At 42.6% G+C, this 249,955-nt stretch overlaps 3 protein-coding genes across 17 annotated transcripts; all 3 read right to left on the reverse strand.

Annotated features, from left to right (window-relative positions):
* Positions 1-7,231: 7,231 nt before the first annotated feature.
* On the reverse strand, positions 7,232-22,739 carry tpd52l1 (tpd52 like 1). Of its 13 annotated transcripts, none has more exons than XM_024377954.2 (11): positions 22,566-22,739; positions 21,113-21,238; positions 20,410-20,436; positions 14,917-15,032; positions 14,062-14,210; positions 12,310-12,411; positions 10,947-10,961; positions 10,350-10,364; positions 10,134-10,172; positions 9,037-9,097; positions 7,232-8,501 (listed from the first exon to the last, which is right to left on the reverse strand). In XM_024377954.2, the coding sequence occupies exons 1-11, from the start codon at positions 22,582-22,584 to the stop codon at positions 8,370-8,372; spliced, it is 801 nt and encodes a 266-aa protein (XP_024233722.1). In that variant the 5' UTR covers positions 22,585-22,739; the 3' UTR covers positions 7,232-8,369. The 13 variants fall into 13 exon arrangements, with proteins under 13 accessions (XP_024233722.1, XP_024233723.1, XP_024233728.1 ...); XM_024377955.2 differs by having other exon boundaries at positions 7,232-8,498; positions 22,566-22,735; XM_024377960.2 differs by having other exon boundaries at positions 21,179-21,238; positions 22,566-22,734.
* Positions 22,740-28,700: 5,961 nt separating this feature from the next.
* Positions 28,701-51,691, reverse strand: rnf217 (ring finger protein 217). Its single transcript, XM_024377968.2, has 6 exons — positions 50,524-51,691; positions 35,433-35,654; positions 34,916-35,080; positions 33,735-33,936; positions 32,462-32,533; positions 28,701-30,980 (listed from the first exon to the last, which is right to left on the reverse strand). The coding sequence occupies exons 1-6, from the start codon at positions 51,433-51,435 to the stop codon at positions 30,904-30,906; spliced, it is 1,650 nt and encodes a 549-aa protein (XP_024233736.1). The 5' UTR covers positions 51,436-51,691; the 3' UTR covers positions 28,701-30,903.
* A 2,426-nt stretch (positions 51,692-54,117) lies between these two features.
* Positions 54,118-223,394, reverse strand: nkain2 (sodium/potassium transporting ATPase interacting 2). Of its 3 annotated transcripts, none has more exons than XM_024377969.2 (7): positions 222,241-223,391; positions 143,746-143,883; positions 138,651-138,731; positions 89,236-89,439; positions 69,566-69,626; positions 58,566-58,647; positions 54,118-56,702 (listed from the first exon to the last, which is right to left on the reverse strand). In XM_024377969.2, the coding sequence occupies exons 1-7, from the start codon at positions 222,292-222,294 to the stop codon at positions 56,693-56,695; spliced, it is 630 nt and encodes a 209-aa protein (XP_024233737.1). In that variant the 5' UTR covers positions 222,295-223,391; the 3' UTR covers positions 54,118-56,692. The 3 variants fall into 3 exon arrangements, with proteins under 3 accessions (XP_024233737.1, XP_024233738.1, XP_024233739.1); XM_024377970.2 differs by having other exon boundaries at positions 89,236-89,436; positions 222,241-223,389; XM_024377971.2 differs by lacking the exon at positions 54,118-56,702 and having other exon boundaries at positions 58,562-58,647; positions 222,241-223,394.
* Between the last annotated feature and the right edge of the window lie 26,561 nt (positions 223,395-249,955).

The following is a 249,955-nucleotide window of genomic DNA, read 5'->3' on the forward strand; positions in this document are numbered from 1 at the left end:
AGCACACGGCCATGCAATCTCCATAGGAAACATTGGCAGTAGAATGGCCTTACTGAAGAGCTCAGTGACTTTCAACGTGGCCTCGTCATAGGATGCCACCTTTCCAATAAGTCAGTTTGTCAAATTTCTGCACTGGTAGATCTGCCCCGGTCAACTGTAAGTGCTGTTATTGTGAAGTGGAAACGTCTAGGAGCAACAATGGCTCAGCCGCGAAGTGGTAGGCCACACAAGCTCACAGAACAGGACAGGCGAGTGCTGAAGCGTCTCTACTCAGTTGCAACACTCACTACCGAGTTCCAAACTGCCTCTAGAACTGTTCTAATTACATTTTATTAGTCACAAGCACCGAATACAACCAGTGAAATGCTTACTAACCAACAATGCAGTTTAAAAAAATACATGAATAAAAGTAACAAGTAATTAAAGAGTAGCAGTAAAATAACAATAGCGAGACTATATACAGGGGCTACCGGTACATAGTCAATGTGCGGGGGCACCAGTTGAGGTAATTGAGGAAATATGTAAATGTAGGTAGAGTTGTTAAATTGACTATGCATAGATAATAACAGAGTAGCATCGGTGTAAAAGAGGGGGGTGGCAATGCAAATAGTCTGGGTAGCCATTTGATTAGATGTTCAGGAGTCATATGGCTTGGGGTAGAATCTGTTTAGAAGCTTCTTGGACCTAGACTTGGCGCTCCGGTACCGCTTGCCGTGGGGTAGTAGAGAGAACAGTCTATGACTAGGGTGGCTGGAGGCTTTTACAATTGTTAGGGCCTTCCTCTGACATCACCTGGTATAGAGGTCCTAGATGACAGGAAGCTTGGCCCCAGGGCCGTATGCACTACCCTCTGTAGTGTCTTGCGGTTGGAGGCCGAGCAGTTGCTATACCAGGGTGCAGCTGTAAAACCTCCTCCCTATCGGCTGTCTCGTTGTCAGTGATCAGGCCTACCACTGTTGTGTTGTCTGCAAACTTAATGATGGGTTCGGAGTCGTGCCTGGCCATGCAGTCATGAGTGAACAGGGAGTACAGGAGGGGCCTGACCTGAGTTGTGTTGAAGATCAGCGTAGCGCATGTGTTATTACCTACCCTCACCACCTGGGAGCGGCCCATCAGGAAGTCCAGGATCCAGTTGCAGATGGAGGTGTTTAATCCCAGAGTCCTTAGCTTATTGATGAGCTTTCAGGGCACTATGTTGTTGAAAGCTGAGCTGTAGTCAATGAATAGCATTCTCACATACGTAGGTGTTCCTTTTGTCCAGGTGGGAAAGGGCAGTGTGGAGTGCAAGAGAGATTGCATCATCTGTGAATCTGTTAGGGTGGTATGCAAATTGGAGTGGGTATAGGGTTTCTGGTATAATGGTGTTGATGGGAGCCATGACCAGCCATTCAAAGCACTTAATGACTACAAACGTGAGTGCTACGGGCCAGTAGTCATTTAGGCAGGTTAGCTTAGTGTTCTTGGGCACAGGGACTATGGTAGTCTGCCTGAAATATGTTGGTTTTACAGACTCGGACAGGGAGAGGTTGAAAATGTCAGTGAAGACACCTGCCAGTTGGTCAGCGCATGCTCACAGTACACGTCCTGGTAATCCGTCTGGCCTTGTGAATGTTGACCTGTTTAGACTGTTTAGACTGGCTAGACTGTAAACTCTCCTTCCAGACATATATCAAACATCTCCAATCGAAAATCAAATCAAGAGTCGGCTTTCTATTCCGCAACAAAGCCTCCTTCACTCACGCTGCCAAACTTACCCTAGTAAAACTGACCATTCTACCGATCCTCGACTTCGGCGATGTCATCTACAAAATTGCTTCCAACACTCTACTCAGCAAACTGGATGCAGTTTATCACAGTGCCATCCGTTTTGTCACTAAAGCACCTTATACCACCCACCACTACGACTTGTATGCTCTAGTCGGCTGGCCCTCGCTACATATTCGTCGCCAGACCCACTGGCTCCAGGTCATCTACAAGTCCATGCTAGGTAAAGCTCCGCCTTATCTCAGTTCACTGGTCACGATGGCAACACCCATCCGTAGCACGCGCTCCAGCAGGTGTATCTCACTGATCATCCCTAAAGCCAACACCTCATTTGGCCGCCTTTCGTTCCAGTTCTCTGCTGCCTGTGACTGGAACGAATTGCAAAAATCGCTGAAGTTGGAGACTTATCTCCCTCACCAACTTCAAACACCTATCTGAGCAGCTAATCGATCGTCATTCTAATGGAATCCAGAGAGAACAAAACCCTGTCCTCAAACATTTACATTGTGTATTTAGTCTTCATAATCCTTCAATTTTGTATATTTTTTTTTTTTAAACAATTTTATTGCTTTTTTCAGCTGTAAACAGCCCACCCATTTTTACCTACCTCATCCCCATACTGTTTTTATTTATTTACTTTTCTGCTCTTTTGCACACCGATATCTCTACCTGTACATGACCATCTGATCATTTATCACTCCAGTGTTAATCTGCAAAATTGTAATCATTCGCCTACCTCCTCATGCCTTTTGCACACAATGTATATAGACTTTTTTTTCCTACTGTGTTATTGACTTGTTAATTGTTTACTCCATGTGTAACTCTGTGTTGTCTGTTCACACTGCTATGCTTTATCTTGGCCAGGTCGCAGTTTCAAATGAGAACTTGTTCTCAACTAGCCTACCTGGTTAAATAAAGGTGAAATAAAAAAATAAAAAAGGTCTTCGACCTGCATGAGAGCACCAGCTGTTCAGACTGTGTGATCACGCTCTCCGCAGCCGATGTGGAGGATTGGCTGCGGAGAGCGTGATCACACAGTCTGAACAGTTGGTGCTCTCATGCATGTTTCAGTGTTACTTGCCTCGAAGTGAGCATAGAAGTAGTTTAGCTCGTCTGGTAGGCTTGTGTCACTGGGCAGCTCGTGGCTGTGCTTCTCTTTGTAGTCTGTTATGGTTTGCAAGCCCTGCCATATCCGATTAGTGTCTGAACCGGTGTTGTACAATTCGATCTTAGTCCTGTATTGATGGTTCGTCGGAGGGCATAGCAGGATTTCTTATAAGCTTCTGGGTTAGAGTCCCGTTCCTTGAAAGCAGCAGCTATAGCCTTTAGCTCAGTGCGGATGTTGCCTGTAATCCATGGGTTCTGGTATGGGTATGTACGTACGGTCACTGTGGAGACAACGTCATCGATGAACTTATTGATGAAGCCGATGACCAATGACTGATGTGGTGTACTCCTCAATGCCATCGGAAGAATCCTGGAACATATTCCAGTCTGTGCTAGCAGAACAGTCCTGTAGCGTAGCATCTGCTTCATCTGACCACTTTTTTATAGACCGAGTCACTGGTGCTTCTTGCTTTAATTTCTGCTTGTGAGCAGGAATCAGGAGGATAGAATTGTGGTCAGATTTACCAAATGGAGGGTGATGGAGAACATTGTACGCATCTATGTGTGTGGAGTAAAGGTGGTCTAGAGTTTTTTTCCCCCATTTGGTTGCACATTTAACATTCTTATTAGAAATGTGGTAAAACAGATTTAAGTTTCCCTGCATTAAAGTCCCCGGCCACTAGTAGCACCGCCTCTGGATGAGCGTTTTCCTGTTTGCTTGTGGCAGAATACATCCCATTGAGTGCGGTCTTAGTGCCAGCATCAGTCTGTGGTGGTATGTAGACAGCTATGAAAAATACAGATGAAAACTGTCTAGGTAGATAGTATGGTCTACAGCTTATCATGAGATACGCTACCTCAGGTGAGTAAGACCTAAATATGTACTTTGGGAGCTTCATGAAATGGGTTTCCATTGCCGAGCAGCCACACACAAGCCTAAGATCACCATGCTCAATCCCAAGCGTTGGCTGGAGTGGTGTAAAGCTCATCGCCAATGGACTCTGGAGTAGTGGAAAAATATTCTCGGGAGTGATGAATCACGCTTCACCATCTGATGGACGAATCTGGGTTTGGCGGATGACAGGAGAACACTACCTGCCCTAATTAGGGCTGTGGCGGTCATTAAATTTAGTCAGCCGGTGATTGTCAAGCAAATAACTGCCAAGGTAATTGCCGTTAATTAACATTAACACATTTTGCATCTCCTGGATTCCACACACAAGCCACTGATGTAGACCTTTGGAACATCTACAGTCTAATAAATCCATCACAATAAATCCATTATTTATTTTAGACAGGTCTAAAGAAGCATGATATGAAGAAAATGTAGTCTGTTTCAGAAGAACAGAATACTTACTCTTGAGTTGTCCTGATGCTAGGCCCTGATCTGGCTTATGCTATATGCCTGTGGGCTACACTAGTTCATTTAGCCAACAAGATTTGCTTAGATTTCTTTGGCATTATTTTGACATTATTTTATAGTATGAATAATACAATTAAACAAATGAAACAGAAAGGATATTTTCTCCAAAGTATTTGTGGGAGTTCAACAACAACAAGCAGGACTCACACGATATTCTCCAAACAACCCACAGGGCAGACATCCCAATCATTCGCAAAAGGAAGCGAAGCAGAGGACGAAGAGCCGGATGCCTCATCCGGACCTGCAGAAGACGAGTAGGAAAGCTGCCGTTACCGTCAATATTACTAGCCAACGCGCAATCATTGGACAATAAACTAGACGGAGGTACGATCACGAATATCCTACCAACGGGACATCAAAAACTGTAATATCCTATGTTTCACGGAATCATGGCTGAATGACGAAATGGATATTCAGCTAGCGGGATACACGCTGCACCGGCAGGATAGAACAGCACACCTGTAAGACGAGGGTGGGCGGTCTGTGTATATTTGTAAACAACAGCTGGTGCACAAAATCTAAGGAAGTCTCTAGTAGAAGTCTGAAGTAGAGTATATTGTGATACATTGCAGGCCACACTACTTGCCTAGAGAGTTCTCAGCTATACTTTTCGTGGCTGTTTATTTACCACCACAGACATTGCTGGCACTAAGACCGCACTCAGTCAGCTGTATAAGGAAATACGCAAACAGGAAACCACTCAACCAGAGGCAGCGCTCCTAGTGGCGGGAGACTTTAATGCAGGGAAACTTAAATCAGTTCTACCAAATCTCTATCAACATGTTAAATGTGCAACCAGAGGGAAAGAAATTCTAAATCACCTGTACTCCACACACAGAGACGCGTACAAAGCTCTCCCTCGCAATCCATTTGGTAATCCGACCACAACTCTATCCTCATGATTCCTAGAAAAGTAAAAAGATTTGGCATGCGTCCTCAGATCCTCAAAAGGTTATACAGCTGCAACATCGAGAGCTTCCTGACTGGTTGCATCACTGCCCGGTATATGGCAACTGCTCGGCGGAAGGAAGGCCCTAAAAATTGTCAAAGACTCTACTACCACATGGCAAGCGGTACCGGAGTGCCAAGTCTAGGACCAAAAGGCTTCTCAACAGCTTTTACCCTTTTACCCAAGCCATAAGACTCCTGAACAGGTAATCAAATGGCTACCTGGACTATTTGCATTGTGCCCCCCCAACCCCTCTTTACACAGCTGCTACTCTCTGTTTACCATATATGCATAGTCCCTTTAACTATACATTCATGTACATAATACCTCAATTAGCCCTACAACCGGTGCCTGACTATAGCCTCGCTACTGTTATTATTCACTGTCTTTTTACTGTTGTGTTTTATTTCAGTACTTATCTATTGTTCACCTAATACCTATTTTTTACTTAAAAATTGCACTGTTGGTTAGGGCCTGTAAGTAAACATTTCACTGTAAGGTCTGTTGTATTCGGAGCACATGACAAATAAAATTTGATTTGAAATGTTGCACAACATGAAGGGTTTTATTTGATTTTGGATGACATTTGCATTGATGTCAGAGTGATTAGAGTGACAATAGAGTGCTGGCAGTTAGCACGTTTGGTGGGCTACTAATGACCATCAGAGCTTGGAGAAGCCTAATTACTGTGACTAAATGGTCACATGGAATTTGACTGCCATCATGACTCATGATCACTGGTCTGGCAGTAGTAAAGTGTCAATTGTAAAGTTTGGTGGAGTAGGAATAATGGTCTGGGGCTGTTTTTCATGGTTCGACCTAGGCCTCTTAGTTCCAGTGAAGGGGAATCTTAACACTACAGCAGCATATAATTACATTCTAGACAATTCTGTGCTTCCAACTTTGTGGCAACAGTTTGGGGAAAGACCTTTCTTGTTTCAGCATGACAATGCCCCCATGCACAAAGCGAAGACCATACAGAAATGGTTTGTCGAGATCGGTGTGGAAGAACTTGACTGGCCTGCACAGAGCCTTGAATTCAACCCCATCGAACACCTTTGGGATGAACTGGAATGCCAACTGCGAGCCAGACCTAATCACCCAACATCAGTGCCCGACCTAACTAATGCACTTGTGGCTGAATGGAAGCAAGTCCCGGCAGCAATGTTCCGACATCTAGTGGAAAGTCTTCCCAGAAGAGTGGAGGCTGTTATAGCTGCAAAGGGAGGATCGACTCCATATCAATGCCCTTGATTTGGGAATTAGATGTTTGACGAGCAGGTGTCCACATACTTTTTGTCATGTAGCGTAAAAAGGGAAAGTCAGCTCACTGTTTTGCTTATCGAACTTAATCGCCAAAGCTTTATTAAATGATCAAGATTTATTCCAAGCTGTCTCACCAGCCAAACACAGCCTTTTTGGACGGTCTTACTTGATTACATTGGGCAGGACAAAAAGAAAACAGCCTTCATTGAGAGGGGAGGCTATGCTTTCTTTTTAATAAAAGAAAACGAGGAAAAAACATTAGCGTTTTATGTTTCTAAATATTAAGTATACAGGCACCAAATCACATCTTGTTCCATGCGCATATGGGAAATGTGCAGCACGGTTGGATAGGCTGCGTTTCCACTGTCAAAATTAATGCCATAACCAACTGTGTTACCGATAAAACCAGATTTTGGTTGGTCTTAAATAGGTCTGGATACTGCCAGTGGCCAGTTTTTACATGACGACCTAACGTGCGTTTGACACTAGTGCTGCCTTAACGCTAGCCGAAAATAGCGTCTCACATGTTCCGTACAAAGGCATTAGTTTAAGTACTTGAGTCAATGGGATGCTATTTGTCAATTACAGTACATTTCTAAATGTGTTTGGGCTGTCTTAATACAATTTGTGTTCTTGAGTGTTTTGCTTTAGTAGATTAGTACCATGTAATTTAACTTATGGTATTTATTTCAATGTCATAACATACGACAAACGACCTTAGATTGGTTTGCAACAAATTGTTTAATAGTCATACTGCAAAAAACAGTTTATTCATAGTGTGTTATCTTACTGGGATACAGTTTTGTTTTAAAAAAAGCAGAAGTTGCTAGACTACATTTAAGTCATACTTACAGTAGTGAATGCATACATTTTCATACTTTCCCCCCCATACTAGTCCCCCGTGAGAATCGAACCCACAACCCTGGCATTGCAACAGCCATGCTCTACCTACCGGGCTACACAGGGACTGCTGTTGACAAAACGTAGTCAAAATGTCTGAAAACATTATCACCTAAATGTCTGACAAACGTCTAGTCACAATTAAGTTAAAAACCACAGCAACCAAGAAAAATCAACTTGAACAATAAACACAAGGAGAAAATCATATGACAGTTAATTCTGTAAATAGAAAACCAGCTGTTTGGTCCATTATTGAAGATTAGCAGTAATAAACAGAAGAAATAACCACATTTTAAAATAGACATTTAATCCCACAGTGTGTCAAAGCATCTACACTGCCTGACTGCTGTGATAATAAGTATAATTTAGGTCCGGATTTAGGAGACCCCATCAAGGCTCAAGTGCTAACAGTGCACGGTTGGAATAAAGGAGATATTAGTGTGATTCATCGGGATGACAGTGTATTCAGTAGATTTTCAGCACGAGGCCTTACTTTGGTCCCCATTTACAGTGCAGTATAGGCCTACAAATCCAGTACTTGCAATTTCAAATATTAGTTTCAAATATAATTCCCTCCCCCAATAGTTTTATGTGACTGTCCACTCTTGGAAAGTAGGTGTCATCATGAAAATGTTGTTTTAGTACTGGGAAGAAAGTCACTACTTTTTGTTTATCAAATACATTGATATAAATGGAACACATTTTTATTAAAATACAAAAGGTAATAGCTGTATTCATAGTAATAAAATATCAAGGGCAGGAGTGCTTTACAGATTGGAAACACAAAGGCTAAGAAGCCATTAGATAATACACATTTGTGTTGGTACTTGATGTGGCTTTGGATAGATAGGCCTACTGTTTGTCATGCTCTCCTCATCAGGTAATGTAATGTGGCCTCTGGGCCAGTGAGGGGCAGTAGAGTGCTAATCCTGGTCTGGGGAGGTTGTTTCAGGCTCTGGTCTAGCAGGTCCGCTCATGATCACTGCTCTCAGACAGGTTGTTGCTGGGGGTTTCTTGGGCACTGGCGTGGGCGGCTGAAGACAACACCTCCTCAAAACTCCCTCCACCTCCTTGGCTTCCTACCTTGGTCTGCTCCAAATCCAAAAACAACCACAAATGCATAGGCACGCAAACGCACAAAACAACATTTTAATATAGGCTATTGTCGAGAATCTGTTTGAACTTTCAGCAGGGTTGTTAGAAACACCAGAGATTACGACATCAGGCTCAAATGCGCACATTCAAAGTGGAGCAATTGTTCTCCTGAGGGTAGTGTTTAACCTCAATTAGCTGAGCTGTAAAAATAGCCAAAAGTTTTCCTGAGTTAAAGGAAGTGAAGCTTAACAAGAAAGACCTCCATAATGTTTACTCCCTTATATTGAGTTTACTTAGGCCGGGATTCAATCCGATTGTTTTGTCCGCAATCATGCCATTTAAAAGGTTAATTCAGATTGAGCCGAGACATGCAGTGTTTATCGTGAATGTGTTCCTCTGCGAACCCGGGAACATTGCCTTTAATACGCGCATTGCGGACAAAGCACGCTCGGATTGAATCCCGGCCTTACTTCAACATTACGTAAATCTCTGTCATTGCTTTGACAGCAACATGTGTTATGTCTCACATTACCTTTATGTTGGAAACGGTGCTTTCAACCTTCTCCTCAAAGGACTTGAAACTGGGAGAGTTCCTAATGGGATGAAAAGCAGTTCAGTTTCATGCAATACTATTACTTTAGTATCCAACATGTATGTTTATATCTATCTGAGCCACCATACTGTACCTGTACTTTTGTGTACACTTAAAGCTTCCTGTATTTACAAGTGCTCTGCATTTACAAGTGCTCTGCTAAAGCGGTCTGTATTTACAGTGCTCTGCTAAAGCGGTCTGTATTTACAGTGCTCTGCTAAAGCGGTCTGTATTTACAGTGCTCTGCTAAAGCGGTCTGTATTTACAGTGCTCTGCTAAAGCGGTCTGTATTTACAGTGCTCTGCTAAAGCGGTCTGTATTTACAGTGCTCTGCTAAAGCGGTCTGTATTTACAGTGCTCTGCTAAAGCGGTCTGTATTTACAGTGCTCTGCTAAAGCGGTCTGTATTTACAGTGCTCTGCTAAAGCGGTCTGTATTTACAGTGCTCTGCTAAAGCGGTCTGTATTTACAGTGCTCTATTAAAGCGGTCTGTATTTACAGTGCTCTGCTAAAGCGGTCTGTATTTACAGTGCTCTGCTAAAGCGGTCTGTATTTACAGTGCTCTGCTAAAGCGGTCTGTATTTACAGTGCTCTGCTAAAGCGGTCTATTTACAGTGCTCTATTAAAGCGGTCTGTATTTACAGTGCTCTGCTAAAGCGGTCTGTATTTACAGTGCTCTGCTAAAGCTACCGTTACTTACAGTGCTCTGTTAACAAAACACTGGGAGAAGTCCTGTATGCTCATCAGTGTTATAGAAAGGTCACTTTTTCTAGTGTTACGATTCCACACGTTTATCTTTGGATAAACAGGTCAGATAGCAAGAAATGGATGAATCTTCGCCTGATGATTGCAGCAGGATATGCCAATGTTACAATGCAAGCCTGTTTCACCTATAAATTCTGAACCAATACCAATTCTACTCACAATGCTTACAAACGCTCAGCCTTAAGACAACGAGAATGGGTGGGTGGCTAAGGACTGGGATCTAGTGGAGGGTTAAGTCTATCACTACACACAAAGTAGGCTACACACAATTACCTCATAACGGGCATGCTCATTGAGTGGCGGATAGAGTAGCTGTCCCAAGAGAGCATGGCCCAGGTAAGAGAGGAGTTAAATCATTAACATGAATTTACAGACAGCAGAAATCACACACGCAATCACACATGCACGCACACACACAGCAAGCACTCCCTCTAGTCTACAGTAATTCAGCAGGGCAACTTTCTAGGCATTTCTATAATGTAGATTTACCCATCATCTGATTGCCTTAAAAAAAAAATAGATATTTTAGAGGAATCTAATGGCTTGTATTGTAATATGATATATGATATATGTTCTTAGACAACTTATCGTCATATCGTATCGATGACTCATTCATGTGTATATGACTAACATCTTCTACAGAGAACTAGCAATGCTACATCCACAGAAGGTACAAAAGAGAAAGACAAATGATCTAAAAACTGTAACTATACTGAACCGCCCACAAGTAAAACATGCTATGGTCAACAACAGTCAAAGTCATGCATGCCTACTGGTCAGTGTGCTACAGATCTGAGGAGTTCACTATGAGGTTTGCATGTATACACATTCACACTAGGTTATGATGTGACTGCACTGGAACTAACTGTGTGTCTGACTAAATCAAATCAAGGGATCCCTGGAATTGATCCCATTCAGTTGGTAGTCATCTTCTTACCATTATATCTTAAATCCCACTCATATTTACGTAAACAATGGCCTTTGTCCATCTTCTGACTAGTTTCAGTGCAGTCACTGCTAACACGCATATCTGACTCTAAATCAGAGTTATAATACAACCAATAACACTAAAACACAATTTCTTACCCAAGTGAATTTGATCTTTGGATGCATAGAAAAGGATGAAGAAACAAAGACATTTAAGACATTTGTCCTGACATTATCGAGTGTCCTACCAACACTTTACATTAGGCTACTTCATTTTGGAATCACGACAGAGTTTAATTGAACTTCTATTCAAGAAAAGACAAATTCAAAGATCCAGCGCGGGCACACACTTCAAACACACAGTTAACCAATCATCAAAGCTCTGGTTATCATGCCATATACTGTATCCTTACAGTACTGTATACACTATGCATTAGAATGCAAACAACCTGCAGTCTAAGTGTAAGGGAGTCACCCAAGTAAAGCCCACAGCAAACTTCACCCCCAGGCAACATACTGTACCTTGCTCTCCATGGTTCCTCATAGCTAAATGTTTGGTTTAGCATATTTCAACCAATGCAAGTCAGCCAGGGCACACCTTTTTTATTTTTTTATTTCACTGGGCAACATAGTGAACAGGGTTCATGAAAATAACGTGTTCTACTGTATTTTCAATTCACACGAATAGTCCACACAGGGACAAACTCATTTGCATGCACACACACATGCACACTAGGTGGCATACCTTCTGGGATACATTAACTCAAGGCCAAACATGCTGCAATACACAAAGGAATATCTATTTGTCTCTCTGGATCATTGTTCAACGTGATTTTATACATACCGTTGGTTGGTTAATACACTACTATAAACCCGCGGTGGTGAGTCTTTTGTTATTATCATGCAATAATGATGACGACATTAAAATAACAAAACAAAGACTCTGACACGTCTACAACACACACTAAATGACATGGACAGACATAACAGTAAATCACAGTTTTTCTTTGTCATGGCTAGTCTGAGTATTGTATTACTAGTGAACCTGGGGCCAGCTGTCTATGATATGATAGCTCCCCAGTGGCTGAGTGTGCCCCTGCAAAGCCAGCATACAGGCCAGCAATGCCACCCTGCCCAGTCAGAACTCTGGGTCTTCAAGGAAGAGAGTGGTCAGCAGACACCCAGAGGGTTACTGACACCCCCCCCCCACTCCACCCCAGGCCCGCATCCAATCTGGCCTGCAGAAAGCTGCTTACTCTGGGCTTATGCAACACAAACATGCCCCCTGCAACAGACTGTCTGGGTCAACCCCAGCGACAATTAGGATTGGGCACACGACAGACTGGCTGCAGAAAAGTGGAGATGAGGGAGGAGGGTGGTCATTCTGACTGGAGGCCACCTTGTATTCTGTCTCAATAGCTGTAGGCTAAAAGATGTAGTCATAGTGTAAGGCTTCAGTTGATTGGATATGAAAGATGTTGATGTTGTTGTGTGGTTGCTATAGGCACCAGTGACACCGTACCTCATATCCCCAAACTTCCTGCTGATGGCTGTTCCCAATGTGGTGAAAGCTGCTGACGTTTTCTGCCCTGCCGTGCTCAACGTCTCCGACGTCTTTTTGTACCTGGACAAATGAAAAGACAAGACAGTGATTATCAAAAACAGACAGGACACCACAGGATAGCCACACCTGTTCTCTTCTTGTCCCTGTCCGGAGCACTGTTCACTCCACACACACGGATTAGTTTCATAGTCAGAGCCGGAGCCAGGGTGTAACTGATACTCCAGCTCAGTATCACAATCAGTCAGGGATTCATACATCTATAAAAACAGGATGAGGGCAGCATGGCACAGATAACAAAGACTCAGTGTTTCCCCATGTTTTAACTCCTATTGATGCTGCAAAATCTCTGGGAAACAGAGGAGCGCATCGCTTTGATTATTTGTACAGCTTATACCACTGTTAGGGCACTGGCCTACAAAGAGAAGCCATTGATTTTCCTCTTTATTTTCTAGTTCTAAAAGCCTGCTAGTCTGCAGAGTGCCTGGCTTCCAACCTCTCACATCCCCAGCCCCTAGAGCCCGATTACCTCTCAGTGCATTACACACAGACTGCATGGAAACCGAAGAAACTCCTGCACTTCCCTGAGCACCAGCCCATGCCATCACCTTATCGGATTTGAGTCCTTCTATTTCAAGACAAAGAGCTTACTGCATTTGTGAGATGCATTAAGTGCAATGCGTTAATCTGGCTAACGCTTTTGCTGTGGGAGGTAATTCTGAGAAGAATGTGGTCCGCCAGCTCACTTAGGTACTGAGTCTAACTAGTGTGGCGCCTGAAGTGAGGAAGACTAGAGAGAGAGGAGAGGGAAAAGAAAAGAGAGAAGCCCGAGAGAGAAAGAGAAATATTATCACCTAACATCAACTGATGCCAACAACAAACCACACTGACAATAGATACAGCTCGGCCGTTATGACGGAGTTGCTCACCTCCTTTACACTTGGCCCTGTTGCCTTGGTTTTGCATTGGTGTCGAGACTGGAGATTGAGGAAGTGTGTCGTGGCATTTACACAGTGGAGGCCCATTCTTCTCCTCTCCCTCCAGCCAATGAGCTCTCAGCACCACCAGATCTGCTTGACCCTAGTGGTTTGCAGTTCCCCCTCACCATGGTAACGGTGATTGGAGAAGGGTGCTCTGCCCATTTGAGCGCCTAGTTAAAGCGTGACTCTGGTAACTGAATAGCTAGGGACATACAAGGCCAGTCTGCAGACGCAGGCAGAGACGGAGGACTGAAATCTAGGCCTATTGTATAGCTGTTCACTGAAAATGGCTATATATACAGTACTGACCTATATGAGCCTGAAGCTGCTGCTTGTTTTTACTGGCTTGCCCCCGTGGATAGATGTGTCCTGGGCCAGGCAGCCAGCACTGTGCTGCTTTAGATGTCACATCACCATTAGGCCGCTTGCTCCCTGTCATTATCTGCCTCAATGAGCCCAATCAGACCGGATCCATACATTCATCACTCTGTGACGCCCATAAAGACAATCTCTGGTGACAGGAGCAAAACATCTAGAGGGCGCGAGTGCTATTTCTCGCGTTCCTTCCCAAATGCCAAACGTAGGCACTTTCTCTGACACAGCCTTTGGATGGCAACAATAGGAGTCTAGTTGAGATTCCCCCTCCCCCTGGCTTCATGCACGCAGGCGTGTAACATATTTGATACATGCCACTCAAGCGTAACACACACAGAGAACGATGTTGGGTACTCACGCAGTGGAAGTCTGCATGTCATACCAGCTCCTGTTGAAGTTCTGTTTGAGCTCACTGAGTGGTGTTATGCCCAGTTTGGCTTTGAGGTCCGAGTGGTGTTTCTCTTTGGAGGCCAACACTTGTCTCAGGGTGGAGATTTCTTCCTCTAACTAGAGGCATAAACATAGAAAGAGAGGAGAGAAATAAAGACATGAGAGATATAGCGTAAGAGAGTGATGCTAATTTCCCCTAGGGCTTAAGTGTTCCAAATGAATTATCCATAAAGCAAATAAGGTAACACATGGACAAAATGTGTTATATCCCACTCCTCATCAGCAAATAAAGTATATTTCTTGGATGAAGCTTACTATACTACAAACGGCTACAAAAGGCAATTTCAGCTACATATACGTGTTGGTAATATAACTATAATAATATTAATATAGTGGTAAATTGAGGGAACTGAAGTACAAAACACTGGCTCGTCCTTAAAACACAGTATAGTGTATTTGGCCTGAGGTCAACACCAGGGGAAACAACAGTGATGAAGAGTAACAACTGTAAACCCAAATCCTAATTGATGCCGACTCATATTATGCAAAAAAGCTCTGCTGCAAGAGCTGCCAAGATTTACATAACTCATAATGCCCTCTACTTCCGCTCCTATTTCCAGTTAATATATCTCTCTCCCATGGTCCAACACAGTTTCCCTATGTGAGAGAGATCAGTGTACCAACTTCTTAACCATCTCTCCCCTCTAAGGTTGAACAGAATGTATGTATCTCCAAGACAGCGCTTCCTGAATCCAACTCGATCAACATGCCAAGCTAAACATTGAAAAACAGAGCGGTGAAAAGTGCTGACGAGAGGGACTACCTTAGTGAGTTCACTTAATATTTCCTCCCTCTCCTCATCGGTCACAGTGTTGTAGAGGTCCACTTCTGACACCATTTCTTCATCTACTTCTGTTAGAGGCTCTGGGTCCAGCAAACCTGAGGAGAGATAGACGATTAAACACAAAACAACGTGTGGAACACCACAGGAAAGGAAGACCCAGAGTTACCTCTGCTGCATAGGATAAGTTCATTAGAGTTACCAGCCTCAGAAATTGCAGCCCAAATAAATGCTTCAGAGTTCAAGTAACAGACACATCAACATAAACTGCTCAGAGGAGACTGCGTGAATCAGGCCTTCATGGTCGAATTCCTGCAAAGAAACAAATACTAAAAGGACACCAATAAGAAGAAGAGACCTGCTTGGGTCAAGAAACACGAGCAAAGGACATTAGACCGGTGGAAATATGTCCTTTGGTCTGATGAGTCCAAATTTGAGATATTTGGTTCCAACCGCAGTGTATATGTGAGACGTAGAGTAGGTCAAAGGATGATCTCCGCATGTGTGGTTCCCACCGTGAAGCATGGAGGAGGAGGTGTGATGGTGCTTTGCTGGTGACTGTCTGTGATTTATTTAGAATTCAAGGCACACTTAACCAGCATGGCTACCACGGCATTCTGCAGCGATACACCAACCCATTTGTTTTTCAACAAGACAATGACCCAACACACCTCCAGGCTGTGTAAGGGCTATTTGATCAAGAAGGAGAGTAATGGAGTGCTGCATCAGATGACCTGGCCTCCACAATCACCTGACCTCAACCCAATTGTGATGGTTTGAGATTAGTTGGACCACAGAGTGAAGGAAAAGCAGCCAACAAGTGCTCAGCATATGTGGGAACTCCTTCAAGACTGTTGGAAAAGCATTCCAGGTGAAGCTGGTTGAAAGAATACCAAGAGTGTGCAAAGCTGGCATCAAAGCAAAGGGTGGCTACATTGAAGAATCTCAAATATAATATATATTTAGATTTGTTTAACCCTTTTTTGGTTTATTACATGATTCCATATGTGTTATTTCATAGTTTTGATGTCTTCACTATTATTCTACAATTTAGAAAATAATAAAAATAAAGAAAAAAAACCTTGAATGAGTAGGTGTGTCCAAATCTTTGACTGGTACTGTAGATATACACAAACATTTTCCTAATATTGAGTTGCACCCCCTTTTGCCCTCAGAAAAAACTCCATATGGTCTCGAAAAGTCTCCACAGGGATGTTGGCCCATGTTGACTCCATTGCTTCCAACAGTTGTGTTAAGTAGGCTGGATGTCGTTTGAGTGGTGAACCATTCTTAATACACACGGGAAACTGTTAAGTGTGAAAAACCCTGCAGTTCTTGACACACTCAAACCGGTGCACCTGGCACCTTCTACCTTACCCCGTTCAAAGGCACTTAAATATTTTGTCTTGCCCATTCACCCTCTGAATGGCACACATACACAATCCATGTCTCAAAGCTTACAAATCCTTCTTTAACTTGTCTCCTCCCCTTCATCGACACTGATTGAAGTGGATTTAACAAGTGACATCAATAAGGGATTATACCTTCCCCCTGGTCAGTCTGTCATGGAAAGAGGAGGCATTCCTAATGTTTTGTACACTCACTGTATAGTGGAGAGACAATCACATAAAGTATGTTTTTGCAAATAACAGAAGAAACTCAGGCACCCATTCAAATCGTCTAACTCGAAGAGATGATTCAGGCTACGGCAAGACATACCCCCCAATCTGTTGCCATCGTAACACGACCACAGTACGGACAGATTTAACCTGAACGCCACCATCCATCACTGTGACAATGGCAATATTCCCACACGTTTAACAACCACCTTTAGAGACACCGAGTGTAATTATCTACACTCGAGCTTCCATTTCCAATCCTCTGTTTATTTTTATACATGTAAAGCTAAGATATATTCTGGATAGTTTAAAGAAAAGTCATGCTTATCCCCTTCCATAAGGCCACCAGTTGTCTGCTAGAGTAACCGTCCTGTATGTTGTCTCTACTTAAAACATTCCTTAATCAATGTGTATGACTAAATAGGAGCACAAATCTATTTGCTTATTGCTTATTTGCCTATTTGCTTAATGCTTATTGTTTTTTTATTACATTTTTCTCTTTTCTTATATGATTTTATATATATAAAAAAAATATTCAGGGGGAATATCTATTGCTTATGGAACCTAATGGTGATCTAATTACATGACAATATGTGTGTGTGTGTATGCGTTCGTGCGTGCATGCATGCGTGTGTTTCCAGTTACAATACAAGCTAAAACAGACAAACAACTTCCTGGTTTGTGAAGCACTGAGTGTCTGATCAATATCTGACTGATGAAGTAATGGCCAAAGCCCCAGCATGGTGTACCCTCAGCAGATTAAATCAGCCATTAATAAAGTGAATTTGGACTCAAATTGGGAGTATAGCTTTACCCAATTTCTGCCTAATTTTGTGTAACTTCAAATGTCTGTCCCTACAACCATTAGTCTCTTATAACTGCATAATATAATATTACAGTAAAGAGACTCTGGCTTTAAATTCTATACTAGGCTACAGTAATACAACTGGGTGAAAGGCTCTGAGCTTATCATACCATTTCAATCACCAGCAACATAAAGCCAGGACATAATAACATATTATAAACTTGGTGGTTCGAGCCCTGAATGCTGATTGGCTAACAGCCGTGGTATATTAGACTGTAATAAACGGGTATAACAAAACATTTACCCCCCCATTATTGCTTAAATATAACATGACATCTAAACCTAAGAGATGTTACTGAGCAGGGACCAGCGTCCTAAGATGACCGTAGGTAGGGGATGTTTTTGTCAAGACAAAGAGGACAACAAACAAGCAGGAGTCACATCTTTGAGGCCTGGCCTCTCATTACATCAGCAGATGATTGGAGTGGCGTGGCACAGAGCTTGTGATGCAGTTTGGCCACATAACCCAATCACTTTCTCATCAGAAGCCTTTGGAGAGGATCCCTTCGCTTGGAGCCCCACCGTGTACACAGTATACATTCTAGCACTCTTCATCACTCTCTTCTCTATTGTCATCTTGCCAGGCCTCAGTGACTCTAATAGTAGACGTATTTTAATAATAATAATGATAATAATAATAATAATAGCCTGGACTTGTCTTTTCCTACTTGCACTGTGTTGATAGCTATTTTATTGAGGAAAAATGTACTTACTACGATTGTGATATGTGGTTGTCTCACCTGGCTATCTTAAGATGAATGGACTAATTGTAAGTCACTCTGGATAGGAGCGTCTGCTAAATGACTCAAATGTAAAAGTTAATTACTCTACGACTTTATCCTATTTCTCTAGAATGGGACAAGTTCAGTTTGAACAACTGTTTCTATGTTTTCACTGTGACGGGTTAAGAGTGCGTTGCCTAGCAACTTCCCATGCAGACGAGCAAGCCCAATCACCATCATTGATTGAATCCTTGTGTTGTCCTTAAGACACTTCAATCCTTCAACACCGGGCTGACTCATTTTAAATGAGCAAACAATCCCCGTCTTTACCTTAGAGGACCACAGACAGTATACACACACACTCTTACAAAAGTGATGTTGTTTGTGTTGCCAATGTGAGGTTCCATCCATCAGCATTGTTCCTGGGGCACTGAAAGAGGTCCCTATGATACATTAACATTGGTTCAGGTTCATTAAAAAAATCTATATGGTAATCAATATCAAAGAGCATTAACAGGAAACCATGCAGGCTTGACTGGGGCGGAAGGGTAGCCTCGTGGTTAGAGCGTTGGACTAGTTAAGGTTGCAAGTTCAAATCCCCGAGCTGACAAGGTACAAATCTGTCGTTCTGCCCCTGAACAGGCAGTTAACCCACTATACCTAGGCAGTCATTGAAAATAAGAATTTGTTCTTAACTGGCTTGCCTAGTTAAATAAAGTTTTTATTTATTTATTAAGAGTGGGTTGATGGGCTCGTGACTTTCCTTTTTGACAACATGTCACCTGAACATCATATTATTGGTTCACCGATGACTCTAAACCTCACCCCGGCCCCGGCCCTCCCACGCCTCAGTCTGATTCAATTAACCATCACATACATGGCTGAGGGAGAGCGAGAGAGAGAGACTCTGGCCAAGGAATAAACACAGAACCACACCACAATCAGTAGGGGTTCAGTAACACTACATTAGCTCTCAAAAGGACACCCATCCTAGTTTTCGCTCTCTGATTTGGGAATCTATTTCAGATAATCTGCGGCCCCATCCAAAAAATGGCACTGTCACATTCCGAGTCCGGGTCAGCAGGTCTGGGTTGTCTGAAGGCATTTGCTGAGTCTCGCCCATGATGTTGTCCTGAAAGTAGGAGCCCCGTAGCTCAGATTGTGGCGTGACAACTCATCCACACCCAATTCACACTCATCATACTAAGCAGCATAGGGGCCAGAGCTGGAGAAATACTCTTTTTCACATGCTAGGTTCTCAAAGGCATCATTGTTTTTACTCTACAACCCTTATCCACAGATACAGTCGTTAGCAGTGACAGCTAGCCTAGGGTTGTTCACACAAAATCAGTCATCTGCGTGGAGACCTGAGAGTAACCTAAATGCGAACTGAGAGGCCTGCCTTTCACACTGTGGCTGCTCTAGTCATGCTAAAGTCTCTGTCAGCCAAGGTAAACTATCTGGCTATAAGTGATGACATCACAGTGGGTGTCTCAAAGAAGAAAAGCAGGTAGTCTTCCAATTTGATGACACATTTACTGATCCTCTCTCGCCTTGTACATAGTAGCACTCTCATCTCATTATGGACTATTACCACCCCTCGAACTCGACGATGTTCAATGAGTTGACTCATGCAGTAAAATGACCTGCATTCTGTACTGACTGAGGAAGCAAATCCTATAAGCTTAACAAAGTGTGTCAGACTCAGCAGGCAGCAAACACAACTGGAAATGTTATTGGAAATTATCCCCAGTCCCCTTACCAATAACAAGATCGCTCATAACCATGGTAAATAAAATGTAGCATTTAGTAAATAAACAGATTAAGTTATCTGGAAATTAGTTCCCATTTTTTGCTTCCATTTTAGGCCGTCATCTTGGCCTGTTATGTCATTTCTGGCCTGGCTGTAGTAATCAGTGGGATTTTCCCCTCGGATTATCCAACTAGATTTACCAAAGTCCTTCACCTCAGCCACGGCAGAATTAAGCAGTGCGATATCTAGCGAAGTCAAAGATCCCATTTCAGATAGTCCTTTGACTGCAACTTCTTCAAATGGTTGCTCTCAAACGCATCGTTGGAATTAACACTGTCAGGGGTGTTTTTGTCCAATTTGTGGAGGGGCCAAAGTGTGGTGAAAGTGAGTCAATCATTCATTCATTCCCTCACAATAAAGAGACATATTTAAACATGAATCAGGGATACTGTATACTTCCACATCACGTGAACATTTCTGTGAAGGGCAGTCAGCTAAACAGAGAAGCAAGCATACCTGTCCTGAGATGTCCTTGTCCTCTCTCTTCATTTGGTAGCAGAAACAAGGGGGAAAGATTACATTCCTTTAATGAAATTAGTAATAATTGATCAAAATAGATAGGCCTATGCTACTTTGTCCGGGGAGGTCACAAGTTCTAAACATATAGCCTATGCCTATAACATGTTCATACCAAGAGAAGAAATGCTGTAAAACAAATGTCCCAAAACATTTCTATCACATACGCAGATGAAAAAAAAGTTCAAAATCAGAGGCGTTTCATGCTTTGCCTGATGAAGTTGACCCTTGTTAGGCAATTCATTTACAGATCCTTTGAGGTTCTATGCGTACAGGGAACATTTAGTAATTGGAAACACCACAAGACCTAAAACATTCAGCTCAAACACAGCATGCAACTGATTGCAAGAGAACTGGAGTATTCTAAAATGGGAGTCTGTCCATCTACGGAGCCAAGAAACATATCAAGAAGACATTGGCCTATTTTCTGCTTCAATTGTGCAGCATCAAGACAAATTAATGGATATAAATCCAAATCATTCTATTTATCGGCACATGCTATTACAATCCTGAAAGTATAAAAAAATATGCAATTGATGCTGCACAGGTTTACTGTTCCAACGTGGGCCAGAAATACTACAGCTACTGTAATACTACCAATAACAGGGGAAGTAGTCTAGTCTACAGATCAAAGGCCTGTCACCTTCAGGTTGCAGATGCACCACAAACCCACTGGGCATAACCCACTCATCTGAATATGAGGTCTTACCCCATTCCCCTGCACCATCGCTCAGTACACTAGAGTCGCTCAGTACACTAGAGTACAACTCTGATGACGATGCATTTGATGTCCATTAGGCAATGAATGGGGTGAAATACAAAATAGTGAGTTACACATAAACACAGGAGCGCACACACACGCACACAATTGGTGTATAGTGTAGGTTACAGTGTTCATTCAGGCTGACTGTAACCTGATAACCTGAGGTTGATAAAAAACAATGCCTATACCTTGTTTGAACCAGAACGTTGATTATAATAGCCAGTATTCAACTGATAATCTAGTGTGCACAAGTTAAGACAGCCATCTTGCTATTTGGATAATAGGGCCAACTACAAAGAAAGGCTCTTCAAAGCAGAATATCTATGGTCACAAGATTTCAATTATTTGGTCAGGTGGTCACAGTGGGAAGGGAAAATAAGTGGCCTTGAGCCAGTCATGGTTTGCAAAATATATTTGAACCTAACAGAAGGACAGAGCAATACTACATCCAAATGAACATGATGTTTTATTACCATGTTGCAATGATGTTACACATAGAGCTCGCCACCTTGTAGTCCTAAAACCGGAAAATATGTTACCTCTGGTTCTTTCAGCCATTCTTATGGAGAAAATGAACCAGGGAAAGAATAGGGTTGTGGGATAAATGTAGAAAATAAGGTCTGAGGTTAACACAGGCTTAGGAGATCTTATATGTTTTGTTCTATGATATAACAATATCTGTCAGTTAAAATGATCTTTGTGAATTAGTAAGCCTTTATGTGCTTTATTAAATGACATAATGCTTCAAAAATGTAAAAATAATAAAAAAGTGAAGAAAAATGAAGACCATCTCATTGAAAAAAAAACGTATAAGATCTCCTAAACCTGTGTTTACCACAGACCTTATTTTCGGGGTTTATCCCAGAACCTTACAAAAACTGCATTCATTTTCCCCATAGGCTTTGTCCAACGAACCATGGCAGAGTTTAGTGCCTACAAAATGATGGCATTACTAATGCTCTCTATTGGACAGAAATGATACGTTAACCACGTGTTCCATTAAGTAGATGCGTCATGTGATAACTGGTCGAAAAATGGCTACTCTATTGATACACTTTTGTCTTTTGAGGTAGAATTTATTAAAAGTTTACACTTAATTTCACCTACCAAGACTATCATCACATATTAAAGTTAAACTGCTTAATAAGGTTATTTATATATTTTTAAATTAAGATTAAGGCTATCAACTATGAATTACAACAGTAACAACAGTTTTCGTTCATCCTGTAAATAACAAATAGGCTAAATACACAATTGAATAAATGCAACAACAAAAATCCATAATGTGTAACATATTATTATAACATTTTCGAGAGCTTGAACGCTCACTCACCCTGTTGTCTGGTCTCCATTCGAAGCAGTGTGATGCAGTTGGCTACTTGAAGTAAATATGAATTGTTCTTCTGAAACAACGCTTTAACGTAGATACAGCAGCTCAACTGCTGCACTGTCAGACGCCAATGTTTACGCCAGTTCCTTCACTGTCAATTACGGCACCGCCTCCATTGGCGGGGCTTCCAATATACACCAATGGCGGTGTGCTCAATTACTGAAACAGCGTTGTGACGTCTTCAGAGTTCAAATACTCTTTCGTGTCGAACTAGGCACATGATTTAGACTGATGATGCCAAATATGCAATATGTTGAACTATATTTCTCGACAGAAAAACTCAAATGTAATCTTAAAATACTGTCAGTTTCATGTACACTTAAATACATGATTGCCCAATGTTTCCGGTGGAGTGAAAGTGTAATGTATCCAAGTTACTTATTTAGGCTAGTTTGGGTAGTTTCATTACAGAATGCAACGACGCCACCTGCTGATACTTTGTGATTCTAGGCTTTGAGAATATCTGACCAATTTACACCCTCGTCTGTCAGAGCAGGGTACATACATCTCCTGTAGTAAATTAGTTACATGAGATGATAGACATGAATTTTGATTAAACAGATTCAACAATTACTTTGCCATTTCCTGGTTGCTAAAATGTTAATAGTTTGCCTAATTTCAGTTTATGTGACAAAACAAGCAAGTGTAGAGAATCATTGTACCATCTCTGTGAAATATATTTTCAATAACCAAAAATATTGTATTTTATTTATTTACAATTATGGCCAGGTAAAAATGTATCAGTAGACATTTTATTTATACTTTTCAAAATGATGTTGAATATATTCACTTTCTAAGAAGCAAAACATTTGATAGAAGATAAGACTCTCAAGATATCAGTCTTTCAGATGCAATGCACCATTCATCTTCAACTGGAACTCTTGATCATTCATTCTTTTTTTTCATACATTTTTACAATACAGCCAATTTGGACTTTGGCCTGCTAATTTCCTGAAATTCTACATGTTTTGCCATGACTTATGCCAGGTTCACATGATATCTGAGTGAGAGTAACTAACAAAATCAATGGGGGCACCCTAGGGGTCAGGGCCCCTGGGCATGTGCCTTGATTACTATAAGGTTTAGATAGCTGGCTAGACTAACTTACCTAGCAATCTATACAATGTTTGCTGACATGGGCTAATTGAGTGACTGTCAGTGACTGGCATAGCTGCTGATGCACTACCACATTCTGAAATTGCATGTTGTGTATTTTATGATCTACACTACATGACCAAAAGTATGTGGACACCTGCTCGTTGAACATCTCATTCCAAAATCATGGGCATTAATATGGAGTTGGTCCCCCTTTGCTGCTATAACAGCCTCCACTCTCCTGAGAAGGTTTTCCACTAGATGTTGGAACATTGATGTGGGGACATGCTTCCATTAAGCCACGACAGCATTAGTGAGGCTGGGCACTGATTAGGCCTGGCTCGCAGTTGGAGATCCAATTCTTCCCAAAGGTGTTCCATGGGGTTGAGGACAGGGCTTTGTGCAGGCCAGTCAAGTTATTCCACACTGATCTCGAAAAACCATTTCTGTATGGGCCTCACTTTGGGGCATTGTCATGCTGTAACAGGAAAGGGCCTTCCCCAAAATTGGAAGAACAGAATTGTCTATAATGTCATTGAACGCTGTCGCATTAATATTTCACTGCATTGGAACTAAGGGGCCTAGTCCGAACCATGAAAAATATTCCCAGACCATTATTCCTCCTCCACCAAACTTTACAGTTGGCACTATTCATAAGGGCAGGTAGCTTTCTCCTGGCATCCGTCAAACCCAGATTTGTCCATCGGACTACCAGATGGTGAAGCCTGATTCATCACTCCAGAGAACGCGTTTCAACTGCTCCAGAGTCCAATGGCAGTGAACTTCACACCACTCCAGCCGATGCTTGGGATTGAGCATGGCGATTTTAGGCTTATGTGCCGCTGCTCGGCCATGGAAATCCATTTCATGAAGCTCCCGACGAACAGTTATTGTGCTGACATTGCTTCCTGGAACTCGGTAGTGAGGGTTGCAACCAAGGACAGGCGATTTTTACTCGCTACACACTTCAGCACTTGGCGGTCCCGTTCTGTGAGCTTATGTGACCTACCACTTCGTGGCTGAGCCGTTGTTGCTCCTAGACATGTCCACTTCACAGTAACAGCCCTTACAGTTGACCGGGGCAGCTCTAGCAGGCCAGAAATTTGACGAACTGACTTTCTGAACAGTGGCATCCTATGACGGTGCCACATTGAAAGTCACTGAGCTCTTCAGTAAGGCCATTCTACTGCCATTTTTGTCTATGGAGATTGCATGGCTGTGTGCTCGATTTTATACACCTGTCAGCAATGGGTGTGGCTAAAATTGCCGAATCCACTAAATTGAAGGGGTGTCCACATACTTTTGTATATACTGTATAGTGTATCTACAAAGTTGAGACCCCGACTTACTTCCAAAACAAACAAAAAAGCCGATTATACCGCTTATGCCTAGAAACAGCACTGAACACATCTCCCTCAAAGCAGCAGCTGCTCTTTTCAGCTCTGATGTGTTTTTGAAAAACCTTGCATTCTGAAGCTGTAATCTTTCCGTGAAAGTAATTTCAAACGGATTTTAAAGATTAAATGTTTCCCTGTCTTTTCAAAACACCATATGAAATTCTGTAATTCACTGGGAGTTTTAATATGGGTGTGCTTTATTTCATGCTGTACCAGGAATCAGTGTGGTATGTACTAGTACTGGTAGCTGAGCTCCCCTCTGCAGCTCTGCCAAGTCTTATTCTGTCTTAGCTCTGTCAACAGGATGTCTGTGTCAGCTAGTATGAAGACAGAGGAGCACAGCCCCACACCATGAGGAAACAGTCCCACAGACAGACATCAAGGCCACATTACAGAATGAAACAGGAGGCAGGATATTCAATTGACTGAATGGAATTTTCATTATGATTAACAATTATTCAGATCACATTGGTTTATTATTGTGACATGAGGCCCTTGCATCGGGCAGAACAGCAACAAAAGCCTATATTACTACTGTATGTAATATTGCTAAAGCATAACCACTAACTACAGGCAATTCTCATTAAATGTGTTGTATATTTCATAGCTTTTTCAGCTCTGCTGAGCCTCTGTGTTGTTGAATTTGTTTGATATGGAGTGCTGTATATTTACACAGCTGTTCACAGCATTCTAATCACACACAATAAATCAGATGATCCGATTGGAAGGAAGGAACCAGCTGGGAGCTGAGTCCACAGCCACAGAGCTTGGCTGTTTGAAGGCCCTGTTATAACTACTTCCCCATCCCCCAGGAATCCTCCTCTTGACCTGTGGGTCCATAACCAGCTAGAAGTCATGACTCACTTTCTCAGTGGCCACCACAGCTGCAAGGTCAGCTGATCCCAGAGCTATGTATTGCTGAGTAAGCACTGGCCCCGGTTAGGTCACATGACGTTGGGGAGCTGCATGTGCATCCCAAATGCCACCCTATATACTGTAGTGGTCGACTATAGGCCCTGGTCAAAAGTAGTGCACTATAAAGGGAATAGGGTGCCATTTGGGACTTCTCCTGTGTCTGTCCATCCAGGGAAGATAGAGTGGACAGGACAGATAACAAAACAGCTTGGCCGGGCTGGTGTGGTGTAGGCTACTCTCAGAGGGGGCAAGCACTAACGGAAATAAAGGGTGATCATGTTTCTGTAAAAACAACTTCTGAATAGGACATCTTTGTGGATGGATGGAATGGGGTTTGGTCAGGGAGGGAAGGGCCAGAGATCTTTTAAAAACTATACATCACAGTTGGTAAGTGCAAGACAGTGTTTTTGTTGAGCCATCAATTGGTTTACCTGGCTTAATACAGGAAGAAGGTAGATTATTATTACTCTTTTCTTTAGGAGGTAGATCAGCTTTAATATTGCATATCTATAGATTGTAGCTTCCATCAATGTAATTGTCTGTATCGTGTCCAATTCCCCAAGGTTCATTTGTTGATTGTATTGCCTTTGACGTGATCCAATAAAAACAATTGTTCACACAAAAAAAGACATATGTTTTTGGCGTTTTAACCATCACTTTTTAATGACTCCACAATTACATCTGACACAAACAGCTAAACGTGAATGACATGAAATGTGAAGATAGTGGTGCAGCAGCACAGAAGAACCACAAACAAAAGTAGAATACAAATCTGTGCATTTGATTTTCATAAACCAACCAATACATGAAAAACGACTATTGGTGTTGTTGTTGCTTTAAACTACTAGATAATTGACATCTACAATGGGTAGATCAGGAGAAATTTACCATTTCAGTTGTGCAAGCTACAGACGTTTTTGGAGCAGAGATGAGACTGTCAAGCCTATATCAATGATCTTTGTAAAGGCACCAGTCATATTTTTATGGTAACCAGGCCACAATGGCACGAATAGGGGCTTCAGCCAGCCGATAAGCCCCCTCGCGAGTTCAGACGTCAGAGGTGGATCCTCCACCTACCCAATACGATGTCAGATTAAAATGTAACATGTATACACTAAAAGTGGCATCAAACAATGGCATCTTAATATACAGTTGAAGTTGGAAGTTTACATACACCTTAGCCAACTACATTTAAACTCAGTTTTTCACAATTCCTGACATTTAATCCGAGTAAAAATGCCCCGTCTTAGGTCAGTTAGGATCACCACTTTATTTTAAGAATAATAGTAGAGAGAATCATTTAATTCAGCTTTTATTTCTTTCATCACATTCCCAGTAGGTCAGAAGTTTACATATATTCAATTAGTATTTGGTAGCATTGCTGTTAAATTGTTTAACTTGGGTCAAACGTTTCGGGTAGCCTTCCACAAGCTTCCCACAATAAATTTATTGTGGGCGAATATTGTCCCATTCCTCCTGACAGAGCTGGTGCAACTGAGTCAGGTTTGTAGGCCTCGTTGCTCGCACATGGTTTTTCAGTTCTGCCCACAAATTTTATAGAGGATTGAGGTCAGGGCTTTGTGATGGCCACTCCAATACCTTGACTTTGTTGTCCTTAAGCCATTTTGCCACAACTTTGGAAGTATGTTTGGGGTCATTGTCCATTTGGAAGACCCATTTGCGACCAAGCTTCAACTTCCTGACTGATGTCTTGAGATGTTGCTTCAATATATCCACATAATTTTCCAACCTCATGATGCCATCTATTTTGTGAAGTACACCAGTCCGTCCTGCAGCAAAGCACCCCCACAACATGATGCTGCCACCCCCATGCTTCACGGTTGGGATGGTGTTCTTCAGCTTGCAAGCCTCCCCCTTTTTCCTCCAAACATAACGATGGTCATTATGGCCAAACAGTTCTATTTTTGTTTCATCAGACCAGAGGACATTTCTCCAAAAAGTATGATCTTTGTCCCCATGTGCAGTTGTGCAGTTGTAACCCTATTCTGGCTTTTTTATGGCGGTTTTGGAGCAGTGGTTTCTTCCTTGCTGAGCGGCCATTCAGGTTATGTCAATATAGGACTCATTTTACTGTGGATATAGATACTTTTGTACCGGTTTCCTCCAGCATCTTCACAAGGTCCTTTGCTGTTGTTCTGGGGTTGATTTGCACTTTTCGCACCAAAGTACGTTCATCTCTAGGAGACAGAACACGTCTCCTTCCTGGGCGGTACGATGGCTGCGTGGTCCCATGGTGTTTATACTTGCGTACTATTGCTTGTACAGATGAACGTGGTACCTTCAGGCGTTTGGAAATTGCTCCCAAGGATGAACCAGACTTGTGGAGGTCTACAAAAGAATTTCTGGGGTCTTGGCTGATTTCTTTTGATTTTCCCATGATGTCAAGCAAAGAGGCACTGAGTTTGAAGGTAGGCCTTGAAATGCATCCACAGGTACACATCCAATTGACTTAAATTATTTCAATTAGCCTATCAGAAGCTTCTAAAGTCGTGACATCATTTTCTGGAATTTTACAAGCTATATAAAGGCACAGTCAACTTATTGTATGTAAACTTCTGACCCACTGGAATTGTGATACTGTGAAGTATAAGTGAAATAATCTGTCTGTAAACAATTGTTGGAAAAATGACTTGTGACATTCACGAAGTAGATGTCCTAACCAACTTGCCCAAACTATAGTTTGTATAGCAATTTGTGGAGTGGTTGAAAAATGAGTTTTAATGACTCCAGCCTAAGTGTATGTAAACTTCCGACTTGAACTGTATTATCCAGGTGATGACTTGGTGAGAAAAATTGTCAAAATTATATCTGGCGTCAGGTAAGATACATCTTTAAAACCATGTAAAAACAAACAATATGTGTGACAGGTTTTGATCACATAGTACAGTGGCAGCTACAGGAGCATGCAGGGAAAGACAGCCGTGGAGAATGGTAACAGAATGCTCCCTGAGATTAATTACAAAAGCCTAATAGAGTTCAAATTCTGTCCATGACCTTTGACATTGTGGTAACTGAAGTCCACACGGTAAGTAGTGACCGAGCATTCATCGATCTCCATCATCATCATCATAGTCTGTGTCATTAATAACACAATAATAATCAATGCAGAGCTGAATGTCTGATATATACAGCGCCCACAGTGAGAAGGTTGGGGATTTGGGGGGATAGGGGGGGAAGATGTTGGACAGGCCCAATGTTGCCAAGTTACATCCTTTTAAGATTCCCTGGCACAGCTCCAGGTCTATTGTGTGGCTTTCAAAAGGGTACTTACATCAAAGGCCACTTTTTTTTTAAGTCTAAGAGATACTTGATTGTCATCTGTGTTACAAACACGACTGTTTTTCCTTTGGTGATGTTGTGCACAAATTGACTTGGTGTTAGGTTAATTACCATTCCCTATTGTAATCAGTGTTTTATATTAAAATGGAGAATGGACGATAGTTCATTATTAATGATGTCAAGATACCGAGATTACAAGCCACACATTTGATGTGAACAAAAACCCCTGACATGATTAGTAATGAACTTCATGGACACATTCATATACAAATAGCATGTACGACACTTTAACTAGATTTAAATAATGGAAGACTATGGGAAAGTGGTTGTTGCAAGCAATCTAGTGAGTTTGAAAGTGAGTTCCTTAAATAGGCTCCTCAAGGTAAATAACAAAACCATGACTTCTGGATCATTTACGGTTCTTACGGTCTGTCTGTCCATTGGTCCGTCCTCCACAGATATGTTTTAAATGTGTTTTTAGATCTATTCTCACAGAAAACATCTGATTTTGACCATTGAAGGAGGCAGAAAATGTATCCAATGTACATTTTCAAAACATATAAATATATTGCGACACATGAAGCACTTTTCGGTTATTGTCTGTGAACATTCAAGACTTCTCCCATTCGTTAAATTGGACCACATTTGTCTGCATCATTTAGGACAACAGAACACTTAGTAAAACAGAGATAGGGTAAAAACCCTACTTTGCAAGTATGGATGAGATTATTGATAAATGATTACTAGGCATCAAACAGAAGTTATTTCAACAGTGCTGCCCCCATTGTTTTCTACAATGAAAAAGACTTAAATGCATTTTGTTGATGATGCAAATACCAGTGTGTGTGTGTGTGTGTGTGTGTGTGTGTGTGTGGGCACAGCACTCCGAGGTTGGCAGGGGCGGAAGCGGCTGAATGGAGCCGGAATCTCACTTACAGGAAACAGTTAGGGATTGGTCCTTAACAATGAGAAATCAATTGCTTGATGTGATGTAACTATCTATGTATGCACCACAATACAATCCCTGATATTTGCAGGTTCTCAGGGTCCGCAAAAGGCATTCTACTGTACGCGTAACCAATAGAATGGTGATAAACTCACCCACACACCTTGAGGGACTCTTTCCCATTCTATCCAATGTGTTTTTGTTTGACTATCCATGCTATATGAGCCCAGACAAAAACAAAAACAAAACAAACAACAGTACTAAAAACCATTCAATAAATAACCTCAAACTTTTCTAAAAGAAATTGAGTGGCTTCTTGATACCAGAGGCTGTACCTGCCTGTCAGTTGGCCTCTCCTCAGCAATCCTGGTCACTAGTGGGAGGGAACAGTAGTAGAGTAGAGTAGTGCTCTGTGAGCCTTCAGATCCACAGGCTGGAGGAGGAGTCACAGACAGTTTTGTGGTGGACATAAAGTAGAGAGAGGAGCCCACTCTAAAGCATGGTTCTTCTCAGACTGGGGCTAGAAACTAGTGGGGCGTGTTGGAAGGACCCCTCCCCCAACCCTGTGTCCCCTCGCTGGGCCACGCCTCTGGAGCAGGGTCCTGACCACACTGTCATGGTCCTCAGCTCAGAGCCAGCGGCCTGTCCCCTGGGTGCGCTTCCGTCTCTTCTTACAGATGTAGTAGATAGGGAAGGCCACGAGGCCTGAGAAGAGACCGGAGCAGAGCAGGAGAGAACAGGCAGGTTAATATATAGAGCGAGCAGTAAACTCAGTGAAATGACTGACAGTTAATACATGCAAATGATGTGACAATTCCCACAAGGAAGTGGCCTTTTATTGTCCCCAGCACAAGGTGCACCTGTGTAATTATCATGCTGTGAAGGGGTGGCAGGTAGTCTGGCGGGTAGGAGCGTTGGGACAGTAACCCGAAAGGTAGCCGGTATCAAATCCCCAAGCTGACAAGGTAAAAATCTGTCACTCTGCCCTGAGCAAGGAAGTTAAACCACTGTTCCCGGGCGCTGAAGATGTGAATGTTGATTAAGGCAGCCCTCCGCACCTCTCTGATTCAGAGGAGTTGGGTTAAATGCGGAAGACACATTTCATTGCATTCAGTTGTACAACTAACAAGGTATCCCCTTTTCCCTTTAATCCACTTCTTGATATGGCACACCTGTCCGGTGGATGGATTATCTTGGCAAAGGTATGCTCACTAACAAGGATGTAAACTAATTTGTGCTCAACATTTGAGGGAAATAAGCTTTTTGGGCATATGGAACATTTCTGGGATCTTTTATTTCTGCTCCTGAAACATGGGACCAACACTTTACATTTGATATTTTTGTTCAGTGTACAATATTTTTTATCTGGAAGCTTTCTATTTTGATATAGCTACTATGCAAGTAACCATTTCACTGTACCATTTACACCTTCTGTATCCTGTGCATGTGACAAATAAACATAGATTTTATTTTATATAGTGTGTGTTTACCAGAGATGGTAATGTGAAGAACAACATGACCTGCACAAAAATCAGACTAGGATATAGGCCAAGGACTAGATAAAGTTTATTTTCACCTGGAGTTTTTGAAATCTTTGGTTGTTTACTACACCACCTTACTCACTCTGTTTAGCACATGGCCTCACATGAGAATCCTTAAAGAGATGGGTGGGGCTAAGGCTTAAGAGGGTGTGAATGATGCTGAATGGGTGTAGACAAAGGGGAGCTCTCCAGTAGGTGTAGCAAAACATTCAAGGGCCATTTTCTCAAAGGTGGGATAACAAGTTCATCAACTTTCAAAGCAGAATTACTTTCCCATTGTTCCTCAACTGCACTGTGTGATATAGCTTAGAGTGTTTACTTTTATCCAACGTAAATAACAACATTTCAAATTTTGCCGGATTAACAAGTGACTGTCAACAGCTTTATATCAGCGTGTCATCCTCCCACCGCCCAGTGTCGCAGAGCTATCTGAACAAGCAGACACTTAGCCGCTTCTATCTGTTTACACCAAGACACAGGTGGCCCTCGCCAGCACACCACAGCCACTGAACAAGCCGAGTCACACTACATGTACCTACCTGACCCAAGAGAAAGTAACACATTATAGATTATATCTAAAGCACCACTGGTTATCTAATGTGTCAAGTTCTCTTGAGGATTAGAACAGGATGTAACAGTGCTTACCTACGACCAGGGATAAGGCTCCAACCACCATCACCAGGACTATGACAACAGGGGCCACCACCACTTTACTTACTGGGATTGGAGGAAGACAGAAGAGACAACACAGATGTTCATAACGGGTCAGGACAAGTACACACATGAAAATGCATGGGGAGGACAGGGGAGTTTGGAATAGCAGCCTCGTAGACAGCACATCAACATTTTCAACAGGCTATCAAACATTGGTTGAAATAGGATCCTGCACAATTACGGGGGGGTGCGGATGGGGTCTTCCTAATAAAAACAAAGATAGTTGTTTGTAGTATTGCGCCTGCACATGGGGGAAACATTGTCAAGGCTGTCAAAACAATAGAATGTGAGTTGTGTGAGCAGTGCCTTAATAGAAGGTAGAGAGGGGTGTTGGAGCCCCTCTGAAGGCCACATTAGCCCACAGTCAACCGTGTGTTAGATGTTTCCATTGGCAACCTGCAGCCTCTGACTAACTTTAGCTAACCCCACTCGGGGAGCAACAGCTGAGGCCCCGCATGTCACTACACGCCACACTGCCTGAGCCCCTGGGGATACGACAGACACCGAGTTGCAGTCAGAACACCCCTTAGAAAGCTACTGCATCTCTCGGGAGAGCTGTTTACTATTCAGAGACGGCAGGCAGGGTCACAGAGACACGCGTAACCTCAGATAAGGACGTTCTGCTGATAAGGGTCATGCAAACCTCTGTGGTTGCTACTATAGTACACCGGTATTGTTCTGACTTCAGAGCCGTGACAACAATGCAAACTTTTAGCAGAGGCAGTAATTGTATAGCGAAAACGAGTTTATGAAAGAGTCATAGCAGCAGCAACAAGCTAGTACATGCCGTTTTGATCGTCTTCATTATTGTGTGAATTATTCATAAGCAGCGGGATTTGATTAAGAGGATGAAAGGCCACCCACATGGTAATTGAAGTTTCCTCGTCGCCCCCGCCTGCCTATCTATCTCTCTGAGTCTGATCACAGAGACAAAGGAGGAAAGTCACAGGAAGTGTCATAACTACATTCAGCAGTCAGGCATAAGGCCAAAAAATTACAATTGCTAATCAGAGCATCTTTTTAAATCAGCACTAGAGGGTCTATATTTTCCATATGCCAGATTTTCAGAGGCTACTGATTGCTTGATCACCTAATAATAATAACCATAAAAGGTAATGGTTAATAACTTAGTGAATCCCAATGTGTCCCTTCTATGAAGGCTTTAAGGGCCTCTGGGGCCCGGGCTGAGGCTGGGTAGACTCACCACACACGGACCCCCGGACCAGCCGGCGGAGGTGGGGCTTCTCAGGAAGGTAGCGGTACTTGCAGCCGAACACGCTGAGGTTGGACGTGTGATCCCCGAAGAATCGCAGGTGGCGGTACTTCTCCCCACAGCGATAGCAGAAGTTGGTGCTGCACTGGGTGCAGTTCATGTGATCGCAGCCCTCCGTCCTCTGGATGTGGATCTGGGGAGCGTGACATCATCGGGGAGTGACATATGACTTCATGAATGCTCCATCTATAAAGCCTTTAGAAGTCGTTGTTCGTCTCAAGTGAGATCCTAACTTCTGCACAAATGAATAACTCTTGAGAATATGTAGCAATTACGAGATCAGTTAGTTCATCGAAGGTCTTTTCAGAATATAAAACACAGGCTGTAGCCTATACTTCAAGCTGTGTGGTGGACAAAGTGTTTTGGCTTGTTTTAAGGAAAAATAATGAAACATTTTGTCCTGATATCTGAGCCTCACTCAACCCCTCTCCCTGACTCATGCCGACTGACAGTACATTGAGAGGAGAGTGCTGCCATGGACAGACAGCCAGCTCGCAGCCTACACATCAGTGATGGATCCCAACACCTTGAAGAATCAGCAGTCCTGTGTTGTGTTTGCTGTTGTTGCTCTCCAAAAGGCCCATCACTGTTCATGAAACAAAGAGCTGATGTGGCTCACTAAATCTAATTTGGTATGGACTTTCTGCCCCCAGGCTCAGTCTTATGACTTCCTGGAATGCTTCATTTCTAGCCATCGTTACAAGTGGACTAGGGAGACAAAGACAACAACAATATCTCTCTGTCTCTCTCTTTCCTAACCCTGTGTCTGAAGCTCTGAGAGAGAGAGAGAGAGAGAGAGAGAGAGAGAGAGAGAGAACATGCACTGAGGACACTGTCATGGCTGGAGAACACCTGAAAAGCACATCTCTAACAACCTAATGTAGACATAAAGGGCTGGAGAACTGTCGGTCCTCTCTTGAGATTCTTTAAACACAATTAGCAGGTTTTTCTGAGATACAGGGCTTGCTGTGTTTGCTCACTTTAAACACCACCTTCCTAGTCAAGTGAACACCCTTTAAGGACCATCGTTTTGCTGCAAAACTGTAGACCTAAATCTCCCTCAAGGAGCAAGGTTTGCCATTTTTGTAAACTCTCCTGGCCTTGTCACTCACTTTGCAGCGGGGGCACTTCTGGGCGTTCCTCTGGCCGTGCTCGATGACGCTGGCCCAGTGACGCAGCAGCTTGTCCCCCTTCCTGTAGTCCCGGCACTTCAAACCGTCGTGCCATGGGGCTTGGCACTTGAAACACCACACAAACTGACACTTGGTGCACTGGATCTGCAGAGGGCATAGACATGTGATCGGCTAGATGCACGGCATACAGTGCATAGATGTGCCTGTCTGCACAGACTAAAGCCTCCATCATTAATTATGCACAATGATGCACTTTGTCGATGATTTAAGGAACCCAAGCGTTTCCCAAAGCAGTACACAAGGTCAGATTATATGCATTCTTCAGAAAGACATATGTTATTCAGATATTTTCTTATTATTATTGTATAATATCAGGGTTCGTGCTAGAAACAGCAGAGGCCCTGTACTCACCTTTTACTTGGGCTCAGTCCTGTTATACTTGGGCTCAGTCCTGTATAATATCTGATCTCAGAACAGTATAGTCCCTCTCTCTCACCTTGTATTTGTGGTCTGCCTTGCTGGGGGTGCGTCCTTTCAGCGAGGTGAACTGGCTGCACTGGGGACAGGGTTTGGTGCTGGAGTCGACCCGGCTCAACTCCAGGAAGTACTTGTATTTAGCCACTTCCTCGCTGCCCAGGTGGGACACCACCAGGCTCTCCTCCAGGTAACCATTGCACTCCGTGATGGGGCACACGATGTCCGCTCTGCCCACCCTGACCTGGGGCAGACATAGACATTACACAGATCAATGAAGAGAGACGTGGTTCATGATCTACTCTACAGAATGCTGTATGACAAATTAGGATCGTCTACCGAATGGACAGTGGTCATACGTTACATGAAAACACATTGCCATTGGCCTTAGATCCGGTTATCAAATATTGTCAATACATGAAGCTACTGGATTGCGTAATGTGTTATGAAGATGAAGGGTAGACAAAGCAATACAATTACATACAATACAGCAGCGTTGCGGTTCTTGACACACTCAAACCGGTGCACCTGGCACCCACTACAATACCCTGTTCAAAGGCACTTACATTCATTCACCCTCTGAATGATACACAATCCATGTCTCAAGGCTTCAAAATCCTTCTTTACAATCGGTCTCCTTCCCTTCAATCTACACCGACTGGAGTGGATTTAACAGGTGACATCTATAAGGGATCATAGCTTTCACCTGGTCAGTCTGTCATGGAAAGCGCAGGTGTACCTAATGTTTTATACACTCATTGTACATGGCCTGGCAGGTACTGTAGGCTAACTGACATAAGGCAAAGTTAATTGTTACCATAATACCCTTATAATATAAATACTGTGTGTGTGAGTGTGTGAATGGGGGGGGGGTCTTTCTCAATGCTCTCATTCCTCTGTGACCTCCACTGGTTTCCAGAGGCAGGAGTAGAGCAGGGAGCGAGGAGAGATTTCTGGTATCAATAAGGTCTCATTCCGCCCACATTGTTCACGTTGACGTGGTGTCAGACTGGCACTTCCTGGGTGAAGCTGGAAGGCTTCCATGAACAACAGTAGTGGCCTACTACTACAGCTGTGGAAAACAACAGAGGAAGAAGGGCCCTAGTACAAGGTCCCAGTGAGAGTCTTAGCCCCCACCCCACTACCACCGAAGGCATGGTACAGACAGAAGGGCAGGCCAGGTCCAGGCCTCCCAGAGGATTAGTACACAGTATTGCTGCTCTGATCTAACTAATCCTCAGCTGGCTAGGCCTGTAGTACATACAGTAGACTAAGCAGACGCTAGAGCAGGGGGTCAGCAACAGGTGGGCCAAAACTGACACACGAGTTTTAAAAACAATGTGTTTTTTTTTAATGTTTGTCAAAATACACTGTAAAATCACCAGGAATCCAGCAAAAAATTAGCTTAATTTAGGAAATCTGTTCCCAAGTATTCCCACAAATATATATATATAAAAAAAATGTGATCATGTCTCAATGTAATCAAGTTAGGAAAATATTGTCATTTTCAAATCTCTTTTTGGCCTTATTTGTGGTCAATTTGTAGTGTACAAATTATTATAATTATGCTCCAAGCCCCCCCGGCCATCTGTTCTGACAAAAAATGGTCCACGGCTGAATTTAGTTGCCTAACCCTGGACTAGAGAGAGACACAGCATACCTCTGGGGTAATGCCCAGCAGACTGAGCAGGCTCCTAACACTATGACAGTCTGACCTCTGGCCCTATGGGCTGTTACTGGCCCTGCACTCAGCTCAGTTCCTCAGGGCCAGGCTGTCTACTCTGTTCTGCTCTGGGGTTGCTAAGTGCACCGCAGCAGCAGCTCAGCCATTGTTGCCCAATGAGCTCACATGAGAGGTTGGTGGTCAGAACTAGGTAGGCCTAAAGTGAGAACAAAACACAGACTGTTCTTTAGAGATAGCTGATCGAAAACTCTCCAAGAAAGAGGAGTCACAGTGCAACTGAGATGATCATTTGGTGGAACAGTGGGATATCAATAATACACTGTTCTTTCCCGGAACTATGATGTCAGCCAACTCCTGTGGAGTTGGGGACCTTCATTTGACTTTAGTCCAGCTGACTGGTCTGGACAAAATGACATGTATTAGCTAAAAATGTAATACGTGTATTTATTCATTACAGGCTTGGTTCCTCTAATAATATGTCTGGCCTAATGTAACTAACCCTGTATGGGCACCAGCATGATATACGTATCTTCTAGGGCTGAGAATTACCAGGGACCTCACGATACGATATTATAATGATACTTAGGTTCCCGATACAACATGTATTGTGATTCGATACTACGACTGTCATGGAAATAAAACTTCTGAAAACATGTTGGCTCACTATTTAAAAAAGAAGATGGAGAACGAGCTATAGGATAAAACATACTGGGGTTTTGACCGACTAGCGCTAGCTAACGCTACCCACAGTAGCATTTTTTGTTTTACAAATCAATACCTTGAGCCAAAGTTAATATAATATTGTTGAAAAATAATTTTGAAAAATGTGACTGTATCAATATTTTCCCCCCATCACTAATAACTACTGTGTGTGTAAATAAAAGGAAGTGAATATGTGGGAAGTTTGTGTTGTGACTTGCATTGGGAATTCCCAGCTATTGGCTAAACCTGCACAGACAAGGTCACAGGCTTAGGACGAGCTAGGCTGTGATGCTGATGAGACGAGACAGTCAGTAAGAGAGTCGCCACCTGTGAAGGTAGTGCCCAGTGACGAGGGTGTCCCCTGGGCGACCCTGGAGCCCAACTCTACACCAATCAACCAGGCCACAGGACAGTGACCCTGTCAGCCAACACGGCAGGGACACTAGAGCAGTGGCAAGGTGTGAAAAATATATAGGCCTATTACATCTACCTTCCCCTCCAAGAGCAGTGTGCCCCTGGATTTCACCAGGGCGTACCATTAGTGGTCTAGTGCTGTTTTTTTAGTTTTTATTTGATTTAACCTTTATTAAACTAGGCAAGTCAGTTAAGAACAAAGTATTTTTTACAATGACGGCCAAACCCTAACAACGCTGTATTTTAAAAAGCCTAATTTAGCTAAATTATTCAAATACAGTTGAAGTCGGAAGTTTACATACACCTTAGCCAAATACATCTAAACTCAGTTTTTCACAATTCCTGACATTTAATCGTTGTAAAAATTCCCTGTCTTAGGTCAGTTGAGATCACCACTTCATTTTAAGAATGTGAAATAGTAGAGAGAATGATTATTTCAGCTTTTATTTATTTCATCACATTCCCAGCATTGCCTTTAAATTGTTTAACTTCGGTCAAACGTTTCGGGTAGCCTTCCACAAGCTTCCCAGTTGGGTGAATTTGGGTGAAGTTGGGTGAATTTTGGCCCATGGCTGGTGTAACTGAGTCAGGTTTGTAGGCCTCCTTGCTCACACACGCTTTTTTAGTTCTGCCCACAAATTTTCTATGGGATTGATGTCAGGGCTTTGTGATGGCCACTCCAATACCTTGACTTTGTTGTCCTTAAGCCATTTTGCCACAACTTTGGAAGTATGCTTGGGGTCGTTGTCCATTTGGAAGACCCATTTGCGACCAAGCTTTAACTTCCTGACTGATGTCTTGAGATGTTTCTTTAATATATCCACATAATTTCTCTACCTCCCGATGCCATCTATGTTGTGAAGTGCACCAGTCCCTCCTGCAACAAAGCCCCACAACCCCGTGCTTCACGGTTGGGATGGTGTTCTTCGGCTTGCAAGCCTCCCCCTTTTCTTCCAAACATAAACAATGGTCATTATGGCCAAACAGTTTCATCAGACCAGAGGACATTTCTCCAAAAGTACGATCTTTGTCCCACTGTGCAATTGCAAACTGGCACTGGCTTTCTTATGGCGGTTTTGGAGCAGTGGCTTCTTCCTTGCTGAGCGGCCTTTCAGGTTATGTCGATATAGGATTTGTTTTACTGTGGATAAAGATACTTTTGTACCGGTTTCCTCTAGCATCTTCACAAGGTCCTTTGCTGTTGTTCTGGGATTGATTTGCACTTTTCGCACGAAAGTACGTTAATCTCTAGGAGACAGAATGCGTCTCCTTCCTGAGCGATATGACGGCTGATTGGTCCCATGGTGTTTATGCTTGCGTACTATTGTTTGTACAGATGAACGTGTTACCTTCAGGTGTTTGGAAATTGCTCCCAAGGATGAATCAGACTTGTGGAGGTCTACAATTTTTTTCTGAGGTCTTGGCTGATTTCTTTTGATTTTCCCATGAAAATTAGCCTATCAGAATATTCTAAAGCCATGACATCTTTTTCTGGAATTTCCCAATCTGTTTAAAGGCACAGTCAACTTAGTGGATGTAAACTTCTGACCCACTGGAATTGTGATACAGGGAATTATGAGTGAAATAATCTGTCTGTAAACAATTGTTGGAAAAATTACTTGTGTCATGCACAAAGTAGATATCCTAACCGACTTGATAAAACGAAAGTTTGTTAACAAGAAATTTGTGGAGTGACTCCAAACTAAGTGCATGTAAACTTCCAACTTCCCCTGTAATAGAGCCAGATGCGTGTCCTTAGTTCATCACTGGGCCAATTGTGCACCGCCCTATAGGACTCCCAATCACGACTGGTTGTGATACAGCCTGGATGCCTCTAGCACTGAGATGCAGTGTCTTAGACCGCTGCGCCACTCTGGAGCCTAGTATAACTGCCCTGCTGCTTCAGAGCCAAACACATGTGAGCAGAGGAGAAACTGTAGTCCACCACAGTCTAGCAGGGATAATAATGAGCGATCTCCGGGAGTGCGTTTTCATCCCTTTATTAGGCCTAATTTTAGCCCTGATTTCACTAATGACCAGAGGTGCAGATTAACTTTATTAGGCTTCTGTCCTCAGGCGACCCCCCCGGGCTAGAGGTCTCTTTCTCACTGTCCATTGCTCACACACACACACACACACACACACACACACACACACACACACACACACACACACACACACACACACACACACACACACACACACACACACACACACACACACACACACACACCTGTCCATGGTGTTCAGCCTGAGCCAGTGGAACCAGCTTTAGTAGAGGAGTGGCACAAGATAAGACTGGTAGCAACGTGACAATGGGCAGCAAGAAGCAACACAATGAATACTACCTAGGGTGGCCCCTTCTATACTTCCTTATGCTATGTCACACTTCAGCTATGCTCATGAAACGATTTGCGATGCTGACGTGAATCTACAGATACTCAAACGTTCAGCGTCGGTTTGATCACAGCTTTGGACATCAGTCACGTCCCTACCAGTGTTCTACTGTCCGTGTTCGTCATAATAAGATGTTAGGGATACTATTACGTAACCATGCAAAAAGACAAGCGAATAACCATGTGTCTTGCAGCATCTGCAATACTTTGATATGTACTGAGAGGCTAGTCTTCATATTCTCTGACAGGGATGACAAACCAGTGGCCAAGCTCATGTATGTAACGCCTCTGAGCCAATGTGAGGGACAGGATTGAGACACGTGGCATCACACCGGATCTAGAGGGCAGGATAACGTCCTTCCTGGATCCTGGCAGAAGGTCAGAACATTGCAATCGTCAAAGACTGACCAGCACGCAACTACTTATCAGCCTCTTCTCATTGAGATTCATTGAGGCATGTTTATTTAACACAATTAGACAGACTAAGCCTGATAGGAGTTTCCTCTACAGTATAAAGATGGCGAGCCAATAACAACGAGTCCCTTAATCAAAGGAAATAGGAAGTAATAATATGTTGTAATCAACCAAAAGGGGTCGGAAGTAGACAATACATGGCTCAGCTGTGACAGGGCTCAGAAAGCTGAGGATACGCTTGTGGCTCGATTATATGAAGAATTAGCCATTTAAATTAGGCTTTTTAAAATGCAGTGCCTTTTTACACCCAAGACATGGTGAGGAGATTGAACTATTTGTATTTCCATCCCTTTGATCTGGCAGCATCACATAAATTGAGAGCAATTTTGTGGTATCCAATTGGTAGTTACAGTCTTGTCTCATCGCTGCAACTCCCGTACGGACTCGGGAGAGGTGAGGGTCGAGAGCCATGCGTCCTCCGAAACATGACCCAACCAAGCCGCACTGCTTCTTGACACAACGCCCGCTTAACGCGGAAGCCAGCCGCACCAATGTGTCAGAGGAAACAATGTACACCTGGCGACCGTGTCAGCGTGCACTGCGCACAGACTGCCACAGGAGTCGCTAGTGTGCGATGCCGGCCAAACCCTCCCCTAACGCGGACGACGCTGGGACAATTGTGCGCCGCCCCATGGGTTTCCCGGTCTGGACTCGAACCGAGAATCTCTAGTGGCACAGCTAGCACTGCGATGCAGTATCTTAGACCACTGCACCACTTGGGAGGCCCCTCACACAGCCTATTATAATCAGACTATAAGACATACAGGCTTTTATCATCAGACCAGACGTCACCCTAACAGGAATACAAATACAGATATTAAAAGCAATGACAGTTTTAATCATTGCAGGCAAATCAGCTATCAGAACTCCTCCAAAGGGAGAAGAAAAGACACTGTAGGACTCAAGAGCTGGTAGGCGTGTACTTTACTTTTCTGTTGAGACAGAAAACTTTGACCAATTATTGGACAAGTTTTGGAGAGCAACTATGCCTAAACTGTAGGATCCATAGAATTCACACAAAGCAAGGAATGCCTAAAACTCTTTGAAATATAGAATGTACTGTCCACAGGTCACCGGAAACGCTTAGAAACCAGTGCACAAGTCTGAGAGCATTTGAGCCTAAGAGAGCCAACAGCAAATCCTCTAAATCAAGGTTTAATGCACTGAAAAGCAATAGGCATGACAGACACTGCCACTTTATGAAGCAAGCAGTTGAAGCTACTGTGTTCAACGTGTTAATGTACTGTAACAGACATTACACTTTGTTTGGCGCAGGAGAACCATTTCAACAGGCAGGTTTTACAGGTTAGCACTAGCAGATTCATAACTGCCAAAGCCAAGCCAAAGAACGCAAGACAAACCCTAACAGTAGAACAAAGGGCCCTGTCATTCCCCAATTACATCCATTAGACACAACAATGTCCACACAGTGCCTAATCAATTGGGCACATTTTGAATTATACAGCTATTATAGCATAATAATATGACTGTGAGCAGTAGCAGCAGCAAACCACATAAACTATGGTTGGACAGGATGACTGTGCTGCTGCCCCTGAAACCCTCAGCCTGCTCATTACAGCCTGGAAACAATTGAATTTGCCAATTCATCCCTAAAGAAGACCATGTGAACATGGAGGAATTCCACGGAAACGGAATTACTCTTTGACCCAGTTTTTTTTTCTTCTCTCAATTAAAATGTATGCCAAACAAAAAAACACAAATTTCTATGTTTAACAAACCATACAACTCCATGCACACGGGACTACTTTGAACAATTTCCACTGAAAAATGTACAAAGGCTAATTTGGCGGAAGAACTGTGCAGATGTACACTTTAGTAACGGAATTACTGTAAAATCTCTTTAAGGTTTGTTATGTGACCACGTTTTCCAAAAACTCTGTTACAGTGCCTTTAGAAAGTATTCATACCCCTTGGACTTTTTGTTAATTTTGTTGAATTACAACCTGAATTCAAAATGTATTACTTTTTTCCCTCATCCATCTACACACAATATCCCATAATGACAAAGGGAAAACATGTTTTGATACATTTTTGCAAATGTATTGAACATGAAATACAGAAATAACTAATTTACCTAAGTATTCACACCCCTGACTCAATACATGCTAGAATCACCTTTGGCAGCGATTACAGCTGTGAGTCTTTCTGGATAAGTCTCTAAGAGCTTTGCACACCTGGATTGTACAATATTTTGCATTATTGTTATTTTTTTAATCTTCAAGCTCTGTCAAGTTGGCTGTTGATCATTGCTAGACAGCCTTTTTCTTGCCATAGATTTTCAAGACGATTTAAGTCAAAACTGTAAGTAAGCAACTCAGGAACATTCAATGTTGTCTTGGTAAGCAACTCCACTATATATTTGGCCTTTTGTTTTAGGTTATTGTCCTGCTGAAAGGTGAATGTCTCCCAGTGTCTTTTGGAAAGTAGACTGAACCAGGTTTTCCTCTAGGATTTGGCCTGTGCTTAGGTCTATTCCATTTATTTTTATCCAAAAAAGCTCCCTAAACCTTGTCGATGACAAGCATACCCATAACATGATGCAGCCACTGCCATGCTTGAACATTTGAAGAGTGGTACTCAGTGATGTGTTGTGTTGGATTTGCCCCAAACATAACACTTTGTATTCAGGACATAATTTATTTGCCACATTTTTTGCAGTTTTACTTTAGAGCCTTATTGCACACAGGATGCACATTTTGGAAGATTTTTTATTCTGTACAGGCATCCTTCTTTTCACTCTGTCATTTAGGGTATTATTAGTATTGTGGAGTATGTTGTTGATCCATCCTCAGTTTTCTCCTATCACAGCCATTAACTGTTGTGAACCATTGGCTTCATGTTGAAATCCATGAGCAGTTTCCTTCCTCACTGGCAACGGAGTTCGGAAGGACGCCTGTATCTTTCTGGTGACTGGGTGTATTGATACACCATCCAAAGTGTAATTAATAATCTCATCATGCTCAGAAGGATATGAATTGTCTGCTTTCTAGTATTTTTACCCATCTACCAATAAGTGCCTTTCTTTGCGAGGCGTGGAAAAACTCCCTGGTCTTTGCGATTGAATCTGTGTCTGAAATTCACTGCTTGACTGAGGGACCTTACTGATAATTACATGTGTGGGGTACGAAGAAGAGGTAGTCATTCAAAATCATGTTAAACACTATTAGTGCACACAGAGTGAGTCCATGGAACTTATTATGTGACTTGTTGGTGAAATTCTTACTCCTGAACTTCCTTGCCATAACAAAGGGGTTGAATACTTATTGACCCAAGACTATTCCGCTTTCACTTTTAATTAATTAGTAAACATTTCTAAAACATAATCCCACTTTGACATTGTAGGGCATTGCGTGTTCTAGGCCAACGACACAACATCTCAATTTAATCCATTTGAAAATTCAGCCTGTAACACAACAAAATGTGGAAAAAGTCAAGGGGTGTTGAATAATTTATTGAAGGTACTGTAAATATCTGCTCCGAATTATGATTCAAAGATGTCTGCAGAAAGAATTGGGTGTCAGCTATGACATACTTGAGTTTGAACAAAACGTATTTTGGTTATTGAACTACAGTAAGTGAAATGGATTTACACCCGGTAACAGAATTATGGTAACGGAATTACATCATGGGTCCCTGATCTGTACTACACAGATATGCATAAGAACGTTATTCTCCTCATGTTTCACAAGTTTGGACATCACAGCACAGCACAGCAAAGCAGAGCACAGTAGAGTACAGTAAAGTAGAGTATAGTTCAGTATAGTAGAGTACAACATAGTGTTCTCTACTCTACTTTTCCTTCATGTACTCTATTGTACTGCTGTGCTCTGCTCACTGTACTGTACTGTACTGTACTCAGTAATGTATTGTACTGTCCAAACTTGTGAAACATGGTAGGTTCAGAGAAAAGCAGAGAGAGAGAGAGATAGAGAGGGGTTGTCCAGACGAAGACACTTGGTTTGACCGCCAGACAAAAGAAAGAAAACAGTTATGAGCTGAACATAACCGTATGCAAGTGGAAGGGACAACAGTAGCAGGTGACCCCACTGTGGTTTGTGACTATTATAATTTCCCATTGAGGCTAATTTAGTTTCAGTATTTCTGTTGCCGACGTGGTAACAGAAACAAGTTTTAATCTCTTAATAATTCATAAACAAATTTGATATCAGTAAAATCACTAACTAATTGGTAGGTCTACTATTACTTTTTACTTCTTTGAACTTCATTATCCTCCCTCCTCATGAGGGAGAGAAATTAGAAAATATCTTAAAAGGTGCTACACCTAGCATTTCTCCCCCTACAGTATGTGGAAGCTAGGTGAATTGCAATAGCACTAGGCTGCATTAAAAACAAATCTCCCCCGTAACATGGCATCTCATTTCCCCGTAACATGGCGGAGACTCGTGCTTGAGGCTTGTTATTGAAAATACATTTCACAGAGATTTAGAAGGTACAATGATTCCCTACCATATTAAGTGTTTGCTTTCTCAAATACACAAAAACTGAATGAACAGTGTAGAATTTTTTCCTGTTTTACCCGATTTCCACCAGATAACCAAAGTCAAAACAGCTTTCCCATTTTGACAACAGATGCCGCTCCAGCAGGAGAAATCAATAGGCGAATATCACAGCTAATCACAACACTGGTGGGTAAGTAATACTGTGTGAAACACTATCCTCCCACTACTAGTGCAGACATACTGTATCATGAACATTTTCTGAAATTACAATGCAAAAATATGTGGGCTTTTGGTAACAGAATTCAAGGCACAAGGCAACATTTCTTAAACTTACAGAAGGTAAACAATTTCTCCAAAACTAAACATAAGTGTTGATATGAGTTGGTAGGGTCTTTACGTCAACATCATTGTGTTTTGATGTATTTCTGATACCTTTTAAGACATTTTCTGGAAGACGTTTTCTAAAACCCCCTTTTCCTTCTGTTTATCCAAAAATCGAAACCTTTGCTTATGCCAACATTTTCTTATGGAAAATGGTTGAAAAATGTATCTATGCTTTCATTTCCCCAAAAATATAAACTCTCAGCTTTCATTTGACACCCAATTTGATATGCTCCTATGAACTTCGTATGTTGGCGCTGATGGGTCTTTTACATGGAAATGCTCTTGTGCTGTATCAGTCCCTATCCTGACCTTGATGAGTCAAGGACTAAATTGGATTTGAGTCAAGGAACAGTCTGCAATCTGATGCTACATAGACGACAATAACAAGATCTGTCTTGGTGGCCAACTGACATCGTCTTCAGAGAGAACACACAGCAGCACACAGCCTCTCGTGGAAGCAACGGGATTTCATTAGGTGCTACAGGGACAGAGCTCTGTGATTAGGCCAGCGTTTTCCAAGCTAGGGGTCGCGGCCACATGTGGGGTCGCCTGATTTGAAACCCTGAAAATTAAAAAAAATAATAATAATCACACTTTGTTCATAGAACCAGGGTTACGGCAGTAACCTCCAGTAGCCGCTAGAGGTCTGCTTTCTTCTTACAAATGAGGCTGTATCTTTTGAACGGTTGAAGCTACAAAATATTAGGAGCCTATTACTGAAAGATAAGACACTCTGGAACATGTACGTGTGTCCTGTTTCACTCTACAATGCCAACAAGCACAGGACCCATTAGAACAGAGAGTACTAGATCACCCAGCACAACGTGTAGTTTTGATTTACACTGAACAAAAATATAAATGCAACATGTAAAGTGCTGGTCCCTTACCTCATGAGCTGAAATAAAAGATCCCAGATATTTTTTCCACAAAAAAAAACGTATTTCCCTCATATTGTGTGCACAAATGTATTTACATCCCTTTTAGAGAGCATTTCTCCTTTGCCAAGATAATCCATCAACCTGACAGGTGTGGCATATCAAGAAGCTGATTCAACAGCATGATCATTACACAGGTGCACCTTGTGCTGGGGACAATCAAAGGCCACTCTAAAATGTGCAGTTGTGTCACACAACACAATGCCACAGATGTCTAAAGTGTTGAGAGAGTGTGCAATCGGCATTCTGACTGCAGGAACGTCCTCCAGAGCAGTTCCCCGAGAACTGAATGTTAATTTCTCTACGATAAGCCACCTCCAATGTCATTTCAGAGAATTTGGCAGTACGCCCAACTGGCCTCACGACCATAACCACGCCAGCACAGAACCTCCACATCCAGTTTCTTACCCTGCGGGATCATCTGGGGCCACCCACCCAGACGATGAAACTGAGGAGTATTTCTGTCTGTATTAAAGCCCTTTTGTGGGGAAAAACTAATTCTGCTTCGCTGGGCCTGGTTCCCCAGTGGGTGGGCCTGGTTCCCCAGTGGGTGGGCCTGGTTCCCCAGTGGGTGGGCCTGGTTCCCCAGTGGGTGGGCCTGGTTCCCCAGTGGGTGGGCCTGGTTCCCCAGTGGCTGGGCCTGGTTCCCCAGTGGGTGGACCTGGCTCCCCAGTGGGTGGACCTGGTTCCCCAGTGGGTGGGCCTGGTTCCCCAGTGGGTGGGCCTGGTTCCCCAGTGGCTGGGCCTGGTTCCCCAGTGGGTGGGCCTGGTTCCCCAGTGGCTGGGCCTGGTTCCCCAGTGGGTGGGCCTGGTTCCCCAGTGGGTGGGCCTGGTTCCCCAGTGGGTGGGCCTGGTTCCCCAGTGGGTGGGCCTGGTTCCCCAGTGGGTGGGCCTGGTTCCCCAGTGGGTGGGCCTGGCTCACATGGCTGTCATGTGAAATCCATAAACGATGGCGTAATGAATGTATTTTTAATGTACTGATTTCCTTATATGAACTGTAAGTTAGTAAAATTGTGGAAATTGTTACATGTTGCGTTTGTGATTTTTTTTGTATGCATTTGGTTGAGTTGTCAACTAACAAATTCAATGTGAAATCAACAACAAATGTCACCATGTCATTGGATTTATGTTCAAATTTGGGCTACGCTATTGACTCATTGCAAATCCAATCAGTTTTTGCACATTGATTCAACGTCATCACAGATGTTTGGGGTTGAAATTAAGTCTTTGCCCAATGGGCAGGCACTAAATCAGACTGTGGAAAATGAACATATTTTCTACACAGAAGATCATACAACATTATTGCCTGATTATCTTCTGAACTTCCCAATACCTTTCTGATGCATTCCAGTCACTTCAAACCCTACTTTCAGATTGAAATATGGTCAAAAGTACTGTCAGACTGATTTGTAATAGACTCTCATAGCCACAATTATTAAAGTAAACATTGGCCGTTGATCACATCACTTTAATTATTAATATTTTATTTCTTTACATCGTGGGGTTGTGAAAAACGCTGGGGAACCCCTGGATTAGGCTATCAATTACAGCCACATATTACAATCTCTACCCCTACCTCCGCTGCTGCCATCAGCCGTGAGGATAGACAGCACACCCACAGCACTCAGCCAACAAATCCATTTTGCAGGCAGTCAGTCAGTGCCTTCACTGATGTTGCAATTTCTTTAGTCAATTTCTTTACTTGTTTTTTCTACATCCTCCATATCTGTGCAAACCACCCACAGACACCACACACAGGTTTTCTGTGTTAGCCGTCCATAGAAACGTTGTATACCATAGTCATCCCACACAGTCATCGATAGACAGGGACACGGATACATTCTCTGGGGAATGCCTAACATATCCCTTCACTTTACACTCAGTAGCACAGAGTTGGGCCTAGTTATCCTGTTGAATTCCATAGCACAGCACTGTCGCAGATTGTTCCTTACATGAGGAGCCAGTAGGTTCAGCAAGCAGGAAGCACATGGCTTCCCTAAACAAGGAAAACAATGGCTGAGGCAGGCAGCACAGTTACAACACAATGGGGTATTCCTTCCATCCCTTCTCCCCAAGCAGCCCAGCAAAATACTGACACATAGACATAACACTAACACTAAGATGGAAACTTGTTAAACCTGTTAATTTATCCCTATACTAACCTACATCCCAATTACTTGTCTCTCTTCCAGGCTGCAGCGGAGACAGACTATTTTGACTGGGTCTACCTCAGGTAGTTGAGCACATGATGTACAGTGTAATACTAGACCCCAGTACTCTCCCAGCTGACTGCCCCAGCAGGTGTTCCTCCTCGTGGTAACTAGTCTGAGCACATGGACCAACGCTCCCAATGGGTATACAGTACGACACAGGCAGCCAAATGTCTACATACTACTACATACTGCATCTGGATAAGCTATTGACATGGCAATGAGCTAGGGAGTGTCTCAAATGATCCCAAAGCTAATCCAATGAGGGTAAGCATACATTTGTGTTGTGAAAACCCACAATAATCACAACAGGTAGGCCTCGTTTGAATATGTATAGGCCCTATCTCTTTTTGTATCACTTGCTACATTTCCATCAAATTGGCGACAGATTTTCATGGGAAAATTCTAATTTCCGCATGAAGAGAATATGTGCATTTTTCCCACCAGTGGTGTGTTTCTACCAAACTGTATGCAGATTAAAAAGTGCGTCATGACGTAGTGCACATAAAATGTAATGCTTCCCTTCCATTTTCATGTACCGAATAAAAATGTAAAGTTTAATGTGTATCTATCGCATTTTCAACTCTACCAATAGTTTTTTTTTCACAAAAACTGTTGCGTTAAATAGCAAATGTGCCTACACTGGTCTTGGCTACTTCGCTCTACCCAACAACCTAAATGGTGTGTGATTTCAATAGGTTTCCTATGGGGGATTGACAGTATAATTTAAAACAACATGTTGTGTGGAACTCCAACCGTCTTTGTGGTACGATTTGAATGTTGAAATGTTTATTTTCGGACTATTTTAGTATATTGATCAGCCAAAACATGACACCCACCGTATACTCAAGAGCATGTTGTGTCTCAACCGATGGCGGGAACAACACAAAAACCTTTGACCCTATTTTACATCATCTAAGCTACAATATATACAAATATGAAGAAAACAAATCGCCTTGTATGCGTTTTTAGATAACATTAGATTAGATTACATTAAAAGGTTAAAAAAATGCATTTCAAAAAAATAAAAAAACGTTTTTTTCCAGAAATTATAAAATGTTGACAACACTGAGCTTTTAAATTATGTCAATCTCAACCGTTTATCTTTTCCAGTGCTGAAGACATGGGTGTCTCATGGTTATAGTGGGGTATGCAAAATGGGTCACCTTTGAGCACCTTATCTCTTGAATGTTTTGGCATTCAGGTCCAAAAAATACATTTCTCTTAGCACCTCTACAATGGGCAACTATGTATGGAAGGTTTCGTTCAAATCAAAAGGGTTGCGGATTTACCCTGTGTCTATTGAACGCACACACACACAGACACAGACACACACACACACATACACGTACACACTTCATCCAGACGGCTTGACATAGAAAACATGTGACGCTGGAGACAGCCTTCAGTGAACTGTGATGCCAGGTTTATACCTGTGAACTGATGTATCTCTTCAGGCATTCCTCGCAGACAGCCTTCTTGCAACAATGTAGCGGCTTTATGTGCTTGTCGTCCAGACAGATGCGACAGGTCAAGACAATTGATACATTGTAATCCCCGTTGTAAAAGTTGTTCAGAGTTCTAGGATCAATCAGGTTCGATAGGGTGTATGGCTCCGGGACAGAGGGGTGGCCTAGTTCCAAATCGCTCTGCTGCTGCAAATCCGTGGATGGCTCTGTGGCGACGTTTGATGTTGACGGAGTTATCGCCCCATTATATTGGTGTTCTCCGGCATTGTCAGCCGGTTTCCTGTAGTTATCGTTTGCAATACAGTATACCGTACAGTAAACATGTTCCTTCAACTGTACGACTTCGTCGCCAGCCCTGCTACTTTCACAAATTTCGTCAGAATCTGTTACATCGACTTCATCCAAATCGGATGACGTTAATCCCTCTGTGTGATCTGCGATTTGCTCTTCTCCACCCTTCGTTTCACTACCACTTGACTTTTCAAGGTCCACACAATCAGTTCGTTCATTTAAAACAATTTCTACCACGGCATCCTCTGGCTCTTTTTGGTCATCTGCTGAATTGTTATTGGAATTCGGGGGGGATCTCGTCGTCCCGAAATTCCTCAAAATATCCACTGCAGTCGGTTTTCTGAAACTGTATCCTTCAACATTTTCTTTACAACTCGTTCTCTCAGGTCTATGTTTGTGCGTCTCCGATGCCCCGTCTTGTACTCGGATCTTTGTTTCCCAGGCATCTTGAATAAAATCTGTGCCTGATGTCTCAACTTTATCAAACACTTCTGATGGATTGCAGACTGTCTCTTCGTCATAACTGCTGACAAAACTAGGCATTGTACACTTGTAAACATTGAGAGAAATGTGTTCATCTTCCATTCCCAAGGTATAACTCCCCGACCATGCACACGTTGTCGCTTCCCCTCCAACTCCAGTCCAGATACTAACAAAACAAAACAAAGCCCAAGTCTGTATTTCTGCTTCCGGGTCTGCGTGTGGGGGAAAATAAATCCGTAACGTGGTAGCTGTTTGACTTCATCCAAACATCCAGCTCTTTGGCTGTGGCAAACGGCAGCGCATTTGTCAATGGAAAATAAGCAAGAAGGTTTCATACATATCCACCTATTACGTTTTGGTTTTATATGACTTTGATAGTGCAGTCTGGGGGATCCTTGTCTGCCCAGCGACAAGCTACCTCCAACCAAGGTAGAAACAATCTGGCACTGTATGATCTGTCATTTATACGCAATTGTGCACAAAGGGCGCACCTAATCAATCTATGGACGCACCTGATGCCATAAATCATAAAGGACAACATTTTGATTCCACAAATTGAGGAATACCTCAAGAGTTGGAGAAAATTACGGTATTCCAATTATAATATCCATATTTGGTCAGATTATAATACCTTCTACCATGACACTTGCCAATTCAGGCTACTAGACGCTTTCAATAAAACAATTCAAAATCGGAAAGTGATGGCACTTCATTTCACAATTGAATATATTTATTCCATTTATGTATTTGCCAATGAAATAATCATCAGCAATACATGTGTGGTCCAGTGGCACACTGACAACATCAACAGTCAACAGAAGAGGGTAGTATAGTCTATAACACAACATCACAACTGGGGAATTTGCATTTAGGATATGTAACTGCGACAGAGGAAATCTGGTTTGCAAGTCGATATAGAAAACGTAAAAAAGACAAGCATATGTGCAGACTGTACAGTTTTCTTCAGAAGGGCTTCAGGGCTAAATTACCTTCATATTAGGCCACCAGGGCTAATGGGTACGTGCTGAATCAACCCTGTGGTCAAATTAGTCGATTTTTTCCAATGCCAAATGGACCCTTGGGGCTGCGTTTTATATATGCATGATTAATATACAGTGCAGATAGGGAGAAATTCAGCTAAGACAAACAACTTTCACACATAGAGCTAATATTGTATTTAAGAAGCCAACTGTAAACATGTGGATATGTTAGCTTGGTAGTAAAATGACTAATACCATATTGGTATCAAAACTAGGTTCATCAAGATAACCTCTTGATAGGTAGTATCATGAATATGTGAACATTAAACAGTGTATTGTGTATTAAACTGTTTATAAGCATGCTTGTTAATGTTGCAAATACAATTTGTTTATATGGCATATTTTACTTTCAAAATACAGTGGAGATGCTGACTTAGACTCTGAAATACTCCTCACTGGGAAAAGCAATGAAACAAAGTAATACTGTGATATGGCTCATGATCAGTCATTACTCGCTCTGAGGCTTCCCAACCTCATTATATCATATACACTTCTCAACTACACATGGTTCCTGTGGCAGGAGGCCCAGACAGAATGATTGACGGAGGCAAAGAGGAGACAGACACTAATGGGTAGGAATGCCTATGTCATCAGAAAAAGAGCTCTAAAGATGTCCCTGATGTTCTCAGTACTATTTAGCATAGGAGCCTATATGCTTTTTTCCCCCTGTATTCATCATTTTCTAACACTGGTAGGTCTCACATGACTCTCTGATGAAACAATCTGTCACATGATGGCACCTCTTTGGTCAGCTTGGAGCCCGGCTGCAGTGTGACTCTGATGGAGGCTTTAAAACAGACTACTTTGCATTTTCTCTTGAACAGATGGCTGTGAATATTGGTGAGTCTTTGACATTTCATTTTGTGTGCGAGAGAGTGAGCGTTCAGTGAACTTCCAGCCAGCTCTGTGTGTGTTGGGACCATTGCTCTGTGAGCATTACCGCTGTGGTTTCCAAGTACAGACAGTCTCCTTTCCATAATTGGTGTATATTTAGACACAAACACGCACACGCACACACACAAAGATCAGATAAAAATGCAACAGTGTCAAGGATTGATTTCTTCCCCGACCACAGCTCAGCTCCTGTATCATATCAGGATATTATTCTCTTTCCAATTGCCTCATTGGTTAAAGATCCAATTTCCAGTGAGGAGTTGGCAGAGTATTTCCTCTTCTCCCGGAGGGCAAGCTTTGTTTACTATAGAAAGCTGTATAGGTCTCAGGTAACAATGAGCTTCACGCCTTGCTATCTTTCATAAAGGGATATTTCATAGAAAACTCAGGCAGGTGGAAGGTAAACCTGCAGACATATGTATAGGAGAGGAAAATCTTTACATCCACAGGTAGCCACATGTGCTTGCTTCAAAGGTTTTAATCAATAGCCTCCTGCCAGAGCATTATACTTGGCACAGGGCAAGTACATGGGTCTTTTAAACATTGTATACGAGAGTGGAGCATTTAGTAAAATAGAGGAACAAATAAATGATAGATGGCAGCATCAGGTTAGCTTCACACCCTCCCCTGTTATGTCTGCGGTGTTGAGGACGGATGGGCTGAGGCTGGCAACAGTTTGCCTCACATACTGTAGAAAATTGTAATGAATGATACCTTCCGGCTGTACAGGCTGTTGCTAGGCACTCTAAACCATTATTGTATCAGCACATCTCGCTGTTCAGATGAGAGATTAGAAAGTAGGATGTCAGTGATTACATCAGGCATTGCAGGAAGTGAAAGTACTCGGAAATCAAATGAGAAAATTGATTTGACTTTTCCACAGTTAGATTTTATTATATTTACAGTCAATTTGAAAGTAACATAAATATAAATTGCTAAATCTATTGAGAAGTAGAAGTGAGCACTGAACCCAAGCAAAACAACCAATGGTGTGTTCAGGAAAGCCTCTATGATGAGCAATTGAGTGCCTGCAACAGTATTATATACAGCTCCCTTTGAACGTAGGAACTTAGAATACAGTACAGCAAGATGCAATCTAATGATTTTATTTCTAATTCAGATCTATACAACATCTTGTCAAAAACGTTATCCTGGTTGAGAATTTCTGTTATATTTACAACTTTGAATAATCTCTGCAATCAAGGGGTGATGGACAATTGCAGCAGTAAGTAACTATGTTGGTAACCACCAGTGTCACTACAGTACATCCACTATCCAATCATATTAGATCAACTCACTGATAAAACACAACTTACTCTTATCTGGGACTTATAATGAATGGAAGCATACTAGAGACCATATTGCTTTTACCCAGTTGAATATCAATATCATACTGTCCCAGACACAAACGTTATGAAGAAGAGGATAATGCTTAGCTTTGGAATCTTTGTGTCTTCAGGTTTTCTATTGGCTGTTACCATTTGGTCATGTTCAAACACAAGTAGTAAGTGTATGTTGGAAGCTAAACTTGCCTGAGTTTAGAACAGCATTTTAGGCATTTATGTATTTCGAGGTGACATTTACAAAATTATCATCATAGATCACAACGGAGGGGGAAATAAAAGCTTCCATTTCAATATTCAGTCACTTGGAAGACCTGTTAGTATTACCTCATTCATTTCCAGAAGAGCCAACAGATTCACACTATTGAAATAGAAAACATAGATAGGCCCCATGATATAGAGTTAAGGTCTACAGAGCAGAAGGATTTATGCATGGTGGGAGATATACAAATTGTTTTGCTCACGGGAAGAAGGCTCCCTCCAGTAGAACAGTTACAGTATGATGAGGCTAAGACGACGATGAAAGAACTGAGGCAGTCCTGGTTGGTTCAGGGGGTTCCCACGCTGTCCACTAGACAAAAGCACAACGTTTCAGCCACAGCACAAACTCTACCACACACCTCCTTCTAGTCCTCACACCACACCACTATCAGCAAGATATTGTTCCCAAGGTTTCCCTTGACACTTTATACAGTTAGGAGTAAAAGAAAGGCCCACTTATACACAACATAACAAGAGCTTGGGACTACAAGGTTCTATCTGCAAAAAGATTATTCTAAGATAATTGGCTTTATAGTTACGAACCCTCATTGCTTTGAATAGTGTCAGCTATTTTTCTATTGTATTCTTTGGAACTTAACAACATGAATTGGGGTATTTATATATATATATAGAGAACATTGAAGAGAACAAGGCTATGTCAATAACTCAATTTTGATTTTAAAAAATGCAGACAAAACCTTCTAGTTCCAAGCTCTCTATAATATATTGTTAGTCAACTATAAAAGAGTAAACACTGTCACATGTTAAAAAAAATTCTAGAATTGAAAGAAGTTACATTTTGTTTTCTCTTTGTCATTAGACTCATGTCTCCACACTGTCTTAAAAAAGCACAAAATTCACATAACCTTACAGAGAAAAGACATCTGCAGAAAGGCCAACTGTCACCTCTACCTAGTCTGGGATGAGGTCCAGTGCTTTCAGAGATTAAATATGCAACAGATTTTGACACCTCATGCAAAACAAATATTGTGTTATCTCCGAATGAACTTTTGAACTGATGTCCCCGAGACGAGCTCCAAAAATATGTATCTCTGGATAGCATCCAATACCTTGTCTAACTCATCTTTAACGGTTGTTCTTGGCACATTCAAGGCAAATACATCCATCGTAAGAAACAACAACTGATTGCTTTTTCAATCCCGTCAAAGTTTTGTCCCATTCAATTGCCCAACTCAGATCGAATTCCAACGGCCCAAGTGTATGTATTGTAAACACATGGTTTCACATGTACATTGATTCTAATCAACTCTTCATAAGGGAGCTATAAAACTACTTCTGATGACTAAAGCCATAGTGATTAGTTATTGAACATTCCTTAAGCAGAGCGTATTTCTAATCAAGTTAGTCGGAACACAGGCACCACTTAGCTAGTGCTCTCAGAACTTGGCACAAGTCCAACTGTTTCCCTTTGTCCGGAATCTTGGTCCTTTTGAACACTGTCCAGGGGCATCAAAGCAATTTGTTCCCTCAATATAACAGTTATTCAGCTGTCATAAAGAAAGCAAGAACCAGTATGGAGAGATATGCGTCCTGTAAGGTCAACAGAGCCACAGGAGGGCGCTCTTGCACCTGCCTGGCCCCTAGTCCAGACCCAGACTGACTCCACCACTGAGCAGAGAGGCTGAGCAGAGACAAAGAAAACCCAGTGTGTTTGTCGGAGTCTTTGAGGTTAAAGTGTCGAATCTCACGTTCTCCACACAGTTTGTAAGACACTGTATTATTTTAAGACATTTACGAAATGAGACAATAAGTTAGAACTGTAGCTCTCTATTTGATTGGTTCATAAGGCAGCTGTCCTTGTTACTTTGACCTGTGAAGAGAAAGAGAAAAATGAGTCAGTGCCAAGAAAGCACATTGCCACAGACAAATTCAAATACAAGTTCATATTGTATGTTCATGCTAAAACAAGCACATCACGGAAAAAAAAGCACGAATCATTACACCTGCCACTATTCTCTAAAGACCTTGGTAATTCACAGTTGTTACATCCAATAAGAACAATTGTTAACGGGCATCAGCTGTGAAGACTGATTGACTATTGAAGATGATGTGTAGCACATCTACCATATCATTATCTTGGCGCAAATGATTTATAATCTATATTGTCTTCCCTATTGGGTGTCATAAAACCACAGAATGGCTCTTAATGACATTTTTGTTTTTTTATCCATTCTCCTGTGTTACAAATGAATCCATATGTCCATAATGTGTGCCATATGTGTTAAATGCTGACCTACCGACAGTTACACACTTTCCCTGAGCAATACAGGAAATTATGATCATAAAATGATGGTTCTTGTCTGATGTGATGACGGCAAAGTGATTTACCCTGGAATTAGCCACCTATCTGCCCAGTTATTATAGAGAAGTATAGGCGGAACGTTCATGACACAACTGAGAAGTTAAGTTGGCGAAGGATTGAAGTGTTTCCTTGAGTGCAAGTCTAAACCCTCCTCCCTTAAATGACGGAGGACTCCCACTTGAACTCAGCTGACCTTGTACAACCAGCAGCTAATAACAGATGACACAATACTGATTTGAACAATGGGCCAGATACAACACATCCTATTCCATTCACATTAGACAATGGACATGTCCACACACCGTATGTGCACTTCATTGTCCCCTCCCCTCCCTGTGTTTCCATTCATTGCTGTCTGAGAGTGACAGACAGCAGGTTGAGATTTAGGAGACACTCCATTGTAGTCACCCCTGAATGACCAAATGTAGGCATTGGGCTGGGCAAGAGGCTGTTACCCCCCTCTCTTCCTCCCTACCTATTCCCACCAACCCCCTCTCCTCACTAGTAGACATGTCAGCACCCTGCTCTAAATCCTGGCACTGCTTCACAGTGTTTCTCCTCCTACGATTAGTGTTACTTAGCTGGGCCAGTCAGCTGAGGCCTGTGCTCCACAGAGAGAGGCAGGCAGGGGATACCCAGGCTGTCCTGTTCCTGCCACTGTGTGGCTCATCTGACACACAAGGCCATGAGCACAGCACAGCATATCCCCAAAAATTTGCTTCATGTGACCCCCAGAGAAATGTGATTAAAAAAAAACCTGGAAACCATGTGTTTGATGTATTTGTTACCATTCCACTAATTCCTCTCCAGTCATTATCGCGAACCGGTCCTCCCCAATAAGGTGCCACCAACCTCCTGTGCATTGTATATCCACATTCATGTTCAATGTACCTATGAGACCCGCTTTCGAGGATAACTCTTTATACTGTAGGTGTGGATTACTGTCTATTTCCCATGTATTATATGTTGACCAGCCTGCACTGTACACAGGATTATAAAACAAAATCTCTGATCCATTCAGTGTCAAGTAGGGAAATCCTTTCAAGTCTCTCAAAGACTGAACATCCCGTGTTCCTCTCCTCATTTACTCTCAAGACAATCTCAACCTTTCAGGAGTCCAGATACAAACAGTCCCTCCCTCATTGTTGACCCAAGCTATTGCCTAAGCTGTACTGACACTAGCATTATTTATATATGAGACTCCTCTCTGCCTTGCGTTCTAATGTCCTCAGCCTAGTCCTATTCGTCCAGTTTATAGACTGAAGTGTGACAAATTGTGTACTTGGCACTCAGATAAGCCACAGTCAGGGGAAAACATTTCTGAAGGACTGTAATAGGAGGTGTGAAGAGATGTAGCTACAGTGCACTTACATGTACATGGGTTGTAGTTGCAAATGGGATGTCTTCTGGGGCCCTTGATAACCATAGGAGTCGAACCCTCCTATAAAATCAACTGGACACAGAAATAAGAAGAAAAGGAGGACATCTGGTTACTGTGAGATCAAACAAAGGCATGTGTGTGTGTGTGTGTGTGTGTGTGTGTGTGTGTGTGTGTGTGTGTGTGTGTGTGTGCGTGTCTGTGTCTCTAAATAAGCGTGTGCGTGCTTGTGTCTTTGTGATAATCCCAGGCAGTGGATGATCAGTGTCCGGACCGTCTAAGGGCTGGTTAGGGGCGATATCTGCGGTGGAGCAATGCTCGGGGAGCATGGCCTGTTGGATTAGCAGATCACACAGAATAACAAACTGGACAGGATTAAAGCCCAGCCTTCCACAGAGACCGGCCTGCAGGTCTAGGCATCTGGGCCTCAACCAAAAAGACGGAGGTGCTAAAGCGCGATAACGATCCGATGTCTTTATACATCTGAGTCTTTTAAGACAAATGAAACACTGAGATAAGCCAAATACATTTCCTGATGAGCTCTCCTTCCCCCCCAGCGCCTTGAATAGGAAGAGATGGAAGGTCGGGCATTATCATCATTCTAATGGTACATTTTAGGGGACGTTCACCAAAAGCTCTAAATCCTTGTTGGCCTTTATTGAAGGCATTAACCTCTGTACTGTGATCAGGCTTATCAGAGGACCTGCAGAGGTAAGACAGAACGTGCCCAATTTAAAATCTGGAGATAGACTGGCCACATCTCAATCAGGCAAATTTCAATAAAAGGCTAAGGAACAATAAAGACTTGCACTACATCCTCTCGAAAAAAAAGTCCCAGTAAATGTAGCTTTAGCACTTAAGTATTCTATTGTATCAGTATTGTTCTGCAGAGTAAATGTTCATATATAACCACAGGAAAATGTACAGTTATGAGTATAACTACTATTCCCTGAAGGAGGGAGTCAACGGCCAATCATATTCACTTCATGACCAATGGGCCAATGAATGCCGAGCCCGCCCTTGGAAGCCCCGCCTTCCTGGATATACTAATGGGGCTCGCATTCATTTCCTCAATTCAGTACAGCTTTCAGCGTGCCCAAATCCCCTGCCGGCACGGGGCCAAAATATGTTATACCTCGTTCCCTCCTTCAGGGAACAGTAGTTGTATTCAGAACTGTACGTTCCCTTTCAGTCAATCATTCGGTATAACATACTATGGGGACATACAATCACACCCCAAGCCAGCTCAGAGGGTACCAAACAAGGAGACCCACGGCACCCCCTAAAAAGGGGTTACAGACAGTGGCGGATTTACCATTAGGCAGAAGAGGCATTTGCCTCAGGCCTCAAATCATCAAGAGGCCTCATAAGCTGGGCATAATTTATATATATTTTTTTACTTCTAATCTTTTACAAAAATATATAATTTCTCCGATTGAGATCCCACCCATGCTCCGTTTCGAGTGCCCCAACCCCTGCCAATAATTTATTTCCATACATATAGTGTACATGTGTTTCATATCAATATTAATATTTTCCAAGTTTTTATCATAATGGTAGAAACAAGTGTCATTAATCACCCACGGACTGGTTCATAATAATGGACTATTCCACCTTGACTGGTTCAAAATAATGGACTATTCCACCCTGACAGAGTTTCTGTGCATTGTTTCACGCGATACGATTTCAAACGTGACCTTCATTGAAATTAAGTTGCAGCAATGAGGCGCTTCCAGAGCGAGGCAGAGAAAATAAAGAAAGATTACATTTTTACAGAAGAATTGCCAAAGTGAACATATTTCTTTAGTAAAAAGACAGGTGCTGCTGGTAACACTGCCATCGTCATCAAGGCAGAGGACATGTACAGTGCCTTCAGAAAGTATTCATACCCCTTGACTTGTGTCATCTTGGTCGTCTTGGTAAGCAACACCCGTGTATATTTGGCCTTGTGTTTAAAGATATTGTCCTGCAGAAAGGTGAATTTGTCTCCCAGTGTCTTTTGGAAAGCAGACTGAACCAGGTTTCCCGTTAGGATTCCCCCTGTGCTCAGCTGTATTCCATTTATTTGTATCATAAACAACTCCCTAGACCTTGCCGATGACAAGCATACCTTTGCCACATTTTTTGCAGTTTTACTTTAGTGGCTTATTGCGAACAGGTTTCTGAGTAAGGAATTGAGTTAGGAAGGACGGCTGTATCTTTGTAGTGAATGGGTGTCTTGATACACCATACAAAGTGTAATTATTAACTCACCATGCTCAAAGAGATATTCAATGTCTGCTTTTTACAGTTTTACCCATCTACAAATAAGTGCGCTTCTTTGCGAGGCATTAGACAACCTCCCTGGTTTTTGTAGTTGAATATGTTTTTAAATTCACTGCTCGACCGAGGGACCTTACAGATAATTGTACTGTATGTGTGGGGTACAGAGATGAGTTAGTCATTCAAAGATCATGTTAAACATTATTATAGCACACAGAACATGCAACTTATTTAGGCTTGCCATAACACAGGGGTTGAATACTTATTGACTCTAAACATTTCAGCTTTTCATTTTTTATTACATTTGTAAAACAAAATAAAAACATAATTCACTGTGACATTATGGGGTGTTGTGTGTAGGCCAATGACAAAAATCTCATTTGAATCCATTTAAAATTCAGGTTGTAACACACCAAATTTGGAAAAAGTCAAGGGGTATAAATAGTTTCTGAAGGCACTGTATGTGTAGCCCATGTATATTATGCTGTCTGGCCAACAAGAGTACGGCATAGTACGTTTGTTTTTGTTGCTCGGATGTTTTCTCCGTTAAGATAGTTTTAGCCACTTGCCAATTGAAGAAAAGTTGGCGGGTGCAAAGTGCACTATTTTGACGCTGTAATTATTTTGGATAAAAGTACGAAGGTAACCTACTTTTTGATAATCAGATGAAAAAATCATGAGTGGTTGTGTTCATGGCATATTAAAAGGTAATACATTTTCACAGTTAAATTTCATGTCTTTCCTATAAAACCCATAAAACTGGTCTCTGCCTGGGGCCTCCAAATCATTAAGTCCACCACTGGTTACAGAAGCCACCTTTTTACCTAATAGGTACCTGAGAAGCATGAACTGTCAGAGCCTCATGAAGCCTGAACTGTCAGAGCCCTATATAGGGAACCAGAATCAGCTGCAACTTGGCTATGCACAATGACAATCTGCCACTACAGGCCAAGTCCAAAGGGCACACGCGCTGCATAGCATTGATCAGAGCCGATGAACCACGGCAGCCTGAGGCTCAAACACACAGGAAACCTGCAGTAACCTGGAAACTGTGTACTCCCACGCTGCCAAGGCAGCCCAAGGCTCAAACCCGCAGGGAACTGTGGTAACCCGGATAAATGCGCAACCTGCACACTGCCTAACACCCACTTCCGGACCCAGCCATAAGAACACTATGAGCCACACTGGGAGAAGTTACATCCAAGTGATAAAACCTCACTAAGGTATGTGGGGATGCCCCGGATCAATGCCCTAGAAGCCGCCACACCCCTAGTGGACTGAGCATGCACATCACTAGGCGATCCTTTCCCCTTGTCCTTTGCTGTCAAATGCCAGGGAGACAATCCAAGAAAGTGCCCTACCCTGAGCTGGATTAGCAAAATAGACAAAAAGCTGGTCACAAACGCGGACATCCAGGGTCCCATCCATATACATGTGTAAAACGCACCGGACACAGGCCATGCAACCTCCGTTGTTCACTGGGAGCAAATGGAGGAGATGAGAAAGGGAACAGCTCAAAAGCCAGGGACCTGTTAGATATAGCCATAACCTTGGGAGCAAAAGCTGCATTAGGATGTAACACAACTTTGGAGTCGCCAACCGCGAACTCCAAAGAGGACAGGTGTACTGATAGCGCGTCAAGATCCCCAATGCGCTTGGCCAACGCCAATGCCATGAGCAGGGCAGTCTTGTAGGAAAGGACCTTCAGGTCCACAGACTCCAATGGTTCAAACGGAGGCCCACACAGAGCATCCAGGATCAAAGCTAGGTCCAAGGTCGGTGCCATGGGCTTTTACCAGGGGTCTCCAACCTTTTCTAGCATGAGAGCTGCTTTAAAAAAAAAAGTAATATTGAAAAGCTACAGTTTTTTTTCCTAGCTTTCAAAGCACCTTTATCTCTTCTCCTCTCCCCTGCAACTCTTCCGAGCCTTAAGTGTACAAGAGAAAGTAGTACACTATGTTTTCTGTCAATATACCTGGTAGAATAATGGTTAATAAACAACTATAAAAAATGTTTGAGTACGAAGCGTTTGCGGTGATCACCCTGCGGGACAATTTCCGGCCCATGAGAACCCACTGCAAGGAGTCAACGCCCTTAGGCACGACAGGGATACCTTGAGCCACCGATGGCAATGGCAAGTTGCGTCCAGGCGTGTAGCACTCAGACAGCGCTGAAACAGACGCATCAACAGAAGTCCCAGAGGCACCCCAGCTATCATAGAGGCCATCAGAGCCAATAACTGCAGGCACAAATGAAAAGGCATCGAGTGCCCCAGCTGAAATTGTGCCAGACCGAGCCAGAATACGTCCCTCCTCTTTTGGGACAAAAACACATGATTCAGAACAGAGTCCAGATTGAGACCCAAAAAATGAACGCACTGAGCCGGAGTCAACCAACTTTTCTTGTAATTCACTATGAACCCGAGAGATTGAATATGGGAAACCAGCATTGCAGTGTGGAGCTCCACCTGTTCCCTCGACTCCACCAAGACCAGCCAATCGTCCAGATAGGCCAATACTCTGATCCCCTGGCACCGCACCGGTGCCAAAGCAGCCTCAACCACCATAGAAAAGGTGCGGGGCGATAGGGAGAGCCCGAAAGAGAGCCCACCCTCAAAATGAAACCGCAAGTCCAGGAAGGTTCACAGCGTTCCATCGGCTGCACCACCCGCTCTGTACTTCTGACACGGGGACCACCCAAATAGATGGTTTTGAAGGAGAGAGGAAATCTTCACTCTTAAGGCAGGCGCTAGGACCCCGGGGACCATTGACGTGATGATGCCACGAAAAGGAAGAGCTCTGCCCCTACAGCAAACTGCAGTCCGTAACCCTCGCCACCGTCCTCATCACCCACTGTGAAACTGCGTAGGCCGCCACTGGACAGAGCACGCTGCCAGTCTCCCATACATTATGTCCTGAAGGGGCAGAGCTCCACCCTGAGGACTGGGATAATTTGTTTTCGAATCCACCACTCTTGACACCCATGTGTCTGAATGTGGGGAAGGAACTGTTTTTATTATGCCCTCACCTGGATGATACCGCCCTCTCGATACCCCTGAACACCAAGGAACTTTGGGTTGAAACAATGTGCTTTCGTGATACTGCCGTTCTGACATCCGGGGGCACACCAGGTTCGGGGACTTCGGCAACTAGTAACTTGCCCCCATTAACCGAGCCACTTGGGAGCACTGTTGCCACTATAAATGCTTGGTGAGGAGGGCCCCGTCACCCCTGTGAAGGATTTTCGTGGGAAAAGGACACGTAGAGCTGCGTCCTGTTTTCTGTAAGAACTCCATAGTCGAGCCAAACAACCTTGTTTGCGAAACTGGCTCATCCAAATACATCTGCATGTCCCTCTCAGGAATCCTGGACAACGTCAACTGGAGGTGTCGCTGAGCCACCACTGTCACCCCCACACTTCCCCTACAGACAGGATAGTACAGCAGGACAGATGTACAAAATTAGCCGTAGCACACAGTTCGACGAAGATCCCCGAAACTGGCTTTCCCGCCTCCATAGTCTTATTCAGCTCTTGCAGCAAATCGATATGATACAGAACATCTGCAGCACTGTGACCACATTCAACAACCGGGCTGCCACACCCTAGGCCTGGTATACTTTGTCCAGCTGATCCCCCGAGAACTGGGACAGTTTATTTGGAAGTACCGTGCTAGGATTAGCCCCTTTGTTAGTCCATGGAGGTAAGTAAGTTGCCAGCTTTGCATCCATCAGCGGTGTGCAAACGTGCCCCGCCTACTCCATACGCTGTACATTCATGAACTCCCCATAACCCGGTAGAGGGGAATCCCGGGTCGCCTTTAGTTCAGGGGTAAGCAGGGGTAAGCGATGCTTCACAGCTGCAGGAACAGGAGGTAGATACCTTCCCCCAAACCTAGAGGAACTCTGCTGTGGGGGAGAAGCCGGCCAATCCACCCCCACCGGCCGAATCCAAAAGCTTTAGGCTGCCCCAGATTGATGTCATTCGATTCACACTCTGAACACCCTCCAGAACCAGCCAGGGATAGTACTGATCAATGACAGAGAAACTGGAATGATCTTCACTCGGCTGTGAGGACAGCCCTATCAACTCCGACCACCGCTGTTGCTCTCTCCCGGCCTCAGACAACCCCATTCCCGAGGTCGCTTCACCGGAAACCCTTCGTCAGGAGCCCCAATCTTTCTCACAAAGTCAGCCCGATGCCCAATGGAAGTTGAAGCCAGGAGGAGACAATGGTCACACGAACTGGTCCGAGCCAAGACCTCCTGAGCGTGTTTCCACTCCATTTAAACAGGAAAGCACTCATGAGTATCTTTAATTTTCATTGTGAAACCACATGCCCTGCTTCAAAAGTTAGCAAATTACATGATACGCTCTTCCTCCAGAGGAGCTGAAGAGCGAAGCATTGAGGAAATGAATGCGTGCCCCGGGATTATAACCAGGAAGGTGGGGCTTCTGAGGGCGGGCTCGGCATCCATTGGCCCATTGGATCATTGGGCGTGATTTCAGTTTTCTTCAGGTGAATATATAAGACTGTTAGAATGTTACACTGAGTGACCGACTGACTGAACCATTATGTGTGTAATGAAAAGCTATTTTAATATTTTCCTTTTGCTGGAGGGAATAATGTTAAATGCCTGCAGCTACTTATATTTACCATGCTAATATGACAAATAGTGCTCACTTGATGACGAAACACACTAAAACAGATGCTAATAGCTAAGGTGGATTATTAGTAGCTCATATCTATACAAAAAGCCCTGAAAGATGCCAGTAAAACACTAGCAGCAGTCAGAGATATACAGGCACCACTTCCCCCAAAGACATAGCCACATATTGATTGGGCTTTATTCAGTAGGCTTTAGCTATAGGGGAAGGTTTAATGGCAGCATTGTTGAGAATTGCAGTCAGCACAATTTGATCTATGTCTCCAAATTGCTTTGTCTTAAGTACTCACAACAAGTTGTTATGACAAAGCAGTGGCAAATGAAATGCCGCCGAGGGCCAATCAACATGACATTCCACCTTTCTGGTACACTGAACCTGATTGCAAATCCCATAGAGGAAGCTGTAACCTAATTTCCTTGTTATTAATGCAAAAAAAGTATTTACAGCACCTTGAACACACTGCTAGCTGCATCTTGATTCCCCCTCTCTCATCTTTTCTCCCTCTTTCCTCTCTTGGAGGCAAAATCATTTAAAATACCATCCTTTCTTTTAAATGGACCCTGGGACATTACCCTTGATAGTAGTTGTAATTACGGAGTGAGCGTGTTGATTGGTTTTAGCTGTTCATTACCTTCGCTGAGGTGCTTCATGTACTATATTAATTAGAGCTGTAATGGCCAATACGGCTCCCAGATTAGTGTTTCCTCATGCTTCAGGGATCAAACTATCAATACCATTCTCATTCACTGGAGGGTCGGAACAATATTATTCCTCTGTGTTGGGCCAAATTAAACACAGCTACATGACTGAAATGATCACCACCACCACAGCAAATGGAATATTATACTTCATGGGCTTTTCCCAGGTTCTTCAAATTCCAACTCCGGGAACACATCAAATACATCAACGAGATTGTCAAGGGTAAATTCCAATTTGAGCTTCATTTCCCCTGAATGGCATATTTCTCACTGCCATTATTGAGTGGCAAATATAATTGTCTCTTAATTGGGACCAAAATTACTTTTATCATAACAATGCCTGAGGGAATCCTTTACTTATCCAGGATGGGCTATATAATATCCCAGATTGAGGTACTCCCCATTCTGGGCAGTGACATTTGGGCTCTAAAGATGGGAAAGCTATGTCTGGGGATACTCTTTAGAGAGAGAGAGAGACATGGTCTGATAGGCAATCTCAGCTAGCTGAGAGACTCACGTTTGGTTGTGGTCATGGTTTAGTACTCCTGCCTGCCTAGTGTTGGCTCCCTGTACAGGGGCTCCAGCAGAGCCAGGAGAAATGCTGCATTTTTTTTACACTCAGATACCCATGCTAAATTTAGAGGAAATAGCCTACTAAGTGCCACATCACTTATTTGACTCAGTCTTTTTCTGGCTTGAGAGAGCAACCAAACCGTGCACACTCTTAGTAATATCTCTCATAACAGCTCCCATGTTCAGTGTACTGTGTGCATATTGAAGGTGATCACACAGCTATCAGAGGCAAAGCCTTCTTCTACCACCATTGAAACGTTTTATTTGAATCCCTATTGCTGGTGAGCGGTACTGTATGTTGGGTTGCGACAACACTAACCAGCAGTCAGGTATAATGTCAGTACACTAAAAGTGTTGTTAGTGTACTGACCTAGGGGAGGACCTAGGGGAGCCGGGCACTCTTAATAAAGGCATGCTGCATCCAATCTTAAATGAATAACTGTGATTATGAAACTCAAGGTAATATTCACTACTGTTCAAAGGTTTGGGGTCACTTAGAAATGTAATTGTTTTTGAAAGAAAAGCTATTTTTTTGTCCATTAAAATAACGTCAAATTGATCAGAAATACAGTGTAGACATTGTTAATGTTGTAAATGACTATTGTAGCTGGAAACGGGTGATTTCTTCATGGAATATCTACATAGGCGTACAGAGGCCCATTATCAGCAACCATCACTCCTGTGTTCCGAATGGCACGTTGTGTTAGCTAATCCAAGTTTATAATTTTAAAAGGCTAATTGATCATTAGAAAACCCTTTTGCAATTATGTTAGTACAGCTGAAAACTGTTGTCCTGATTAAAGAAGCATCAGCATTTGTGGGTTCAATTACAGGCTCAAAATGGCCAGAAACAAAGAACTTTCTTCTGAAACTCGTCAGTCTATTCTTGTTCGGAGAAATTAAGGCTATTCCATGCGAAAAATTGCCAAGAAACGGAAGATCTCGTACCCTGCTGTGTACTACTCCCTTCACAGAACAGCACAAACTGGCTTTAACTAGAATAGAAAGAGGAGTGGGAGGCTCCGGTGCACAGTTGAGCAAGAGGACAGGTACATTAGAGTGTCTAGTTTGAGAAACAGACATCTCATAAGTCCTCAACTGGCAGCTTCATTAAATAGTACCCGCAAAACACCAGTCTCAACGTCAACAGTGGAGAGGCGACACCGGGATTTATTGGCCAGTCTGAGATATGGCTTTATCTTTGCAACTCTGTCTAGAAGGCCAGCATCCTGGAGTCATCTCTCTACTGTTGACATTGAGACTGCTGTTTTGCGTGTATTTTTTAATGAAGCTGCCAGTTGAGTCCTTGTGAGGAGTCTGTTTCTCAAACTAGACACTAATGTACTTGTCCTCTTGCTCAGTTGTGCACCGGGGCCTCCCACTCCTCTTTCTATTCTGGTTAGGGCCAGTTTGTGCTGTTCTGTGAAGGGAGTAGTATACAGCGTTGTACAAGATCTTCAGTTTCTTGGCAATTTTTCGCATGGAATAGCCTTCATTTCTCAGAACAAGAATAGACTGACGAGTTTCAGAAGAAAGTTCTTTGTTTCTGGCCATTTTGAGCCTATGTAGATATTCCATACAAAAATGGCCATTTCCAGCTACAATAGTCATTTACAACATTAACAATGTCTACACTGTATTTCTGATCAATTTGACATTCTTTTAATGGACAAACAAATGTGCTTTTATTTCAAAAACAAGGACATTTCTAAGTGACCCCAACATTTTGAACGGTACTGTAGTCAAAAATGTTCTAAAATGATAGAGAAGGCATGTACAGTGTGCAATCATGTACAATCGCCTCATGTGACCCCCCCCTCTCTTTCTCGCTCTCTATCCCCTCTCGTTCCTTCTTTCTCTTTATGGCTGCTGCTTGGTGACAAATGTTGCAAATGGAGAGAATGCAAGAGAGATTGCTAAAAACTAAATGGTATTGATCTAGGATGCCGGGGTGGTTGGCAAATGCATTCTTTCCAGCACATACTATGTTTCCAAATCAAGACGGGTAACAAGGAGAACTAGCACATGTCTTGGCGCAATCAATATTCATTTCTAAATGACGATAACACAAAAAGTCATTCCTGTCCCGATATATGTTTTGCTTTCTAATCTTGTGAAAAAGAGGCAGTGGCCAAAGGAAATAATTCATGCATCTTGGAGCAAGGCAATTGGACTTTTAAATGTAAACGTTTGCTGGAGCATTAAAACTTGGCTAAATCTAAAGATCCTACCAGAAGAGTAATGTCCATGCCAATGCTCGGTTATTAGAGTAAATGAAGTACTCTGTCAATGCAGGAATACAGAGAGGTCAGCCTTGAGCCAGACATACTGTATATACTGTATTTACCTGGACGTAACATAACTACTTATATATTATATCATGGAGCGAGTCCAGGAAAATGGCTCATTAGTACTGTCGTAGCAAAACATCAGTAACTGGAGTTATGTGATTGGTCAGGTAAAGCTTATGAATCAAAGGTGTGCGTTTCACTTGCCACATTGTCGGAAACTCTGAAATTTGCGACTTGATACTCTTTGTAGAAACATGACACCCGAGTTTCCCACTTGGGAATTATCAGAATCAAACGATACACAAATAACTTGTGTTCATTTGAAATTTAACTCTGAGTTTCCGACATGACGTGAACGGGGCAACTGAGGCACATGAGGTGAGATGGCACTGAGTCATCATTATAACAAGCAAAGGGAAATGATAATCGCCTTTAAATGTGTGACCGTAGGAATCGGGTATATTTCTCCTAGATCTACAATATTCGTTGAAAGGCAATACTCACAGCTGTCTTCCTCTTCCGAGATGAGCTTCACCACATAACAGGCATAGATGAACCCAACAAGCTGCAAAAGAGAAATGAAGAAAGTTAAGTTAGTCTGCAGTTGTGAGTTGTGACATTTCACAGTGAGAAAGAGACTAATTAGAATAGCACAATCAGTGGAGGAAACATAGATTTTTGTGTCCATGCCTTCAAGAGCTGTAGAGAGCTACAAAATAATATTGGTGGGAAAAGATGAGCCACCAGTGATACAAAATGGGAACAAGATAGAGATCAGAAGAGCATCTCCAAGTGGAAAACATTCTGTGCTGAGGAAACAGGTGTTAGCATCTAATCTAATACCATCTAACGCTATCTGTGTTGAGGGAACAGGTGTTAGTACAACATATAATGCATCACTCTGCTCTAGGAAACGGGTCACATAGAGAGGAAGAGAGACGACAACGGAAAAAGAGAGAAAAAAAGAAACCCTGCATCGCCAATGGAAAAACATAGTTTAGTAAGAGACATTCCACAAACATTTTTTTTTTTTAAATGGTCGGGGGTTAATCATGTGGGCTTGGCGGTTCTTAATAAGTCTGTGTTTAAAATGAGTCACCTAATATAATGATTAAGTGGATTAAGTTTAACAATAGAAAGCCAGGCGAACATAGGAAATGTCATTGAAGGCTTAGCCAAAGTACAACACAGTAGTATAGTAGATATCCCTGCTCTTGGCACTAACACACCTCAGAACAACACAACCATATTACTTTCTTTCCCCGCTCTTCCTTAGGCCTGCAATTTCATAGACCAGGAATTGGAGGCCTCTGATTGGATTGCGTGATACAGATGCTGGGGGTCAGGCTGAGGTCAGCGTGTAAGTGGAGAGGAATGGACATTCTCAATGTAACAGAGGATTCAGTTAGACAGGAGGCCATGCACGAGACAGCACTATAGATACCCATGTGGATAATGGGTGTGCTCATATTCAGGCGCTGTCTGGAGTCTAAGGGTCATGCTGGCATGCAACCAGCAGTGTGTACATTGAGATTCATCATAGTGGCCCCTACCATGATGGAGAGTTTAGCCAACATGGCTTTCTTTATAATCTGTGTTTATCGTTTAATCAGATCATTGAACTAAAATGCATAAAGACATAATAAGCTATTTTGTATTTCATTTCTACCCCGCCTTGCCTGATAAACAGACACAGTTATAAATCTGAGCAACCACAGATTTAAAATTCCAGGAATATTTCAAGGTCTTGCCCTCATTTACTCTAAATAATGTGGCGCTCCCTTCCTCCCCCTCTCCCCCTGCTCTGTCTCTGTAGCTGGCTGGGAGCACAGGCCAACACTCACACAGATGCAATACATCTCCAGACTGGGCCATTTGCATAATACTGTGCCCTGATGTGAAGGACACATGCCACACACGATCCGGGCCCCACCACTCACACAATACACTGCACACTTTACCCATTAGGAGCACTGAGAAGGTGAGACAAAGGAGCTGTTTTTTGTTTGTCGCATGGGCGTTATTATCAGACAGAAACACAAGACACACACACACACACACACACACACACACACACACACACACACACACACACACACACACACACACACACACACACACACACACACACACACACACACACACACACACACACACACACACACAAAGCTCCTCTGATTACCCAATGGCAACTCATTTTGAACCGTGTCACAGGGTGTAAACCTAATTTGTCTCCTGTAAATAGAGAAGGGTATTCCTATGATAAAGGCTCCTTTATACACAAACCGTTCTACTCCGTAGGAAATACCACTGTGACGATGACTCCCGATGGTAGGTTAAAATTAGATTCTATACATCTGAATAATACATGCAGAGTTACTGAGGAAACCATTAATAATTGAGAATAAGTCTGGGAGCATGATTGATCTCACCGCAAGTATTATGAAGCCGCGTCTCCTCAGAATAAACACAGACACACAACACCGCCATTCTCTATTGTCTGGGTGGGAGTCAGACACACGTCTCTACTACATAGCTTCATAACCATCACTTTCAAAAAAGCAGCTTTGTCCAGTTGACTTTGAATATGACTGATTGCATTACTGTTCAAAGGCTGATTGAATCAGGAGCCTTATAAGTGAATAGTCTCCTATGTTGTGCAGCTGATAGCCACGACACTGAATGAGTGGCATGTTTTGCACGGGTGCGATAGCAATCGCATGTTGGCCTTATTATTGTTGGAGGGTGCTGTTGCATGCATGGATCACATGCACATCACTGCTCAAAGGTCAAGGAGTGTTGAGGCAGAGGACACTTTCAATCTATGTGCAGCACTTGTGAAATCCAACTGGCATGACAATGCAATGTACTGTAATAGGAGAGTGGTTTCAAAACGGTTCCATTCATTCTGAATGCACCAATTCAGCCACGGAGAAATTGACTAGAAACATTCTCCAGCATTAGAAATATTTTGACTGAAAAAAAAAGGGTTTCATATTGGTTGTTGGAAATCAAATTCATACGATGGCTATTGCATTTTGGAAACTAGATAAGGCCAGACAAAATTGATTCACTGTTTAACGTATTTTCCCCCCAGAAAAGTGAGGCAAGCGAGCGAAATTTTTTATAAAAAAGGAATAAGGAATAACAGTACTTTACCATATTGTCCTAGGCTATATGGACATGAACAACAGGTGAAATATTCAATTTCAGACTGATTTTCAGATTATTTGTAACGATTATCGTACAATCTTTAATCATAGTACAATCTTTAATCATAAAAAATGTTGTTTATAACATGCACAATAAGAAGCATCAATCTACAGTTGAAGTAGGAAGTTTACATACACCCTTAGGCAAATCCATTTCAACTCAGTTTTTCACAATTCTGACATTTAATCCTAGTAAAAGTTCCCTGTCTTAGGTCAGTTAGGATCACCACTGTATTTTAAGAATGTGAAATGTCAGAATAATAGTAGAGAGAATGATTATTTCAGCTTTTATTTATTTTGTCACATTCCCAGTGGGTCAGTACACTCCCAGTACACTCAATTCGTATTTAGTAGCATTGCCTTTAAATTGTTCAACGTGGGTCAAACGTTTCGGGGAGCCTTCCACAAGCTTCCCACAATAAATTGAGTGAATTTTGGCCCATTCCTCCTGACAGAGCTGGTGTAACTGAGTCAGGTTTGTAGGCCTCCTTGCTCGCACACGCAAGCAAATTCTGCCCACAAATTTTCTATGGGATTGAGGTCAGGGCTTTGTGATGGCCACTCCAATACCTTGACTTTGTTGTCCTAAAGCCATTTTGCCACAACTTTGGAAGTATGCTTGGGGTCGTTGTCCATTTGAAAGTCTGATTTGCGACCAAGCTTTAACTTCCTGACTGATGTCTTGAGATGTTGCTTCAATATATCCACATAATTTGCCTACCTCATGATGCCATTTATTTTTTGAAGTGCACCAGTCCCTCCTGGAACAAAGCACCCCCACATCCCCGTGCTTCACGGTTGGGATGGTGATCTTTGGCTTGCAAGCCTACCCCCTTTTCCTCCAAACATAATGATGGTCATTATGGCCAAACAGTTCCATTTTTGTTTCATCAGACCAGAGGACATTTCTCCAAAAAGTTCGATCTTTGTCCCCATGTGCAATTGCAAACCGTAGTCTGGCTTTTTTATGACGGTTTTGGAGCAGTGGCTTCTTCCTTGCTGAGCGGCCTTTCAGGTTATGTCGATATAGGACTAATTTTACTGTGGATATAGATACTTTTGTACTGGTTTCCTCCAGCATCTTCACAAGGTTCTTTTGCTGTTGTTCTGGGTTGATTTGCACTTTTCGCACCAAAGTATGTTCATCTCTAGGAGACAGAACGCGTCTCCTTCCTGAGCGGTATGACAGCTGCGTGGTCCCATGGTGTTTATACTTGCGTACTATTGTTTGTACAGATGAACATGGTACCTTCAGGCATTTGGAAGTTGCTCCCAAGGCTGAACCAGACTTGTGGATGTCTACAATTTCTTTTCTGAGGTCTTGGCTGATTTCTTTTGATTTTAGCCTATCAGAAGCTTCTAACACCATGACATCATTTTTGGGAATTTTCCAAGCTGTTTAAAGGCACAGTTAACTTAGTGTATGTAAACTTCTGACCCACTGGAATTGTGATACAGTGAATTATAAGTGAAATAATCTGTCTGTAAACAATTGTTGGAAAAAATGTATGTATACAGTTGTGTACACAGTTGAATTCGGAAGTTTACATACACTTAGGTTGGAGTCATTAAAACTTGTTTTTCAACCACTCCACAAATTTCTTGTTAACTTGTTATGGCTGGGGGCAGTATTGAGTATCTTGGATGAATAAGGAGCCCAGAGTAAACTGTCTGCTACTCAGGCCCAGTTGCTAATATATGCATATTATTAGTAGATTTAACATACTTTAGTAGAGTATAACAGAACTCATATGGCAGGCAAAAACCTGAGAAAAATCCAACAAGGAAGTGGGAAATCTGAGGTTTGTAGTTTTTCAACTCTTGGCCTATCGAATACACAGTGTCTATGGGGTCATATTGCACTCCCTAAGGTTTCCACTAGATGTCAACAGTCTTTAGAACCTTGTTTGATGCTTCTACTGTGAAGTGGGGGCGAATGAGAGGGGACTGAGTCAGAGGTCTGCCAGGCATGAGCTGACCACACGCATTCACGTGATAGTTAGCTTGAGTTCCATTGTAATTCTACAGACAAAGGAACATTATTGAAGATTTATGTTAAAATCATCCTAATAATTGATTCTATACATCGTTTGACAATTTCTACGGACTGTAACGGAACTTTTTGACTTTGGATTACTGGGCTAAACGCGTGAACAAAAAGGAGGTATTTGGACATAAATGATGGACATTATCAAACAAATCAAACATTTATTGTGGAACTGGGATTCCTGGGAGTGCATTCTGATGAAGATCATTCAAGGTAAGTGAATATTTATAATGCTATTTCTGACTTCTGTTGACTACACAACATGGCGGATATCTGTTTGGGTTGTTTTGGTCTCTGAGTGCTGCACTCAGATTATTGCATGGTGTGCTTTTTCGGTAAAGCTTTTTTGAAATCTGACAGAGTGGTTGCATTAAGGAGAAATATATCTATAATTCCATGCATAATAGTTGTATCTTGTATCAATGTTTATTATGAGTATTTCTGTAAATTGATGTGGCTCTCTGCAAAATCACAGGATGTTTTGGAACTACTGGACATAACGTGCCAATGTATACTGAGTTTCTTTATATAAATATGAACTTTATCGAACAAAACATACATGTATTGTGTAACATGAAGTCTTATGAGTGTCATCTGTTGAAGATCATCAAAGGTTAGTGATTAATTTATCTCTATTTCTGCTTTTTGTGACTCCTGTCTTTGGCTGGAAAAATGGCTGTGTTTTTCTGTGACTAGGCACTCACCTAACATAATCGTTTGGTTTGTTTTCGTCGTAAAGCCTTGTTGAAATCGGACACTGTGGTGGGATTAACAAGAAGTGTTTATTTAAAATGGTGTAAAATACTTGTATGTTTGAGGAATTTTAATTATGGGATTTCTGTTGTTTTGAATTTGGCGCCCTGTACTTTCACTGGCTGTTATCATATCGATCCCGTTAGCGGGATCTCAGCCCAAAGAGGTTTAACAAACTATAGTTTTGGCAAGTCGGCTAGGACATCTACTTTGTGCATGACACAATACATTTTTGTCTGTACATTTTTAAATTAAAAAGTAAAATTGTCTGTAAACAAGTGTTGGACAATTTTTCCAACAATTCTTTCCTCCCCTCAGCAGCTTCCATTGCTATACAAAGTCTACAAATGTGAGCATGCTAATGCATGTGTTGAAATCCTGGATCTTGGCTTTTCACCTACCCCTGCATCTTACTTCCAACACCTCACATTTGACTATCTATAGTATTATAATCAAATATTTTACTTCACCCAACCATGTTAGAGATCGGCAGGGAAAATATAACTTCAAAGGTCCTTCATACAATTATTGATGTGGAGGACATTTCCCAGCTAACCTATTTCCTCATAAAAAGTGGGCACAATCCTGTAGTTTAATCCATTTTCAGGTGCTGATGTGGCATCACTCAACCTATTTCTGTCTCAGTGTAGACTCCCATTTCAAACTGTGAGCGGCTCACTTTGTGCAAAAGGTAATTCACATATCCTTGACCCCATCCTCCTGTGTTCCTTGGCTCGCTGCGGGTGACTTTGCTCCTTAGCGTTTATAGACGGGGCAGAGCTGCGTACCATGCCAACAACTGGTTATTTGCAGCCACATCTCACAGCTTGCACCAGCAAACAGACTTTCAGTGGAACCTTAGCTTTTTACTGGGGTTGCATCCCCGGAAATGGAAGCAAGCTGCAACACATCAAGGGCAAACATCTAAGTACATTGACTCCATTAAACCTTTTAAATAGGACAACTGCTGGCATACAGACTCTTGTAAAACCAGAACTGGCTCAGGGAAATGCTGATTGTATATATTTTGGGGCATTTACAGAGTACGCTAAAGGTTCAATGTGTGTTTTATTACTCATCACAATAAAGCCAAATGGCATTTCAGCAGTTCCTATAAAATGGTGCTTTCTGTTGGCCACATATCAGAGCGGTTGGGGGTAGATGCTGTGGATGGCAAGCTGATGCATCACTCTAAATGAGGTACTGCATACACTGTGGGTAATACTGCACAAGCAGGTTGAGGACTTGTGAAAGCCTCGCTGAAATGTTTCCCTAGTATTTAACCCCATACCGAGAAGAAAAAAGACTGGAGAACATTTGGAAAATGGGCCCTGAGCAATGTATTCAGGATTCATGATAATTCAATGATGGCAAAGCATTACCCCTCACACATTCACAACCATCAAAGACAGTTTAATCTGCACAGTATGCAGTAAGAAATGGGCGGCAGGTAGCCTAGTGGTTAGAGCGTTGGCCCAGTAACCCGAAAGGTTGCTGAATCAAATCCCCGAGCTGACAAGATAAAAATCTGTCCTCCTGCCCCTGAACAAGGCAGTTAATCCACTGTTCCCGGTAGGCTGTCGTTGTAAATAAGAGTTTGTTCTTAACTGACTTGCCTAGTTAAATTTAAAAAATAACCCAGTAATGCTACTGTTATTCTAATGTAAGACTACATTCAATAGTGCATTCCCAAGTGAATGTCTCCTAGTGTAACTTCTTATATATTGATACATCAGTGTATCATTGTTTGACAGTGAATTTTTGAATCCTTAAAAAATAAGATATTGAAGAATTCATTAGGTTCCATTCAATGTAGACAGAACTTTCAGACTTTCAGCTGTGAGCTGGGCCCATTCTTTGGGTGTAATTAAAATAAACCTCTGTGTCTTCAATAATCTTCCAACCTTAGAGCAGAAAGCAATTGAGTTCTCTTCATTCTAATCCTCCTTGGGCTCTTCATCTGAATTAGTCTCCCTACAGAAGAAGGAGAGGCTCCACAGCAAAGACCTCCTGAGCTTGTGCTGTGTGAGTTCCACATAGGCATTGGTCTTGTTAGGTAGCTAAGTTAACCGTTTACTTCCTTAATCATGGCCAAGGGCCAAGCTCATTGACTTCTCTATTGAGTCTTCGGCTGGTGGGCATCATTTTGTAAGAGGAGAGGAGGAAAAATGGTCAAAGGAAAGATTTATATACTATAGGCTGTAGTGTAAATCATTGTACATAATGAAGGAGGAGAGCATCCTATTCCATATATAGTGCACTACTTTTGACCAGCCCCTGATCAAAAGTAATGGACTATAGGGAATAGGGTGCCATTTGGGAAGACACGCTCCTTTGTGTGATTAGAAATACATTTTGTAATCAATACGAGTGGTTTCAATAATCAAATACTTGTAATTGAAAAAGTGAAAATTCAAATGAGGATGCTAAAAATGTCAAACCTCTCCAATAATAAATGAGACAAATTTTCTTGCTGAATCATTCATGCTCTCAAACGAGTTAACGTCATGAATCATTGGCCGCAGTTTTCCAGAAAGAAGATGACAGGATGAATAGAAAAGAAACTGGCCTGAAAGAGTTTTGAGAAATTGAAACATGACATATTTGAAGTAAGAAGATATTTCACAAAGTAAGGAGAGATTCCACCAAACCCGATCATTCTGTCACAGTGCAAATGTTCCGGAAGCCCGAAAATATTCACATTTTTACTCTCAAAGAAGCCCGACGGTAAGTACACATGGCTCTATGTGGCAGAAAATGTATTTTGCCCTGTACCCCAGACAAATCATAAGCCAAATGCGAAGCTTTAGAAAACTAGCATAATGCAAATGAAAGTAAAATGACTAAGCAACAGGCAATCAATTTTAAGCCGCTAGATAAAAAATACATGAATATGAAGGATTATTCGACATTAGTCTGAATCTCTTGCCCAAACCTGGTAATGTAATTATGAAATATGCACATTTAGCAGAATCACTGAATGTTGAAAGAGTAGGTGGTTTAAACACATCATCTCTACTGAAAGGTCACATTTATTAAGTCATTCCCTAAAGAAATCATTGATAATGATCTTTAACAATATTATATGCCCTGTATGGCTACCCTGATATTTCTAGGGAATCCAAAGAGATAAATCAATGCATTGTACTGAGAGAGCTCTTTTACTCCAGGATAGCTGTTGCATTGTCCCAGTGGTACCAAATGATCAGAAATGAGACAGAAGTCTTCTTTTCCAGTGAGGATACTGTGATTCTTCAACGACATTCATCAGACCCAATTTTCCACTTTCACAATTGAGAAGGCACTTAACCATAGAGGAGAATGAGTCACTTTTTGACATAGCAATGTTACAGCACAATAAACACATGGGCGGTGCTTCCCTCTCACTCTCCTCTCTCCTCAAACACACAGAGATGCTTGTGAAGTGTTTGCCCATTATTTCCCTCTTACAGTTTCCCATTTCCTTTATACCTCAGAGAGAGACATGTTTAAAGTCCCACCAGCCAGGCTAACATGCCATGGCCAGATAGGATTGAATTGAGAAATCGCTTCCATTATCGCATATTTCTATTCGCTGTGCACTCCTGTTGACAAAGAGTCAAGATTGAAACGAGAACCCTTCGACTCTGTTCAATAGGCTGGTTACGTGACATGGATGTTGCACGCATGTTGACTGACAGAAGGTTAAGGTGGAATGACCTTTACTGGGTTTGCACTGCTTGGTAACACTACCCACACAGGAAAGGACTATTTGTTCTCATTGTCACCGGTCAGGGTTACAGGTATGGGTCTCGAGTAGACCATTAAAGGTACATTCCATATCCTTCTATCTATATTGATGCTGCTTCCACTCATACCCACACACGACTACAGTATTAAATTGATGGAAGTGACCCAAGGTGGGTTAGCTAATGTGTTTTACCGCAGGCAAAGCATCTCAACATAGACAACTCTGCTTAATTGGTTCTGGTCTTATTGGCTAACCTTATTGGCTTTGCAGAGATACTTTCCTTCACTTGATAATCATTCATTATGTGGCCCTTAGCTCCCATATCCATTGTCCAGGGATTGATTGCTTGCTGTAAAAGCCAACTCTGAGCTAGGAGCATAATTGCTCTTTGTTTACTATAATGCATTCAGACATCTCCCCATTGATCTAGGCCAAAATACTGTTTGAATACCGAGCCGAACTAGCCTTTGTAATGTACTGAGCCCTGATAGCCTTGAGTAGATGCTTGCTTTGTATTCTAAGCGTCAACTCTCCAAATTAATGGCAAGCCAGCTAATATCGGCCTGCCAAGAAGATGGTAAAGCTGATGGTAGTTTTGACCTCTATGCAAAGAGGGGAACGCAAACAAATTCTTTGCAAGGTAGTCGGAGATGCTCAATATACGCCTGACTATCGGTATAATTCTAATGGTGAAGTCTGATGCACCCATGTGAAGGTTGATAGATTTTATTTATAGATGTTTTATTTATAGATTTTCTCCTAAATATGAGGGTCATGGTGAAAAATTGGGAGGTCATAAGTCACTTGGTGTACGGCCTGCGTGACTTCCTGATAATTGGTTTTGTGACCTCCCAAAGCCCTCACGGAGTGAGTAATGGCCATTTTATAGCACGTCAGAGATATTTTCTTTCCCTGACGAGGCATAACGGATTGAAGTGAAAGGTGCTCTCCTGACAAACGCTGTGATAGACAACGGGATTGAAAGATCAACACGGTGGGAAGAGAGGAGAGAAGGGTGGGAAGAGAGGAGATTGAAGAGAGAGCAGGACTTGTGTTAGGCACTGGAGGGATAACACAGGAAGTGTGTGACAGAGGCAGGGTCAAACGCCTTCTTAACACTAGCTGAATATCTCAACATAATTCAACACATTAAGAACATGTGTCAGCACACTGTCGTCGCCATTTTTCATACACTGAGGCTGTTTGCTCTTTAGCCAAACACAATATATACCTATTGTGAAAGCGGAGAGCTTACAATTAATCTGCCCCTTGTCAAGACATATGCGGCTGAGCTGAACGTCTCTACAGTGTATCCTACATGTCACAATGATAGACAGCTATTTCTTATTACTCTGACAATGTTGTGTCGTGACCGAGGCTGTAGGCTGCTACGAACACAGTGTCAGTGTGTCACTACAACGCTGTACCACGGACAAAACTTTGAGATTGAAAAATTGGATGGCAGTTGAGGTCTTTAAGACCAGCGTTTCTACGCATTTCAGACACTGTCGTCTTGTCTGTGTGTGTGTGTGTGGGGGGGGTTGAAGCCACCATTTATTCAAATGACAGCCCCAGCCCTAGCCCCAGCCCCAGCCCTAGCCCCAGCCCCAGCCCCAGCCCTAGCCCCTGCAGCGTCAGTGCAGTGCTAGCCCCAGCCCCAGCCCTAGCCCCAGCCCTAGCCCCAGCCTTATCCCCAGCCCCAGTCCCAGCCCTAGCCCCAGCCCCAGCCCCAGCCCTAGCCCCAGCCCCAGCCCTAGCCCCTGCAGCGTCAGTGCAGTGCTAGCCCCAGCCCTAGCCCCAGCCCCAGCCCTAGCCCCAGCCCCAGCCCCAGTCCTAGCCCCAGTCCCTGCAGCGTCAGTGCAGTGCTAGCTCGCCTTTTTTGTCCACTAGTATCAATCACCTCAGTGGTGTGGAGGGAGACTGATCATCTCCAGCTCTGTGATATGGGACGTCGTCGGTGTTGGGAGTAAAAGGCTCCCGCAATTAAAGCAGCTGAATGAAACACTGTGCTCGCAGCTCACAGGGTCTCATCAAGCGGCGTCCCATGTCGTTTCTGACATTTGAAAAATAGGCGCCGCTTTCGCCCTCCCTCGCCGTTGATCTCGCTCTCGCTCTCTGGCTTATCAGATGAGATGCTCCGACACTTCAGAGATCCCGACAATATCAGCTCCCCTGTCACTCAACACAGGCCCACGCCGTTACTCATTCAGCCACAACAACAAGCCCATCTCACAGAGAGTGGAGAACGAAGAGACACACAGAGAAACAGGCTTCGAATAAGAAGAGAGACAGACATGGGGAAAGGGGCCTGAGATTGATACTGAAGCCTCTGTGATAACGTCGTGAGCCAGACTGACAGATGTCTCGTGAATGATTTGCCGAGCATGACTCTGTTTCAACACAACAATTAGTCTAAGATCGCAATTCCGTGCGGCCATGGTCTCTGTGTGCCTTTAGGGCCTAACATTTAATGAGGCCAATTGATTCACTTCCCTCAAGGTGTTGGCCACTGTCAAAACTGATCCATTTTATTACAGACATTCACTATTCACAGAACTGATATCTAAAAAAATGGCTTTCTATAAATGCACAGGCGTGAAACACGTGTAGTCTTTGGCGAAGAGAAATTGATTGTCGAAAGAGGCGGAAATTGGAGTGAAGCACCTATCCTGGCTTAATGAATTGGATTCATCTATCAATGTGGACTTTGCTTTTTTGTTTAATTCGACATTGAAAGACTTGGATGAGGAAAAGCAAAGTGTTTTTCCATCGTTGGTGCATCAGAGGAGCAGATTCCTTCGCCATAACCTCCTCCAATCCTCTTAAAATTACTTCTGACCAAATTGGCTTAGTGTTTGCTTCATATTTCCCAGAGAGCCCAGTCACCGGGTCTTCAATAATCTTTCCATTCTGTTATCTTTTTTGAACAATAGCCATTGAAATGAACATTGAAGGCAGTGGGAGAGTGTCACGTTGGTATAAAGGGATCGGGAGACAGGCGCAGGAATGCGTAATAGGGACTTTTATTGACCCAAATTAAAGCGTGCCATGTAAAGGCATGGGGACGAAGACCAAACAAACACGTATACAAAACACAGGGTTGAAACCCAAAACAAAAGATCGAGGAGTACCTCGAGTAAATGCACCGGGGCGAGACCCGTAACATACATGCACACAATGATTCCACACGGGACGAAACCTGTAATCATCTGCACAATACAAATGGCAAGAAAGCCCAAACACAGTACAGGTACTCACACGACCAACGGACATTGTAACAATAAATCGACGAGACAATGGTGAACAAAGGGCACACTTATACAATTACTAATCAATGGGAATAGGGACCAGGTGTGCGTAATGACAGTTCCGGAGGGACCCGTGACAGTACCCCCCGAGGACGATCACAGGAACGCAGTGCGGGGTCGATCAGGACCTGACGCAGCTGCCGAAGTTGCGGCGCCTGGACGGACCAGTCACAGTGTCTCCCTTAATGGTCCATTATTCTATCACGTTGGTATAAAGGGATCGGGAGACAGGTGCAGGAATGTGAAATAGGATTTTTATTTACCCGAATTACAGCGTGCCATGTAAAGGCACGGGGACGAAGACCAGACAAACACGTATACAAAACACAGGGTTGAAACCTCGAATAAATAACCCAAGCGCACAAACCCGTAATCATCTGCAGAATACAAGTGCCACGAAAACCAAAACAACACAGCACAGGTACTCACAGGACCAACTGACATTGTAACAATAATCGACAGCCCAATGGAAACCAAAGGGCACATTTAAACAATTACAATCAGTGGGAATGGGGACCAGGTGTGTGTAATGACACAGTTCCCAAGGGATCCGTGACAGAGGGGTTCAGGTAGAAAATAGAAATGAATGTCTGAAGACAGAGAGATAGGGAGAGAGAGCAATTTTCATCCCATCATGACAGAAATGCCAAACAACAGGAAGATAAATGGAAATTAAAATGGTGGGATCATATGGAGAATAAAACACACAAGGTATTTCCACTACTCCCATAATAGATCACAGCAGCAAAGCAGAGATGACATTGTTTAAACACATAGGGTTTATGATAATTCTCCCACTTCATCAACAGGCTAAATTCAGAGAAGGGTAAATAATATCACGAAGTGCATTTACCATTAACCAGGCAAATACTACACAAAGGGGCTTTCACAGTGCCTGAGTGACAGGTGAAAATAGGAAACTTACGGTTATGCCGTGCGTCCCTTTAATCTTCTAGCTAATGGACCCGGGCCATAGCTCTTCTCTAAACAATTACACTCACATTCAAAGACCCACTCGGAATCCCTAACCAAGGAAAAAGCAATAGTACCATCAGATGTAATTATTATTCATTACAAGTGTCATTGAAAATATTCTCATAAAGCACATCACCATCACTATTAACCGTGTTAATAGTCTCATTTATTAAAGTGTATTCCTGCCCTGGGCACAGGACGCCTGTTGTGTGTCTGTACAGGTTGGAGGATGTGATGGAGGAGTGGAGGGGCTGTGGACTCCAACAGCTGTCTCCTCCAGTAAGAAAACATTATTCCTCCCAGTGTGTGTGTGTGTGTGCGTGTGTCTATGTGTGAGTCTATGAAATGTCTTGCTGGATATGGGGGGCCTGGACACAATTGTAAAGCTAAGGTTTGACAGTAAGTGGTGCTAGCCAGGAGTTCAGCCTGCTACATATACTGCAGCCCTATGGCACCTGTCATCGGAGGCACCCGTCAATGGCAAAGTTGGCTCCTTTTCTACAGACCGAGTCCCCTTACGACTCCATAGAGCTGTGACTTTACTGCATATAAATGTGCAACTATTAGTAGCAGCAATACAGTAGCAACTGGCACTGACTCTGACAGTTCATATCAGGGTTACTTCAATTACTTTTGCATTAAACCATGTCCTTGTCCAAACACAGTCTGTGCACATGCTTTGAATAGAACAGTTAGTCATACCTTCATCATTCCTCATCAAATAGTTTTGTTAGAATGAACGTGGAAGCTCTTCTGATTCATGGCTCTCCTCGGGTTGACTGGCTCGCTGTTCTTAGAGGATCTGGCCCCGGGGCTCTGAGGCGTCAGCCATGCTACTGTGTACCGGACACAGCTCATTTAGCCGCTTATCCAGCCATATGAAATGGCCGCCTCTCTCTGTCCCCCCCCCAACCCCCCTGTTCCCCAGGCTCTCCCCTGGACCCTGGTGGCGTGTGCTGTATCTCTGCTCTGTGGCTCTGTGCACCGCCTGGCCCCGACGCCACTGTACTCCTCTCCTCTGCTCTCTCCCAGTGCGAAGGAAGAACAGAGAAATCTGCCTGGCAACACATCAACGTCTTCCTGGCTGCACTCGTCATCTCCCAGAGGTTGACTGCAGATAACAACTGACAAGCAGCCATTCTTATAGACAACAAAAAAATCATCACAGTAGCAACACCAGTGAAAAAAAGAGGTTGGATGGCATGAGACCTACACAGTATATGTCAGTGTTCTGTACATTTTTATGGTTAACTGCTTCTGTACAGTAACAGTAGGTAGGTGTGAGTGTTATTTTCAACCATGGGAGAGTGCGCTGGGGCTCTTCTCATCCAGTGTTGCATTACACTAATAGGTTCATGCAGCAGACGATGGTGCAAAGCAACATGGCTGGACCTCGCCACGGTACGGTGCTGAAGGTGAGACGGAGGACGTTAATCACCTAGAGTGTTAACCATAATCAGTGGTTCAACTCCCACGCAGAGCTGTGTGATTACACTCCCAGAGCAACCTTACCTACCACAGCATGATGCACCACTGTGCTACCGAGATGAATTTATCCCACAAGGAACCCAATCAAGAATGTCTTGAACTGATATTCTTCCACCGACTAGCTCAGAACATTAACACATTCTCCATAGATAATGACATCCTATGGTGGTGGGAACCGAGTGTAATTGCAGATGGGATGGGGCAAAAGAACAGTGAGACATCACAGTTTCGGGCCGAACCTCGCAACCCTAGAGCTGAAAATACCATATGGTCCCTCAGCTAAGTGCCACCAAGCCCAGCAGTCTCATGTTGACAGTGTCACAGTGACCCCACTGCAAACTGCTTGGGCTGTCTTTATTACACTACTTTGGTAAAGGGTCACTGCGCCAATTAACATCTTATTTATCGTCCGTAGCTACTTGCCCGCCTGTCTGATGTTGACAGCAAAACAAAGACAGCTTCACTCAGACAACAAAGACAGGGAGGACTGGAGGAGAGGGGAGGAGTAACATCAAAAGATCCTCCAGCGATTTCAAACCCTTCCTCAGTCCCATCCAAGGCAGGCTTCTTAGTACCATGCACTATTTAATTACTTTGAGACGGAGGCTTCCTTATGGCGTAATGACGCGTACCGCCATACTAATGTCTAGGCCGGTTGTAAATGAACGGATGAGGCCCCTACATCCATTCTCCGCTTTGAGAGAAACCTCATTAACGGAAGGTGTTGCTCTGACCCTTAGAAAAGAGAGCAGCAGAATAACAGTGAGACTTAGGGATCGTCTTCTGTCGGAGCCAAGGAAGCTGCCTAAAAAAAGAAGTTGGTGGGTGCGTGGATGACAGGGAAAATGCTTCCTCTGTAATCCTTATAATTATCTCTTTATTGTCATCATTGTGGTTCACACAGGGAGGCCCTTTCACTGCGGACCATTTTCATAGATATTACTGAATTAGATTAACCTCCCAGGTTATTTTCATTAATACATATGAGATAAGACATTATTACTTGGGTACATTGTACCCAATCAAATGACTGTACTTCAATGAAAGAAGAGGGACAACCAAAAGTTGTGGATCAATTGTGTTCTTGTCTGGCAGAGGGGGAAGGAGAGAAGAGGAGAGGAGGAGAAGAGAGAGGGCGGTTGTCTGCGCAGTTAGCAGATCAAAGAGCCACTCATTCATTTTGGGGGAAAGATAATGAACCAGTCATTTCTTTCCCTGAGATTCTCACGCGAGGAAACAAAAGCCATCCCTTATCCATTAAAGAGGTGCTGGGGAAAATTGACATTGTTGCCTCGTGCTGCCAGACACAATTAAACAGTCTTCCATCCGCGTCGAACGTCTGAGATAGGAAAAGTATGTTTGGGATGCAATTGTGCCTCGGAATGTTTCTTAGCCCAATTATGATGTCCGTCGCTAAGACCTCCAGTGCAACGCAAAGCCGCTTACAGAGGGTACTCCTCGTGAATGGAGTATCGGAGGTAATTTAGCAAATTGATTCTAGATTCAGCCCAATGCGTTCCACTAAGCTAGTAAAAAGCGACGCAAAGACAACAGCAGCTTACAATACAAATGCATTATGGCAACATGGCACAGTTATTATGGGAATACCGGTATGTGTAAAGCTGTGGTCTAGTTTCTAGCTCCATGGTTTATATAATGTCCAGTAGATACTGGACACTGTGGCCAGGTCTGCAGATTGAATGGCTGTAGACTTTGGCTCACAGCTATCAGCCATAATGACAAAGCACGACACACCACTTCCCAAATGCCTCCACTACAGAAGCTAGTGCTCTGAACCACTCAGGCCCAGGTTTTACTTTATATAACAGTACATAACAGACTTCGGGACAGTAGCTTTGGCATAAAACTTTTCATGGATTTGTTCACTCTCCAAGCATATTTTAGCCTTTGAAATGAAAACGGTGCAGCGACTCTCATTTTATCCTCACAGAAACGTGTTTCTAGTCTATGCAAAAGGGATGTCGGCAACATTAAAAGACGGCACCTGAATATCAGAAAGAAGTATCAAACCATTGTATTATTATTGGGCTCCATGCAGGCTGTGTAGTAATGAAGAACCCCCCCGCTCATGCAGCTCAAAGGTTTTGCTGACACCGACACCCGTCTTGTCCCCTTCGATGTTTCAGGGAGAACTTAATTCAATCATTGTCATATTGATCCTGACACCCAACATTCTCTTGACACCACGCTACTGAACCAGCTCCTGTGTTTAGGAGACTAAGCGTTATTGAACTTGCAATAATTCCAATCATTTTCTACATAATATCTGACAGGCTCTAAGCATATTTCTCACTGGGGTTTGGGATTGTGTTCATGTATCTATTCTATTGTACTGCAAGAGAGACTCGCTGAACATGTGATGGAATATACTGTAGACTCGATGCACAAACTTGGTTTGGTGAGTGCAATAGTCCCTACAGTAGACAGATCATACACAGCGCTAAAGGGAACAATGATCATCCACCATCTCACGGTTGTTTTCAATCAAAAACAACTTAAGTGTTCGGTTTATGACTGAAAGGTTTCCATTGTGCAGAGTAAAATACATTGAGATGCGTACAATACCTGAAGAAGTATCTCTGAAATCAAATCCAAAATAGGTGGCACAGTGTCTGACAGAGTTTAAGAATAGTTCTAACTCCAGGCAGGTAAAGTATCGGGTGGTTGTCTTTCACAAACTGGCTGGAGAAAATGTGTTCTCCTGGGATCTATCTATGTGGAACCCTCGACATGATCACTGACACAGCAACAACACCCTGCTCTGTTACATCAACATTCCCCTAATTACACAGCGTACATTTAGTCATTCTGAAATATCCTGGTGCATTGTGGGAATCTCCTGCTCACACTGAGAGCCTGAGGACTATAATCACAAGTGGCGGGAGCGAGAGAGGGAAAGAAAGATACACTGGGGACAGTTTTCCCTGCACACACACACACACACACACACACACACTCTGGAGGGGAATGGAGGGAAAACCAATCGTCAATAAGGGAATTGCGTTTCCTCTGCCACCCCCTGGGATGGCCCAGTGCCAAGCCACTAAAAGCTGCCGCCAGGCCTAAGCCTGCACTTTCAGAAAGATGAAGAGTTGTTTTTCCCGTTGACAATTTTCTGCCTTATAATATTGCTGCAAGGCCATTAGTCACTATAGTAGTAGGCACCTAGTAATACGAGACAAAATAATGTGTGTTTCACATCCCATTGGCATGTCTCAGCATTGATGACTGTGCACAGGCATACGATTAACTTCTTCATCCATTACCTCATATCACAGGTAGACAGCCTAACTAAACTGAAAACAATATGAACATTTCTGTGCAAAATATCATGGTTCACAGGGGTATCATCATCGTAGCCCAAATATAAAAGCCTCTTCATGTGAAACAAGGTCAGTGTACAGTCTTCCAACTCCAACAAAAAGAGTCCCACATGCCCAGAGCCTAGGCTCCAACCCGTCCCCCTGCTGAGATGAGAGGGAGTGTAGCGGGTAGACTAGCAGCCAGACTAGGTCTACATACAGGTAACTTCCAAAATAAAGGAAACACTTGAGTAGATGAGGGATACTAAGTATTTTGAAAGCAGGTTCTTTCTCACAGGTGTGGTTCCTGAGTTAATTAAGCAATTAACATCCCATCATGCTTAGGATCATGTATAAAAATGCCCAGTTGTCCATTATTTTGGCTACCATGGCTAGAAGAAGAGATCTCAGTGGCTTTGAAAGGGGGGTCTCAAAAGGAGCATAGAGGGTTTAAAGGGAGTGTGTGTGTGTCTCAGTCACCAGATCTCAACCCAATTGAACACTTATGGGAGATTCTAGAGCCGCGCGGCGTTTTCCACCACCATCAACAAAACACAAAACGATGGAACTTCTCGTGGAAGAATCGTGTGGCATCACTCCAACAGAGTTCCAGACATTTGTAGAATCTATGCCAAGGCACATTTAAGCTGTTCTGGTGGCCTACTATACTTACAGAGGCCTACTATACTTACAGTGGCCTACTATACTTACAGTGGCCTACTATACTTACAGAGACCTACTATACTTACAGAGACCTACTATACTTACAGTGGCCTACTATACTTACAGTGGCCTACTATACTTACAGAGGCCTACTATACTTACAGTGACCTACTATACTTACAGAGACCTACTATACTTACAGAGACCTACTATACTTACAAAGGCCTACTATACTTACAGAGACCTACTATACTTACAGAGACCTACTATACTTACAGAGGCCTACTATACTTACAGAGACCTACTATACTTACAGAGACCTACTATACTTACAGAGGCCTACTATACTTACAGAGACCTACTATACTTACAGAGACCTACTATACTTACAGAGGCCTACTATACTTACAGTGGCCTACTATACTTACAGAGGCCTACTATACTTACAGAGACCTACTATACTTACAGAGGCCTACTATACTTACAGCGACCTACTATATTTACAGAGGCCTACTATACTTACAGAGGCCTACTATACTTACAGAGGTCTACTATACTTACAGAGAGCTTCTATACTTACAGAGGCCTACTATACTTATAGAGGTCTACTATACCTACAGAGGTCTACTATACTTACAGAGGTTTACTATACTTACAGAGGGCTACTATACTTACAGCCAGAAGGATCTGCAGGGAGCTATGGGCCACCTCCACATACTGGTACTCCAGCAGACAACCTGCGATGCTGATGTAGCGGTGGTCCTCCGGGGCCCAGGACGGAGGGGGGGTGACCGGGGTCACCCTGCAGCCTGGACCATTCTCCATCCACCAGGACCGGTGCATGGACATGTTGAAGGTCATGATCAGGTCACTGTCCTGCTGGCAGAAAGGAGAGGGGGGGTTGAAATACCGTATATATAGGTACTACTGTACTGTAGATCAGGTGTTTATGTGGAAAGGGAACAACATTAATATTGAGGTGACATTCATATTGAGCTATTTTATGTAGAAATGCTAGATAGTCGAGTACGTTTTGAGTATATCTACAATGGATTTTCTGTTGTAGGTGTTCAGCTACTACCGATGCCTTCCCCAGCCATAGTGGAGTCAGTGCAATTACGTGCTCAAGCTTAAGCACGATTACACCTCAGTCAGTCTGGCAGTGATTTAACAACGTAGGTCAAACACCCAGCGCTCCACAATATTCTAATCAAGCTAAAATGTGTTCGTTGGCATGGAACAATGGCTAAAAGGGTGAAAAACCTCCCCTCTGTGACTTCTCTACGCTACCACTTCCCAACTCTTTAAAAAGGCTGCATTGCCTACAGGGGATTGAGATTCTAATTTAATGCAATGTGTATTTTACTTTCATTAATAAGCCTATTTGTTTTAAAGAATCATCTACCATTCTAGAGTGGAAAAAGCATTGAGCTAGTGCTGCTTTGGTAATGTTCTCGGTTAAGTTAAAAGCTTTGCTTAACATTTTGCAACACAATTATTTATTCTGCCTCTTTCCCGGCATCTCGGGAAGGCTATTAATTCTGAGCAGAACAAGAGTGTACAGAGGGTAAAACTGAGCCAACATGCATTCAGCTTTTGCATGCCATTAATTCTACAATCAAGTGACGGAAGAAAGGGCTATTAGGGATCAGGTTTTTCTGTGCCATTTCCAGTGCTAGCGACCCAAACTCCGGTATACAAAAAGTAATTGTGAAACCCCGGGTCATTTGAGTCATCAAGCAGAGGATCATTCGAGTTGGTACTGAGCGGGAAGTGTGCGTGCACACATCCTTAAGCTGGAATGAATGAAGAGAGAATAAAACGTTGACAACATCCATCCCAGGAATGGTCCTACTAGCTCTCAAGCCTCTACCCTGTTCTCACACCTACGAACACATGACCGAATGCATTCGATGCACACATTATCAGCCTGTGCTAAACTCTCCCTAAAGACCTGCATTTTGACATTTCGACTCACATTTAAGAGCACTGCTTAAATCAGACAAGTGTGCCTTCCAGCCTTAGCTGTAGTATTGCCCACTCTGCAGTGTATCAGTTATTTTAGCATAAAACCTTGGTATTTGGCATGGAGACAAACATTCCCTCTCACTTACAAAACCAAGTAACACCACCCAATTCACTTTCATCCTACCAACACTTGTCAACCAGCTCCTACTTTTCTTCTCTCCTGCAGAAGGGAATGAGTCATCTGGGGGATTGGTGTCAGTGGCATTATTGCCTGTTGTTTAAAGGCCATATCAAGATCTATCACTCCTCTGCCTCAATAAATGGCACCAGTGTTTGTCCACAGCAGGATGTGGGTGTTGTGGTAAACTGCTTTTAATTCATCTTGAAATACGCATCAGTGGGAGACGTTTGGCTGGAGCCTTGCCAACCAACAAACCCACAGCATCTTTTTTTTTATCTGCTTGTTTGTTTCATTGCGGAGTGGGTATTGATGCAACAGGCTCTCTAATACAATCAGAAACTCAAGGCCTTATCCGGTAGGTCTAGTGCCAGACTGCTCAACTATTTCAGATTGTAATTACATGAAAACCCACATAAAGGACAAAAAAATACATGAAAGAAATACTTGTAACTTACAGAGTACCTGACCTGTGATAGAACAACAGCCTGCTCTAACGTGCAATCTTATGTACAGTCGTCCTAAACACGTTAGCTGGACTAGCACACCTCTGCCTGTCCCCTAGCACCGAGAGTGGACCGGCTCGGTGCCTCATGCCGTACGACAGGTGTGGTCTCATGCCTCCTCGTATGGAGACAGACAAGTGGAACATAAAGACTGCTAGATGTGAATAGAAAGAGATGGGGGGGGGGCAGCTGTCTACCTCTCTGTGTCTCCCTGCCTCTGTATCTGCTGTAATGAACGTCAGTCGTGTGGCTGAACAGCATCCATCATCCGTCAAGTTGCGGGATAGAATGAGTGGCGAGTGTTCAGCTCAGCTCATCACTGTTCCATATGCAGTAGTACAGGGCTGCCTTCCTTACTAGCAGCCAAACACCTCTCCACTACCCTCTGACTGACTGGCAGTGTGGTTCAGCATCAACTGGAACCAGTACAAGGACAGAGTGAGAGTTGGGTGTCACTGAGAGTCGACTGATTGTTATTACTCCTCCTAAATAGTAAGGTGATGATGACTGGGCTTTCCCCAACGGTTGTTGTCCATACTTGATGACTGCAAAAGGATAGGCTAACACATCCCTGACAACAAAGTAGAAGAAACCAAGTCGCCAGAGAAAAAGGTGGAATAATTGAGAATCAGCCATATGCAGTATCTGTCTTACATCTGAAGGGAACGAAGAGGAGTATTACAGGAGTTGCACGGAGGCTTTACTTTGCTCTCTACGTCCCCGTGGGTTCCATTTTTAGGGCTTTGTACTCTCTTGTTGTTTCATCAGCCAGAGAATCCTTCGAAAAACAGAATGAATTCAATTCAAATTGGCGACAACCTTTCGAATATGAAATCAAATCAAATCAAATTTATTTATATAGCCCTTCGTACATCAGCTGATATCTCAAAGTGCTGTACAGAAACCCAGCCTAAAACCCCAAACAGCAAGCAATGCAGGTGTAGAAGCACGGTGGCTAGGAAAAACTCCCTAGAAAGGCCAAAACCTAGGAAGAAACCTAGAGAGGAACCAGGCTATGTGGGGTGGCCAGTCCTCTTCTGGCTGTGCCGGGTGGAGATTATAACAGAACATGGCCAAGATGTTCAAATGTTCATAAATGACCAGCATGGTCGAATAATAATAATGCAGAACAGTTGAAACTGGAGCAGCAGCACAGTCAGGTGGAAGTTGAAACTGGAGCAGCAGCATGGCCAGGTGGACTGGGGACAGCAAGGAGTCATCATGTCAGGTAGTCCTGGGGCATGGTCCTAGGGCTCAGGTCAGTTGAAACTGGAACAGCAGCATGGCCAGGTGGACTGGGGACAGCAAGGAGTCATCATGTCAGGTAGTCCTGGGGCATGGTCCTAGGGCTCAGGTCCTCCGTTAGAGAGAAAGAAAGAGAGAAGGAGAGAATTAGAGAACGCACACTTAGATTCACACAGGACACCGAATAGGACAGGAGAAGTACTCCAGATATAACAAACTGACCCCAGCCCCCGACACATAAACTACTGCAGCATAAATACTGGAGGCTGAGACAGGAGGGGCCAGGAGACACTGTGGCCCCATCCGAGGACACCCCGGACAGGGCCAAACAGGAAGGATATAACCCCACCCACTTTGCCAAAGCACAGCCCCCACACCACTAGAGGGATATCTTCAACCACCAACTTACCATCCTGAGACAAGGCTGAGTATAGCCCACAAAGATCTCCGCCACGGCACAAGCCAAGGGGGGCGCCAACCCAGACAGGATGACCACAACAGTGAATCAACCCACTCAGGTGACGCACCCCCTCCAGGGACGGCATGAGAGAGCCCCAGCAAGCCAGTGACTCAGCCCCTGTAATAGGGTTAGAGGCAGAGAATCCCAGTGGAAAGAGGGGAATCGGCCAGGCAGAGACAGCAAGGGCGGTTCGTTGCTCCAGAGCCTTTCCGTTCACCTTCCCACTCCTGGGCCAGACTACACTCAATCATATGACCCACTGAAGAGATGAGTCTTCAGTAAAGACTTAAAGGTTGAGACCGAGTTTGCGTCTCTGACATGGGTAGGCAGACCGTTCCATAAAAAATGGAGCTCTATAGGAGAAAGCCCTGCCTCCAGCTGTTTGCTTAGAAATTCTAGGGACAATTAGGAGGCCTGCGTCTTGTGACCGTAGCGTACGTGTAGGTATGTACGGCAGGACCAAATCAGAGAGATAGGTAGGAGCAAGCCCATGTAATGCTTTGTAGGTTAGCAGTAAAACCTTGAAATCAGCCCTTGCTTTGACAGGAAGCCAGTGTAGAGAGGCTAGCATATATTACATTGATTGAGCATTAAAAAGCACTGACACTACAAAGGCCTACAAATTGGATGGGTACACTTTTATGAGAGTGGCATTTGAGTGAGTTAGTCTGTAGATACATTCCTGCAACACTACTTTCAAGGTCTAAAAAAAATATATGCTTAACTAGCCCTGGTTGGGGGGATTTGGTTGTTTGAACACAAAAGAGGGACAGTCACACTGTTAAGCACAACAGCCAGCTATGAAAGACACCCAGATGTTCCACTTTAAAGGAGTAGGAGCATTTCTCATTCTTCCCATGGTATCAGGGGTGCAAAATTCCCTGCAGTGCACAGGAAGAGATCAAGAGAGCAGCTTTTCTGTATTTAAAGACTTCAATCCAAGTTCTAGAGGAGTTTAACTGGAAGACTGTCCTAACAACACTAACAGGAAGGAAGAGTGTCCTGACAACACTAACAGGAAGGAAGAGTGTCCTGACAACACTAACAGGAAGGAAGAGTGTCCTCTCTCTCCTTTCACAATATGCTGATTTACAGTTGAATGCCTATCGAAGTGTGCATTCAAATACCACTAAACAATCCTGGGTGTGTCTTTGAATTGAATTCCTTGCACTCGTGGAAGTATGCAGAGGCAAGTGCTGCACAGAGCTTAGTATGCTTTCTGTAGGAATGTTCGAGGGGTGACTGTAATCAGAACTGGAGAATGACATTGAGAGAAAGCAATCTGAAGGTATTTGGAAAGGATCAAGATCAATACCTATCATCAGCGAACGAGTTGAAGAATTCAGAAAGGTATTTTCAGTATTTTCTTGGAATTTCCCATATTATTTTCTTGGAAGTACATGCTGAACCAATGGCTGATTACCTCGACTAGGCTGATTGTGCAAGTGTGTGTGGTACAAGGAGAACCAAAAGAATACACTGAATTAGATTGGGAAATAATTGTCTTGCTAAGCAACAGAACACGTGTGTTTCCTGCCGATTAAAATGAGTCATATTCAGAGAAAGTTGATATTTAAAACAAAGACTCTTAGTCGGTGTCAAGTGGCTTTCACGCAACATTAATTGCACCATGGGAAAGATGCATTCGTTCAGTGTGAACTTTAAGAATACTGAGGCTTGGTGGCTAATGAGGATGGAATAGCGAAGTGTCCTGTGTCCACAGATACACTTAAGGCAGAGCTACACAAACACACACTGTCAAACATCTTACATTATTATAAACACTATTCAAGGAATCCAGTTATCCTTTAATATCCTCCCATATCACAAAATGAAAGAGACCACACTATCATGCAGTTACATTACTTGACATATAATTTAGTGGGGTGGAAAGTAGCCTAGTAGTTAAAGCGTTGGGCCAGTAACTGAAAGGTTGCTGGATTAAATCCCTGAGCTGACAAGGTAAAATTATGTTGTTCTGCCCCCGAACCAGGCAGTTAAGCCACTGTTCCCCAGTTGGCCATCATTGTAAATAAGAATTTGTTCTTAACTGACTTGCCTAGTTAAATAATGATTCAATTCAAAAATAATTGTGGCTGGTGATTTTAATGCAGGAAAACGGAAATACCTTTCACCTAATTTCTACCACACACAGAGACGCATACAAAGCTCTCCCCCGCCCTCCATTTGGCAAATCGGACCATAACTCTGATTCCTGCTTTACAAGCAAAGACTCAAACAGGAAGTACAAGTGGCACGCTCAATATGGAAGTGGTCCGATGAAACGGATGTTTCGCTAGCCCAGGACTGGGATATGTTCCGGGATTAATCGGATGGCATTGAGGAGTTGTCCCCACAGTGACCATAGGTACATATCCCAACCAGAAGCTGTGGATTACAGGCAACATCCGCACTAATCCGAATGCTTATAAGAAATCACGCAACCCCCCGACGAACAATCAGACAGGCAAAGCGTCAATACGACGCGTTCCCGACGACTGTATGATCGCGCTCTCCGTAGCCGATGTGAGGACTTTAAACAGGTTTACATTCACAGAAGGATTACCAGAACAAGTACTCAGAGCATGCGCTGACAAGCTGGCCTCTCTCTGACTCAGTCTGTAATACCTACAGTACATGTTTAAGCAAACCACCATAGTCCATGTGCCTAAGAACACCAAAGTAACCTGTCTAAATGACATGAAATGCTGGTCATGGCTCACATCAACACTATCATCCCAGAAACCCTGGACACACTCCAATTCACATTTCGCCTCAACAGATCCACAGATGGCGCAATCTCTATTGCACTTCACACTACCCTTTCCCACCTGGATAAAAGGAACACCTACGTGAGAATGCTGTTCATTGACTACAGTTCAGCATTAGACTCCATAGTGCCCTCCAAGCTCATCACTAAGCTAAGGACCCTGGGACTGAATACCTCCCTCTGCAACTGGATCCTGGACTTCCTGACAGGCCAGCCCCCAGGTGGTGAGGGTAGGCAACAACACATCTGCAACGCTGACCCTCAACATGGGGGCCCCTCAGGGGTGTGTGCTCAGTCCCCTCTTGTACACCCTGTTGCTGACAACACAACGGTGGTAGGCCTGATCACCAACGAAGTTCCTCAGTGTCCACATCACTAAGGACTTGTCATGGTTCTAACACACCAACACAGTCGTGAAGAGGGCACGACAACAACTCTTCCCCCTCAGGAGGCTGAATAGATTTGTCATGGGCCCTCAGATCCTCAAAAAGTTCTACAGCTGCAGCATTAAGAGCATCTTGACTGGCTGCATCACCGCTTGCTATGACAACTGCTCGGCATCCGACCACAAGGCACTACAGAGGGTAGTGGGTACGGCCCAGTACATCACTGGTGTCGAACTCCCTGCCATCCAGGACCTCTATAGGAGGCATGTCAGAAGAAGACCCTAAAAATTGCTGAAGACTCCTGCCAGTTGGCATTCTCACTGCCAGTTAAGCTGGTTGGGTCGGTAACCGAAAGGTTACTGGTTCGAAACCCCAAGCCGGCAAGGTGAAAAAAATCTGCTGTTCTATCCGATGGCGTGGATGTCGATTAAGGCAGCCCCCCGCACCTCTCTGATTCAGATGGGTTGTGTTAAATGCAGAAGACACATTTTGGTTAAATGCATTCAGTTGTGCAACTGACTAGGTCTCCCTTTTCCCAAAAGGCACCTGAACAGCTTCTAGCCATATGACTGATGAACAGTTAATCAAATGGCTACCAGGACTATTTACATTGACCCTTTATTATCATTTATTTATCTTAGTTGTTTTGCACTGACTCCATTGCACTGGCTGTATGCACACTCACTAGACTCTACCTACACACTCACACATACAACAGATGCATATTGACGCCATACACACACACACTTTCACACACAGTGCATTCGGAAAGTTTTCAGACCCCCTGACTTTTTCCACATTTTGTTACGTTACAGCCAAATTCTAAAATGGACAAAATAAATTGAGCTGTTTCCATTGATTATCTTGAGATGTTTCTACAACTTAATTGGAGTCCACCTGTGGTAAATTCAATTGATTGGACATGATTTTAAGTTAACAAACAGATCACTGACCATTTCGAATCGCACCGTACCTTCTCCGCTGTGCAATCCGGTTTCCGAGCTGATCACGGGTGCACCCCAGCCAGGTTCAAGGTACTAAACGATATCATAACCATCATCGATAAAAGACAGTCCTATGCAACCTGGCCAAGGCTATTGACTCTGTCAATCACTGTATTTTTATCGGCAGACTCAACAGCCTTGGTTTCTCAAATGACTGCCTCGCCTGGTTCACCTACTTCTCAGATAGAGTTCAGAGGGTGTTTAATCGGAGGGCCTGTTGTCCGGACCTCTGGCAGTTTCTATGGGGGTGCCACAGGGTTCAATTCTTGGGCCGACTCTTTTCTCTGTATATATAAGCAATGTCACTCTTGCTGCGGGTGATTCCCTGATCCACCTCTACGCAGACGACACCATTCTGTATACATCTGGCCCTTCTTTGGACACTGTGTTAACAAACCTCCAAACGAGCTTCAATGCCATACAACATTCTTTCCCTGGCGTCCAACTGCTCTTAAACGCTAGTAAAACTAAATGCATGCTTTTCAACCGATCGCTGCCTGCATCCACACGCCTGACTAGCATCACTACTCTGGACGGTTCTGACCTAGAATATGTGGACAACTACAAATACCTAGGTGTCTGGCTAGACTGTAAACTTTCCTTCCAGACTCATATTAAACATCTCCAATCCAAAATGAAATCTAGAATCGGCTTCCTATTTCGCAACAAAGCCACCTTCACTCACGCTGCCAAACATACCCTTTTAAAACTGACTATCCTACCGATCCTCGACTTCGGCGATGTCATTTACAAAACAGCCTCTAACACTCTAGTCAGCAAACTGGATGCAGTCTATCACAGTGACATCCGTTTTGTCACCAAAGCCCCATATAACACCCACCACTGCAACCTGTATGCTCTCGTCGGCTGGCCCTCGCTACATATTCGTCGCCAGACCCACTGGCTCCAGGTCATCTATAAGTCTAGGTAAAGCTAGGTAAAACTCTGCCTTATCTCAGCTCACTGGTCACCATAACAACACCCAGCCGTAGCACGCGCTCCAGCAGGTCATGTCACTGGTCATCCCCAAAGCCAACACCTCCTTTGGTCGCCTTTCCTTCCAGTTCTGCAGTTCGCTGCCAATGACTGGAACGAATTGCAAAAATAGCTGAAGTTGGAGACATATCTCCCTCACTAACTTTAAGCATCAGCTATCTGAGCAGCTTACCAATTATAGCCCATCCAATCTACCTACCGCATCCCCATATTGTTTTTATTTACTTTTTTCTCTTTTGCACACCAGTATTTCTACTTGCACATCTATCAAGTTAATTTGCTAAATTGTAATTACTTCGCTACTATGGCCTATTTATTGCCTTACGTCCTCACGCCATTTGCACACACTGTATATAGACTTTTTCTATTGTGCTATTGACTGTACTTTTGTTTATTCCATGTGTAACTCTGTGTTGTTGTTTGTGTCGCAATGCTTTACTTTATCTTGGCAAGGTCGCAGTTGTAAATGAGAACTTGTTCTCAACTGGCCTACCTGGTTAAATAAAGGTGAAATAAAAAAATACAAATACAAATTTGGAAAGGCAAACAACTGTCGATATAAGGTTGACAGTGCACGTCAGAGCAAAAACCAGGCCATGAGGTCGAAGGAACTGTCCTTAAAGCTCCGAGACAGGATTTGGTAGAGGCAAAGATCTTTGGAAGAGTACCAAAAAATGTCTGCAGCATTGAAGGTCCCCAAGAACACAGTGGCCTCCATCATTCTTAAATCAATGAATTTTGGAACTACCAAGACCCTTCCTAGTGCTGGCCGCCAAGGCCAAAATGAGCAATCGGGGGAGAAGGGCCTTGGTCAGGGAGGTGACCTTGAACCCGATGGTCACTCTGACAGAGCTCCAGAGTTTGTCTGTGGAGATGGAGAACCTTCCAGAAGTACAACCATCTCTGCAGCTCTCCACCAATCAGGCCTTTATGGTGGAGTGGCCCCACAGATGCCACTCCTCAATAAAAGGTACATGACAGCCCACTTGGAGTTTGGCAAAAGGCACCTAAAGGACTCAAACCAGAGAAACAAGATTATCTTCCCTACGGTGAAGCATGGTGGTGACGGCATCATGTTCTGGGGATGTGTTTCAGCGGCAGGGACTGGGAGACTAGTCAGGACAAGGGAAAGATGGACGGAGCAAAGTACAGAGAGAAAACCTACTCCAGAGCGCTCAGGACTTCAGAATGTGGCAAAGGTTCACCTTCCAACAGGACAACAACCCTAAGCACACAGCCATGACAATGCAAGAGTGGCTTTGGGACAAGCCTCTAATGTCTTTGAGTGGCCCAGCCAGAGCCTCAAACATCTCTGGAGAGACCTGAAAATAGCTGTGCAGCAACGCTCCCCATCCAACTTGACAGAGCTTGGGAGGATCTTCAGAGAAGAATGGGAGAAACTCCCCAAATACAAGTGTGCCAAGCTTGTAGCATCATACCCAAGAAGACTCAAGGCTGTAATCGCTGCCAAAGTTGCTTCAACAAAGTACTGAGTAAAGGGTCTGAATACTTATGTAAATGTGATATTCTATATATTTTTTCTAATACATTTCAAAAATGTCTAAAAACCTGTTTTTGCTTTGTCATTATGGGGTATTGTTGATTGATGAGGGAAAAAAATATTGAATCCATTTTAGAATAAGGCTGGTAAACATAACAAAATGTGGAAAACATCATGGGGTATTTACTGAATGCACTTTAAGCTGCTGCTACTTGGTTTATTATATATCCTCATTGCCCAGTCACTTTTACCCCTACCCACGTGTATACTATATGTCCTAAATTACCTCAACTACCTCGTACCCCTGCACGTTGACTCGGTACTGGTATCCTTATTGATTTCATTGGGTTACTTTTTAACTCTGCCCTGTTAGGAATCGGCTCCTAAGTAAGCATTTCACTCTAAAGTCTACACCACTTGTATTCGGCGTATTTGACCAATACAATTGGATTTAATTTGATTTGAATTTGTCTATGCTAATTAGAACAGAATGATACACCCCTGGCTGTCTCAGTCATGACAGATGTTGAACTGGACATTGGTCCTAATCTTCCAAAGTTATTTCATTTGGCATTTCAGATGGTGTCTAGCAATTACTGCTGCAGAGGCCATGGAGGGGGCAGGGAGAGGCTGGTAAGAGGCAGAGGTACAGCTGGTCCCCTGTCTAAAGGCCAGTGTCTCTAATTGCCTGTGGAGGAATGTGTCAGAACAAACACATCAGGGGGTCAGCACTCACCATCTACACTGAACAATAACCATCTATACTGAACAATAACTCTCTATACCGAACAATAACTCTCTATTACTGAACAATAACCATCTATACTGAACAATAACCATCTATACTGAACAATAACCATCTATACCAAACAATAACCATCTATACCGAACAATAACCATCTATACTGAACAATAACCATCTATACTGAACAATAACCATTTATACCGAACAATAACCATCTATACTGAACAATAACCATCTATACTGAACAATAACCATCTATACTGAACAATAACCATCTATACTGAACAATAACCATCTATACTGAACAATAACCATCTATACTGAACAATAACTCTCTATACTGAACAATAACCATCTATACTGAACAATAACTCTTTATACCGAACAATAACTATCTATACTGAACAATAACCATCTATACTGAACAATAACCATCTATACTGAACAATAACCATCTATACTGAACAATAACTATCTATAATGAACAATAACTACCTATACTGAACAATAACCATCTATACTGAACAATAACATCTATACTGAACAATAAGCATCTATACTGGACAATGTTGTGACTTTACTTTAATTAATCTGACAACTGTTATTTTTTTAATCCACTTACTATGTTTAATTGTTACCCAATTAAATTAATCATGTAACAATTAGCTCATTAGGATTTGGGGCACCACGGAAGAAGTTGTTTAGAGAGTTACCATCTTCCGAATTAAACTCTATAAGATCTTTACCTATTTCATCGATAAACAGTAATCATTACCTCTTTTCAAATCATCATTCTGACCAGTCGTAACCTTCTTGGATCTGCGAAAACCCCAGCCCTGCTCATTATTCAGTGCAACACAAATTGGTTTAATTATTTATTTACTAGCTAACTAAATAATAACACCGAATACACACACACACTTACATGAGACAAAGGTCCCTAGTGGACTGACAAAATATGGTGGCTTATACACCACAAATGAAGAGGGGTTAGGAAAAGAGAGAGATGGAGGAAAAGGGACACTTATCTTGGACACATTTTATAACTATTCTCCCATTAATCATATACATTGCACACGAACCGCCGTCCGTTTGGAGTAAGAAATCATGAATGCATTTATGTGTGAAATGCCTTCGTTCGTCGTTTATCTTTGTCAGAACCAAGCCTTCTTGGAAAGGGTTTTGGTGGGGTTTTCTGTGGGTGTAAGGCTTTAATTGTCCACAAGAGGTCACAATGTCCTTCTTCGTAGTTATCTGGTCTCTATGGGTGTTCATTCCTCAGAACAGCTACTTAGCTGTACCAGTGATTGTCTGAGCTGAGCTACTCGCCTCTTCCTACTCGTGTTGGCATTCAAGATTCGGACCACGATGGACATGAACTGCAGCTCTTCGTCTCTCTGGTCCAAAGGAAGGTGAGTTTATTTATTCACCTCGTGTTCAGTTCAAAGTGTCAACCATTCCAAACGTGCAGCTCTCTGCTTCATGTTTCCTGGTCCTGGCTCATCCAAGCCTTTATGCCTCTTGGTCAAAATGGGTGTTCCATTATGCTGACAAGCTCTCTAACCTCACTCAGGGCGTAGCTACTTAATGCGCAAAGGATATGATTAGAATATATTTCTTATGACTCCTAAAATCCCATTCCTATCTTAACAAAAATACTTTCATATTTTTTTTATTTCCTATGCACAATGTATTGGATGAAAACTTACAGTGCTTACAGTATTTTGTCCATACAGCTTTTTTAATGACATCAGAAAATTAAAAACAATATGACATTAGTTAACTATATCTCCCCACTGACCATTCCCAACATTCTTTATGTTAGAGTTATTGTTCCATTATCCACTTTTTGGACGTTAGAGTTTTGTGCGGGCAAAAGTCTCTGGTTACAAAGGGACATTCCTTTATCCAAAACTGGAGGGTCGAGTGAGAGTCTTAATTTGCGACCGGGTGTGGAGGTGTCAAAACGACCCAGTGCCCGCCTTCCCCCTCTTTGCGGGTGGGAGAGGGTCTGGTTATTGTCAGCCATTGCCAAGCTGATCTGACCCATTGTGATCCTCACTGGACAGTCATGACCATAATTACTATCTAAGTTATATTGATCAATATCCACCAATACTGAACAATAACCACCTATGCTGAACAATAACCATCTGTACTGAACAATAACCATCAATATGGAACAATAACCATCTATATGGAACAATAACCATCTATACGTAAGGGTTAAACGCCAACGTTCTGTACACTACCTTGGAAATAATGGACAACGCAGCGGTCCATTTGCAGAGTTCTATACTGAACAATAACCATCAATACTGAACAATAACCATCTATACTGAACAATAACCATCTATACTGAACAATAACTCTCTATACTGAACAATAACCATCTATACTGAACAATAACTCTTTATACCGAACAATAACCATCTATACTGAACAATAACCATCTATACTGAACAATAACCATCTATACTGAACAATAACCATCTATACTGAACAATAACCATCTATACTGAACAGTAACCATCTTTCCTGAACAGTAACTATCTATACTGAACAATAAGCATCTATACGGAACAATAAGCATCTATACTGAACAATAACCATCTATACTGAACAATAACTATCTATACTGAACAATAATCATTTATGCTGAACAATAACTGTCTATACTGAACCATAACTATCTAGAGTGCTATACAGACCACGGTGTCGTGTGTGTCAACCTTTGATATCTGTTGCAGCAATGGTGAGAATGTCTGAGAAAGTTGAAAACCCCTTTTTCGCCAGAATGTGTACTGTTACTTGTTTTAGTCTCATGAGTAATTATGATCTTCACTTCAGCAACATTACTGTAATTTTAATTCAGTACTATACTGGGAGTTTATAATATTTTTTGATGATCGTTTGGAATCATGTATGATGTATAGTGAACATTTAACTTCAATACACTGAGTATTACTCCACATTTCTCCCCTCATTTACTCAGACTTCACTTTTCAACCCATGACTCTCCTGTACATATACTGTATAGTACAATATGTAATGCATAGATGGTATGCAATCCCTGTCTAACTGTCAACCACTAAACCAGAGATCCAAACTCAACACAAAACCTCTGATACCAAAGCCACTGGCTCCATCCGGAGCAGTCCTGCCTCCAAACCCCAGATTAATAAAAGAGGGTTTGGCGTATATAAAGAGAGGCTGCGAATATGAATGTGCACAGTCCGAGGGAGAGAGGAATGTAAGTAACAACCACAGCCATGGGCGTTGTTCATTTCTGACACCCAGAGTTCCCGAGGATTATGCTAATTGCGCAGTGGAGTGTGACAGCGGCACTGTGCGTCTGAGCCGTTGCTAAGTGTGACTGAGATGAAGCCACTGAGTAATCTCAGAGCTGGGCTGTAGGAGTCCAGTATAGGCTAGCATCAGCCCAGCCACGGGTTAACAATCCACTGAAAGATAGTAAAACTTAGTGAACCCTCTCGAATATCTGCATGGCTCATACTGACCAGAGTTTAATATGAGTCCTCCTGTAAACATCGTCTACGTCATAGGGTCTCTATTGTGATCCGTCTCCAGCTGCTGTACAACAGACAATTCCTGCCAATTGAGGAGTTTTGTCTGTTCACAGGACCATGAAATTAGCTCATTTAGCACAGAAGTGAATTAATTTGGTGCGATTAAAATAATGGCAGACGCTGCCATACTGTTCCAAAGACACCAAGGCTAATCACCAGACCTCTATCCCATCCTGTTTATCCGCTGCAGTGAAATTCCTCCTTTGTATGAGCGATGTACGGCAGAACATGGCTTCCATTAACAAATGGACGATTGTTAACATGAGTGAATACTGCAAACGCAGTCCTTTGAGTGTTTGGCACCGCACGGACACATGCCTTCTCACCGTAACATCAATGTGAATGAAAGCAGAGAGGAAAGAGAAGACAGGACAAGCAGCTCTTTCTTCTTCCAGATGAAGCTATCCTCCTGCAGCACGGCTGGCTACACCACGTGACCATTAAATAACACAGGGGGGAATAGCGCGAGCATAGCAGAGGAGGCCTCTGGACCAGCCCGGGCGCTAGGTAGCTGTTCATCAGCCCCTCTGGCATCTTATTGATCCGCTCACCGGCCTGGATATTAGAGTGGTAATTCACTTCTTATACATAACGCATCGGGGTTGTGTGTCTCCTCCATTTATTACCCAGGTTGGGGAAATCATTGATATTCCCAGGCAGACTCCTCTGGCTCTGCAGTGCTCAGAAGATCTCCTTTTGAGCAGGTTGAGCTTGATGTAGTGGTTTGCTCTGTGACAGGGATGCGCTGGCTGGCACAGTCAGGGGGTTTGGGGGGTTGGAGCTTGCCTGCCTGCTTTAACTTCCACTAGAATTCCTGTTAAATGAGCCTGGGCTTTCTAACCCCTGTCGCTATGCTTTAGGAAGTGACTGTGAGCAGATAAATCATATTGCTCCCATCTATGGCTCACGATTGAACTCTTTATGTGAAGTGTATGTAAGGATTAGTCAAATGTTTCTTCATTCTTCACAATAATTTGCTGTTGAAAATGTTAAATCGTTAAGAAAAAAATTATATACTAGAAGGAATAGTGTATCCGGGTTATATCACAACCAGCCGTGATTGGGAGTCCCATAGGGCGGCGCACAATTGGCCCAGCGTCATCTGGGTTTGGCCGGTGTAGGTCGTCATTGTAAATAAATTAACTGGGTTGCCGAGTTAAATAAAGGTTAAATAAAAAAAGAATAATTAAAATGTTGTAACTGAACGCCTCTCGTATTCATATAAAAAATATCAAATCGATGCCCACACTATGCAAGAGTCCCTCTATTCTAAAAATCCAATTACAACCACTTTTCACAGGCACAAAGTCTACATAATGAATTACTATATTTCGATAAGAGGACCAGAAAGGGTGTGGAATTGCTGCTCCAATGTCTGAATCAGATTGTTTCACTACAATTTGATTTCTTCACTGAACAGGGAGGGAGGTTTATGAAAGCAATTTACTGACTGTAGCACAACAATAAGATATTTCATCACAATGGGGTTGTGTGTTAAACTCTTGACTGTATTCAATGTGGAGGGAAAATACACTGGAGGGAGAATTAAAGTAATGGTTCATGCAGCTCAATGTGATAGAAACATTTCTTTGAGAGGCCATGGCTATACAAGACCTGTAATCAATATACTGGTAACCCATTCAGGAAAGTTGAAATCGAACTTCTAACAGGAAATGTATTTGGCAATGGTCCATATAGCCTTTCTGAATGAAATGGGGGCGAGACAGGGCCACATTATGTGTGACACAACCCCTCCCTTTATATCCATAGAGAGATGGAGTCAACGCAGGATCTAAACAAAGGAGAGGAGAAGATCAAAGGTAGCAGCCAATCAAGCGGCAATGGAGCGGCGCTTCCACTCACTGGAAAATAGGACGAGTTCCCCCGAAACTTCTCGTCTATACGCCTTTCTACAGAGGTGACTCACACACTACACTCAGAGAGAGAGAGACAGAGAGAGAGAGACAGAGAGAGAGAGAGAGAGAGAGAGAGAGAGAGGGAAGGAGAGAGAGAGAGAGAAATATATCTAGAGAGAGAGGGAGAAAAGGACAGAGACAGAGAGATAGAGAGAGAGAGAGGGATAGAGGGGGGGATAGAGGGAGAGAGAGAGACAGAGAGAGTGAAAGGGAGAGAGAAAGAGTGAGAGGGAGAGTGGGTGTGAGAGAGAGAGAGACAGTGAGAGAGACAGTGAGTGAGAGGGAGAGTGGGAGTGAGAGGGCGAGTGGGAGTGAGAGGGAGAGACAGACTGTGAGAGAGAGAATGAGAGGGAGAGAAAGAGAGTGAGAGGGAGAGAGGATGAGGAGAATGAGATCAGATAAATAAAGAGAGAGAGAGAGAGAGAGAGAGAGATTATGAAGCGTTTGAGAGAGATGGATTAAGGAGAGAGGAGCAGAATGAGACAAAGACAGTGATGAGGGGATAAGTGTGCAGAAGGTGGATTGGTGTAAGAACCTGGCCGTCATCCTTAAGTTGAAAGTCTGTTTCCCATTCTCGTCGTCTGCTACTGTAACCTGGGCGACACATGGAGTCTGTGTCCTCACAGAGGAGGGGGTGGCAAGCGGGGGACGGATTGCTCCATGACATCAAAGACTGCCGTCATCACACACAGTCACATATGAGCCATGCCATGTGTGCGCGAGTGCGTCACATGTGACTAGCCACCATCGGGAGGAGGTGTGGGCAGCACCTTCTGTGCCGAGGATAGAGGAGGCACGCGCAACAAATTAGATTGTTCAGTTCTATCAAATGATGTATGCACCACCTCTCACAAACAGGCCATATGTCCAACAGAGAAAGGGGCCTCTGAGACATGCACGTGCTTATCTGAAAAGACAAGAGCAATATGCAGTTGTTGTAATAACACTACAGCTCCACAACGTGTGCTAACAGCTACAAAAACAGATGTTGAAAAACAGCGGAAGAACAAGAGGAAGAATCGTTATTCACAGATACCTTGTCAACTCAAATGATGACACAGCACACACTATTGGCAGAAAACACCTCATAAAAATCATAGGATCCTTTTTTCATCTTCGAGGTCTGAAGTCCCATATCCTTGGAATCTGGTGATTCAGGCATTCAGGGGAAAAGGAGAGCAAATGGATCATTAAAGGTAATGGAGAAACTCCACAGAGACAAATAACAGAATCATTTTAGACAGAAGGCAATCAAGCAAACAGCAGAGGGAGAGAGAGAGAGAGAGAGAGAGAGAGAGAGAGAGAGAGAGAGAGAGAGAGAGAGAAGAAGAGATAGAGGGGGAGAGAGAGAGAGGAGAGAGAGAAGAAGAGAAAGAGGGAGAGAGAGAGAGAGAGAGAGAGAGAGAGAGAGAGAGAGAGAGAGAGAAGAGAGAGAGAGAGAGAGAGAGAGAGAGAGAGAGATGGGGAAGGGGAGGTTTTGCAGTTTTGCTACAGCAGGTTAAATGGGGAGTCCAGTGGGGATTTCTTTAAGCAATGCTTCCCTGGTGCTGTCATTACTGCTGTAGCTGAGCTCAGTCTGGGCCTGCTGCCTCCTGTCATATATAATAATCAGGTGCACAGAGTGAGTTCCTCATGGTTTAGAGACCCCAGAACATTCACATCGCGACAAGATCTGCTGGCATCTCCTGTACTCTGATAGCTTTTAGTTGACCACCAGCATATCTGGGTCAAATAGATACTTGAGCTGCATAATTAAATTTTCCCTGTACAATGGAGCAAATAGAATAGTCTCAAAAGTGCAAGTGGCAAGCTATAACACTGCATTGGCAATAGAGTGGGTCATACAAAAAAGTCAAACAGAGATTGAAAGCCAAATGGCAGTGTTCTCCTACCTGCCTGAAAGCGCTGATTGCAGAGAGAACTGCAAGTAACATGGCATATGACAACAGAGTGCCCAACCAACAACAGGCTGTGCCAAAGCCAATGTTTGTGGTGTAACAGCTGAAAATTGGAGAGAAGGAAAACATTGAAAAGTCACGGCATACATCGCTGTGACAACCAAATACACCTCGGCAAGAAGGAAAGAAGACAAATTTGGACTCATTCTTTGGCTTATTCCGCATCACACAGCAAATTATCTTCAGACGAGAGTCCATTTCAATATAATGGGACACATGGCAATCACCTTCAGATGCCTTTCCTCCATCTTATAACTGACCATTGGAAGATTGAACTGAAAATGCCAGAACCCCAGTGTCGTAACACCATTCAGATGATAGGATGAACTCTGGAATAGCTTTTGTTTGGGTAGACTCTAGACATAAGTCTCTGGTTCTCTGCAGGGTCCACTATCCCTTTCTGTTGGCTGGCTGCAGGACCCTCATACTGAATGGTTGCCAGAGGTGGAGGAGGTATGGCTGTACAATAAGACACGCTCCGTTTGAATCGCACCTGCAGATGGTTGCCACACTGGCAGCAGAGAAAAGCATTCGGACATGTGCGTGTGTGTGGAGAGGAAAACCCAACAGAGAGATAAACAACCCGTTGATTTCTGAGACACATTTTCTTTTCACATACCACAAACCAGTGCTCTAAAAATATACAAGGACACTGCTGGGAGACAATGGGAGTCTTCCGTTCAGTTCGGAATGAGATGTTGTGCTGCCTCAACGTGGCCAGTCATACTTGAGAGAACGAGCAGTGTACTGTGTTATCGGCTTGTGTCCTTTAGCGAGAGTGTCCTTTATCTCCTCTGCAACAATCAGAGACTGTTGGCTCGGCTGGAACGAGTGTTAGACAGAAGGGTTCTCTCTTCTAGAGAGCTTGTTCCTGTCACGCCCTGGCCTTAGTTATCTTTGTTTTCTTTATTACTTTGGTTAGGTCAGGGTGTGACATGGGGGTTTTATGTGTTTTGGCTTGTCTAGGGGTTTGTATGTCTATGGGGCTGTTTCCTGTCTAGGTAAATTGTATGTCTATGGTTGTCTAGATTGGTTCTCAATTAGAGGCAGCTGTCTATCGTTGTCTCTGATTGGGAACCATATTTAGGCAGCCATATTCTTTGGGTATTTTGTGGGTGATTGTTTCCTGTGTCAGTGTTTGTGCCACACGGGACTGTTTCATTGCCAGTTCACGTTATTATTTTGGATTCTGTGTTCATGTTTAGTTTTTCTTATTAAAAACCATGGACATCTACCACGCTGCGTATTGGTCCGATCCTTGTTTCACCTATTCAGAGGAAGAGGAGGAAATCTGCCGTGACAGTTCCAGTGTCAGCAGCTGCCAGGGCCAGAGTCAAGGGGCAACGGGTCAGTGGGCCCTCGTCTCCCTCTGCCTGGCACCAGCTCAAATAACAGGACCCCTGGACCACTAGATCATCCACTTTGGACATGCAGAACAAAGAACAATCACAAAGGGGGAGGATAGGCGCGGCTTTCATCCAGAGAGAGAGGGAGAAAATTATATCCATCCACATTAGAGTTTAGTTGTAGAAAACCTCATCAAATTCAAGAAGGGGCCCTTAAGCTCCTAACTTAGCGGATTTCTTCACCAGAAAGATGAATTAGACATGGAACCTGGCTCAAGTGGATATCACATCACATCTGGGGGGTTTGTGACAAACGCCAGTTCCTCCTTCCTTTATTGGTCCTGGGACGATCTGGCAGTGCACTGAAGGCTTTGCCTCCCTGATTTAGGGCCCTGGGCAGATAGATGGGGGCAGAACAACTCAACTGGGCCCTGGTTTCACTGGAGTGTGATGGGACACCTTGGCTGGGGGAAGCAGCCACACTTCACTGGGCTCAAGCTGGCACCCAGATGGATGGCAGCATGGGGCCTATGGCCCTCCAGACAGAATGAGTCTATGGATAGCCTTGGATAGGTTATGTGGGTGGAGGGATATGACAAGAAACATGCACTGAGTGTACAAAACATTAGGAATACCTTCCAACTATTGAGTTGCACCCCCTTTTGTCCTTAGAGCAGCTTCAATTTGTCGGGGCATGGACTACAAGGTGTCAAACGTGTTCCACAGGGATGCTGGCCCATGTTGACTCCAATGCTTCCCACAGTTGTGTCAAGTTGGCCGGATACCCATCCACCCTCTGAATGGCACACCTACACAATCCATGTCTCAATGAACCTCAAAGGTTTCAAAATTATTATTCTCCCCTACACCAGGGTAACCAACCTTTTCTGAGTCAAGATCACTTTTCTGAGTCAAAATGCAAGTCGGGATCTTTTAACATGACTATAAAAACACAAGCCTATGCAACATTAACCTGTTTAAAAACAGTACTGTAGCAATGAGGTTTGTGCAGTAAGCTGTATACAAGCCAATACATTATCACTGCATATTGGCTTTGCTTGAATTGCCATTGTTGTTCAGACCATTTGTTTAAATTATATTTATAAAATTGAGGTAGGCTATAAGATCATACCGGTATTTTTTTGTTGTGCTTTTGAACTTTGTTTACAATCCGATTGGCCAGCGTTAGGCCTATAGTGCACTTGATTTGCTCTCCGGGCCCGCCGGGAAGGCGCATTTGTGCCTTCAGACACATGAAACGGTTCTAAATCAGAACACAGGGCGCACAGGGCAGCTGAATCTGTTGAACCTACCGCCAACAGAGCGAGACAATAAAAAAAAAAAATTAGAACGCAAGGCTTTATCGTTTTTTTTTACAGAAATGTTTGGCCATCGACTAGAAATGCCTTGGAGATCGACCGGTTGGTGACCACTGATCAAAGTGGATTTAACAGGTGACATCAATAAGGGATCATAGCTTTCACCTGGATTCACCTGGTCATGGAAAGAGCACATTTAATCACACGATCATAATGAGCTTATCGCCATTCAGAGCTCAAGTCGATATCATTTCACTAGAATACGAGCTTATTCATCCAATAGGTCCTCTGTGTTTCCCTGTAGTTACATATTACATAGTCATTTAGCAGACGCTCTTATCCAGAGCGACTTACAGTATTGAGTGCATACATTTTCATACTTTTTTCGTACTCATCTGTCTCTCTGTCTCTCTCTCTCTCGCGCGCCACCTTAACCCATAATAAGGCGGCTGATCCGTCTCTCATTAGGATTCATCCATTGACTGTAAATCCTCACCCACCTCTGTGATGTCTGGAGATATGAGTGTCATAAGATAATGTCGTTCATCCTTAACAGTTTCTGCTTGATACATTTTTTTGTAGCTTAGCTAAATGAATCATTAGCAAAGCTAGCTTATTAATTCAGACCCGCAGCACTTGGGTGTTTTTTTTTTTTTTTTAAGGAAAAGAAACCTCTTGGTAAATATTAATGGATTCTGGAACAATTTAAATTGTACAAACTGCTTCAAAGCAATATTTTAATAAGGCTCTCCTAAAGAGCCATGATGATTTGCGGTCTGATTATGTTAAGCGCTACATTGGCAACTGTAAAATATAGGTGTTTTGCAAGAGGGCTCTGGTGATGGTGGGTATGAAAACCCATCAGGAATCAATCGTGACACATTATCAAGACGGTCAGAAGATGCGCCAAGCCTCAACCAGAACTGGTGATCTCACCTGGAACAAATATGACCGTACACACTGTCATCGTCAGTCGTATCTACCCAACAGATACGACTGATACATTACATCCATTACTTACACAGCTATTTATGATTGATTCCCGCTTCCCAGCTCCACTGGAAGAGGTGTGGGTATCATTGACACAAACTAGCTATGACAGCAAGAAGGGACGCGGGCGTGACGTCGCAAATGACTTTCAGGTGGATGAAGGCTGCTGACACCAAATATCCTCTCGAAAGACCAAGCTTATCAAAAAGAGCACGAACACAAGGGGACTGGGCTCAGTTTGCACCTCGAACACAGAGATAGTTTAGCCTGGTTTCTAACGGTGTTGTTTTCTCATAATGCTGGCCCAAAAAATAGAACAACAGATTAAAGGCACAACGCACTCCAGGAATGCTGGGAATTATGATAGGATGACGAGGGTATTTCAGTGAAACACATTGTGCCGTTTTAAATGAATAAACAGTACACTCTGCAACTAACGCTGCCATAATCCATGGAGCTCAGTGTAGTCTAGAAGGTGACTGTTGCCATGGCAGGCCACAGGCCCTTTGTTGTGAAAGATTGTTTGGCTGTCTAGTGTCGGCTCTGCTCACAGTTGCATCAACCAATCAGTAAATGAGATCTCTACTACTGATGATGCTCCACCTATAGACTGAAGACCGAGGCAGGACTCTGAGTCGATCTCTGCTGCTGGAGATGGCGATGAGGAAATTAAGTAAATGATCATGATGGAAGATAGGCATCTCATCAAGACAATCACAAGTGTCGATTAGAGGGCGTGCTTCATTAGCTTGATTAAGTTTGGTCCAAATAAAAGCAATTAAAAGATGAATGTTGATTTTACGCAACACTGTCGTAATGGGATGTTGGGTGACGACATGTGATGGCCGAAAACACACTCATTCTATTGGACATTCTAAAGGACCCATCTATCTACCATTTCTCCAGACGCCTTCTTGATCTTCTCAACCAAGCAGTGCTACTGCCTTTAGCACCCCAAGACACCTCTTTCCATATCTAAAAGTACTGTACATTCATCATTGGGAAGTTGCATGTTGTTAAGAAGAGAAGGAGAAAAGCTTAGCATATTATGCTTTATTAGTGTAGGTGTGAACGTGAAATAAAATCATATGTTTTGATATCTGTTTTTTTTTGTGTTTTTTTTTGTTGTACTTTCAACCGGGTTAGCAATTGATAAAGATCGGCCCGCTGTGTTCATTTAATTATTCAGACCCTCTCATCTTGTAACCACCAAAGATGCTATCATTGCTTGAGCCATTAGGCCTTTACCTTCATCTATGACGGACACCACCAATACACATGAACGCAAACAACACACTGCAAGATGCTCCAGGACTGTCAACTGAACAATACACTGAGTGTATAAAACATTAGGAACACCTGCTCTTTCCATGACATAGACTGACCAGGGGACCAAGTAATCAGTAATCAGAGGGTAGTGCGTACGGCCCAGTACATCACTGGTGCCAAGCGTTCTGCCATCCAGTACATATATACTAGGCGATGTCAGAGGAAAGCCCCCCAAAAAATGTCTCTCTGTTCTCTCTGCTACCGCACGGCAAGCGGTACCGGAGCTCCAAGTCTAGGTCCAAAAGGCTCCTTAACAGCTTCTACCCCCAAGCCATAAGACTGCTGAACAATTAATCAAATGGCCACCCGGACTATACACCCCCTTTGTATTGTACATACATAGTCACTTTACCCCTACCTACATGTACAAATGACCTTGACTAACCTGTACCCCAGCACATTGACTCGGTACCGGTACCCCCTGTATAAAGCCTTGTTATTGTTCTTTTATTGTGTTACTTTCATTTTTTAAATATTTTTTTTGTATTTTTTATTTAATAAATATTTTTTTAACTCTATTTCTTGAACTGCATTGTTGGTTAAGGGCTCGTAACTAATCATTTCACAGTAAGGTGTTGTATTCGGCGCATGTGACAAATACAATGTGAAATCTATGATCCCTTATTGATGTCAACTGTTAAATCCACTTCACTCAGTGTAGATGAAGGGGAGGAGACAGGTTAAAGAAGGATTTTTAAGCCTTGAGACAATTGAGGCATGGATTGTGTTGGTGTGCCATTCAGAGGGTGAATATTCAAGACAAAATATTTAAGTACCTTTAAACGGCGAATGGTAGTAGGTGCCAGGCGCACAGATTTGAGTGTGTCAAGAACTGCAATGACGCTGGGGTTTTCACGCTCAACAGTTTCCCGTGTGTATTAAGAATGGTCCACCACCCAAAGAACATCCAGCCAACTTGACACAACTGTAGGAAGCAATGGAGTCAACATGGGCCAGCATCCCTGTGGGATTCTTTTGACACCTTGTAAGAGTCCATGCCCGGACCAATTGAGGCTGTTCTGAGGGCAAAAGGGGGTGCAACTCAATATTAGGAAAGTGTTCCTAATGTTTTGCACACTCAGTGTATACCCGTTGCTTATTAATATAAGCACTCATTAAAATACATGGTTCGCATAGTTTAAATGACAATAATCTTATTGAGCATACAATGCAACTAGGAACCTGTAAGTGAATGGGGAACATTCATCCCTGAAGTGAAAATGAGCAGCTGGATGATTGAAGACCAACAACAACATTTTACCATATACTGTGTTGTACTGCATTGTATTCATACAATACTGTATGATGAGTCAAATCAGCTAGCATAGGATGCTATGCTGTGGTTTGTAACTGTTTGTATGTAAATTATAGACATTAACCACTAGATTGGAGTCTGGCAGCCATGGCTTTTGTTATGCACCTTTGGTGGAAACTTAATTTGACTAATGTTGGCAATTATTTTCTCAGTATAATGGGTCTGCTTCAGCAAGAGATATATAATGAAATAAAACCACAACTATCAAGTCTGGCATCATCATTTGTTAAACTGCATTAATCAAAAGCTGCCTTATTCAATTGAGGTAAAAGCTTTTCTATTCCCCGTTTGGACCCGAGCCCAATTCATGAGTGGTGTTTTCAAAGAGATGATGGATCGATGAATGACTATGAACCTGACTTGAACCCTCACATCTCCGGTGTGCACACAAAGCAAAAAACAGCCCCACCTTGAGAGAAATGAGCAACTCCTCATTACAGTAGTACAATTACAAATACTGTTTGTGGCACACACTGTGGTGTAGCATTTCTCTCATCACACATGCCATGCACATACATGCAGAAACAACTGCATATGAAAGCCATCCAATTGATGTATGCAGCATGTGTTCATTTCAAATGGAGCAGAGAGAATGGAACAGTCAGAGATGAATTGTGTGTGTGTGTACTGCATGTGTGTGTGTATGTGTGGGTGGGTGTGTGTGTATGTGTGCAGTGTGTGCATTTGCATGTGTGTGTGTGTGTGTGTGTGTGTGTGTGTGTGTGTGTGTGTGTGTGTGTGTTTGTGTGTACAGCCGCCCCTGGTCCACAGTTCATTAAGTGGAAAAGGATAACTCATAGAGAGATGATTCTCAGGGCATCTGCTCCTCTCACTGCTGTTTGGAGCCACATTACTTAAAAGTAATGTTGGGTTTCAGATTGGTGGAATGAAATTCATTTACTCTGAAGGCATGTAGCACATTCCCCATTAAAACGGTGAAGTTAGATATGCAAATTAAGTCATTCTTAGCCAGCTCTTAAATTAAGAAATGTGATCTTTATATAGTAGCCTATAGCCACTAGCATAATGGAAGCAAATGGAGAGTAGAACTACAGAATGTTTCACCTTCAATCACTACACACACACCACTCATAACCATCCCAACCTACATCAAAATTACAATACTGAGGAAAAGACCTTTGGATAATTGTTATGAAATGGGTCTACTATCACTATAATAACATTTCTGACCTATACGTAATGGGATCGAGTTGTGTGGTAGCTAGGGTAAGGCTCCAGGGCCAGAGAAGCCTGGGGCTAGTATTGTCTAGTTACTTCCCCAATTCTCTCCCATAGAGCAGGTGCAGGGGCTGCTGGGGGAAGAGAATGGGAACACCCCCAGCAGGCTGACAGCCCAACAGCACAAAACCCCCATACACCCAAATTCATCCATCCATCCATACACCCGACTGACTCCCTCCCTACAAGGACACAAATGAATGAGCAAGATCAAATGTGAGAGAGGGGAGTGGATATCTGCTGGGTAAGCGTATTGGGGAATGGGAAGCGGCTGCTGGATTGTGGGGTGGTGTTGTGGCTAACGTGAGCCCCCACAGTGGAGCCTGGCCCTGGCAGCCAGCAGGTCAGAGCTGCTGCATTGGGAGGCAGGGGAGTGTGGTAGGACCATTTGCACCCCAGCCAAAGTGACAGGAGCCCAGGCTCATCAAACAAAGCCAACCGGCTGGAAATAACACAATGACAAACAATTCTGTTTGCTGCTTGAAGCAAACAGAGGAGCATTGGACTGTGCGGCCACTTTCAGGGCATCAGCTCCCCAAAAATATAAACGCATCATGTAAAGTGTTGGTCCCATGTTTCACAAGCTGAAATAAAAGATCCCAGAAATCTTCCATATGGACAAAAAAACGTATTTCTCTCAAATGTTGGGCACAAATTTGTTCACAACCCTGTTAGTGAGCATTTGTCATTTGCCAAAATCATCCATCCACCTGACAGGTGTGGCATATCAATAAGCTGATTAAACAGCATGATCATTACACAGGAGCACCTAGGGACAATAAATCTCGGGACAATAAAAGGCCACTGTAAAATGTGCAGTTTTGTCACACAACACAGTGCCAGATTTTTTTGAGGGAGTGTGCAATTGGCATGCTGACTGCAGGAATGTCCACTAGAGCTGTTGCCAGAGACTTGAATGTTCATTTCTCTACCAGAAGCTGCCTCCAACATATCGTTTTAGAGAATTTGGCAGTACGTCCAACCGGCCTCACAACGTGTAACCAAGCCAGCCCACAACCTCCACATTTGGCTTCTTCACCTGCGGGATTGTCTGGAACCAGCCACCCAGACAGCTAATGAAACTGAGAAGTACTTCTGTCTGTAATAAAGATCTTTTGTGGGGAAAAAATCTTTCTGATTGGCTGTGCCTGGCTCTCCAGTGGGTGGGCCTATGCCCTCACAGGCCAACCCATGGCTGCGCCCCAGCGCAGTCATGTGAAATCCATAGATTTCTTTCAATTGACTGATTTCCTAATAATGAACTGTAACTCAGTATAATCATTGATCATAGAATTACTGCCCCGTTGATCCTCAACACTGGGGCCCCACAAGGGTGCATTCTCAGCCCTCTCCTGTACTCCCTGTTTACCCATGACTGCGTGGCCATGCACGCCTCCAACTCAATCATCCAGTTTGCAGACGACACTACAGTGGTAGGCTTGATTACCAACAACAACGAGATGGCCTACAGGGAGGAGGTGAGGGCCCTCGGAGTGTGGTGTCAGGAAAATAGCCTCACACTCAACGTCAACAAAACAAAGGAGATGATCGTGGACTTCGGGAAACAGCAGAGGGAAAACCTCCCTATCCACATCGACGGGACAGTAGTGGAGAAGGTAGAAAGTTTTAAGTTCCTCGGTGTACACATCACAGACAAACTGAAATAGTCCACCCACACAGACAGCGTGGTGAAGAAGGCGCAACAGCGCCTCTTCAACCTTAGGAGGCTGAAGAAATTTGGCTTGTCACCAAAAACACTCACAAACTTTTACAGATGCACAATCGAGAGCATCCTGTCGGGCTGTATCACCGCCTGGTACGGCAACTGCGCCGCCCACAACCGCAAGGCTCTCCAGAGGGTAGTGGGGTCTGCACAACGCATCACCGGGGGCAAACTACCTGCTCTCCACGACACCTACACCACCCGATGTCACAGGAAGGCCAAAAAGATCATAAAGGACAACAACCACCCGAGCCACTGCCTGTTCACCCCGCTATCATCCAGAAGGCGAGGTCAGTACAGGTGCATCAAAGCTGGGACCGAGAGGCTGAAAAACAGCTTCTATCTCAAGGCCACCAGACTGTTAAACTGCCATCACTAACATTGAGTGGCTGCTGCCAACACACTGACTCAAATCTCTAGCCACTTTAATCATAAAAAATTGGATGTAATACATGTATCACTAGTCACTTTCAACAATACCACTTTATATACTGTTTACATACCCTACATTACTCATCTCATGTATATACTGTACTCTATACCATCTACTGCATCTTGCCTATGCCGTTCGGCCATCACTCATCCATATATTTATATGTACATATTCTTATTCATTCCTTTACACTTGTGTGTGTATAAGGTAGTTGTTGTGAAATTGTTAGATTACTTGTTAGATATGCTCGGAAATAGAAGCACAAGCATTTCGCTACACTCACATTATCATCTGCTAACCATGTGTATGTGACCAATACAATTTGATTTGATTTGAAATTGTTGCATGTTGCATTTATATTTTTGTCCTGTATAACTAACAGAAACAGTTTGTTTAGAGATATACAGGTAACTGACAAAATAAAGGAAACACTTGAGTAGATGAGGGATACAAAGTATATTGAAAGCAGGTGCTTCCACACAGGTGTGGTTCCTGAGTTAACTAAGCAATGAACATCCCATCATACTTAGGGTCATGTATAAAAATGCCCAGTTGCACATTATTTCGGATACCATGGCTAGAAGAGATCTCAGTGAATTTGAAAGAGGAATTTCAAAGGAGCATAGGGGGTTTAAAGGGTGTGTGTGTGTGTGTGTGTGTGTGTGTGTGTGTGTGTGTGTGTGTGTGTGTGTGTGTGTGTGTGGAACACTTATAGGAGATTCTGGAGTGGAGTCTGAGACAGTGTTTTCCACCACCATCAACAAAACACCAAAGAATTGTGGAAGAATGGTGTCACATCCCCCCCCAATAGAGTTCCAGACACTTGAATCTATGCCAAGGTGCATTGAAGCCCTATTAGCACACTTCATGTTGGTGTTTCCTTTATTTTGCCAGTTACCTGTAGATACTCATGACCTGTTTTCTGTGGATGAACAGGGTTCTTATTGTAAGCTGTAAAGAGATGATATCAATTTATCTTACTCAAACAGTAGTGTTACAAGGGTGGTCCTGAATTCTAATGTCGTCCATTCAGCAATTCCAGTCCACAAGCCAAGAGCCCTGTAATCTAAGTTAAGCCAGTGCTAATTCATTCATATTTATCAGAGCATGTGAGTTTAATTAATAGCTTCATGAATTTCACAAGAGGGTAAACATCTGGTAACAAATATCCCAGACTAATCCCAGATCTTTGGATGTGTCTGAGCAGCACACGTTTAGCTAAGGGTCTGCCGAGCCGAGCAGAGCCAAGTGCCAAACCTGTACCATGATCAGACAGTCATGGACCGTCTTGCTTTGCTGTCTCTTTCATTTCCCATGTGTCCCCCTTCGCCAGTATTCCACAATGCTTAAAGGAGGTTTTTTTCTTTAAAGTGATACAAAGGCAGTCGTATAAAGAAACAATAATGATAGGAGGTGCTCTGACCAAGGCTGCTGGCTGGCCACTTTTTTGGAGGTGAATAAAAAGCTGATCACAGAGAGTGAACTGAGACATCATGCAGCTCCTCCCCACAGCAAGGTAATTTACATTTCATTGGAATTCCAAATCCTGTGAATCCTCCAGCACCTCCTGGAACACTCCTGGACAGGCTTAGCATACTGAGGTGTCATTATGCCAGAATGTGTGTGTGGTTACTGCGTGTGCGTGCGTGTGTGTGTGTGTGTGTGTGTGTGTACACACCTTCCAGAAAAAGGGAAGAAGAAGACTGGCATTCAAAAAAATGTTTTTTTTACATTTTCCTGTTCCATCTGTCAGTTTCAGTACTGTACCCTTCTATTCAGGGAAGAGATGGATAATGGAGACAATAACATTTGAATGGTTGCATCTTGGGCATGTGTGAGTCAAGTGACTAATAGTGACAAACAAATTGCAATAGATGTGTTTGCAGTAGATCCCCTTGTGTCATGAGAGCATGTGATTACCACATGTCTCATTTGCAAATGGTTTGACCCCTCTAAAATACTATATGGGGATGCTATCATGAGAATGACTCAGGGAGAAACATGCTATAACTATGTATGAGGAAAGAGAGCTCTTTATCAGGCATCTAGCACACACAACTAATGCCCCATTCCATTAAGGAGGACGACATCTTACTCGTGTACAAGTCTCTTGAAAATCTTGGAGCTGTCAAGCGCCTTATTCAGTTTCAGAACCTCCATAATCGTGTGTTTGTGTCTGAGATGGGCTGTATATATTTACCTGGCTTTTTCTAAAAGGCAAACGGGGGGGGCACCGACATATCCAAGTCCTTCACCATTGTGATGTCGTACACCAAATCAGACATTTAGGTGGTGGTGTTGACATTTCAGTCAGGGGGAGGGAGCCATGATCAGTCAGGGGGAGGGAGCCATGAGATAAGGCATGACTGATCCAGCTCGCCCATCTCTCATATGGGGCCATATGGCCATTACATAAGAATCCATAGGAGAGTTCCATAGGAGGTAGAGAGGTGTAGATCTCGCACACAGCCAGCTAGCACGGAGAGGAGGAATAGGTGCTCCCTCTCTTGTTCATGTCGGTCCACTCCCTTGACGGAGGAGAGGCAAGGCGAAGGGAGAGGGGGAGAGAGGGAGGCAGCCGGGTTCCACCACACCCCGCGGGAGGTTAATTGTTCCTCGGAATGAGGGGAATGGATGAGTGAAGGGAGGAGGAGAGAGGAAGGGTAGGATATATAGTAGTAAAACAATAGACAGAGAGAGGGAGACAGAGAGAGTAATGGAAACTGAACAAAGCTATCATACTGACGACAGGTTGTGTCTTCATGTGTCTTTGTTCGTTTGTGTAGCCAGCCGCGGCAGCAGCAACATCAGAGCCTTGAAACCAACAGCACGACAGCCACATATGGATAAAAAAAAAATACATTCTGTACAGGCCAACAACTGACAGGCTTTTCAGGATTCTTATTTGTGTGGCAGTCTGCGGTAGGGCTGCGATGCCTACCCAAGCTTGATTCCTAAAGTGATGAAGAGAGTGAGGAGGATGGGGGCGTGGGGATGTATTCTGAGAAAGAAGAGGTACAATCATCTGACTGTGAGTTCTCCAAGAAAGGGATCTGGGGATTCTCATTACCTTTGACTCAGGCCGTTCTATTGTGCATCCATTCTTGTTTAAAGAGATGTGGACAGCTGGCACAAGCTACTTTATGGTTAGCCATCTTGGTATACACCGCAACATCAATGAGGACTGTTCACCTATTTAGACCTAACTGATGTAACTAAGAAAACAAACTAGGTTAATGGCCACCCCGGTGAATCCAACAGTCTCTACTGCGCTGCTGTGTCTGTGACTCAGTGACTGTGTCAATAAGAAATTAGCAGCTGATCTTCTCCAAATGTCAGACTGATTCTCATCCATAATCGGACCGACACGGCTAATTACAGAACATCAAAATAACAACACTAATCAATCTCCAAGGACAGAGGGTTGATGGTGAGAGTAGTTTCACTTCATTACTACTGGAGCTTGATCATACCAAGCTGTCGTTACAGGAACATGGAGTCCCTGCCTATCTTTAGGAACCATTACAGTAACTACAAGGTACAGCTGATTTCTAGGAAGCTAAAAGCCCAAGCCCACACACGGATAGTGTTTATCTCGGACTGGCAGTACATTTTACAGCAGCACAGAAAGGACCTCTCCCCTCACGAACCTGATCAACCGTTAAATGCAGTTAAATACTATTTATTATTCAACTCAGTGGGTGTGTTCCTTTTTAAAATGTAAGACGTTTGGATAGTGGATATTGAAGAGCCTAACAGGGAGCAGTATTGCCTCAGATCCTTTCCACATGATACACCGCTGCCTCCGGAATGACTGTTTCTCATCATTAGCCGCTTCATTTCCAATGCCTGCTATATTCCACTCCCTGTTTGGGAATTACAGGGTGATTATTTTCCATCCTTGAGTTTAAACGCAGAGGATCCACAGCTGAGCCACAATGCCATACCTTGTGTGTGCACAGTGACGAGGCTATGCTAATGAACGACACATCCATTTCGTTGTTGGCTGTCTCTCATTTGCGCAGACTATGGTAACTTTGGAAAACAGGCAAGGAGAATAACAACAGAAATACATACAATACCCACCTCCGAGTATGATTATTACAAGCCTCATTATAATAGATAAAACATGGTCTTCCTTGTGCCCTGTGTGTAGCTGGGAACAGACAGGTGAGCCCTCACTGACCCTGGGTTAGTTCCTACATGCTTATCAGAGCAGTTGAGACCCTTTTGATTTCGGTCCTAGCTGCAATTATATGTACAGGAGAGAGCAGGTCTGGGTTCAGGAGAGCTCCTGGCTCAGCTGGCTCACTGATCTTTAACGGCTGTCATCCCCATGACAATACCTGCTCAGGTCCCCTCCAGAAATACGCTATCCCTGCTATTCTTGGCCAGGAGGCAACTAGGAGCATGGTCCTCAGACAGGCCTGAGAGGCAGCCCTGAGAGCCCCTGGCTAACACAGTTAGTAGTCACACAAAGGCTCTCTTAGACAAAAGCCTCAGATTGACCCGTGAAATAAGCAATCTCTCAATGACCCCCCCCCCTTGCTTCCCCTGCTTCTGACCCCCTGATGTCACGGTATTCTGATGAAGCCTGACATGACAGGAGGTGCATGGAAACCCAATGGACAATCACCCTTGACCTTCATCAACACAAGCACCCGCAACAGCTGGGGAAAATAAAGGCAGAATCCTTTCAGTTTAGTATTCTCTATTATAAGCTAATTCTAAACATATGCCAGGAGCAGGGAATCAAAGGGAGTTCTGAGACACGCCACGCCGGGGGAGAGCTCAGTGTCATTAAGCCTTTCATTAAATCTACGGAGACAAAAGCCCAGGCAGTGATGAAAAGGGAGTGCTATACAACACAAAATAAATACATAATTATTCGTAAGGCGGCACTGGGTGCAGGGGAAAAAATAATAACTGAAAAACGCAGCTTGTTGTATTATGTCTCAGACTACATTTCATGGAATGAATGACTCGGCTAGCTAACGAAAAAAAATATGCGATTACACAATATCTTGGAATCTGTGTCGCAGCACAGAAGAGACCTAAAGAATAGCCTATTGCACTAGGATACATGTGTGTTAGTGGAGGCTGCTGAGGGGAGGACAGCTCATAATAATGGCTGGAACGGCGGGAATGGAACGGCATGAAACCATGTGTTTGATACCATTCCACTCATTCCCCTCCAGCCAATACCACAAACCCGTCCTCCCCAATTAAGATGCCACCAACCATGGTTAAGAGTATGTAGGTCCATAAACAATAACCACAGCCTGGTTAACACATCTTATCTAAATGACAGCAGACAGTGCCAACCTCCAGCACCGCCAAGGACTGCTGTGAAACCAGGCTACCTAAGTATGGTACTCAATCAGGGACAACGATTGACAGCTGCCTCTGATTGAGAACCATACCAGGCCAAACACAGAAATGCCAAATCATAGAAAAAAGAACATAGACAACCCACCCAACTCACGCCCTGACCATACTTAAAACAAAGACATAACAAAAGACTTAAGGTCAGAACGTGACAGTAGCCCCCCAAAGTTGCGGACTCCGGCCGCAAAACCTGAACCTATAGGGGAGGGTCTGGCTGGGTGTCTGTCCGCGGGGGCGGCGGCGGCGCGGGACGTGGACCCCACTCCACCATAGTCTTTGTCCGCCTTTTACCCCGCCTCTGTGGCCTCTTTAACGCGCCGAGCCTCGCCGCGGACCTCAGACTGGGGACCCTAGCAATGGTTCCCGAATGGACGGGAGATTCCGGCAGCACCCGACAGGAGGGAGACTCCGGCAGCTCCGGAGTAACGGATGGCTCTGGCAGCTCCTGACTGACAGACGGGAGACTCTGGCAGCTCAGGACAGACGGGAGACTCTGGCAGCTCAGGACAGATGGGAGACTCTGGCAGCTCAGGACAGACTGGAGAATCTGGCAGCTCAGGACAGATGAGAGACTGGCAGCGCTGGACAGGTGGAAGCACCTGTAGGGAGGAGACGGTGAGATAGCCTGGTGTGGGGGGGCTGCCACCGGAGGGCTGGTGCGTGGAGGTGGCACCGGAAGACCGGACCGTGAAGGCACACTGGAGGTCTCGAGCACAGAGCCTGCCCAACCCTACCTGGCTGAATGCTCCCCGTAGCCAGGCCAGTGCGGCGAGGTGGAATAGCCCTCACTGGGCTGTGCTGGCGAACCGGGGACACCATGCGTAGGGCTGGTACCATGTACCCCGGCCCGAGGAGACGCACTGGAGACCAGATGCGCTGAGCCGGCTTCATGGCACCTGGCTCGATGCCCACTCTAGCCCGGCCGATACGAGGCGCTGCTATGTACCGCACCGGGCTATGCCTGCGCACCGGGAACACCGTGCGCCTCACGGCATAACACGGTACCTCCCCGGTCACCCTCTCTCCACGGTAAGCACGGGGAGTTGGCTCAGGTCTCCTACCTGACTTAGCCACACTCCCCCTCCCAAGAAAGTTTTGGGGCTGCCTCTCGGGCTTCCAACCGCGCTGCCGTGCTGCCTCCTCATACCACCGCCTCTCGGCTTTCGCTGCCTCCAGCTCTGCCTTGGGGCGGCGATACTCTCCAGCCTGTGCCCAGGGTCCCTTTCCGTACAGAATCTACTCCCATGTCCAGGAGTCCTGAGATCGCTGCTGCTGCCCGTTACCACGCTGCTTGGTCCTTTGGTGGTGGGTGATTCTGTACCGGCTTTCCTCTTCCTCTTCTGAGGAGGAGTAGCAAGGATCGGGCCAATACGCAGCGTGGTAAGTGTTCATCCAGTTTTTTAATAAGAATAATGAACAATGAACAAAACAATAAACAACCACGTGAAAAAACAAAACCGAAACAGTTCCGTGTGGAACAAAACACTGACACGGAAAACAATCATCCACAACTCAAAAGTGAAACCAGGCTACCTAAGTATGGTTCTCAATCAGGGACAACGATTGACAGCTGCCTCTGATTGAGAACCATACCAGGCCAAACACAGAAATGCCAAATCATAGAAAAAAGAACATAGACAACCCACCCAATTCACTCCCTGACCATACTTAAAACAAAGACATAACAAAAGAACTAAAGTCAGAACGTGACAACTGCGCTGTATCAGAATCTCTCACAAACCCAATTTCCGACAGACGTCTCAATGAAATGCTACTGACACAGATCAGTAGACGGAACCAGCCAGACACACCAATGTCTATTTCTGAGTGACCTACTTCCGGAGAGTAAGAAGCTATCAAATAAGAAAATATCATCAGACAGACATCAAATTAACATGAGCATGATGCAAATATATGGGCTGTCTGCGCTTACAGCCATGATTATTATCCCTAGGACTCTCACAATGGGTATGGCAACTGTCATGACTAGTAATATTCATCCACGCTGTCAATACTGTAGATGCAAAACCTTTCCCTGTGTCTATGATCAGCGAATGAGGGGGACTTCACACCAATTTATTCGAATGTTGGCCAGTGTCTCCTGGGGATTGAGATGACTGACGAAGGACACTGCGTTTGAGGGCAGAGGCAGAACACTGTAAAAGACATAGACATGTGTAAAATAGGAAGGAGGAAATGAACACTTTCATTGTTCATCCCTCTCAAATTGCTCTTTTACCAATCAATTCCCCTCACAGACAATGGCGATACTGTCATATTCTCACTTCAATTAGAATATCCCAAATTATTTGTCTAAAGGTTAAATTTGACGTGTTCAATTTCCCTCTTCGGGAACATAGGCTGGAAGTGATCTTTAAATAAGGCGTAAGCAGTCACATTTAAATGGGTCTCTGTTACACTCCTCCTCACTTCTCTCCAGTAGGCCCCCAGTGTTCAGAACCGAACACTCTTTACAGAGAATGTGCTAAGGTAGATTTATGAGCGAGATATGAACAGCTGAAAGAGGTTTAATTTATTTTGTGTCCGTTTGGTTTTGTTGTTTGTTCATGCATTCCCGCGCAATCGTTCTCTGGAACAGTAGCCGCAGGCGCTGTCTTTACAATGTGCTGTCCACTTGAGGATAGAGAATTGTATTTATGGTGAAGGTCATTCATTCAGGGAGAATGATACATGCAGCCGAGTCAAGGCAGCTTTAGAAATGATATCTATTATTATGATATAGTTGAACCGTAGGAAATGCTATGCATACTGTGCACTACACATTATCAAAAGCTTTTATAGTTTCATGTATTATTCAATTTTAGAAACTGTGGTGCAAAATGATCAAACAGGCTCACAGAATAACAACGACATGTTCCCTATTGCTACAGGATGCAGGGTGTCCAATACAAAATGCATCTTTTGAGCGACGGGTAGAATAATATGTTCATTGTGTAAATCCTCGAAGAAAACCAATGGTCCAAACCTCATGTATCATAATACGTTCAAAAGTATATTGGAGTTTTTATCCTTGTAGGACGGCCAGAAAGAGAGTGACTAAATCAATGGTGGCCAGAGAAGGGAAAAAGAAAAAAGTGGCCAAATATCAGGAAGATTGCATTGCATCAGCTGGGCTGGATTCTGTGCAAGAATTAAGGCTCACTTTCCTGTTGAACTAGTCATCTTTCTTCTCAAGTCTGTAGGACAAGAAAAAACAATATAGCGGTAGCATGGACATCGATTTGGAGACAATATAGTATTTAGTAGACTTGTGCACAATATAACTTTTCATATTCATTCGAAATTCTTTTTGTTGTTGTTGAGGATTTCTCACAAAAACAACTGTCTGTGAAATGTCAACGGAGCACTGAGTGCGTGTACCAAGCTTTTCATTTTCAAAACCATTTACATGTAATTCAGCTCGTGTCATGCTAATTTTGCTTTTTGCGACCCGTGGAGACAACTTTTGAGACGACGACAACAAAATGTAAAACCTTCCCCTCTGATGTATGTCAACAGAGCTCAGTGCTTATTATCGTATGTATTAGGTCCAGAAATCCAACTTTTGTGATATAATGTTAATGATATGTTAGAGAATGACCCTTTACACAATTTAGAATGTGAATTATATTATTTGTCTCGGTAAAAATATATTTTATAACATAAGAAAGAGAAATTTCATCACCAAAGCGTGTGGACACCCTATAGAATCGCACACCAATGCAAAGCTAAGCAACAAACAGGGGGTACAGTAGATCAGATTTAATAATGCACATGGATTGTAGCTTCATTCAATGTAATTGTCTGCATTCCTTCAATGTAATTGTCGGCATTCCTTCAATGTAATTGTCTGCATCATTTCCATTCCCCTATATATTCTATTGTATGCAGTGGGGCAAAAAAGTATTTAGTCAGCCATCAATTGTGCAAGTTCTCCCACTTAAAAAGATGAGAGAGGCCTGTAATTTTCATCATAGGTACACTTCAACAATGACAGACAAAATGAGATTTTTTTTTCTCCAGAAAATCACATTGTAGGATTTTTAATGAATTTATTTGCAAATTATGGTGGAAAATAAGTATTTGGTCAGTAACAAAAGTTTATCTCAATACTTTGTTATATACCCTTTGTTGGCAATGACAGAGGTCAAACGTTTTCTGTAAGTCTTCACAAGGTTTTCACACACTGTTGCTGGTATTTTGGCCCATTCCTCCATGCAGATCTCCTCTAGAGCAGTGATGTTTTGGGGCTGTTGCTGGGCAACATGGACTTTCAACTCCCTCCAAAGATTTTCTATGGGGTTGAGATCTGGAGACTGGCTAGGCCACTCCAGGACCTTGAAATGCTTCTTACGAAAGCACTCCTTCGTTGCCCGGGCGGTGTGTTTGGGATCATTGTCATGCTGAAGACCCAGCCACGTTTCATCTTCAATGCCCTTGCTGATGGAAGGAGGTTTTCACTCAAAGTCTCACGATACATGGCCCCATTCATTCTTTCCTTTACACGGATCAGTCGTCCTGGTCCCTTTGCAGAAAAACAGCCCCAAAGCATGATGTTTCCACCCCCATGCTTCACAGTAGGTATGGTGTTCTTTGGATGCAACTCAGCATTCTTTGTCCTCCAAACACGATGAGTTGAGTTTTTACCAAAAAGTTATATTTTGGTTTCATCTGACCATATGCCATTCTCCCAATCTTCTTCTGGATCATCCAAATGCTCTCTAGCAAACTTCAGACGGGCCTGGACATGTACTGGCTTAAGCAAGGGGACACGTCTGGCACTGCAGGATTTGAGTCCCTGGCGGCGTAGTGTGTTACTGATGGCAGGCTTTGTTACTTTGGTCCCAGCTCTCTGCAGGTCATTCACTAGGTCCCCCCGTGTGGTTCTGGGATTTTTGCTCACCATTCTTGTGATCATTTTGACCCCACGGGGTGAGATCTTGCATGGAGCCCCAGATCGAGGGAGATTATCAGTGGTCTTGTATGTCTTCCATTTCCTAATAATTGCTCCCACAGTTGATTTCTTCAAACCAAGCTGCTTACCTATTGCAGATTCAGTCTTCCCAGCCTGGTGCAGGTCTACAATTTTGTTTCTGGTGTCCTTTGACCGCTCTTTGGTCTTGGCCATAGTGGAGTTTGTAGTGTGACTGTTTGAGGTTGTGGACAGGTGTCTTTTATACTGATAACAAGTTCAAACAGGTGCCATTAATACAGGTAATGAGAGGAGGACAGAGGAGCCTCTTAAAGAAGAAGTTACAGGTCTGTGAGAGCCAGAAATCTTGCTTGTTTGTAGGTGACCAAATACTTATTTTCCACCATAATTTGCAAATTAATTAATTAAAAATCCTACAATGTGATTTTCTGGATTTTTTTTCTAATTTTGTCTGTCATAGTTGAAGTGTACCTATGATGAAAATTACAGGCCTCTCTCATCTTTTTAAGTGGGAGAACTTGCACAATTGGTGGCTGACTAAATACTTTTTTGCCCGACTGTATATATGTATTTCTTTCTTTGATTAAAGTAATTTGATGGTGTCTTGGGTGAGTGGGTGAGAAAAAAGTGCAATTTTCTTCAGAGCAATTAGCAATAAAGATTGACCTTTGGAATAAGCCCTGATGTTACAACAGAACAGGCAGTGAACTAATTGCTATATGTGTAATGGTGCTGAGAGAGAGAGAGAGAGAGAGAGAGAGAGAGAGATAGATAGAGAGAGAGAGACCGCAGAATTAGGCCGATACCCGCTAATGATCAAAATCCAGAAAAGAGCCGTTAAATTCTACAATCACCTTAAAGGAAGCGATTCCCAAACCTTCCATAACAAAGCCATCACCTACAGAGAAATGAACCTGGAGAAGAGCCTCCTAAGCAAGCTGGTCCTGGGGCTCTGTTCAGAAACACAAACAGACCCCCACCGAGCCTCAAGACAGTAACATAATTAGACCCAACCAAACCATGATAAAACAGAAAGATACTTACTTGACACATTGGAAAGAATTTACAAAAAAATAGAGCAAACTAGAATGCTATTGACTATGTACAGTGAGCATACGTAGCCTTGCTATTGAGAAAGGCCGCCAAAGGCAGACCTGGCTCTCAATAGAGCTATGTGCAGACCACAAAATTAGGTGGAAACTGAGCTGCACTTCCTGCCAAATGTATGACCATATTAGAGACACATATTTCCCTCAGATTACACAGACCCACAAAGAATTTGAAAACAAATCCAATTTTGATAAACTCCCATACATATTGGGTGAAATACCAGCATGCCGTCACAGCAGAAAGATTTGTGACTTGCCACAAGAAAAGGTCAACCAGTGAAGAACAAATACAATATTTATGTTGATTTATTTTCCCTTTTGTACTTTAACAATTTGCACATCACTACAACACTGTATATAGACATAATATGACATGTAAACATATGTTTGCCATGCCAATAAGAAAGAAAGAAAGAAAGAAAGAAAGAAAGAAGGAAAGAAAGAAAGAAAGATAGAAAAAGAGAGATGGAGAGAGAGAGAGAGAGAGAGAAATATATGACAGCAACACAGTCCTCTATCTCTCTTTTCCTGACACACACTTACTCTGATCCACATACTGCTTGATACATCAAGTCATCAAGCTACAGTAGCATGGATACTACAGATACTCTTTCACTATTACCTCCAGCACAGTTTGGCGATAATGACCAACATAAGGCACCAATGAGGTGTGACAAACTATCGGCTTCACAGTGTTTGATGAGGTTGACTGTTGTAGTGAACCTTGTGTAAGTGTTGCTACTAGCGGCCGTCTTTGCTCATCTGTGACGGAGAGAGTGTGGACATTCTGTAAGAAGGAACCGTCTGTTCTAAATCATGTCTGAGCTTGCAGGTTACCTGTGTCCCTGACTCGGTCATCTAACTACAGTACTCTCTCTCATTATGTCTGAATTATCCCCCTTGGTTCGTCTGTTACTCCTCTACTTGTTGACCTTCAAATGGAAGGGTCATCATAATTCAAGAGCTCTGATTGTGAATTCTAAAAGCTTGTGTTTAATTATGTTTGTACTAACACAGCATCGGAACGGCTCATAATTTTCAACCTCTAGGTGAGATTAAAAGGTCAGGTGCTTTTAATTAGATTTGAATATTTGATATGTCCCTTCGGTGTTCAGGTCACCGCCATCAGACAGATATCAATACAAAGGATTTAAAGATGGCTGCGCTGGGCGTCTCTGGGTTGCCGTCGTGTTTATTTCGACCATAAGATATCATAAGGACACCTTTTCGAAGCAGACTACTATGAAGGCTGCTATGGTACCAAGGGACTGAAAAAGCCTGTTGACACTTCATATAGCTTTAGGCAGTACTGATCTCATATCACCATGCCAAATTCCAAATCGTTTTTTGATCCTCATGGCACTATTGGACAGGTTACTGCTTATGCTTTTTGCCGTTTTCTTCCGGAGATTAAAAAGACGGTTAAGGGATGAAAACGTTTTTTTTTCTCCCAGCATGCAACATTTAAGAGCACTATTACCTCAGAGCCCTATATCACTGCTTTTAGCAAGTCATTGGCCTTGGCGCTGGATACTAGACCCAGTCACTCAATGACCGGTTGAAGACAAAGTGGCTGTTTTAGGCTGGGTAGATATTTAACGCGTCAGATATCAGACCTGAACATTGCAAACATATCAACAACGGTAACCATACAGGCTATGTATTCTCCCAACAGAAGCACCCTACTTTAAATGCTCCCCCATCATCCACGAAGGTCCCAGACCCGTAAGTGGAGTGATGTATTGGGGGATGCTGCAGCGCTATTCGCCCCATCTTGGCTTTGAGTGAAGCCTGTAGGCTTGTTCCTGCTCTGCATTATCTCTACCGAGACGGCAATCTCCTGGTCCCTGCCTGTGCTGCGATGCCGTTGGATATGACTAGTTTCTTCCCACCTGACCTGCTGGTCAAGCCCTGCCAATCGCGGCACTTTGGACAAATCACCCCTTTCCCTGCCGGCACCACACCACGCTGATCAGCACATTTATCTCTCTACCCTCTCTCACCCAGATGATGGCTCCTTCTCTCAGGTGAATGGGAAAAGTATTATGTTTCTGATTGTCCCTGCATCCATTACACACTGGCACATCATTTTTCATTAAGGTGACCACTTGCAGACAGCTGACAATAGTCTATTTCTATTCCATGGGATCTGTATCATATGTGTCATATCTACAGTTCTATCTATGTCTTTTCTACAGTCATATGAATCCATGTGAGTGCGTCACAGACTGTACAACCATAGGCATTAAAAGAGAGAGTGTGGCATTTTGAGTCTGTCTGTCTGTTTGCTTGTTTGTTTCCACTGACTGACATTGCTGGTGACACATTCCCTCACAGATGGAGCAGTGGGACAAACACACTGGCCTCCCGCGGAGAAATGATTGATGGGAGAAACTTCTTGCTTGTTGAAAGGGAATTTTAACTCAAGTAAATCCCCGAGATTATAGCAAAACAATGTACTGGCAAAATTACAGTTTTAATGTCCATGTTTTTTGACACACAAGTATTCACTTTTGTCACATGACTGAAATGTGAACATTGATTTAGGGGAAGTTTGTGCGGTTTATTTCTTAACACTAATTCATATACAGTGTCTTGCAAAAGTATTCATCCCCCTTGGTTTTTGTCCTATTTTGTTGTATTACAACCTGTAATTTAAATGGATTTTTATTTGGATTTCATGTAAATGGACATACACAAAATAGTCCAAATTGGTGAAGTAAAATGAAAGAAATAACTTGTTAAAAAAAAAAAATCTAAATTAAAAACTGAAAAGTGATGTGTGCATATGTATTCACCCCCTTTGCTATGAAACCCCTAAATAAGATCTGGTGCAACCAATTACCTTCGGAAGTCACATAATTAAGTCCACAATTAATTAAGTCAATAATTAAGTCCACCATAATTAAGTCCATAATTAAGTTCACCTGTGTGCAATCTAAGTGTCACATGATCTCAGTATATATACATCTGTTCTGAAAGGAACCAGAGTCTGCAACACCACTAAGCACAGGGCACCACCAAGCAAGCGGCACCATGAAGACCAAGGAGCTCTCCAAACAGGTCAGGGACAAAGTTGTGGAGAAGTACAGATCAGGGTTGAGTTATAAAAAAATATCAGAAACTTTGAACATCCCACGGAGCACCATTAAATCCATTATAAAAAAATGGAAAGAATATGGCACCACAACAAACCTGCCAAGAGAGGGCCGCCCACCAAAATTCACTAGGCAAGGAGACCAAAGGCAAGGCAAGGAGGGCATTAATCAGAGAGGCAACAAAGAGACCAAAGATAACCCAGAAGGAGCAGCAAAGCTCCAAAGAGGAGATTGGAGTATCTGTCCATAGGACCACTTTAAGCAGTACACTCCACAGAGCTGGGCGTTACGGAAGAGTGGCCAGAAAAAAAGCCATTGTTTAAAGAAAAAAATAAGCAAACACGTTTGGTGTTCGCCAAAAGGCATGTGGGAGAAGGTACTCTGGTCAGATGAGACTAAAATTGAGCTTTTTGGCCATTAAGGAAAACACTATGTCTGACGCAAACCGAAAACCTCTCATCACCCCGAGAACACCCCCCCCCAGTGAAACATGGAGGTGGCAGCATCATTATGTGGGGATGTTTTTCAACTGCAGGGACTGGGAAACTGGTCAGATTTGAAGGGATGATGGATGGCGATAAATACAGGGAAATTCTTGAGGGAAACCTGTTTCAGTCTTCAAGAGATTTGAGACTGGGAGGTTCACCTTCCAGCAGGACAATGACCCTAAGCAAACTGCTAAAGCAACACTTGAGTGGTTTAAGAGGAAACATTTAAATGTCTTGGAATGGCCGAGTCAAAGCCCAGACCTCAATCCAATTGAGAATCTGTGGTATGACTTAAAGATTGCTGTACACTAGCAGAACCCATCCAACTTGAAGGAGCTGGAGCAGTTTTGTCTTGAAGAATGGGCAAAAATCCCAGTGGCTAGATGTGCCAAGCTTATAGAGACATACCCCAAGAGACTTGCAGCTGTAATTTCTGCAAAAGGTGGCTCTACAAAGTATTGACTTTGGGGGGTGAATAGTTATGCACACTCAAGTATTCTGTTTTATGTCTTATTTCTTGTTTGTTTCACGATAAAAAAAACTATTTTGCATCTTCAAAATGGTAGGCATGTTGTTGTGTAAATCAAATGATACAAACCCCTAACAAATCCATTTTAATTCCAGGTTGTAAGGCAACAAAATAGGAAAAATGCCTAGCGGGGTGAATACTTTCGCAAGCCACTGTATACTATGGCATATTGGCTAGTGGCAGAGGTGGGGTGGAGAATGAAGCATTTACATACAGCCAAGTCAGTGGCAAAGCATCTACAAGCCTCTCCAAGCACCCTCATGGTCGGAGCACTGCATTAGTGTCATTCTAATCTGAATAGCACACTGGAGGGGGGACTTTTATTGTCATCTTTAATGACACCGAGAGCACTCTGCAGACTTCAGCATTCATCAGGGAGGCATCTGGAGCATGCCTTTTACTCTGCATTTAGTCCGGTTATTAACTTTGTGGCTAGTTCCCAGTCTGTCTTCTAACGCATTGATCCGGTAATGGTCAATAGAATCAACACATTCTGACATCTTCACGTCTGCTATGCCTTTGTGTACGTACATGCTAGATTGGTCCAAATATATTTCCAAATGTTTCACCAAATTGAATCAATGAGTCTCAGTGAAATCAAGGAGTGGATCAAATTCATTTGAGCTCAATCAAGTGACGTCCATGTTGTTGGTTTGGCCTTTAATCACCCAGGAGAAGACACGTTTGTTAAATGGTTTGAGGTTTGTTAAATGATTCCGACACTGAGTTGTGAACTCTTAACAGCAGCACATTAAACCCTGACAGGGCCATGACGGCACCCCAACTATAAACAGCTCAATAAGAGGCAGGCTTCGGGTACTTTTAATAACTTATTCTTGCCCAGGCCAGATCGATTCAAATAATAGGAAAGCCAATATATAGATATAACCCTTAAAAGGCTATAAAACCCTGTGTATACAGCCAAGTTATGGTTACTCATTGTGTATTTATTATGACTTTTATTATTATGTGTTATTACTTTCCTACTATTTCTCTATTTTCGTTCTCTCTGCATTGTTGGGAAGGGCCCGCAAGTAAGCATTTCACTGTTATCCTCTTGAAATAGACTCAGGTTCTATCAAGTGTCTATGAGACAGAAACATGGCTCATAATAACCTAATACATAGTAACCACTGTTATGTGTGCTGGAAATTGGAGTGCTCGGACTGCTCCAGCGGGTTCAGTTAAAAAACTGGATATTTTAAGTTGGGTGATTCAGGGTCAGTGCACTGCCAAAGGGTATAACATGAGTAATTACCTATCTAGGACTAAAGCAAACAGTTTCTGGTGACAGGTCTGCATTACCTCACCTGTAACTATTAACACCCTTTTCTAAATTCCCGTTATTTTATAACAACATAGTTCCCTTATGTTTTGTGAGAAGTTCAAAGTTAGTAAGGGATGTAGGCTACTCTGTGGGAGTGTCCGTGATTCATGTAGCGTCTGGAGTTCTAGTGTCCGGCTCCCCTGTCAAGCTCCTCCGGCCAGCCAATTCCTAAACTAGACGGCTCTCAGAGTCTGTGATAGGTGGTGATGGGAAATAATAGCCTTATTGAGCTAGCACAAGCACTGTAACTCATTTGTTCTGAGGGCCCGGTGCTGACAGGCCAGCCTTGTCCCTCCTCTCCAGTGAAATTGACTATAAATCACTATTCCTCCCAGACCTGACACTTTATCAGAATACCAGCATTTTCCTGTATATGAAGACTATGAAGAGTGTGCAGACAGGAAGTAGGCCAGTTGCATGCTTTTAAAGTTGCTCCAAGGAAAAAGACACAGATAACCTGCCAATGTAAGGATTTACTGAGACTCTGCCATGCCACTTACAACCATAGCAATATTTCATAGGGCTGCAAATATATCAACATCATGACATAGCACAATAGGAACTTCTTACAAACAGTAAAAAGGTATCATTAATTCAACTGAACTGGGAAGACATCGGTGCCAAATCTATCATACATTCTCCATTTAACTATTGCTTTGATTTGAACCTTGAACCATTGCTTAGCACTGTGCATAATGTAGCCAGCAATATTGTTCAGGCCTTAAGGCTAAAATACAGAGGTCATGATCAGTGTTGATATGGAGAACTTAGGCACACAATATTTGGCATGAATCCCATACTAAGATGTCAGAAAGCTCCATTTCAATGGAGTTATTTGTTTATGCAAATGTCAGGTTGTTCCAGCCTGGATTAGATTCCTGGCTGACAGGAGACGTTATCCGTTTTTGGGCCAGGTGGGCCAGGTGTGTCTGTCCCAGATTGGGAGGCACGTTTGTGAGCAGCTCTTATTGCATCAGCTCTCATCCTCCTCTCTGCCAGACTGTGACTATTTGCCTTGAAGCTAGCAGGCTGTCGGCTGCCATGGCTAGGACACCGTTTTATTTACTGTGCCTGGGCTCAGGTTGAGGCTCAGACTGGAGCTCCATGGCTCTCTACGCCTACTCTACCCACTCTCCCATGCCCTACCCTGTCACTTCTTGTCAGTGCCAACAGTCCTCTGCCAATGGCCTCCACATTCAATTCCCAGAATATCTCTGGGCATGCCAATGGAATTGGTGAACAGGCCAAAGAGTTTGCCACTTTTAACCCATTCACATATTAAAGCACAAACACAATCCAGAAAGGGAGCACTCTTAAGAGTGCCCAGTTTGCCGTTTGAGACATTTGCCATGAATGTAAAAGAAACATGGTGACACTTCCTCTCTACAGGCGCAAGCCCGAGCTACAAAAAAATACTGTTGTTGTTTATTCTCTCTCAAGTCACGTATTATTTCTATGTCAATCACTCTCCTGATAGACGATTGGCTTTCTCCTGGACAAGTCCCCCTTAGCTGATTGAGCGAGTTGAGACCTGTAAGGAGGATTGCGCCACGTAATGAAAAGAATACGCAGGGATTTGTACCATTTATTTATCTTAATTTGTTTCTGTGTGTGATCTTCCTGCCTTGGCGGGTCTCAATGGATTATCTCCTGGTTAAACACATTACACCTACATTAATAAATCATGAGGCGCCTAAACGTGAGCCAAATAAATCACACTAACTAACACACTATCACTTTACTGTTACTAATTAAAGTACCTGAAAAGAACCACTGTGTAGAACATGCAGTGGAATCACACTCAGAACTACAAAGCCGCAGATGCCCTTTTCGTCAGTCAGGCAAAACGATGAGGAGCGATGACTTGATGCCTCAGTGCCTCTTCTCCCTAGGAAAAAAAGTGACAAGGCCACTCGTGGGAACTGACGCTGGTGAATTGTGGAGGAAGCCAATGAACATTCTCTCTTTAAGAGATTTATTTCAGGCAAGTTAGAAGACATAAAAAAGCAGTGCTGAAATGCAGCAGGGAGAACTCACTGAGAAAAAGGCAATGTACTATGAAAGATATACCGGGACTGAGTTTGTCAAAGTGTATATAGCCCCAAACCCATGTCATTTTCCAGCTGTTAATGACATTGACTGTTAATAAAACTATAATGCAACAGATGCCATTCCCTGATGCTTTTCAAACGTGCTACGATATCTCTGAGGTGAAACTGTCAAATCCTCCAAAGGCAATTGAGGAGGAAGGAAGCCATTTTGGCACAGGCTATAGGAGAGTGAAGACTGTGAGACTAAGTGAGAGCTCCATCTGTTGCCATAGATCCCAGATAAGATTAAACAGTAACGACAGAGCAACAAGGAAGCACGATCGACTAAGAAATGTACAGACATTTCCAAGAGACTTCCTCACAGATGAACACAAAACCAAATGGTGCGACAAAATACCCACACCTGTTCTCTTTCCTTTCTATGGGGATATACGCTGAACTACGACTACCTTACCGGCAAATTAGCTTGACCAATAACACTACAATAATCCTTATCAATGGTGATACAACAATGGCATGTCATGTGGCCACATTTGTGACCAAAAGCTACAGCAATATAATCTTCACGTCTCTACTTGACTCATGTCCACAGCTCTGATAATATCTGGTCATGAGAAGCGCTCAGAGTCAGTGGTCAACATTAAGGGAGTAGTCGTTTCAGTTTCATTTTCCAAATGAAAACATAGTAGATGAAAGCACTTGATGAAATGTCATAATCAAGGTACACGGCTGGTTTGCCTTTTAATTGGGTACAATATTAAACATTTTGACATTTTAATTACATCTTCTCCAATTTCCTCATACAAACATGAACAGATGACAGATTATGGAATAAATTCCCAGTTGAAACTAGAAAGTTTGAGCATGGGGGGCCGAGAGGTGGAGGGAGAGAGAGAGAGAGAGAGAGAGAGAGAGAGGGACCGAGAGGTGGAGGGAGAGAGAGAAGACACATTTGCATCTATATTGCGGTATTACCTTATTTCTTTGAACCAGGGGTGAAAGTAGATGTATTTGTTTTCCCTGTACGGGACCTCGTGTATGAACTTTTTGGATGGGCCTAATCATAGAATTACATATAGAATCGCTATTAATTTAATAGGATCTCTTGTGGGCCTAGTAGTAAAGATGTATCTGAACTTAACTCAAATGTATTACCTTATACTGTGGAATAAACACAACCAGTCATGATCTTTCATCTGATTGTCAAAACGGCTCATGTAGTGTAGGCTACCTCCGCAAGTTACTCACAAATGAATTCCAGCAGCCAAACAGTGTTCTATGCACCGGCCATTTGATTAATAAAAATAAACATCTGTTAAAGAACCGAAAAGTGTAAGGACATTTGGCGATTGTCATTATGCCTCCACTTATACACATTATGCATGAATGGATGCATCTACAGCTGTCAGTCTCGGGCCGGGTGTCTCTGCCGTGGAAAAATGTCAGCGTTCTCGTCAAACCACACCGTATTTTCAAGGCCTTCAGAAATTATTCACACCTCTCGACTTTTTCCACATTTTATTGTGTTACAGCCCGAATTTTGCATTGATTAAATTACATATAGTCCTTCCTAACTCAGTTGACGGAGAGGAAAGAAACCTCTCAGGGATTTCACCATTGAGGCCAATGGTGACTTTAAAACAGTTTAATGGCTATGAAAACTGAGGATAGATCAACAACATTGTAGTTACTCCACAATACTAACCTAAATGACAGAGTGAAAAGAAGGAAGCCAGTACATAATACAAATATTCCAAAACATATATTATGTTTGCAACATGGCACTAAAGTAATACTGTGGCAAATTAATTAACATTTTGTACTGAATACAAAGTGTTATGTTTGGGGCAAATCCAATACAACTCACTAAGTACCACTCTCCATATTTTCATGCATGGTGGTGGCTTCATCATGTTACGGGTATGCTTGTTGCAGTTAAGGACTGGGGAGTTTTTCAGGAAAAAAATTTGCGCAATGGGGCTAAGCACAGGCAAAATCCTAGACCTTGAAGAATTTTGAAAATAATAATGGGCAAATGTTGCACAATCCAGGTGTGGAAAGCTCTTAAGAGACTTACCCAGAAAGACTCGCAACTATCTCTTTCAGAAACAGCGAAGTAATGTGTAACGCGTGATTAAATGGCATATGCGAAAAAGACCATTAAAGACATATTATCCATGGCCTCTGTCGTCTGGCAGGTAATAATAAAAGGCTCTCCAGCTCTGTAGAGCTCTCAGCAGGTCACATTACCTTGGAGAGGTCCCCCACTTCCAGGTAGAAACAGATGATGAAGATGTTCCAGGTCACCCAGAGAACCAGCCACACTGCATACTATGGGAGAGGAGAGAGAGCGTGAGAGAGAGGGGAGGGGGAGAGAAGAAGCACACACCACTGAACAAACAGTATCACAGTATTAGAACACCACAAGCAATGTCAAGCTCAGAATAACACGCCAAAAACAAATGCATATTTTGATTCTCCTTAGTATCTGGGTTTCCACAGCCAGGATCATAGTGTTTCTTTGTAATTAATTATCTGCTGGGTATGTCTTCACACAGAATCTGCCTCCACACATCTGAATCATGCCAGAGCCAAACATTTAGTACCTCTTCTCGGTATTGAAGGTGTGTGTGTTTGTGTGTGTTGCGTGTGTTGTGTGTGTGTTGTGTGTGGGAGGGCTGAGGCGTAGAGGCTCCTTAGAGATAGGGATGGAGGCTTATCAAAGTGTTTTGAAATGTGTCAAAATGAAACAACTCAATGTCCAATTGGCACTGAAGAACACAAAACATGATGTTACAGTTCAGTATGTCCTCATTTAGCTCCCAGTACTGTCCAAATGTCTGAAAGGACACTCACAAGAAAGTTGGGGGCAAAATGAGTTTGACACCCCTGATCTAAGACACGGCGCATCTATCGACATATCATGTACTTTTTTCGAAGCAGGCTATTTTGAAGCATGGGAAATCATTATCACAACACATGTTTTTTTCCCCCGATTAAAATGGGAGAAGCGCCTTTCTGGGAGAAGAAGAACTGTGAAGTCTGATAAGCAGAGCAGAGGAGAGATCTTCAGATAAAAGGATGCTTATCTGATCCTATTTTAAAGCAGACAGGTGATCCAGAATAAAATACTGGGCCATTGGAAATGGGAACTCAATTCCATTACATGTAGAAAGCTCATCCAACTATACAGTGGTGGAAAAAGTACCCGATTGTCATACTTGAGTAAAAGTATAGATACCTTAGTAGAAAGTTACTCAAGTAAAAGTAAAAGTTACCCAGTAAAAACACTACTTGAGTAAAAGTCTAAAAGTATTTATCTTGGCCAGGTCGCAGTTGCAAATGAGAACTTGTTCTCAACTAGCCTACCTGGTTAAATAAAGGTGAAATAAAAAAAATTAAAAAATAAAATTGGTTCTATATATACTTAAGTATCAAAAGTAAATGTAATTGATCAAATATACTTAAGACATAATTTACAAATGATGCATTTGTGTTTGGTGAGTCCGCCATGCCGCTATGCATTCAAAATTTAACAAGTTATTTTGGGTGTCAAGGAAAATGTACAGTGTAAAAAGAACATTATTTTCTTTAGGAATGTAGTGAAGTAAAAGTAAAAGTTGTCAAAATATAAATAGTAAAGTAAAGTACAGATAGTCCCAAAAATGACTTAAGTAGTACTTTAAAGTATGAATACTTAACCACTTTACGCCACCGGAACTATATGCATCCACTTATCTGTTAAATGCACATGATCGAGGACAAATATCACTACAGGAGCCATAGCTGACACAAGTGGGGTGGCAGGTAGCCTAGTGGTTAGAGTGTTGGACCAGTAACCGAAAAGTTGCTAGATCAAATCCCCGAGCTGACAAGGTAAAAATCTGTCGTTCTGCCATTGAACAAGGCAGTTAACCCACTGTTCCTAGGCCATCATTGTAAATAAGAATGTGTTCTTAACTGTCTTGACTAGTTAAGAAAATGTGTACTTTATGACAGTAAGATCAAATATCTTTGTAGATATCATGCAGGTTTCTGTGATTTCAGTGAAAAGGCATCATAATCATCATGAATGTATAACCTGATGGATCAAGGAGGTATGGAGATATGCAATATTATGGATAGAGCACTGTAGCTAAAGAGGAACATTTACAGAAAGGGATACAGTATGGCAGTGTTTCCCAAACTAGGGGTCGCCTGATTTGAAAATGGGGTCGCAAGATAAAATTTCCGCTTCATAGAACCGGGGTTAAGTCATTAACCTCCGGTAGCTGCTAGATGCAGTTTCTTCCTACAAACGTGGCACTATCTTTTGAATGGTTTAAGCTCCAAAATATTATGACCCCCATCACTGAAAAGACAAGACTTCTGTTTCCCACTGCAATACCCACAAGCCATGCAGGACTCATTAGAACAGAGTGGACAAGACCAGGCACTAAATCAGACTGGGGGGGAAATAACATCATCAATGATGATCGTTTCTACACAGAAAATCATACAAAATTATTGTCGGATGATCTTCTGAACAATATATTTTCTGATGCATTTCAGTCACTTCAAACCATACTTCCTTCAGATTGAAATACTGTCAAAAGTACTGTCAGACTGATTTGTAATAGACTGCAATAGACACATTTTAAAAAGTTAACATTGACCGGTGATTACTTTTTTTTTTACACGGATCACTTTTTTTTACATGGTGGGGTCACAAACATTCTTTGATATCAAAATGGGGTTGTGAACCCCTGTAGTATGGGTTTGGGAGCCCCTGTAGTATGGGGACTGTCCCATCATTTGACCGGGCCTCAGTAGATGGGAGGGGGAGGGGGGGTCTATCCTCTGCCGTAGTCATGGGGACTCCTTGGTAATGTGTTGGGAATGACTGACTCTCACCCAAGATGGCCTCAGAGGGGGAGAGGATGAGAGAGGGGGAGATACCACTGCAAGCTGTCACAGGTAATGTTGGCCGGCACATGCTGTACGTACAATTTATACAGTGAATCAGCTGAAACGCCCGAGGGGAGGGTTGAAGGTCAATACTACATGCCTTCCTCCCAACTGGAGTGCGGCTGTCTGGCTGACACGTCTCTCGAAGTAGACGTGTGGCGGCATAATGATTCTCCCACGTCTGTGAGGTGGAGCAGGACTAGGCCAAGCCATTGACTTCAATTAGGGCTATAATCCAAACTGGTACGTGAGCTGGTGATGGTCTCTAAACCCAGGGGGGTGGAGGTTGGAGGGAGCAGTAGGGGGCAATCCATGAATGTGTTAGGGCACAAGTGTATATGTTTCCAGGCCTAATTCACCAGACCATTGACAGAGGGGGAGAGCCGCCACGGAGGAAGGTTTTACCGCCTCTATAATCTGACATGTTGTCAAGACATTAGATCCAGAAAATGGGTGAGTGTAGTGGAACCTAATTTGGCCTTTCTCCAGCTACTGGCAAGAGCCATGTTAAATTAGAATAAAAATTCATCTGCTCTGACAGCATTACCAAAACGGATATAAGCAAGAGTAATATTGGACAGTAAGCCATTTATCTTTACAGGCATAGACTTTGATAGCTGAGGCTGATAGTGGGTTGAGGCTCCATTTCTTCAGGGGAGGAGTGGGTGAGGAGGAGGGGCTGTCAAGGTAATCTCTCTGCTGTATGACAGCAGCTCTCTGACGGCTGACGGACAAGTCAAAATGCCTGGGTTTTAAGTCTCCATAATATAAACTCAGCAAAAAAGAAACGTCCCTTCCTCAGGACCCTGTCTTTCAAAGATCATTTGTACAAATCCAAATAACTTCACAGATCGTCATTGTAAAGGGTTTAAACACTGTTTCCCATGCTTGTTCAATGAACCATAAACAATTAATGAACATGCACCTGTGGAACGGTCGTTAAGACACTAACAGCTTACAGACGGTAGGCAATTAAGGTCACAGTTATGACAACTTAGGACACTAAAGAGGCCTTTCCACTGACTCTGAAAAACACCAAAAGAAAGATGCCCAGGGTCCCTGCTCATCTGCATTGAACGTGTCTTAGGCATTCTGCAAGGAGGCATGAGGACTGCAGATGTGACCAGGGCAATAAATTGCAATGTCCGTACCGTGAGACGCCTAAGACAGCGCTACAGGGAGACAGGACGGACATCTGATCATCCTCACAGTGCCAGATGTCGTATAACAACACCTGCACAGGATCGGTACATCCAAACATCACACCTGCGGGACAGGTACAGGATGGCAATAACAACTGCCCGAGTTACACCAGGAATGCACAATCCTTCCTTCAGGGCTCAGACTGTCCGCAATAGGCTGAGAGAGGCTGGACTGAGGGCTTGTAGGCCTGTTGTAAGGCAGGTCCTCACCAGACATCACTGGCAACAACGTCGCCTATGGGCACAAACCCACCGTCGCTGGATCAGACAGGACTGGCAAAAGGTGCTCTTCACTGACGAGTCGCAGGGATTGAATTGGAGCTGGAGAGTCCATCATGGCCTGGGGTGGTGTGTCAAAGCATCATCGGACTGAGCTTGTTGTCATTGCAGGCAATCTCAACGCTGTGCGTTACAGGGAAGACATCCTCCTCCCTCATGTGGTACCCTTCCTGCAGGATCATCCTGACATGACCCTCCAGCAAGACAATGCCACCAGACATACTGCTCGTTCTGTGCATGAATTCCTGCAAGACAGGAATGGCCAGCGAAAAGCCCGGATCTCAATCCCCTTGGAAGAACTGGCAAATCTGGTGCAGTCCATGAGGAGGAGATGCACTGCAGTACTTAATGCAGCTGGTGGCCACACCAGTTACTGACTGTTACTTTTGATTTTGACCCCCCCTGTGTTCAGGGACACATTATTCCATTTCTGTTAGACACATGTTCAGTTTTTGTCTCAGTTGTTAAATCTTGTTATGTTCATAGAAATATTTACATTTTAAGTTTTCTGAAAATAAATGCAGTTGACAGTGCGAGGATGTTTCTTTTTTTTTGCTGAGTTTACATGTATGGTTTGATTGAAAGATTGTCAAGATGAGAGACTTATTTCAGGTAGGAGAGTCTTGAATTAATATGTATTCCTGCTCTCTTTATTTGTATACTGTGTAGGTCAAAGTTCATAGGCCTTGACATCATATCAGTTATAAGACTATGTACAGTATTATTGTTCACTATAAATATAAATGCAATCAATAAATATGAACATGTAATATTACCTTTTGTCAATAAAATAGGTAACATGTAAGATATATTAATTGCTTCATAACACCACTTTCCATAAAACCACTTATCCCAAGATTAATATCCCAAGATATTAATGTATGACTCCATAGGAAATCAAGGAAGATATAACTCACCCCGGTCACGTATCTTGGTCTGAACTGTACAGTCCCAAAGAGGCCCAAGATGACTGTGATGATGTGCACAAAGTTTGTGAGGATGGGAGCCCATTGGTACCCAAGGAAGTCAAATATTTGTCGTTCCAATATGCTGATCTGTAAGGGAAATGGAGAGAAATGAAATTAACTTTAGTATCAGACAAAATCGATGTCATCTTTGCATGAGGTTTGCTACAAGATTTGGGGCTGCAGGTAGTCTAGTGGTTAGCATCTTGGCCCAGTAAACTAAAGGTTGCTTGATCAAATCCCCGAGCTGACAAGGTAAAAATCTGTCATTCTGCCCCTGAACATGGCAGTTAACCCACTGTTCCTAGGCCGTCATTGTAAATAAGAATTTGTTCTGAACTGACTTGCCTAGTGAAATAAAGATACACAAAGAAAAATGCCTGTGTACAGTTGTGGGCCATGTCAACTTTTTATTGCTGATCTGCTGGAGGGTATCAGAGCCCTGAGAGATGTGCTGGAGTGATATATTTCAACATTTGTGCTGGAAGGGAGGGAGGACAGGGAAATCTGCTTGAACACCACACCAAGGGGTCGTGACACCGGCATCTTCTCTCTCCTCCTCCCCATCACGCAGCTGTCTCGAATTGCCTGAGAGGGGCAGAGTTCCTCAGGGTCGTGTCCCCACCCACCTTGATGTTGGCCTCTGCGGGAAATTGAAGCTGGCAAGGCTAGACCCCTCTGCCCAGACCGTTTGGGTCTCAGTGTCTGATTGGACATGACACCAGTGTTGATACGACTATCAGCCATGGCACTTCAAAGGGCTGCGGTAAGGGGAAGGATAACAGTGTGTCCCAACAGTGTCAGAGCTAGATAGCGCTTCATAGCACTGACGCTAATGGTTCCCAAATCCCAACAACTACAGGAAGCTTTAAACTCAACTTCATATCGCAACTAACGATCTTCTTATTTTATAGTCCTTACTAATAAAGCTATGTCTGCGCACTCCAATTTTTACAGTTGGTGGAGTAAAACAAAATGCCTGTGGGATAATTGGATCGCCCTCGCTGTAAATTCCATGTGAACGGATAGAAAATGGCCTTTAAATATTTGTGAGTTCTCAGTTTAACGAACCACCGCCTGTATTAAAGAACTCCGTGCACTTGCACAAGGCAGTATTTTCCTGACTGGAATTCTTCACTAGTGTTCCTCCGACTGACTGTTGATGAGCTTTGACTATCACAACAGATGCCACAACTAAATGAACTTCCCCTGTGGGTGCTCAGTGATACATTCCCCATGCCGCTAGGCAATACTTCATGAATGTACTTTCAAGTCGTCAAAAAAAACAAGTTTCTCTCTATTAAATCCAGTCTGTCCATGGCTCAGTCCAGCCCAGGGCTGACCAGCTCACAACGCTGCTCCTGCCCCCATTTTGTCTGTCTGTCTGTCGGTCTCTGGCAACCTAGCTAGTCACTATACATCTGGGTACTGTACGAGTACGGCTCATAGATCATACATTAATCCGAATGCACAGTTGGGTCCAAATGACAGGATTTGAATGTCATTCCAGGTACAAACAATAACTCACAAACTTACTGCTCCCAGAAGAGTTCGTAAATAAATGATAGTATTTTCAGGGAACTTGCCTGCTAAACAGAGGCTAAGCTTGGCATTGTTTTATATATATATTTTTTACATTTGATTGAAATGATTCCCTATGCATGCCAGCTATAACTATAGAGCTCAGCCTACCTTGTTCCACTGTATGACACGTAATGATCCTCTTTAATGCTTTGTTTATGAGAACTATTGCTCAGGGAATGACATGTCTCTCCATGTACAGGACCTTTATTGAAATAGTGCCGGCACAACTGTTACTCATCCAGCAGGAACTGATAAATTATGCACATTTTGTTTTGAAAATATAACCAAACGAAGTGCATGTATTCCACCACTTTTAGGTGGGGCGGCAGGTAGCCTAGTGGTTAGTGCATTGGGCCAGTAACTGGAAGGCTGGATCGAATCCCCGAGCTGACAAGGTTCAAATCTCCCGTTCTGCCCCTGAGCAAGGCAGTTAACCCACTGTTCCCTGGGCGCCGAAGACGTGGATGTCGATTAAGGCAGCCCCCTGCACCTCTCTGATTCAGAGGGGTTGGGTTAAATGCGGAAGACACATCTCAGTTGAATACATTCAGTTGCACAACTGACTAGGTATCCCCCTTTCCCTTTCAATCGTGTGGTATGCCAAGAAGGTTCCTGACACCTACTGTATATTTATCTGGGCCAGCCTCCATAATTACTATACCGTCATTTCATGTATCAGTGGAATGAAAGGAAAACTGATATTTTTCCATCTGTTTCCCCAGTAAATTAGTTCCCTAATCCAAAACCACACAACATACAGTCAGAACAGAGCGAGTCAGAGTCAGGGAGCCACGCTAGCTCCTCCATGCCACTACCACCCTGCAATAATAGCTCCTCCACACCACTACCACCCTGCAACACTAGCTCCTCCACGTCACTAATACCCTGCAACGCTGTCTCCTCCACACCACTACCACCCTACAACACTAGCCTCTCCACACCACTACCACCCTGCAACACTAGCTCCTCCACACCACTACCACCCTGCAACGCTATCTCCTCCACGCCACTACCACCCTGCAACGCTGTCTCCTCCACACCACTACCACCCTGCAACGCTAGCTCCTCCACACCACTACCACCCTGCAACGTTAGCTCCTCCACGCCACTACCACCCTGCAACGCTATCTCCTCCACACCACTACCACCCTACAACACTAGCCTCTCCACACCACTACCACCCTGCAACACTAGCTCCTCCACACCACTACCACCCTGCAACGCTATCTACTCCACACCACTACCACCCTGCAACGCTGTCTCCTCCACACCACTACCACGCTGCAACGCTAGCTCCTCCACACCACTACCACCCTGCAACGCTATCTCCTCCACCCTGCCAAGCCCTCTTATCAAAGCTCCTTCCTGTCTAACATTACACACATCAGGTCCTCCTCTCAGAGGCATTGTTAACATGTTTCTGCTGAACAGAAAAAGGCACAAAGAAAATAAATAGTGTTAATTAGCAGCACTCCATGGCATTTCCATGGCTTTGGAGAATGAGAAGCCCTCCTGAAAAGCTGCCTGCACCTCACCATATCCGCAACTAAAGCAGGGAGCCCAGAGAGTCCTGAAGGGAGCCCATATGGCCGCTCAAAAGCATCCTGCCGCCTGGATTAGAAGGGTAAACAACAAGGAAACATGGTATATAGCCTGCAATTAAACATGCCGTGCTTCCACAGCGCATTCATAGGCCTCAACACAAATAACAGCCATTGGTGAATCGTAACCACTAGCATTAATTACCTGATAATGTCTCAATGTCAAAGCTGCCTGATAAAGGCTGTTCTCTGACTATGCAGTTGGGAGTGCCTGGTATTATTGGAGGAACTCCAAAAGACCCAGAGAGCTCAGCTGCCTCAGTATCACAGGCCCTGTCCAATGGTGAGAGAGAAGCTGTAGGGTTTTGCTTACTGCCTGACACAGAGAGACACACCTCAGGCTATTGTTGAAGTCAGAGGGCCTCCCTAGTCATTAACTGAGCCTCCTTTTATCATCACACATGTAGACAGCTCTCTCAAGCAGCTGTGCACAGAGTGAAATATTTATCAAGCAATTATCCATACATGAGTAATTATAAACATACATTTGGGGGAGCCAATTATTGAGCGGGGCAGTAGAATGACCCTATTCACCAGGGAAATAACAGAGGGGATCCAAATAACATGTCAGATCTCAAGAGTAGGAATTTCTCAGTAAGTTATAACACTTTATCGAACTAAAAACATCTGCAAGGGCAATCTGTAGGCCCTACAACAGTAATACGGCTTTGATAAACGCAATTAGTAAACCATTCAACTGTACAGATCTGTCATTATACTGCTATTGGGGTTTCTTCACTCATGGTAAAATAGTTGGGGTTTTTTTACTGCCGGGAAAGGTCAGCTCTTCCTACACAGAGAATTCAGTTGATAATTCTGTTTGGTGAGGCTGTTTTACATAACACCTTCATTTTACCCTCCTGAAAAGAGTTGGAGAGAACCTCATTACTGAGGTACAACACAAGGATGATTACGGTAAAAGAAGTGCACACTCCAACTCTACAACTGCTGATTGAAATGGAAGTTTATCCTCCTGGCTTCGTCAAAGCATAGGGTTTTTCTTTTTTTTCCCTCCTTATGTGGAGGAGACATGAGCTGCCTCTAATCACTGAGAGAGAGAGAGAGAGAGAGAGAGAGAGAGAAAAGCCTATCAATCAGTGGTGGCAGCATGAATAGAGATGCAGCCTCATGTTGCATTCAGACAAGGCTCGGGAGGCTGTACGACACACAGCGGCTCTGACCAGAGCACATTAGCCCCAGAGTGTGGGGAGGTAATGTGAAGCCTGGGCTAGGGGCTCCCTCTCATGCAGAATCACAGATGAGGGCGTCACCATTGTCCCTCACTACGGCTACAAATCCACCTACAAATGCTCAGGTGTTTAGAACCTGGGGGAGTGAAACTCATTTGATTTGTTCATAGCATCAACACTTATCGATGGCACGATGGGCGTTCTGCTACGCAGCAATTGATAAACAAGCAGAGATATTATAAGGTTATTTACCTTTCAATTAATGTACAGTAGGAGTCAGAGGCTCTAATAATAATCTTAGTCTGAAATGGAAAATTGTGCTGTAGCACACACTACATGTACAAAAAATGAAGAATACCTTCTTAATATTGAGTTTCAGTCAAGGCTTAAAAATCCGTCTCTAACCTGTCTCTTCCCCTTTATCTACACTGATTGTAGTAGATTTAATAAGTGACATCAATAAGAGATCATAGCTTAAACCTGGATTCACCTGGTCAGTCTATGTCATGGAAAGAGCAGGTGTCCTTAATGTTTTGTACACTCAGTGTATACATGTCAGTTCATTTATGTCCCTGCAGTCAGTAGGCTACTGGATAAATCTCCTCCTTCTGTATATCAACCCAATCCCATGCTTGAGATGGTTTCATAATTTATTCACTGTGAAAGTGAGAAAAGAAATGTATTCAAAATATATTCAGGCTAGATCATTTAAAAAGGTTTGAAACAAGTCGCTCACATCTGCAGTGGGTAGGGCTGCCTCTCAAAACACTCTTGGATGGAAAGAAAACACTTATGAGAATTGTATGATCAAAATGAATATGCAGATTTCTCAGCGATAGGCTACACCACTTGTGCATAAACAGTTAGACATGATATTCATGAGACGATCTTAACGCTATATCTAATCTGATAAATAATAAATCAGAACACCCTTTGCCAATATAAACAAGTAAAATATATATATATATATATATATATATACGTTTTATTTTATTTTACTAGATACAATATCAAACAATAGCAACATACTTCAGAAATGCTGACATTTTGGTGTGAATTTATTATCGCTCCCCGTTTAATTTTTGTTTTTATTAAATGGAAAAAACAACTAATAATATATGCAAAAGTTTCATGAAATATTCACCAACATCATGTGCATGTGTCAGATGACAGAATAATTGTGAAATCATAAGTCATGAAAAATGTATGCATTATCACAACTTCCTTCAGGGAAGAGGGAAGAGATAAAAGACGCAGCTTTGGTGGAAGTGGAATCACTAAATATGAAGCACCCAGAGATGGTAGAGGGATATATATATATGGGGTGATGAAAGCATTCTGACAATAAAGGTGTACCCAGTACAACTCCTTGGGGAACACCATCCTTCTCTGCTGAATACAATGACAAGCATTCAGAGCCTGAGATATGCACATATTAATTCAGCTGCCTTTGTTCTGCCGTAGCAGTAGTCACCTTCTGCACTGTTACACTTGATGAGAAGATCTACCATTCTAACACAGTTGAACTTGAAGAACAACAAGACTTCAACTGAGAGGAACATATCTGAGAATCAATCCATACGCCCATGATGATTTTGTTTCTTCTTTTCCTGTGGTTTTATGAACTGTACCTTTGCGAGTACATGAAAAGTGATGATGCTGATGAAGTCGGTGTAAAGTTAAAGTTTCATATACACAACAAAAGGCTTTTAGAGGCTTGGAAGATCCTACCACGGAAAAGACTGAACAACTATGCATTGTCAAATCAAACTAAGGACACAACAAGCCATAAACGTGTTTGTATTCACCCGTGCTGGCATAATCATATACTGTTTGGATCACCACAACTTTTGATATGTTCCATGGGAAAAAGCATTCTGCCACTACAGAATACACATATATCCCAGTGATACAGACTAATGATATCCCTGAAAAACAACTCACTGACACAGATAAAGCTGAGATGTCCCCCAACTTCATAGACCATTAAGCTTACAGCATCGTCTGTACAATGGGAGCGTATTGACAGTCCTTCATTTGTACCTTTCAGGCAATTAGATGTCAGTGGCGAAGAGCAGCCATTTAGTTCGTGTGTGCTTCAAAATGACTTGATCATTAAATTAGCCTACGTATTTTCATACCTTCATGAAAAGGTATGCAGTAGTGAGAGAAAATGCACATGGCCATTAATAATTCGTCAAAAGCACATCACTGGATTTTTTTGTTAATGCATTTTATTATTTGGGGTATTTTTACCAGTTCGTGATGGTGAGAAATAAGGATGATAATTAACAAAAATACATTCAAAACGTACACTACATGACCAAAAGTATGTGGACAACAGCTTGTCAAACATCTAATTCCAAAATCATGGGTATTCATATGGAGTTGGTCCCCATTTTGCTGCTATGACAGCCTCCACTCTTCTTGGAAGGTTTTCCACTAGATGTTGGAAAATTGCTGCAGGGACTTGCTTCCATTCAGCCAAAAGAGCATTAGTGAGGTCGGGCACTGATGCTGGGAGATTAGGCCTGGCTTGCAGTCGGCGTCCCAATTCATCCCAAAGGTGTTCGATGTGGTTGAGGTCAGGGCTCTGTGCAGGCCAGTCAAGTTCTTCCACACCGATCTCGACAATCCCTTTCTGTATGGACCATGCTTTGTGCACAGGGGCATTATCATGCTGAAACAGGAAAGGGTCTTCCCCAAACTGTTTCCACAATGTTGGAAGCACAGAATCGTTGTAGCATTAAGATTTCCCTTCACCGGAACTAAGGTTCCTAGCTTGAACCATGAAAAACAGCCCCAGACCATTATTTCTCCTCCAGCAAACTTTACAGTTGGCACTATGAATTGGGGCAGGTAGCAGTGTCCTAGCATCCACCAAACCCAGATTCGTCCGTCGGACTGCCAGATGGTGAAGCGTGAATCATCACTCCAGAGAACGTGTTTCCACTGCTCCAGAGTCCATTGGTGGTAAGCTTTACACCACTCCAGCAGACGCTTTGCATTGCACATGGCGATATTAGGCTTGTGTACTGCTGCTTGGCCATGGAAACCCATTTCATGAAGCTCCCGACTAACAGTTCTTGTGCTGATCATGCTTCCAGAGGCAGTTTGGAACTCAGTATTGAGTGTTGCAACCGAGGACAGATGATTTTTACGCTCTTCGCTCTTTGGCATTCAGCAGTCCTATTTTGTGATCCTGTGTGCCCTACCACTTCGCGGCTGAGACGTTATTGCTCCTAGACGTTTCCACTTCACAATAACAGCACTTACAGTTGACCGGGGCAGTTCTAGCAGGGCAGAAACTTGACAAACTGACTTGTTGGAAAGGTGGCATCCTGTGACAGTGCCACGTTGAAAGTCACTGAGCTCTTCAGTAAGGCCAATCTACTGCCAATGTTTGTCTATGGAGAATGCATGGCTGTGTGCTCGATTTTATACACCTGTCAGCAACGGGTGTAGCTGAAATACCCGAATCCACTAATTTGAAGGGGTGTCCACATACTTTTGTATATATAGTGTATGATATTGTTATACAAAAAAATACAAATAAAATAAAGGGCAAATAAGACACACATTAGGGTATTTTGTGCGTTCTAATCTACAGATATATGTGCCAGTCATCGTACTCTAGTCATGTGCGGTATGTTCCCATTGAAGACGCCTCTGTGAATGTAGGCTACATGTAGAGTCTTCAATGATAGAAGACTCAGATCTATAGGGCTGTAAAAGTGACAAATGCAGGCCCTTAGACATATGACAGGCCACATGGAGATGGGGAGGAGGGTATTGACACATGACAGTGAGGAATGCAGTGATGTGAAACTAGCCTACACATTCAACTGAGTACAAAAAGTGTCTCCTACACAGCTTGGGGCACTATGGATAATGAAATATGAACCAGTACTTGCGGAGATACACTGAGTTTACAAAACATTAATGACACTGTCCTAATATTGAATATGCCCTCAGAACAACCTAAATTCATTGGGGGTGTCGAAGGCTTTCCACAGGGATGCTGGCCTATGTTGACGCCAATACTTCCCACAGTTGTGTCAAGTTGACAGGATGTTCTTTGAGTGGTGGACCATTATTGATATACACAGAAACTGTTGAGAGTGAAAAACTCAGCAGCATTGCAGTTCTTGACACAAACCGGTGCACATGGCACGTACTACAATACTCCGTTCAAAGGCACAAATATATAATATTTTGTCTTGCCTATTCGCCCTCTGAATGGCACACATACAGTGGGGCAAAAAAGTATTTAGTCAGCCACCAATTGTGCAAGTTCTCCCACTTAAAAAGATGAGAGAGGCCTGTAATTTTCATCATAGGTACACTTCAACTATGACAGACAAAATGAGAAAAAAAATCTAGAAAATCACATTGTAGGATTTTTAATGAATTTATTTGCAAATTATGGTGGAAAATAATTATTTGGTCAATAACAAAAGTTTATCTCAATACTTTGTTATATACCCTTTGTTGGCAATGACAGAGGTCAAACGTTTTCTGTAAGTCTTCACAAGGTTTTCACACACTGTTGCTGGTATTTTGGCCCATTCCTCCATGCAGATATCCTCTAGAGCAGTGATGTTTTGGGGCTGTTGCTGGGCAACACGGACTTTCAACTCCCTCCAAAGATTTTCTATGGGGTTGAGATCTGGAGACTGGCTAGGCCACTCCAGGACCTTGAAATGCCTCTTACGAAGGCACTCCTTCGTTGCCCGGGCGGTGTGTTTGGGATCATTGTCATGCTGAAAGACCCAGCCACGTTTCATCTTCAATGCCCTTGCTGATGGAAGGAGGTTTTCACTGAAAATCTCACGATTTAGATGGCCCCATTCAATCTTTCCTTTACATAGAGCAGTCGTCCTGGTCCCTTTGCAGAAAAACATGATGTTTCCACCCCCATGCTTCACAGTAGGTATGGTGTTCTTTGGATGCAACTCAGCATTCTTTGTCCTCCAAACACGACGAGTTGAGTTTTTACCAAAAAGTTATATTTTGGTTTCATCTGACCATATGCCATTCTCCCAATCTTCTTCTGGATCATCCAAATGCTCTCTAGCAAACTTCAGACGGGCCTGGACATGTACTGGCTTAAGCAGGGGGACACATCTGGCACTGCAGAATTTGAGTCCCTGGCGGCGTAGTGTGTTACTGATGGTAGGCTTTGTTACTTTGGTCCCAGCTCTCTGCAGGTCATTCACTAGGTCCCCCTGTGTGGTTCTGGGATTTTTGCTCACCGTTCTTGTGATCATTTTGACCCCACGGGGTGAGATCTTACGTGGATCCCCAGAGCGAGGGAGATTATCAGTGGTCTTGTATGTCTTCCATTTCCTAATAATTGCTCCCACAGTTGATTTCTTCAAACCAAGCTGCTTACCTATTGCAGATTCAGTCTTCCCAGCCTGGTGCACGTCTACAATTTTGTTTCTGGTGTCCTTTGACAGCTCTTTGGTCTTGACCATAGTGGAGTTTGGAGTGTGACTGTTTGAGGTGGTGGACAGGTGTCTTTTATACTGATAACAAGTTCAAACAGGTGCCATTAATACAGGTAACGAGTGGAGGACAGAGGAGCCTCTTAAAGAAGAAGTCACAGGTCTGTGAGTGCCAGAAATCTTGCTTGTTTATAGATGACCAAATACTTATTTTCCAACATAATTTGCAAATTCATTCATTAAAAATCCTACAATGTGATTTTCTGGATTTTTTTCCTCTCATCTTTTTAAGTGGGAGAACTTGCACAATTGGTGGCTGACTAAATACTTTTTTGCCCCACTGTACACACTCCATGTCTATATTATCTCAAGGCTTAAGAATCATTTTTTAACCTGTCTCCTCCCCTTCAATCTACACTGATTGAAGTGGATTTAACAGGTGACATCAATAAGGAATCCCAGATTTCACCTGGATTCACCTGGTCAGTCTATGTCATGGAAAAAGCCGATGTCCTTAGTGTTTTGTACACTCAATGTACACGGGAACATTACAATGAATAAGTAATTAGAGACATACAATGCTGTTGTGATTGAACCAACAAGCAATTAAACAAAATGGACTCAAAAATATAATTGAATTCATTCTGCATTATATAATATAAATGATACAAATAACAGTCATTCAAAATGCATCAGCTCCATCAACACTAAATGCTTTCTGTGCTGACTGAAGTAAGCATTTAAACAACACGACAGCCATCTCAAACTGAATGTGCTGCTTGTCAGTAAGGAAACAAATGCAGCTAATGTCCTACAGGACATACCGTACCGTATTGTTTACAGAACTGTTATACATGCTTAAGTGGGCTGAACAGCTCCATATGACATCAAACAGACATTTAGCTATGGAATGAGAGGAAACAGCAGCTCTCTTTCTTCCCTCTTCCCACCTCTGTAACCTTTCTATTGTAACAACAATGGATATCACGTCGACAACTTCTAGGGTAAGGGCCCTCCACCAGTCCACAAACTATATCACATAACCATTACTAAGAAGAACTGTAACCAACATACTGAGTATCAGAAGCGACATACAAACGTACATATACCGGACGTTTTTCTCTCCGCTAGAGGTGATGGGAATATATGTACGATCCCTAAAACCCATGCCAGGTTTTTGCGCTCTATTGTGCTCTCTGGCCATAAATTCACTTTAATTTTCCCCTTTATGATTTTGGCACCAAATAGAAATGATTGGAGGAGCTATGATCCTTGAGTCCCTAATGATCTGGCAGGGCCAGAGAATCATTGTGAGGGTATTTCATTCCAAACTGTGCCTGCCTGAGAGCCTTATTAATAATATCAGCCATTGAGGAGCCCCTGAGGACTGATGACTAGCACTCATTTGCCACACTGGGCTTCTTGAGAACCATTGGGGAGAGCATTAATGACATGAGCGAGAATAGCTTCGGGAGGAAGGGGACAGAGTCGGAATAAAACTCATCAGGAGGTGGATAAGTGTTAATGAGGATAATTCATTTCAATATTAATTTGCATTTTAAGGAGCCATGGTGAAGTGTCAGTGGGGCCTGAATAGACCAGGAATAGACCTCAGTGTTGCCAACATGGCTGGAAGGTGCGACTTGACACTCTATGCAGCAAGTGGCTACTATCAACTTCCATAGACACTGAGTGAGGAGGAGGGAAATATTGTAGGCAATAACTGGCCGGCAATGTCACCAATTCGATGCACAATTACTATGACAGAAGTTGAAATGATTCATGGTGAATTTCTGCTTCTTGAAAAAACATTACACACAGCTACAGAATGCTAAATAATCAGAAAAACTCCGGAGGGCAAAACGAAATCATGTGGTCTGGTTTAATAGCTTTAAAGTTATATTCCTCATAACAAGATATTAATAGGGTTTTACAGAAATTGGATGACCTTAAACTGTCATTTTGGTTTTTATACGTAGTAATTGCCCGTTTTTATTTATTTATCTGGCTTGATAGCATTTTGGGGAATACGGTATTCTCAAACTCATTAAAAGCTTTCGGAGGACATCTGCTCTGATGACTGCATTACTACTTGGAGCATGCAGGTGCACAGATAGGAATCTACTTGTGCCAAACACATGCCCCTTTGCCCTCCCGCTCGCTCAGTTCCCTTTTGGGTGATGGTGTTCTAAACCCAATGCCCGCAAGTTGTCGTGACGTTGTCAAGTTAGCCACCCCCACCCCGTCCGTTGTGCCTGTTGGTCTGCCCTGTACGGAGCTTGCGAACACTCGGTATCAAATATGCATGGCTTGAGATGCGGTCACGGGTCGAGTGTGTGTAGCTAGCTACCTAGTTTGACTATCAGCAGGACAGCCACAGCAGAATAACATTTGAGTAGCACTTGAAAACACTTGATTTTCATCATCATCAATATTCAGTCTGGTTGGCTGATACGCGCAGCAGAGAGACAGAAAGACATCGAGAGGAGGGTTCTGCATCAACGACCCTCTGACCCAACTCCATCCCTTCTTCAGGCGGGAGTTGCACATGGGGGTCAGGGCAGCAGCAACACAGGTTGTCTACTCTCTAGCTAACCACCATATACTAAAATATCCACACAAGCCACTAGCCAGTCAACCATATATCATGAGTTGGAGCACCTGCCCCCTGAAAGATCTTTTGCGGCCATCCAGAGATATTTCTGCTTGTTGACAGTTTTACTCTCTGTGGCAGGGCTGTAACGGTGTCCTGGTATCCCAAACACCTGCAACATACTGGCTGAAAGACTCCAAAATCCTCTCAAGGAATTTAATGGGAAATATTACACGCTCAAGAAACCTGTTAACTAGAAGTCTCAGTGTGAGAGATACTGAGTCTGCCATGACTTACTCTCAAGACACCGATTCAGAGACTAGTTCAGATTGAGAGGCTGTTTGCAAAAAAAAGCTAATTTTTATTTGAATAAAATATAGTAATATACTGTACAAAAAAAAGGATCCACCATATGTTGAATTGAATCAAAAGACACACAAAAATGCATACAAATCAATGGGGGGGGCAGACACTAGACAAGACTAATATGTGCCCCATATAAGCCCTGGAAGCCCAAAATGCATTTGTTGATTAAAGTGCAGTGGACTTGAACAGCTGGAGATATGAATTTCATTGATAAAGTCATCCCAGACAACCTAGCCTATTCGTTCTGCTCTTCATTTCCACAGGCTCTGAGGAGAAAGGCTAGATGTACCTGATCCAAGGCCTAGGAATATAGTGACATTGTACCCGCCAGGCACATTCAAATGAATTCCATCAGTCTGGAAGCACTCGTGCATGCTGTCTGGTATTGTTCCTCTCATTGCTTTTGTAACTAAAGCAGCATCAACAATCAGGCCCCGAGACCCCTCTGAAATGTTTTCTTTCATAAACAAACTGCTGTGTGGCTACTGGCAAGGTGCTGACACTAACCTTAGGTTCACTATTCGGTTTGAATATATATGGTTTGGAATAAGGTATTCATTTCATTATATAGCATATGTTGTCATGTGGGAACAGGGGTGTCATGCACCCATTATTTTAGAGGGGGCACAAAGATTATGAGGATTGATGGGGGTGATTCCCCCCCACTGCCCTCCATCCTCAAGTACATTGTGCTCCCTCTAAAATGATGGCTGCATGACTGGCACTCATGGCATCATAATTAATACACACAACTCATTATATTATCATAAAATGCCAGATTACATTTAGCCAAGTATTTTTAAGCATATTTTAAGCATTTCCCTTCCACGGGACAGTGGAGCTAAAGTGGGCTAATGCGATTAGCACGAGATTGTAAGTAACAAGAACATTTCCCAGGACATGGACATATCTGATATTGGCAGAAAGCTTAAATTCTTGTTAATCTAACTGCACTGTCCAATTTACAGTATATATTACAGTGAAATAATACCATGCTATTGTTTGAGGAGAGTGCACAATTTTGAACATGAAAAGTTATTAATAAACAAATTAGGCACATTTGGGCAGTCTTGATACACATTTTTTAACCGAAATGAAATGGTTCATTAGATCAGTCTAAAACTTTGCACATACACTGATGATCTAGTGGCCAACATCTAAATTGCACCTGGGCTAGATAATACATTATGGCCTTTCTCTTGTATTTCAAAGATGATGGTACAAAAAAAATACAAAAGAACAGTTGGTTGTTCCTTTGTATTATCTTTAACCAGATCTATTGTGTTATATTCTCCTACATTCCTTTCACATTTCCATAAACCTCAAAGTGTTTCCTTTCAAATGGTACCAAGAATATGCATATCCGTGCTTTAGAGCCTGAGCTACAGGCAGTTCGATTTGGGTATGTCATTCTAGGAGAAAATTGAAAAAAAGCAGCTAATCCTTAAGAGGTTTTAAGCACACCCCTTGAGCTGTCTGTATCCTAATGACTAGAGGTTATTTTTTTAAAGAAAATACATATGCTTCTCTGCATCTCTGCTAAAATCTGTGTAAAAGATTAGTAGGATGATTATTCAGTACATTTAGTAATTGCTTGCTTTTCTAAAGTCTAGCAACCTTGCCAGCAGACATGCCAGCTAAGATAGTTAGACAAGCTAAGTTATGAGGTTGGGAGATTGGGAACCTATCTAGCTGGCTAGCTAAAGCCAACTTCATTAAATGGGTAGGTGGCTAGTATTACAAAGAAACTAAATATGTTGTTGTTTTTTGCATCAAGAAGGAATCAATAGGCTACATAGCTTGATCAAATTAATTTACAAACATACCTCCTGTGAGTCCTGCCCATCACCGGCAGCTATGATGAAATCAAACGCTGTGTGTCACTCTACACTCATCCACCAGAGCAGTGGTTCCCAAACTTTTTATAGTCCCATACCCCTTCAAACATTCAACCGCCAGCTGCGTACCCCCTCTAGCACCAGGGTCAGCGCACTCTCAAATGTTTATTTTTGACATCCTTGTAAGCCTGCCACAAACACACTATACAAATACATATATTGTGAGTTATTGTCACAACCCCGGCTTGTGGGAAGTGACAAAGAGCTTTTATAGGACCCGTGCACAAAGAATAATGTAATAATAATCAATAATTCTGCTCTTTATTTAGCCATTTTAGATATGAAACCTTATTTGTTCATCAAACATCGTGAATAACTCACCACAGGTTAATGAGAAGGGTGTGCTTGAAAGGAAAATAACTCTGCAATGCTGAATTGTATTGGAGAGAGTCTCAGACTTAAATAATTTCAAATCAAATTGTATTGGTCACATACACGTGATGAGCAGATGTTATTGCGGGTGTAGCGAAATGCTTGTGCTTCTTGCTCCGACAGTGCAGTAATGTCTAACATGTAATATCTAACAAAGATAAGATGGCGCCGGAGAAGGCAGACGTTTTACATTCCCCCAACCGATTGTGTTTTTTTGTTAGTTTATAACTTATAACTTATTTTTGTTTGTTTGTAACTTATTTTTTTACTTCTGAGAATTCGTAGGCTATCGAATAAACCCCCACTTGCTTCCATTCTGCTAGCAAACGTGCAATCTTTGGGCAAAAAAATAGATGACCTACACGGAAGATTAAACTACCAACGGGACATTCAAAACTAATATCTTATGCTTCACGGAGAAGTGGCTGAACGACGACACTACCAACATACAGCTGGCTGGTAATACGCTGGTTTTAGCAAATTTCTATCAGCATGTTAAATGTGCAACCAGAGGGGGAAAAAACTCCGGACCACCATTACTCCATACACAAAGACACATACAAAGCTCTCCCTCGCCCTCCATTTGGCAAATCTGATCATAATTATATCCTCCTGATTCCTGCTTACAAGCAAAAATTAAAGCAGAAAGCACCAGTGACTAGATCAATAAAAAGTGGTCAGATGAAGCAGATGTTAAGCTACAGGACTGTTTTGCTAACACAGAATTAAATATGTTCTGGAATTCCCCCGATGGCATTGAGGAGAACACCACATCAGTCATTTGCTTCATCAATAAGTGCATCAATAACGTCGTACTCACAGTGACCGTACATACCACAACCAGGAGCCATGGATTACAGGCAACATCCGCATTTTGCTAAAGGCTAGAGTTGCTGCTTTCAAGGAGCGGGTCTCTAACCATCGAACCATCAAACAGGTAAAGTGTCAAAAGTGGACTAAGATCGAATCGTACTACAACAGCTCTGACCCTCGTCGGATGTGTCAGCGCTTGCAAACCATTACAGACTACAAAGGGAAGCACAGCCGAGAGCTGCCCAGTGACACGAGCCTACCAGACGAGCTAAATAACTTCTATGCTCGCTTCGAGGCAAATAACACTGAAACATGCATGAGAGCACCAGCTGTTCTGGAAGACTGTGTGATCATGCTCTCAGCAGCCAATGTGAGTAAGACCTTTAAACAGGTCATCATTCACAAGGCCGAGGGCCAAATGGATTACCAGGACCTGTACTGCGAGCATGCACTGACCAACTGGCAAGTGTCTTCACTGACCTTTTCAACCTCTCCCTGTCCGAGTCTGTAATATCAACATGTTTTATGCAAACCACCATAGTGCATGTGCCCAAGAACACTAAGATAATCTGCCTAAATGACTACCGACCAGTAGCACTCACGTCTGTAGCCATGAAAATCTTCAAAAGGCTGGTCTTGGCTCACATCAACACCATTATCCCAGAAACCCTGGACCCACTCCAATTTTCATACCGCCCCTACAGATCCACAGATGATGCAATCTCTGTTGCACTCCACACTGCCCTTTCCCACCTGGACAAAAGGAACACCTATGTGAGAATGCTATTCATTGACTACAGCTCAACGTTCAACAGCATAGTGGCCTCAAAGCTCATCAATAAGCTAAGGACCCTGGGATTGAACACCTCCCTCTGCAACTGTGTCCTGGACTTCCTGATGGGCCGCCCCCAGGTGGTAAGGGTAGGTAACAGCACATCCGCCATGCTGATCCTCAACACAGGGGCACCTCTACCCCCAAGCCATAAGACTCTTGAACACTTAATTAAATGGCTACCCAGAACAAGCCATAAGACCCCCCCTCTTTTACACCACTGCTACTCTCTGTTGTTATCATCTACGCATAGTCACTTTAATAACCGTACCTACATGTACATATTACCTCAACTAACCGGTGCCCCCACACATTGACTCTGTACCGGTACCCCCCTGTATATAGTCTTGCTATTGTTATTTTACTGCTGCTCTTTAATTACTTGTTAATTTTATTTCTTATTCTTATCCATATTTTTTTTTAAACGGCATTGTTGGTTAGGGGCTCGTTAGAAAGCATTGTAGAAAGCACTATAATGTCTACACCTGTTGTATTTGGCGCATGTGACTAATACAATTTGATGTGATTTGAAATTACACAACATATACCCAATACACACAAATCTAAGTAGGACTGAATTAAGACTATATACGAGCGATGTCAGAGCGGAATGGACTAAGATACAGTAGAATAGTATAGAATACAGTATATACTTATGAGATGAGTAATGCAAGATATGTAAACATTATTAAAGTGACTAGTGTTCCATTCCTTAAAGTATCCAGAGATTTCTAGTCTATGCCTATTGGCAGCAGTCTCTAATGTGCTAGTGGTGGCTGTTTAAATGTCTGATGGCCTTGAGATAGAAGCTGTTTTCCAGAATAGGGGGGGGGGGTTGGGGTACTCCCAGCTTTGATGCACCTGTGCTGACCTCGCCTTCTGGATGATAGCGGGGTGAACAGGCAGTGGCTCGAGTGGTTGATGTCCTTGATGATGTTTTTGGCCTTCCTGTGACATTGGGTGCTGTAGGTGTCCTGGAGGGCGGGTAGTTTGCCCCTGGTAATGCATTGGGCAGACAGCACCACCCTCTGGAGAGCCTTGCGGTTGCGGGCGTTGCAGTTGCCGTACCAGGAGGCGATACAGCCTGACAGGATGCTTTCAATTATGCATCTGTAACGGTTTGTGAGGGTTTTGGTGAAAAGCCAATTTTCTTTAGCCCTCTGAGGTCTGTTGCACCTTCTTCACCACACTGTCTGTGTGGGTGGTTCATTTCAGTTTGTCAGTGATGTGTACGCCAAGGAACTTGAAGGTTTCCACCTTCTCCACTGCACCCTGTCGATGTAGATATTTGGGTGCACACTCTGCTGTTTCCTGACGTCCACGATCATCTCCTTTGTTTTGTCTTACTCCTTATACATGTCTTACTACTCGAAAGTCGTCTTAATTCTCGCTCAAAAAAGTCCCTTGGCTTATTTTTCAAATTGGCATGTTTGTTTCTAAATGTCTGCACGAGAGTGAAGGTTTCATCATGTTGTGAGATAGTACTTTTGCACATATAACTCACTGTGGCTGAGGAAAGGCACTACTCCCAATATAAGTGAACCCCAAATCAATGTAGTTCTCATCAAATTTGCTCCTCTTCGATGGTCCAAAGTCCCAGTCTGTGGTTCGGTGCTTTCCCGGATAAGGGGACAGTAGCTCTTCGGCTGCATCAGATTCACAACTCTCAGTGTCCATGCTAGCTGGGCTAGCAACAAATTTAGAATTACTGATGCTAGTATTGGATGTGCTCGTGGAAGCAGAACAACTTGTAGTACTGCTACTTGTGTCGACGACACTAGTAGCAGTACTACTAAATCCCCTTCCCAACTCCTACCCCTCATTGGTTTATAGAAGCAGGTACCCATGTGCCATCTCCTCATTGGTTATACCCACATGGGTGATTGAAAGACGAACTGTTTTGCTGGTTGTCGTGGTAATACTATGAAAGTGTAGATGCCAATAACCATATAAGTTGAAAGATGAAAAAGCCTGGGAGGAGGAGAGATGACTAGAAACGATTCAGTTGACCGTTTTAGGTGTGAATTAATTGTCAGAGTAGAGGACCTTGTGCATTTCAGGTAAAATAACAACTCAATGTTTATATCCCAGGACAAATTAGCTAGCAACAGCAAGCTAGCTAAATAGGACAAATTAGCTAGCAAGTGAAAGCTAACTTGCTAAATTGCCATACATGTTTAATGCTTTTCGACCTGTCCCCGAATAAATGTCATTGGTTCAGAGTTTGTTTTGATATTTTAACCTGCGTGTCATGATCGCGTTTGGTGTAGGGGGACAAAATAAATGTATGCACGTTAGTGCACGATGGCGCACATGCGCAGCTGGTTTGGGTTCCGTGTAACGCTTAATGTTAGTTGATGTTAATTATTTGACTAGGCACCTGTATTTGACATTGTGTTGTTATTTCTCTGAATACTAGATGGTTTAATTTTACTTTTGGCAGTGAAATGAAACTACTCAGGCGAGAAAAAAACCTCATCCGTATGTATAGCTCTCCCTAGAAGGTCAGCATTCCAGAGTCGTCGCTTCACTGTTGACGTTGAGACTGGTGTTTTGCGGGTACTATTTAATGAAGCTGCCAGTTGAGGACTTGTGAGGTGTCTGTTTCTCAAATTAGACACTCTAATGTACTTGTCCTCTTGCTCAGTTGTGCACCGGATTCTCCCACTCCTCTTTCTATTCTGGTTAGAGCTAGTTTGCGCTGTTCTGTGAAGGGAGTAGTACACAGCGTTGTACGAGATCTTCAGTTTCTTGCCAATTTCTCACATGAAATAGCCTTCATTTCTCAGAACCAGAATAGACTGACGAGTTTCAGAAGAAAGTCCTTTGTTTCTGGTCATTTTGAGCCTGTAATCGAACCCACAAATGCTGTTGCTCCAGATACTCAACTAGTCTAAAGAAGGCCAGTTTGATTTCTTCTTTAATCAGGACAACAGTTCTCAGCTGTGCTAACATAATTACTAATGATCAATTTTCCTATTAAAATGATAAACTTGGATTAGCTAACACAACGTGCCATTGGAACACAGGAGTGATGGTTGCTGATAATGGGCCTCTGTATGCTTATGTATGATTTTCCATAAAAAAGCTGACGTTTCCAGCTACAACTGTCATTTACAACATTAACAATGTCTACACTGTATTTCTGACCAATTTGATGATATTTTAATGGACCAAAAATGTGCTTTTCTTTGAAAAACAAGGACATTTATAAGTGACGCCAAACTGTTGAATGGTAGAGTATATATATATTTTAAAATGTGAATCACATTTTTATTTGGCGTACCCCTGACGGCATTTTGAGTACGTACCCCAGTTTGGGAATACCTGCACCTAGAGTATCTAGCATTCTGCCTAGCATATATTTTCTCTGTGGTGCACCTTGGAAGGAACCACTTACTAGGGAGAATAGGAATAGGGGGGTACTCTTTGCCTGGTCCAGTCAGTGGGTCCCCTCCATAAAATACCGCTGACAGATATTATTACAAACAATTATTATAAAACATGAAGTTTAGTAATTAATTTAACATCTGATTTTTTTTTAAACAGGACACATCTGAGGTAGCACATGCCATTGTGTCCCCTATGGGCATGAGGCTTCGGTGTGGGAAGTTTAAACATATATTTTAATTAATTACAGGATGACTGGTGCAACAACAAAGGATATTCAGATTTCTATGTTAACCTTTGCTCAATGTCACTTCATACTCTGTGTGTTAAATTGATCGAAGTAAACATGATTCAAGACAACACTCCAGCCAAACAAAGAGATTCAATTCTTCGAAGCCTGATTACTCTATATGAATTTCTTTTGGGTCACTGAGATGAGTGCAGCGGGGACAAAGGCTTGAATATTCATTAGGTTCTGTTCTACTTCTTATGTAAATCTCTCCTCTCCAACCCAAACATGTTGAACAGAGCCAGTATTACCGAGGTCAAGCTGTCACAATCCCCAGTGACAGCCAGACCCCCTCTGGAGAGGAACATGTGTTGATCGGACCAGCACCATCCATTCATTCCAGTCACAGGAGGGGGGCGAGGGGGAGGGTAAAATCCCCTTCCCAACTCCTACCCAGCCATCAAGGCTAGGTAGTCAGGGGGAGCCATGGTGGTGGTGATGCAGGCAGCCATGCAATGACAGGCCCTAGAGAGGCAGGATACGCATCAGTGTTCCAGACCTCTTGGCTGTCTATGGCCATTACCAAGAGACAAACCCAGCCAGAACATAAGGAGACCAAGACCATTAGAGGCCCTGGCCAAAGTTAGTGGGCAACTCTGACTCTGTGGCTAGTTATAATTTACATTTACTTAAGAGCTTGCCTCTCTCCCCTGACACATTAATATACAGAGTGGTATAAAAGCTATGAGTCATGACATGCACTTCTGGAAAGGGAAACTGGTAGTTTCTTTCCTGATGAAGAGAATGACAGACGGAAAGTTAATTTCAAATAATTCGGATGGAATTGCACCAGGATGTGCTCACAACTGGATGCAGAGTGTTTGTCCATTACTCAGGAGAGCTATGCCACTCACAGGTCTCTTTGATCCTAAAAATGACAGAGAGCACTGGCAGTCACTCTGAGAGGAGTGGGAAGTAAAAGAAAGAGCTCCAATTCTGACTGAGGGGGTAGAGACCAGCTTTTCTGACACGTTTCATGCTGTTACATACAACGATATATCCAATTACTGAGACTGTGGGGGGAAAAGTCGGATTCAACTATTCTGCAGAGTTTCCGTAAGTGTTTGAACCTGACTCATAGGGTTCTCTCATTGAAATATTTGTAAAGACGCAGTCTTACAAAGAGCAGTAGGTTTACACTTGCTCTGGGAGCATGGACCCCAGGAGAGGAGCTAAGCCATTATAAGTCACACGTTGATAGCGGCAACACACAAAGGGCAACAACAGTCTGATATCTATCCAGCCAACGTTCTTCGTCATAAAGGAGTGGATACTATGTCTGCTCAGCTCCCAACACAGCCAGCGAAAGGGATTTACTGCAATTTCCCGATGATTCTGTGACCTTTTAAAAGCCAGTGATCAAATTCTGCTGCACAATGGATTAAGGAGGGACGAGAAAAGATGAGAAAAATTGCGTTCATCTTTAATTATCAAAATACTTGGAGTTTGGTGCCTTTAATTTAAAAAAAGAAGGGTTATCTGGGCTTGAGAGCTGGGAAATGTAATACTCTGTCCCTAAGCCTTTATATCTTGACTTTAGCAGAGTTAACTGGCCATTCCTAGGTCAAATATATATCCTATCTAGGCTGTGAACCGGGCAGGAGGATCCAGCAGGGACTGTTATTGAAACTTCCTGAGCCTTAATGATATCTGTCCACTGGAAGGAGAATTGATCGACTGCATCGTCCTGCAGTCCACAGCAGAGGACAGCTGATTGCCTGATCCATCAATCAATTATCTGCCCACGTCATCGATCAGATACAGTATTAAGCCCCGGCAAATGTAGAGGCAATTTTAGCCTCTCAGGGCAGGGCAAGAGGGAAGATAGTTTACTAGCGGTAACGGTTAGCACACATCAGGGATAACCATTTCTGACTATTTGTTTTCCCAATTACTGAAATGATTACTGATTCAAGTGTCCAAGTCTTTTACTTAGTCTCCAATATGAAAATAGATCAAATCGTTTTGAACTGATCTCTTCCATCTACCTATGCTGTATCACTCTAATGGCCAACATTCATTCAGAGCAATTTACCGTTGAATATAATGGTCATGTACCAAGTCATAATAGTAGCTATTCTAAGTACCTACCTAGGAAATGATACTTCCCCAAAGGCTTATGAACATAGAAGTGTTCAGATCTCTTCCAAAGATGCTTACTGTGTAAAGTACACCTGGAGAATATATACATAATTCCATTAGTGTCAGATGAAGAAACTAAGGAAAGTCAGGTCGGAACTGTCAAATGAAGCCACGTAATAGGCTACCTTCTAGAATAAGAACACAAAGTCCAGGCTCTGGTTTCATTTGAATTAATTACAGCTGGCCTAGCAGAACCCAGAAAAGTGCCAGTCTGCTTGTGCTAATCATGTAATCCAAACCAGTAACTCATGATATCATTTATCAACATTACAGCTACTGTATCTCCAGACTGCTTTTATTTGACTCCATGAGGTAAACGTCTTCAACCCATCTACTATCCCTGGTCCTCGTTGTGAATAAGAATGTGTGGTCAATCAACTTATTTTATACAATAAACGTGAGTCACGCGCAGACGAATGTCAAACCTCATATTTAGTTCAAATGCACCAGGTGGCCCTGAATCAACAAATTGCATTCAAACAAATCACCATGTCCCCATTTAAAAATCCGTTGGCTCGGCTTATCAAGGTGGAGGACTGCATTATCATCATTACCCCCGTAATATCATGGATGAGGAGACTTTTATCGAGGCTCTGAGATGATGTCACAATGACAGCAACACATCACTTGTGGTTCCGTTTTCCTTGGCTGAGTGGGTATCAGGGCCAATGAAGCACCAGGAACAGACCTATAGTCCCTCACGTCTCATCCCCTATCCATCCCCTTTAATCAGGTAAAAAGCTTTGTGTTTGGCACCAAGGTTTCTTCACCACACAATACCCTCATTCTTCTATTACAAAAACCCCCGCCTGCATTCCCCATCTAATTTCAACCGAACTGTTTAATATTCAGAGAAACCTTTTTTTCACTTCCCTAAAACCCTGGCATTTAAATGTCACAAATATAATCTAATCATCTTAAGAACTGGCATTTCCCCCTGATTTCATTGCTGTTTACCTCCTTCCTATCTGGTGCGTGTAAAAGTAGTCCATAATGGAGAGGCGTTGTGGTGTTCAGTCGAAGCAAGCTCTGTCATCTTTCTAATTAAGTCACAAGAGGGGGTACGGCATGGGGACGATGGAGGGAGCTCACATTGATCCCCATGACTAATTTGAATGGTTATTCTTTTTCAAAGCAGGTGGAAAATGAGTATGACGGAGCAGGTGCTGGAGAAACACTCTACTCATGATCATAGGAGGTGTTTATAATGAGAGCACACACTACAGGATGAATGGTGCTTCTGCCAAATTCCTTTTTCCATTCAACTCAACAGCGTACAGCAAAGAAGACACTAAACCTGACTGCCATGGAGTGGGAAGAAGGAGCACCAAACCTTTTTTGTTTCTCACTCCTTCCTCTATCCTCCTCTCCTCTATCCTTCCCTTTGCCCTACGGGGAAGGACATGTGGTAGCTTCTTATCTGCCTTTACTCAGAGCGCTGCTTTGACTACAGACATCGGACTTCTGAGGCAATGAGAATCCAAATGAGAATGGAGACAGAGAGATGATTATGCATCAAAATAAAAACGAAAAGACAGTAATAAAACCCGGTTTGTTTTCCAACTGATTAGACAGTCTCAGGGGGGGTAACGGAATAGGCTCTTAACAGGCACAGATGCAACCGCAGACACACACACAAACTCTCTAATGCAACAGGCAAGATGCCAACATTAAAAAGCCTGTAATAAATACACTGGAAATGCTGCACAATTTTTTTTTATCGATTAATATATTAAACGGTCCCGAAGCAGATGCAAGAACTAAGTAAACAGTGAACCTTTCTTTACCTTGAGTGACATTGATTGTAATGACTGTGTGTGGAGTGACCTTCCTAATTGTGCTGACACTGTAGCCAGGCATTGAACCACAGGGAGAAGAAAACAGGGGGGTGAGCTCACCTAGCTGTCTGCGGAAGAGTGGTGGAAGCCACTTCTGTTGTGTTGCTGCAGCTAGAGCAAATAGCGCCGCGCTGACATTACACATTTATAATCCAGATAGACACCTGACTACTGATAGCCAGGAATGTGCCAGACCAATCAGCAGTGAGACTGACAGCGCAGAAAACAACTTCAAACCGTATAACTTCAATTTGGGAATTTCTCCGCCTGGCAAAGAATATGGATATGTTAAATAGCTCCACTGCACTTTCCCTGCCTCTCTATTGTACCCAAGCACCAGATCTGACAGGAGAAATGACTTTGGAATCAAATACACTATTAGAATTCATCAAAAATATCCATGGTTATTCTTTACAAGGCGTAGAAAATGCATCTAAGACAAACTGCAGAGCTCAATTTGTTTTGGCACGACTCTATTAGATCATATTAACTTTCTTGGCATTCAAACAAATCTGTGGCTTTGTCAAAGTCAGACTTTGCAGAAGAAATCTATATTAACTAGCACCAGGGAGACTGCATTCACGAAGTAGTGCTACTAGCATTGAACCCAGCTCAATTAATTACTGTCAAACATACGTGAAACAGACCTTGACGAGGCCACAAGCTTGGCCTCACCAGCTGGAGTCTACCTCAACACATATGCACCCCCAGCACCAGAGTCTACCCCAACACATGTGGGAGTGTCCCAGTCCTGGGCGACATGGAAACGAGGGAACCGCAGCATATTGGAGAGTACTGTACTAGACCAGTATGGGCCGCACCCAAAAGGAAAGAAATGCAGGATAATATAAAAACATTAGGCTGGGGGGGGTGGGGGTTGATGTGACCCTCCATCTGATCTGGGGTTCTGTGCGTGTTCATCATGGAACAGTAAATGAAGGGGTCTGGAGGTCACGCCTCTCAGCAGTGCTGGGAGACTACGGTAACAACGCTGCTCATTATAAATACAAGTGTCAAACAAACTGAAGTACAGAATAGAATTGAAGAAAAAAAATGTTTGACTGATGTAATGTGGGGCTAGGATAGGATAAAGGATTGATAGAGGTGGAGGATTAATAACCTGTCTAGGTTCTCTGCTGGAGTAGACCTATCCCGTATCAATTGGTTTCATGATCTTTTTAACACCATTTACACCATAAATCTCTTTTTTTATTTTAATTTTACCTTTATTTAACTAGGCAAGTCAGTTAGGAACAAATTCTTATTTTCAATGACGGCCTAGGAACAGTGGGTTAACTGCCTGTTCAGGGGCAGAACGACAGATTTGAACCTTGTCAGCTCGGGGATTTGAACTTGCTACCTTCCAGTTACTAGCCCAACACTCTAAAAATGCAAAAATGCAAAGGACATATTATTGTTCCCATACACACCGGTAAAGGAGTTAGGTGTTGGTCAACAGGGTCTGTTGACTCAGCTAGCGCTGGGTTGTCAGGTTAACACTGTGTTAAACTGATTATAGCCGAATTCATCAGTGTACCGCCGTCCAATCTGCAACAACTGCGTGATGCCACCTCACCAGCATGGACCAACATCCCTGTGGAATATTTCTAACAGCTTGTAGAATGCCCCGAAGAATTCAGGCTGTTTTGAAGGCAAAAGTGGGTCTCACCCGGTACTAGATGGGTGTACCTTATAAACATACCTTAAAATATGTGAGTGTGGAGAAAAGATAGGTGTACATGTTTACTCGCACTAGATAGAACTGTGTCAGGGTTGATTACAAGTTCAACTTATGTTATAAGTTCAACTTCTCTTCATGGGTAGCGTGATGTGTAAGATGGATATCCGCTCGCAGTCATTAGCGGCTATTCAAATTGTAGAGGACATAACAAGGACTACATGAGATATGTCTCTGCCAATAGGCAAAGCGCATGTAAGGGACATTAGGAACTGTTCTTGTGATATTATGTAGCCTATAATGATGGCTCTCATTTTCAATTTCTTTCTTTCCTTTTGCGAACAATTGGATCCAATGAACAAAACCGACTAGGCTGACAGGCTTACAGCTTTTGCTGTGATTATCTTAATGTGAACATCATATCAAATCAAATGTTATTTGTCACATGTGCCGAATACAACAGGTGTAGACTTTAGAGTGAAATGCTTACTTACAACCCCTCAACAAACAATGCCGTTTTTTCAAAAATAAATGCTAAGTAAAAAATAAAAGTAACAAATAATTAAACAGCAGCAGTAAAATAACAACAGAGAGGCTAAATACAGGGGATACCGGTACAGATTCAACGTAAGGAGAGGTAATTGAGGTAATATGTACATGTAGGTAGAGTTAAAGTGACTATGCATAGATAATAAACAGAGAGTAGCAGTGTCAAAGAGGGGTCTGGGTAGCCCTGTGACTAGGTGTTCAGGAGTCTTATGGCTTGGGGGTAGAAGTTTTTAAGAAGCCTTTTGGACCTAGACTTGGCACTCAGGTACCGCTTGCCGTGTGGTCTATGACTAGGATGTCTATGACTAGGGTGGCTGGAGTCTTTGACAATTATTAGGGCCTTCCTCTGACACCGCCTGGTATTGAGGTCCTGGATGGCAAGAAGCTTGGCCCCATTGATGTACTGGGCCGTACACACCTACCCTTTGTTGTGCCTTGAGATCAGAGGCCAAGCAGTTGCCATACCAAGCAGTGATGCAACCAGTCAGGTGCTCTCGATGGTGGAGCTGTAGAAACTTTTGAGTATCTGAGGACCCATGCCAAATCTGTTCAGTCTCCTGAGGGGGAATAGGCATTGTCGTGCCCTCTTCACGACTGTCTTAGTGTGTTTGGACCATGATAGTTTGTTGGTGATGTGGACACTAAGGAACTTGAAGCTCTCCAGCTTTTCCACTACAGTCCCGTTGATGAGAATGGGGATGTGCTCGATTCTCCTTTTCCTGTGGTCCACAATCATCTCCTTTGTCTTGATCATGTTGAGGGAGAGGTTGTTGTAATGGCACCACATGGCCAGGTCTCTGACCTCCTCCCTATCTCATCATTGCCGGTGATTGGCCCTACCACTGTTGTGTCATCAGCAAACTTTATGATGGTGGTGGAGTTGTGCCTGGCCATGCAGTCATGAGTGAACAGGGAGTCATGAGTGAACAAGCATCTATGAGGGGCCCCCGTGTTGAGGATCAGCGTGGAAGATGTGTTGTTACCTACCCTTAACACCTTGGGACAGCCCGTCAGGAAGTCCAGGATCCAGTTGCAGAGGGAGGTGTTTAGTCCCAGGGTCCTTAGCTGAGTGATGACCTTTGGGGGCACTACGGTGTTGAATGCTGAGCTGTAGTCAATGAATAGCATTCTCACATACAGTGGGTGTTCCTTTTGTCCAGGTGGGAAAGGGCAGTGTTGAGTGCAACAGAGATTGCGTCATATGTGGATCTGTTGGGGCAGTATACAAATCAGAGTGGGTCTAGGGTTTCTGGGATAATGGTGTTGATGTGAGCCATAACCAGCCTTTCAAAGCACTTCATGGCTACAGACATGAGTGCTACGGGTCGGTAGTCATTTAGGCAGGTTACCTTAGTGTTCTTGGACACAGGGACTATGGTGGTCTGCTTGAAACATGTTGGTATTACAGACTCAGTCCGGGACAGGTTGAAAATATCAGTGAAGACACCTACCAATTGGTCAGCGCATGCTCGGAGTATGCGTCCTGGTAATCCGTCTGACCCTGGAGCCTTGTGAATATTGACCTGTTTAAAGGTCTTACTCACATCCGCTGCGGAGAGCATGATCATACAGTCGTCCGGAACAGCTGATGCTCTCATGCATGTTTCAGTGTTACTTGCCTCGAAGCGAGCATAGAAGTTATTTAGCTCGTTTGGTAGGCTCATGTCACTGGGCAGCTCTCGGCTGTGCTTCTCTTTGTAGTCTGTAATAGTTTGCTTGCCCTGACACATCCAACGAGCATCAGGGCCGGTGTAGTACGAATCCATCTTTGTCATGTATTGATGCTTTACCTGTTTGATGGTTCGTCTAAGGGCATAGTGGGATTTCTTATAAGCTTCTGGGTTAGAGTCCCGTTCCTTGAAAGCGGAAGCTCTAGCCTTTAGCGCAGTGCGAATGTTGCCTGTAATCCATGGCTTCTGGTTGGGGTATGTATGTACAGTCACTGTGGGGACGACATCCTCAATGCACTTATTGATAAAGCTGGTGACAGAGGTGGTGTACTCTTCAATGCAATCAGAAGAATCCCAGAAGAAATTCCAGTGTGTGCTAGCAAAACAGTCCTGTAGCTTAGTATCTGCTTCATCTGACCACTTTTCTATTGACCGAGTCACTGGTGCTACCTGCTTTAGTTTTTGCTTGTAAGCAGGAATCAGGAGGATAGAATTATGGTCAGATTTGCCAAATGGAGGGCGAAGGAGAGCTTTGAATGCGTCTTTGTGTGTGGAGTAAAGGTTGTCTAGAGTTTTTCCCCCTCTGGTTGCACATGTAACATGCTGGTAGAAATGAGGTAAAACTGATTTAAGTTTCCCTGCATTAAAGCCGCCTCTGGATGAGTGTTTTTCTGTTTGCTTATGGCTGTAAACAGCTCATTGAGTTTGGCCTTAGTGCCAGCATCGGTTTGTGGTGGTAGAAAGACCGCTATGAAGAATATAGATGAAAACTCTCTTGGTAAATAGTATGGTCTACAGGTTATTATGAGATACTTTACCTCAGGCAAGCAAAACCACTTAGACTTCCTTAGATTTCATGCACCATGCACAGTTGAAGAAGGATGTTTACATACACCTTAGCCAAATACATTTAAGCTCAGCTTTTCACAATTCCTGACATTTAATCCTAGTAAAAATACCCTGTCTTAGGTCAGTTAGGATCACCACCTTATTTTAAGAATGTAAAATGTCAGCATAATAGTAGAGAGAATGATTTATGATTTATTTGCCTTTAAATTGTTTAACTTGGGTCAAACGTTTCAGGTTGCCTTCCACAAGCTTCACACAATACGTTGAGTGAATTTTGTCCCATTCCTTTTGACAGAGCTGGTGTAACTGAGTCAGGTTTGTAGGCCTCCTTGCTCGCACACGCTTTTTCAGTTCTGCCCACAAAGTTTCTATAGGATTGAGGTCAGGGCTTTGTGATGGCCACTCCAATACCTTGACTTTGTTGTCCTTTAACACAACTTTGGAAGTATGCTTGGGGTCATTGTCCATTTGGAAGACCCATTTGAGACCAAGCTTTAACTTCCTGACTGATGTCTTGAGAAGTTGCTTCAATATATCCACATAATTTTCCTACCTCATGAAGCCATCTATTTTGTGAAGTGCACCAGTCCCTCAAGCAGCAAAGCTGGTTGGGATGATGTTCTTCGGCTTGCAAGCATCCCCCTTTGTCCTCCAAACATAACGATGGTCATTATAGCCCAACAGTTCTATTTTTGTTTCATCAGACCAGAGGACATTTCTCCAAAAAGTACGATCTTTGTCCCCATGTGCAGTTGCAAAGCGTAGTCTGGCTTTTTTATGGCGGTTTTGGAGCAGTGGCTTCTTCCTTGCTGAGCGGCCTTTCAGGTTATGTCGATATAGGACTCGTTTTACTGTGGATATAGATACTTTTGTACTGGTTTCCTCCCGCATCTTCACAAGGTCATTTGCTGTTGTTCTGGGATTGATTTGCACTTTCCACACCAAGGTACGTTCATCTCTAGGAGACTTAACGTGTCTCCTTCCTGAGCGGTATGACGGCTGCGTGGTCCCATGTTGTTTATACTTGCGTACTATTGTTTGTACAGATGAACGTGGTACCTTCAGGCGTTTGGAAATTGCTCCCAAGGATGAACCAGACTTGTGGAGGTCTACAAATTTTTTTCTGGTTCTTGGCTGATTTCTTTTGATTTTCCCATGATGTCAAGCAAAGAGGCACTGAGTTTGAAGATAGGCCTTGAAATACATCCACAGGTACACCTCCAACTGACTCAAATGATGTCAATTAGCCTTTCAGAATATTCTAAAGCCATGACAACATTTTCTCTTTAAAGGCACAGTCAACTTAGTGTATGTAAACCTGACCCACTGGAATTGTGATACAGTGAATTATGAATGAAATAATCTGTCTGGAAACAATTGTTGGAAAAATTACTTGTGTCATGCACAAAGTAGATGTCCTAACCGACTTGCCAAAACTATAGTTTGTTAATAATTAACAAGAAATGTGTGGAGTGGTTGAAAAACAAGTTTTAATGACTCCAACCTAAGTGTATGTAAACTTCTGACTTCAACTGTAAATCCTTCCCGTCTGACTCGTTAAAGAAAAAGTATTCCTCCCGTACGGGTTGAGTAATCGCTGTGCTGATATCGAGAAGCTCTTTTTAGTTATAAGACATGGTGGCAGAAACATTATGTACAAAATACACGCAATAGCACAATTGATTAGGGCAGCCATCTCCTACGGCGCCAATATGAGTCTATAATATTGTGCTGTACCCTTTTACCTTTTCTTACTGGCTAAAGGATCCAAAGATTCGATCAATGTGCTCTGACGTTAGCATTATGTTGGCCGCAGTACTACTTTACTCTTTCTGGTGTCTCTTTTTTCTTTTTTCTTATTTTCTCATTTCAATTTTCTTTTTTCTTTGTTTTTTTCTCCCGTTTTTATCTGTTATATGGCTAGTTATTATTTCAAAAGCCCCCTCATAGACAGGCAATAGACCTATTTGCCTTTGAATGGGCGAGTGAAGGGTGGCAGTAATGAATTAGGTTGTCCTGGGACAGCCCATGTTTCCCTCTGGGCTACGCCAATCGGGGGTCAAAGGTGTGCTTAGGACACAAAGTCACGTCATGGGTCAGGGAGGTTGTCTGATGGTATCAAGGACAACAGTCCTCCCAGATATGAGGGGACGTTTTAGCAGGTGGAGGACAATTGGAGGTTTTCACAAGTTGCTTAGTGTGCTTAACAGTGCAAATATTATGGTGCAGCTATATTGACATTTAATCATCAATGGTGGCCAAAATACAAGTTGACAAACATATATTATGGTAAGTATGACTGAAACTTGTGTATTATTATGATAAGTGTGGAAATAGGTATCGCGAGTTGTAATTGTAATGGCTTAGCAGATCACTTTTTTTTTTTTTACCTGGCTAAAAGAGAAAAAATATAATATCCATTGTATTGTGGAAAAAGGACTGGGAGGAAGGAATATATTTATGTCATGTCAAATCAAATATAGAATCGGCTTTCTATTTCGCAACAAAGCCTCCTTCACTCAAGCCGCCAAACTTACCCTAGTAAAACTGACTATTCTACCAATCCTCGACTTCGGTGATGTCATCTACAAAATAGCTTCCAATACTCTACTCAGCAAATTGGATGTAGTCTATCACAGTGCCATCCGTTTTGTTACCAAAGCACCTTATACCACCCACTACTGCGACCTGTATGCTCTAGTCGGCTGGCCCTCACTACGTATTCATCGCCAGACCCACTGACTCCAGGTGATCTATAAGTCTATGCTAGGTAAAGCTCCACCTTATCTCAGCTCACTGGTCACGATAACAACACCCACCCGTAGCACGCGCTCCAGCAGGTATATCTCACTGGTCATCCCCAAAGTCAACACCTCATTTGGCCGCCTTTCCTTTCAGTTCTCTGCTGCCAATGACTGGAACAAATTGCAAAAATCGCTGAAGCTGGAGACTTACATTTCCCTCTCTAACTTTAAACATCAGCTATCTGAGCAGCTAACCGATCGCTGCAGCTGTACATAGTCCATCTGTAAATAGCTCATCATCATCTGCTCATCTATCACTCCAGTGTTAATCTGCTAAATTGTAATTACTTTGCTACTATGGCCTATTTATTGCCTTACCTCCTCATGCCATTTGCACATACTGTATATAGACTTTATTTTTTTTCTATTGTGTTATTGACTGTACGCTTGTTTATTCCATGTGTAACTCTGTGTTGTTGTTTCTGTCGCACTGCTTTGCTTCATCTTGGCCAGGTCGCAGTTGTAAATGAGAACTTGTTCTCAACTAGCCTACCTGGTTAAATAAAGGTGAAAAAAAATACAAATACAAATAAATGGCCAAAGAAACTCAAAATGGGTGATATTAATAGTATAAAGTTTGATCCAAATATGCAAACTGTCCAAACAGATCCTTAAGGAAGGTGGATCCTTTTAAATATGCTTTTGGACCAGAAACATATTTGACTAATTAATCTACACAGTCCAAATAATGATGATTCACAATTCCTCTAATATATATATAATAATCTACCGAGCTCACAAACAAAAAAATGACTATTCATATAGTGGGAGATTATAATATGTACCCCAATTGACAGCAAAGAAAATCACACTACAAATGATCACCCTCATGCACTTAGGGTATTTCTGAATATCAAGGACACATTAGAACTAGTGAACATATGGAGGCTTAAAATCCTGACCTAGTGAGATCAGTGGAGGCTCCTCGGAGGAGGATGGGGAGGACCATCCTCCTCAGGGAATTTCATTATTTTGTATTTTTATTGTTAAACATTTAAAAAAGTTATCCTAAACTATACTAAATATATTCCCATGTCACCAAATAATTAATTAAAACATGTATACAATTGCCTCAGCAGCACTCTGTAGGATAGCACCATGGTGTATCCAGAGGACAGCTAGCTTCCATCCTCCTCTGGGTACATTGACAAAATCTAGGAGGCTCATGCTTCTCACCTCTTCCACCAACTTACAGAGTAGTTGTGACAACCTCTGGAGGACGCCCTCCAATCTATCAGCGCTCTTACAGCATGAACTGACATGTTGTCCAACCAGTCAATTTACAGAAACTTGCTACAAATGACGGAGTCATCCATAATTAAGAAAAGTGTTTTTTGAAAGAGGAAGCAAAATACTTTAAGCGTATGTTCTCTTTCCACTAACTAAAGTTAACTGTAAGGAATTTTTTCCTAATAATAGAGTAAAATTAACAGCTATACAGAAATATTGGTATAATGGAAAGATTGCAGAGGAGGAACAACTTGATGCAATTAAAGCCAGGGAAAACTCCAGGGCTGGAATGGCATACCAGTTGAGCTATATCAAACCTTTTTCAATATACTCAGTGTTATGTACTCAGTGTGTGATGCAAAAATCCTAGCCAAGTGCATACCGCATACAATTAAAAAGATGTTGTCTGATATAATTCATCCTGATCAGACAGGCTTTTTTTAAATGGATGATACATTGGAGACAATATAAGACAAGTACTTGAACCAATCATTTTTAAAGAGCCACTGAAAACGCCGATTGGCAAGTGTGTTTTTCTGTTGCTCATTAGAAGAACGAGATTTCAGTCTTGGAAGTGTGTTTCCTGACCGATTCCATGTTTGGTTAATAATGTTTGTCCCCCATGAGACACTGTAGACATGGAAGCCTATTTCACTTCCTCACAATCCCCAGAATGAATCTACGATAACTTAAGAAATCTGTAATTAATTTGGACGTTTTTGCCGGGGATGTTTTTGTTGCAGAATTGTACATCTAACCAAGGTGCTTGGTGCAGTATTTGTCAAGTAAAAAAATGCACAACGTCTTGTCAAAGTCGGAGCTGCCGGGCAGGTCCAAATTGCAACCTCTCACTTTGTAAATTATAAAATGGAACCATTTTCAAAATATCGTCCTTTTCTAAAATAAACCTTACAATGCCAGTTGCATTTACAGTTTCATCTCCCATAAAAGACAGAACAAACATTACAACAAATATCACGGTTAAACTCAAGAATACTAATTGATAAAAAAGGAATTATCTTTGTTAATGATATTATGAATAGGAAAGGTGGAGTTATTGTCACGTTCTGACCTTTATTTCCTTTGTTTTGTCATTATTTAGTATGGTCAGGGAGTGAGTTGGGGTGGGCAGTCTATGTTTGTTTTTCTATGATTTGGGGATTTCTATGTTTCAGCCTAGTATGGTTCTCAATCAGAGGCAGGTGTCATTAGTTGTCTCTGATTGAGAATCATACTTAGGTAGCCTGGGTTGCACTGTTTGTTTATGGGTGATTGTCTATGTTGATTGCTTGTTTCAGCGCAGTTAGCATTAGCTTCACGGTTGTTATTTCGTTTATTGTTTTTGTATAGGGTTTCAGTGTTCAGTGTTTTCTTTATTAAAATTAATGATGAACACATACCACGCCGCATTTTGGTCCTCCGATCCATCTCGCCTCTCCTCTTCAGATGAAGAGGAGGACGTCCGTGACAGTTATTGTACGTCGCGTGCACTTAACAAAGATTTATGCCAATGTTTGCTCTATCCAAGATTACATCCAACTGATTGCATCATTACCACAAAAGGTAATGGAAGGGAGAGCAGATAGGGAATTTGTTTGTCTTCTCTTTATAAAAAAAGATTATTGTAATAAATAGAAAAACATACCCGTTTCATTTGAGGACCAGAAATGTTCACAGCGGCGCCATACAGGTTGCAAAACAGTTGAAGAGATTTGTAATGTGCTGATTCCATGGCACATGGTTTATGAACTGATTCAAAACTTTTTTTTTACATTTAAATGATTATGTAAAATTCTTGCCACCAACAAATGTTATATATATGGGGCACACAACCATCTCAGAGACAGAATCATTAGATCATTTATTCTGGAATTGGCCCTATGTACGTAGCTTGTTTCTGGTCAAAGGTTCAGGAGTGGCTGAAAAAAATCACAACATTTACCAAAAATGAACCCTGCAAATAGCACTGTTGGAAGATTTGGAAAGCCATAGTCAATCAATCAACACTATAATAATACTATTAGTAGAAATATTAATCTTTAACTTGCAATCTGTAGATACGAGAAAGGTTAGAAAGGTTCCGAATGTATGTGAACCATCACAGCAAAGTTGAAAAATACAATTATTAGGTACACCCATCTAGTACTTGGTCAGACCCCCTTTACCTCCAGAACAGCCTGAATTATTCAGCGTATTCTACAAGGTGTCAGAAACATTCCACAGGGATGTTGGTCCATGCTGTCCTGATGGCATCACGCAGTTGCTGCAGATTGGAATGCTGTACATTCATGCTGCAAACAGACCCTTCAATCTCATCCCAAAGATGCTCTATTGGGTTGAGGTCTGGGGACAGGCCACGCAAGTAAATTGAACACACTGTCATGTTCCAGGCAATGTTTATCCACTCCTCAGTTGTCCAGTGTTGGTGATCGTGTGTCCATTGTTGTTGCTTCTTCTTGTTTTTAGCTGATAGGAGTGGAACCCAGTGTGGTCGTCTGCTGCAATAGCCCATCCAAGACAAGGACGGACGAGTTGTGCATTCGGAAATGCCGTTCTGCACACCACCGTTGTACTGCGATGTTATTTGTCTGTTTGTGGCCCGCCTGTTAGCTTGCACGATTCTTGCCTTTCTCCTTTGAGCCCTCTCATCAATGAGCTGTTTTTGCCCACAGCACTGCCACTGACTGGATGTTTTTTGTTTGTCGCACAGTTCTTGGTAAACCCTAGACACTGTTGAGCGGGAAAAACCCAGGAGGGCATTTGTTTCTTAGATACTGGATCCGGCGCGCCTGGCACCGACGATCATACCACGCTCAAAGTCGGTTAGGTCACCCGTTTGGCCCATTCTAACGTTCAATTGAAGAGTAACTGAATGCCTCGATGCCTGTCTGTCTACTTTACATAGCAAGCCACGTGACTCGCTGTGGGTAGGAGCGATCCATTTTCGTGAATGGGGGGGTGTACCTAATGCACTGGCCGGTGAGTGGTCATGGTACATGGATATCATAAGAGGGGGGTTTACGGAGATAGGTGACATAGACTGAGAATAGCTGAGGGGGGGTTTAAAAGCTCATGTTCTATATAATGTATACTGTATGTGTTTAAGTATCTATCCAGATGTAATGTATATCAAAAAACTATATTCTTGCTATGTAACTACTGTAGACATAGAACATTTAAAAAGTGCCATGTATGTAGAATGTGTGTAGAATTTACAAAGCTGTATGGGTAAATGGGTAAAAAACTAAAACTGAAGTAAAACACAAACCAGGGAAATATGGAGACATGGAGGAAATGACAAATCCCTTCTCCTCATAGGGCGACTATTTGTTAGTGATCATTACCCAGTGTAAGGCTGGTGAATCCCGATGTGGCTGTGGCGGTGTGTGTGTGTGGGGGGGGGTAGAACAGGGGGGGAAACAGACAACAAGGCTGTGGTGTGATGGTTTGATTGAGCATATGTCCCATTTGTTGTAATTGGCAGTTTGTTAACAGCGGTCTGGTTTTAGGCTTAAATGATGAAGCATGAACAAGTTATTATTAAAGCAAATGTAAAGCATGAAGCATATGCCCTTTCTTCCCTCGTACACATGGCACAAAGGAATACTAATACACCCATTGCAGGAATAATAGGAGACAAACTGCTTCTTGTGCAGCACTAACTGGGTTTCTTGTCTTGCCCTGGCTGTTTTTTCTCACTGGTTAATCAGTTTTCGTGCTATTTCTCACCCCTACCCACTGGCGGAACCCCTCCCAATAAATAAAATGCACACAAATGATTTCCCGCTCATGAAAACAGACAAATAAATGGTTGATATATGGATTGGAAACTCTTTTATGAGGAGAATCGCAGGGCCGAAATTGAATTTCTGCATGATAAATAGCAGGTATTGTCTCCATTCTGCCCGAGGAAGCCATTGGAGCTACTTAAACAGAGTGGTGATGACACTGGAAAAATGCTCACAGATGGACACCCAGAAGGCTAAAAACATTAGCCCAGTCCACTCCATCAATAAACCTCTCCCATACTGGGAAGGAAATTGGCCGCTCTTGGCTTATCTCCCCCTTTTAGAAATCATGGCAACACGGCAGAATGAAGTGGCTGATACCATGGTGCTCTGTATTCCAGGGGCAGCGGCTGAGGGGCAACCTGAAACTATCAGCCATTTACATCTGGAGCATTAATAAAAATGATGGTGGGGGTAAAGTGGTCACTGGATGGTTTTGAACTTTTGAAGTCCACGTGTTTGATTTGTATCTGTGGTGAGCAAGGTGGCAAAGATAGCTTTCCGTCTAAAAGACCTTGACAGCCTAGTCATGGAGTTGGTGTGTGAGAGACAGATAGAGAGCAGAATAGAGTAGTTGAGAGAGAGTCAGAAAGTAGTTTTAACCATTCATGTTTGAAGCAGAACAAAGAACACAGTTTAAATCCCCTTAAAACTACCACACATGCTATGTAATTGTTGTCTTTCAATGTCAACAATTTCCTGTTGTTGATACTTGGATTTCCAACTGGTTGAATGTTCTCTGTGTGTAATTACAACTAATTGTGGCTTTTAAAGCCTAAAAGCCAGCACTCTGACTTGTCTTCTTAATAATGGTGTTGAGACTTGTCTGCCCAACAGTGACACGGACAAACAGACAGTCTAGCCACCACAGAACAAAAGAACATAGCCTAATGAAGTCTTGCAGAGCCAATGTTTATTCCAAGGTCATCCATTTTGTCTCACAACACTTGTTTGATGTTGTTGGTTTCTGTGCTCAAAGGATATTTGAAGCACAAACGTCCTGGTTATAAAAAAATTAAAAATGTGTGTTTCGCCTGTTCTCAGTGTGAGAGAATTTAATATCTGAGCGGTGGAAGGGGGGAGAGTTGTTATATGCGTGATTGTGTGTTATGTAAACAAGCCATAATGATAAGAGCCAATGGAGGAGAGGTCAGAGAGTGGTCCCATGATGCAAACTACCTATCATTGTAAACCCGCTTCCTAGCAAGCAGAAATGCTAGAGAGAAAGTGATAAATGGAGAGAAGGCCACCCACCTGGTGTTCTTCCTTCCAACTCAATCTGAGCTGACCTAAAGGGACTGAGTCCATGTATTTCAATCTGCTCCACTAACCCTGACAGATCTGCCGGTTATTCTCTGATCATTTCTGAAATGGATGTAGACATTGGGTGTTCAGTCCGCGTGCTGCCTTATCAGCATTATTGTCAGCGACAATGTCGTGGTGAAACTAAGGACAGCTAATAAAAGTCATAGCCTACTGCTCCTTTCAAGAGGAAACAACTTTTGATTACTTTTCATTTTAGTTGATGTGTGACCTCGGTAGCCAGTCTATTTCCTCAGCCTGATGCCTAATAATTGTTATTTTAGAAGATAAGGGAGAAAAGGGGAAGAAAGCGACTGTCTGTTGTGTTATCTACAATTCAAAAGTCCTTTTACAGTAATGACAAGCTAGTCATTTAACATAACAATTTCAGAGAAATTAAAAGATGATTTATTTTATCCATGCACGGACAGTCATAACCAACGGATATCTTTCAAAAACTGTAAAGAAAACTTCCAGGAACTTAGTTCAGAGAAGGAATGGATTTTCCCAGGATGCTTATATGCATAAATCCAGGCACAACCGACTGTAGCGTTTGTGACCCTCTAAGCTCAAATGACATCTGGCACAGTCCCTCTATGTGCTTTTGCACTAATGCAATTTATGAGCCACTTTCATCCATCTCAGAGAGGGAAAGCTCGACCACTTCAAGTCTCACACTACTTAAGATATTGCTCCCGCACAAAAAGAGAAACTTCAGCATCGTCTTCCAGAGTCAGACAGAATCACTCAGACTTCCCCTCCTCCCCCACACACCTCCCTACGTAAACAAATAAATAAATAATAAGACATTTCTTAGAACATTTCATTATTTTAAATGGGAGACTGTGCTGAGCTAAGCTTACATTTTGTTTTTTTTTGTTGTTGGGGGGGGTCTCTCATTGATTAATGAATTTTTAATACAGCGATCAAACTTGGGCTGTTGTCAGTTAATTCCACACTCCTGCCTTGTTGGATCTGATCTTACTGAAGATGTTGCTATTTGTTAACGTCAGCTATCTGCAGTGGTGTTGTAGGCTGTGTAGAGGAGTAGGGAGGCCATTGTCAGACCAGGAGTAGGGAGGCCATTGTCAGACAGTGTGACATGGCAGATCTTTTTCGAAGCGATCGATCGGGGTCTTTGCTAACACTCCCCCCCTTTTACAGAGAAGACCAGACATATTAATCTGGAACTGAGACGCACTGTAGTGTCTGCCAACTATCTCCCCTTTGCAGCTTAAGGAAAGAATGACCCCCCCAAAACACAGTCAGTCAGACCCCCATACACCCAAACAGAGACAGAAGAATACACACACCCACACACACATACACATACAGGCCTGGTGAGAAATAAATTGCAAGAAGAGATAACAGATCAATCAGGGTTGAAGGCCTGACAGCGAGGGACAGTTTGTCTTATTTCCAGCCACCCTCCAGCAGTCAAGTGTCGTCAATACCTGAGCTGTGCTGGGCTTATCCTGCCTCTCAGTCGCCTCCACACCCCCGTTCTTCCCCTTCTCATTCTCCCTTAACATCACTTCACCGTCGCTCTTTCTCTCCCTCACCAACCCTCTTTCTAATTCTTTCTTGCTCTCTCCTTCCTCCACCAGCACTCCCCCCCTTCTCTCATGCTTGACCTCCACGTCCCTCCATCCCCAGCTCCCATTCTGTCTCAATCTCCTCCCTTACAGCAACACGTTCTCCTCTCCCCTCTCTTCCTCTGTCAGCCAATATCTCCTGCCACACGTCACCTCTCACACTTTCATTTCCAGAGTTCCAGTGCATCTTGACAGCCTCTACTGTCGGCGGTGGCTGAGGGAGCAGTGAACTATCTGGGCCCCATTGGGCTTGAACTGTGGTAGGATGGAGGACGGTGGTGGGCAGATGGATGGGGGGGGTTGCAGTGGCATATATTCAAGGAGGCCAAGGGAAGCCAGGCTTCTCCCCAAAAATGTACAATATATTTCTTAAAGAAAACGTCTTAAATAATTTATCTTTCGTTTCTCTGTTGTATCATTTTCCTTCAATTTGCAAGTGGCTGAATGTATCTCGCCAGAGAAAGCATCAGAGCGAGCGAAAAGCGACCCTCTGTCTCAGTATGTATAGCCCATGTATCTGATGCTGTCTGGGCAAAATAGTATGACATGGTTTCCGCATGTAGCATTGAATTCAAAAGCAAGGGAAGCCAGCAAACGTTTGGCCTCCCTTGATAAAAAAGAACAGCCAATCAGAGTTGAGCTAAACTGATTTAGCTCAACTGTGAATGGTCCTGGTGCCCCCAAAAAAAGTTTCAAGGGAAACCAGTTTGGATTTGGATTCACACCAATCACATCACATCAAAAGCTAAACGTAATTTACAGAAAAAACTTTAACTGTTGCATCTCGTTGTGTCGTTGTCGTCCAGTGGCTAGGTAGCTAGCTAGCTAAAATTGTCCCTTTCCTACATTAGCCATGGATGGAGAAGGGATTTGGACTCGTAGTTTTACTTTATTCTTCGTACTGGCCAATAACAGCGATTCTGATCCAACATACATTGTGGTCAGTTTGTTTTAGATGCATGCCAGCAATGCCACTACACAACACAACACTAACACTAAACAATACATTAATTGCACTATAACAGTGACAAACGGTGCCCACAAACTGTTAGGGCCTACATCAAGCTGTCCCAATAGCAGAGCTTTCTTTTCAGCACCATGGAGTGAATCCTTACCTTACCACTTCCACACCTGGCTATCAGCAGAGCCTTGCCTGGCGAAACAGTTCCTTCAGCCTCATTTGCTGCCTTTAAAAAAACATATCTTATATGGCTGACTTACTTAAACAAATGTGGTTTCTACTGACAATTGAGATGGGGACGATGAGGCAATCCATAATTTTGATTCAGACAATGAGCGAGCTAGGACAGACGTAGTCAATATAACTATTTGTTCAAGACTTTTGAAATGTACAGCAACAGAATTCAGAACATAGGTCATTCTTACAGTATTCTCCCTGTACACCAAGTCAGAACTGTAGGATAAATAAAGGGGGCATATAAGCAGACAATGAAAGTTCTTACAATATTCAATGATTACATTTGTGTCACGTTCTGACCTTAGTTCTTTTGTTTTATCTTTGTTTTAGTATGGTCAGGGCGTGAGTTGGGGTGGGCAGTCTATGTGTGTTTTTCTAGGTTGGTTTTTTAGTTTGGCCTGGTATGGTTCTCAATCAGAGGCAGGTGTCGTTAGTTGTCTCTGATTGAGAATCATACTTAGGTAGCCTTTTTCCACTTGTGTTTCATGGGGGTTTATTTTCTGTTTTGTGTGTCATCACTAGACAGGACTGTTTCGTTTGTTCGTTCTTCCTAGTTGTTATTTTGTTTAGTGTTCAGTTTTGATTATATTAAAAATCATGAACACTTACCACGCTACACCTTGGTCCTCACCTTCTTCCACCGACGACAGCCGTTACAACTTGGCTAAAACAGGCTATAAGCTACATGTGCACCACCAAGTCAGAACAGTAGGCTAAGTTATGAGGGGAAAAGGGACCAAATTATTAGCTGGTGATTATCAAGCAAATATCGGTCGGTCTCACGGTAATTGACCATTAATTAACATAAACACATTTAGCATCTCCTGGCTTCCACACATAGCCTACAAGCCATTTTAAAAAGTCTAATAAATCCATGTAATATAGCCTACACCTTCACAATAAATCCATTATTTATTTTAGACAGGTCTAAAGAAGCATGATACTGTATGAAGAAAATAATAGCATACTCTGAGTTGTCCTTATGTCAGATCCTGATGTGGCTATGCCAAATGGCAGTGGGCTACACTAGTTCATTTAGCAGACAAGATTTGCTTATAATTCCGTGGCATTATTTTATATTATTTTATAGTATGAAGAATACAATTGAACAGAGCTGAATAAAATCAAAATATTTTCTCCAAAAGATTTGAGGGAGTGTGTACATGCGGCTATTATGTGTTGACTGGTTAATAGGTACTCCTAAATGCTTAATTTAGAGGTATTAATGGAACTTTAGTTGTTGTACAAATGTTGGGCTATATGTTTTGATTTTTAATACATTGTAAGGCTGCATGATGAGACTCTAATGATGATTTGAAAAAAGTTGCTTGAAAGGCATGAGCTCTGCTTAGCTTTTTTTGAGCAGAATGTACACACTCGAATAGTCTCTCATTCACAATTTGACAAGCACTTGATAATGCCTCAAATTACACGCCGGCATCCCCTGTGTGGCCGTAATACACCCTAAAAAAAACATGCTTTATGTGGCCCGGAGTGCTGCATTGTGGCCTTCTACCTGAGTGTGCTGCACAATCCGAAGCGTCTATCACTCACATGGTTCTCTGTCATGTGATCAGGTCTTTCTCACAGGCCACAAGTGAAGACAGACACATCGGGGACGCAACTCCATGTGTCCTTATCCAATTTTGAGGTGCATTTTAAAGATATTGGAAGAACTGTCCACATTTACTTTTCGTCAGCCAACAAGATGAGTAACAAACGGCAAAAGCATATGTCAATCTACTATCCCCCATAGTATAAAAGTCAACCTATTCTATAGTGTGCGAGAAATAAATATTCCAAACATAGCCTGGGACAGTTATGGGATGTGATAGATCCCAAATTAATACAACCACTGGCATCAATTTTTTTTAAATGTAATGTGGCTGCCGCAACAGATCAGAACATTTAGCTTAAAATGTTGACTATTAGGCTTTTTCCTCACTATTTCCTCACATTATAAGCGCAGCAATGCGCACACGGCAGTAGGCTATAAGCGCAAATTTTCCATTAGCGGAAAATCCCATTATCAAAAGTGACCGCAAATGCAATTATGCATGTAATGCTTTTATTATAAATGTGCATTTTTATGGTGAAAATGATCACCAAACTTGAAACTCACGTGCTGCTTATATATGCCAGTTAGGCTCTACACCCCTTGTAAAGCGGATTAATGTGCTTCATTTTAGTAGGTTATTTGGTCACTTAAGTTGTGATACAAACCTTTGTAAAACATATGGGCCTATGGGCTAGGCGACATGAGGTGTGCAACTATGATTTGAAAAAAGTTGCAAAAAAAGGCTTTGCTTCTTATACTGGGAATCATTCACAAGGGATAATATATAATTCACAAGTGATAGGCTAATATTGTCCCCCATTAATCTTGTCTATAAATATACTAAATAATATGTGTGACATTTGTTGTGATTTAGAATGGACCATTATCATGCACCTGTATCGTCATCTATGCACTTAAATAGCCAAAGGAGGGGGCCTCCTGAGTGGCGCAGTGATTTAAGGCACTGCATTGCAGTGCTAGCTGTGCCACTAGAGATCCTGGTTGAAGTTCAGTCTCTGTCACAGCCGACCGCTACCGGGAGACCCATGGGGCGCAGCACAATTGGACGAGCATCGCCTGGGTTAGGGGAGGGTTTGACTGGCTGGGATGTACTTGTCCCATCGTGCTCTAGCCAATCCTGTGGCGGGCTGGGCGCATGCACGCTGACACGGTCACCAGGTGTACGGGTTAAGCGGGCATTTTGTCAAGAAGCAGTCCGGCTTGGCTGGGTCGTGTTTCGGAGGATGCACGGCTCTCGACCTTCGCCTCTCCCAAGTCCGTACAGGAGTTGCAGCGATGAGACAAGACTGTAACTACCAATTGGGGAGAAAAAGTGGTAAAAATAAATACAAACAATAGTGAATGAAGGAAAATAGTGAACGCTTTTCCCCATGGTTTATTTTCATGCCAGCAAGGTAGGCTATACTCCAGTTGTAAAAATAAGCAATGTGCTTAATACTAGGAAAGTTGAGAAATCAATATAGTAGGCCTAGCCTATAGAAAGCTGATGGGATCCTAGTATTTTTATTAGCAGCCATCACTCTGTTTTCTCCCGCAATTGCATAGCCTATAGAAATGTTGCACAACATGAGCTCAAGTGTTTGATTAGATTTTTGAATACATTTGAATTGACGTCAGAGTGATTAGAGGGACAACAGAGTGCTGAGTACCAGGCAGCTGCCGCTTTCAAGGAGCAGGACAATAATCCAGACGCTTCTAAGAAATCGTGCTATGCCCTCAGACGAACCATCAAATAGGCAAAGCGTCAATACAGGACTAAGTTTTAATCCTACTACACCGGCTCTGATGGTCATCGGATGTGGCAAGGCTTGAAAACTATTATGGAATACAAAGGGAAACCAAGCTGTGAGCTGCCCAGTGACGTGAGCCGTTCTGGCCGACAGTGTGATCACGCTCTCCATAGCTGATGTGAGCAAGACCTTTACACAGGTCAACATTCACAAAACCGCGGGGCGAGTCGGATTACCAGAACGTGTACTCAAAGCATGTGCGTATCAACTGGCAAGTGTCTTCACTGACATTTTCAACCTCTCCCTGATCGAGTCTGTAATACCTACATGTTTCAAACAGATCACCACAGTCCCTGTGCTCAAGAAAGCAAAGGTAACCTGCCTAAATGATTACCGCCCCGTAGCACTCACATCGGTAGCCATGAAGTGCTTTGAAAGGCTGGTCATGGCTCACATCAACACCATCATTCCAGAAACCCTAGACCCACTCCAATTCGCATACCATCCCAACAGATCCACAGATGACGCAATCTCAAGCGGGTCAAGAGTTTCAAGTTCCTTGGTGTCCACATCACCAATGAACTATCATGGTCCAAACACACCAAAACAGTTTTGAAGAGGGCACGACAACACCTTTCCCCCTCGGGAGACTGAAAAGACTTGGCATGGGTCCCCAGATCCTCAAAAAGTTCTACAGCTTCTCCATTGAGAGCATCCTGACCGGTTGCATCACCGCCTTATGGCATCTGGCCATAAGGACCAACAGAGGGTAGTGCGTACGGCCCAGTACATCACTGGGGCCAAGCTTCCTGACATCCAGGACCTATATAGTAGGCAGAGGAAGGTCCTAAAAGATTGTCAAAAACTCCAGTCAACCCCCCCCCTTTCTTTCCACACCGCTGCTACTCTCTGTTTATTATCTATGCTGAGTCACATTCCAAATTACCTCGACTAACCTGTACACATAGACTCGGTACCCGTACCCCTTGTATATAGACTCGTTATTTATTGTGTTACTTTTATATTCGATTTTTTTTACTTTAGATTATTTAGTAAATATTTTCTTAACTCTATTTCTTGAACTGCATTGTTGGTTAAGGGCTCGTAAGTAAGCATTTCACGGTAAGGTCTACTACATCTGTTGTATTCGACGTATGTGACAAATATAATTTGATTTGAGTTAACAAGTTTGGTAGGCAACTAATAACCAGCAGCAGCATCAGAGCTTTCATGACTCGTGACTGCCGGTGGGTCGGTAATACGGTCACCGCAACAGACGTAGGTGAGGCACATGTCCTACTAACAGCTTACTTCACAAAATACACTTAGTATTACTTTCTTAGCTGCAGTATACTGTACATACAGTTGAAGTCGGAAGTTTACATATACTTAGGTTGGAGTCATTAAAACTAATTTTTCAACCACTCCAAACATTTCTTGTTAACATTTCTTGTTAATTAAAACCTATTGGGGCTAGGGGGCAGAATTTTCACTTTTGGATAAATAGTGTGCCCAATTTCAACTTCCTGCTACTCATGCCAAGAATATAAGATATGCATATTATTCGTAGATATGCATAGAAAACACTCTGAAGTTTCTAAAACTGTTTGAATCATGTCTGTTAGTATAACAGAACTTCTGTAGCAGGCAAAACCCCGAGGACTAACTGTTTGCCTCTCTCTGTTCCCTGATTTGTCATTGCCAAGGGATATTTCTTAGGAACCTGTTTTCAGTTCCTACCGCTTTCACTGGATGTCACCAGTCTTTGGAATTTGGTTTAGGTTATTCCTTTGTGCAATGAAGATGTAGGCCAACTAGGACCTGGGTAACACTTTTGTGAGTTGCGCAAGACGTGAAAAGTAGCGCTGGTTTGTTTTCATTCCTGTATTGAACACAGATTGCCCAGTCTACAATTTGATCGATTATTAACGTTTAAAAATACCTAAAGTTGTATTACAAAAGTAGTTTGAAATATTTTGGCAAGTTTATAGGCAACTTTTGAAATATTTTGTAGTGACGTTGCGTTGTTTTTTCTGGATCAAATGCGCTTTATAAATGGACATTTTGGATATATATGGACGGAATTAATCGAACAAAAGGACCACTTGTGATTTTTATGGGACATATTGGAGTGCCAACAAAAGTAGCTCGTCAAAGGTAATGCATGTTTTATATTTTATTTCAGCGTTTTGTGTAGCGCCTGCAGGGTTGAAATATGCTAACAAACTATAGTTTTGGCAAGTCGGTTAGGACATCTACTTGTGCATGACACAAGTAATTTTTCCAACAATTGTTTACAGACAGATTGTTACACTTAGAATTCACTGTATCACAATTTCAGTGGGTCAGAAGTTTACATACACTAAGTTGACTATGCCTTTAAATGGGTCTTCCGGATTGTGGCAAAATTGCTTAAGGACAACAACGTCAAGGTATTGGAGTGGCCATCACAAAGCTCCGACCTCAATTCTATAGAATATGTGTGGGCAGAACTGAAAAAGTGTGTGCGAGCAAGGAGGCCTACAAACCTGACCCAGTTACACCAGCTCTGTCAGGAGGAATGGGCCAAAATTCACCCAACTTATTGTGGGAAGCTTGTGGAAGGCTACCCAAAACGTTTGACCCAAGTTAAACTATTTAAAGGCAATGCTACTAAATACTAATTGAGTGCATGTAAACTTCTGACCCACTGGGAATGTGATGAAAGAAATAGAAGATTAAATAAATAATTCTCTCGGCTATTATTCTGACATGTCACATTCTTAAAATAAAGTGGTGATCCTAACTGACCTAAAACGGGGAATTTTTACTTGGATTAAATGTCAGGAATTGTGAAAAACTGAGTTTAAATGTATTTGGCTAAGGTGTATGTAAACTTTTGATTTCAACTGTATCTCCCAGGCATATTACATAATTTATGCAGCAGCATACAAGACATTTTTGGACTCACCTTGATGTGCTGTGCCCACGTGAACAGGAAGGTGGCACAGCGGTCCTTATGGACACATTTTGGCATCAAACTTTGTCATCAACGTCTGGCAATCTCTGGATTTATGGTGCTTTCAAGACAACTGGGAACTCGGGAAAAAAACTAGGTTGAGTTCCCGACTTGGAAATCCGAGTTGGATGACCGTACAAAACTTGTTTTCCCAGTTGGAGCTACTTCACTGAATAACAGGCTAGTTATTGCTTTGCAAAGCTTGCAGTTAGCCACTGATTCCTTCCAAACCACTCATTGTTGAATTTGCAATTTCCAACTTTTTGGGTAATGTTTATGTCCAACGGTCTATGAGCACCGATACGTTTTATCTATAATTTCTCTTCATATGAAATGGATTTTTCAGTAGATTGTCAACGTGATTCATGATGATGACTACTTGTCTAGCTTGTTAGCTAAGATTTTGAAAGTATGATGTTGACATGATCAGTCCAATCAAAGCTGCGGTAGATATAACGTGATTTGACTTCATTTTATCTGTGGCCAATGACCTTGAGCCTTCTTGGGTGGGCACTTCTAATGTAACTCTATGGCAACACCCAAGGGGCTTGCATTTTCAAGCTCTCCCCGTAGATGTTTTGGTGGCGTAGTGTCCCCATGAGTGACAGAACGCTGAACCAATCACGGTGCAACTAGAGAACATTACCAACCCCTACTCTCCGTTTTTCCCACTGGCTTCCCCACCACCACAGAAAGCACTGAGCTAGGCTGAAACGCCTGTCTTTTGGAGCTGCCTTACTCAAGAAAGCAATAAAGAGACCATGCTTGTATGTGGCTTTATTAACTCAAAGATTATTTTTTACATTGTTTGCAAACTGATATGTGATACGTATTAACAAAAAATGACCTGCCCTGAATGACGGGTCGCCACTGATTGTAGTCCTGGCCAGCCAGAGACTAGGGAACTTCCATATGTAGCTAGCTAACATTAGATGTAGTACCATAGGCTAACGTTAACTAGCTGGCTCATCGTTGCCAATGAAAGGAAGTTAGCCAAACAAGTATTTTAACCAGGTAGCCTAGTCTAGGACAACAAAAACTAAAAGGGTGTAAACTGTATGATTGGCAACATAAGAGAGAGAAGGATGGCATGGTGTTGCTCTACGAGTATGGTGAGTCAACACATTTTTTTCTACATGCGCGCACACACACACACACACACACACACACACACACACACACACACACACACACACACACACACACACACACACACACACACACACACACACACACACCCTTCCTACACACATAAATCAGTACGATGGACAGCCACATGATATTTAGCTTACACTGATTAGACTAAATCGTTTTTTGGTAACTTTAATTTGTTACTGTAAGCATAGCTGATTTGATCATGTTGAAGTAGTAGTGGTGCTGAAATAGGGGAGGTAGCTCCTGTTTTCTTTGTGACTTGCTGTAACTCTCTGTGGTTCTATATCAATTTGCTTTCTATAACTATAACAAAGCAAAGCTCTCCGGTTTTGTGATTAAACAAAAGTGTGGTTGAATTTATTCTGCTCACTGTGTGACTGTTGTCTTCTTGTTGTCTAAGCCTTATATATATATCACTGTTGTATGAACTCATGGGAAAACAATGCATTTATCAAAACACAGGTTGTAATATGGCTTTTTTCCTGGCTTGGCTTCCCCATTGATTTTATCCATAAACCTCTAATGGTGGGGTTGAACGTCAGCTGATGTCTCGGGCCAACACAGTTCACAAAGGTTTAATGTTCAGCGTGTTTGCTCTTTGTCAACTGTGTACCACACAGATTGACATCAGAGACGGATATGTTCCACAGCCAGCCGTGACCGGGAGACTCATGAGTCGGCATACAATTGGCCCAGCGTCGTCCGGGTTAGTGGAGGGTTTGGCCGGCCCGGGATTTCCTTGTCCTATTGCGCTCTAGCGACTCCTTGTGTCAGGCCGGGCGCCTGCAAGCTGACTTCGGTCGACAGCTGGACGGTGTTTCCTCCGACACATTGGTGTGGCTGGCTTGCCGGTTAAGCGAGCAGTGTGTCAAGAAGCAATGCGGCTTGACAGGGTCATGTTTCCTTCGCCTCTCCCAAGTTCGCAGGGGAGTTGCAGTAATGGGACGGGACTGTAACTACCAATTGGATATCAACAAATTAGGGAGAAAAAGGGGGTAAAAAGTCAAATTAATAATAATAATGTTTTGAAATCGTTAACACAGAGTGTTGGATGCATGGCTAAGTTCGAATATGATATGACGTATGTTCCGATGTACTGCCAGGCTCAACAAGGAGCAACATGTCTTCATTGAGAGCTTAACAGATGAAGAGACTGATACAGATGCTCTTGGTCTGTATCTCAGTACTACTTATGTCATATCAAGAGCACTGTTTTAAACAAAAATACTTCAAGCAATCAACTAACTAAAGGGACATTATAACCTCCATTATACTCTATATAGAAATGCCAAACCTCAAGCAACCCTTGGAAATTATTTGAGTAAACCACAGTAATATACCCTAAATATACAGTAAATACATTTACTAGAAAAATAGGCATACTGCAATAGTCCCATTAATCATAAGCAGCGTTTTCTACCCAGGAGAAATTTCGGCACTCTCTAGCTTGGAAAATGACAAACGCTACCCCCCCCCAGTAGAATGTTTCAAACACAACCTGCATTCTGCCACTGTTGGGTCTCCGTGGTCTTTAAATAATGCATTTTAACAACACAATAATTTCCTCACATCACAGTTTTTTTCTGACAGTATGACAGCCGTCTGAATCTATAAAATGCTTCTCACCGTGACCTATGCAGCTCAATAATGAATACCTCTAGATTTTACAACTTAATCACCAGTCATGGATGACTGGGGGGAATCAGCTGAATTCCTCTGAACCTGGATTTTAGGCTGGTTAGCCAGGAGGACGTGCATTGATTATTGAACAGCCTGCTAATAATTCACAAGGTGAATGGAGTTTTGTCAGGAGGAGAGGACGCTGAAGAATAACATCCCCTGATTCGCTTTACCAGCACATTATAGCCTTGGACTGGATTCCTCCAATCACAGGTTGGCTCATTGAGGTCCTGAGATGGACTATGGATTAACGTAAAATGACCGCATTGTGCCTTTCCTTTTGAGAGGTCAGGGGTCTAGAAAAGAACAAAGGTCAATACTAGGAGGTCCTGTATCTACCCACAGTATAAACAAAGGCAGCCTATAGGCAACACTATTCTGATTAATTGGACATGTTTTTGAGGGAAATCCTGTACTGAAGTGCAGTAATGTCACTTAAAACAGATCAAGGGCTATGCGTGAAGTATTAGTATTGTATCAGTATAGCCACATATCATTTAGGGTGCCTTAAAGTTATAGACAAGAGAGAAAAGTCCCATTTCACGATGAAAAGTTCTTGCAGGTTTACCAACCCCAGAATACAAATGAAGGTCCTGAGACAGTCATTTATCATTCTGATAAAATAAAAAATTAATTCTAACTCTTGAGTCATCTGCACCATGCATTCTTCACAATGGCCATTGTTTCATGAAATGTGTCTGATCCACTGCCACTGAATGCAATGCTAATAAATGACAGTCTCATTGTAAATACATCACCTGCATATTCAAGCAGAAATCAAGTCCAATTTTTCTTCAAAGACTGAAATGAAGCCAAATTATAACCATTTCATTTCTCATCATCATTCAAAGTTTTGTTCCATAATTTTCCTATTCAGCCCTTTTTTTGGTAGCTAATAGTGCATATCGGTCTAACTGTAATGTTATACATCTCAACCTCAACCGTTGTCCTATACAAGTCAAGTCCCAGGTAATTCACACAGTATTATTACTCCTTCTTGTTGACTTGTAAGTTAACCTGAACAGGCCATGATTTTTCAAAAGCCCAATTTAGCTGAGCCTTTTGATAGTTACCTACAATGTGCAGTACCATCAGAGATACATGTAGCATATGGCTATTTGCATCTATACATATTTATGAATGAAATACAGCATGCAGCGATGTATAAAACACACTTCACATGCATATGTATGACAAAGCACACCCAAGGAACATGGAGCGATTAGCATCGGAAACAAACACAGCGAGGGTGGGATTTTATGTTACGTCTCATCAACATAATGTAATACTAGGGTGACACGCTGCATAATTAGAGACAACCTTAGGTAAGATCAATGGCCACACGGAGGCATCGATCACTTCAATAGTCACACTCGGGAAACTATTGTTGCAGGTCCCAAAGGCCATTACCCTGCAATATGATACTGTCCTCAGGGGAGATATAAATATATAAATACATATACATCAGTATGTTTTTGGTATATATATATATATATATATATATATATATATATATATATATATATATATATATATATATATATATATATATCCATTGTGTTGGAGTGCAACAGCTATATCTGCTGAAAGGATGTGTAACTCCTGCACTGATCCCAAGGGCACCAGGATGGGAGGATGGCAGGGGACAAAATGAATTACAGTTGCTAGCGTTGTGAAGCACTCTCTGAGGCATGGAGAGTTGGAGACATGGCGTGGCATTGTGAAGCACCTACACTTAGGATAGGTGTCACAGGAGAAGTTGCTACTCCTGTGAAGAATACATGACATCTCCAACGTCCTCCTCCAGCAGGATGTGATGAGTCTTGCATAACCAGCATATTAAATATCATTCACCTCTCATTTGCATTAGCTGGCAGTAAATAAGATGGATGGGGTTCTGTCAGATCATAAAAAATGCACAGCCCATGATTGTAATAGGAGACAGAAGGTGTGTGGGTGTATGTGGGCGTGCATGTGTGCGTGAGTGAGAGGTTCCTTTTCTTAAAAATGTAGTCGGTTAAAGACAAACTTTTTAATGGCTGTTTTTTTAGAAATCCATCTATGAAATACGGTATATCAATCCACTTTGCAGGAAATTAAACCGTCCTCGTCAGATATCCCCTTTATACCGAGACAAAAACCTGCCATCTTTACCATGCCATCTTCTTTATCTCACCCTGTCTTTATATCTGAAAGGTCTAGCCGGTAACAGACGCAGGACATTTATTTCCACCATAATGTTATTTTATGTATTTTCTTTCAAGTTTTTGCCTAACGCCTCAGAGTAAACATAGGCTTTCATCTCACCAGCTTTAGACAACATTAAATCATGAACATGCTATTGTGGCCCGACATCAAATGTCTTACTATGAAACGGTATGAACACAAAAACGTCGGTCTGCATGACATGGCATCAGCCTGGTCCAAATAGCAACGTTACCTGCTCTGTTTATTGCACCAAAAAAAAAAACATCTGTTTAAAAATGTATTTAGGATATGTCAATTTAGTAAGCCAGGCAACTAAAAAAACTTTCTAGACAATGTTTTGGTTCATTGCTAGCTTGTTAGCTAGCTATCTAGCTGCCCTGCCAGCTCAGATAATTACCAGAACATATCTGACAACATTTTGATGACTGTAGACAACTTTTTATTAATCATAACAGGAAAATAAGCACATTACAAGGTAATTACTTACATATGATTTACAAGTATGGTGAGCAAAAAATAGCTTATTACGGTGTACCTGCTTTTAAAAAAATGTATTAATTTTACTAGGCAAGTCAGTTATGAACAAATTCTTATTTTCAATGACAGCCTTGGAACAGTGGGTTAACTGCCTTGTTCAGGGGCAGAACAACAGATTTTACCATGTCAGCTTGGGGATTCGATCTTGGAACCTTTCGGTTATTAGTCCAACACTCTAACCACTGGGCTACTTGATGCTTTAACATCTGCTAATCTGTGTACATGACAAATAAACTTTGATTTGAAACAAAGGTTTTTCGCCACCTGTGCCTATTCCATTTAGCCTAGATTTACAGAGGTATTACTTCTAAACAAAAACACTTTTAGGGGGTTCTCATAAGGGTAAAATGTTGTTTTGATTACTGCTTGAGCGGTCGATAAGTTTATATTTTGTTGTAATTGTTGCAAAATACCTATTCTGAATGCAGCAGTTGTTAGCTAGAATGCTAACGCTCATTCACATAGACTGCAGCAAAGCTAGCCAAAAAGCCATTCTACTGGTTGAAGTTGAAGTGTTTTTTAAGTATCATGTAGTTGATTTGCAACGATGACACAAACATTATATTAAGCAGGACATTCATTCCAGCCTTACGATCCAATTATAATCCAAAAGTAGTGTGAAATGTACTCATAAGCAACTCGTAAATGGAGACTTTTTCTGCTGGTGGTCTATGAGAACTCCAAAATTTTCCCCTAAGGTGGGAAAATTACATTTCTTTTTTATTTTATTTTACCTTTATTTAACTAGGCAAGTCAGTTAAGAACAAATTCTTATTTTCAATGACGGCCTAGGAACAGTGGGTTAACTGCCATGTTCAGGTGCAGAACGACAGATTTTTACCTTGTCATCCCGATCTTGCAACCTTTCAGTTACTAGTCCAACGCTCCAACCACTAGGCTACCTGTCAAAGTTAAATGTTTCTTATTCCCACCACTCCCCGGTGCCAGCTACACATTGGATGCACGTATATAAGTGGCAAGAAAGTGGCAAAAATGTATTGTTTGAAAGAAGATCATATAAACGTCGCCTAATTTTCTTTACAAGCAACATACCACAAATGATGTCTGAATTAGTTAGGAGAGACACCAATAAATAACAAGAGAAAAAAGACCCAGAAATATATGAATACAGGATCATGGTCTTCACACACATTACAGGGCTCATCCCAAGCCAAGTTATTTGCTGCCTGGGATTCCATTCCCACAGCATCCTGTGAGCACAGGATAGGAGAGGAGCTGAGCCTTTCAGCAGCATGGCCACAGCTCCAAACTCCCTCCCTCAGCCCCCACAGGACGGATGAAGCTTAAGGAGCGATCGCTGGCTCCATTACACTTTCCAATCCATGTGGAACTCCTGCCCCAACTCTCCCCAGCCAGATCCATCCTAGGTTCCTCGTAAGCCAGAGTGACTCTAAAAACTCCATGCACTGTGTGCTTATCGATCGGCTGCTCGTGACTTCTCAGTGGGCAACAATGCCCTTTATGACTCTGACAGTGAAGCATGGGGGAAAGGTTCGGTGGGTTTAATAAACCCCATCCTAATGCTAAGGCTATTAGCATGTTGAGATTTCTATTCCTCTTTTCCTGTAGACTGGCAGCAGCTAGCATGGAGCTAGCTCAGGGAAAAATAACTCTAGCCAATACCACTGGCCTTTCCTATTAAAACAGAATGGCTGTTTAATCCAGACTGCCTCCACATCTCATTAGCCTCTTCAGCACCTTAAGCACCACAATGCTCCGCTGCTGGACTCCATCCTCAACCCAGACACACTAATTAATTCTCCTCCATTAATATGCCAATGGTTGTGGTTGGGTTTGTGGGGTGTGTGCATGTGTGGGGTGGGGTTAATGGGAACAAAGACAATACTGTGGTTTATGGGTGAATCGAAGAGCTCAGGCAGTACATCACTGAAATGCATGAATAAGAATGGCATTACATTTTCCTCAGATCAAAATCCTTTGATTATTTTGTCCAAGCACCAGCTTCTACTCTGGGTCTTTTCCTCTGGGGATAAAATATGATAGAGAAAGAGATGGAGAGAAAGAGAGAGTGATCGAGAGAGAGACAGAGTGCGAGTGTGCATGCGCATTCCTGTGCATGTGTTTGTGCATGTGCGCGCGAGTGGGTGTTTGTGTGTCGTAGGCATGAGGAAATCCATCATTCCTGACCATCAGACAGCTCCTTTTCTCCCAAGGTCACCACCGTGATCCAGATAGCCATGTGATGCAGGCGGTCGTTGGAGAGTCTCATTCACTTCCAACGCAATCAGCCTACCACACATGCAGCAAATGGTAACCCAAAGGCATTCAGGAAATTATATTTATGGATCAACAGCAATCACTTCACCACTGGGCTTGCTTTGCTTGCAGCCACAGAAAAACTGCCCTCACAAAAGACTGAAGTCAGCCTGGAACATAGGGGAGGTGTTTGTCAGGTGCATTTGTGTTGCGGATATACACTGAGTGTACAAAACATTACAGAGTGACCAGGCGAAAGCTACAGTATGATCCCTTAAGGATGTCACCTGTTAAATCCACTTTAATCCGTGTAGATGAAGGGGACGAGACTGGTTAAAGAAGGATTATTAAGCCTTGAGACTCTTGAGACATGGATTGTGTATGTGTGTCATTCTGAGGGTGAACAGGCAAAACAAAAGATTTGAGTGCTTTGGAACGGGGTATGGTAGTAGGTGCCAGGTGCACCGGTTTGAGTCAAGAACTGCAACGCTGATGGGTTTTTCACGCTCAACAGTTTCCCGTGTGTATCATAAATTGTCCACCACCCAAAGGACATCCAGCCAACTTGACACAACTGTGGGAGGAATTGGAGTCAACATGGGCCAGCATCTCTGTGGAATGCTCCAGACACCTTTAGGCTGTTCTGTGGGGAAAGGGGGGGGGGGTTCTTAATGTTTTGTACAGTCAGTGTACAGCCACAGTGAGCTAAGGCTCTCAGCCACACATGGCAGAAAATGCCTCAGGAGCCCACAGCAGGAGGGGGGTTTGAGCAAGAGCATGACAGGAACACTAAACACATGACCACTTTGGCCACAGGACACAGAACTGGGTGATGTGACAGAAACACAGCCTCTGGCCCAAGGGGGCTGTATTGAGTTGGGGTGGAAATTGCTTATTTTTACTGGTTCAAGAAAGTCTAAAAGTCTGATGGGATCATAAAACAAAATAAAAGGAGGTTGGAACAAGACCAAAATACTGACAATTATAAAGTACGTGTCTTTATAAATCTGTTTTATATTCAGAACTCCCTAGTCATCTGGTATTTATTGTTTTGCCACTGTCCCTCCCTCGCATTTCTGCCTCTCCGAAACAATAACAATCAATTTGTAACTCTTACCTCTGTCGGAGCCCAAAGACAGTTGCTTGGCTCAAATTAATTTCATTTGCTTGGGTGAAAAGTGTATCTAATGCCGTTAATATATTCAGAGGAAGATTTCCGTCCTGTGCTCTAAAATATAATCACATTTTCTCCCTGCGATAACGAGGCCTCCTGGCAATGGCCTAAAGCACATTTAGCATATGATCAGTGACAGTGAGCACGGAGTAACCAATCCTCCAATCCCCATAACCCCTGCATAAAAATCACCTCACATCACGATGACAGCTAGGCCTGACTCTGCAGCTCTTTGATGGACTTCTGGGCAGAAATATAGCCAAGTCCCTGTCTTTGATCGAACCCTGTAGATTTATTTTGGAAAACTTGGCATGATCAAATCAAATCAAAATCAAATCAAACTTTGTTTGCTACATGTGCCGAATACAACAAGTGTAGACTTTACCGTGAAATGCTTACTTACAAGCCCTTAAACAACAGTGCAGTTCACGAAGAAGAAAATATTTACCAAGTAGGCTAAAATAAAAAGTAATAATAAGAAGTAACACAATAAGAATAACAGTAACGAGGCTATATACAGGGGGCACCGGTACCTTGTCAGTGTGTAGGGGTACAGGTTAGTTGAGGTAGTCTGTACATTTAGGTGACTATGCGATGAGACTATACATAGGTAACAAACAAACACCGAGTAGCAGCAGTGTACAAGGGGGGGAGTCAATGTAAATTGTCCATTGGCGAAATTTCTGAATTGTTCAGCAGTCTAATGGCTTGGGGATAGAATAAAAGCTGTTGAGGAGCCTGTTGGTCCTAGACTTGGCGCTCCGGTACCGCTTGCTGTGCGGTAGCAGAGAAAACAGTCCATAACTTGGGTGACTGGAGTCTCTGACAATTTTGTGGACTTTCCTCTGACACCGCCTATTACATAGGTCCTGGATGGCAGAAAGCTTGGCCCCAGTGATGTACTGGGCCGTTCACATGACCCTCTGTAGCGCCTTACGGTCAGATGCCGAGCAGTTGCCATACCAGGCGGTGATGCAACCGGTCAGTATGCTCTCGATGGTGCAGCTGTAGAACCTTATGAGGATCTGGGGACCCATGCCAAGTCTTTTCAGTCTCCTGACGGCGAAAAAGGTTTTGTCGTTCCCTCTTCACGACTGTCTTGATATGTTTGGACCATGATAGTTCGTTGGTGATGTGGACACCAAGGAACTTGAAACTCTCGACCCGCTCCACTACAGCCCCGTTGATGTTAATGAGGGCCTTGTCCTGTAGTCCACGATCAGCTCCTTTGTCTTGCTCACATTGAGGGAGAGGTTGTTGTCCTGGCAGCACACTGCCAGTTCTCTGATCTCCTCCCTATAGCCCATCTCATCGTTGTCGGTGATCAGGCCTACCGCTGTTGTGTCGTCAGGAAACTTAATGATGGTGTTGGAGACGTGTTTGGCCACGCAGTTGTGGATGAACAGGGAATACAGGAGGGGACTAAGTACACACCCCTGTGGGGCCCCAGTGTGAAAGATCAGCGTGGCAGACGTGTTGTTGCCTACTCTTACCGCCTGGGGGCGGACCGTCAAAAGGATCTAACTGCAGAGAGAAGGATCTAATTGCAGAGAGAGATGTTTAGTCCCAGAGTCCTTAGCTTAGTGATGGGCTTCGTGGGCACTATGGTCTTGAACGCTGAGCTGTAGTCAATGAACAGCATTCTCACATAGGTGTTCCTTTTGTCCAGATGAGAAAGGGCATTGTGGATTGCGATTGAGATTATGTCATCTGTGAATCTGTTGGGGCGGTATGCGAATTGGAGTGGATCGAGGGTGTCCAGGAGGATGCTGTTGATGTGAGCCATCACCAGACTTTCTAAGCACTTCATGGCAACTGACGTGAGTGCCACGGGGCAGTAATCATTTAAGCAGGTTACCTTCGCTTCCTTGGTTACAGGGACTATGGTGGTCTAAATGAAACATGTAGGTATTACTGAATTGGTCAGGGAGAGGTTGAAGATGTGAGTGAAGACACTTGACAGTTGTTCCATGCATGCTTTGAGCACACGTCCTGGTCATCCGTCTGGCCTAGTGGCTTTGTGAATGTTGACCTGTTTAAAGGTTTTGTTCACATCAGCTACCTAGAGAGTTATCACACAGTCATCCAGAACAGCTAGTGCTGTCATGCATGCTTCAGTGTTGCTTGCCTTGAAGCGAGCATAAAAGGCATTTCTGCGTCCCCTTTTCCAGTGTCTTTTCTTCACGCAAAAGGCGTGGATCTGGGCCTGTTCCAGTGAAAGCAGGATATCCTTCTCATTGGACTTGTTAACTTCTTTGGGACTGGGGGGCAGTATTGAGTAGCTTGGATGAATAAGGTGTCCAGAGTACACTGCCTGCTACTCAGGACCAGTTGCTAATATATGCATATTATTAGTAGATTAGGGTAGAAAACACCCTGAAGTTTCTAAAACTGTTTAAATGATGTCTGTGAGTATAGCGGAACTCATATGGCAGGCAAAAACCTGAGAAAAAATCCAACCAGGAAGTGGGAAATCTGAGGTTTGTAGTTTTTCAATTGCGTCACATTGCACTTCCTAAGGCTTCCACTAGATGCCAGCAGTCTTTAGAACCTTGTTTGATGCTTCTACTGTGAAGGAGGGGGGAATGAGAGCTGAATGAGTCAGGGCTCTGGCAGAGTGCCATGAGCTGATCACGCACGCTCACGTAAGAGTGACCTGCGTTCCATTGCATTTCTACAGACAAAGTAATTCTACGGTTGAAACATTATTGAAGATTTATGATAAAAACATCCTAAAGATTGATTCTATACTTCGTTTGACATGTTTCTACAAACTGTAATATGTCTTTTCATCTGAACTTGTGCCTGGACTTGCCCACGCCTTGTGAGTTTGGATTGTGTATTAAACGCGCAAACAAAACGGAGGTATTTGGACATAAATGATGGACTTTATCGAGTGTCATCTGATGAAGATCATCAAAGGTTAGTGATGAATTTTATCTCTATTTCTGCTTTTTGTGACTCCTCTCTTTGGCTGTTCCACATATCCCAGAGAGGTTAAAGGAAAAAGTTTATTCCACTCTGCGGTGAGTAATCTCTTTTCTGATGTCCAGAAGTTTTTCCAGTCAGGGGCTGGTCAGGATTCCGGGGCTTCATTAATACCCTCAAAGCAGCCAAGCACTGAAACCATTTCATCATTCCTCCACATACTGTAATGTTGGGAAAGAGCACCTAACATTATTTGTAATTGAAGGGGACACTTCCAGGTAAGCTCATGATATTATAAAATGAACATCTGACATTCCATTTACAAAGTAATGTCAAAGCAGAGTGGCATTATGTGAGACATATGTGAGACATTGGGTCCAGACAAGACCAGCACTAGGACCTCAGGGCTACAGTGAAGCCAACTCAGGATGTGACCCAGGTGACTGGCAGATAAACTGGTATGACGGCTGACCCTGATTAACTGGCCCCATCCCAGACCCTAGCCCTGCATCTGGGCCAGGGGTCATTGACAGGTGTGACAGTGCACAGTTGGCCCACTCTTTACTGCCACTTCCATCATTCATAAAAATATGGTATGGGGATTGGACATCTGAACAAAAATATAAACACAACATGTAAAACGTTGTACCCATGTTTCATGAGCTGAAATAAAATAAATGTTCCATATGAACAAAAGGCTTAATTCTCAGTTATGTCACACAACACTATGTCACAGATGTCTCAAGTTTTGAGAGAGTGTGCAATTGGCATGCAGATTGCAGGAATGTCTACCAGAGCTGTTTCCAGAGAATTGAATGTTCATTTCTCTACCATAAGCCTTGGCAGTGCGTCCAACCGGCCTCACAACCGCAGACCGTGTGGAACCACGCCAGCCCAGGACCTCCGCATCCGGCCTCTTCACCTGTGGGATCGTCGAAGACCAACCACCCGGGCAGCTGATGAAACAGCTGTGGGTTTGTAAAACCAAAGAATGTCAGCACAAACTGCCAGAAACCGTCTCAGGGCAGCTCATCTGCGTGCCGTCGTCCTCACCAGGGTTTTGACCTGACTGCAGTTCTGCGTCGTAACTGACTCCGGTGGGCAATTCCTGGAAGCTGAAAATGTCCAAGTTCTTCCATGACCTGCACAGTCACCAGACATGTCATCAATTGAGCACGTTTGGGATGCTCTGGATCGATGTGTACGACAGTGTGTTCCAGTTCCCGCCAATGTCCGGCAACTATGGACAGCCATTGAAAAGGAGTGGGACAACATTCCACAGGTCACAATCAACAACCTGATTAAGTTTTCTGATCCATGCCCTTATCTTTCTTTTAAGGTATCTGTGACCAGATGCATGTCTGTATTCCCAGTCATTTGAAATCCAAATATTAGGGTCTAATTCATTTAGAAATTATTGACTGATTTCCTTATATGAACTGTAGCTCAGTAAAATCTTTGAAATTGTTCCGTGTTGTATTTATATTTTTGTTCAGTGTAGTTGCTGGCTGAAATTGTACACTGTATGTGGTGTGTAGGTCAGCCCCAGTGTTAAAACAATTCAACAGCAGGAAAAAGAACAGAATCAGATTACAGAGGGACTAGCAATAGAGGGCAGGTGTAACATAATAATGCTAAATAAATCAATTCATACAGTACAGTACATAATCTGCTTGCTGCGCAGGAGAACAGATCGCAGCTAAAACGATATAGAAGAAGGAAGCCAATGTGCTGGAAAACACATAATAATTGTCAGGCTACAGTACAGAGCCAACCACTCCACCACCATATTGACAGAATTTCCACAGACGTTATGAGGGCCACATGACACAAAGAGCCCTGCTTCTGTTCTGGGGCACAGTAAGGACACAGAGGCAGTCATGGGGCCTTGGGCTTCTTCATCTCCAGCTGGAGATTGGCTGTCATACATCAGTTTTAAACAACCACAGAGGTACACAGAGGAAGACTAATCTAGCTTGGTACTGTCACAGACAGACAGACATTATCTGTAATCTTAGTGAGAGGAGCAGGATAACAAGACTACATCCCCAGGCTGTCTGGGGCTGTTGTTTGTGAATGTCATCACCATGTGTCATTATAATATCTTGGTAGTAAGTGACAACTCTCACAAGCAAAGTTCCAGCAAGCAACGCCTTGAGTTATACTAGTGATTTCACTCATACAAAGAACGCAGAGTACTATTCCCTCTTGCGCGCGCACACACACAGAAAATGGTGCAACAACAAAAAGTTACAGGTACATGGTTTGATTCTTCCTCATCTCCCCCGACATGTCTTGTTTCATATAAGCATCTTTGTTTTCGTCTCAGTGGGATTGTACACTCAGTGTTTTACCGCTGCAGTCAGAGAGAACAACTCCTTCCCTCCCAACTAGGGATTTAACATAGACAGCTTAGGCAGAGGCATTATGGGTACAAGTATTCATATTTCATGGTGACCAAGCTGTTTATTATTAGATTGTAAAGTTTGGAAACACTGCTTTCTGGAGAAAATTCATAGGCAACTATTTGAGCTTGAAGCTGTGAAAATAAAATAATAGTCTAATAATTACGTTAATCACCAAATAACAGCTTTCTGTCAGATTAACAATGAAAAGTATCAATCGAAGACATTGTTTTACATGTCAACCTGGTACAGACTCCTCATCTCTTAAACAGTCAGTTGTCGTTGTTCTTAAGCATCACTGAACCAATCACCACAAAACTGTGAACCTATCAAATCCAGCCCTGTCATTATACAGGCAGGCGGGTCCTCACAGAGACATGGCGACTGCCATACATCCCTGCATTCACGGCTCATCGCTGAGGTTAAACCCCCTTTAAAGCGAGCTGCCCTCAGAGCCGTGGACGTGCCCATCCACATCGCCATGTTTACTTATCTCAGCCTGGCCTTAATCAGTCGTCCACTTGCCTAGCATTCCCATTCAGCGGCTAACTCTGTTGACCCCCCCCAGGCCTTCCATAATTAACCCGCAGAATGCCTCTGATGTGCCTTCAGACCTGTGGCCACTCAGGCTTACCCTCATATCTCTACAACTGCCTCTCACATGCCTCGTGGCCTCATATCCACTCTACTGAGCTACATGTTTTCATTGCGTTTTACAGGGTTCGGACAAATGGCTGACAAATTGCTGGAAAGAGATTGAGCAGGAGACAAAAAAAACCCTGAGTAACATCTTCGGTTGGCAGACTGCATTTCGTTTATTCAAAAGTTATTATCCAACTCGCACTGTTGTTGTCAGACAAAGCTGGACGTTTTAGAAATGTAGCGTGTCGAGGTGTCAGAAGTTTGGAGTCCAATTTAAATACCTCTGCAGTTATACACATTGTACTTCCTGCAATTCTTACCTGGTACCTTCTGTTGCTAAGCTACACTGTCATTTTTATACTTCAGCTCAATGGACAATTACCCAAACAAACAGACAGCAGCAACGGGTTCATCTCAGTGTCCTTGTATGTACTGAAGGCATACCTCCTGTCAAAAAGATAGACAGGGCTAAGAGGAGAGGTTAATGGAATACTGGGGGTTAAAAGCAATGGGCATAAACTTTCTAGAGTAAAGAGATTTCCCCCACACACCTTCACAGCACTCATATGTATTGGTCTTGTTAAAAAGGTAGACTCAGCGATATGACATACAGGTAGGTGCAGAAAGTAAACAGTAGAGTGGGTCAATTTCCGCAACAACTAAGAGCTTTGAAGCGCAAGGCTAAACTCCCCCACTGTTTTGGTCCCGATACCAAGCTCTAACATTGTAAAGCAAACCCATGCACACGAGCGGATACTGTGTGTGACTGTGTGGGAGCGAAGTCTTGCATCTCACTCGTCGCAATATCTGCGGTGCCACTAGTGGCAACGTCATTTCATTAAGTCTACCTTTTAAGATTTGAATGATTTATAACATTTTGAAGAGTCATTACATTTTTCTGCCTTATAAGATATCCGTGGCAATACAGGGAGATAATTAATTTTGCTCTTCCCCACGTCAAGGAATTTCCTTACTAGACAGGCAGCTTTCTGTGACACGTACCTGCCATCACTCAAGCTACAAACAATATTTTACCTTCATCTTTATGACTGTATATACAGCTATCTGACAATTCCCTCAGTCACTAGAGAGGCTGAAAACCAATGCTGAGAAACAAGCCACCGCTCCGCTAACATTATATAATCTCTATAATTTGTGCAGAAGGGATGGATTCAATCAAATCAGAACAGGTAGTGGAGACAGTAGCAGAGTTTTTTTTTTTTTTTTTTTTTTTTTTTAACAGTGTAATAGTTTCCCTCAGCAATATGAGTGTAAAGGATGAGTAGATGTGTCTGGATCTGATAAGACTGCATGGAGGAAAATAATGCATTGCAATAACCTGTGTTAGAATCTAATCAAGGTTTGTTATTGCATTATATTATGGTTTGTGGTGGTACTACTTATAGCATCAGGATACAGTTTAGTAGTCTCATAAGACAATAAAACCTAATGAAACATATGGCACCACTCTGCAGTTACTCACATATATTTCTACATAAATAAATTATCCTTCGATCTGCTAAGAAGCATATTGGTTCACTTGGAACAATAGGTTTTTCACCTTCAGGGATAAACAATAAAAAACAAACCAGGCAAAACAGAAATCTCCATTTGGATAAATGCAGGGGGTTTTGCAAGCTAAGGCAGTAAATATTGAGAGAGAATTTGGCCCAACAACTTATTCCGCCATCTGTCAATGCTGGAAACCTAAAGTCATGTTCCAAACCAGTTGATGGCAACTTTTTAGCTGTTGACAGATTTTTGCTAGTGAAAATGCTGTCGCACAACATGCTTATTTCCACAATTGGAACCAGCAAAGCTTTGTTGTCAGGGCCTAATTTAAAGCCTTACTGTGTTGGAAGCCAAATGCATAAATCCAGCTAGCCTACCATGTTACAATTGGGAGAAAAACAACCAGAAAAACATGACAGCAACCACCTACTGTACTGTACCAGTGGATAGATTTAGCAGGTGCTATCCCTAAAGACATGAAAGACATTCAAACAGAAATGCAGAGAAAAACACATCCTAACAGTGAACCTTGCTTGGCTAAACTCCATGACAGGTTTGAATGTATAAAATGGATTACAGGGCAAACTTATCAGATACACAATGCAATGATTCATGTGCAGCCACTGCAGCGCCATATTCCTTAATATCATATAAGTGTACTGTTGGCAGGACTGGGACTGCAGAGCAGAAGACAGATATGGACCCTGAGGTGAGGAATTTGGACCATTTATGCCAGTCATTCCACAGACGTTTTCCCCATCTCTAGAGTGAATCGGCAATCTGATTTTGAAATTCAACGACACTCTACACTAAACCTGTTATGTTTGAGGCCGTGCCCATTTTGTACTGTAGATGCATCTCCTCTCTGCTCTGTAGTGATGTTTGCTTTTGGATCACGTTGTCAGGATGAACGTTTTATGGTAATCGTTGAAAGTGGGCATACTCTTAACAAAAATATGACATTTTGACTAGGGGCAGAAACCTTTTGTGCCAGATTAGCGTAGCATATGTTTAATAAATCGGTAGTGCAGAGGATGTGGAGGTAAGTGACATCACATAGCTTATCCTGTGGGCTTTGAGTCGTGGATATAGTGATACCCTTACAGAGCATCAACACGATGTGTTCACTACAAATGATGTGAAGTGCATACATTTCTCCAGATTAATTATTCAGAGGTGTACATGTGTTGACAGGCGAATAAATACATGTCAATTTACTATTTTCCCAAACAATTAGTTTGCAATATCAGTCTAAATACATATTCCCAATTGTTTCCCTGTCCTGCTTCAATGATCTACAGCAAACTGCCCAGAACTAACTAACTACAGCTCTTTCAGAAATGCAATTTAAACCTGGTCAATAACACTCTAATTGTTCTCTGGAATCATAACCGCTTGGGACATAATTCAAGAAGAAAAAAATTGAATGGGTAGCATTTAATCGTTTTTTTTAAACGTTTTTTTGTCCTTGTTTTTGTAACTCTAGGCTTTTTAGTCTGGATTCAATTAGCCTATTGTTGGTTCTTTCCCTTCCTTACTTTGACTTAGTGTCAGTTTAATTAGAACATCATTCCCTAAGGAAAATACGATAATACCTAAATACTGTAGTAATGATGCACTGATATGAAAGATATAAATTGTTTTACATAATACGTGGAAACATAGTGTACTTACGATGTACAGTGCATTAATGTAATTGGAGGGTATGTAAATGAGCAGGTCTCCTGCTCACCATCTCCTCCACCGAGAGCAACGGCTCCGTCAAGAGCAGAGGTTCAGACCTCCCACATCTAGCAGCCACACGGAGCCCAGCTGCAAGCAGCCAACATCAGTCAGGAAATTACATCTTATTACTACAAACATAGCCCAGCTTTCATGTCCGCTATATCAGATGTAAGAATAGTATAGGACGAGTGCTCTGGACAGTTTGCAGCTTTCAATACAAATGTATTTATAGTGTTTTGATTCATGACACTCACAGCCTACCCAGCTGTCTTTGTTCAGCCTGCAGGCTTCTCTAGGGCTGGGGCACACAGTTAACATTCACTGATATAAAAGCTGGACCCAAAGAACATAAGGCCAATTATCTTTATAAAGGTCCAAAGCCGCAACCAGCAGGTCAGCAGACTGCTTCTCCCAGCAGCCACCGCACCACCGCTGCTCACTGCTGTTTTAACAACATACAACAATGAGACCATCAGAAGCAACACAAACGAGGGGGCCGAGTTGTCGTGTTCTGGTGTATTGGTTCCATGCCTAACACAGAAGCTTGACTTCCAATGGTTAATGCCTAGCCTTCCTGACACAGATGCTGATGAGCCATGGCAGTGCTTAGCTTCCACTCTCAGATAACAATGGTACAATAAGAGCTGGGGAACCTGGCTAACTTACCCCAGTGAGGAACCATATTCAAATTGATCTGCTGTCTCTGCTCCCACAGAAACCTGGCAACACAACTAGGGGGTAGGAAGAGGAGCAAGCATATTTCACATTTTAACATTTATTTACATTTTATTTTTATTTGACCTTTATTTAACTAGGCAAGTCAGTTAAGAACCAATTCTGATTTACAATGATGGCCTACCAAAAGGCAAACGGCCTCTTGTGGGGATGGGGGCCTGGGATTAAAAATTACAAATAAATACAATATAAATATAGGAGTCTTTGAATGAAGAGATTGAGATAAAACTGTCCAGTTTGAGTGTTTGTTGCAGCTCGTTCCAGTCGCTAGCTGCACCGAACTGAAAAGACGAGCGACCCAGGAATGTGTGTGCTTTGGGGACCTTTCACATAATGTGACTGGCAGAACAGGTGTTGTATGTGGAGGATGAGGGCTGCAGTAAATATCTCAGATAGGTGGGAGTGAGGCCTAAGAGGGTTTTATAAATAAGCATCCACCTGTGGGTCTTGTGACGGGTATACAGAGATGACCAGTTTACAGAGGAGTATAGGGTGCAGTGATGTGTCCTATAAGGAGCATTGGTGGCAAATCTGATGGTCGAATGGTAAAGACCATCTAGCCGCTCGAGAGCACCCTTACCTGCTGATCTATAAAGTGTGTCTCCGTAATCTAGCATGGGTAGGATGGTCATCTGAATCAGGGTTAGTTTGGCAGCTGGGGTGAAAGAGAAGCGATTACAATAGAGGAAACCAAGTCTAGATTTAACTTTAGCCTGCAGCTTTAATATGTGCTGAGAGAAGGACAGTCATACTCCCAAGTACTTGTATGAGGTGACTACCTCAAGCTCTAAACCCTCAGAGGCAGTAATAACACCTGAGGGATGAGGGGCATTCTTCTTACCAAACCACATGACCTTTGTTTTGGAGGTGTTCAGAACAAGGTTAGGGGGTAGAGAAAGCTTGTTGGACACTAAGAAAGCTTTGCTGTAGAGCATTTAACACAAAACCCGGGGAGGAGCCAGCCGAGTGTAAGACTGTATCATCAGCATGTAAATGGATGAGAGAGCTTCCTACTGCCTGAGCTATGTTGCTGATGTAAATTGAGAAGAGCGTAGGGCCTAGGATCGAGCCTTGGGGTACTCCTCTGCTGACAGGAAGTGTCTGAGACAGCAGATTTTCTGACTTCATACACTGCACTCTTTGAGAGGCAGTTAGCGAACCAGCCCAAAGACCCCTCAGAGACACCAATACTCCTTAGCCGGCCAACAAGAATGGAATGGTCTACCGTATCAAAAGCTTTGGACAAGTCAATAAAAATAGCAGCACAATATTGCTTAGAATCAAGGGCAATGGTGACGTCATTGAGGACCTTTAAGGTTGCAGTGACACATCCATAACCTGAGCAGAAACCAGATTGCATACCCAAGAGAATACTATAGACTACAAGAAAGCCAGTCAGTTGATTATTGACAAGTTTTTCCAACACTTGATAAACAGGGCAAAATAGAAACAGGCCTATAACAGTTAGGATCAGCTTTATCTCCCCCTTTAAATAAAGGACGAACCGTGGCTGCTTTCCAAGCAATGTGAACCTCCCCAGAAAGGAGAGACAGGTTAAAAAGGTTGGAGATAGGCTTGGCGATGATAGGGGCAGCAACCTTAAAGAAGAAAGGGTCTAAACCATCAGACCCAGATGTTTATTGGGGTCAAGTTTCAGGAGCTCCTTTAGCACTTCAAAGTCAGTGACTGTCTTTAGGGAGAAACTTTGTAGCGAGGCAGGGGAAAAAGAGGGAGAGGCATCGGGGATAGTTGCTTAGAAGGGGCAGGAGATCAGGAGATGTTGGACGGGAAAGGAGGCATGGCTGAGTCAAATTGGACTTAACGAAGTGGTGATTAAAGAGCATTAAGGGACATGGGCAGCTGTGGGGAGGATGGGTTTATTCTCCGGGTCTTTAACTGTTTTCCAGAACTTTGTGGGGTTAAACCCACAGAGAGAGAACTGCTCCTTAAAGTAAATAACTTTGGCCTTACAGATAGCCAAAGAGTGCACTTATTTCTCATTTACTTGAACAAAATGTCCTCAAACAAGCAAAGCGTCAATACAGGAATTTGATTGAATCCTACTACACCGGCTCTGCCTCTCGTCGGATGTGGCAGGGCTTGAAAACTATTACGGACTACAAAGGGAAACCCAGACGCGAGCTGCCGAGTGACGCGAGCCTACCAGATGAGCTAAATGCCTTTTATGTTCGCTTCGATGCAAGCAACACTGAAGCATGCACAAGAGCACCAGCTCTTCTGGATGACTGTGCCATAACGCTCTCAGTAGCCGATGTGAACAAAACCTTTAAACAGGTCAACATTCACAAACATTCACTGCACACTTCCATTTCCCACCTGGACAAAAGGAACACCTATGTGAGAATGCTGTTAATTGACTACAGCTCAGCGTTCAAAAAACATAGTGCCCACAAAGCTCATCACTGAGCTAAGGACTCTGGGACTAAACACCTCCCTCTGCAACTGGATCCTGGACTTCCTGACGGGCCGCCCCCAGGTGGTAAGAATAGGCAACAATATGTCTGCCATGCTGATCCTTAACACTGAGGCCCCTCAGGGGTTGTACTTAGTCCCCTCATGTATTCCCTGTTCACCCACGACTGTGTGGCCAAACAAGACTCCAACACCATCATTACGTTTGCTGACGACACAACAGTGGTAGGCCTGATCACTGACAACGATGAGACGGCCAATAGGGAGGAAGTCAGAGAACTTGCAGTGTAGTGCCAGGACAACAACCTCTCCCTCAATGTGAGCAAGACAAAGGAGCTGATCATGGACTACAGGAAAAGGCAGGCCGAACAGGCACCCATTAACATCAACGGGGCTGTTGTGGAGTGGGTCGATAGTTTCAAGTTCCTTGGTGTCCACATCACCAACGAACTATCATGGTCCAAACATACCAAGACAGTTGTGAAGAGGGCATGACAAAACCTTTGCCCCATCAGGAGACTGAAAAGATTTGGCATGGGCCCGCAGATCCTCAAAAGGTTCTACAGCTGCACCATCGAGAGCATACTGACCGGTTGCATCACCGCCTGGTATGTAAACTGCTCGGCTTCGGTAAGACGCAACAGAGGGTCGTGCGAACGGCCCAGTACATCACTGGGGCCAAGCTTCCTGCCATCCAGGACCTATATAATAGGCGGTGTCAGAGGAAAGCCCATAACATTGTCAGAGACTCCAGTCAAGTTATAGACTGTTTTCTGTGCTACGGCATGGCAAGCGATACCGGAGCGCCAAGTCTAGGACCAACAGGCTCCTCAACAGCTTCTAACTCCAAGCCAAGCGGTAAGGCGCTGCTGAACATTTCATAAAATTAGTCTCCGGACAATTTTCATTGACACACCCCTTGTACACTGCTGTTACTCGCTGTTTGTTTGTTACCTATGCATAGTCACTTCGCCCCCATCTACATGTACAGATGACCTCAACTAGCCTGTACCCCTGCACACTGACTCGGTACCGGTGCCCCCTGTATATAGCCTCATTAATTGTTATTCTTATTGTGTTACTTTTTATTGTTACTTTTTATTTTAGTCTACTTGGTAAATATTTTCTTCTTCTTGAACTGCACTGTTGGTTAAGGGCTGCACTGTTGGTTAAGGGCTAAGTAAGCATTACACGGTAAAGTCTACACTTGTTGTATTCGGCGCATGTGGCAAATACAGTTTGATTTGATTTAAAAGCCAGTCAGCCTGAGTATGCGTGTGTCGAGCCATTCGCCAAATACAATTCTTGAGGTGGTGTAATTCTTCAAGATCACGGTCAAACCAGGGGCTGAACCTGTTTTTAATTCTAATTTTCTTTATGGGGGCGTGTTTGTTAACAATACCACTGAAAATAAGGCCCAAGCGTCTTCGACAGAGGGGATCAAGCTGAATTTATACCATTTACATCTAGTCATATGTTCAAGCAGGGACGCAACTTTGGTTTTAGAAGTGGGGGAACATAATATATATCTATGTATTTTTATCTAGCCGGATAAATATTCCAAACAGCCTACCCGACTGCTTGGAGGCATCCGCATGGTCCTAAAGCACATCGTTGCCTCGTTTTGTATCTCATACCAATGATAAGACTGGGCGGGAGAGGACAAAAAATGTATTTCAGAATGTGGGGGAGACATGTCCCCCCCTCGTCCCCAGTGAAAGTTACGCCCCTGTGTTCAAGTACTATCACATATGAAAACAAACTAATGCAAAGCTATTTTATGTGGAACATACCAGCAATGTGACATTAATAGTGATAACTGATGTAGTGTGAAGCCAACTTGAGTGTTCTCAAAAATAGCCTCGTGGTAGAGGAAATATATGGCAATTCAATGTGCACGCGATGGGGTAGTGAATGAATGAATCATATCTGAGAGGATCAAAGGCAGGATCAAAAGAGGTAAATAATCCCTGCATTATGTCATGATTAGAAAAACATGAACAGGTCTTCTTCGTTTTTCATAAATTGGTAAATGTCATACACTTGAACAGCACAATCTCTTTTTAATCCTTGCTCAGTCTTCTGTGGGAATTAGCATCATATTAACATCCATTCTGAAACACGGTTTGAAGCACAAACAAAATGAAAAACGCAGCTGAGTTTATTAACACTTTTAAAAGATTTTTGTCATATTGTTGTTGTTATATTGTTGGGTGACACATTGTCCATTTGAAGTCACTTTGAGAGCACGAGAGCATTTGTTCTGGGTTGTTTGAGTGTTGTGTTTCCAAATCTACTAAGTGAGAGGTAATGCTTGAAAGACCCAGTATGATAAACTGTTACGTTCAAATGGTCTAATCAAGGCGCATGCATAAATATTGCAATACTTACGTAGCCTACTGTTTTGGTGCATAATTCCTATTCTAAATGAATACACACAAAATGGTTTACAAAACTGTTCACAAGTTCTGACATCAGCCAAGGTCAAGCAGTCAGCTCGAGGTAAAGGGAAAAGCACAGATGATGAAATAAGCCTAACAGGACTTTCCTAACGACTGGAGGAAACATTTTCTGGGAGGAAATTAGAGAGCATGCCCACAAGTGTTTAAAAATTCCAGCTGCTGCTTCAGAGCATTAACGAAACACTAAATGTAGCCGCTGCTAAAAAGCGGCCCAGTGGATGAGGATGCATTCCTACTCCAGCTTTATGACACCGCAGCAGTGCTTTGAAATACTGATGGATCCGTGTTGGGGAGCAAGCAGGGCTGTAGATAGGCTACACATGACAGAAGGAGTGTCTGGCTGGATGCAGTCAGGGGGATTGGGAAAGGTTATCTCCAGCGCTGTGTGCATGAGAGCTCATTGATCACAGGGGTATCTGTGGGTGAGGCTGGACATGGTGTCCATGCGATCAGAACAACTTCAGCGTGGGCTCTCAGACACAGCTGTCCTGTGGTACCTTCTCAAACTATCTCCTTCTTCAAACACCAATCATTGTGCAGAACAGGTACCCAGTGTCTGTGGGGCCTACTGCCTACATTATTCTTCAGAACATGCGAAAAGTATAAATAATCTTTAAGTTAAACATAGGTGGACTTTTTCCACTACAACCAACATAGTCGGTGCTAAGAGAAGCCTAAAAGACGTTTTTGAAAGGAGGTGGCTTATCATGTTCTGTAAAAGTACAGCCGTCTGCTAACAATGTGACCAGAGCAGACCGAATGCTAGGTCTCCAGCTAGGAAGACTGGGAGTTGTAATTAACAGACTTCAGGGGGTGGCTTCGCCCACTGCGCCTAGGCTGAGTCTCTCTAACAGCCGCCCGGCTATAAGACATGTACACTACTGCTCGGGTCGGCTGTTTGTTCACCCGCCCACAATTACTAATAACCCATCCTCAAATGAAAATCTGAGGCACGCACCCAACCCTAACCAGCTAATATAGAAAATGGGATGTGGACTACAGTCAGAGACGGCGGAATAATGTTTGCCTGATTTATATATGTTTCTGCCTATAATTTTTGGGGGGCAACTTGTCTATAATTAGATACATGCAGTTTCTTTTCAGTCATTATATGTTGCCGTAGAAGACCAAATAAACCCTTGCTCACCAGAATAATGTTATAAATCAATAGAATGTATTCTTCAACCTAGTTAACATCAGTAATGTTCTCTGTCATCTCTGCTTCTTTCAGGGACCGGGGATAAAATGCAATAACAAAAAAAAACTGAGAAGATTTTCAGTGCAAAATTTCCAAATGACATCAGTTGCAAATGACTGGTTGAAAGGAAATAGAAAGCTGTTAAAACGACCAAACATGTTTCTGATGATAAGATTTCAATTTGGCTTGGATGCATATTTTGTGGTTGAAATACGATGATGATGTTGATAAAGACAGCGCCTCTACAGATGGTATCTAATTGCATATTCACATTCTCTCAAGATGCTAAAAGAAATCAATTATATTTTTCCACTCTTGTCCCTGTTATAATTTAACTGCAAAAAAAATATTAATTCTGCAGGAGTTAATATTAAGGCTACTTGAGAGGTTATAGACCTACAGTCAGTGTCCAGAGTTCAGTTTCCATTCAACCCATCTGAACAGTAGGCTACAGTTCCCTTGACGTGCCAAGAAGTCCCCTTCTTGTGACTGTCAAAGTTGTATAGCGGCTCACATATAACATAGAACATATCCTGCTGCTATCATCCTATTTTAGCACTTCACCAAATCTTTCCCAAACATGACTTTCCTGTCCCCCCTTTCTCTTTATTTTCAACTCTCCATTTCACAGCTTTTCTCTTATCGAATTAAACTCCGACATCGTTCTTTTTGCCTCCGTGGATCGAACATGAACTTTTTCTGCCCTTCCCAAAAGCATTTGGCAATTGGCGTGTAGGCTATTTGGCACGCATACAGTTATGCCTTAAAGCTTAGGCTTACACACTAATGCCAGATAGCTTAACATAATTTAAGAAAATTGTTTGTTTTTTTAAAGATATAAATTGCACAAGAATGATACATTTATGGATTTTTTTAAAGGTATTGTCTTCTCTTTATTCAACCCACCCACCCATCATGACTCTAAAAATGCCCGCCCTGCGGATATAACCACGGGGGCTGCGGTATATGAGTCAACTCATGCATCACTAATGTGTACACACACACACATACTGTACACACAAAATAGCCATCTGCACATTCTTAAGGGGTGTGCTGAACAAGACTTGGCAAATGTCATGTGACCCATCGCGCAAGGGTGATTCATCATATGTACCAGCTGGTGGATGGTGTTGACATGGTCACCACCATCTACTATCAGTTAAGTGACAATGAGTCACTGTAGTCTATAGGACACATTTTGACATACATGGAATGAGAGATAGTAGCCTACTCATGCAACACCTTGTTATAATAGGACCTATAGTTTCATATGGAGGCTGATCTCCAAAATAATGACAATGGACCATGAAGCTCAAAGGAGCTTGCCTTGACCATGAATATAATCTGGTTCCTTGAAATCTAACCTGCATTTGGCTGAGTAGGCTATAGTATAGCAATGAGTGTTTTAATGAAAACTATCAGGCAGATACTATTTAATGTTGTTGGCAAGGGCTATGTTTGAAAGTGAACAATTAACCATTTTTAATTGAAGAGACATCCTCATAAGAGTAGTGAAACAAGAGGCCAAGGGCGGACTGGCCATTTGGCATTTCGGGCAAATACCAAATGGACTGATCCATTCATAGCTGAGTCGACATGTCTAACTTGTGTTTTTCACTCAAAATGATCCAACCTACTATCACAAATTATTGTGAAATAGACACAAATTACATATGCGAAATTCGTGACAGATACACACAAAACAATATTCCCATCCGCCACACGATTTTTTGTATTCCCGGCATATCAATCACAGATGAAGGCATTAGGTTACTTTAAAAACCCTAGAGTCGATTGATGGACCCATGTGTCAATCTAGTTAAAATAAAAAAACATCCCGATCAAAAGCCGTCTGTTTAAGTTAAGGATATCTGCTTGGGCAGCGTCTCAATCCACCGGACCCGCCCATGTTCACCTTCCGCATCTGCGGTGGAAAGTGGCAGAGCTACAGCGCTGTTTGTCAGACTAGGAGACATCCCGAAAATCGGTCTTCTCATGGAAAAAGTCTGAACGGTTTGGGATACAAACTAATATGACCCCACTATGGAAAGGGGTAGTGTTCTCTGTTTTGTTCTATGACCCCCAAGTGTCACAAAAAAAGGGGTTAAATATTATTTCCTGAGCTTTCTTATAACTCCTAGATACAGGACAGTCATTTCAAAACCTTGTTCCTCATGATTTATTTTTTGGTCTGTTTGTTTTGCCATTTTTGAATGTGTTATTCAATGTGTTTTTCTTGGGCTGTAGCAGTAAAGGTACAATTCTATGTTTGATTAAATATATACAGTACCAGTCAAAAGTTTGGACACACCTAAACATGCCAGATATAAAAATAAAAAAACTATTTTCTACATTGTTGAAAAATAGTGATGACATCAAAGCTATGAAATAACACATGGAATCATGTAATAAACAAAAAAGTGTTAAAATATATTTTGATTTGTTTATATTTGAGATTCTTCAAAGTAGCCACCCCTTTGCCTTGATGACAGCTTTGCACACTCTTGGCATTCTCTCAACCAGCTTCATGAGGAATGCTTTCCCAACAGTCTTGAAGGAGTTCCCACTTATGCTGAGCACTTGTTGGCTGCTTTTCCTTCACTCTGCGGTCCAAACCATCTCAATCGGGTTGAGGTCAGGGGATTGTGGAGGCCAGGTCGTCTGATGCAGCACTCCATCACTCACCTTGGTCAAATAACCCTTATACAACCTGGAGGTGTGTTGGATCATTGTGCTGTTGAAAAATGATAGTCCCACTAAGCGCAAACCAGATGGGATGGAGTATCGCTGCAGAATGCAGTGGTAGTAATGCTAGTTAAGTGTGCCTTGAATTCTAAATAAATTACAGACATTGTGACCAGCAAAGCATCCCCACACCATCACACTTCCTCCTCCATGCTTCACGGTGGGAACCACAAATGCGTAGATCATCCGTTCACCTACTCTGCATATCACAAAGACATGGCGGTTGGAACCAAAAATCTCACATTTGGACAAATCAGACCAAAGGACAGATTTCCACTGGTCTAATGTCCATTGCTTGTGTTTCTTGGTCCAAGCAAGTCTCTTCTTCTTATTAGTACCTTTAGCAGTGATGTCTTTTAAACAATTCGACCATGAAGGCCTGATTCACACAGTCTCCTCTGAGGTGCAGTTTACTCTAATTAACTTATCCTCTGCAGCAGAGGTAACTATGGGTTTTCCTCTCATGTGGCGGTCCTCATGAGAGCCAGTTTCATCATAGCACTGATGGTTTTTGAGACTGCACTTAATGAAACTCTAAAAGTTCTTGAAATGTTCTGACCTTCATTTACTGACCTTCATGTCTTAAAGTAATGATGGACCGTCGTTTCTCTTTGTTATTTGAGCTGTTCTTGCCATAATATGGACTTGGTCTTTTACCAAATAAGGCTATCTTCTGTATACCACCCCTGCCTTCCATCACAGCACAACTGATTGACTCAAGCACATAAAGAAGGAATGAAATTCCACAAATGAACTTTTAACAAGGCGCACACCTGTTAATTGAAATGCATTCCAGGTGACTACCTTATGAAGCTGGTTGAGAGAATGCCAAGAGTGTGCAAAGCTGTCAACAAGGCAAAGGGTGGCTACTTTGACGAATCTCAAATATATTTTGATTTGTTTAACACTTTTTTGGTTACTACCTGACTCCATATGTGTTATTTCATAGTTTTGATGTCTTCACTATTATTCTACAATGTAGGAAATAGTACAAATAAATAAAAACCCTGCAATGAGTAGGTGTGTCCGAACTTTGACTGGTACTGTATGTTTGCAACTACTTACATTGGTGGCGGATGAGTCATTTCCAGTCAACGCTAGTTGGAATTGGCTCGCAAAACTACCTTTAACTTCCTTCATACTGGACACAGAGATATAAAAAATGGTGTCCATGAGTTCATCGGACTCTGGTTGAGTAGATAAAGGACCTCATTGCCAAAATCCCAAAGTATCCCTTTAACCAAATAGCTACCTGGACATTGACCTTTTTGCACTAACTTTTTTCTGTCGTCACATACACAACTGTTACTGTTTATTATCTGTCACTTTATTCCTAGTTATATGTACATATCTACCTCAATTACCTTGTACACTTGCACATCAACTTACGTACTGGTACCCTGTGTATGAAGCCAAGTTATCGTTACTCATTGTGTATTTATTATACGTTTTATTATTACACGTTTTACTTTTACATTATTTTTCTGTTCTTTCTCTCTACATTGTTGGGAAAGGCCTGTAAGTAAGCATTTCACTGTTTGTCTACATCTGTTGTTTACGAAGCATGTGATGCATAACATTTTATTTTATCCCCTAGCTCTAACATTAACCCTAACCTTAACCCTTAGCCTAGTTAACGTTAACTACCTCAATTGAATTTGTAACATATCATGTATACTTCGTACCATTTTGTATGAATTGTAATGCATAACATATCATACGGAAATTACAATGGACATCCACATATTAATACCAACTTAACATATTTTACTAATTTGAGAGTCCTGAATTTTCATTTACTATGTTATGCTACCCCTGAGTCCAGGTTGCTTTTGGGAGATGCATGAGGGTACTAGCTGGTCACTTCACTACAGCCTACGGCAGGGTATGCCATCCTAAAAGTCAACTCTTCTGTGCTAAATCAATAACTGGAAAAATCACCAGTGGCCTAGTACGACCGAATCCACAATTCAGAGTTCAAGCGGATCATTTGATCATCACAACTCAGAGGAGAGTGGGAATAGGATCATTTGGAGTGCTGAATTACACAAAGGTTTGCGCTCACACTGCTCCTCCCGGTGCTCACTGACTACACGCACAAGAGGCTCCTTACCAGCTGTACCACTGGGGGCTGATGTCAGGGAAGCATGGTGAAATGGAGGGGCTGGGGTGTTTTTGTAAATGGCTCCCTTCCATAGTCACATTTAGAAATGCCTAACGCCTTGAGTCATGTTGAGGTTTTATTACAGAAGGCTGCAGGAATAATGTGGAATTAGATGGGATGCAGCTGATAATGCTGTCATCAACAACTCAAATGTAGGCTACTGGAACTGATGCTGTATTCTGCTTTGCCAAAGTTACCTGGAGAATTTAATCTGATTCAGTGGCTGATGTCAAGTGAAGTGGACTATTGAGGGTGTGGCTGTATTTTTTTGGAGAGGGAAATAGCCGAGTATATGCCTCTTGCCGGGGTCGAACTGGGACCAAGAAACAGCCTTGGCAATTTTTTCCTTGAGACTCCCACGCTGGACCATTTTTTCTCCTTGAGGCCCCCATTACTAGCCAGATAGTGTGTTGAAATGATCACGATCACAGATTATCGTGAAATAAACAGAAATGACTTATTCGAAATTCATGTCAGGCACACAAATAAAATAAAAATGTTGTGTCCACCTAATGATTTTCTTCATAATGTATGTGCCCAGTACACAATTTTCTTCAAAAACAATTCCAATGTATTGTGGCTAATGTTAGCTAGGGGGATAACGTTAGCTAGGCTAGGGGTTAGGGTTTAAGGTTAGGGTTAGGAGTTAGGTTAAAGGGTGGATAATGGTTAGCTAACATGCTAAGTAGTTGAAAAAGTAGCTAAAAAGTCATAAGCAGCTGCAAAGTTGCAAATGAGCTAAAATGCTAAAGTTGTCTGTGATGAAATTCAAACATGCAACCTTTGGATTGCTAGACAATAGTGTTATATGCTTACCCATCCACCCTGACAAACCACTCTCCTTTCGTTTTTGCCTTAAAGTGATACCCATAGACTTCAAGTCATTGCGCTAATGCAAGTTATTATTAGCTTGTGAAACTACCTCTAACTTCCTTCATACTGGACGCAGAAATATACAAATTGTATCCACTAGTTCATCTGACTCTGGGGAAGTAGATAAAGGGCCTCAAAATCCCAAAGTATTCCTTTAAGTAACCCTCTGCCTTATGTAACTATACCATAGGTAACATATCATAATTATATGAGTCTCCCATATACTATGTTACGTCGAGTCTATGAGACCAGCCTGCCCTAAGAGAAATCCATTATGCATGAAATCATTAAGATCATGAACTCACCAATTGCATGCCACATATAAAGGCCAGCGTGCATCTGCCACTGCAACAACCCATGGTGTACTGTCCACTTTGAATCTCTGCTCCACGTGGGTCACTGTAACTCTCAAATCCCCAAATATCTGCGCTGTTGGCCTGGGCAGTTGCAATGACGCGACCGCACTTTTACAGCAGAGTACGTTTCAGGAGGTCCAATTTCACAATTCCAGATGGTTTTCAGTCAAAGCTGTAGTCTTGTTGGCATACCCATTAACTCCCCTCCGTATTTACTTTTGTCTATATTACAATCGACGGGTATCCAAGCAGAAATAGATGAAGACAATTTTGATTGGTTCAACAATTTGATAATCCTATTTCAACAAATACTGGAACAGTTTGAATTACATGTCCGGATGTTCAAAATTCAGAAAATCGGCCAGTTCTTAATTAGTAGCATTTTGATCTGGTTATTATACGTCTGAATGATCAGTCCATGGATAATCCATAAACTAGAATTAAAGAATCTGAAAAACGTTTACAATTAATGTTCGATCATACTGTACATGGTCCAGAATAAAGTGCCATTCGGCATGAGGCAAACACAGTGCCACTTGGAAGAAATTAACAGTATCAGCCTATTTCTGAAAGGGTCTTTTGCTGAGAAACAAAGCAAGCCAGTGTTGTATACGGCGATGGGGTTCTTCTCATCGCTCCTCCCTCCACTATCGGGTTGTTCGGGTACTAGTGTGCAACTAACTAGCACCATTTACTTTTCACACAGAAAGTCAAAGGGACAGTGTAGAATCCAATGTGGTCAGACGTTATTTTCTTTCCCTGCTTTACTCTCTCTCAATAGGAGGCATACCGCGAATATGAGAATTCCCGTCGTTGTCTGAAATCGGTGGAGCTGAACAGAGTCCTATTACTATCCTCCTCAGCAGCGCTGTGCATCCTCAGTTGCCTGGATTTCAAAACCGATAATTGTCCCCTGTTGGAAATAAAACATTTTTCGCTTACACACAGAGCATGACTGTCCTATACTGGATATATGGTCGGTAGCACAGACAGCCCAGTAAAAAGAGAGACGAAAGAGAGACGCGGTGCAAGTTGCACGGTCGCCAGCCCCACCATCTGACGCTCCAGAATGAATGAACCGCACGCAGTGTTATTCACCACAGGGAAGAGGCTGGGTTCCTTTCTCACGACGAGCCAGAGAGATGCGATATAGAGCGCAGCTGACGGCTTGGCCATCACTGAATACACTGGATTAGCCCTCTGCTCCGATTCGCAGTGGGAGTCAATGGCAGGGAGTTGAGGTGATTATAATTTGAATCATCACCTGTAAATCAAAGGTGGATTGGATTTAGAGCCACAATGATGGACAGTCAGTCATCCAGAACGAAAAGTCAATTAAATTAAAAGGTCATTGACGAAGCCAAATAAATGGCATAGGCATATGCCACCCTTCATTTGTGATAATATAGGCGATAATAATAGGCCAACTTATTTTCTCAGACACTTTTATCCAAGGACATGCTGTTCCAACCAACTGAGCCATCACATATAATCCAAAGTGGCCTTTGATAACATGCACAAAGGGGTAAACTGTACTGAAAAATGTCCTGTTCTTCCCCCATATTGTGTACTCTCCCCCCAGTATGTCTTTACATTGGCAAGGACAGCCATCCTGCCATATATTTTCTCTCTCTCTCTCACACACACACACACACACACACACACACACACACACACACACACACACACACACACACACACACACACACACACACACACACGCACACTGTGTTTATGACATGGCTTAATTATCTTGGTAATCTTGACTGACAGTATCATGTATTTACTGCCTGATATCCTGGGGGTAATGACTAGTGGCATCCATACATCCCCCTTGGAATGATTTTTAGAGAGAAATGGAAGACTGGCATATCTCGTCCAGTGTAATCTCAAAATCGTTGTCCTTGAATAACCCCTGAAACTGATACATACAGAGATATAGAGAAGGATGGGAATGTGTTTACTACTTATCTGTCTCAGCCAGATGGCTGCTGCTGGTACACTTCGGCTCTGTCACTGAAACACTGTGACATGAAATGCTGTGAATGGTTGTCATAAACAATTTGAGACAACCCGATGGGAAAGAGAAATAGTGTTGTAAGGTATACAAAGAGGCCAACAAAAATGGAGATAGCTGAGCTTGGATTGGCTTTTCAAATCAATTTTATACATCACATCCTTCCTAAACAACAGGTGTGGACTAACAGTGGAATGCTTATTTGCAGGCCCTTCCCAACAATGCAGAAAGAAAGAAAATAGAGAAATAATAGAAAAGTAAAACATGTAATAATACAAATAAATACAGATACATAATAAGTAATGATATACTGGCTATTACAAGGGGTACCCGTACCGAGTTGATGTGCAGGGTCATGAGGTAATTGAGGTAGATACTGTATGTACATATAACTAGGAATAAAGTGACAGAAAATAAACAGTAACAGCAGCGTATGTGATGAGTCAAAAAACGTTAGAGCAAAAACGGTCAATGCATATAGCTAGTTGTTTAACTATTTAAATAACTATGTAAGAGTATATGGATTGGGGGTAGAAGCTGTTCAGGGTCCTGTTGGTTCCAGACTTGGTGCACTGGTACCGCTGACTGTACAGTTGCAGATATGACTTGGGTGGCTGGAGTCTGACAAGTATTAGGGCCTTCCCATGACACCGCCTGGTATAGAGGTCCTGGATGGCAGGGAGTTTGGCCCCAGTGATGTACTGGGCCTCATTGTCGTCGGAGATTAGGCCTACCACCGTCGTGTCGTCTGCAAACATAATGACGGTGTTGTTGTCATGCATGGGTGAACAGGGAGTATAGAAGGGGACTAAGCACACACCCCTGAGGGGCACCCGTGTTGAGGGTCAGCGTGACAGATTTGTTATTGCCCACCCTCACCACATGGAGGCGTCCTGTAAGGAAGTCCAGGATACAATTGCAGAGGGAGGTGTTCATTTCCAGGATCCTTAGTTTAGTGATAAGCTTGGAGGGCACTATGATGTTGAACGCTGAGCTGTAGTCAATGAACAGCATTCTCATGTAGGCATTCCTTTTTTCCAAGTGGGAAACGGCAGTGTGGAGTGCAATAGAGATTTATAATCAACATGCGGCATCTCATTATCCTCAATGCCCTTTCTATGTAACAGATCATCATATCTTGTTTGGTCAGTCTAATGAAGCAGTCCGTGTCTCCGGAGAAGTGTTAATGGCTACATTAACTGGCAGTAAAGCATGTGACTGTCCACCTTTGTAAAGCCTCACTAAGCCCAGACAGCATTGATTGAACTTTTTGACTTTGACTTAATTTAGAGGTGCGATAAAGCTATCTACCTTTCAACATTGAGGTTTTCACCTTCAGCGAACTTGAGATTCAGGGAGAGTGACACAGACCCAGCTGTCACTCAGAACGATGCCAGGTACTATGTGTGGATACTTGACAATCAGCTGCAGTGTTGCTGGAAATCAGGCTCCACCTGGTCGCATGATTGATTTGATTATTTCAGTGTCTTACAGAGAATACATACACACAAAGGTACCCAGTCCATATGGGCTCATGGTATGTGTATTGTATGTTTTGTCCTCGGTGTCGTCCTTCGAAAAGAGAAATACACGTCTTAAACGCCCTAAAGTCATAATACAATGAAAAATAAAACAGTAAATGAAACCAAATATCAGTTTTAAATTATCCTTGAATCTACTGCATTAAAATCAATCTATTACCATGGACAAAAATACTGTTTAACTCTCTGATTTTGTTTATGACTTTAAAGTTATTTGAGGTCTGTGGAATCATCTCCTCCTTTGTTTTTTAATAGCCAGATATGTGGCTAAAGTGCAGTTTGTATCAGATATTGCTTTCTTGTTTTAATTCTGCTTTGGTGTTCTTGTGCCAACCGTTTCAGTGTTTGAAATGAACGATGAGCGGGCATCTGAAAGTGCTGTACATAGAAATATTGATCCTTTAAAAAATGAATGAAATGCTCCAGCAAAGCACTAAACACATGCTCTCCTCCCTCTTTCATGCATTCAACTTTGGGTTCTTTCAGATGCTTCACGTGACCTGATAGGCCTGTATTGAACTTTGTCTGAAATGAAATCACTTCTTTTCAATATATTAAAAAAAATGAAAATGTCTGACATACCACGTCTAATCTCTTCTAGGAAAAGGTTGATCTGGGATGCATATTAACTAGCCTAGTGCATTTCAAACAGGCCAGAGGATGTAGGCTACCACATCACACCATCTTTAAGGTTTATGGTGTGAAGTCGAATTCCATATAGGGGCTAGGGATCCTATTGTTGTAGGACAGGTATTCCCAAACTGGGGTACGGGTACGCGCAATGCCGTCGGGGGTACGCAAAAATTGGGGCAGCAGGTAGCCTAGTTGTTAGAGCATTGGACTAGTAACAGGAAGGTTGCTAGATCGAATCCCCGAGCTGACAAGGTAAATATCTGTTGTTCTGCCCCTGAACAAGGCAGTTAACCCACTGTTCCTAGACCAGTTAACCCACTGTTCCTAGGCCGTCATTGTAAATAAGAATTTGTTCTTAACTGACTTGCCTAGTTAAATAAAGGTCCAATACAATTTTTAAATAATAAATTAATAATAATAAATCCTCATAATGTAATAGATATTATATATATATATATATTTTTTAATCTTCACATTTTCAAACAATCCATTTATATTTTCCAACGAGGCTATACATTTGGGTGAGGTGTTTTTCTCACCTGAGTAGCCACATTTCACTCCCAAAAATAAAATGAAACCATCTAGAGTTCAGCGAAATAACAACACAATGTCAAATACAGATAGCCTAGTCAAATAATTAACATCCAATCACATTAACCGTTACTCTCTCGCGGGAATTCCACTAACGGTCCGTATGTAGCCAAACGTAGCTGCTGCTCATTCCGTTTGCGCAAAAATTGATAAATGGTTAAAAAAAGTAAGGCCCACGTCCATAGAGACACATACCAGCTCTACTGGTAGTACTGCTACTACCAGCAGTACTACACCTGCACCTGTCGACGACACAAGTTGTTCTGCTTCCACGAGCAAATACAATGCTAGCATAAGTAATTCTACATTTGTTGTTAGCCCAGCTAGCATGGACACTGACCGTTGTGAATCTGAGGCAGCCGAAGAGCTACTGCACCCATACCCGGGAAAGCACCGAACAACAGACAGGGATGTTGGACCATCGAAGAGGCGCAAATATGATGAGCACTACATTGATTTGCGGTTCACTTATATTGGTAGTAGTGCCTTTCCTCAGCCTCTGTGGTATATGTGCAAAAGTACTATCTCACAACTTGATGAAACCTTCACTCTTGCGTAGACATTTAGAGACAAAACCTGCCAATTTGAAAAATAAGGCACAGGACTTTTTTGAGCGAGAATTAAGACAAATGTAGAGTAGTAAGACATGCATAAAAGTAATAGATACCATTAGTAAGAAGGGGCTAGAAGCGTCTTATATTGTGAGCTACCGAGTGGCTAGGACAGGCAAGCCCTATACTATTGTGGAGGGCTTAATTCTTCCTGTTGCCGCGGATATGGCTGGGACAATGCTGGGAGAAAAGCTAAAAAAACTATACAGACATGGCCTTCATCAAACAACACCGTTTCACGACGCATCAGTGACATGGCAGGAGATGTTTTGAAACGATTACTGCTTTGCATACAAGCCAGTGAATTCTATGCATTACAGCTGGATGAGTCAACAGACGTGGCGGGCCTGGCACAACTCCTGGTATGTGTCCGTTACGTTTTTCTGGGGTCAATTATAAGGAAGACATCCTCTTCTGCAAACCATTGAAATCCAGGACAACAGGAGAGGATCATTTTAAAGTACTGGACAGCTCTGTGACATCAAATGGACTTTGATGGTCAAGATGTGTTGGTATCTGTACTGAGGGCGCAAAAGCCATGACAGGGAGACATAGTGGAGTGGTAACGCGCGTGTAAGCAGTTGCTCCCAACGCCACTTTAGTACACTGCCGTATCCACCGAGAGGCTCTTGCTGCCTGACAGCTTGAAAGACATTTTGGACACTACAGTGAAAATGGTTAACTTTGTTAAAGCAAGGCCCCTGAACTCTCATGTATTTTCTGCACTATGCAATGATATGTGCAGCGACCATGTAACGCTTTTACAACATACAGAAGTGCTGTGGTTATCAAGGGGCAAAGTATTGACACATTTTTTTTAAATTGAGAGACAAGCTTAAAGTTTTCTTTACTGACCATAATTTTCACTTGTTTGACCACTTGCATGATGACGAGTTTCTCACATGACTGGCCTATCTGTGTGATGTTTTTTCTCGCCTGAATGTTCTGAATCTAGGATTACAGGGACTCTCCTATATTAAATGTGCGGAACAAAATTGAGGCTATGATTAAGAAGTTGAAGCTCTTCTCTGTCTACATTAACAAGGACAATACACAGGTCTTTCCATCATTGTATTATTTTTTGTGTGCAAATGAACTCAAGTTTATGGACAATGTCAAATGTGATATAGCGAAGCACTTGAGTGAGTTGGGTGCGCAATTACCCAGGTACTTTCCCGAAACGGACACAAACAACATGATTCATTATCCCTTTCATGCCCTGCCTCCAGTCTACTTACCGATATCTGAACAAGTGAGCCTCATCGAAATTGCAACAAGCAGTTCTGTGAAAATGTCATTTAATCAGAAGCCATTGCCAGATTTCTGGATTGGGCTGCGCTCAGAGTATCCTGCCTTGGCAAACTGGCTGTTAAGACACTGATGCCCTTTGCAACCACGTACCTATGTGAGAGTGGATTCTCAGCCCTTACTAGCATGAAAACTAAATACAGGCACAGACTGTGTGTAAGACAGACTGTCTCCAATACAACCCAATATTGCAGAGTTATGTGCATCCTTTCAAGCACACCCTTCTCATTAACCTGTGGTGAGGTATTCACAATTTTTGCTGAACAAATAAAGTTTTATATGTAAGATGGCTAAATAAAGAGCAAAATTATTGATTATTATTATATTATTATTTGTGCCCTGGTACTATAAGAGCTCTTTGTCACTTCCCACGAGCCGGGTTGTGAAAAAAAAACTAATTATTGTGTTTAATAAATGTATCATATAGTGTGTGTGTGGCAGGCTTACAATGATGGCAAAAAAAACAACATTCGAGAGTAAGCTGACCCTGGTGCTAGAGGGGGTACGCAGCTGGAGGTTGAATGTTTGAAGGGGTACGGGACTATAAAAAGTTTGGGAACCACTGTAGAGTATTACCTATTCTAAACATGTTACTTACTTAATAGTATTTCTTCCTATGTGGACCATAAGGCTTCCTTTTCATGTATCCATCTGTAATAGAACACATAAGCACAATGTTAGCTGTGTATTCCAATATCCAGAGAGCAAATAAATGCTTTAAGAAAAGTATCCAGTACAAGCTTTGCATAGCAAATCAGCCGCCTGGCAATCAGATTGTTTTCCAATGCTGTGTGAGTATCACTGATGCTTGCAGTGCTGGTTTAATTGTCAAACCTGAAGGTGTCAGTTGAATTTGCATAATCTCTTAACATTTGCACAACACCTTATGTCTATGTTTTGCGTGCCAGTAAACGGTTGCTGGTTCATTATAATTGACAATACCAAATCATTATGGAGTGGGAGATATCTGCTATCTGCTCTTCATACAGTGCCTAAAATTATTTTTGAAACAGCAAACTGGAAGGAAAACTTCCAATCACCTAATTATGGGAAGTAGCCTGTTATTTGGGAAGGCTTACCATCACACTTTAGGCCAGGGGACCCCTATTACCCTCAGTCGTAGGCCGATTTTTCCTTGAGTGGATGGTCAGGGGCCCAGAACTAGTTATAAATAATTTGTCGACCTCGAATTGACCGCAAGAATCCCAAACAGATATACACCACCGGTCAAAAGTTTTAGAACACCTACTCATTCAAGGATTTTTTTTTATTTGTAGTATTTTCTACATTGTAGAATAATAGTGAAGTCATCAAAACTATGAAATAACACATGTAGTAACCAAAAAAGTGTTAAACAAATCCAAATATATTTTATATTTGAGATTCTTCAAGTAGCCATTCTTTGACTTGATGACAGCTTTGCACACTCTTGGCATTCTCTCAAGCAGCTTCATGAGGTAGTCACCTGGAATGCATTTCAATTAACAGGTGTGCCTTCTTAAAAGTTAATTTGTGGAATTTCTTTCCTTCTTAATGCATTTGAGCCAATCAGTTGTGTTGTGACAAGGTAGGGGGGTATACAGAATTTCCTGGTGATTTTATGGTCTTTAATGTCCAAGACGGAAAATTCTTTATTTATTAATTGAGGGGCTGCCTCCTGCGGAGACCGGCTTTAGACTATGGTAAAACAAACATGGACAACTACCAAAATCTTTGTCCATAAATAACTGACAGAAAGAAAATGGTTGGACCACAATTTCTAGGCAAAGAATAGGGCAGTGGGCTACCCACATTTTCTTTCCATCCATTACTTTCACTTTCATACAGACATCAAACCAAAAAGTAGATGAGTTACAGAGTTAATAATAACCTTGGGCAACTTAAGATAACTCCTGTATATGGGTGACCTACATTGGCTTCATGCATGGATTTGGCATTTGGCATCAGCGGCATAATAATGCTGTACTCTGCCTACCTGTGAATCCATTAGGAGCAATGCTGTGGGCTGATTAAAGACACTCACATAATGAACCAATTAAATTAAATAACAATGCCTTCGGTGGGGTGGCGCAATAATTCATATTTTAATAAGAAAGCGCCTCATTGGGTGGCCGAGTGCCCCCTTGTGGTTTAGGCGTATCTAATCCATCCAGTTCTTTCCATCACAGTTTTTTCCATCTCAATTAGCTACAGTGTATTAAAAAATATTGCCTAGTCAGACCATTACTTCTGTTCCAGCTGGCTGATAGGCGTTATTACTTAGGTACTGTAAAGCTGTAGCGCAGAACATTTGACCAAACTTCACTTGTTAATAACCAACAATTATTTTAAACTTTATTTAACTAGGCAAGTCAGTTAAGAACAAATTCTTATTTACAATGACGGCCTAGGAACAGTGGGTAAACCGCCTTGTTCAGGGGGAGAACGGCAGATTCTTACCTCGTTAGCTCTTGGATTTGATCTTGCAACCTTTCAGTTACTGGCCCAAAGCTCTAACAACTAGGCTACCTGCCGTCCCAGACAATGACTGTCTTCAAAACTTATATGGCTAGTTGCAGGTGCTTTGTTTGAATTGAGAAAATGCTCCATTATTAAATGTAAAAAATAAAAATACATGCTCCATGAAGTAATCCAACAATATTTACACCGCCATCTTGCCTATTTCAGCGAGAGAGAATTTTGTTACAGAAAACAAACAGAAGACAGAGTCAACTATCTGTGCTAATTAGCTATCTTCTTCTCAAAACACCTGCGTGTGAACTGAAGATGGACACCGCAAATGTGTTGTTAACTGTGTAGAGTGTATGGCCCTAACTACATACTGTATGAAGTCAGCGAGGTCCAGACCTAGGTATTTTTTATGTATCTTTCTTTAAATATATACACAGTAGTACACAATAAAGAAAATCAATTACGGGTCAACATCTAAATATTAGGCTACTCCCAGCGTTGATCAAAGCTCAGAACCCTTTATATTCTCGATCCGACTAAGTTCTGATGGATCCAACATTTAATTAAATGGAATGAAATATAAAGAAAACCTCTACCTAGCTAACAATTCTAGTGAGAGAGAAGGTCTTCTGGAGCCTACCAACTTGCCCACTATCTAAGGGGACCAATCTAATTGCACACGTAAAAGGATGCAAACTGGGTCACAATACCGTAATATATAATTGCTAATTTAAAGCATTCATAAACTAGGCCTACTCATAACGACAATATTCACAAATTAGCAGCACTTGGGCCTAATTCTAAACAAAACCGACGAGTGGAGCGCGCAGCTAGCTAGTACACCATGTCCTTCGCCCCAGCTTGTCCTCCCTGTAAAGTTAACAGATCTGCATGACAGTCAATCAATCAATCAATCAATCAAATGTATTTCTAAAGCCCTTTTTACATCAGCCGATGTCTTAAAGTGCTATACAGAAACCCAGCCTAAAACCCCAAACAGCAAGCAATGCAGGTGTAGAAGCATGGTGGCTAGGAAAAACTCCATAGAAAAGCCGGAACCTAGGAAGAAACCTAGAGAGGAACCAGGCTCTGAGGGGTGGCCAGTCTTCTTCTGGCTGTGCTGGGTGGAGATTATAACAGTACATGGCCAAGATGTTCAAATGTTCATAGATGACCAGCAGGGTCAGATAATAATAATCACAATGGTTGTAGAGGGTGCAACAGGTCAGCACCTCAGGAGTAAATGTCAGTTGGCTTTTCATAGCCGATCATTCAGAGTTAGAGACAGCAGGTGTGGTAGAGAGAGAGTCCAAAACAGCAGGTCCGGAACAAGGTAGCACATCCAGTGAACAGGTCAGGGTTCCATAGCCGCAGGCAGAACAGTTGAAACTGGAGCAGCAGCATGACCAGGTGGACTGGGGATAGGAAGGAGTCATCAGGCCAGGTAGTCCTGAGGCATGGTCCTAGGGCTCAGGTCCTCCGAGAAAAGAGAGAGAGAGAAGGAGAAAGAGAGATAAAGAGAGAGAATTAGAGGGAGCATACTTAAATTCACACAGGACACCGGATGAGACAGGAGAATTAACCCCACCTACTTTACCAAAGCACAGCCGAAGCACAGCGTAGCCTAGTGGTTGGACTGTTGGACTAGTAACCGAAAGGTTGCAAGTTCAAATCCCCGAGCTGACAAGGTACAAAACTGGCATTCTGCCCCTGAACAAGGCAGTTATAATCGTTAGTAATGATTATAACGTTACCTCATCAGCATTGCGAGTATTTATAGGGTGGTGTTTATAATGTGATAACGGAAGGCTAACTTAGTAGCGTACAGTCCTCGCTTCAAAATGGACCAATAGAAGCATAAAGAGTTTGAACACCCCCTATGCAGGAACGCACAAATTGCGGGCTGCAATGTCACCTTTGTCACTAATACTGGCTCATTCAGGTGCACTTTGGGACCCACCGCGGAGCACATGACTGGCCAGTGGAAGCACGAGAAGAACATAAACAAAAGAAACAACTATATTAAATTAAATTACACATAAAGCAACCTCTACCTTGCTAACAATTCTAGGGAGAGAGAACATTTTCGTAATGTTAGCCGAAATGTTCACCTAATGTTTGAGTGACCAGTTTTTCCGTTGGTTAGGGGGAACATTCTATTTAGCATAAACCTTCTGAGAACCTTTCTAGCATGTTTTGGTGTTAGTTAGGTGAACAATCTCTTAGTGTCAAACAAAACATACCAAGAACATGGTTACCACGTTCGCAGAATATACCATATTTATGTTCTCGACATGTTTCATGGAACGCTGCATGAAGATGAATGTTTCCGGTTTTCTGTGGGTTGGGAGAATATTCTATCAACATCCCACCAAACATACACAGAACATGGTTGCCGTGTTTTCAGAATGTAAGATATGAATGTTCTACACACGTTTCATCAGTTGTCAGGACAACGCTTGAAGGGACAAAAGGAATGTTCCAGAAACCAAAAAGGGTTTCACTACACATCACACCTTTCTACTGTTGCAGAGTGAATCAAAGCCCTGCTTCGTGAACCACTGATCCAGTCCAAGCTTTTTGTCTGTCGGCAAGGTTAGGGATACTTGCACACAGTGCTTTTAAACATAGTGTTTTCATTGTACATATTTTACACACTTTGACATACATGACTACAGTGTGCATGCTAATTTATACAGTAATTAGTATTCAACAGTCCTCACCTGGGATTTTAATTCACAACCTCTTGATTCATGGTGCGCCACCATGTCCGTGTTATGTATCAGTTAGTCTGGCCATTTCCATAATTGATTTGATTTGATTTACTTATTTCAGGGATCTAAGGGCATTCAGTATAGCTGTCTAATGTTGGTTGGGCATGTTAACCCATTTGAATGATACTCCTGAATCGCTATTATCAATAGAAGTGTTTCTTGAGTGTACTTTCAACAGAGCTGAGATTTACTTCAAGGTGCATTCACCCTATTGTTTACAGCCTTCCACCTATCAAGTTTTTTCAGATCTACTCAAATGCCCAAGGAGGAGGGGCTACATTTTCTCTGGTTAGGGCATTCGTCATTGGCGCTAGTGGCCTGTCCAAATAAAGGATATCTCTAAGACGTGCTTATTGGGCCAGTCTAGTTAGGCCCTGTCCATAAAAATCCTAACGTCTCCACCTTTGGCACATGTTTTTTTGTTGTTGTCACTGCATCACACTGCTAGGGTTGTTACTACAGACCCGGGTTCAATCCCAGACTGTATCACAACCAGCCGTGATCAGGAGTCCCATAGGGTGGCGCACAATTGGCCCAGCGTCGTCTGGGTACGGGGAGGGTTTGGCTGGGGTAGGCTGTCATTTTAAATATACATTTGTTCTTATCTCACTTACCTAGTTAAATAAAGGTTCAATAAAATATAATAATAATATTCAGGGATGCCCAATTTGAGACCAGGGTCTCATTCTCAATCGCGCCCTGAGAACAAACAATTCACAAATCAGCATGATGATTCAATAAAACAGCAACAACAAAAATGAAACTAATACACTACATTTCAACAACACAAATAAATTATTGCAATCAACCAAAACGCTCACAAACCTAAGTGAATTCATTCCTCATCAGCATTCTAAACTGCCAAATTGGCACCGGGGAATCAAGATGTAATAAGGATGGTAAATTATTCAGAACATGGGGGGGCGTTAAAACTAAAGGCTGATTTACCTAGCTTGGTAGAGACATGAGGGACCTGTGAGTTAATCAACCCTGTGAGCAGGAATAGTGCCTCAAATATTTATACTTTATATAAACAGAGAAGTGAGACATATTGGAAGCTTGTGCAGGAGAACTTTGTAAACAAAAAGGGAGAAATGAAGTGATCTATGGGAATTCAGAAAGGTCCAGCCGACCTTCTGATAAAGGATACAATGATGAGTATTAAAGCTGTCACCTGTGATAAAGCGAAGCGCGCTAATGTCCACTGCATCCACGGGTTTTAGAGTAGTGGCTGCTGCATTCTAATAAATGGTGTCACCATAATCAAGAGCTGGAAGGAACGTTGCCTGTACAACCTGTTTCCTGCTGTTCAGGGAGAGGCAAGATCTATTCCTATAAAAGAAGCCTCCTTTAAATCTCAACTTCTTAACTAGCTCTTCCATATGTTTTTTTATGTTTTGTTTTTTTTGTCAATCCAAAAGCCCAGATATTTATAGGCAAGAATGCGCTCGATGATAGAACCATCCAATGCATAAATGTGTATAACTATCTGAAATACTTCTACGAGATTTAGAAAACATACATTTAGTTTGTCCTGCATTTAGTACCAATTTTAAATCAACAAAGGGCTTTCTGCAAAGCAGCAAAATCTGATTGCAGCCCTGGCATACCCTGGTCAGCAGTAAGGGAATAGTGTACATAAGTGTCCGGTTTATGCAGATAGACCATTATTACCTATATAAATAGTAAAGAGGACAAGGTCCCAAAATCGACCCCTCTGGGACACCTTTAGTCATAGCGCGGTAACTTAACACCATCAGAAACCACAACTTGTGCACTGTCTGAGAGATAGTTCCCAAACCACTTGCAAGACGCCTGGTCGAGGCCCATTTCAGACAACCTTTGAATGAGTAGGGGATGGTCGACAGTATCAAAGGCCTTGGCTAGGTCTATAAATATGGCAGCACAGTGATTACTACGATCTAAGCAATTTAACACATTCTTTAAGACAAGCGTAGATGCTTAAACCGTGCTATGTCTAGGTCTAAAACTAGACTGGTGCACATTAAGAATATACAGTAATTTTAAGTTTTAAAAGTTCTTAGCTGAGCATTTGCCAGTGATTTTAATATTTTTGCAAGGCAAGATAGTTTAGAAATTGAGCGATTGTTATCTAGGTCAGAAGGATCCCTGGAGGAGGAGGAGGACATGCGCCGCCGTCCAGATCTTAGAGATAGCACCAGAAGCAATTGTTAAATGAAAATGTGGTTCAAAGTTTCAACAATGAGAGGGGCAGAAAGCTGATTCAAATTAGAAAAAAAATGAGTGAGTTCCTGGAAGTGAATCATTCTTTACTATCTGTTTAGAGGTGAATAAATGACTTTCTCTAGTGGAACTATAGGTATTTTCAGAAACTATTCTTTCAAACAGGTGATAAAATGGTTATTAAAAGCACCACAAATTTCATTTGTGTGTTATGGGACCTGAGGCTATGTAAAACAACAGCTAATCAAATGGATACCCAAACTATTTGCATAGGGGTGGGGGGGGGCATATTCAATATACTGTATAAATGAACATGCACAAAATAATAATCTATTCTATGTCAATGTGTAGATTAGTGAAAATCCACTTTGACTGAGGATAATAGAGAATTAGTGTGAAAGGGATTTGACAATACATCTTCAATCTGATTCCATTATCATGTATTATGGTCAATTTAGACTGAGAATAGCATCTAGTTATGGTAAGTATAGCCAGTTATAATTGTAACAGTTTAGCATATTATTTAAAAAAGAAGATCAGTCTTTATATGGCTAAAATTGTAATGCGTCTGCGTGTAGCTGGTGAGGTGAGTCAGGTGCAGGACAGCAGATATGAGTAATGAAAGCAATTTTACTCAATAATATAACAATACACGTCGTATAAATACAAGGCCACAAATACGGACCGCAATACAATAAACAATTACTCACAAACAAACATGGGGGAACGGAGGGTTAAATAATGAACAAGTAATTGGGGAATTTAAACCAGGTGAGTAAGACAAAAACAAAACAAATGGAAAATGAAAAGTGGATCGGCGATGGCTAGAAGGCCCTGACGTCGACCGCCGAAAGCCGCCTCAACGAGGAGAGGGATCGACTTCGGCGGAAGTCGTGACAAAAATAAAAAGGAATATAACATATGCTGTTTACAGGAAACTCACGGAAAAAGTAATGGGGTGGTGAAATAATTTTCTGTCATGGACAAAGGAACTGAAAAGGTGTGATGATATTAATTAACAAAAATGTTGATCTATCAGGATCCTTCTGAAAATTAAAGTGGATGAAAAACAGATTTGGCTCATTAATCTATATGGTCCAAGTCAAGATGATCCCATACTACTTCAAAAATATTTATACCAATATATTGAACTTAGAGGCAACAAACGATCAAATCATTATGGTGGGAGACTATAACAGAAGTACACTACCGTACACTACCGGTCACTTAGACATTTGCTTGTTTTTGAAAGAAAAGCACATTTTCTGTCCGTTAAAATAACCTAAACTTGATCAGAATGTTGTAAATGACTATTATAGCAGGAAACAGCTGATTTTTAATGGAATATCTACATACTGTAGGCATACAGAGACCCATTATCAGCAACCATCACTCCTGTGTTTCAATGGCACATTGTGTGAGCTAATCCAAGTTTATCATTTTAAAAGGCTAATTGATCATTAGAAAACCCTTTTGCAATTATGTTAGTACAGCTGAAAACTGTTGTTCTGATTAAAGAAGCAATGAAACTAGACTTCTTTAGACTAGTTGAGGATCTGGAGTATCAGAACTCTACGCGCCTTGGTCCACTCATTTCAACAATCGTGACATTCCCTTAGTGAAATCACATAGAAGAGCAGCAGAAGGGTTCTGGAAACCTTGGTTTACAATCGGTCTCAAAATCTTAAGTTAAAAAAAACTCACAAATCTCACAAATCCCTCTCTCCTGTATTCTGCAAATTACAAAAACTATAAGAACAAAATTTACTCACCTGCTTCGGATATCAAAATACATATTTTATTAACAAATTCCAAGAATCCTTAAATAATATCAAGTCAACTTGGAAAATCATCAATCGACTGTTGAATAAGAAAAAGGTATCTATAACTATCCCATCTCAATGTATTGTTTGCTGAAAATAAGATCTATAGCAATCCTGATGTTATTTCACATGAATTTAATAACTTTTTTGCGAATGTGGGTTCCTCTGTCAAATAAATATTTAAGGAAACCTGATTAACATTTCCCTTCTCTCCTTCAGTTTGATCCTTCTGAATTAATGGAGGTGATGGAGGTACAGTGGGGGGAACAAGTATTTATCAGGCATAAAATTGTAGACCTGCACAAGGCTGGAATGGGCTACAGGACAATAGGCAAGCAGCTTGGTGAGAAGGCAACAACTGTTGGCGCAATTATTAGAAAATGGAAGAAGTTCAAGATGACGGTCAATCACCCTCGGTCTGGGGCTCCATGCAAGATCTCACCTCGTGGGGCATCAATGATCATGAGGAAGGGGAGGGATCAGCCCAGAACTACACAGCAGGACCTGGTCAATGACCTGATGAGAGCTGGGACCACAGTCACAAAGAAAACCATTAGTAACACACTACGCCGTCATGGATTAAAATCCTGCAGCGCACGCAAGGTCCCCCTGCTCAAGCCAGTGCATGTCCAGGCCCATCTGAAGTTTGCCAATGACCATCTGGATGATCCAGAGGAGGAATGGGAGAAGGTCATGTGGTCTGATGAGACAAAAATATAGTTTTTTGGTCTAAACTCCACTCGCCATATTTGGAGGAAGAAGAACGATGAGTTCAACCCCAAGAACACCATATTTTGCAACTTGTGGATAAAATCTCTACAGCCCTGAACAACAATGATTACACTCTTGGCATTTTTATTTATTTATCCAAAGTGTTTGATATGGTTGATCATTAAATATGATTTTCAAAACTAAATTACGTTTTTCATGATTATACATATAATTGGTTATATAGTGATGTTTATGATAGAGAACAATTTGTTCATGCAAATGGCTGTGCATCTACCAGCGCCAAAATATCCTGTGACGTGCCACAGGGTTTGATAATTGGACGTTTGTTATCCCTAACTTATATCACTTACATTGCTGCTGTGTCTTCCACTGTACAGTACTTCCCATTATTTTAGCTGATGTTAACAATTTGATTTTAATCACCAAAAAATGTTAATTCACTTATTAATAAAGACAACTCAGGCATGGGCAAATTTTCTGACTGGTTCCGGATAAACAAATTCTTCAAAATGTTTAAAAAAAAAATGCAACTTTGTTTTCACTAGTAAGAATAAGTCATGAATAATAAATATTGTAAAAGAAAAGAGGCAGAATCTCAATTGGTGGGAATGAAATGGAACAAGTCACAACCATTAGATTCCTCTGAATTTTAATTGAGGAAAAGTTATCCTGGAAAGATCATATCAATTTGCCTGAAGCAAAGTTATGAAATCTGTTGGTATCAGAAAGATTTGTGGTTTGGTTCATCAGGCTTGCTTCCTAACTATATACACTATAGCTACATTTACTGTAATATTGTCTGGGCCAGTACATATGCCTCCTATCTACACAAATTACTCCTCATACAAAATAAATGTACAAGACTAGCTACCTCCTCTAATTACCTAGCTCCAGCTGCATCTTTGTTTAAGAAACTCAATACCTTGTCTATTTATGACATTAATGTACACCAATTACGCACCTTCGTCTATTAATACTCATACCTTCCAGACAGTTGACCTACGCCCTTCAATGGAATTGTTCAGGTTAATTCTGAAATACATCTATACAACTCAAGACACTGCAATAACATTCACCCTCCCCAATGCCACACCTCACATAGTTAATTCTCTATCAGATAAAGAGGTACCATACTCTGGAATTCTTATCTTCACATTGCCAGAATATCATCCCTCAATGACTTCAAGCAAAGACTGGGGGTCAGCCTGATGAACAAAACTACTCAGTAGTCTCTTCCATATAGCCCAACTCTCACATGCACAAACACCTTTTTATTTACTGATCAATTCATTTCTTAATAGGTTTTGTTCTTTAATTGACCCCCTTTTTCATGATATTCAATTGCAATCTTGTCTCATCACTGCAACTCCCGAACCGGCTCAGTAGAGGCGAAGGTCGAGTCATGCGTCCTCTCGAAACATGACCCGCCAGACCGAGCTTCTTAACTCCCGCCCGCTTAACCCAGAAGCACCAATGTGTCGGAGGAAACAGCGTTCAACTGACATCCGCAAGTCAGCCTGCAGGCGCCCGGCCTGCCACAAGGAGTCGCTAGAGCGCAATGAGCCAAGTAAAGCCCCCCCCAGGCCAAACCCTCCTCTAACCCGGACAACGCTGGGCCAATTGTGCGCTACCCTATAGGACTCCCGGGGACGGCTGGTTGTGACACAGCCTGGGATCGAACCCGGGTCTGTAGTGACGCCTCAAGCACTGCAATGCCTTAGACCACTGCACCACTCGGAAGGGCAGGTCAGGAGAATTGATCAACATGATTTCCATACAGTGATAGTATTTGTCTCAGATGGGAATGGAAACATTGGCGAGGCGATGAAACCAGATTTAGTTATGAACAGTGGATCGGATAGAAAGGCATGTTGAGATTGTCTGAGCAGTAGGAAGTAGGTGAGTGGTTGGTAAGGGCTGAGGTTAGATAGCTGGAACCGATAGACTTGTGATTCTGCTAAACTGATCAGTTTACTGTGTTTGATGGTGAAGATATATTTGTCGAGGATAGTAATATCTGACATAATGAAAAGGGATGTAGGTAGAAAATGAGGATCAGCAGTGGTCACATGGCCAGCGGGACTTTATTGGACCTAATGGCGAAGCGAGGAAGAGAATAGACGCAAAGTGGAGGGTGTTGGGTGAAGGAAGAGCCAGGGTGGCCATTGAGAGGAAATGGTGAGCCGGAGGCCAGAGCGGGCAGTGAAAACTGGAACATTGAGGCAATTGGCTCACTGAACTGAGAGGTCACAGCTGTGAAGAACAGGGGCAGAGCCACAGTTGGAGGAGCAGGAACATATAGCTGGCTGAGCTGTTGTCGCTGGCAGAGAGGAAGGTGAGGCACTGCAGCGGTGGCGGTCACAGGACCAGTGGGACTGTAGGCGAAGATGGAGTTTGTCACTGGTGGAGGGGATGAGCCACTGCTGTAATGGATGCTGGTCCAATTGTGTGCCATCCTATGAGACTCCCAGCCATGGCTGGTTTTGGTACAGCCCAGGAATGAACCCAGGTCTGTAGTAACACCTCTAGCACTACAGTGCAGTGCCTTAGACCACTGCACCACTCGGGAGGCCCCAAAAATAAAGTTTTTAATGAAAATATGTAAATCATTATTTGAATATGTTGGTAACCGGCTGTGTAAAAGTGATAATGCCCTCAAAGACAGTGTTTGGAGAATATAATGGCACGTGCCAATAAATCCTCAAAACACCAGCTCCGAGGCCATTACCACTTAAGTAGGGAGCTGCGTTCAAGGCAACTATTGCGTTCAAGTCTGGTCCTCTCTCCTGAATTTTTGTTAATTCTTAACACCATAGACAGAAGAAAAAAATACTTTAAATCAATACACACCTTTTATAGGGTTATGGTTCTCATACAGCCATATTTCCATGTTACAGTGCTTGTTTACGGGAAACAGACAGAAGACAGAGGCTAATCGGCTCTCTGTGTCTCTCGAACACTTGTGTGTAAACGGAAGACGAATGCCACAAACATGTCACTGAAAAATACTGTCAGCAGCAACTGTGTTAAAACCAATTAAAACATTAACACTGTACATTGTTAAATGATTTTTGATTTAATATGGAAGTAGAGGGCTTTGTGTATCTAGAACCATACCGCAATTGAGAATCGAGTCATATTTAGATGGAGTATTTGGCTGTTTTTGGTGCCTGTTACGTTCCCTGGCAAGAAAAACAAAAAATGTCACTCAACCAGAAGGGGGAACTAACAAAGTGTCACTGACACACGAGGTTGGTGGCACCTTAATTGAGAATGGGCTCTCGGTAATGGCTGGAATGTAATGAGTAGAATGACATCAAACACATCAAACATGGATTCCATGTGTTAGATGCCATTCCATTTGCTCCTTTCCAGCCATTATTATGAGCCGTCCTCCCCTCAGCAGCTTCCACTGCAATGAGAACCAAAACGGAACAGGCTGGGTTTTAGGAGGGGTTCTGGAAGACACTCATGGGGGTGTCCACTGAAAGTTGACTAGCAACAACAACTGGTACCTAAAAGACACCCACCATACATTTTCCCAAGATAAAGCAAACAAAAGAAAAACCCACACCAATCTTAAAGACAGGAAGCAAACCAAAAAGCGTAGCAAAACATAAATAGGGAAGATCATATGAAAGATTGTTCTTCTAGAACTCAAATAGGGAGGCCTAACTAAAGGCGTTAACCCTCCACATCTCTCAAGACAACTGGAGCACTGGGCCAGCCACTCTTAAATATCCGACTACGTCAGCACAGGCGAAACACCTTCCAACTAACGAGATGGACAAGCCAGCACTGGTGTAACACATACTGACTAACAAGGTGACATCAATCGGTGTGCCCCACGTGCTACCGTCCAACCTCAAAATATAAATGGAAAAACCAAAAGCCTGTAAAACTGCCAAAGCTAATTCGCCTTTCAACAGAACATGCAAGGTCCTTTGGACTCTAAGGTGTAACGTTAGGCTCTTTTGGTCCATTATTGGGCTAGCTGCACTCATGCCTAACATTGAAGTGCCTTTTAAATGGTGGCCTACCTGGATCAAGTCCTTGGCAGAAATGGTCAATTAGGCCTACACAGATACACTGCGTTTATAAATGGCATGCATGCGTTTGTGTGTGGGTTTGCATGTGTGAATGTATGTTTACTTTGCCACTCTCGACAGTCACACTATCACCCACTCAGTGAGAATCTGGATGGTAGCAGGTGTTATAGGAAAGCTGGGTTTGGTTTGACTTCAGCAGCCATAAACCCTTGGGACATGCAGGCTGATGGCCAAATGGAAGCAGCCCACAGACAGAACGTGGTGACTGTGGAAACCAGCCTAACATGGCCTTATTATTCCCAGCCTGTGTGTTGGTGCAGGCAGCAGCAGCAGCAGCAGCAGCAACATTGAGGGCAGTGTGAGATGAGATCAGCATACTCCATCTCCTTAACAACACCACCCTGATGTTCTGTCTCATGACGATGAGGCTGATGAACATGGAGGAGACACACACCACACATGAAGCGATGAATGGGGAAATCGGTTTGTTTTCACCCCCAAATGACATTCCTCATCCGGTGGGATATGAGAACAGCCTGGTACTACACCTGGTTTGACAGCTTGGTTACTACTCACATATCTGTGGGTCTGTTTCTCTCTCTCTCTCCTCTCGTCATCACCAGCTTGTGATGTCATTAATAACACTGTGTGTATGCACACCCTCAGCAATTAGCCCAGAGTTGTCACGTCTGCACATCTCAGGAATAATAACCTTGTTTACTTTGCGACTGTAGTGTATTTCATGCAACTGGATGTTTTGAGCAGCAGCAGGATCTCCCTGCCCTGAGGGAAACCTTCCTCCCCCATTGAAAGCTCCAAAGAGATGGAAGGCGGGTAGCCAAGTACCTCATCTCCTCCACGGAGTTGAGCAGAGACTAGAGTTTTTTTTAAAGGACTCCTTTGAGTCGCTATGCGTCGCTACTTAAACATTGGCATTTAAATCCTTACTGTGTATATACGTTTGTCTTCTGTTGCGTGCCTTTCTATGTGTACTGAAATCATACTTTTCAATAAAACTTTAATCAAATACATCCACCCGACTGTTTCCTTGTTGAGATTCAATTGGCACATGCGCATTCGTGCCGAGTTGCCATCTTAGAGTAACAGCAATGAGGAAACAGTCAATAGTTGTATTTGATTAACGTTTTTTTTTTAAGTACGGATCTCAGCAAACAAAGAAAGGCACGCACAAACAGAGGGCAAACATAGGTACACGGTAAGGGTTTAAGAATGTACATTTTTTAAGTTAATTTTTAAAAAATCTTGTCTGCTCTCAACTCTGTGGAGAAGTTGTGGTACTTGGCATGAAGGAGGGTGAAAACCGGCAGCGTTTTACATCCTGACATCGTTTATATGGCTCCTTTGAACTGCTGGTTTTTATAATAAAGAAAAGGGTGCAGGTGCCGAAAAATGTACTATCATGTACTATCATGTACTAAATGTACTATCACTAGTAATGTAGAGGTCCTTAATTGACGGTGTACCATCTCAACACAGGGACACATAAAGACTATTACTAAGCATGTTGGAGTGTAACTATAACGTTATGTGGCTGACATCAGCAGTCTTTTGGGGTGCTCACTGCCTGTAAATTAGCCCAACCCTGGGTCACCTTTCTCAGCATTGGTCAGGAGGAGAGAGAGAGTGAGAGAGATGGTGTACCATGCCGGCCAGATAGTTGTATTCATGCGTAATTATCACTGACTATAGATTTTTGGCCTTCGAAAGGGGTCTTTTTGCCAAATCGAGAGCTAGGGACTACGTTTCCATCTGCAAATCGAGAGCTTGGAACTTTTCGTTTCTATCTGCAAAAATCTTTAAAGTTCCAAACCCTCATTCTTTTGGATGATGTCAGCAATTTGAGCTTGTATTCTTTTAAAACAACACAAATGGGGTATTTAGAGTACAATATAGGTAGAGAACATTGAAGAGAACAAGGCTATGTCAATAACTACACTTTGACAAAAATGCAAATAGAACCTTATGATCCCAATCTCTTGAATTGTATTTGGAGTTGATGTTTTATTGTAGCCTTTAGTGTGATGGACTGGCTGTGATCGAACAGGCAGCACCCGAGGGGGCTATGGTTGAAATCCCAGTTGAGTCACTATTGATATTCCCTTGGCTCCGAGGACAGGATTTTATGGATTACTCCTGTGAACGAGACCTGCATAGCGAGGTAACAACATTAGAGTGAGACAAGCATGAGGCACATTAAGTATTCTGGGTAAGCGTCACCTGAAGAACAAGAATAAAGAATACATCAAACCAAAGAATAGATCGTCGCACTCACCCATTTGAATGTGATCTGAGCTTAGTCTTTCTACCTGTAGCCGTTAGAAACCATATTCTGTCAGGCGTACATCAAGTGAATGTGCACTTTGTATTCTGAGCATGACTTGATAAAAGCCCCTGCTGTGGACATAATACACTGCACGGCCAGTCAGCTATCCAATTCATCCCAAGGTGTTTGATGGGTTGAGGTTAGGACTCTGTGTAGGTCAGTCAAGTTCTTACACACAAATCTTGACAAACCATTTCTGTATGGACCTTGCTTTGTGCATGGGGGCACTGTCATGCTCAAACAGGAAAGGGCCTTCCCCAAATTGTTGCCACAAAGTTGGAAGCACAGAATGTCATTTAACAGTTATAGTGCTGACATTGCTTCCAGAGGCAGTTTGGAACTCAGTAGTGAGTATTGCAATCGAGGACAGAGGATTTTTACGTGCTACGCGCTTCAGCACTCGGTGGTTCCGTTCTGTGAGCTTGTGTGGCCTACCACTTTGCGGCTGAGCCATTGTTGTTCCTAGAGGTTTCTACTTCAGTGATAATGCCCTCGAAGGTGGTATTGTTAGGCAAACCATGCCAATATATCCTACAAACACCGGTTTCGAGGGCATTACCACTTTTATACAACGGGTTACCAACATATTTAAATAATGATTTACATATTCATTTATTCATTCTATTTCCTCCTTCCACAATATATAGTCCCGACACAAATCTAGGGTTGTTACCCAAGCCGGCTGGTTGTTCGTTCTATAGGTTGCCAGAGACGCGACCCAGTCATTCAGTCTTTTTGTTCTGTATATCTATGGATGCGACCCAGTTGTTCATTCTAAATGCTCTTATCCATTGCTTGCTAGCTCGCCAACTATCGCTAACTTACAGTCACATTAAAAAGCCAGAATAACAGCAAATGAGTTGTATTTGCATTTGTTTAAGCTGTTTTCTAGTGACATTTATTTGGATACTTCCATAACATTGAACTTGCCTGGCATAGAAAATGTGCTCACTCGTCAGGACACTGTTGTTCAGAGGAGCTAGCCAACAACACAGCTAACAACACAATTCAAACTGAAGCTGGAAAGACTGCAAACTAGCTGCACTTCCTTTAGTTTTACCTTTTTTGAATTGACATTTCTTTATATATCTCCAAAAAAATGATGCCAGCTGATTCATGATTTCGACTGTCTGAGAAACGCTGCCTGCCTGTCTGTCTCATCCCAACTCGTTCATTACTATGGGACAGCTGGAGATTGAATTTGAATATTGAAACAATGTTGCAAATGTCGGAGAGACAGACAGCAAAGTTTATACAAATCTCCCCTGTTGAAAAATAAATGTTAGTCTAAAGAAATGTGAGATAATGTCTAGGTGCTTTTTATAGTGGAAATCAAGTTTATAAATTGCCTGGCTGGGCTGATGAGACAGTGGATTGCGCAGTCAGATGGAACAGAGTAAATAGGCATTTTAACATCATAGATTTAGCCTGTGGTAACTTGTGGAATAGACACCGGCTGGAATGTGGTTTTAACCAATTAGCATTCAGGATTAGACCCAACCGTTGTATAATTCACAATAACAGCACTTACAGTTGACCGTGGTAGCTTTAGTAGTGCAGAAATTTGACGAACTAACTTGTCGGAAAGGTGGCATCCTATGACGGTGCCACTTTCAAAGTCTCCAAGCTCTTCAGTAAGGCCATTCTACTGACAATGTTTGTCTATGGAGATTGCATGACTGTGTGCCTGATTTTATACACCTGTCAGCAAAGGGTGTGGCTGAAATAGCCGAATGACCTAATTTGACGATGTGTCCACATACTTTTGTATATATAGTGTATGTTTACCATATGTTGAGCTCCAGCCTGAGGACCTGTAGGGCACAGTCTTCAAAAAGGCCTGTACATTGAAAGATATTGGAAAGAATTGTCATAAAGCAGAAAATGCATCAGCCCACATTTTATAACCCTCTCAATCTGATTGTTGAAAGTGTTTATATTCTGGCAAACTCCATCAAATCAGCTTGCTTTTCAAACAAAGGCCTACTTCCCCTTGGTTTTATTTGCAGAGTGTTATGTGATACACAGTCATTTCTACAGAATGATTACAGTAGATCCATAGCCTTATTGTTGTCTGAGAGCGCAGTTGGCCCTTTGTGTTTTCAGATATTATCCCTGTAGCGCTAAGCTTGGTTGTTGCTTTCTTGCAGCGTGAATCCAGATGGCCACTTAAAGCTGACAGGACAAAATAATGATTTGGTTTGACATAGCCAAACAGTGGCCCAACACATTTGGAGCATTTTTTTGTGTGTCTGCTATGCTAATGCACAACAACATCATTAGATGTCATTGTGGTGTCAATTGTAAATCAACAGTTGCTTTTGTATCACCTTGTCTTTACCCCTTTCTCTATAATGGTCATTTAACGTGAGTAGTTCCTGCACTTGAGGCCTGCTGCCATTAAGTATTAATGACTACATTAGCAGCAGAGCTCCAGATGCCATTTTACTTGATCAGTTAGGTGTGTCTAACATTATGCTTCATCCACACTAACTCAGAAAAGCGAATGAATGTGGAGGTAAACAGTGCTTACAATTTAAACAGCCGTAGAAGGTAATGTGTCTCTCTCTAGCTGCCATTAGATGTAGTTTTCTTTCCCTTGAAGACTTGTGAGTATCTCATTGCTGGGGCTTCACACAATGCTAGGTTAGTAATAACACGCTGATCAGCAGAAGGACTTTTAGTGCCTTACATATTTATGTGACGATGGCAAGCTCTTTGCTTTGTCCTTTAACAATCGCATCTCAGAGTAAATTCCATGCATCTTGACGGAAAGCACTGAAATGATGCAATGTCTTTATTGTACCGTCCAGATCTAAACACATCTAAGTGCCTTTCGCTACTTGTATTCGCTTGATCTCAAATGTTCAGGTAGCCTATTGGTTCTGTCGCTCATCAGTCATTGAGGGGTTTGCTTGTAAAGTAGCTCCGGGCTAATATAATTCTCAGTTCTATATTATTAGCCTGATATGCCACTCAAAATCATTCATTGAGAGGTTTGCTCGTAAAGTAATTTCAAGATCAGTTCATACACCATTTTATTATTAGCCTCACTTCTAGCTTTTCATGTTTTGGGGGGGCTTACTGCTATCTTTCCATGTTTGCAATGTTTGCATCTGTTACGCCCTGACCGGACTATTCTTTGTTTTTTTAATATATTTTGGTTAGGTCAGGGTGTGACGAGGGTGGTATGTGTTTTTTTGTCTTATCTAGGGTTTTGTATGTCTAGGTGTGTGTTTCTAGTCTAGGCATATTGTAGGTCTATGGTGGCCTGGATTGGTTCCCAATCAGAGGCAGCTGTTTATCGTTGTCTCTGATTGGGGAACCTATTTAGGTTGCCATTTGCCAGTTTGGGTTTGTGGGTTATTGTCTATGTGATGTTGCATGTTTGCACGCAATTGTGATAGCGGTCATTTTGTTATTTTGTTATTTTGTTATTTTGTTATTTTGTTATTTTGTTATTTTGTTATTTTGTTATTTTGTTATTTTGTTATTTTGTTATTTTGTTTGTTTGTTTGTTTGTTTAGTGTACTTTGTGTTTTTTCGTCTTTCATTAAAAAGATGTATTCACATCACGCTGCGCTTTGATCTCCTCACTACGACGATCGTGACACCATCATCCATATCTTTCATGAATTTCTTTAAAATTCCAGCTTCTATAAAACTCATGTATGGCAGCAATGGAGACAGAGTTTATATTATATTATGCTCTAACAATGATTGAGCTGTGAAAATATCGACTTGCGTGATCTCTGTAGGCATGAAGTCATACCAAAAGGCTATACAGTTGGGGTCTATCAATACCAGTACATGATTTATAGTTCTCAAATGTTTTTTTAACACTTTTGAGGTTTTGTGCTGTAATGATGCCCTAAAGGTGTCATAGTAGATCTGTAAGAAAGGCACTGACTGTGAACGTCTGCGTGTGCCACACACACCAGTGTGTGGCACGCTCTGCAGGGTGAGGGTTTTTCCCCCTGATTGCACACAATTTCATCAGCAGCCCTCTCTGTTTTATCCCACTGGAAGCTGCCTGTGCTGTGCTGCCAATGTAATGACTGTTACTAGTTATGGAGGGAAAACAACATTCCGTTTTATTTGTCTCGTCTGAATGCCTGCACATCCTAATCAAAAGATAGAATGTCGTGAAGATCACAAAAGTAGATGTATTTCCATCTCTTTGTATAAAGCTCATAGGATACTCAGGGTTGGGTAGGTTACTTTCTAAATGCAATCCGTTACAGTTACTACACTGTACGAAAATATAAACGCAACATGTGAAGTGTTGGTTTCATGAGCTGAAATAAAAGATCCCAGAAATGTGCACAAATTTGTTTACATCCCTGTTAGTGAGCATTTCTCCTTTGCCTAGATAACACCTGCCATCCACCTGACAGGTGTGGAATATCAAGAAGCTGATTATAAATTATGATCATTACACAGGTGCACCTTGTACTGGGGACAATAAAAGGCCACTCTAAAATGTGCAGTTTTGTCACAGAACACAATGCCACAGATATCTCAGGTTTCGGGGGCACATGCAATTGGCATGCTGACTACAGGAATGTCTACCAGAGCTGTTGCC

This window comes from Oncorhynchus tshawytscha, linkage group LG18, assembly GCF_018296145.1.
Source record: "Oncorhynchus tshawytscha isolate Ot180627B linkage group LG18, Otsh_v2.0, whole genome shotgun sequence".
In the NCBI taxonomy this organism is placed as follows: Eukaryota; Metazoa; Chordata; class Actinopteri; order Salmoniformes; family Salmonidae; genus Oncorhynchus; species Oncorhynchus tshawytscha.

Bases quoted from the DNA above. Each gene is read 5' to 3' on its own strand.
- rnf217 (XM_024377968.2), bottom strand. From the start codon at position 51,435: ATGGAAGATGAACACATTTCTCTCAATGTTTACAAGTGTACAATGCCT. The intron at 35,655-50,523 runs GTATAAACCTGG...TGTCTGCCCCAG, and splicing joins AGAGATACATCAGTTCACAG to GTCAGGGTGGGCAGAGCGGA. The intron at 35,081-35,432 runs GTGAGAGAGAGG...TGCCCTCTGCAG, and splicing joins AGGCAGACCACAAATACAAG to ATCCAGTGCACCAAGTGTCA.
- nkain2 (XM_024377969.2), bottom strand. From the start codon at position 222,294: ATGGGTTGTTGCAGTGGCAGATGCACGCTGGCCTTTATATGTGGCATG. The intron at 89,440-138,650 runs GTAATGTGACCT...CCTTTCTGCCAG, and splicing joins AAGTGGGGGACCTCTCCAAG to CAGGACAGTGACCTGATCAT. The intron at 58,648-69,565 runs GTGAGTATTGCC...TTCTGTGTCCAG, and splicing joins CTCGGAAGAGGAAGACAGCT to TTGATTTTATAGGAGGGTTC.
- tpd52l1 (XM_024377954.2), bottom strand. The intron at 14,211-14,916 runs GTAGTCCCTCTC...TTATGCCTCTAG, and splicing joins TATTAAGTGAACTCACTAAG to TTAGAGGAAGAAATCTCCAC. The intron at 12,412-14,061 runs GTGAGTACCCAA...TCATTTGTCCAG, and splicing joins GACATGCAGACTTCCACTGC to GTACAAAAAGACGTCGGAGA.